This window comes from Dryobates pubescens, chromosome 31 (assembly GCF_014839835.1).
Source record: "Dryobates pubescens isolate bDryPub1 chromosome 31, bDryPub1.pri, whole genome shotgun sequence".
Lineage (NCBI taxonomy): Eukaryota > Metazoa > Chordata > Aves > Piciformes > Picidae > Dryobates > Dryobates pubescens.
The window spans coordinates 5835970-6107648 of record NC_071642.1 but is presented as its reverse complement, the minus strand read 5'-3'; the positions used below and the strand labels follow the sequence as shown (position 1 = coordinate 6107648).

At 57.3% G+C, this 271679-nt stretch overlaps 16 protein-coding genes and 1 long non-coding RNA gene across 29 annotated transcripts; 8 read left to right on the top strand and 9 right to left on the bottom strand.

Moving 5' to 3' along the window:
• Positions 1 to 2440: 2440 nt before the first annotated feature.
• UNC13A (unc-13 homolog A) lies at positions 2441 to 39677 on the bottom strand. The gene is made up of 44 exons (XM_054174841.1): positions 39525 to 39677; positions 34819 to 34848; positions 34376 to 34475; positions 34059 to 34176; positions 33767 to 33890; positions 33548 to 33621; positions 33406 to 33460; positions 32593 to 32628; positions 31877 to 32087; positions 29095 to 29706; positions 27199 to 27292; positions 26086 to 26135; positions 25132 to 25210; positions 23837 to 23842; positions 22907 to 22978; positions 22455 to 22674; positions 21975 to 22202; positions 21548 to 21689; positions 21009 to 21178; positions 20453 to 20568; positions 20185 to 20348; positions 19781 to 19931; positions 17476 to 17544; positions 17273 to 17362; positions 16985 to 17119; positions 16541 to 16674; positions 16277 to 16362; positions 15896 to 16022; positions 15715 to 15811; positions 15381 to 15524; positions 14763 to 14846; positions 14401 to 14478; positions 14040 to 14128; positions 13750 to 13902; positions 13478 to 13601; positions 11963 to 11968; positions 10280 to 10318; positions 9235 to 9264; positions 7984 to 8040; positions 7711 to 7791; positions 7438 to 7585; positions 4810 to 4902; positions 4573 to 4732; positions 2441 to 4253 (listed from the first exon to the last, which is right to left on the bottom strand). Exons 1-44 carry the CDS (start codon positions 39544 to 39546, stop codon positions 3965 to 3967), a joined length of 5187 nt encoding a protein of 1728 aa, XP_054030816.1. The 5' UTR covers positions 39547 to 39677; the 3' UTR covers positions 2441 to 3964.
• Positions 39678 to 61082: 21405 nt separating this feature from the next.
• Positions 61083 to 101602, top strand: NFIC (nuclear factor I C). Of its 3 annotated transcripts, none has more exons than XM_054175498.1 (11): positions 61083 to 61595; positions 81072 to 81603; positions 92248 to 92319; positions 92833 to 92907; positions 93059 to 93182; positions 93360 to 93484; positions 95945 to 96073; positions 96186 to 96370; positions 97665 to 97824; positions 99326 to 99411; positions 101366 to 101602. In XM_054175498.1, exons 1-11 carry the CDS (start codon positions 61593 to 61595, stop codon positions 101381 to 101383), a joined length of 1509 nt encoding a protein of 502 aa, XP_054031473.1. In that variant the 5' UTR covers positions 61083 to 61592; the 3' UTR covers positions 101384 to 101602. The 3 variants fall into 3 exon arrangements, with proteins under 3 accessions (XP_054031473.1, XP_054031472.1, XP_054031474.1); XM_054175497.1 differs by lacking the exon at positions 61083 to 61595 and adding an exon at positions 63732 to 63899; XM_054175499.1 differs by lacking the exons at positions 61083 to 61595; positions 97665 to 97824 and adding an exon at positions 63732 to 63899.
• An 11511-nt stretch (positions 101603 to 113113) lies between these two features.
• Positions 113114 to 116951, bottom strand: DOHH (deoxyhypusine hydroxylase). The gene is made up of 5 exons (XM_054175361.1): positions 116868 to 116951; positions 116179 to 116526; positions 115768 to 115844; positions 115302 to 115539; positions 113114 to 114437 (listed from the first exon to the last, which is right to left on the bottom strand). Exons 2-5 carry the CDS (start codon positions 116450 to 116452, stop codon positions 114088 to 114090), a joined length of 939 nt encoding a protein of 312 aa, XP_054031336.1. The 5' UTR covers positions 116453 to 116526; positions 116868 to 116951; the 3' UTR covers positions 113114 to 114087.
• A 1029-nt stretch (positions 116952 to 117980) lies between these two features.
• On the bottom strand, positions 117981 to 120701 carry LOC104308289 (uncharacterized). Its single transcript, XM_009909470.2, has 2 exons — positions 120498 to 120701; positions 117981 to 119388 (listed from the first exon to the last, which is right to left on the bottom strand). The coding sequence occupies exons 1-2, from the start codon at positions 120663 to 120665 to the stop codon at positions 118270 to 118272; spliced, it is 1287 nt and encodes a 428-aa protein (XP_009907772.2). The 5' UTR covers positions 120666 to 120701; the 3' UTR covers positions 117981 to 118269.
• A 3096-nt stretch (positions 120702 to 123797) lies between these two features.
• FZR1 (fizzy and cell division cycle 20 related 1) lies at positions 123798 to 142879 on the top strand. The gene is made up of 14 exons (XM_054175204.1): positions 123798 to 123870; positions 133207 to 133347; positions 134376 to 134497; positions 134736 to 134799; positions 135181 to 135308; positions 135674 to 135756; positions 136159 to 136342; positions 137070 to 137135; positions 137784 to 137886; positions 138621 to 138805; positions 139612 to 139845; positions 139927 to 140031; positions 140832 to 140924; positions 141867 to 142879. Exons 2-14 carry the CDS (start codon positions 133275 to 133277, stop codon positions 141906 to 141908), a joined length of 1482 nt encoding a protein of 493 aa, XP_054031179.1. The 5' UTR covers positions 123798 to 123870; positions 133207 to 133274; the 3' UTR covers positions 141909 to 142879.
• A 1672-nt stretch (positions 142880 to 144551) lies between these two features.
• TEKTIP1 (tektin bundle interacting protein 1) lies at positions 144552 to 146590 on the top strand. The gene is made up of 5 exons (XM_054175464.1): positions 144552 to 144691; positions 145304 to 145402; positions 145749 to 145947; positions 146239 to 146365; positions 146451 to 146590. The coding sequence occupies exons 1-5, from the start codon at positions 144552 to 144554 to the stop codon at positions 146588 to 146590; spliced, it is 705 nt and encodes a 234-aa protein (XP_054031439.1).
• Positions 146591 to 148404: 1814 nt separating this feature from the next.
• LOC128898770 (uncharacterized) lies at positions 148405 to 148866 on the bottom strand. Its single transcript, XR_008462972.1, has 3 exons — positions 148769 to 148866; positions 148558 to 148629; positions 148405 to 148456 (listed from the first exon to the last, which is right to left on the bottom strand). It is a non-coding gene; the product is annotated as an uncharacterized LOC128898770 (long non-coding RNA).
• Positions 148867 to 154207: 5341 nt separating this feature from the next.
• Positions 154208 to 163102, bottom strand: MFSD12 (major facilitator superfamily domain containing 12). The gene is made up of 10 exons (XM_054175330.1): positions 162792 to 163102; positions 158456 to 158666; positions 157648 to 157771; positions 157201 to 157398; positions 156846 to 156938; positions 156650 to 156742; positions 155842 to 156012; positions 155515 to 155609; positions 155010 to 155140; positions 154208 to 154414 (listed from the first exon to the last, which is right to left on the bottom strand). Exons 1-10 carry the CDS (start codon positions 163093 to 163095, stop codon positions 154320 to 154322), a joined length of 1515 nt encoding a protein of 504 aa, XP_054031305.1. The 5' UTR covers positions 163096 to 163102; the 3' UTR covers positions 154208 to 154319.
• A 1716-nt stretch (positions 163103 to 164818) lies between these two features.
• Positions 164819 to 171189, top strand: HMG20B (high mobility group 20B). The gene is made up of 10 exons (XM_054175324.1): positions 164819 to 164898; positions 165563 to 165637; positions 167631 to 167736; positions 167952 to 168155; positions 168361 to 168481; positions 168576 to 168628; positions 168876 to 168951; positions 169243 to 169458; positions 169827 to 169959; positions 170133 to 171189. Exons 2-10 carry the CDS (start codon positions 165600 to 165602, stop codon positions 170143 to 170145), a joined length of 960 nt encoding a protein of 319 aa, XP_054031299.1. The 5' UTR covers positions 164819 to 164898; positions 165563 to 165599; the 3' UTR covers positions 170146 to 171189.
• A 320-nt stretch (positions 171190 to 171509) lies between these two features.
• Positions 171510 to 174250, top strand: GIPC3 (GIPC PDZ domain containing family member 3). Its single transcript, XM_009909794.2, has 6 exons — positions 171510 to 171764; positions 172245 to 172430; positions 172728 to 172908; positions 173423 to 173535; positions 173738 to 173819; positions 173901 to 174250. The coding sequence occupies exons 1-6, from the start codon at positions 171510 to 171512 to the stop codon at positions 174050 to 174052; spliced, it is 969 nt and encodes a 322-aa protein (XP_009908096.2). The 3' UTR covers positions 174053 to 174250.
• A 135-nt stretch (positions 174251 to 174385) lies between these two features.
• On the bottom strand, positions 174386 to 180343 carry TBXA2R (thromboxane A2 receptor). Of its 3 annotated transcripts, none has more exons than XM_054174991.1 (3): positions 180298 to 180343; positions 175240 to 176150; positions 174386 to 174846 (listed from the first exon to the last, which is right to left on the bottom strand). In XM_054174991.1, exons 2-3 carry the CDS (start codon positions 176044 to 176046, stop codon positions 174577 to 174579), a joined length of 1077 nt encoding a protein of 358 aa, XP_054030966.1. In that variant the 5' UTR covers positions 176047 to 176150; positions 180298 to 180343; the 3' UTR covers positions 174386 to 174576. The 3 variants fall into 3 exon arrangements, with proteins under 3 accessions (XP_054030966.1, XP_054030967.1, XP_009908095.2); XM_054174992.1 differs by lacking the exon at positions 180298 to 180343 and adding an exon at positions 179911 to 179963; XM_009909793.2 differs by lacking the exon at positions 180298 to 180343 and having other exon boundaries at positions 175240 to 176188.
• A 2601-nt stretch (positions 180344 to 182944) lies between these two features.
• Positions 182945 to 188303, bottom strand: CACTIN (cactin, spliceosome C complex subunit). The gene is made up of 10 exons (XM_054175329.1): positions 188134 to 188303; positions 187137 to 187623; positions 186485 to 186580; positions 185848 to 185993; positions 185606 to 185768; positions 185362 to 185479; positions 184942 to 185134; positions 184488 to 184610; positions 184113 to 184381; positions 182945 to 183658 (listed from the first exon to the last, which is right to left on the bottom strand). The coding sequence occupies exons 1-10, from the start codon at positions 188286 to 188288 to the stop codon at positions 183168 to 183170; spliced, it is 2241 nt and encodes a 746-aa protein (XP_054031304.1). The 5' UTR covers positions 188289 to 188303; the 3' UTR covers positions 182945 to 183167.
• A 4220-nt stretch (positions 188304 to 192523) lies between these two features.
• On the bottom strand, positions 192524 to 243251 carry PIP5K1C (phosphatidylinositol-4-phosphate 5-kinase type 1 gamma). 8 transcript variants are annotated; one of them, XM_054174879.1, is made up of 20 exons: positions 243058 to 243251; positions 215998 to 216029; positions 212421 to 212507; positions 212017 to 212147; positions 211394 to 211511; positions 208305 to 208457; positions 205263 to 205562; positions 204541 to 204746; positions 203445 to 203528; positions 202914 to 202962; positions 201899 to 201983; positions 201103 to 201264; positions 200913 to 200942; positions 199884 to 200022; positions 199565 to 199597; positions 197566 to 197670; positions 197175 to 197307; positions 195414 to 195488; positions 193263 to 193346; positions 192524 to 192846 (listed from the first exon to the last, which is right to left on the bottom strand). In XM_054174879.1, exons 1-20 carry the CDS (start codon positions 243155 to 243157, stop codon positions 192844 to 192846), a joined length of 2109 nt encoding a protein of 702 aa, XP_054030854.1. In that variant the 5' UTR covers positions 243158 to 243251; the 3' UTR covers positions 192524 to 192843. The 8 variants fall into 8 exon arrangements, 7 of the variants coding, with proteins under 7 accessions (XP_054030854.1, XP_054030856.1, XP_054030858.1 ...); XR_008462962.1 differs by having other exon boundaries at positions 193263 to 196729; XM_054174881.1 differs by lacking the exon at positions 195414 to 195488.
• Positions 243252 to 244273: 1022 nt separating this feature from the next.
• TJP3 (tight junction protein 3) lies at positions 244274 to 255208 on the top strand. The gene is made up of 19 exons (XM_054175171.1): positions 244274 to 244484; positions 244908 to 245007; positions 248268 to 248456; positions 248540 to 248664; positions 248869 to 248971; positions 249130 to 249583; positions 249897 to 250000; positions 250745 to 250907; positions 250989 to 251061; positions 251301 to 251365; positions 251541 to 251619; positions 251748 to 251904; positions 252218 to 252326; positions 252729 to 252948; positions 253547 to 253743; positions 253960 to 254055; positions 254373 to 254443; positions 254547 to 254858; positions 254984 to 255208. The coding sequence occupies exons 3-19, from the start codon at positions 248409 to 248411 to the stop codon at positions 255206 to 255208; spliced, it is 2601 nt and encodes an 866-aa protein (XP_054031146.1). The 5' UTR covers positions 244274 to 244484; positions 244908 to 245007; positions 248268 to 248408.
• Positions 255209 to 256116: 908 nt separating this feature from the next.
• On the bottom strand, positions 256117 to 262898 carry APBA3 (amyloid beta precursor protein binding family A member 3). Of its 2 annotated transcripts, XM_054175179.1 has the most exons (10): positions 261775 to 262898; positions 261342 to 261381; positions 260742 to 260887; positions 260502 to 260588; positions 259843 to 260001; positions 259313 to 259492; positions 258898 to 259110; positions 258343 to 258462; positions 257033 to 257173; positions 256117 to 256922 (listed from the first exon to the last, which is right to left on the bottom strand). In XM_054175179.1, exons 1-10 carry the CDS (start codon positions 262873 to 262875, stop codon positions 256851 to 256853), a joined length of 2259 nt encoding a protein of 752 aa, XP_054031154.1. In that variant the 5' UTR covers positions 262876 to 262898; the 3' UTR covers positions 256117 to 256850. The 2 variants fall into 2 exon arrangements, with proteins under 2 accessions (XP_054031154.1, XP_054031155.1); XM_054175180.1 differs by lacking the exon at positions 259313 to 259492.
• Positions 262899 to 263011: 113 nt separating this feature from the next.
• Positions 263012 to 264191, top strand: MRPL54 (mitochondrial ribosomal protein L54). The gene is made up of 3 exons (XM_054175207.1): positions 263012 to 263115; positions 263483 to 263639; positions 263952 to 264191. The coding sequence occupies exons 1-3, from the start codon at positions 263040 to 263042 to the stop codon at positions 264082 to 264084; spliced, it is 366 nt and encodes a 121-aa protein (XP_054031182.1). The 5' UTR covers positions 263012 to 263039; the 3' UTR covers positions 264085 to 264191.
• A 1876-nt stretch (positions 264192 to 266067) lies between these two features.
• LOC104308582 (mucosa-associated lymphoid tissue lymphoma translocation protein 1-like) lies at positions 266068 to 271386 on the top strand. The gene is given in 17 exon segments (XM_054175166.1): positions 266068 to 266204; positions 266404 to 266570; positions 267142 to 267272; positions 267385 to 267542; positions 267829 to 267892; positions 267894 to 268007; positions 268138 to 268234; positions 268362 to 268409; positions 268504 to 268539; positions 268771 to 268974; positions 269115 to 269292; positions 269576 to 269650; positions 270066 to 270193; positions 270268 to 270414; positions 270652 to 270809; positions 270906 to 271040; positions 271119 to 271386. Coding segments are annotated over 17 exon segments (2232 nt in total). The 3' UTR covers positions 271374 to 271386.
• The last annotated feature ends 293 nt before the right edge of the window (positions 271387 to 271679 follow it).

Genomic DNA, 271679 nt, shown 5'->3' with positions numbered 1-271679 from the left:
ACACCAGGAGACTCCACAACCTCTCTGGGCAGCCTGCTCCAGGCCTCCAGCACCCTCACAACAAACAAGCTTCAACTCATGGAACCTCCTGGGTGCCAGTTTGTGCCCAGTGCCCCTTGTCCTGTCCCTGGGCACCACTGAGCAGAGTCTGGCCCCAGCCTCTTGCCCCCCACAGCTCCTTTAGCTCTTGCTGAGCATTGCTCAGCTCCCCTCTGGGGCTGCTCTTCTGCAGGCTCTCAGCCCCAGGGCTCTCAGCCTTTGCTCCTCACAGAGTTGCTCCAGGCCCCTCAGCATCTTCCCAGCACAATTTCAGGCCACTTCCTCTCATTTCATCATCTGATCTTAGGGAGAAGAGACCAACCTCCACCTCACTGCTATGTCCTTTCAGGGAACCTTAGAGAGCAATGAGGTGTCCCCTCAGCATCCTCTTCTCCAAACGAGTCCAGTTCCCTCAGCTGGTCCTCTTCTGCCAAGCAACTTTCCAGGCACCCTACCCCAAGCCTGGAGTGTTCATGGGGAAGTTGTGACTCAAGTGTAGAATAGAATAGAATAGAATAGAATAGAATAGAATAGAATAGAATAGAATAGAATAGACCAGGTTGGAAGAGACCTTCAAGATCATCGAGTCCAACCCATCATCCAACACCACCTAATCAACTAAACCATGGCACCAAGCACCCTACCAAGCCTCCTCCTGAACACTTCCAGTGATGGTGCCTCCACCACCTCCCCGGGCAGCCCATTCCAATGGGCAATCACTCTCTTTGTGTAGAATTTCTTCCTAACCTCCCCTGGCACAGCTTGAGACTGTGTCCTCTTGTTTTGGTGCTGCTTGCCTGGGAGAAGAGACCAACCTCTGCCTGTCTACAACCTCCCAGCAGTTGGCCTTATAAAACCTCACACAGCTGACCCTCGATCCAGCGCAGCCGGACAGGCTCCTTCCTGATCAGCTCAGTGCTGCCGCTCCGTGGCCATTCCGAGGTCCTGCAGCTGCGAGCCGCGCAGCAGCGCCGCCGCTCCGGTGCCGCTCGCCGCCGTATGCTGTGAGGGTGCTGCTGCCGCGCTCTTTGCTGCCTCCCTGTAATGAACCGCCGCGGCCATCTGGCCTGCACGGTACCGGCGGGCACGCCGTGGGCAAAGCGCTGAGCTGCAAAGAGGTCGGGGGGGAAGCTGAGGAGTCAGCGGGCGGAACGAGCCGGAGCCCCACCCCAGTGAGCCCCGGTGCCTTCTCTGTCTGCCCGCTTGCCCTCCTGGCTGTCGTGGGGTTTGGCTCCCTTGCTGTTCCACTCCTGTCCAGCTCCTCCACTGTGCTTGTTCTTTTTCTTCCTCTCTTTGTTTTTCTCCCGTGTCAGGCTCCTTCTTCTAGTCTTTTAATCCCTGCTGACGTTTGTTGCACCCCTGTTGCTTTTCAAACTTTATTTCTAACTCTTCATCTCTAATTCTTAAATGATTCCATTTCTAAATTATTCCACCCATTTCTCATACTCCAATGCTTTTCACATCTCCTTCCTACATCCCCCCCCCTCTGTGAAGCTCTTGTCTGGTTAGGCCACACCTTGAGTCCTGTGTCCAGTTCTGGGCCACTCAGTTTAGGAAGGAGGTTGACTTGCTGGAAAGTGTCCAGAGAAGGGCAACAAAGTTGGTGAGAGGTTTGGAGCACAAGCCCTAAGAGGAGAGGCTGAGGGAGCTGGGGTTGCTTAGCCTGCAGAAGAGGAGGCTCAGGGGAGACCTTCTTGCTCTCTACAACCACCTGAAGGGAGGTTGTAGCCAGGTAGGGGTTGGTCTCTTCTCCCAGGCAAGTAGCAACAGAGGACACAGTCTCAAGCTGTGCCAGGGGAAGTTTGGGCTGGAGGTGAGGAGAAAGTTCTTCACTGAGAGGGTTGTTAGCCATTGGAATGTGCTGCCCAGGGAGGTGATGGAGTCCCCATCCCTGCAGGTGTTCAAGAGGGGATTGGACGTGGCACTTGGTGCCATGGATTTGTCATGAGGTCTGTGGTGACAGGTTGGACTTAGATGATCTTTGAGGTCTCTTCCAACCTTGGTGATTCTGTGATTCTGTAAAAGGGTCCAGCCCAGCTGGTGGGCACAGGAAGCCAGGGATTTCATCCCACAGTGCCCAGCTCCCCTGTAAGACATCAGCGAGGGGCCCTGTGCTTTCTCTTCCTTCCCTCACCGCTACTTGGTAATGGGGTGAGCCGCCTCTCTTGGGCCTGGCTATGCCCAAGGCCGGGGTGGAGGAGGGGGGAAGAAAGAGCCCTGGGGGTTTTGGGTGTACCCTCAGGTGGGGGTGGGATGCTTTGCAGTCCGTTTGAGTCTTTTTCTCTTGCCTGTGGCGGGAGAACCGGCCTCTCCGCCTACCCCAGGGCTGGCAGTGGGAAGGCAGAGTCCCTTGGCGCCCGACCTCCCAGCCTCCCGGGGCTGCAGCAGCGGTGAAGGGTGTGCTTTTTTAATGTCAGTTATAATAAAATATTTTTACAGAGCCCAAAAATTCCAAAATAGTGCAAAACATCTCACTGTCATGCATCCATGGTAGCTGCCGCCGGCGGTGCCGCACACGGGGTGCTACAGACACACGGGCATCGGTGACACGTGCTACAGGAGCAGAATTGGTCAGTTCAATCACATGCCAAACGGGACGGTCTGGGGGAGGGGGCACAGGGCCAGGGCACGCCAGGGTTGAGGGGGTGCGGGGCTGAGCCCCAGCCTGGCCGTACAGGAGCAGCGGTTAGAAAAGAGGTGTAAACATTGAACGGAAACGAGAGAGGAAGTTAAACCTTTTGGTCCGAGGCAAACCCTATAGAAAAAGGACCGTGGGGCCTAATTGGGGTACCCTGTTTTGGGGATGGGGAGGGAAATGAAGGATCTGGATTGACTTGCAGTGTCAACAGGACTCTGTCTTCCCCAAAACTAAGGGCGAGCTGGCCAGCTGGGGCGGCCGTCGCGGGCACAACGCATCCTGGCCTCTCAGACACTCGCACGAGACACACACCACTGATCACACACAAATGGTGGTTAATGAGAAACTGGGGGAAAGGAGGGTGTCCTCTGGGCTGGGAGTGGGAAGGGTCTTGTTTGCACCAAGGAGTTCTCACAGGTGGTGCCGCACTGCATAAGGATGGCCAGAGCAAAGAGAGACAAGGCGCTGCTCCAGTGCTGCCAGCCCTCACCCCCAAGCCCTGGCACCCTGGGGGGCAGCAGTGGGGTGGCCCACGATGGCAGCAAGGAGGGAAGACAGGATATGGGCCAGGGCCTGCTCTCTGCCACTCCTGGCCCCAGTGATGCCGCTGCCAGCCAGGGAAGGGACCCCGTGCAGGGCATGCAGGGTCTGCACCCGCTGAACCAACAGCCCTAATAGCCCTTCTGGGTGCAGAACACAGCTGTCCAGGTGCCCTGTGTATGTACAGCTATTTACATATCTACAGGGTGCTCAGAGGGTGGGTACCTCCCTGTCCCTTCAGGCGCCCAACAATGCTCAAGGGATGGGGACAAGAGGCAATCATGCTGTGCCAGCCACTCACCAACACCCCTGGGCAGGATGAGATACACACACACAAACACATACACACCAGGCATCTCCCTTTGTTGCTTGATGAGGTTTGGCACTAGATAGGGCATGTAGGGTCAGGGATGGGCCATTGAGGTTCCTCCATCTGGGAAGGGGCAGATCTATCCCATCACCCAACCTGGAGTCCAGCTCTTCCCTGCAGCCCCCACCAGACCCAGCATCTTCCCATCAGGGTGGGATGGGAGAATGGCTGTGCTCTGCACTGTCACCCAGCCAATATGGTCAAGGGAGGGATGAAGAGGGGGGTCTGTCACTGCAGCCACATTCCTCTCTCACCCACACCAGCGCCAGGAAGGAGACTCCCCTTGTGGCCACTCTTATGGCTTATACATGGCTGAAGGATGCTGTAGGAAAGGGGTCAGGAGTGGGGAGAAGAGAGCTGGGGGGGGTGGGAGGTGTTTAACTGCTGCCCTCCTCAGCTGAGCGCGTGTCTGACTTGAGCTTGACGAACTCCTTGGCCACCTCGTCGTTGTTGCGCTGGGAGAGGATGCGGAGCACGGTGAGGCCGGTGTCGTCCATGTGGATGCGTCGGCCCAGGGGCAGCCAGCAGGCGCAGCCAGGTCGCTGCAGGATGTCCCGGAGCTGCAGGACAGCCATGCCCACTGTCCGGTCCTCCCGGGCGAAGCAGTAATCCTTCACACACACCTGCAGCTCGTAGCACTCGGGACCCGTCTCTGTCCCCAGTGTGCTGCAGGGTTAAGGCACAGGCAGCGTTGGTAAAGGGATCCCACTCTCAGGCCTCCCAGGTCTGTCACAGCCTCCTATATGGGTGCCCCTCCTGCTCCCCTCCCCTCCTCCTCCCTGCCCCTAAAAAAGTTGTGGGGTTTATTGTTTGGGGGGGGAAGGGGTGTTTCCCCAGTCCTTGCTTTCACCCATGAGGAAACATCTCAAACATCTCCAGGGGAGAAGTAAACTCAGTGGCAGATCCCAGGAGGAAGGCACCCCCCACATCATGGGGATACGTCTCCAGCATGCCCCCATATCCCCAGCCCCACAGTGCCACTCACAACTGGAAGCTCTCGTTGTACTTGGGAGCCCAGCTGTTGTTCTTGGATTTGGTGGCAAATTTCCTCTTCTTGTCACTGAGGTGGGGCCCAATGATGTTGACCTCTATGAAGGGCCGGAAAATGCCTGATGTCTGCCACTTGAGGTCGTTTGCAGCCACCACTGCAAGGAGGGGACATGTGAGGCTTACAGGGCACTGCCACCTGCCAGACCCTGGCATCCCACCCAGCAGAACCCACCTTTGACGGTGACTTTGTGTTCACCAGTGCCAGGGTGGGTGAGGAGCTCAACGTGGATAGACACCTCCCCAACAGGGTCATCCACACCAGAGCCTGCATGGCAAAGGGCAGAGACATGAGTGCTTGTTCCCTCTGTGATCATGATGCCCCCCACCCACCACCAACCCCACTGGAGGAGGCAGGTCACCCACCACAGGGCAGGAGGAAGTGAGCAGTAGGATCTGGCCCAATGTGGCCTCTGCCAAAGAATTCTGGGGACAGTAGCATAGTTGCAGCAACTGTCAAGGATGGCTGGGGCTGGGACTAGGCTGGGCTGTGTGGCATGGAAGGGTATCTGCTGCACCAGACGGCTCCTTGTCATCCCACCCCACATCAGCAGGGCCCAGTGTGTCCCACTTAACCAGGCAGGGGCTGAGGTCCCTGAGTAGGGCAGAGGGCAGTGGCCCAGGTGTCACTACTGTGGGCACAGGAGGCGGGGTGGGGGCAGCATTGCTAGTGCTCCATGCACAGCTATGAGCATGGGCCCAGCACTGGGCAGGAGAGACTCAGTCTGGCCCTTGTACCACATGGTGGCCATAGCCCTGCTAGGGGCTCAGGGCTGACTGTCCCCTCTTGTCTCCCCTTCAATTCAGGGACTACATCAAGCCCTGGGGTTCCCAAACTTGGGGAACTCAGGTGACCTGCAACCAACAGCCCAGCCCACCCTCTCTCTCCCAAGAGCTGCATGCACCCATGGGTGAAGGAGGGAGTACAAGGCAGAGGGACAGGCTCCATGGGTCAGACAGGGCCAACACGATCAAACTGAGCTCAGCAGAAAGCTCCCAGGGTGGATGTAAGTGCAAAGAGGCCATAGCCCCACGTGTCACTGCGTCTCTCACCCAGTACAAGGGTGTCAGGCTGGGAAGGCAGAGGATGGCAAACTCTCCTCCATCCACCTCCATCCTCTGTCCCACCCTTGGTGCCCCATCCCCTCAGGCACCCACCACACAGGCAGTGCAGCATGCTGAGCCAAAATGGAGGCGATGGTGGGCAAGGGGGGTGTCTAGGTACAGGAGGCCAAGCACGGGGTGCAGTCCCAGCCCCTCTGGCAGGGTGCAATGGAGGCCAAGCGGGGCCCATCGAGCTGGACTCATTCCTGATGCAGGCGGACAGAGCTCGCCAGAGCAAGGCTGGTAATGGTCCTCCTGGCAGCGAGGTGGATGGGAGGGGGACGTGGCCACAGTCACGGCCTCCCCTGGAGTCACATGGCCCAAGGGAACAGCTGCCCAGTTTGCAGGGAGGTTGTGGCAGGTGCCCACCCCAGGCAGGAACACAGGGGACAATGCAGGGTGCCCAGAGCTTGCCAATGGAGATGGGCACCCAAACCCCATGGGGCACAGCCCTCCTCCCTGGTCTCCGAAGGGTGTTCGATATGGCTGAGCACAGTTCCTCCAAAGTGGCTCTGAGAGTACATCTGTGGGCTCCAGATCAGCCCAAGCTAGGGGTCCCCAAGGACAGAGGTGCTAGGAAGGGGCTCCTGGCCACCCCAGCCCGCAGTGCTAGAACTGTTCCTAGCCCAGGCTGGCAGCAGCAGGCAGGCGCAGGGCGGGTGAGCGGCACACGTACCCTTCTCAGGATAAATCTCTTCACTAAGGGTAAACCTAATGCCTTTCCCACCATGAACTAGTGGGAAGGAGAAAGAGACAGAGACATGGCACAGAGGAGACAGAGAGGAGGAAGGAGACAAAGTGCATGAGGGACAGGAACAGTGAAAGAGGAGGAGAAAAGAGAGAGAGAGAGAGAGAGATCAGATCTTGCAGACAGATGGACAGCCGAGTATCCAGACAACACTGCAGCGACACAGGAATGCTGGGTACCACCCAGCTCCTAGCCCAGGGGGTTCTGGGGCCAGACTGCACCCAGGAATGCTGGCACCCACCAGACTCAACCCCACACCTTCCACATAGCTGGCACAGACAGGACAGATGCCCCTTGTAGGAGATGCACAGACAGCAAATGCACGTCCCACTCCGCAAGGACACAAACAAGCTTGGCTGGGGTACTATGCCCACGGCTGCCGAGACTATCTCTGTCCCCTGCTTGGGTGGCCAAGAGACAAAAGCAAGGGTGGATCCAAAATCATGGAGTATGTGGGGCACCCAGCACGCCCAGGACAAACATCAGATGCCCAGCACAGCATCCAGATCCAGCCAATCCTGCAAGGGGTCTGAGCCCTGGCCAGGCTGGCACCACTCAGCCAAGACTGGCAGCTCCAAAGCAGCACTGGACCAGAGTGTGCTGGGTGACAGGAGCTATCCAGCGTGGCCAGAGGGTGACCAGAGGGTGGCCAGAGGGTGTGGCCAGAGGGTGACCTTCTCTCCCAACCACAGGCCTCATATCTATTCCAGCCCAGCACAGGAAACATATTCTTCTTGTTAGTGGGGGATTTGGGGGTGCCAGGCTGCCTCTAGGCACCCAAGGACCCTCTTCAGCTGTAAACCATGGAAGCAAAAAGCCCTTCCATCCCCACTCACCCCTCCCACCCTTTATGAGTTTGGCTGGGACCCCTAACCCCACTGAGACAGAGGCAGGGTGTGATCCTGGCCATGGGACAGCTTGAGGGGGGGCGGTCAGGGCAGAGTATCCTACCCTGTGAAGCCTGGGTCTGCACAAAGGTCTTGATGAGGAGGTCAGTGGCCTGAGTGTAGAGGGACAGGGCATAGCGCAGCGACTGCAGGTCAGGGCTCTTCTCCAGGAACGTCTTCTTCAGCCCCACACCGCCAGCGTGGAAGTATTGCTGCAGGAGGCAGACAGCCACAGGGCTCTTGGCATCTCTGCTGGAGCCTCCTCAGTGCACCACCAGGTCTGTGCCTCAGGGCCAGAACCCTCAGAGCCGGCCCTCATCCCTCAGAGTGCCCTTACCTTGATGGTGTCCAGCGCCAGCTCCACCACTGCACACTGCTTTGGGGTCAGGCTCTTAGCTTCCTCTCGCACCATGTGGTCCTACAGGGTGCAAATCCTGCTCTCAGCATGGCACCAGGGCACTGCTCCCCTTGCCCCAGCCATGCCAGCAAATAGGAACCTGGTGGTGTCCTTGCAACAGTGCCACTGCCAGCTCAAAAGGTATCACCCAAGCTAGCACAGACTGGGGGTCAGACCACCTGCCCCCCCTCAGCCCAGCTTCATAGCCCTCACCTTCAGCTTTGAGAGCTGCCCCAGCTCCTTGGCTGCGTTGAAAATCATCTGTGTGCCCTGCAGAGAACAAAGAGAGAGGAGTGCTCCTGGTGAGCAGCTGGGATGGGGGATGCCATGGCCAGGCTGGGCACGTGGTGCCAGGAGCTTGCTGCAGCTCCAGGATCTCCCCTGGCTCCCCAGGTTGCAGGGGGCTGGAGGGGTGCTGCTCAGAGAGCCGCAAGGGCCACCAGCCGTGCCAAGGAGAGTTATGTAGGTGCAGGGCTGGCAGCTCCCATCCCAGCCCCAGAATTCTCAGCATAGGTGTGTGGCTGGGGGCTTGGGGACCCCAGGGCAGAACATCACCCTAGCATCAGGAAACTCACACCCTGCTCAGCACAGGCAGCTCGGCTCAAAGGTGCGATCCTGCTCCATGTAGTGCCCAAGCAGCCACTTCCACATCCAACAGAGCCCAGCATGGCACATCACTGCCACTGCATTGTGTCATACCAGGACAGGGGAGCAGAGAGAGAGTGCAGGGACACAGCAGGCACAAAGAGGATGTGGTGTGGTTGCCCTGTAACCCATGACACTGGCAGCCAAACCAAACACTCCCCTGCCACCCAGACCTTTGCCCACTTCCAGCCTCAGCCACAGGGATTCATGGCCCCTTTGCACCTCAGACACCACCACAGATGAGAGGCTCTGGCTGCCTTCACCTGCCCTGTTGCCTTGCCACCCCCATGGCCAGGGGCCATGATGACATTCCATGGTGCCCACCAGCACAGCTCCTGAGGATGCAGCCCCATGGCACAGGCAGATCCTGCTCAGCTCCCTGGCCTGGCACCCACTTACCACCGCTGAGCTCCTCTTCTCGAGCCCTAGAGCATGCAGCATGCAACTGGGTAAACTGGGCTCTGGTGGGCAGTTCCTACCTCCTTCCCCTTCCTGGCACCATTAGCTCCAGTCCTTCCCAAATAATGAGAAACTGAGACATCTGTCCCACTAAACATTTCCTCCTGCAGGGATCTGCTCCCCTCTGCCCTCCTTTTGTTACCCACATTATCCCTTTGTATCATCCACCTTCCTCCATCCCAAGTTCTGTCCCATTAAAGGACAAGCTGGGAGCTGGGGACACTGGTGTCCCCCAAACAGAGCACGGCGGGACACTGTAGTCAGGCAGGACCCCCCCACCCCACAGCACACAGGACAAGGGACCAGGAGACAAGAGGAGGGACCAGAGCCAAGTGGGGAGCAGAAGAGCCATATCCTTACTTCAGTGTGACTGGGTAGCTTCACCCTGCTCTGGAAGAGAACAGCAAGGGACAATTAATGGTGGTCCCAGCAGCAGCCAGCTGTGGGTCCAGGCCCCCCACATCCCCCAGCTATGTGGGCTTTGGCTGCACCCAGTTCTCTACTGGTGACACTGGTTCAGCACCAGTGCACCTGCAAAGGCTCAGCCCTGGGCACTTGCCAGTGAACCTATGCAGAGTGTTCCAAGTCTCTTCCTGAGCTGGGGCAGGCTTGCTCCCCACCTTGTCTGGGGCTGGGAATGTAGAAGGAGGCAGAGGAAAGCAGCTTGCTCAGCATGCTCACAAACTGGGGTAGGACCCAGCACACCTTGTGAGAAGGGGGAGGAGCTGGGGGAGACACAGGCATTGCCCAGATGCCAGCTTGGCTCTTCCTGTGAGCTAGGTTTTGGGAGCAGGCAGCCTGAAGAGCTGTGCTAGGCCCCCAGCCCAGCAGTGAGAATACCCAGGGGCAGAGCTGCCTGCTTGGACAAAACCCTTTAACAAGTTCTGGGGCTCAGCTGAGGCCCCCTAAGCATCAAGAAGAAGCAGGATCAGAGGTTCAGCAGTCCCACGACCCCCAATGTAGCCTGCACATCCCTCAGCATCCTCAGGTTCACTTCTTCCTGAGTGCCCAGCACTGGGATAGGTTTGCACCTGGCATCTCTGGTGCTCAGGCACCCTCTCCACATGTTGTGCGAGCCAGACACCTGCAGAGTGCCATGAGGCAGCGTCCCCCTTGCCTGCTGGGGATGCACAAAGCCCCAGAGACCCACCCAGAGGGGCTAAACACGACAGACCTGCTCTCTGCCCCAGGCAACACAGAAACAGGAGACTGAGCCTGTCCTGCACGCAGGCAGCACGGCCGGACGCCATGGCACACCTCAACATGACAACATGGCACACAGGCAACACATCCAGACAGCATGACAGAGGAAGCACAGACAAGCCTGGACCTCCACAGCAGGTGGGTGTGGGGCCAGGAGAGGGGCCACGGGGCAATGACACACATGGAGCCCACGGCTATTTACCTTCTCTGTCCCCTTGCCATGTTTTCTCAAGAGCGTGCCCTGTAGAAGCAACGTCAGAGGGTGAGCAGTGGAAGGGGGGGATGGGACACGAAAGATGCAGGGCATTGCTGGGCACACTGGGTGGCCACAAGCTGGTGGCAAAGACATCTCTGAGCTCCTGAAGGGCAGCCAGAGCCGGTGGTGACTGGTCCCTGTTGATCTGCTGGGCTCATGAGGGACTGCTCCCCAGAGGGATGCTGGTTCAGTGAGGGACTGGTGTCTGTTGGATGCTGTGCCAGCACTGGAATGCAGTGGCACTGACAGGGAATCGATCCCCACACTGGGATGTTAGGCTTATAGGTAGCTGATCCCAGCTGGAATACAAAGGTGCTGAGCCCATAAGGGACAGGTTCCAGCTGGTCTATAGGAAGGCAGGTGCTGGCTGGCACTGCGTGGGCTGCCTCTGGTGCCTCCACGTTCCCCCTCAGCCCCAGCAGATGCTCACAGCAGTTCTGGGCTCAGTGACAACCCCACACTGACTCAGGCCCAGCAGTAGCAAGAGAAACAGTGTAAAACAAGGGGGGCTCCTAACCACCTGTCAGGGTGGGGCTGGGGCACATCCAAATCAGGAGTGGGTAGCAGGGGGTTAGCTGGCAGAGAAGCCTGCAGGAGGGGCTAGCAGCACAGTTAGGGCCAGTGCAGCAACCAGAAGGGTTTCTTGCCCTGGAGGGAACTGAGGCACAGGGTGATGGGTGCACAAGAGGACCCTGTACCCCATAGAGATGACATGGAGTGAGGTCTGAGGGGACGCTCAGCCCCCAGCTGCCCCCAGGGTCTCTCCAAATTCTGCTGTTGAAAACAGAAAGTGCTGGGTGACACAGGAGGGACCATTCTCCCCTCAGGGACTGGCATACAGCACCCAACCACCTGCACTTGCACCACTGCTTCTGCTGTGAAGGTCTCTGCCAGTCAGAGTTAGGGGGAGCAGGACTGGAGGCAGCCATGGCCCTTTCCTTGCCCCGTAGAGCATAAGCCCATGGCCACAAACTGAGCAGAAGACAAAAGGAGATTGCTCTGTCAAAGCCAGGCAAAGATCCAGCAGCAATGCCAAGAACCCCAGAATCTGGGCTCCCAGGGCCATGCCCAGACCACACAACTCGTGCCAGCAGCCTGCCCACTGCTGAGCAACGGGGCCAGGGACACTCATGTACCAGCAGATTGCTCCCTCAGTCCCCACCGCAGCCACAGCCAAGGCCTCAAGGGGAAGCTGAGGCTGAAGGGGTCAGGAAGAGCAGCCCTGGCTGCCCGGCACGTGCCGCCCCCCTGCTCGTGTCTCCAGCGGCCTCTCGCACCTCGGCATGGAGCAGGATGGCATCAGCCTGGGTCTGGCTCTCTCTGATTATGTGACACTGCCCCATCACCGTCCCCTCTCACCCCATCACCAACCCTTGCACCTCCCCACACCCAGGCATCACAAATCTGCCCAGGAGCTTTCTGCCTCCAAACCCGGGTGGGGCTGTGGGCAGATGCCCACCAGGAGCCAGCAGGCAGCATGAGAATGGGGAACCACAGAGGTGGACCAAGTTGGGAGCCGAAAGAGGGAGTGGGCAGGGCACAGGCAGCCACACAAGACAGAAACCGTCGAGGCCAGGACCGACACACAGCGGACAGACAGACAGACAGACAAGGAGCTGCCGTACTTACAATCATCTGCCATTGAGAGGCGAGCGGAGCAAGTGGAGAGAACAACCATCACATGAGTGCCCACCTCCTCCTCCAGCCTCCCCAGCCCCAGCTGCCCCACAGCTGGGTACCCAGCCACCCCCCCACCCCTGCCAGCCAGGAGGGGTGGAAGAGACAGGGATGCCCCCATCTGACACGCCACAGCACTCAGCATTATGCCCTGCCACAGCCACCACAGGTCTCAACAGCCCCAAAGTGCCCCCATTCCAACCTGCCCAGTGCTGTCTCTGCCCCAGGGCTACTCAGCTGCAGAGAGCTGGCAGACCCCATGTGAGGTTTGGCTCTGACACTCAGCCCCGTGTCACCAAACCACTCAGCTACCCCTAGGCTGGAGTCCAGACCCACCCTAGGCAGCACAGTCCCCTCCAAGGACTGCCCCTGCTCAGGGCAATTGGTCAGCAGACCCACACATACATGCCACCTCCTCTGCCCCCTGCACGGGGCTCTTTGCCTCCAGAATATGACAGCAACACGTGGCTGGGAAGGGACAGAGAGAGACTGGGATGGAGACTGGGACACAGGGGCACCAGTGTTCCTACTAGATTTGCTGGGAGCAAGGCTGGCCTGAGCCAGGCTCTGGGTGGAGACAAGGTGCCAGTGAGGTGGCACCACTAAGGGGTGACAGGTCACCAATGCACTGTCCCTTACAGCCACAGCACGAGGAGCCCCACAGTTCCAGAAAGGTGACGCAGAGACCAGTGGCTCCAGGGACTCCAAGAGCCTAAACTCAGCTTTGTGATAGTGACCTAGAGTGACAAGGACAGAGGTGTGGCTGCCTCAGAGCCTTCAGTGCCACTCTTTCCTGTCTGACTCCAAGAGAATTGCTGTCTCAGGAAGGTTTGGGGTGCATGGCTACATTTGGGGAGGACAGAGGCACAAGGATGCCATGCAGAGCCTCAAGGCCTGTAGGCAACCTCTTTCTAAGCAGGGGCTTTGCTTTGCTCCACTAGAGCCTGATGGGCCCATGAGAAAGGAAGAGTCCAGCCCTGCTGGAGGGGGATGCCCCTTGTTCCCCACATCACCCCCATCCCCATAATGCCAGTCCCTCCTCCCCAGGAAATCCCAGCCCTGCAGCCAGGCTGACATGAAGTGGCTCCCTGCACTCTAAGAGCCTCTTGATTGACCTCCTGGCACAGAGACCATGGCCACAGCTGGTGCTGGTGAGAATGGCATAGGACATTCCCCCAGCTCAGAAGAAAGAATGGAGAGGAAAGGCCCAGTGCCCCTTTTCAGTGCCAGGAGATGGCAGGAATGTCTCTTGGCAAAGCCAGCCCAGAGAGTGCTGGGCTGTACTGAGCACCTGGGGCAGGAATGCCTTTTCCCTTCTCCATCCTCTCCCTGGCAATGAGCCAGAAGCAGGTTTGGGGAGGCCACTCCTCCAAGCATGCAGTGAGGACACCTTGCCAGCAATGTCCCACACTGGCCCCAGCCAGCCACCCATGTCCCAGCAGGAGGGATCCCCTCACTGTCACTCACCGTCTGGTCCGTGAGCGGAGGCAGGACAATGGTCTTCTCCATCGTGTTCATCACCAGCTTCCAGAGCTCCTTCAGCACCCGCTTCAGCACTGTCTTCTCACAGATCTTGGCAAAGAGTGTCAGGCTGCAGAGAGAGGGTGGAGCTGAAAGTCCCAGCACAGCACCACTGATGCCAGCCCTTGCCCAGCTAGCCTGACCCTGCAGGTCCCCTACACTCCCAGGGTGGGTCAGGGTCACTGAGAAATATGTGTGTCTGTTGGCCCAACACTCACTTGCTGTCCAGGAGGTCCATGATGGGCTGCAGGACATTGTCAGCATCCTGTGCAACGCTGCTGCAGGTGCTGGCAGGGACATTGCCAGTGCCCTTCACCTGGCCCAGGATGTCACCCATCTGCTTCACGCACTCCTCGATGTGTGGCTGGAAACTGGGGACCGCAATGCTCAAGCAGCTCAGCATCTCCCACAGCCATGCCCAGGACCTGCTTGGCCGAGCAGAGCCCCCAGCCAGGCCCCAGCTGCAGTTCCTTGACCCCCAAACCCACATCCTCTCAGCCAGGTGTACCTGGTGGCAAAAATTCGGCTCAGCTCATCCAGGACATTGTTGAGTTTCACCTGCAGTTCCTTGAGGATATCACTGGCTTCTGTGTCCAGCTGGAGGAGGGAAAAATTGGAGAAGCCATCAGGGTCCCTGGTCCAGCCCTGGGGGAATTTCTGCATCCCAAATGCACCCCTGGGCAGGATGAAGCCCATCCATCATCTGACATGGTAGAAGAGCAGGATGCTATGGGGTGGGACAGTGTGATCCCATACAGGGGTGAGGAACAAGGGTCTGCACCTAGTGCTGTGGAGCCAGGGAAGGAACTTCCTCTGGGAAGGAGACACTGATCCAGCACATGGCTCCCTCCTGGACACCTAATACGCACCTCCTTCCCACCCATGGCTTCAAACATCTTCTCGAGCTGGACACGGAGCTGCTGGATGTTGTTCATCAGGATGCAGGGCTGAAGGGAAAGGATGGAGAGTGGAGTCAGCACTAACAGAAGTAGCCAGAACAGCTCTCTGCTGCCCCAGGGCCCTCCCACCCTGTACTCCTGGACATGAGAGCAGTCATGGCAGAGAGCCCTGCCTGGCAGCATCTCAGAAACTGCCACTGGACAGAGATGAGGGCAGAACCTTCATCACGGGGACCAGCCTTGGAGCTAAGGTGAATGGCTGGGGTCACCATGTGGGAACAATTCTGCCTGGCAGCACCAGGCAGGTGGCATGCAGAAGGAAAATACATCACCACTTTCTCCTTCTCCTTGGAGCAGTACGAGGCGAAATCCTTGGAGATGATCTCAGCATACTGGAGCAGCACATTGCTGATGGTCTGCAGCCAAATGATGGCAGCAGCAAAGACACCCAGACAGCAGTAAAGCAGAGAGAGAAGACCATGAGTCCCACAGCAGTGAAACAAGCCAATGCCTGGTTAAGATCTGGGGCTCCTAGACCCTCTGGCCCCACAGATGTGCTAGGAGGCACACAAGCACAGCCACTGGAAGTCAGATCCAGCACACCTAGTCTCAGTAAGCAGCTCCATCACCCTCACAGCTCTGAGAGCATCAGCCATCAATGCTGCACAAAACTCCCACACTGCAATGAGCCAGTGGCATTTAACTGACCTAGATTAATTAACCAATTATCTCATTATTGAGCTAATCTCCTCTGCTATCAAAGCTGGGAGAGTCACAAGGTCTGTGGCATGTCTGCTTGAACATGTTAGAGGTGGTGCAATCTGTGTCCCATGTCACTGCCTGCAGCTGGACAGGAGGTGACAGAGAGTGCAGGAGCCCCGGGCCAGTGCTGAGTCAAGAGTCCCAAGGGTGCTGCTGGCCCAGCGACCCCCACCCTGGTAGCTGCTCACCTTGGCAAACCTTCTCATGTAATGCCCAACAATCTGGGGATCAGGGCACTCGAGTTTCTTGATGATTTCAAAGCTCTGGTTGAGCTGGGAGAAGACATCCACCACCGAGCAAGAGAAGAGTGCATGCTCCGATGTCTGCTGGAACTGCAGGAGCGAGAAGCAGTGTCAGCATGAGGCTGGGTTTAGAATCATAGAATCAACAAGGTGGGAAAAGACCTCAGAGATCATCAAGTCCAACCTATTTTAGCCCTGATGGGGACACCCTGGGCATCAAGGGACAAGCCCCTTGCCCACTCCCCAGCGGCAGTTCCTGTACCAACACTCGTGTGCATACCCCATCCTTCTTGTCCCGCTCCAGCGCTCCATGCAGGAAATCCCGGGACACCTCTTCATTCTCATCCAGCCACTGGATAACGAAGGGCTCGAACCAGCTGGAAGAGAGGCCCATCCCCAGTGAGGCCAGCCAGCCCCTGGGGCACAAGCACTTCCCCGCACCCGCCGAGGGCTGCACTCACGCGGGGTACTCGGGCACGCGGCTCTTGAAGGCAGGCAGCTCGGTGACGTACTCGTTGTAGAGCCACTTCACCTTGAAGTGCAGGTTCATGTAGTCTGCGCTCTTGCACAGGCGGTGCTTGTCGTGCTCTGCACAAAGGGGAGCGGGCCCAGGCTTTGCCTCCAGCCCCAGCCCTGCGGGGAAGCTGCTCCAAGGGTAGCTCCCAGGATGCCAAGGAAATGGGGTGAAGACTGAAAAGCTTCTTGGGTGAGATTCATGCCAGGCTTTGTGTTGGTGAGTGAGTGAGTGAAATGGATTTGGCCAGGGAATAGGCAAGGTGAGAGAAGAGTGTGGCTCCTGCCTGGTTCCCCAGACTGGCTTGGGGTGGCACAGGGGCACTCACCCTCCATTGCATACTTCATATCCTGAGCAAAGAGGTTCCACATCACTTCGGCACTGATCTTCCCCACATTTAGTTCCTGGGGAAACCTAGGGCAAGGGCAAAGTGGAGGGTGGACCAGACCTCCACTTGGAAACAGATCCCACACACCTCTCCCCTGCCTCAGTTTCCCCATCTGGAGGTTACAACTCACTAAAGCCACTACAGCCACCGCGCGGGCGTCCCCCTGGGCGCCAAGCAGGGTCCCCTTTCCCAGCACCTACTCACTGGTTCAGGCAGGGTGTGTAGGAGTTCTTGTCCTCCTCAATAATGGAGACTATCAGGGTGATGAGCTTAGACCAGAAGTCCAGGTTTTTGATGCTGGGGCCCTGCTCCTCCGGGGGCACCTCAGCTTTCTTAGTCTGGAGTGATGGGGAAACAGCAGAGGCTCTGGTTAGCCCGCTCACAGGGCTCAATTTTGTGATGGAGCTAACAAGGAAGCAGGAAGGTTCTGGAGGCCCCCATGCAGTCCCTTCTTGTCTGGTCCCAGTCTCAACCCTACAGCAGCGGGGCTCAAACACTGCCCAAGGCTTGGGGCTCATTCTGCATTGGGCTGAGTGCTCTGAAGACAGAGCAGGAGGGCAGGGGATGGTAAAGGTTAGTGGGTGGCAACAAGGTCCCAGTGCACCACCTGACACCCCAGTGTGCCCCATCTGCCCCTGCCTCACGCACCGGGTCTGTCTGGTACTCTCGACTGTAGAGCTCGTGGCAGTTGTTGAAGATGTACTCGTAGGTGGAGTTGAGGCAGGCCTTCACGCAGTCCTTCACCACCTGGCTGGCTCGTGGCGGGCTCTGCAGTTCCTGGACCTGGATGGGCAGGGGGGAGCAGTGCTAGAGGCACAGTCACAGCCCTGCAGCCACCCAGGAGCCAGCACAACCCCAACCTGACAAAGAACTGGTGCCAGCAAGGGTCAGGCTCCCCACTAGAGGGATATGGGGCAAGTGAGGCCCCAGTAATACCTTCATCCGAAAGAAGGTGATGCTGGTCAGCAAATCAACTGTGGACTTGAGATCCTGCAGCCGTTCAGGACTGCTGGCAGGGAAGTTGTTCTGCCAGAGCGGGGAAAAAAGAGGAGAGTGGCACACAAAACTCTTCCAGAGGCAGAAAACAGCCACTTGTTGCTTCAGACGGGGAGGAGGCTGAGGCGCAGCAGCCACCTTACCCGGTACATGGAGAGGTCAATGCGCAGCGAGTTGTGCAGCTGGTCGAGGAGTTTGACGAACCTCTCCTTCTGTGGAGAGACACCCCAGAGCCAGGTAAATGGGGGAGAAGCTGCAGAGACCACCCCCCTCCCTGCTGCCCCTGGCTCTCTCTGCTTCCAGCCCAGCCCAAGGCCCCCCCTGGCTCATCCCTCTCCTTTCTGCTTTCCTTCCTTCCCTCCTTTCTTCATCAGAGCCCTGCAGGTGGGCATGGGATGACTGTGGCAAAGTGCAGGTCCTTACTGAAGGCCAGGGCTCGCGGGCAGCCGTTGATGGCTCCTGGGGCACTTGTGGTCGTGCTGAGCACGGTATAGGACTGAGAATCAACACTGTGCATCCCCTTTGCTCTCACTGGTGGTTGGTGCCAGAGGGGCAATGGGCTGTTCTGCCTGCCCTGCCCACTTGGACATCTTCAAACACGGGGTTTGGGCAGGAGCTGGGAGTGTTCAGGGTTGTGCTCCTCAGCCACATGGCCCTGGATTAAAGCTTTCAAATTGCTGAGGGGAAAAAGGCAGCAAAAAGAGCAACTGGGCTCTTGCAGTGGTCACCCATCTTCAGGGCAGAGCGGCCTCAAGACAAGGCCAAGACGACCCCAAGAGCTGGACACCTTCATGGGCTCCTCACTCACCCAATCAGGCTGCATCATGGGATGTGGACAGGGAGCTGCTCCAGGTAGACAGTCTCCACTGAAGCTGAGTGGCTTTAACTTAGCTTAGCCAAGCTCCTGTCTAGAGAGCACAGGGCGAATCCCATGCTGGACTACAGATTTGATGTCAGAGATGAGGGCAAAGCAACCTCAATTGTCCAGTGACAGGACAAGGGGCAACAGGTGCAAGCTGGAGCAGAGGAGGTTCCACCTGAACATCAGGAAAGACTTTTTCACTGTGAGGGTACTGGAGCCCTGGAGCGGGCTGCCCAGAGATGTTGCGGAGTCTCCTTCTCTGGAGAGATTCAAGACCTGCCTGGATGTGTTCCTGTGTGATCTGCTCCAGGTGATCCTGTTCTGGCAGGGGGATTGGACTCAATGATCTTCAGAGGTCCCTTCCAACCCCTAGTATTCTGTGATTCTGTGATACATGAGCCACTCTGGCCCAAAATGCTACCAGGAGGCATCTCACTTTGCACTGCTGCCAAGGGTGCTTTGCACAACCCCGCTGATGTCTAGCATCTAGCCGCCCACGAGAGCCCTAAGCTCCCCCCACAGCACTGACTGCACCGGGTTAGGGCTGCCCACAGGGCTCTGGAGAGCCCAGAGCAGCTCCCCAAGGGGAAAGGACAGGGCAGCGAGTTCCGCGCCCGCCTGGCCGTGGCTCGGCCGAGCCTGCAGCCTGCGCTGGCAACCTCAAACCTTGGGCGCCCTCGGCAGGCCGAGCCGAGACCGCGCATTCCCGGCAGCGCTGCAGAGCTTTAAAACTGGACACCACCGGTACCCGGCGTTAAAGCGACAGGCAGGGCACTCTAGGACCCAGCCTTAGGCTCTCTAAAAAAAGAGAAAGAAACAGGTTTTTAACACCCTCCACATCAGACAAGAAGTGCTTTGTTCTTCTGTGCAGCTTCCTCCTGCGTGCCCTGCAGGCACCTCTCGATCCTCTGCTACCCCTGCAACAGGCACTGGAAGGTGAGCCAAAGCAGCTGCTGCTCCAAGCTGTGTGTGGCTCTGGCTACATCCCTGGCTACCCAACACTTCCTCTGACCCAGATCCTGGCTTGACCTGTGTGCACCCAGGGCAGCCACCTGCTGCCTCTGGGATGACACAGTCCCTTCTTGCCCATGTCCCCAAGGGCACACCTGGCCTCAGCACAAACTCGCCACACTTGCAACATGCAAGAGACCCAGCAGGCACCCATGGGTGCTGGAACAACCAAGCAAGTTTGCAGTGGTGCCAGGGTGTGCCCAAAGTGCACTGGGCTGTGCAAAACTCCCGGTGAGCTGCAAGGATAGCTCCTTGCCACCACTTGTGATTTTGCCACCAAAGTTTTCCCCTCCTGCCACCCAGCATCCCATCCCACTTGGACTCCAGTCACAGTTTTTACCCCAGGAATTTGGGGGGTACATTTAGACCCTCTCCCAGGAAGGTGGTGGCTCTTTTCCTTCCTGAAAAATGGGAGTAGGGATAATCTCTGGGCAAGCAGAGGCTAACCACCTCTGCTGCCTAGCTGCAGGTTGGAGCCGGGTGTTTTGCACCGCCCTGTTAACATCCCAAGCCCCCCACCCCCTCCCAAGAGAAGAGAGAAGAAGGAAGGAAGGTTTACGCACCATCGGACTTACCCCGAAATTGGAAGCGGCAAAGCGGTCGGAGGCTGAGACGTTGGTGGAAGCCGTGGTGTGGGCATAATAGGCATTGATGTTGGCCAGCAGGGTGCTCATCACAGCTGGCACCCCTGGGCACATGTACTTGGAGGAAAGGCAGGCAAAGTGCCTGCAGAGAGAGAGGAACGGTGAGCGCGGGGCCACGGCAGGGACTGCCCGCAGGAAGGGGCACAGGGTTTGGAGTGCAGGCAGAGAAGGGGAGGGAGGGGTGCACAGGGGTGGGGTGTGCCAGGGGAGCACGCCTGCCTCTGTGGCAGGCAGGTGGGTGCAAACAGCAGCAGAAGAGGAATATGTTGACTGTGACCTCCCCAACCCAGGACAGCTGGAGATTCTTTGAGCAGAGTGGAGGGCAAGGAACTCACGTCATGGCCTGGTAGATGGACTCCACCCCGTAGCGCATTGCAAACTCATCCACAATCTCCTGGGCTGTCTCATCAAAGTAAACCTTCCAGGCATCGTCCCCCTTGGCATCAGGGATCTTCACCACCCCATTGTTTTGCAAATCCGTCACAAAATGGAAAAGGTTCTGGAAGCACAGAGGAGTCCCATCAGGTCCCCACGGCCAGTGCTGTGGCACAGAAGCACTGCTGGGGCAGGGGCCATGCCCCTGTGCCTACTCGAGCTGCTCACCTCATGCAGGCAGGTGTATTGCACATGGTAGGGAGCCACCTTCTCCTCGCCCTTGATCTCCACACTGATGTGTAGCCGGATGGCTCCTGACACAGCTGACTTGTCTGTCCTCTTGTCTGCAGGGATACAGGGAGGGGGGTAAGATGTGAGGTCTTCCCCAGAGCTACTCTGCTCATTCCTGGCCCCAAAGATGGGCAGCCAGCTCCAGCAGCTGAGGGGCTCTTCGGGGCTGGGGCCAAGGGGATGCCCAGCAGCAAGCGCAGCCAGGCGAGAGTACAACGCAACCAAGGCATTGCAGAGAGGAGTTTGGCCAGATCTCCTCTCCATGGGCTACAGAGATGTGGCCTCTCCATGCCTCAGTTTCCACTCTACAAAGGGCCAGGGCTCCAGACCTCCTGAGTACAGGGTTTTGAGAATGACCCTGGGAGAACACTCAATCCCCATGGCTTTCACTGCTGAGTGTTTTTCACAGCACTGAGGTGCTGAAGAGCCCTCAGGCCAGGGCTGGCAGCACCAGCTCCTGGGAACTCGGGGCCATGGCAGGGCAGCCGGTTACCGAGGTTGTACCAGACGTCCATCTCCCCGCTCAGGGTCCGGACCTCAATGATTGTCTGCCCCAGGAAGTCATCAGACTCCCTCTTGAAGCGCTGCTTGACGCGGGACTTGATGTCGTCGTCTTCATCCCAGACGCGGACTTTGATGCGGTCAGAGGAATTATGGCACTCACTGGGGAGGTGAGAAGAGGCAAGCCCCAGATGAGCGGGGAAATCTTTCCAGGCTCTCCCCAGCCTCTGTTTCCCTAAACAAGGGGAGTCACCCCAGCAACAGGCAGGAACTGGGGAAGAGAGTAGATGTGGGGGCCCCAGTCCTCCCTGGTGGGCTTGGCAGGGCTCTGCCCCAGCTTGGATCAGCTCCCATAGATGGAAGCCAAATCCTCCCTCGCACAAACCCAGCATTCCCAGCAGCCCCCTGTCCACCCTAAGATGGGGCAGGTCGAGGCCTCCACCACCCTGCAGCGATATGCCAACAGCTTGCATAGCCCAGCATGACCAGAGTGGCCCTGAAAGGGGACAGAGAGGGAAGGGGTGAACTTACAAATGGAAATTCTCCTCCCAGACTGGGTTGAGATTGCCGTAGATAGTTTTAGTCCTTTTTTTTGTCTTTCCAACCTGGACAGTGACATATGGGTCACTGGAACCCGTCTTATCCTTTGCTTGCAGGCCCTGGGCACAAACAACTGCAACACAGCATGGCACAGTACAGCATGCGTGCCCATCCACATGAGGCACATGGGTGGCACACACAGCAAAGAGAAAAAAAACAGGCAAAGAGAGAAGTCAGTGCCACAGTCACACCAAGATCCCCACAGCAGGCACCTTGTACCCTGGCAGAGCCCCAGGGGCTGAAGGTGCTTTGCAGAACGAGGGGCAGGAGGGGGTTGGAGCACACAGCATCCTTGTGCATGAGGGCAGCCACAGGGTCCCTCCCACAGCACATGGTGCCAAGCACAACCAGTACCTACCCGTGATGCTGATCTTGGCTGACCATTTAGAGGTGCCATCCAGGACACTCTGCTTCACTGCCTTCATCTGCTGCGTGTGCGTGGTCTTGGTGACCCCAAACACCTCCTGGATCAGCTCAAATATCTCCGGTTTGTTGCGCTCCCGGATCTTCATGCGGTCCTTGAGCACCATGATGATATTCTGTGTCCGGTCCTCTGCTCCATGCTTGGAGCTCTTCTCTGCTGCCCCTGGGAGAAGACAGACACAGGTGAGACAGAGGCAGGGGGAGGCAAGTGTCATCCAGCAGAGAGCCAAGAGCCTCCCATGCCCACCATGGATGAACAAATTTTAACCTGGAAGGCTGTACATCCCGCCCAGGACAGAGCTGCCCTGCTCACCACTTCCCCCATGCACAAGACAAAAGTATTGCTCTCCCTGGGGCCTCTCCCTCCTCCCCCTCCCAAAGAGAAGGGATGAAGTTGCAGGCAACAGTTCCTTACTTTGCAGGCAGTCTGCATTGAGCAGGTCCTGGCACTTCTCGTGACACTTGACACCACACTCAGCACAACGCATGCCCTGCCGGGCAATGCCCCACAGCAGCCCCTCACACTCGTAGCAATAGGTCGGGGTGGTGGCCGTCCACACCTCAAAGTTGTGGGGTGTTGTGCAGGAGATGGGGTACACTAAGGCTTGCAGGGTCTTCTTGTAAACATGGTTTTTCTGTGCAAGGACAGAAGACAGCAGGGGGAAAGCTCAGGCTTCCCTGTACAGCATCTGAGAGGGTGCAGATACCTCATCCACAGATGCAGCCATAAGCATCTTGGCTGCTTTGGCATCACCAGAGGAGGATGCTGGCGTGGCACAGACCCCACATCTTCATTGCTGGCCCAGCTGGCTGTTGTTTATCCCTCCCACTATGATTGCCCACACCCCAGCCAGCCCCAGCACTTACCAGCTCCTCATTGTTCAAGGTGCTTGAGGCCAGTGCAGATGTGATTCCTGCTTTCCTGGACTGAACCAGGGACTGTGGGAAAGAAACATAGTTCTGAGATCCAGCAGGGCATGGAGTGTTCCTCCTGCACTCCTTTGGGGTCACAGTGGCTGCAAAACACCAGGGATAGACTCCCACCTCAGGGAAGAGTGGGTGCTGGTTGCATGGGGGGACAGCCCAGCTCCCTAAGATGCCAGTGCTGCAGTGCCACCCTGCTTCACCATGGGACTGTGTTATGGTTTTAGGGCTATGCTTAACTGAAGGTTTTCCAGAGGATTTGAGTCTAGGGGCTGGACAGAATAATGAAAGGTAAGTTTATCTCATCCAATTGGTCTGCAGAATTTCTTGTGTTTTGCAGCACAAGTTTGTTTTCTCCCTCTCTGGGCTCTCCCTTGCCTGGCTTCTTGCTTCTCTGTCTCTGCCTTTGACCTTGCTTGCTTGGATGTCTGATATTCTGTTTGGGTTTGGTAAGGTGCAGCATGGGATAGAGAGAACTTAGCTTTACACAGCCCTCTGGACTTTTATGTCCAGGGGTGTGTGGGTCTGTACAGGGGGGAAAAGAGAGAGAGATGCATTATTTGTACAAGGGGGTGTTGTGTTGTTGTTAAGCTGTAAATATAGGTCAGTAAATGTTGTATATGTTTACTGCCTATTGTACTTTCATATTTAGTCTACTTCTGTAAATATAATTTCATTTGACTTCCCAATTCTGCCTAAGTGTGGCAAATTTACTCCCTGGGGTAAATTTCCAAACTGCTGTGTGGTGCAATCCAAACTACAACAGACTGGAAGGAATTTAGCAGCCTATGGCATGCCCAGTTCAGCCACAACAGGGCACAGCTTCTCAACATGTCTTGAGAGCCCAGGGAGACAAGGGTGAGGGGCACTTACCATGGCCTGTGGGCAGCCAGGGCCGGCGAGGGGGAAACAAAAGGCTGTTAGTGCAGGTCAGCTCCAGCAGAGCAAGTCCTAGCCCCTTCCCTCTGGAACAAGTGGGAATTGGGGCAACACCAACCCCTCACCCAGTGCTGGGCCAATCTCTAGGGGGTTTCCCACCCCGTGCCACAGGCTGACTCCAGCCTGCCAAATCCCAGCAGGGAAAAACAGCAGCCCTGCCCAACTCCTCCACTCTGCCCATCCCATCACCATCCACAACCCAACACCCCAAAACCCCAACACCAACACAACACAATGCAGAAGCATCAGTGGCTGCCCAAGCGGGCTGGGGGGTGGAGGGTACTGGGGTGAGGACAGCAGTGGGGGGAGCAAGATAGGGGCAGCAGGATGGGAGAGAGCAGGCAAGTTGAGGACAGGATGGAGGTACCCTGAGGAGGGCACAAAGAGAGGGAGAAGGTGAAGGGGGCCTAATTCTGGTGCAAAGGGTGTCTGGGTTCCAAAATTGCTGTTTGCTGTCACCAGGGGGTGACAGCAGACTGGCTCTGTGCATTTCCACCCAGCGGCTGGATGGGACCCCAGCATGAGGCCTTGGCTGTAGTGGTGCAGTGTGACAGTGGTGGCAACAAGAGCATAGCGAGGTCTCTGCATCTCAGAAACGCCAGCACCACCCCTCCTCTGGCACAGGGCTCATCTGCCTAGCACCAGCATGGTACAAGCTGTAGGGATCCTGTGGCGGGTGGGACAGGAAAGGACCAGGGACACAGACTGGTAAAAAGATGAGAAATGAGACACAGCCCAGGGAAGCCTTGATCTGATGCTTGGTGTACAGACAGGGCCCTGGAGAAGCACCCTAGGGCAGGGAGAGCCCAGCTGTGCTGTCCTCACAGCTCCCTACTGTGAGGGCCAGGGCCAGGAGACCCCCAAACAGCCTGGGACACCCCCACACCCTACCAGTGGGTCTGGAGCAGGACGGGCAGTGCTGGCCAGCAGCACCCAAGGGTGCTCTTTCTTTAACCTTTCAGACCACGCTCACCAGATCGCTGACTAGAGGGAGAGATTTGCGTCCAGGCTTAATGTCGGGCATGCTGTTAATGCAGCGCAGAAACCTTACTGCCGCCCCCCTGGACAGCCAAGCCAGGCCAGAGAAGAGAAAACAGAAAACACAAAACACAAGCCACGTTAGAGGCAGCTGGGGAGCAGGGCACGGCCGCCCGGCAAGCGTTGGCGCAGTCCAGCGGGGCACAGCGGAAGCGAGGCCAGGAGCGGCGTGACGCTAGGAGGAGCCTCACCAAATCGCTAACTAGGGGAATGGGCTTTCGCTTGCGAATGTCCGGCATGCTGTCTATAATGATCAGCCCGCCGCCAGGCCTGCAAAAGAGACGAGAGTCAGCAGGCAGGGCGAGGCCGAGGCAGCCAGGGGCTCTCTGCTTCTGCCCGCTCTTCCCTCAGGACTTGGCGGTCAAGCCCCAGGTGGCCTAGGATGCACCCATGGAACCCCCCCTCCCCCCATCCCACCTCATCCCCAGCTGGGGCAGGGATCCCTGGACTAAAAACTGGGGGGAAGGGGATTCTGCCAGCAAGTTGCTGTTTTCCAGGTGCAGATGTTTTGCTTCAGTGGTGTCACAGCAAAACACAGGAGAAAAAAATCCCTAGCCCGTTTGGCTCTGCAGCACGGAGTTGGAGAGCTGGAGCTTCCCTCTGCGACATCGAAGGTGAGCACTGAGCCCTTCTGCTTCAAGAGAAACCAAAGCAGCACAGCTCAGGCAGAAATGCTGCCCTGCAGCCTCCAGCCCTGGCTGCAAGAAAACCTCTGTATGATCTGGTGGTTTCTCAAGGAAACCTGCCAGGTTCTCCCTGGGTCAGCAGTAGGGCAGCCTGTGAGGGTGAGATGGGGGTAAGACTCACAGACTACCCAGGTGAGAGGTTCAGGGGTCCCCATGGCACCACTCAAGTCCTAGATGGCAGGGCAGAAGTGGAAACTACCACCCCAGCTCGGTCCCATCCCAACCTACTCACCTCCTTGTTCTCCCCCTCAACACGTGGACATGGAGCGGTGGCATCTCTGCTGGCTCCTCCAAAAGCACCGAGTGACCAGCATTCAGCCCAAAAATCTGGCCCCTTGCATGACCATAGCTGGACAATGCTTCCCCATGCCAGCCCCCCATGAATTCAGTAATCACATCCTAAAGAGGAGGGAAGAGCAGCCTGCGAGCCCCAAAAGCCAGAAGGTACCACGTACTCACCCGCCTTTGAACCACAGGGATTTAGCTTCTCCATCGCCTTCTCCACGGGCCTGCAAGACATGGGGCAACTGTCACAGGTGCAGTCCTGAGCCCCCATCTCATCTGCCTCCCCAGGGCTCAGTTCTGCTGGCATCTGAGTGCCCAGCCAATGCCTGCAGCACTGAGGAGGCATGGAAAGGGTTTAGAGCGTGGGCAGAGAAGAGCAGGTTCTAAAGGGAGGGGGCATTTCTCAGCAAAGGGCTCCCACTGGGAATGAAACACCTTCAAGAGGCTGAGCTAGGCAAGCAGTGGGCACACTTCAGCAGAGGGGCTTGGGTTGGCAAAGCAGTGGAGATGGCTGCAACATGTGAAAGTGGGGGACTGGAAAAGCATCTTTGCAAAGGCTCAGCAGGTCCACACAGACTCACAGCCAGCTGGAGAGAATTGCAGGGAAAAGCCAGAACACACCAGGCATGGGGTGTGTGCAGGGACGGTCCCACAATGCCACCTCCTGTGCAGGGGGCATTGTTTTGGGGGAGAAGGGAAGGAAGAGCCAATGGTAGCTCCCTCGTGGGGAAATCCCTGCACAACACACACCCCAGACACAATGGGGGCACACAGGTTGCCGGGTCGTTGGGTTGGACATGCTTACCTGCAGGCAGGCTACACCCCTTCCCTGCAGGAAGGGAAGGCGCGGGTGCAAGGGCCATGGTGGTGGACAACTGAAAAGAGAAGCGGTGGGGAGGGGGACCAAAGCCCCAGGGGGGTGAATCCAGAGCCAAAACAAAATGAAAAGATGGAGGATGGAGTCTAAAAACAGAACAAAAAATCGTCAACTCAATACAAAGGAGAGGGTGGAGAGGCTGGCACAAGCACACCACATCCAGCACACACCAAGGGAAGGTCCTCAGCGCTCCCTGTCCCTCATGAGGGTCCCACTTGGTGTGAATGGAGTTGTAGGGCCACTACTGTTAGAGGCCTCCAGGTCCCCACTGCCCTCAGGGTGTGGGATGTCCTTGGGAACAGGGAGCAGATGTGTCCAGAAAATGCCCAGTGGCAGGAAGAGGACACGATCCCAACTTAGCATGTGGCCAGCTCTGGGACTCGGCAGCGGGTAGCCACGGGGGTGCTCACCTCCTGCAGCTGCATGCAGACTTTGTTGAAGGCTCTCAGCCAGTTGGCTTTGGCTCGTGCTTTGGGGTCCTGCACCTCCACCTCTGCCTGCTCCCTGAAAGCACACACACCTTGCTCACCTCCCAAGCACAGCACCGGGGAGGAAGGAGTCAGCCCTCATATCCCAGGCAAGACTGAGGCTGCAGTTTAGGGGTCCTGATGGGCCTTGAGGCAGTCTGGCCATGGCAAAACCCCTCTCCAGGGGTGGACTCTACAAAGGTAGCAAGTCCCACTGCAAAGGGCAGCACAGTTAAAGCAGAGCGATGAGGAGGAGCCATCAGGGAAAGGGCAGCTCAGTCTCTCTGCCCTAGGCACCCAAGTGACACAGAGGGATCCATCCAGGAGCAGAGGGTCAGAGAAGTGCCAGTGACACAAGCATGTGGAATCAACATCCTTTGCTCCTTATCTCCTCAGCAGGACACTCTGGCCACTCTCCACCATGGTGGGACCTTCCAGAGTTAAAAGCTCCCAACCCCTTAGCGGCTCCAAGCCCAGGAGCACCTGCCAGCCTGAGCGTGCTGGCTGGTGTGGATTTTTTCCTCCTCTCTTGCAAAATCAAGACATGGAAGACAAGAAAAACATCCCAGCCTCCTGGAGAGCCTGATGTGACATGACACTGGAAATGGATGCCCAGAACCAGGCTGGGATGACGCCAGGGGCAGCTCAGGAGGTGACCCCCTGTGGGGCCTTGCCTGTGCTAAGCTGTGGTCCCTAGCAGAAATCCATAGTCCCTGGTGCCCAGCCCCCTGCCCAGACAACAGGCACTGCAGACAGACCTTTGCCAGGACTCTGATTAGTCCTTGGGCCCAAATGTGCATTTTTTCTGAAAAAGATCATTATGGCTTCCTTAAAATCAGAGTCACCAGCTCTGCTCTACAATTTAAACTAAATAAAAGACCAAGAGAAAGCTTCTCCTGCTCCTCCTCTGCACAGAGCAGTGATACTCACCAAAGCACGCTAAAGTGAATGTGTTCAATCATTAAAGGCAGAGACCAATACATAGAATCACAGAGTGGTTTGGGTTGGAAGGAACCTGACAAATCACCTAGTTCCAACCCCATGCCATGGGCAGGGACATCTCCCACTAGATCAGGTTGCTCAAGGCAACACTTCCAGGACTGAAGCCTCCACAGCCTCTCTGGGCAACGTGTTCCAGTGCCTCACAACCCTCGCGGGGAAGAATTTCAGCCTAGTGTTTAACCTAAATCTAACTTCCTGCAGTCTGAAGCCATTGTCCATCATCCTATCACTGCATGCCTTTGTAACAAGTCCAGCTATCCTCCAGCTATCCCATAGGCCTCCTTCAGGCTTATAGAAATTATTCCCTCAATATAAATTAGTCACATGCTGCAGCAGGGACCTGGCAACCAAACACTTCATCTGTAGCGCATAGGAGGCCATGGATGATCTTTTAGCACTGGCCAAGGGAGAGGACTGACTCCTATGAAGCAGTCTTCTGACTGTGATGAGCTCCAGCATACACCCTCCATGCAGGGAGCCAATAGCTTGAGCCAGAGGAGAAGAATCTCAGCTCCAAGCCCTCACCTCCTCCATTTCCAGGTTTGTCCCAGGTTATAATCCCGCAGCACAGTAGCCCTGACAGGATCTCAAATGCATTGAGCTCTGCTGGGCCCAGGCAGTGTGCCCAAGAGGACTCACCCTTGCCTGGGTGGCACAACGTGGGCTTCCCCAACTTTGGTGCTTGAAGCACCTGGATAGGCCCCAGGCACTGCAGAAGGTCTCCGGTGCTGCCCCTTGACAATGCAGCACAGCACCAGCCCCAGCCCACCTCCAGAGCATCCTCAGTGTCATCAAGCACAGAGCAATCCCAGGAACAGATCAACATCTCCCTCCTACCTCTCAGCCAGTTCTGGGAGCTCAGGTTCATGGGTTGCTTCTTCAAGGGGAACTTCCTTTGATTCCTGCTGGGCCTGGAGAGCCTCTGGGGACTTCTGGGGGGCAGAGATATCCTTCTCCTCTTTCCTCTCCTCCTTCTTCTCCTGCTGCTGCAGCTTCATCTGTGGGACCAGCTGGGGTTGCTGCTGCTGCTGCTGTTGTGGTGGCTGCTGCTGCTGCCCAGGAGATTTCTGTGGTAAGGGGTAGGCATCATGCTCAGTGGTTTCATAGGTGCTCTGCTCCTGCAGGTCCTCCTCCTCCTTGGGGTAGCCTTCTTCATTCTCACTGTAGTCCTCATTGAACTCATCCTCATTGAACTCTTCCTCCTCCTCCTCTTCCTCTTCCTCCTCTTCCCCCTCCTCTAAATAGAGGACATCTTCCTCCTCCTCCTCCTCCTCCCAGTGGGGCGAGTCCTTGTGGTAGCTGACAGAGCTGTGGCAGGAGTGGTAGGAGTCTCCATCCCTCTCATCCAGCTCCGAGTCCCGCAGGCTCTCGTTCTCGAAGTCCTCACTCAGCTGGGAGCTCCCCTGGCTAAGCTCTGCCGACGAGGCATAGCGGCTGCTTCCTGTGGGGCTGTGGGGACAAGGGGACAAGGACAGGGCTTCCATAGGTCCACAGCCTGGATTGCCCCATGCACCCCAGCAAGAGCTTGAGGTGAGACAACAGTGCAGCTTCCCCAGGGGCAGAGCTCTAGGTGAGCACCAGGCTCGGGCTTCTTGTCCTGGGAGTTGAATGCAGAGACTCAGGAGACACCATGGGCTGGGAACAGCCCCACAGGCCCCACAGGTCAGGCACTCTCAAGGGCCTAACCTTCTCAACTGGGCTGAGTGTGGGGAGGTAGGTGATGGTGTGTGTCCCCTCAGCTTATCCCTGCCAGGGATGGAAGCACAGTGCAGCCAGGCAGCACCCCCAGCCAGGTTCTGCCTCCGGCTTCTCCCAGACCATCCTGCCCCAAACCCTTAGATCCATCACTCAATATCTTACTCTGACACCTCAGAACTCCCCGTAGACCTCCTGGGTATTCCCTCCCTCAGCACCATCACTCCCTTTAACCACATGATCCCTACCCAAGGAGTTCCCTCTCCACTCCTCCTGCCGGGCCAGACCCCTTGCAACCACCCCCATCTGTCCCATTGGCCTCAGACCTTCCAGCACTCCCCATTCACAGCCACCTGCTCCTGGGGGAGCAGCAATGCAAAGGGTCTCCTGCAGCTCAGGAGGCTGCTGCAGACAGGGCGGCTGCAGAGGTCCATGGAGAGAGGCTCACATAAGCAAACATGCAGACAGGACAGCGACATGCCTAGGAAGAGGCTGACACCATGTCTCCAGCACTGGCAGCTAGGGCTCAGGAGTGGGCAAGGGCTCAGGGGACAAGGGGATGGGACAGGATAGGCAGAGTCCTGGGCCCAGAGTAGGAGGGCCAGGCAGTGGGGAGCCAGGAGACACCACAGGAAGGAGGATGCTGGAGAATATCCACGCTGGTGCCAGCAGGAAGGCATACTAGCATCATCCAGGTACCCTGGGGAGTCAGGGAACAGAGAGGCAGGAGTCATGGCTTATGTCTGGAAACCTCTCACCTCTGCAGCCCGATTCTGTCCAGAGCTGAGAGAAGGGACCCTTGGCACACCATGAGGGTCCCAATCACTGTATAAGGCTTTTGCCCAGCCAGGTGCTTCCTGGGAGGTGACCAAAAATGGAGGGTGGCATTTGAGTCCCTGAGGCCCCAGCTCCCATACCTTCTGGCATGACAGCGAACAGGCAGCAGTGCTGCCAGTCAGTCACTGTGCCAGTGAGCAGGGCCAAGGTGCTGGGACATCACCCCCATGAACTGGGACACAGCAGCAAGAAGGGACACCACGGGGCCAAGAGAGACCTAGAGCATGCCAACACTGCTCCTCTGCAAGGCAGCCTGGGGCGGGGAGACAGAGACCCTGCAGTGGCACGAGACCACCCCTGCCAGGACTGGTGTTGGCCTCACCACGGCTGCAAGGACCAACTACAGCACACTGCGACGGCACACAGCAGACAGCACTGCAGCCACCCACGGCACACAGTGCTGCAGCCATCCACGGCACACAGTGCTGCAGCCACCCACCTATCGGACAGGTCTAGGGACCGCCTGCTCTCAAGGGAAGGCTGGCGGCTGGACCGCCTGCTCGACTCAGAAGCGGACTCAGCGTCGCTGCGCCCGTGAGCGGCAGAGTCGACGCTACCATAGCGTCTGCCGGGGAGGAGAGGAAGAGCATCAGTGAAGTTCCAGGCGACGCACCGCTGCCACCCACCGTGCCCTGGCATCCCCTGCTGCTGTCAGGATGCCAGCAGGAAGCCTCTGTCCTGGTGGATGGGGCTGGCACCTTAGGCCGGATGCCGGCGAGGAACTGGGCTGCGCTGTGGCTAAGGTGATGACACGCCAAGCAGGCATTCCTGCCTGCAGCCACCTCTGCACCCCCAGCCACGCCACATCCCACGAGCTCAGCTCCCAGCAAGGGCAGATGGGGCTTGGGGGTCCCAAAGCCCAGCAAGGACAGAGAAGAGTGGTGACCCAGAAGAGCTTGAAATCCTCTCAGTTAGAAGGTAGGTCTTGGGGCTGGCACCAGCGCCGTCTTCCTCACCTCAACATCCTTGCCTCTGTCACTCACTGCCCTGGGAGCACCCTCCCTGACATCACCCCAGGAACTCTGCCACCTGTGAGGGCAGATTGAGAGAGTAGGTCCCAAGGCTGAGCTGGCTATGCCAACACTACCTGATGGGATGCTGGTCTGAGTAGTCCATCTCGTAGCTCTGCATGGAGTCAGTGTAGGAGTCACGGGAGCTCTGCTGCTGGTGCCTCATGGGGTACTGGTGGACAGAGGCATTGGGCTGGGAGGTGGTGTAGTAGGGCGGTGGGATGCTGTTGCTGGTCTCGCTGCGGTAATCACTGTCTCGGTCATCCACTGTGCTGTCAGGGTCATCATCTGCAAGGGGCCACAGTGAGCAGGAGAGCCCCACAGATGTTGCAGCTTGGGGTACCCCAAATCTGCCCCGTGCCCAGCACAGCCCCGCTACTGCCACCACCGTGCTGCCACAGCCATGGGACCATGCTGGGGAGATGGACTCAGGAAGTGGTGGGGCACAAGATGTGCAGGTTCCCCTCTACAGAAAGGGGCTTGGAGCAAAAAGGGGCAGGGGGAGGGGGAAAATAATATGTACACAAAGGGGCAAGATGAGGACAGGATGGAGGCAAAGCCCAACCTGCTCATTGCCACCAGGCCACCCTGAGAGTACAGAGCCTCATAGTGCCAGCTTATGAGGACAGCCCTGCACAGCACAGGGGGCTCAGTGCTTCCATCCTCACCCAGCACAGACCCACAGCATGAGGCCACAGGACCCCTGAGCAGCCCCAGGCTAGGCTATGGCACAGAAAAGGGGGATGCATTGGGGACCACCAAGCAGAGAGGGAAGAGGGGACAGGATACTCACTCTGCTGTTCTCCCCAGCCAAAATAGTTCCAGTTGCCTACAAAAAATAACAACAAAAAAAGGTAGAGACAGTAAGTATGGAGGCAGCTTCAGGGCAGCTGCAGGAGCTGGCTGGGAAGAAACAGCATCTTCCTGGAATGGTGGCACCAAGCTTGGCTGGGGACAGTGCCCCAAGATGGGTTGGGGCACAGCATCCAAGGGTGAGGCACGTTGGCACTGAGCTGTGCTGGGGAGAGGGATGGGGACTGGGCAATGCAGTACTAAAATGGGATGGGGTCTAAGTGTGGGCAAGGTGGCATTGAAGTGCACTGGGGACAGTGCCAGGGCCTAGGCATGATGATAGCAAAACAGGCTATGAACAGTGCCTGAGGCTGGGCATGGAGACATCAACCCAGGCTGGGGACAGTGCTATGGCACAGGTTGGGACAAGCCAAGCTGCCACCCCAGCTCTCCCAGATCTCTCTGCCAGTGCCCCACCAAGCATCCCCCTTGTCAGCCTTGCTGCCCCTTGCCCAGGTTCCCCAGAGGACTGTCCTTACCAGCCTCATTGCTGTGCCCACCCACCCCCTTTTCCCCTAGAACTCAGCTCTGCAGGAGGGCTCAAACACTGCAGGGCAAGGAGAAAGCAAGGAAACATCAGCAGACATGGGAGAGATGATGGGAACAAAGATTGAGATAGGGTGTGGAGTGAGGCTGAGACCCACTTAGGTTGGAGTCCAGTGCCCCAAGGCAAGCATGGACCCCATGGTGTGGGGAGCTGGAGGGACAGGGCAGTGGAGGGTCTCACAGCAGGGCAGAACAGGATAGCACTTACAGCATTGGGAGCTGTGAACGGGCAGAGGCTTTTCCTGCTCCTCCTGGAAGGCATACTGGGGAGAGACAGGCCAGTGAGGGCTGCTTGCTCAGCACTGCTGCTCCCTGAGCCTCACCCTGGGCCTGGCTATGCCCTGACTTACATCATCCTGGTCCCGCATGGCATTGAGCTGCTCCAGCTTCTTGGCCCAGTACCTGGCCTCCTCCTCAGGGATATCTGCAAGAGCAAAGAGCACAACTGGTGCACAGATACCCCACCCTAAACCAGCCCCCAGCTTTTGGGGCTACAGGATCAGACACCCATCCTCACCCCCAAGGCCCATGAGCACCCCCAGCCCTGAAGGCCCAGGGATGATACCCACCCAGTGGTAGCTCAAAGCGGGTGTCAAGGAGGATTCGGTGGAAAGTGGGATCCTTGGTGCCTGAAATCTCATTGTCAGTCATGATAACCTGGGAGTCAAGTGTGAGCCATTCCCCAGGGCCCTCCTGCAGGGCAGAAATGGGGGTGAAGAGAGCCGTCACAGACGCCCGTTCTCTGGTACCACAACCCCATGCACCAAGGGTGCTGAAACAGGGCCCTCTCCAAGGACAGCCAGGGGTTGGCTACATGTCCTTTAGGATCTGACAGGGGGATGGACATGTCTGGCTCCCTACCTCATTGGACTGCCGGATGGTCCGGAGGGGGATCCACACCGTCCCCACCATGGTGTCCCAGATCAGGCCCTTGTTCCACACCTCCACCGTCAGGCCCAGGTCAAGCCGGTTGATCTCACTGGGGAGAGGCATCAGGTCACCCCAGCAGTGCCCCAGGGCCACCCCAGCCTCTGCCTGTCTCCTTGGTCCCAGGACTCAGGTAAGCCTGCCAAGACTGGGGACAGGCAGAGCACTAGCAGTGGAGGACCTCCCCATGACAGGGTGGCAGGAGGGAGCAGCAGGGGCGGGAGAAGCAAGCGCGGCCCCTGGTTACTCACAACATGAAGTCCTGCTCCCAGGCAGGCAGGTTGCCCCGCACCGCAATGGTTGTGCTCTTGACATTTTGCACCTTCAGTGTCACGTAGGTGTTAAACTTCTCTGTGGGAGCAAAAGCACAGGCAAGTGGCCCCCAGTGCATCCCCCACCCCAGCCATGCACCCACCCCCTAGGCACCCTGTACTGCCACCCTCCCATGGAGTCCTCTGCACTGCCCTCAGTGCTCTAATACAAGTTGTCCAGGCTAGCTCTGAGCCCCCCCAATCCTGTCCATGGCACCCCCATCTCTGTGTGTGCCAGACAATGCCTCCAGAGCTGAGGCTGGGCCTGGCACCCCCTTGCCACCACCCAGCCCTTCTTCTGATCCTGCCACATCCAGTCAGCCCAAAAGCCAAAGCCCAGCCCCACCCCCCAAGGTGGGCAGGCAGGTGTGGTGGTTGCTTACCTTGGGGCCCGTCGAACTTGGCCTTTTTAACTGCAAGGGACAGAGAGGGAGGGAAGAGGTTCAGCCTGGGAGACTCGTGCAGCGGCTGGGGACTCCCACCCCAGATCTGAATGCTCCCCCACCTCCACCATTCCCAGTTGCAAGATGGGGAAAGGTGGTGAGATCCCTCCTCCTGGTGGCATAAACCAGGAGACCCCCAGTGCCAGGCACAAAGGAGGGCGATGAGGCATGAGCTGGAGCAGGGCACCAGAGAGCAACAAAAGCCTACTCCCAAAAACTGCCCCTCTGGGACAACCTGAAACATCTGACTGCAATCCCAAATGCCCAGCCTCCCTTCCCTGCATTTTCCTCATCATGTCTGAGTTCAGATCCATTTGGGATGCTACCATATGTGTGCTGCTGTGAAAGGACCAGGGTGGGGGGTACTGGGAGAACCCTCCTCCAGCTCCAGTCCCCACAAGAGCCACCAGCCCAGCAACACCAGGGTTAAGGCTCTCACCATCTCCCACCACTGACCCAGATTTCATCCAGGAAAGATGGGGGATAGGGAAGCTGCAACCCTCCCCACCTGATCACAGCCCTTGGGGTAGTGGAGGTGTACCCCAAAGTGTGGTGTAGCTGAGAGCCCCAAAGTGGCCCCCACTGCACCCCAGCCCTGTCCCCCTCCTGTGGACACCTGAGACTGGCTCCCATCCTGCCCATTGGAGACTCCCCCCAGGGGGCTGATTGCATGGGGTGGGACAGTGGCTGCATCTGGGCCAGATCCTGCTTAGCACTATGGGAACAAATGCCCCCAGTGCAGGGAGCTGCAGATCCCAGCCAGCAGGATGCTCTTGTCCCTAGAAGCTTCTTGTCTAAATATCCCCAAATGTCATCAAATCCCCAGCTTGGCACAAAATCAACTTCTCCTGTGACTCCTAGGCCTTCAAAGCTTCCTCAATACTCACAACCTCCCAGCAAAACCCTGGGTCTCACATGCCTGCTACCAGTATCATAGACTCAATAAGGTTGGAAAAGCCCTCAAAGATCATCAAGTCCAACCTGTATCACCAGTGGGTCACCAGGCTCCAGAGATGTCCTGGGTGACAGAGCCATAGAGAGGAGCTTGGAGGAACCCTGCTCTGATGACCCCTCAGCTTTACACCAGTGCTGCAAGTGGGAGTGCAGGGGGGGTTGGTACCCAAGTTTTGTCCACAATGGGGAGGCAAACAGGCAGCTGGGAAGAGCCAGGCACCAGCACTGCCAAAGCCAAGAGGTGGCAGAGGCAAGCAGTGTCCTCAGGGCTCCCAGGAGGGGAGCAGGCAGGGAAGGAATGACACAGCATCCAGAGAACAGTTAAATGACGCGGGTGCCAGCAGAGGAAGGACCAACGTGACTGAGGAGGGATGAAAATAGCCCTGGTGATACCAGAGGTAATTTGATTTCAGAGAAATGCTACTTGTCAGCCACTTATCACCCACTGCCAGCACTGGAGGGGCCATGGGGATGCTACCAATTCCACGTGCCTAGCAAGGTTCAGAGGAGGCAGCATGAGCAGCCCCTGCCTGGCCTCAGGGTGCCTCTAGGGGGATGTAAGGCAGAGGGAAATCACTGGCTCAGCCTTAGCACACCCTTCAGAAGATAACAGTGGATCCTTTTTGGCTTGGCCACCTGTGCTGTGCCAAGAAGGCCACAGGCAGGGTGACTCATTGCCCAAAGGAAGATCACCAGCTCCATAACTGGCAGCCATGCTCCCAGGGAATCACAGGACTCTTGAGTACTGGGGCTTCAGTCAGGGATGGGGGTGCTGGTTCAAGGTACAAGGCTCTGGGATCCTGAAGATCCCCTAGTGTGGCAGACCTAGGAGCTCAGGCAATTGGGTGAGGACAGCTGGCATCACTGTGCAGTACAATATTAGACTGTTTGTGGTTTGTGTATAATATAATATAATATAATATAATATAATATAATATAATATAATATAATGTAACACTGATTTCTATTTCATAGTCTAGAATATATTGGGCTTGTTACTATTCTGCTCTAATACATTATTTGGTACCAGGACCTGCCTGTGGTGTGTGCTCAGAGCTGCAGAGGGACCCTCAGCATGGGAGCTTGCCCTTGCCTCAGACCTAGGTGCAGCCATCAGTGCTAACTGCTCTCCACCAGCTCCTGCCTCTGAGACAGGAGAGCAGGGGAAGGAAAGCTCCAAAAATACACAAGCTGCCAGGAACAAACAATCACCCAGGGACCACGTGGCTCTTCTGGCTGTCAGATACTGTTGAGGAGAAGTCCTGCTGCCACCATCTGCAGCCAATGGCCCAGAGTGGGCTGTGTCACCCTCCCACCCAACAACAGGTCCTCAAAGATGGCACAGGGATGATGGGTCCTGGGGTGCCACCCTTGGGTTAAGTTCTCTGTGATCCTTCAGACAAGGAGCTGGGGACAGCAGGACCCCATGGGAGTGGGTGGTTGAAAGAATTGAGGCATCTTCCAGGTCTGGGTGGTGATCAGCCTCCTCCTGGGGGCCATGTTGGCCCACTGGGGAAACCGCACAGGAGGCAGCTGGCAGGGGTCAGAATGGCAACAGTGTGAAAACCAGGCTGGGCTGTTGGCATCCCACAATAGGTCTATCCTTCTGTCTGCAAAACCATATACCTACCTCTTCATCCATCCATTCACCCATCCATCCACCTGTCTGTCCATATACTGGACTGCGTGTCTCTGTCCATCCATCCTTTCACCATCCATTCACTCACCTGTCTCTCCATCCACACCCTCCCTCCACCATACATCCAACCACCCACCCATCCACTTACCCACCCATCCTCTTACCCACCCACTCCTCTGTCTGCCTGCTCCCATCTCCCCACCCCACCATCCATCTGACCATTCGTCTATCCACTTGTTCCTCCAGATGTCCCTCCACCCACCTGTCCATCTGTCTCACTCACCACTTCAGACACCCTCCTCCCAGACATGCATCCCTGTCCTCACTCACCCCAGGGCCATTTCAGTGCCCCTCACTGAGGTGCATCCCCCCAGCATGAAGCTCTCAGGGGTTGTGCATGGCCTCAGCCCCTTAAGAGAGATAAGAGAAGACTGAGGGAGGCTGTGGGGTGGCACCTCCACCCCTGGGACCCTAAAAATAGGATGACAGAAACAGCAAATTCCAGCGAGCAGCAGCTGGGAGGTGGGGGAAGCCTGAACCTGACGGGAGCTGTTTCTCACCATCCACCCTCAGGGAGCTGTTCCCCTCCACCCTCGGCTTCACCGGAGGTGTCACGCTGTGTGACAGTCCCTTAAATGGGAGCAAAGATGCCAGCCTCCCCTGCCAGAGGGGCAGACCCCAACCTGGGACTGGCTGCTGCACAGGGCATGCCAGCTTTAGCTCAGCTCCTGGCCTTCCAGGCAGCTGCTCACCGCACTGCCGTGGGAGAGGTGGCTGTGATAGCACCTAAGGGACAAGGATGCGGTGGGAGAGGGAAAGCTCCCATTGTCCTCCTGATTTCCCCTGGGGAGGGGACACTGTTCACCTTGCTCCCAAATGCCACTCTGCCACCTCCCTTCTGCCACCCTGAGACTCACCAGTGCCTCCCCCTCATGGTGCCACAGGACCTGGAAAGGGGGAAAGGGACCCCCCCAGACTTCTCACTCCCTCATCTGAGCACACAATCCAGAGTGACTGCAGGATCCTGCTGTGCACCGAGCTGGGCAGGGCTCAACATGCCCGAGTGCGAGGATCCCCCACATGCACAGTCCTCCCAATATGGGATGACCAGCACCCCTAAGTGGGACCCCACCACCCCACCACACTCCTGCCCTGATCCTCATAGCTGCATACAACTCCCCCAGCATCATCATGCCCGAGGTGGGACTGCATGTGCAGGGGCATGGGGGGGGTGTAATCTGGGGAAGTGTATAGGAGTTGGGGGGGCAGGGGAGGGAGGAAAATAGGGGGATTTGGAGATGTATGGGGTTGGTTTGGCAGGATGGGAATGTGGAGGTGCTTGGAGACAGCTGATGTCTGGGAGCAGGGAGGGTCTTTGGAGTGAGGGGTTTTGGGGCATGGAAATTGAGGGACTTGGAGATAGAGGTGGGGCATTGGGGGGCATCTGGGGCATGCTTAGGGTGGGGACGTTTGGGAACACAGGGGTTTGTGTCTGCATGGTGGGGGTGCTTAAGGATAGACGTGTGGAGCAGGGCTCTGTAGGCGTGTTTGAGGGGGTATTTGGGGAGAGATGAGAGGGTGAACGGGTGGGGGTCTTTGCAGGACTGCGTTTGAGGGGTGAGTGGGGAAAGATGGGGGAGGGGGAGAGGGAAAAGAAGGAGGCTTCAAGGGGCCTGGAGGTGGAGAGGGTCAGACGAGGGAGGCTGGGATGGGAGCTGCAAGGGGGCCTCCTTCACTGGCGCTGCCCACGGCGGAGGTGCCCCCGGGTGGGCGGGCAGTGCCCACGCACCCCCTCGCTTCCCCACCCCCGCTCCAGGGCCCGGCGCCGCGCGCGCCCCCGCCGGTTCATTCATAAATCCGGGCGCCGGTTTTTTGTGAATGAAGCCTTTCCCACACCCTCCTCCCAGCCTGCGCCGGACCCCAGCATCCCGCTGCTCCCCGCAGGGAGCTCTGTCGGTACCGGGGCAGGGGGACCCGCCCGTGGCAGCCAACGGGGCTCCTGGGGGCGGCCCGCCGCCCCCTCCCCGCGACATGCTCCCCTCTGCCCCGGTACCTCCGACACAGAGCAGCGACATGGTCCCAAAGGCGGCGCCGGCGCGGGGGGCGCGGAGGGGGCGCGGAGGGGGCTCGGCGCCGCTCCCGCCGCCGCCCCTGTGGCTAGCGGGCGGCCATCTTGTTCCAGCACCGGGGACAGCTCCTGACGTCACCCCACCCCGCCCCCGCCCCCGCCGCCGCGTAACGGAGCCGCCGGGCACCGCCCCGCGCCGCGCCGAGGGGCGGGCGGCGCTCGATGGGCTGGGCGAGGCCAGCCTCGGTGTGTGCGGCGGCGGAGCGGCTGCGCGGCGCGGAGCTGCCACATCCGCATTACCCGGGGAAGGGGGGCGGGGGGGCTCCGTCCTACCAACATCGCTCCCAGAGGGGAGAACCTGCCCAGCCCACCCTGCGCCAGGGGCCTGCCTTGCACAGCCCCGGGGTCTGTGGTGCTCTCCTTGGCCCTGGAAGCTGGGGGCATCTGGCTTGTATAGCTCTGGGGCACTCCGTCCTGCCTGCGCAGCCCCAAAGGAGAGGTGATTTTGGGGAGCAGCGTCCACCCTACCCCCTGGGCAGGCTTACAGCCCCTGGGGCAGGAGGCAGCGATGTGCCAAGCTGTGCCTGTTCACGAATGGGGTGAAGCAGGGGGGCATAAATTGTTGTTGGCCCTTCCCAGGAGGGTCCCCTCCCCTCTCTCCACCTTCAGTGTCACATTCCAAAGAGATGCTCAGGTCACATCTCAGGGACTGGAGAGGCCCAGGAAAGGATACAGAAGGGGTCCCACGTGGGAGTTAAAGCAGAGGCCCCAGCTCCACCATCTGGGAACATGAGCTCAGCGTGGCAGGTACAACTGCCCTGACGGACACCAAAGCCTGGCAGACACCTGACAGAGGACTAAGGCTTGTTGGGGGCTCACTAGGAGCCAATTAAGATCAGCTTGGTGCCTTTTGGACAATACCTGGTGCTTCCAGGCCCAGGCTCTTACCTTGCTTTGGTGTGGTTCTGTGAGCTTGGCCCTCCAACTAATTAGAACTGACCAGAGTGCACCCTCGACTGAGAGGAACAATGGAGTCCCACTACAGAGACATTTGGAGTTGGTTTCCACGCAGGAAGCAGCTTGGCAGTAAGATCCTCTCCCCTTGCAATGGTATCTAAAGATACTTTTGTGGATTGAGTCCTCAGCCTCCCTTTGGTGTGTATTTTGGGTACCCTTCGGTGGGAGGTTCCACCTTAGGAGTGAGAATGAGTACATTTTGGTTCATGCTCCTAGAAAGAATACTCTTTAAAGCCTAGGGCTGGAGCTCAGCTGATTGTGTCACAGTGTATTCCCAACTGACATCCCACCCTGTCACTTGACTGTGTTAGGAAGAGTGCTGAATAATTTTGGTTACAATAAATCTACATTTTTGGGTCACTGTTGCTGTCTGCTTTGTGGGTGCCTCTGCCACACTGAATCAGGGTTTCACCACAGAATGTATCGAGTTGGAAGGGACCCGCAAAGGTCTTCTTATCCAACCCCCCTGCAATGAGCAGGGGACACCTCCAGCTAGATCAGGTTACTCCGGACTCCACCGTGTTTGACCTTGAATGTCTCCAGCAAGGGGCCTCCGCATCTCTGGGCAACCTGTTCCAGTATTTCACTACCTTCATTGTGCAGAGCTTCCTCCTGATGTCCAGCCTAAATCCATCCTTTCCTAGTTTCAAACCATTACCCCTCGTTCCAGCACTACAAGCCCTTCTAAACAGTCCCTCCCCAGCTATCCTGCAGCTGTCTCTGTCTGCCTGCCCCTGGCTGCCTCCCTTCTTGCTGCAGAGCCAGGTGATGGATTCACTCTTCCACCCTACTGCTGCCAGTGACTCTGTAGTGTAAACAAGGGTGGCATCATGTTACTCCCACGGGATCATCACATCTTGCAGGGCCTAGCAGAAGGTGGGGTCAAGGACAGCAAGGGACAAAAAGATGACAAGGGAAGCTGAGGGACAGGACAGTGAGGGAGGATGTGCAGGGCCCTGGGTGCCCTGCTCTGGTGTTGCATAGTGCCTCTGATCACTGATCATAGTCCCAGCCCAGTCCAGGGCCCATAGCCCTGGAGTGAGCCAGCCCTCTGCATGAGCCAGCACACAGGTGTGCACACCCACCCTAGGCTGTGCATGGAGCCCAAGCACACCCAGCCATGCTACGAGCAGGCAGCAGGGGGGGATGCCCAGGGAGGTGATGTAGGGTGCTGCAGAGGTAGGCAGAGTCCTGCATGCCTGGGAAACTGAAGCAGAGCACTGAGTTTCATACCACCAGATCCATGCAGAGAAGCCAGTCATCCTGGGCAATGTGGGAATGCTGAAGCATTCCTGCCCAAGGGCCCTCTAGACAGAGAAGCTGGCTCAGTCACACTCCCTTCATAGAATCCCAGAATGGTCTGGGCTGGAAGGGACCTCCAAAGGTTATCCAGTCCAACCCCTCTGCAGTCAGCAGGGACATCCTCCACTAGATCAAGTTGCCCAGAGTCTAAAATCCAATCTAAATATGCTCTGCTCTAGTTTGAAGCCTTGCCCCTCATCCTGTCACTGCAGACCTTTGGGAACAGTCCCTCTGCAGCCTTCTTGTAGCCCCCTTCATGTATAGGAAGGTTGCTATTAGGTGCCCCCAATGCCTTCTCCAGGCTGAACACCCTCAGCTCCCTCAGCCTGTCCTTGTAGCAGAGCTGTTCCAGTCCCCTGATCATTTTAATGATCTCTCATCCATCAGCATCTCCAAGTCCTTTTCCACAGGTCTGCTTTCTATCACCTCCTCCCCCAGTCTGTGCTGATTGTGGGGATTGTTTCCAGGTCATCTGGTGCTTCTCTTCCCAGCAGCTCTGACCCAGGGATGGCAGAGATGGCCCATGCCAGGGCAGGAGTTAATGCCTGGCATGGCAACCAACACTGCAGTTACTTCCTCTTGCCTACCTGAGGAGGGGCTCACCCCTCTTCTGGCACATGGAAAGTAATTCCACATTCCCATGAAGCTGGGGTAATGCCCATGAGTATGGACTAGCTCTGCTAAACTGGGCTGGCTGCATGGTACCACCTTAGCCCTGGCAGCATCCCATTTCCATGGTGCCCACCTCATGACCACCACCCTGTCAGGGCTGCAGTGTCCTTAGATCCTGTGAGGGCTCTTCCCAACTCCACAAAGGCTGCTCCATCCCCCACTGTATTTTTGAGTGCTGTCTTGTGGCATCTCCTCCTTGCTTCTTCCAGCACTGCAGCCCCAGGGCAGGAGAGCTCTGCTTCAAGCAGGACAAGTCTCTTCCACTCACACATGTGCTGTGTGTGCCAACACACACACACCACACCACGCTTGTGCGCACGCAGATTTGCACCCATGCACAGGCATGCACACGCACATCCGCACAGGCATGCAGACACACTCTGCTTTCAAACCATCCTTTTCAAGACAAACAGCAATTCTTAAACTGGAACATTTACCTCATGAGGGGCCTGCAGCCCAGTGAGACTTTCCAGCACCCTCATCCCAAAGCATCTTCCTTCCAGCCCTGGTACCCAACACTGAGTTGCTCCCATTGCTCACCTCTGGGTTTATTTTCTGCCCGAAGCCTTCATTCATATGAAAACAAATCTCATCAGATGGGGAAATGTTCATGAAAAGCTCTCGAGCCCCTTCTCAAAAAAAGCCTGGCTTTTGATTAAAAACAAGAACAAAGAAAGAATAGTATAATAAAATAATTGTTTTTAAAAAATCAAATAACCAAAACAACCAAAACCACAGAAAGCAATCTCCAGGCCTTGAAATTAATTATTTCCAGGGCCTCAGCTCCTACAGTCTGTCTCTCATGCTGTTTCCCTTCCCACACAGCCATTTCCTCCATCCACAAATCACCAAGTGCTGTGTCCACAGTGGAGGCCAAGCCCCCAGTGCAGGCAGTGCCTGGTGCTGCAGATCCCAGCCAGCAGGATGCTCTTATCCCCAGAAGCTTCTTGTCTAAATATCCCCAAATGTCATCAAATCCCCAGCTCGGCCAAAATCAGCTTCTCCTGTGACTCCTTGGCCTTCAAAGTCTCCTCAATACTCACATCCTTCCAGCAAAACCCTAGGCCTCACCTGCCTGCTACCAGCATCACCGATGGGTCACCAGGCTCCAGAGATGCCCTGAGCAGCTGGGCATCTCCTGACAGAGCCATGGAGAGGAGCTTTGGAAGAGCGGTGCTCTGTCAGCATGTTGACTGAGTGATTGGGCAGGGCTGGAAAACCAGCAGGCAAGAGGGCAGACAGGGCAAGGGGAAAGAGAGGGCACCCAGCAAGGACTGGAGTTTGTCCCAGTGGGCAGCCCCAGGAAGGATTCAGCTGCAGCTGAGGATAATGAAGCCATAATCAGAGGTTCAACACAGGCAAAATTGATCAACCCATCACCCCAAAACCCTAAGTAAAATGCTAATTACTGGGAGGACAGCTAGGAAATCCATCTAAATTGATGGTGACATGGACAACTGACAGCCTTGAGTGTGCACACACACACTCCCACCACTACACTCATGCTGCCCAGCTGGGTGCCACCAGCCAGTTGTGAGCTCCCTAAGGCAGGTGGATTGTGTCCCTGCCACGCTGTATCCCAGCTTGTGACATTTTGTGTTACTCCACATAAAACAGGAGCAAAGCTTGGAGCTGACAGAGGGATGCAGCTGGCACTCAGGCTTCACATCAGCCCTTCCCAGCATGCCCACCTCCCAGAGTGCATCCATCAGCCACTGACAGGTGCCTGATGGATTAACCAAAGGAGAATAAAATTCATCAGGTTTGAGGTAGCTATGAATTACGCAGCTAAAATGCTTCTGTGGCATCTCCTGCCAAGATATCCTGAGCACAGCACTGAGGGCCCCAAATCTCTGCTGACACTCCATTGATCACCCCCACACACCTCTTTGCAGGGCTGGAACCAGCATCTGCACAAAAGAGTTTCAAGGCTTTGGTGAGCCCCAGCACAGCCTATCCAGTGCTGAGCCCCAGCAGGATGCGGCAGGCTGCTCCATCACTGCCAGAGCACAAGTCCCTGGTTCAGCAGGTGTGGAGCGCAGAGTGAGCACATCCATCTCAGGGAGGCTTGGCTGCCTGCAGAGAAACTTGCCCACCAGCATCATGCATAAAAAGGCTCAACTGGGGACTGCTGCAGTGGTGGTTTGCAGGCCAGTCCTTGACTGCTACATGGCAATGAAATACCCAGCACTGCCCAGGGCACCAGTCCCTGGCAGTGTGTCAGCCCCACTGGGACAGTCACTGGTGGGTAAGCCAGGATCCTGCACTCCCACAGCCTGCACCCAGGTAGAAAGGCAGCTTGAGAAGAGGAGGTAAAGGAATGTCCAAACAGCATGTCAGCATCAAAAATACTGGATAAAATACTGGAACAGGTTGACCAGGGATGTGGTTGAGGCCCCATCCCTGGAAACATTCAAGGTCAGACTTGATGTGGCCCTGGGCAACCTGATATAGTTGAAGATGTCAGTGGTCATTGCAAGGGAGGGTTGGACAGGTTGACCTTTGAGGGTCCCTTCCAGCCAATGTAATGTGTAAATCCAATGCAATACCCTTCCTTGGAGGCTTGGAACCATCGGTTTTGTACAATAAAAGCCTTTTTCCCCCTTCAATTCCCAGAACAGAATAACAGAATTATTTAGGTTGGAAAAGGCCTGCTAGTTCATTAATTCAACCCTAAAACTATGCTGGACAGGGCTGCTCCGGGCCTCTCCACCGCCGAGGAGCCCAGAGCGAGGGGACCCCAGCCCCCCCCAGCGCTCCACCGAGAACCAAGGTGCCCGAGCTGACTCCGGTTGTGTCAGGTGGCTGCCTCAGGGCCGGGGCCCCGCCGCGGGCGCCGGGCTCCCTGCGGTCCCTGCGGGCCAGGCTGGGCTGGCCGCGGCAGGCGCTAGATGGCAGCAGCCGAGCGCGTAGGGACCTCTCCGGGCGGCGGCGGACCTACCCTGGGGCTTCAGGAGCCGAGGGTCGCGGCGGGGACAGGCAGGGTCTAGCCCGGGACACGCTGCCGTGGCTTCCCCTGGACAGGGCTGAGGGGCGGCGACGGAGCCGAGGAGTGCGGAGAACCCCCGAATGGCGAGGGCGGGGTATGAGGGAACATGAGGACCCTGGTCTGCCACCATCCAGTGCGTGCTGGCACATCCAGGGTGTCACCTCCCTTGGGTGCCACGGCGCTGCAGGAGTGGCCCCTCCCACCCTGACACGCAGCGATGGCTGTGCAGAGGCGCACACAGGGACACGCGTGTGCCCGCAGGTACAGCACGCACAGAGGTGCACGCATGTGCTGTCCTGCTCCCACCCGCTTGAACACAGGCAAATGCACATGTATGCACACACCTATAGGCATTCACATGCACATGCCCATGCCCACATCCATGTTTGCACACCCAGAAGCACGTATGCACATGCAGAGGCACGTGCATGCCTGCAGACATGCACCTAGATACACGCATGCACACCCATGCACGCATGGACACAGCTGCCTTCACGCACGCTGGCACGCTCAGGCAGGCGCCCTCGACCACACACCTGGGTGCCCTCCCATGCACACACTCCCTCGTGCACAGGCATGCACATAGCCATGCACATGCATCCGTGAGGGCACCCAAACACAAGTGCACATGCGTGCACAGCCCTCCCCAAGGTTGCTTGTTAAAAAGTACCCAGGTAGGTAAATAGGAGGTAAGACGGAGCCGCTGACCAGGGGGCCAGGGTGGCCACACCGTGGGGGGCTCAGCCCAGCTGCTAATGACCCACAGCCAGTGCCAGCTCTCTAATCCGTGCAGAGGTTCAGGACAAACTGTACCAATGATTATATAAACCAACTCGCCTCTATTTATTTAATTCCCTTTTATTTATTTACTGCTCAGCCAATTGAAAGCAGGGGAGTGGTTCATCACCCAGCACTCTCTCAGCTTACCATGGTCCCAGCTGCCACCAGCCAGCACAAAGGGCTGCTGTCGACCCCAGCACTCAGCAAGGCCCCCTGCCACAGGGCTGCATGTGCACCTATGTTCCTGAGCATGCACATGGTGGTGTCCCGTATCGTGTGCTGGGGGACACAGCAGTGCACATGTGTGCAAGTGTGCATGCATGCACACATGTGGACAGACACACAGGCATGTGCACATGCCCACATGGAAACGTGTGCACTTAAATCCATATGTGCAAGTGCATCCATGCACAAACACACCCATGTTTGCATGTCAGTAGCACACAGTGGGGAAGTCGGCTCTGCCAATTCCTATCCCCCCACCCAGGAGGTGATACAAGGATGCAAGACCCCAGTAATGTCCCCAGGCGGACCACAGCCCTCCAGGGAATGGAGAGGCAGCACTTCCCATGGGTAAGGCATGGAACATGCTAGGGGTCCCCATGTCACCCTAGCATGGCAGCAGCATGCTGAGTGAGCAGGTTCTCACCCTGACACCCTTGGAGCTGACATGGGGGTGTGGATGCTGGACCCAGCCCCCTCCACATGCCAGCTTCCTGCTCCCCACACCATTGCCTGCCCTTCCCCTGCTATTACATAAAGGCAGGATTACAGGAAATCAAGGGGCAAAACATCTCACTGGAATTAATAACTGACTGCCTGCAGTTGCAGATTCACCTCCTGTGCTGTTTATACCCTCACCGCCCTGCCCACTTCAATTAGTGCTCCCTGGTGCCATTTGCCATTAACTGGCTCCAGAACCATGGGGAGGGTGTCCCTGGGACCCAGTTACCCCAGTATAGCCTGGGCAGGGATGTGGTGGGAGCCCTGTTCCATCCTCATTCTTCTCAGGCAGGAGTAGGGGATCTGAGGTCTCATTCGCTCTGCCACCACCTGCTCAATGCTCTTGACCATGCCACCCCAATCAGCTGCTATGCAGGGTAAAGGGCTGGGGGACATGAGGAGGGCTACAAGCCAAGATCAGTGGGGCATGACCAAGGCTTTCTGCTGTCCACATGCCAAGGACACGGTCCCTCCCCCACCCTCCTCACTTCCCCACCCCCTACCCAGACAGGCCCAGCCCATCCTAGCCAGGCCCGCACAGCCTGGTGACCTCCCCATCGTCAGCATTTCCCCCAACACAGAAGCCTCTCACTGCCTCCCATTCTCCCGTTTTCCAGTGGGAGCAAGGCCAGCTTGCCCGGCTCTGGGGCCGGGCGCCGAGGAGCCGGGGCCAAGCCATTGTGCTGCGCTGACGGCTCCGCAGGCAGGAGAACCGATGCTCCCAGATGAACCCGGCTGGCGCAGCCATTTCCTGGTGTGTTTCTTCCATATTCCAAAAAAAATCCCAAAGTTCTTGTTAAACCAGTTAGGGTTGCTAAGAGACAACAATGTGCTTTACATGGTGCGTTATTGACAAAGCCCAGCTCTTAATAAGCTCGGAAATGAATGGCGAGCAGCTTGGAAAGCCTGCACGGCAGAGCCAGGAGCGGAGTGCCATGGCCTCCCTCCTGCCTGCAGAATCTCCTTAACTCTGCCCCAGACTGCCCCAGGAAATGCTTGTTCTCCCCCAGAGCCAGGGCAATGTCAGGGCCGGGACCCTGCTACCAACCACCATCAGTTTTCCGTGTAGCCATAGACACCCGTGGGGTCCAGCCGTGCACCAACGGCGTCACCAGTGTTTGGGACACGCCTTCTTGGCACAGGCACAGCACCAAAAGCTGCCTCCACCTCCGTCTGCCAAACACCCACCAGCCCAGGCTCAGCCAGAGATGCTGCTGGCTTCCTGGGGAGGGGAAGAGGAGCTGCCTTACTGCCCATCCCCAGAGGAGTAGGCTGTTGGGTACCCAGCTATGGGCAATAAATCACTCGCGAATACAAGATCAAACCCTTTTGTGTGGGGCCAGGGTTGGTGCCTGCTGCATTGTCAGCAGAGCTGGGGCAGGGAGAAGGGTCACGCTGGTCTCTTTGGCGTGAGGCATGAGGCAGGTGCTCAGCACACTGGGGCTTGGGCAAGGACCCTGCCAGAGGCATGTGCAGGCAGGAGCAGGCAGGGAGCAGGTGCCCTGCAGGGCTGGCAGCCAGCTGATGTGGTGGGGCAGCCTCAGGGCATTTGTGAGCAGTGGGCACTGGTCTGTAGATGGAAGGGGCTGACAGAGTGATGGACGGAGGAGGTTGTCCCTTCTGCCACTCACCTGATGTGCCTCATGTGCCACCACCCCAGCCTGCAACTGCACAGTGTCCCCAGGGGGATGACTCTTCCCCTCTTTGGCAGCTTGGCCATCAGGGACTCCAGTGAGAGCAATATGGGGGACAGGAGATAGCTGAGATAGAGGGACAGGACACAGGCAGGAGGTAATGAAGGCAGTGAAGTCAGGTTGCTGGTTGGGAGGAGCTGGTTGGGGGCTCAGCAGGAAGCTTAGGGCACCTTGGGCTGAAGGTGATCCAGTGTCTGGCTGTTCTGCCCCTCCTTTGCTGCAGCTCCCAAAGGAGCTCAGCACCTTCATTTCTTCCTCCACCAATGATGTCAGTGCTCCAGCCTCCAAGGTGGGGTGAACCAGGCCCCAAGCATTCCCATGTCCCCAACTCCAGGTGCTGTCTCAGAGCCCAAAATTGTGCCAAACCCAGCCTCAGCCCTGCCACAGTTCCAACCCCTGAGGAAAGGTAATGCTGCAGTCTCCTGGATGCTTCATAAAGATTCTAGGAGGAAAAATGGTGCAGGAGCACATGTGAGCAAGAGGAGGACTGGGGGAAGGGGAAGCAGCACCCCACTTAACACAGGCCCTTGGCACTCGCTCGGGTGCTCCTGGGCACAGGGAGCCTGGCAGCAATGATGGCTGCATTGCCTTTGGCTGGGATGCCCGGCTCTTGGCTCACGCTGCCAAGAGTGGCTTCTCCCAGTGCCAGCCCCTGTGACCTGGAGAGGGATAGCACCCTCACTGCCCCCTGCCTGCACAGTCCCTCGTGGGCAAGAGGGCCACAGGCAGCAGGTGAGGGGAAGCCACCTTCTCAGAAAGGCCTCAGGTACCACTTCTGGCAGTTGCGGGGGCAGCTGGAGGCCACAGCCAGATCTGGGTCTGCCTTGGCCACATCCCCAGCTTTGCAGCTTAGCACTCAAATCAGCTTGCGAGGTGCTGGCTGCTTAGCATCCAAATCCCCAGCCAGGGCTAAAAATAGACACCCCCCCGGGCTCGGCAGGTGGCAGCTGGCACTGCTCAATACTGCCTTGGCACGACCAAGGAGGGGCCCTGGAAATGCCACTAGGGTGGGGAACAAGGACCAGGAGGTGGGAGCTGGCTCCATTGCTTAGCTGCATGCCCTCACCTGCTACAAGGGCACTTCAAGTCTCTTGCCACCAATTCCTCCCACTGGCATGACTGGGAGCGGTGCCAGGCAGTGCTGGCCACTCGAGCAGGGCCAGGGATTTTCACCTGCTGGCAGAATATCTGCAGTAAACCCAGGAGGCTGTTTCAGGGGGAGCGTTTAATATTCTCTTCCTCACCCTGTGACACTGGTGCTGCCCTCACACCACCCCTGATCACCTCTGTCCCTGGCACAGCCCCAATGACTGGCCTGACAGACAGCATGGGGCAGGTCCAGCTGCCTGCAATGAGTTTGTGAAGCCTCGGGGGAGGTGTTTGGGAGTCGCTGGTGTTGGGACTCATTGGCTGTGGAGAGGAGCAGGGGGTCACTGCCGCCCTATCAGAGGTGGAAAGCTGAACTCAGGAAGCCTCAGACCATGTCCCTGCAAGCCATCAGGAAGAGCTGTCACCCTCCCACACACTGATGATGAGGCAGCACCTTCACACCTGCAGGGCCAGGGACAGCGTGCCCCCAAGCTGCCTTCTGGCAGCTCCCAAGCACCTCGGCCGCGCTGTGCCTGCCTGCAGCACACTCTCAACATCACCGGAGCTGTCACCAGGGTAAAAATAGCATCTCAGCAGAGTGCAGCCATGCTCCCTAAAAGCCATGTGGTTCGAGTTAGAGATTAATTGGAAATGCTTATTTTGATTTGCAAAGTGATTGGATTTTTCCAGGGCATTTTGAAAGGAAAAAAGTCTGAATTTAATTATCACTATTCCAAAAAGCACCATGGGACAGAGTGTTTGAGGCCATCTCATGTTTGTTTCACTCTCCTCTCCAAAATGCAGGCAGGCCATGGGGGACTGGTGGGGATGCATCAGGGATGCCTCACTGTCCCCTGCACCCCCTGGCAGGCCAGTCCCCAGCTCCCAGCGGAGGGCAAGGCACCGGGGCTGTGCGGTGCACCAGCCACTGCTGGCATCAAGGCAGTGAGCCCCAGGGGCACCCTGCATACTGGTGCAGCTCAGGCAGGAAAAGAGCCCAGGGGGAACTGTGTCAGTGCAGGCCAGGCCCAGTTCTGGAAGGGTTTTCTTTCAACAAGTTGCTTTGTTTTTACCAAAATGGATTTTCAGCAATGGCCTTTTTCTTATTTTTTTTTTTTTATTCTTTTTTTTTTTCCTTTTTTTTTTTCCTATTTTTTTTCCTCCTTTTTTTTCCTCTTTTTTTCCTCTTTTTTTTTCCCTCTCTCTCTCTCTTTTTTTTTTTTCTCTCAGGGAAAACAGAAGTTCCAATTACATTTCTCTGGGTTTCTATTGAAAAATGAAAAGCAAATGCTCTTGCATGCTGGCAAAATGTGGAAAAATGTCTAGGAACATTTTTTGTCCAAATGAAAACAGTTTCAGCTCTTTTTTGAGATCTCTTTTTTTCCTGAAAAGAAACCACAGTTGCCTTCCCAGTTATTCTAGTCAGACTGGTTTCAGGACAGACTTCCCAGTTTAGAGCTGTAGCTGGGCTTATGGTGCCACAGGGCAGGCAGCCTGGGCCTCCCCAGTAACCCCAAGCCAGTGCTGCCATGGCACTTTCCACCTCATGCAGAAAGATGGGGCAGGAGCAGGGTGAGACCTGCCTGCAGCCAGTATGGCCCTGCACTGGTGTGTTGGCAGGTCTGGGGTGCACCAGGCTGGAGACACCCAGCCCCATGGCTAGAGATGTTCCATACAAAAGGCTGGGGCTAGTGGAGTCCTCCCCAGGGCTTTGGAAATGTGACCTGAGCTCCACATTTATGGAACAGTTTGGGACTCTGTTGGATGTGGGAGCAGCACAGCCTGAGGACTCCTCCTCAGCTTCTTTTCATGTTGACAGGATGTTGGGATGGGGAACTGCTGCCCCTGCTCTGTGTTTTCCACTCAGTTTGATTTCCCTCTGCATTTGTGCCCTGTGCACAGTGGCAGCCAGGGGCCAAGAGCTAAGGGCAGGTAACAGGTCCAGTACCCTGGGGCCTCTTCTGCAAGCACAGGAGGAAATGAGCACACATAGAGAGCTGGAATTTCAGGATGCATATTCACATGGTGCCTGGCCACACCAAAGCACCTGCAGAAGCCTACCCTTGGCTAAAGAAACCCTGAATTCAAGGTACCTCCACCTCTCCAAATCACCTTGTGTCTGGAAGGCTCTTTCTGCTTCCATGCTTCTCAGTCAGGTCTGGACCTCGGAGCCAGGGCAGGATGGAGGGGACACACAGATGCAGGATGGCCCCGTGGTGAGTAGGCTGTGGCTGTGAGAACTGTTGGCTCTGCGAGCACCAAAGTCCTGCCAGGCTATAGGAAGGGGAATATAAAACTGAATGTTAAATGTAATCTCTGGGCTGAGATTTGGCTCCACTTCTCCACCCATGACACTGCCTTCTCTCTCTCAGTCTGCTCTGGGCACATAGCCAGATGCCCAGGCAGGTGTGGTGTGCCAGCACTGGCATTTTGGTGAGCAGCTGCGAGTCTTGTCTCGGTTCCATGCTGTAGTTTGTCAGGGCTAGGCACGTTCCCCACTGCCCTGCTGATGCTTGACCTCAGTGATGTCCCTGTAATGGTGCTTGCCCATGCAGCCCACCATGGACAAGGTACTGAGCTGGGAGTGGGGTGCAAGACCCCATGTCTCTGCTGTGGCAACAGCACTCATCCCAAAAGGCATACAAATGTTGGTTTAAAAAGATTGAGGATCCAGCTGGAAAATCCTCCTCTGCATGACTGATCCACTCCTGCTGCCATCAACAGCTCAAAGCCACCAACAGAGCCATGCTTCATTTTCCCCACTTGTTGAAGCGGTGATTCTTCCGCAGCTCCACAGGAATGGGATAGCAGGGACAGATTCCGCCTCTGACCCCAGCAGGCAGCCCAGGGAGGGGACCAAAGAACCCCTTCTTAACCCCAAAACAGCTGGAGGCTTGGTCCCTACCCCAAGGCAGTGCTTGGGGAGCAGCAGACAGGAGGCTTGGTCCCCACCCCAAGGCAGTGCTTGGGGAGCAGCAGACAGGAGGCTTGGTCCCCATTCCTGCAGGAGGGAGCTGGGAGCTGCTGGAGAGGGAGAAGAAACTGCCCCAGCACTGGCAGGCAGCAGGAGGATGTTTGCTGCAGTCACATGGAGCATGCCACATATTTACACACCGGAGCAAGGCAGCCTTGGTGACAAACATGGTGCCACTTGGGTAAACATGGCCCCTCTGAAGAAATGCATCTGTGGCCAGCACAGGAAGGAGAGCCAATGTATAAAAAAGTGGGGAAGATGGGGCAGATGGAGTAGGAAAGGGGGAGCAAACCCAATAAAACAATGCCAAAAACCTCAGCCAAGCAATTGCATTGAAAAAAAATGATTAGGTTTTTTTTTTTTCCTCTCACTGCAAAGAGGCCTGGGAGAAATGCTGGGAGCCAACTGCCCTGTTTTCCATGTTTCCTCTGAAAAGAAAAAAAATGAAAAAGAAGAAGCAGCAGCAACAACCACCAGCCTGAAGTGAAGATACAAAGTCCACTTGTCACCCGCCAGTTGCAGCCTCCCTGCCTGCGGCGGCAGCTGGGTGCTTGCATGGGGTTGCTGCCGCACAATGGTGCCTGTTGTTGCTAGAGCTGGGATCTGGCTGCGTTTCAAGGCCAGGCAGAGCATGTGCAGGCATCACTGCTGTTAACTCTCCAGGCCCTTCCCCGAGATCCCCCATCAACAAAATGGACGGAGTCAGCCACAGTGCGGTTGGGGAAACTGAGGCGCGGGTGCCTTCTGCAGCCTTTGAACGTGCCACCCCCGGTCCTTCTTCCTGCAATAATGTTGGGTTTACAAGCCAAGCCAGGCCAGGCCAGTGAAATGTTGTTGTGCCCATATGCACCCTTCCCAGGTCTATCTGAAGTCCCCACCACCTGCCCTCTCCACCCTGCAGGGAGCTGGTTGGCCCCCAGCACCACTCTCTGATGCCACGTGGCCGAACAGCACCCACCACCTGCTGGGATGCTGCTGAAGCATGGTGACACTTCCTCTGGTGATTCCATGCCTGCAGGGACTGCCATGGCAGCCAGCCCAGGCAGTCGTCACCCACGTGTCCATCGGGTGCCACCACATGCCTTGGAGAGCCTTGGGCAGGTAGCAGGACATCCCTCAGCACCTGCTCCACGTTGGCTCCTAGGATGCCACCTGGCCTCAGACTGGGACACTGTGGTGAAGCTGACGGTTGTCCTCTGCCACCACCCCAGTCCCCTGCTCACCACCCCGGGATTCTGCAGAGGGGATGACCTCAGCATAGCAGCACAGCAAGCCAGGGCAGTGATCTCCCATCTGCCAGCACCACTCGATGCCCCGTGCCCAAAACACTTTGGGCAACACGCCCCTCACCGAGCCCCAGGGCTGGCAAGCGCGGGTTCCGTCACCCCCTGCGCCTGGCGAGCACGGCCCCAGCGCCAGCAGCTCACAACTACTGCAACCACAAAAGCCATTTTTTCCTGCCTGCTCAGCCAAGCTGCCCAGTCCCCACTAATTAAAAAAATAAAAATATATAAAAAAATAAGGACACGGAAAATTCTATAACATCCCTTTCCAGCTTCTTGGATTTGGCTTTTGCTAATTTGAAGCAGACCCTGGAAGGTTGGGGGTGGGGTGTGTGTGGGGGGTGTGGGGCAGGGAGAGTCTAATCAAACCAGAATCATGGCACAAAAAAACCCCACTTTTCACCAAGAAGAAAAAAAAAAACAACAAAAAACACCAAGCCAGCAACCCCAACATTTGAATGCAGCAGGGAAGAAAGGGGGGGGGGGGGAGAAAAGTAGTTTAATGTGTGCTTAAAAACAAACGAGCAGTGGTATCATTTTTAATTAGGAGCCTATTTTCAAAGCCCTTATTACTTACAGTACGCTCAGCATCCAAGTAATTTTCCTCTCTCGTAAAATCGTGGCAAAGGAAGGGGGGAAGCAAACCCTTTGTGCGGCCGGAGAGCTTTGTGAGGCAAATACTCAGCCAATTTGTCTGCAGTAATTGGTTTAGCTATAGATGAAGGCTGGCAACTGATCCTGTGAGTTGCTAAACTTTTCCCGGAGCAGGGACTCTGCCTGCTTTGACTTTTGTGTGCCTCCGGTTTACGTCGCCTTCTGGAAAACTAATACAATCCTCTGCCGTGCTCTCCAAACTCTCCTCTTGCAAATTCCAGCCCCGCTTTCTCCTCTAGCAAACAAAAAGCTTCAGAGAAACCATTTCCTACTGCGGCAAACGCCTCACCCAGAGGGCTGCCAGAGGTGCCAGGGCCTGCTCTGGGCCCCTGTTGTAGAATCGTGGGCATAAGGGCTGTGCCAGCACAGCGAGCCCCCACACCTGTCCCTGGGATCAGAACTGGGTGAATGTGATTTTCATTAGCTGCTGCAGTTTGGCCGCTGGTATTGCTTGCAGCCCCGATCCCCAGCACCACCTGCACAGAGAGAATAGGGGCTCAGGGCTGGGCACAGCCTCACCGCTGTGGCAGGCGGCAAGGTGGAAGTGCTAGAGCAGAAGGCAGGAGCAGGTAGCTCACTACCTCCCCACACTTCTGTTTGCTTTGGCAGCTGATTAAAATTCCCCCATGATTCCCTGCCTCGGGCTCCCAAATGCCACCAAAGGGCACTTTTTTCCTCCCCAGGCCTTGGCAGCTCCCAGGGACTGAAACCCAGTGGACAGGGATGCTAGCTGTGCGCCAGGACACGGAGCTCCAACACTTAGGTTACGCACTGCCAGCCACTTTCACTTTCTGCTGCCCAACGCCAGTCCGAGGCGTCTCTGCTTCTCGACGCTTCCCTCCCCCACCCCCAAGAAAAGGCATGCTTGGGGCGATTTTTGTCTGCCCCCACCCCCCCTTTGAGTGTTGTTCCTGTTTCCACCAGAGTGTTTGGGGGGGTCCTGCTGGGTGCAGCGCAGCAGCAGCCGCCCGTGTGGTGCTGTTGCAGAGCCACAACGAGGAAGCCATTAGGGTCACGGCACCCAGCTGCTCCCGTTCCCAAGGCTGAACCTTCCACTGCTGCCGGGGCCAAGGGGTGCCTGTGGCAGTTTGGAAGCTCTGCCAGGGGGTGCAGGGATGATGGCAGCAGCCCCTGTCTGCCAGGCTCATCTGCAGGGAGGGTTAAAAATGTAAATCTGGATGCACTCACTCTGAACAAAGGAACAGGGCTGCATAGCTCCCAACTCCTCACTCCAGAAATTTCCCTAAATGCCCCCAGCACCAACATGACAAATCAGGCCCAGGAGAGTGCCTGCACTTTATTTATTTCCTTTTGTGGGAAAAAAAAATAATAATCAGGTGAGGAAACATTTCCTGGTTGGGGTTTGGTTGTCGGTTGTTTTTTGGGGTTTGGTTGTTGGTTGGGTTTGGGTTCGTGTTTGTTTGGGGTTTTTTTCCCCCCCCCTAATGAGTGAAATTTGGCATCTGCAGAGTTCCCAGCACCTCCATCCACACCCCTGCGAAAACTCCGACAGAGCTCTGCCTGCCTCAGCCCCTGGGTTGGGTTGGGCAGCAGCCCCGTGGCTGGACTTCAAGCTGTTTGGCAGCAGCAGCAAACCTGGCACACACAAGGAAAAGGCAGGAAAAATTCTTTCTTTTGAAGTAAGGAAACAAATGTTAGGGGCAATTCAGGGGAGACTGGCCCCAGCGAGGTGGAGCTTCCCAGTGCCGAGCAGCATGGAAGCAGGGGAAAGGGTCGCAAAGGGTTGCAGAGGAGGTATCTCACCAAGCCACAGATTTTTGGGGGCTGTTTTCCAACAAATCCAAGAGGAAGAGGTGAGTTTGAGCTGTTGGAAAAAAAATACAGAGGAGGAAATCTGGATATTTAAATTTATTTATTTTTTACATCTAACCTGCAGCCAAGGGGGGGGGGGGGGGGGGGGGAGGAGAAAAAAAGAAAAGAAAGAAAGAAAGAAAAGAAAGAAAGAAAGAAAGAAAGAAAAGAAAGAAAGAAAGAAAGAAAGAAAGAAAGAAAGAAAGAAAGAAAGAAAGAAAGAAAGAAAGAAAGAAAGAAAGAAAGAAAGAAAGAAAGAAAGAAAGAAAGAAAGAAAGAAAGAGAAAGAAGAAAGAAAGAAAGAAAGAAAGAAAGAAAGAAAGAAAGAAAGAAAGAAAGAAAGAAAGAAAAGAAAGAAAGAGAAAGAAAAGAAAGGAAGAAAGGAAGGAAGGAAGAAAGGAAGAAAGGAAGGAAGAAAGGAAGAAAAGAAAGAAAGAAAGAAAATGAAAGAAAGAGAAAGAAGGGAAGGAAGAAGCCACAGCAAAATATCTACCCCCCCTTGAAATTCTTGCAGAATAATTAACTGAAATCTGCTAGCAATTTTTAAAATGAACCCCCCCCCCCTTGTCAGCAACAATTTCACCAGTTAAAAACTTGCTTTATAAATAAAAAAGGGGAAAAAAAATCTTTCATTGCATGTTTTGGCTTTGAATTGAGCAGGGCCAGACCTCTGCCTGTTTAGGACCCAGGCCAAGAGCCATATGCAGGAATAAAGTAAATAAATTCTGGTCAAAACCAGAATATTCTCCTTAAAAGTTACTTGAAAAGCAGCAACAAAGCCATCTGAACATGGGTTGGTTATTTCCCTTTCTCTCCCTCTTTCCAGTGAGGGATGCGGCTTGGCAGTGCTGGCAGCACCCAGGACTGAGAGCAGCAGAATGGGACCTTTGAAAACACCCTGCAAAAAATGCTAGAAATGAAGGCAAGGAAAAGGCTGCTGAGGCTGAGGGATATTTCCCCTGGCAATGGCAGGGGCTTACGCAGCCCTGGGCTGCTCCGCGACTATCTGCACCCCCGGCTTGGCTGAGCCCAAGACTTGGCATTGAGGCATTTTAGCAGCACAAAGCAAGCACGAAATGTCCTTTAGAAATAAAATCCAGCTTTGAGGAGGGGGCAAGCACAGCTGTCTTGGCCACCAGGACTTCAGGTGGTGGCCATCTGGCAGGGCTGGGCAGGGGCTCTTGCCCATGAGCACTAGGAAGGGTAAGGGGGCATGAGGCAGTGGGGAACAGCCTGAGCCTGCTGGCATGGGATTTCACTGGCTTCTTGCAGCAGCGGGTTTCAGGGGAGAGGGGAGCAAATTTCCACTTGTTCCCAGTACTGATTTTATGGATGGGTGGTCAGAAGCCTGCAAAGGGGTTGGGATATAAACCTAAGGAATGAAACAAAGGGCCTGATCCAGTTGCTCCATCTCCATGCCAAAATAGAAGTAACTCAGCTTCAACCCTTGTGAAAATCCACTAGGAGAAATAAAACTGGACCCCAAACCCTCCTGCTTCTTTGCATTTTTTTTTTCTTCTCTCTTTTTACTTTGTTGTTGTTTTAGTAAGGCAGCAAGGATGGGTTTGGATTTCCCCCTCCTCAGAATGCTGTTTACAGGAAGCCTGGGAACAAAATCAAACAAACAAAAAACCAAACCAAAACAAAAACAAGCGGAAAAAAAACCCCACCCCAAACAAACCAAAAACACCAAACACCACCAAACACAAACCAAAGCAAACAAACAAACAAACAAAAGAGGATTATTGTCATTTTAGTATTTTTCTGTCTGGGGTTTACACTAGGAATTGAGATTGAGGCTGGGGTGGCTGCAGGGTCTAGCAGTGGCTCCCCAGCTCTGCACCCCACAGCCTGCACCCCTGGGCAGTGAATCCCACCTGCAGCAGGGTTGCCAGGACCAGAGCTGTGGCCAGCTGAGACCTTTCCACTCTGCCCCAGCCCCATAGCAGCAGAGTACAGGTGCCACTTGAGGCACTGAGATCATTGCCACCCTAGGCCATTGCTATTGTGGTTCACACAGGATTAGTCTTTAGGCTCGGGGAGATCTGACAAATGGGATTAATTCAGAGGGACGCCTACATGTGCTTGCAGGCCACTGCCAAACCATGGTGGTGTCTCAGAGATGAGGCCAGCAGCCCTTCAACCTTGGCTTTGAATCATCCAGAAAACACTTTAAAAGCATTGCAAAAACAAGGCAGGCAAAGCCCCCTTGCCCACATTCCCACATCCCAGGCCTGCACAGAAGTGGAAATAAAACCCCAGGTGAACTTCTTCTCCCTCTGCCATCAATCCATCAGCCCCCTTTTTTCTCCTTGCCCACCAAGCACTGGCCTCAGCAGCTTGGCACTGACAGCCTGGCAGAGCTGGGCACTCTTCCACAGCACTGAGACTGAAGCTGAACATCCACGGCCTCCCCAAAACACGAGGAGCCAGGGGAGCCGAGGAATCACCACAGCAAAATAAAAGTGCTGGCGAGAGGGAGGGGAGCTGCCAAGCAGGCACCGATAGCAGCCCCTAGGAGCAGTTAAAAATTGACAAATTCTTCTCTTGGCTTATTTTGGTGTTGCCTCTCATCTGGTGTCAGGCAGAAAATGAAAACTCTATCGTGTGGGCAAAGTTAAGCACCGAGTTTGAATTCCTCCAGGCTTCTGGAGCTGGGGTGAGGCAAGAGAATGCTCGTTTCAGCCAGGAGCCTTCTTCGCAGCCTTCAAACAGGGAAGTGGCTTGGGGGGTGGGGGTGAGGCAGACGGTGATTTAAAAACAAACCAAAACAAAGCAGTTCGAGACTGTGTTTTAAAAAAAAAATAAATTAAATATATATATATATTAAAAAAAAAAATTAGGGTTTGGCTGTTTTAATAGAAAGCTGGAACAAAAGTAGCTGGCATTTCCATAATGCCGATGGCCGTACTTCGGTGTCTTCACAACACAACTTGCGTGGCAGGAAAATGTGCCCTGTGAATGCACAAATTATGGCGTGTAACATCCAGGCCCTTGGTATGTGCACGGTGGGTTTAGCTGGCAAAGGGGATCCGAGGATGGATAAAACAAACCTTTGGTCTTTACGAAATCCCTGTTAAAAATCGAGCTGATCCCTTGTAAAAATGATCAGGGCTCGCTGAGTCCTCTCGAAAACCACCACCAACCCAAAAAAAAAAAACACACCCCAAGAAGTCATTCTAAAGAGGGAGGAAAAAGCTGAAATAAAAACTAGAGGAATGGCAGCACAGCTTGCTTTAATTTTATTTAAAATACAGATAGTAAATTATTTAGCATATTATTTATCGCACTGAAATAATTTGAGCACAAGACAGATGGAGATTATGTTCCTGTTTGTTCAAGACTATGGAGCATGCCTAAAAATAAAGCCGTGCAGTGCACACTTCAGCCCTTAATAAACTAAAGGGAGGCGAAATCTAGTTTTTGTTGCCTTCCTGCACAAAAAATGTGGTTATGGTAAAGAAATAAAAAATTAAAGGATTAGTCGATAACAAGGGTTAAAAAAAGTCCAGATACAAAAGGGGTCTATGGAAATAGACCTCAAGACGCTGCTCCCCGACCAAACCCAGCTCCTGCCCGCTGCCAACTTTCTGCTGGAGCCTAGGGAAGGAAGGCGAACCGCATCCCCCGCTGGTCCCGATGCTGGAGCCACTGCCCTGGCTGCCAAGCGGCCTGGACCCGTGGAGGGCAAACGGGGGGCATCTGGGGGGGAAACTGCTGAGAAGGATGGCGGGGCTGCGGGTAGCACAAGAGAAATTAAGGGACAGGAACGAGGTAGCCTGGAGGGGCTGGGGGAGCAGGGCCGGAGGATGTTCGGGGAGGTTGGAGTCGGGGGGGTGGGATGACCATGATGTGTGGATCCCCGTCCGTGGGGCAGGGCTGGGAGTGTCTGCGGGGGGTGCCGGGGAAATGTCTGCAGAACAGGGGAGAGGATGTCCGTGGGGACAGAGGTGTGCGGGAGGGGGGAAAAGGGGCGTCCGTGGGCCGGAGATGGCTGTGAGCAGTGGGACTGGGGGCGTGCGGGGCCGCGGGTGACCGGCCCGCCCGGTACAGGGGCGGGCGGCTGGGCCCGGCGCTGCCCGCGGCTCCTCCCCGCTCTGCGGTAGCTCCGCACCGGGGCCGCGCCCCCCCTTCTTCATCCCAATCCGCCCACCCCGCGCTCCCGCGCCGGGCAGAGCCCGAGGGCGGCCCCGCGCTTCCCTCCTCAGCCAGCCGGCCCCGGGGGGGCCGCGCCGCAGCCCCCGCCACTTACCAGCACCAGCCGGGGGTCGCCGTCGCGCTGCAGGGCGAGAGGGGCCGGAGCCTTTCTCCTCCCCGCCCCTGCACCGGGAGCATCCCCTCCGCAGCGCCGCCGGTGCCCCGGGCGAGGGGAGGAGGCAGAGGCGGAGGCGGCAGCGATGGGGCCGGGGCGCTGCGGACTGCGAGGAGGAGCCGTGCCCGGCCGGAGTTGGGCTTCGCTGCGGGGGGGCGGGGGCGATGCCAGCTTTGCTCTTCCATAGGCGCAGCCCAGCCCTCCGCCGGCCCTCTCCCCGGGGCTCATTTTTTATTTCTTTTTCTTAAAAAAAAAATATTTTTTTCCCCCTTGCTTTGCAAAAATAACCATCGCCCCGCCGCCCCCCAGCTCCCCTCATCCCCGTCACCCCCGCGGTGCATGAGGCCGGGCCGGGCCAGGCCCGGTTCTCCCACCGCCGCCCCGGAACTCGCCGCTGGCGGCCGCGGGCCCCTGTCTCCGGCCCCGCGTGGGGGAGCGCGGCCCGGCCTGGCTCCCGGTACGCGGAAGCCGGAGCATGGGCCCCGGCAGCGGGACCGAGCCGGAGAGAACGTAAGCGCTTGCCGGGGACACTTTGACGTTGCCTGTGGCCTTTGGGAGGGCTTTTATTATTATTATTATTATTATTATTCGGCTTTTAATTTTTTTAATTATTTTTGAGGGCAACGATTTTTTTTCCTCCACCGTCGGCTGGGTGGAAAACACACGTTTTAGAACAAAATACAAAAAAAAAATCCCACCCTCTTTGCTTTGCTTTCCGCAGCAACTTGGAAGCCCGTTAATTGCACTTGGCTATGGTAGGTCCCATAACACTTTCATTTTCCCTTCTACTTTCCTCCTCTCCCCACCCCCGTGTGCGTGTGTTCGCGTGTGCACCCACCGGAGCCGGGGAGGGGGCGGCGGGGCCGGAGCGATGCCACCACCAGACTTGAACAGGATGCCCGGGGGGAGTGTAGGGGCGGCGGTAGAGAGGGTGCGGGCCAGGCGGAGGGAAGTTGCCGCTGTCTCTCCTCCCCTACTTCCCCCGCGCGGTGTAAGGGGGGGCGGGAAGGTCGCGGCACGGGGTTGGGGCGGGGGGGGGGACTCTGCAGCCCTCGGAGGGCTGGATAGAGCTGAAAATGGCCGCTAAAAAAGGGGCGGAGAGGTTGCCAGCCGCACCGACTTGAACTTGGAAGTGACGGCCGGGAGGGTCGCGTTCAAGTCCGCAGCGCGGTGCGCAGGGCCGCCCTGCGGAGGTGGAGGACGGGGAAAAAAGGGAAAAAAAAGAGGGAAAAAAAAAAAAAAGGCGCCCATCACCCGTCGGCTCGCCGTGCTGGGCTTCTCCCTCTTCGCTTTCTGCCAGGCCCCAGGGCGAAGCGGAATCTTGCGCCCCCAGCTCCCCCGGAGCAGCGGCGGCGGAGAATGCGGGGGGCGGGGGGAGGGCGGTGGAGAGCGGGCCCGGCCGGCGAAGTTTGCGGGGATCCGCACTAGTGCTGCCGCATGTCACGGAGCGGGGCTGCCTCCGGGGCAGGTTTAATGCAGAGGAAGGTGGGGGTTAAACCCCTAACTCCCCGGGCGGAGATCGTCCTCCAGGGGCTAGGAAAAGTTCAGAGTGAAAAATCAGTTGTGCGGGGAGGGGATCTGCGGGACGGGGGGAAGAACGCTGTTGGAGAGAGCGAGGCTTGGCTGGAGCCGCGGCCTCGCAACTCCCGGAGCAGCCCCCGGCGGTCAGCGGGGTCTCTGCTGCGCTTCAGGGCTTGGCAGGGAGAATTAAACCATGGCTGGGGTGCAGCGAGCGGGGCCGGGATCTGCGGCCTCGGCGGCTGCCGTCCGCCCTACTGCGTAGCTAGGACTGGCTTCCACAATTAGGAGCGGGGATTCCCTTTGTTTTTCTATAAGTGGCTCTCGCCCTCGCTAATTAGGTTTCATTAGAGCCTGCAGAATGGGTCGGTGGCAGTGGTGTCTGCAGCGAGAACTTGCTGTTTGGAGTTCGCCGGGCGCGGGGCTCCGCTCGCTTTGTGCGCTCGGGCGGGGGCGGACGCGGGGCTGCCCGGGCGCGGGGCTGCCCGGGCGCTCCCCCCGCCGGCCCCGGGGCCGTGAGTCGAGACGCTGCTGGGCGTTAAAGCAGGAGGGGGAGCGATCAGAGTCGGGATGCGGCGGGGCGGTCTCTTTGGCACCGGGGCTCGGAACGGGGCGGGGGGGACACCCCCTGCCCGTGCCAGGCCAGCGTCTCCCGGGGCTGCTGCCCAGAAGTTGCTTATGAATCTGCAGATATCGTTTTTTTCCTCTCCCCTAGCCGTATCGGCTCCGTCTATTAAAAATTAAAAACTTAAAAAAAAAACGCAAAACAGCCCAAAAAGGGCGAGCCCGCGGGGGGAGGGGGCCCGTCCCTCCCTCCCTCCCTCCCTCCCTCGTTCGTCTCTGCCCCGCAGCGCCTCGGCCCTGGAGCCAAAGGGGGTTCCTACATCTTTAAATGGGATGTAATATTTTGGGATGGGCTTTTTTCATAACGTCACTTCATTCCTCGCCTTTTTTTTTTTTTTTTTTTTTTTCATTTTCTCATTCTTTCTTCCCTCCCTCCCTCCGCTGCCCGTGGCTCGGATGGAGCCGCTTCCCCTCTAACTTCCCCGCTGCTCGCCGGCTCTGCCCGCAGGCTGGGTGCGGGCCCCCCCAGCCCCCCCTCGAGCAAAGATGAGCCTTTTGTCTCTTTAAAACGCGGGCCCCCCCTCCAACCGCACAAACAACAACAAAAAAAGCGCTTTATTTTCCAAGGGGGGGGAATAGTTACGCGCTTTTTCTTCCCTTTTTTTTTCCTGTTGTGGTGGTTGGTTTTTTTTTTTTCTGGGGGGGGGGTGGAAGTTGGACCCTTTTTTATTTCCTCCTCGGCCCCCCCTTCCGCGGGGACGCCCTCCTCTGCCCGTCCGTCCCCACTCCCTCCCCCCCCCAACCCCCCCCCCCCCGGGCCCCGCACAGCCGCTCCAAAGGAGAGAGAGAAAAAACGCCCGGACTGCTCCAGCCTCCGAAATGACTCAGTAACTTTTACGCCTCGAGTCTCAGCCCTGCAATTAGCCACTTTCCCAGCACGGCTCGGGATGTATTCGTCTCCTCTCTGCCTGACCCAGGTAACCAGACCCCTCGCGGGCCCCCCCCACTTTTCCTTCCTTCACCGCAACGGACTTTCACAGTTGTAATGCAACAAAAAAAAACCAAAAGTAAAACACCCCCACCCCCCCCCCCCCGCCACCCACGATTAAAAAATAGTAATCGTAGCAGGGAGAGGGGCTTCTCAGAGGAGTCGGGTTTACCTCTTGCTTACCCCCACACCTTTTTTTGGGTGGCTTTTTGGTGTTTCTGGTATTTGGGGGAGGGGGGTTCTGCGTCCGCCTTCACTCGGGGCGCGGGAGGGGAAGGTTCCTTGTGGTTTGGGTTTTGTGTTTTCGCTGCGCCCGGGGGTGGGTGGTGCGGGGAGGCTGCTGGCTTTGGGGCTGCAGCGGAGCACGGTGAGGTGCAGGGGGGTGCCTAGTTGGCTGTGGGGAGGCTGGGGGGGCTTGGCACTGCGAGTTCGGCCTTAGCTACACCACCTTTCACGTAGCGTGAAACTTTTTCCTTCCTTACCCAGCCGTCCCCCCCCCAGCCTGGCGGCACATGGTGGGGTGCAAGGAGGTGGGGGTGGGGCCGGGCAGTATCGGCTTTTTCTTCAAAATCCTCCAAGTTTGGGACTATTTACAATAAGCTGTGCCATGCCACGCTGGCGGATGAGGATGGTGGGGGGTCATCCATGGCAGGATGGGGGGGCACCCCCTCAGTCTGCAAGGTGAGGCACTGTGCTGGCCCTTGTCTGTGTCTAGGGGGGTCAAGAGGCGGCCCTGAGCCGTGTGCCTGGGGATGCTGGTGTCACTCCAGGCCACACCAGTGTGGCATGCGGTGGGGTGGCTGTGCCAGGGCCCATGGCGCAGGCAAGGGGGGGCATCCCCGAAGTCACCCAGCTGGTCCAGTTGTGGCTGGGAGGCTTTCAGGAACACTCCTCCTGCCCGCACCACTGCCGCTGCGGCTCTGCCTTTGCTCTGTCCTTATTGATCGCTGATATTTATTTAATTATTGAGCAGGCAGCTTCCCCCCCTCCACCCCAGCTTGTAACCTCTTCTCTGCTGGCAGCCACTGCCTGCTCCAAATCCAGCCTGTGCCGCACCCAGCGAGGGCTCGGTTCTGATGGGGAGGAGTGCTGCTGCTGGACCCCTGTGCCCGCAGCACGGATTCTCCTTCCAGGTCCTTCCCTTGAGCCTGAGGTGCAGGCAGTATCTGGCTACACCTCAGAGGCTTGGAATCAGCTGTCGTGTTGGGGTTCAAGGGGGTCCCATCAGCAGCACTATGGCACCTGCATTGTGCTGGAGGGCAGCACGGGGCCTGGCCTTGTCTCGGGCTCTCCCTGGATATGGTGTAGCCATATGAGGCTCTTGGCAGCACAGGCGCGGGCATGGGCACTGAAATGGGCACAGGCATCAGCACAGATGGGCAGCACTGGGGCTGTTCAGAGACCCTGGGTATGGTGCTCCCATCATGTGGTTGGCTTGGTACGAGACACACCTCAGTCTGCCTTTTTTTTTTATTCTTTTTTTTTTTTGCCTCTATCTTAATATTTTCTATTTTATTTTTTCTCATCTTTTCTCTTTTATCTTGTTTTTTTCCTTCTTCTTTTCTTCTTCTTTCCTTCTTCTTTTCTTCTTCTTTTCTTTTCTTCTCCTTCATCTTCTCCTTCCCTTCTTCTTCTTCCCTTCTTCTTTTCTTCTTTTTTCTTTTCTCCTTTTCTCCCTTTCTCCTTTCTTCCCTTCTTTCTCCTCCTTTTTATTATTTTTTCTTTTCTTCCTTCTTTTTCCTTCTTTCTTTTCTTTGTTCCTTTTTTCTCTCCTCTCCTCTCCTCTCCTCTCCTCTCCTCTCCTCTCCTCTCCTCTCCTCTCCTCTCCTCTCCTCTCCTCTCCTCTCCTCTCCTCTCCTCTCCTCTCCTCTCCTCTCCTCTCCTCTCCTCTCCGAACCTCTCCGAACCTCTCCTCTCCTCTCCGAACCTCTCCTCTCCTCTCCGAACCTCTCCTCTCCTCTCCGAACCTCTCCTCTCCTCTCCTCTCCGAACCTCTCCGAACCTCTCCTCTCCGAACCTCTCCTCTCCGAACCTCTTCTCTTTTTTCCCTTCCTTCATTTTTTCCCTTCCTTTTACTTTTCCTCCTTTTCTTTTCTCTTTTTACTTTCTTTTGTTTCCCTGCTCTCTCACTCCAACTCCATCCTTTATGGAGGGCCCACCACCTCCCCACTATCCCAGTATCCAGCTGGCACTGGGTTGGCAGAGCCTGTTGCTGCCAGCTAACAGAACTTGGTCTGATGTGGGAAGCTGTGTGGTCACTGGTTGGTCAGGCCAGGGCTGGCAGGAGCCGTTCTGCTCACAAACCCGAGCTGTTCCCAGCACTTTGCCCAGGCACCAGGCAGGAGCTGGATTTTATTCCACGGGTCTCAGCCTCCACTTCGGCACCTTCATGCGGGGAAGGGGCTCCAGTTCCTCTCCTTTGCCCTGGCTTAGCCTCAGCTGCAACCCAGCCTGGCTAGGATGGGATGAGACGCTGTCTGCACCTACCAGATCCAGCCCCCCCGGTGCTCCCCCCGCCGCCAGCTTGGTCGTTCCCATCCAACCCGCGCGGCAGGGAGGCTCGCCCGGCCTGGTTGCCACGGATGGTGATGTGGATACATTGGAACGTGCGCGGGAGCCGCCCTGTGCTGCCTTCATGTCTCCCCACCGCCAGCCCCTTGAGTCCAGCACAGACACTGGGATCCCAGCTACTGCTTGGGAAGCCACCCTTCCCAGCCAGAGATGGTCCAAGCTGGGCCTTGGCAGCCCAGCAGCACCAAAATAGCCCTGGCAAAGGCATCTGTAACATGCTCCCAGCTGGGCCCTCAGCCGAGCCTCCTGTCAAGCAAGGAGGGGCATTTTGTGCCCTCCTCATCTCTCTGTCCCTGCCAGGGGACTTTCACTCCCCCAGCTCACCTCTGTCCACTTTCAGGGACAGGCTAGGAAATGAAGAGGGAGCTGCATGGATTAGCAGGGAAGTGACACTGGCAGTGTTGCCATGCATGAGGCTTCACCCTGCCCATGGGGAACCAAGGGGAGCTCTGTCTGCCAGGGCTCTGGAATAATCCCAGCACCGAGCACCACTGGCCCCGCGTGCGTGTCCCTTGCTACACGAGGAGCTGTTGGCATTCTGAAGCCATAGCAGTTACCCCTGGCTCCTGGATCTGCAGTAGGGTGGACAGGAGCGGATTTGGGATGCTCCCAGAAAGAAGATGGATAAATTTTATGACTGGTGATGCTCCTGCATACCTCTGGCTTGTCTCTGGCACTCCCTGAGACCCCCACCCAGGTACTCAAAGGCAGAGAGCAAAGTGAGGTGGGAGCCAGCCTCAAAGGCAGCTGGGAGCAGTGGGAGCCAGGCATCCTGCTGGGGTCTGGCCAGGGACCCTCTTCTGGGCCCCTTGGGTCTGCTGGGGCCCAGGAGAGGGTCTCCGGCTGGCCCCTGGCGGGATGCCGGGCTCCCAGTACTGTGCTCAAATGCCTCCTTGGAGACTGGTTTCAGTGTGGAGGCAACACGCCTGCACCGCCTGCCCAAGAGCCAGCATGAACCTCTCTGCACGTGCCATGACCAGTGGCACCCAATCCTGGGGGCATCAAGGAGCAGCCCAGCCAAGCTGGCCTGGTATAAACCTCTGTACTGGCAAACACCGTCATTGCCTGGGGAAAGAGGCTGCAGTGCCTGAGGGACAGAGCCCTGCTACAAGGGGCACCACAGACATGTGGCTTGGTCGGAGGCACCGTCTCCTGGGTGCTGAGGGGGATCTCGGCCTCTCCCCAGACACTGCTGGTTGATTGCACGTCACCCAGCTGCCACCGCTGACTCAGGCATGTGGCCATAGCAGGGAGCTCCCTGCTGGGCACATCTTACTGGGGCATCTTTTGGCAAATCTCCTCCCCAAAAGCACTGCAGCTTTCCAGTTAGAGAGGGGAGTGCTGGTGCTCACCCCCTTAACCAGTAGCTCTGGTGAACTGGTTTCCAGCCGGGAGCTCAGATCGCCTGCCAAAGGATGGGAGAAGCAGGCCAGGCACGGCGGGGGGAGAGAGGGAAGGTTGCAACACACTTTCAATTCTCCCATCTGCTCAGTATTGTTTGGGAAAAACAATGAGGCTGTTCTTTAAAGGAAACCTTCGGGAGAGCCTTGCATTCCCCACGAGGCGCCTGCCACGCCGTGCCCGCTTGCCCTGGCTAGCCCTGCCCAGCTGCTCACACCGGCCGCGCTGTTGAGGACCCTGCTGCTTCTGCCTGGTCTGATCTTAAATCCTCACCTGGAAGAAATAGATTTCAGTTTAAGTGCAGTGTATGAAGCCATATTGGAGAGCTGGGGTGGGCATGTGGGGCAGTGGGCAGGATAAGGCATGCTGCACAAGAGACAGCGTTGGCCAGGTGGCTGCTGCTTGCACTGTGCCACTCTCCATCACATCACCTTGAACTTGGCAAGAGCCTCACACAATAAATCAGCCTCCCTCCTGCAAGCACGCTGAGGCGCCCGCCAATAATTCACCTTGGGCAGCTCTGCCCTTGCCTGCGCTTTCTTCCCTGCCTACGATTCCCTCCCTGCCTGCGTTTTGCTCTGTACCAGGGCAGGGAGTGAACCCGCTGCATGCCCAGTGCTGCAAGCATGCTTTTGCAGCTTACAGAACAAAGCCGAGACACCAGGGCCCAGCTCACTGCCCAGCTATCCCAAAGCAAATGCGGAATACCTCCCTGAGCCCAGGAGGGCTTGAGGACTGCTGCTGGTCTAAGTCTTTTACCCAGCATTTTTCCCCTCTTACAGGGGTATCGGTGGCAGCGGCCATGTGGCAGGATGTGAATGGGGCGGTGGCAGAGCGGCAAGGCTCAGCACCGTGCCAGGGCCAGATGAGCAGCTCCTTCGGGTGCCCCGGGCAGCACCAGCATGAAAGACTTGAGAACCCTGAGGGGAGATGTGTGCTGGCCTGGGGCTGCACACAGCAGGTCTTGCACCCAGGGGGAAGGGGGGACAGTGTCCCCTGCTTCTCTGAGGCTGGCCAAGGATGGCCCTGAGGACAGGAGCAGCTTGTGCTGCCTGCTTGCCAGCTTCCCTTGCCCGCATAGACATTCCCTGTGTCTGGCTCCCGAACATTTTCCTACCGCCTGAGAGGTGCCCATTGTTCATCACTCCTGGCATAGCTGCAGCTGTCCTAAGCACAAGCTGAACCCTGGATTGCAGGGATGGGGGCTGTGTGGTGGCAATGGCGAGTGTCCCTGGGATCCCTTGCTGGAGAAAAAGGAAGGCTGGCAGGGAAGTTAAAAACCCCCTTGTGAATCTGGGTCGTTGCCTGTCACCTCTGGCTGTGCTATGGCTCTTCTTGCAAGAGGATGGCAGTGCTGGCACTGAGCATTGGCAAAGGAGGCCAGGTACTCACAGGAGGGTGTCTGGCTCCTGTGTGCACCAGTCTCTGCACCCAAGACAGAAGTGCAAGCAGGGCCTCACGGTGGCAGGGGTGCAGTCTGCTCTTTAGGGACCCCCAAAGTGGAGATTTCTCTAGTGGCATCTTAGGGTGTGCTGGGCAGAGTGGGGCAGAGTGACGAAGGTGATGGGGAACAGCCAGGGTGCTCAAGCCCTGCTGAGTTGGGCTAATAGTGTGTGGCATTACCAGTGATGTCCCCATGGCATGGCTGGGGGCTACTGGTGGGTCTGAGCCTGAGCCTCAGCAGGGCCAGAGGTGGCCAGTACCAAACGCTTGTAAGTTTTGGGTACCAAAGCACCTTTGGAGGCTTTGGGTGTACCGAAGGGCACTGCAAGAGCCTGAGCTCAGCTTTCCTCCCAGCCCTGCCTGACTGGGCACCCTGAGGTGGTGTCACCCTCAGGGAGGGGATGCATATTCCTGGGATGTGCCAGCTGCAGAGTGGGGATGCCCAGAGTCCCTGCAGGCATCCTGGGGCTGGCTCACACACACGCGGGCATCTGGGCTTTTCATCTGTCACATCAGCCCTGGGCAGTTACCCCCCCGGCCATGCCACACTGTGCTAGCTTGGCTGGGACCCAGCACCCTGCACCAGGTGTCAAGGCACAGTTCTTCCCAAGTCCTGGAGAAGAGCTGGGAAAGGATCCTGCGGTTCAGGTGCAGCAGTGCTGACACACTGGGGGATTCACCGGCCAGCCCCTGCCAAGGATTGATTTCTCAGTTAACTTGCTGCTGCTGTAGCAGTGCATTCAGCCTCCCTTCCCTGGCCAGCAGCCAGCTCTAATCAGCATTTTGGGCAAAATCCCCAGGTCTGGGCCTCGGGCTGCCCACTGTGAGCATCGCCCTCCCAGCCACTGCTGCTGCTCAAGATGGGGCAGCAGTGCCTGGCATGGGAATATAAGGATCCAGCCCCCTTGCTGACCCCTTTTCCCTGGGAGTTTGAGTTCGTGGCCAGGTGGACATTTTAAAATATTGGTGGTTTATCTGGTTTTCTATGAAGGTTTTTGCTCTCCTCACAAAGGGCCCCTGCATTCCCTTCACAGGGAAATGGTATTTGACCGGCTGCTGTCCAAAACAAACCCCCAACGTGTTTCTGATCACGAAAAACCAAGAAATATTTTTGCTTTCATAGGAAAAAAAAAAAAAAAGGCAGCCCAGAGAGAGAAATGTTGATTTTCCACCCAGACGTTTCCCCTTTCGCTGAACCAGCCCCAAAACGAGAGGCACCGCTGCTCCCTCCTCACCCCAGGATGCCGTCCTGAAGGCACGGTCCTACTGGGGATGCGGTGGATGCCATCCGGGACTCGCCTGGGTGCCGGTGGCAAGAGTGATGGCAATGCCAAGCTCTGCCAGCTCAGCTCATGTCCCCCTTTGCCTCTTGCTCCCACCTTGCAAGCAGGCATCGTGGACCACCAGGGAGGCTGGAGAGTGCCGGTGCACTGCCAGCTGTCCCTGGGGAGCCACCTGTCATGCCGTTTGCTGCAAAGCTCGCCGGTGCCCACATGCCAGCCCACCTCACCCTGAGAGAATGGGTGATGGAGATGTTCCATCCTGTGATTGCTTGGTGGGAGCTGTGATGTGCCAGATCATGCCCACCCCTACCACCGCGCCTTGGCTTGTGCCTGGCGATGGAAGAAAGTGGGGCTGTAATGTGCCCCACCTCCCCACGCGGTGCTGCAGAATCTCCTTTAGTAACCTGTGTGCCAGGGCAGGCGAGCAGCACGGCGTGAATACCAATGAGGTGCTGCTGGCAAAAAGTGCAGAGTAAAGGGTTTGGGATGGAAATGGCAGGGAGGGAGGGAGGGAGGGAGCAGGAGCATGCGCCTGCAGCCTGCACCTGCCTGCCAGCCAGCGCATGGGTGCTGCGCAGGGCACACGTGGGCAGCGTGTAGGGCACACACAGGCACTGCACAGAGCACACATGGGCACAGTGCAGGGCACACATGGGTGCTGTGTAGTGGGCACCACCCAGGGCATATATGGGCACACATGTGGCCCGAGAGCCTGGCGGCTGCACACACTCACAGGACAGGGTGCCAGGGCCGTGCCACCCCATCAGGTGTGAGGGCAGTGGGATGGAGTGAGCAGAGTGAGGTGCCAGTTTGGAGGTGCATGGGCAGGGCACGGGTTTGCCAGGGGCAGCATGTCTGCAGGAGCTGAGGCTCTTCCTGTGGCACGGGGTGGCCCTGGCTGCAGGAGCCGCTCCTGTCCCCCGGTGCAGCGCTGATCAAAGCCGCGGGTGGGGAGGGAGCAGGGCCTGTGTGAGCAGCGCCCCTGGCCGTGTGCCACCCCCTGCCCGCACTGCTCCCCTGCGAGTTTGTTAAACAAATTTCTCTAATTGCACAAGCCAAGGAGTTTGGTGGAGAAAAGAGCTGGGAAATTCCCCTCCTGTGGGCCACCCCTTTTCTACTCGCCCCTGGGGCAGTTGGTGGAGAGCAACCTCGCTGTGCTCCCCCAGGTCTGCATTAGGCTGCGACCCCGACACCTGTGGGGCACAGCTGTGGGATGTCCTGAGGTCACCTCTGCTCACACAGAGACGTGCCCCACTCGACCTTCTTGGAGACAGGTCACCCACATTCCCTCTCATCCAGCCCCCAGGGCTGCACCTTGTCAATTAACTCAGGAACACCCAGCAATGGTGTCTGCCCTTGCCAGCTGCTGCTCTGCCTTGCTTGGCTGAACCCCCCATGGAAACGGTCTTTATGAAGGGCCCATGGGCAGCCCCTGACGCTGAATCCCCTCAGATTAGTGAACGTTTGGGGTGAAAGCCCTGGCGAGGCAGCAGCTCTCTGACAGGTGAGGGCTGAGGTGGTAGCCGTGCCAAGAAGGGAGGACACGCGACCAGGTGCCTGCCCCAGCACCCGCTGAGGTCATGGCTATAGATAGCTTGTGAGTGCTCAGGCCTGAGGGCAGGATCTCTGCACGCTCTTGCCAGCTCCACCGGGAGCCCCATGGGCACCCTCTGCCTTGGTAGAGGTCTAACCAGGGCTCTGGGGATTGCTGGCTGGGAGAAGGTTGGCTGAGCCAGCCAGTGGCCATTGCCAGGCGACAAACTGGTGCTGCAGGATGTGACCCTGCACCTGCAGGGACACGCTGCTGCTGGCACGCTCAGCCCCACTGAGCATCGCCTGTCACCACCATCCCTTCTCCAATCCTCAGTGGCAAGTGCTGGGCTCCATGGGCAAGGCAGCAAATGGGGGCAGCTTTGCCTGCTGTTTCCCACCAGGTTTCCTTCTTCAGCTACTCCTAAGCAAAAGCCAGGCTGGGGCACCCTACTGTCACAGGACACCCATGTGTACAAAGCTTCTGGGTTAGGGGTCATGGGGCCAGGGTTTGGCCCCTGCAGGCACCCAGTCTTGGGGCAGCTCAACTCCCTTGAGAGGCAGGTGCCTGCCTAGGGTGGTCCTGCCAGCCCTGTGGGACCCTGGATTTCCAGGGTAACTGGGGAAGGCATTTTTGATGAGAGCACTAAAAATAGCATGGAACTGGGACCTTAATGGGACTTTGTGGGAAACCTGGAAACATTTTCTCATCCCCATAAATGAGTCCAGATGCATTAGCGATGACTGCATTGCATCCTGAGTTACTGCCCTGGGGAGCCAGGGTGCTCTCACCAGCCTCCTTGCCTTGTGGTGAATTGCTTGGAGAGAGGAGTTGCCAGCAGTAGCGTCAGGGGCCAAGCTGTGGCCTTGCTGTGTGTGGTGTGAGGATGGGGACAGGAGCTGGCCAGCCAGAGCTTGCCTGGAATGACCATGGCAAGGACCCTGCCCTCTCAGCCAGTCCTTGTTTCTGGGGGTTTTGATCCCTGCAGCCATGGTAGCATGTGTGGGCACCTGCAGCTCCACATGCAGCAGGGAGCTTGAGAGCACGTGTGGGCTGTTAGCAGCACTGCAGTCCCCGACTTTGGGGCTTTCCAAAGCCCTCCGGGGACTGGAGCAGGTAGTAGGCAAGGGTTGAGGTCATGCAGGAGGCTTCCCCAGTCCCAGGGCCAGTCATGCTGGCACCCCAGTGCACCCTATCATGGCATCAAGCTGGCAAGATCCAGCCTGGTGTCCTGCTCTGCCGTGGAGCTGGTGGCTGGAGTATTGGCTCCCAGACAGCCTGTCCCTGCTCGGGGACCTTGGACTCCCCCAGGGCATGGCTCAGGGCCAGCCTGGGCAAGTAGCCCAGGGCAGGTGGTTGGTGGACTCCGCATCACGAGGCAGGTTGGCACAGCCATCTCCACAGTACGGCAGTGTCACTTAGCAGTTACAGTGGCAGCCCAGGAGGCAAGGACAGTCCTGCCCTGGACTTCACTTTGCCTCCAGGTGGGGGACAGCACCCAGCACAGGAGAGGGGCACATTCCCTGTGCCCCAGCCCCAGCTTTTGACTCATCACACAAGGGACAAGGGGAATGGCCACGGCCACCAGCCTCTGCGCCAGGCACCGCTGGAGCCCAGCATCCCAAACAGAGTCCCTTTGTGCAGGCCAGCCCCCACTGCTGCCGCTTGGGAGGCATCCAAAACCCTCCTGAAATAGGACCCGTCCAGGGAGGTTCTGCTGAGCTGCTGAAAGCAGATGAACCTCCCCCTGCTGCCGTTGGTCCTTCGGCTCTGAGGGAGCCGGATCTGGCTGCAGTCGAGCAGTGCCGATCCTTTGGGGATGCCCTTGTCTCTGTTTGCCTGTCACTGCCCCGTGCCTCGATATCCCCTTCCCTATGTGAAGGGTCTTGGCAAGGTGTCCCCAGCCCCAAGGGAGCCTGTGAGGCGCCAGAGCAGAGGCTGAACTGCTGGCAAGTCCAAGGGGTGGCAAAGATGATGTGGCTATGGCTGGGGGAGGGAGGCATGAACGCTTCACCCCCAAGGCTCCAGGGGCAGCTGATCCTCCTGCAAGGTCACCAACTCCTCAGTGAAAGGCTGGGGCTATATTTAACCAGTGATTTACTCCAACCCACCAGGGATTGGATTTGCAGCAGGGCGAGCACTGTGGGCCCATTGCACCACTCCCCATCACAGCATGCAGAGATGATGCCACCTATCCTTCCCCAGCAGACACTCCTGGCAGGGAGTTGGAGACCTCTCTTTACACCCCCAGACCATTACACTGTGTGATCAAGGCAGGGAAATTAATCTGTTTTAGAAAAGCCAGGATGGACCAAGCAGGGCTAAAAATATATTGGGAGAGGAATCTCCTATGTCAGGGGCTAGAACCAAGGTTAGAGCCCTGGGCTTTATCCAAGGAGGCTGGGGAGTCCCTGTTTGATGCTGGGTGCGATGCTGAAGTGATGCTGCCTTCCCTTACACAGTGCTGCCTGCCCTGAGCTGTCTCCTGCCTCAGTTTCCCTCTGTGGTTCTGGAGGTGCAAGCTGCTGCCATACCTGCGTCGTATCCCAGCATCTCACAGGCTGGACCTCTGGGGTGGGTGAAGTGCTGGGTGCTGTGAAGGAGCTGGTAGTGCTGGGGCCTGTTGGGAAAGCCTTTTTCATTTTTTAATCCATAAACCATTTCCTTGGATCCCCAGAGGGATTTTAGCCAGGGAGCCATGTGGCTGATGGCCACAGGATGATTTCTAGGGAGAGGGACCTCTGCTTGGCTGCAGGTTGGGTCCTCTCTATGCTTCCCCTATGCTGCTCACAGGGTTCTTCCCAGATCTCAACAGCCATTGTTGCATCCTGCAGGCTGACCTGGCCAGTGCCATGCTTCAGTTTCTCGATCTCTGGGCAGGCAGAGCTGCATGCTGGGGGCAGGTGGGGTCACCCACATGGAAAAAAAAGCTGAGCCATGGGCTGCCATACCCTGAGGGGCACAGGTGCAGAGTGCACCTGGGGCAACTGAAGCACTGGGGGATCCAAGTGAGTCTGCAGAAAGGCAGTGAGTGGCACTGGACACTCACTGCCAGGTCTCCCTCCCCAACACCCTTCTGGTTTTTCCCCCACCAGTGCTGACTGAGGACAATCCCCAGGACATCCTTACCCCTCCCGTGCACCCTGGACACACTGCTGCCTGGGTTGCCTGGGGTGCCTGGGTCTGTTGAGCAAAGCCACAGACAAGGAGGGCCCATTGTTGCTGGAAGTGCCGGTGCACGCAGGCAGACCAGAAGTGGGGTGATGGGCAAAGGGTTGGGGCACAAAACTCTGCCACTGGGAGAGCCCTCCCCAGCTTCAGCCCACCTGAGCCACCCCCGGTGGCTGGCTGCCGGTGGTGCTGGCTGGCCAGGGAGGGCTGTGCCAGCTGGTGCAGACCCAAGCAGTGTTGGCACCTGAGCCCGGAGCCGCACAGAGAGCTGCTTCTCTTCCTGCTGTTTTCCAAAGCAACTGGCAGGTTTGTTGCCTGCTGCGGCCTCCCATGACCTGCGGTGGCAGCCTCGGCGCTCCCTGCACCCCCGCTTGCAGCTGCACCACCTGCAAGGGCAAGCGTGGGCATCACCTCGCGTCGCAGCACGTAGGCACAGGCAGGTGGGCACCAGCCTGATGGAGAGTGTTTGTGGCACCCGTGGTGTGGTGGTGCCCTGACTGCTCCAGGATGGCTCAAAGGACCCAGTGGGATAGTTTTGAGCCGCACTGTGCATGGGGAGACCAGGACAGCTTGGTGACAGGTCTGGGGCCACCGTGGTGCCAGGCACATGGTTGAACACTGGGTGCTTTATTTGCTCATCCACCACCTCCTGGTCTGATCCTGAGTGGGGCTGAGCAGTAAGGCAGCAAACGAAACATGGAAGCCTCTTTCTAGCCTTGCATCCATCCTGGCTCCCGTAGGGAGCAACAGGGTGTCCACATCCAGAGCAGAGCATGCTGTCCAGCCCATAAGCAGCCTTGGGCTGTACACGGAGATTGGCTGGAGGATACTGTTGGCTCTGGGGGTAAAAAAGCTCAGGGGTGTGGGGAGAGGAGCTGAGGGGTGGTTGCACCATGTCCTTCTTTCACTTCTGAGCTTGCTGTCAGCGACAGCCAGGCTGCTGTAGGCATTGGAGCTCTGCCCCAGCACAGGCTTCAAGAGGGATTTTGCAGGGGTGGGGCTTAGCCATCCCCACCCCAACTCGGCTGCCTCTGATGGGAGTTGTGTGGGGTCATGGCCCTGACAGCCTGGTTTGCCCCACCGGTGGCCCAGGTGCGAGGCCAGATTTCGGCGAGCGAGGCCAGCACAGCTTCTGCCATCCCCAGCTGCTTTCCCAGGAGCTCCAGCTGCCCCTCTGCTCCCTCCCTCCCACTGTCCTGTGCCCAGCGTGCCTCAGTTTCCTTCCCTCCCACATGGCAGTGCCACTCTGCAGGGCCAGGGAAGCCTCATTAGGGTTTTCTGAGAAGGCTGGGAAGCCCGGCTGTGCCATGCTGGCAAGCAGCAAAAAATGTGAATAGGCTCTTTTTAATAAATACTTTATGATGAGTCCAAATAGATTTCCTTCTCTGGAGCAATTATTATAAAATGGGCTCTAATACAATGCAGGGCTGGCCCTGGGAAGGGCTGGGTGCTTTTCAGGGCCTAAGTGCCTCTTTCCATCCCCTGTAATGAGCACTTCCCAGTCATTTGCATCTGTCTTGGCAACAGGTCTCATTACCAGGTTAACTTATTATCAAGAACCACTTCAGCAAGCAGTTAAGCAGTGGCTACCGGAGGCTTTGCTGGGGCCACACAAGAGCTATTAGTCGTGCTGAGGGCGCCTGTAGGCTCTGGCAAGGGGGAATCAATGCCCGGGCAAGGAGCGAGTCCCCTCTGTACCCCTTTCAGGTACCAGGATTTTGGGATTTTCAGGATTATTGGAGCCTCTCTAGCTGCATCCCCCCAACTGCTGTGCCAAGACTTCCTGAGGCCTGGCGCCAAACTTGCTAGCCCCTGCCCAGACTCGCTTGGCTGCGGGGAGTGGGAGCTGGCAGAAGCAGCAGCCGTGGGAGCCGGCAGCGGTTGGGAGGTGTGCGGCTCCTTGGCAGGGAGCCTGAGCATCCTCTTGTCAAATAAACCCTGTGTGGTCCCCGCAGGGCCGGCAAGGCTACTCCGTGTCACTCCCTGCCCGTGGCAGGGCTGCCATCCCTCTCCTCTATGGGGCCGGGGCCAGGGCCATGCTGGTGGGGAGCAAAACCCCTTGCGAAGTATCTGACCCTTCCCATCCCCTCCCCCTATTCTTCTCCCGACTCCCCTCCCCCCACGCCCCAACCCCCTCCCGGGAAAACTGCTCGGGAATTTCCTGAGGAAACATTTTTTCACTGGAAAATTCAGGCTGATTCGCCAAGCCCAACCTGTTTGGACAAGGCACTCAAGTGGAGGATGCTCATAGGCCCGGCCAGCACATGCTGCAGTGCCCAGCCACTGTCTGTGCTTGCTGCTGTGTCCCTGTGTGGCAGAGATCCCACACCCTCCCCAGAGTGGAAAGACACCCACGGCAGCTGAGCAGCCAGGGTACAGAGTCCCCACACCAGCTAAGCCAGTGAGGATGGGCACGAGCATGGCAAGAGGCAACACTTTGGCTGCATGCCCACCAGCTCCCTGGCACTGCTGAAACCCAGGCTGCCAGAGGAGTTAATTCTGGCATGGAGTGTCTGGCTGCACACAGAGCATCATTCCTTCCCCTCCCTGCTCCATGGCAGGTCTGACACCAGGACAGAGCCAGGCTTGACCCATGCCTCAGTTTCCCCTCACAGCATCTGGCACAGAAAGTCAGCACTTCATCAGTTTGGAAGGGGGAAACGAGGCCAGGCCTGGCAGCACCCTGACGCAGGCGTGATCCTCCCTGGGTCTTGGGGCTTTACAAGCCTGGGCTGGATGAGGCCCAAGCACAGGCTCTGCTGCCAGATTCCCATCCGGAAATGCCCCGGGTGCAGCCTCGTCTGGGGTATTGCAGCATGTCTCTGCTTTCCAGCCCCACAAAGGGAAAACAGCAGGAGAAACACTTAACCAGCCCTGTGCCAGTACTCTCTGCTGCCAGCTGTGAGGGGCCCTGCAGGGATTGGGGACAGAGAGTGCCCCCCGCCTGTAATTTCTGAAGTGGAGCTGGGCACGAAGCTGGCTGCTGTGAGCTGGAGTGGTGTGCCCAGCTGAGGGGCTCACTGGCTGCATGGTGCCAGTCATGCGACAGAGAGGCAGGGACACAGGGAAGGTCCCCAAGTCCTGTGCTTGTTCCCTCAGCACCCAGCTGCATCCATCCTACTTGTCTCACCATCTGGTTCTGGTGCCCCCCAGCCACCCTTGCCTGGCCCCACTAAAGCAGCTTAACTGTGCTCAGCATCTTGGCGCAGCATAAGCTGGGCGGGAGGGAAAGTTGGCGAGGGGCTGATTGGCTTTCAGTGCAGCTCCCATCCTCCTGTAATCCTGGGGAGGGGGGTGGCCCACAATAGCTTCAAAAGCACTGAGCACCGCAGGGCCTTTTGCACACAGTGGGTTTTTTGGGGGTCCCAGACATGGGTTCAGGTGGGATCTGAATGTCCTTGGCAGTGTGGTAAGGGAGAGAAATCTGGCGTCAGCTCCCAGCTCCAGAGAAACTGGGAACTGCAGTTCTCACCCCTGTGGCCAGGCACTGAGCATCCCCTGGATCTCACAGCAGCACCCAAGGGTGTTGCCTCACCCAGCTGGGAAAACCTGGTTCTTGACCAACTCTTCTGCAGTGGTGCCTCCACCACCCAGCAGGACAGCAGGGACAGGGACAGTGGCACGTGTCCCCCTTCCCCAGCCCTGCGGCCAGCCCTGCCTGGGAAGGGTGGCAGGGCCAGAGTATGGCATCAATTTGTAGATCTTTCTGTATCTCCGGCCACCAAGGAAGATCAACCACCCACTGCCCTCACCAAGTATTGTTTTTGGAGCTTGCTGCTGCTTTTTTCAGCTCCTGTCTTACTTTTCTTTGACCTTCCTTCCCGATTTAAGACACATGCCCAGCCCTTGCCCAGCTGTACTGAATTAGTAGCTGCTGCTGCGGAGCGAAGCAGACCCTGTGGGTCTGTGCAGGGCTGCAGCCGCCCTGGGAGCAGCTGATGGTGATGGGTCCCCCAGACAGGGATGGGTTTCCCAGCAGGAAGATTGCCCTGGCATGGTTAGGTCCCCATGGATGGGATGGGTTCCTTAGCAAGGGTGGGTCCCTTGTCTCTTGTCGGGTATGGGAGGACGCTTGTGGAAATCACCAGTTTGGTGAAGCTGGGTCCTGAGCTTGGGCTGTTGGCTCCCAGGGGCGAGGAGGTCTGTGGCAGGGGCATGAGTCTGTGCTGGCAAATAACAAGCTCTGTGCCTGAGGGGCTTTTTCAGAGTTACTGGGGCTGTGCTGGTGGTTGGTGCTGGCTGTTATTGACATCTGTGCCAGGTTCAGGTGGGGTCTATGCCAAGATGTCTGTGGCAGATCACAATGTAGTCTGCATAAGGGACACTGATCCAGGGCACACCAGAGGCTGTGCCAAGAGACCTACGCTGGCTGTTAGCATGGTTTGTGCCAGGGGAGCAGGTTTAGGGTTTCACAGGGGCTTGTGCAGGAGCTGGCTTGGGGTTAATAGGGTCTGTGTTGGACTTGGGGGCAACTTGCACTTGGTACTGAGTCCATGTGGGGCCAGTCCAAGCTCAAAGCCTCCCTCAAGGGACACTGTTTCAACCAAGTAGGGTCATTTTGGGACACAGCTGCTTCAGCTGGGGAGTGCCATCACTGTCCTGGGGTGTGGGGCCAGCCACCATTATTAGAGCCACTCACCCCATCCCACTGCCAGGGCTCAATCCTTCACTGGCTCCTGCCCATGGCCACTTCAGGTTCTCTTTCTAGAGCAGTTCTTGCCCTTGGTGCCCTCCCCAGGGGAGGGTGACCCAAACCCAGGCACAACCTTGTGAATTGAGGCTGCAGCACAGTGGTGGCAATTGCCACCAGCCAACTGCCAGGCTGCCTGCAGCAGAACTCAAGTGCTGAACTGGGCTCCTTCCTCTACATCATCTCTTCTGGGGGAAGGGCAGTATTTGGCTCGGGATGCTCAGACCTTTCCCTGCCATTTTCCAAGCTGTGCTGCTCCCTGATGGGATGGGTCCTAACACCTCTCCATCCTGGCTTGTGTTTGCCCCCAGCAATCCAGGAAGCACTGATTTTCCAAACTGGGAAGCAATAAAAAATGTGCTGTGGGAAAGAGGGACTGGGAAGGGGGATGCATTTTCTTTGTTTTCTTTTGGGGCTGGACTGGTTCGGCAGCACTCCCCAAGAGGAGGCAGAGCATGCCTTGTGCACCAGGCTGGGTGCCAGCTGCTGTGCTGGCCTCCACTGGGCAAAACTGGAGGAGTTTACTGCTGATAGAGAGGGAGCAGAGAGGTCCAAGGCACCTGCAGCCCATGTGGGAGCACCTGGTATGCTGGGAATGTGGGGGACCTGTTCTTTGGGTGCTGCAGTCTGGCAGTGCCTGGCACCAGCAGCGTGGCTCTGGCAAGTGCGATCTCAGGTGGGATTCCTGCGCCTCTCACGAGCAGATCCAAACACATATGGGTAAGAAAGAGGCTCCAGGTGCTGCCAAGGAGCCTGCCTCATGCCAACGCCTGCCTTTGCAGAACCACTGTTCAGGTATGCCTCAGCCACCCTTAGAAGGTTTTGGGCCTGGGGTAATTGCAGCCAGTGGCACTTACGGGACGCTGCTGGGATGGGACCCTGTGGTGCGGAAGGGGTTCCCCATCCCTGGCAGGCAGCCACCTCTGCCACCGCTCTTTCTGCTTGGTTGTCTTGGGATGTGACCCAATGGGGAATCCTCCAGCAGGTCCCTGCAGGCTCCCCAGCCATCCTGGGGTTGGCTCAGAGGGGAGGCTCAGCCAGGAGTAACTGCCTGTCCCTCTGCTCCCACAGGATGAGTTCCACCCCTTCATCGAGGCGCTGCTCCCCCATGTCCGGGCCTTTGCCTACACCTGGTTCAACCTGCAGGCCCGCAAGCGCAAGTACTTCAAGAAGCATGAGAAAAGGATGACAAAAGATGAGGAGAGGGCAGTAAAGGACGAGCTGCTGAGTGAGAAGCCAGAGGTGAAGCAGAAATGGGCCTCGCGCCTCCTGGCCAAGCTGCGCAAGGACATCCGGCCCGAGTGCCGCGAGGACTTTGTGCTCTCCATCACGGGCAAGAAGCCCTCCTGCTGCGTCCTGTCCAACCCCGACCAGAAGGGCAAGATGCGCCGCATCGACTGCCTGCGGCAGGCCGACAAGGTGTGGCGGCTGGACCTGGTCATGGTCATCCTCTTCAAAGGGATCCCGCTGGAGAGCACCGACGGCGAGCGCCTGGTCAAGTCAGGCCAGTGCACCAATCCCATCCTCTGTGTCCAACCCCACCACATCAGTGTCTCTGTGAAGGAGCTCGACCTCTACCTGGCCTACTTTGTTCGGGAGAGAGGTGAGTGCAGGTCTGCCTGCGGGGCAGAGCTGGGGTGCATCTCCGCTGCTAAGGGATGGGGGAGGTGGGGGTGTTCCAGCTTTCCTGTGCCCTCGATGTCCATCCCATTCCAAAATTGCTCCTAACTGCTGCCCAAGTGGGTGACCCCCACCCTGCTTATGTGGCCTCTCTTCCGCAGCTGGCTGCCCTGGGAGGCATGTGTCAAGGGAGAGGAGGGGGCAAGTGGTCTTTGAAGGTGCTTCCGGCGCTGCGCATTCCCAGGGAGGGGACCTGGGTGGGGTTAACCCCACATCCTGTGCCGGCCTGACTGTGGCGTGGGCAGGGAAGGGGCAGCATGCTGCTGGCGTGTCTGCCAAGGGCTGGAGCTGGCAGCCGTCTAGCAGCGCTAGTTTGCCGTGGGCTGTAGTCCTGGCCCTTCACCCAGCGGGTGGCCAAGGCAGGGACAGGAGCAGCCAAGGCTGGCTGGGGAGGGGTTAGCAGTAACACCAGCAGTGGCAAACCCCATCAGCTCCTGCTGCGCATCGAGGGGATGCTGCTTCCCTGCCCTTCACTTGCCCAGACATCCCCCGGACCCCCTGGGAGAACTGGACTGATTTCACTCCAGGGAGAAGGGAGGGGCAGAGCTGTTTGTGAAGCCTCAATGATCAAAGGGGGAAACAAGCCGTGGGCAGGATAGACAGTGATTTCCAGGCTCAGAGGATTAGGTCCCTGAACTGTCCTTGCTGCTGGCTCACAACCATTTCCCTGTGTGGTTGGCAAGGGGAAGCTCAGGTTGTAGCTCAGGTCAAATCTTATTTTATTTGGGCAGGTTTGCCATTCCTAACTGGTGGCATGCTGACACACACACATTCATAGCAGCTAGGGTGCCTCACAGACCCTGACCATCACTCAGCACCTCTGAGCAAGTGAGCAGCCTGTAGAGATGCTCTGTGATCCCTGTGGGTGAGAGCAGGACTTGGTTTCAGAGGGATGATGCAGAGCCAAGGGGGTCTGTGACACACAGCCCCAGGGAGTGGTTGTGGCACAGGCATGGCCAGGCCAGGCTTCCCAGGTGTGTGGGAACCCCAGGACATTAGTCCCCTCCTGGCAGAAACTTCTCTGCTCACCCCCACAGCACTGGGTGATGCCCTTAGCTGTGCCCCCTGGACATATAAGCCTGGTCCCATTGACGCTGCTGCAAGGGAAGCATAGGGCTGATGGCATCTTGCCCAGCTCTGGCCAGGGCCCAAGGATGGAGAGTGACACCATGGAGGGAACCACAGTGCCAGCAATCCCAACAAAATGGGTGCCAGTGCTGTGAGTCACAGTGGGCATGGCATGGAGAGACAGAAACAGCTCTGTCCCTGCCTGGGCAGTGGTGGGGTGCACAGAATATTACTGGGGAAACTGAGGCACAGTGGACACACAGGCCACATGCTCCCCAGGGAGCTGCATGTCCCATGGGAGATTATGCCAAGCCCTCATGGCTGTGTGGAAAGCAGGGCACATCCTCAGCCAGTGAATAGCTGTGGTCAGCTTCCGTCCCAAGGCCCAGGTGGGACCCCAAGCAGGTGGAGGGCATGGGATATCAGCAGTGGGGGTGGGTACAGCTGTGTGGTTGCACACAGCTTGTGTGAATGCATGGTGCTGTTCCCCCTCTCAGAGGCAGGATAGGGCCTGGCTCTGCTGTTTCTCAGCAGTGCACTGGGAACTGTGCACTGGTGCTGTGCTGAGGGTGGCTCTGTGCACTGGCTGGTTTGGGAGTTTGGGTGCCTTGTGCAGGATGGGGCAGTGGCTGCTAGGCAGAGTGTGGGGGTGTCGTGTACTGGGCTGAGACAGCTATGCTGGGCTGAACAGGGATGTGGCACAGGGCTTAACTGAGCTGCCACATGCCACCTCACACCGGTTGGGAGGGTGGTGCTGTGTACTGGGCTGGACTAGGGGCACCCTGCTCTGGTGGTATAGTGTCATGATGTTAGGATGCAGGGTACCCTGTACTGGGCTGGACTGGCCTGGGAGCTGTGTGATGGCCATGGTGATGGCAGAGACCAGGATGCCTAAGGCAACAGTGATGGGGTCACTACTCTCTAGCAGGAGGTGTCCCTGCCCATGGCTGGGGGGTTGGAACTGGATGTTTGAACTTTAAAGTCCCTTCCAACCCAAAGCATTCTAGGAGTCTGTGATACATAGGTTGGTGTGCCCCAATAGGGGTGTTTATGCCAGCAGGTCCCCTGGCTGTGCCACAGCCAGTGGGTGTCCCAGAGGAAGTAGCTGCCCCTCTTTCACCTCCCCTCCCCCACCCCTGCCGGCGACCTTGACCCCCACGTCTGGGACCTCAGCAGCCGCAGTCACCTGACTGTCTAATTGGGAACACAGCGGCTGTAAATACTCCCTGATAAGGCCTGGCAGCCGCTCACTTTCCCTGTTAAGGTCGCTCTTTGCCCTGGTTAAGGGGGACCAGGACGGCCAGCAGCACCATCTGCAAAGGCCATGAGACCCCTTGGGCTGCTGCTGGCTGCTGCAGTGAAGTGGGTGCTCAGCGTTCCCCCAGCCTATGGCAGGCACTTTCTGTGGGGCTGTGGCTAGCAAGGGCTTACCAGGCCTGCCTCATCAGTGGGGCAACTGAGGCAAGGAGGGATGCCAGGGCGGCCACAACACCAGCGGGTCCCTGTGCTACGTGGCCAGGCCAGGCAGCAGCACTGCTCTGGGGTGCGCTGGGTGCCCCCACAGCCTTGCTCACTCATTGGCCTCTTCCCTGCCCAGCATGCTGCCTGCTCCTTTGCCCCAGGCCTTGCCCCTTTGCAGATCTCACCCTGCAGCATCCCCACCTCGAAGGGCTTGGAGCGAGCCGGAGGAGGCTGGGGGAGGTCAGGCCTGCGTGGGGCGCTCCCGGCTGGGCAGCGCCGACTGCCCGCGGCCCGCAGCTCTCAGGCCGCAGCACGTGGGCTGCCTCTCGGCCGCCCACGCCCGGCCGTTTCTGCTGCTGTCAGCACAATTCCCCAGCGCTGCTCTGGCAACGCCGGGGAGGGGAGGCGGTGGAGGAGCCCCCAGCTCTGCTCTCCCCACCCAGCGGCAGGAGCACCTCGGCGGGGGGAGCTGGCTCCTGCCCACGTCTCCACTCCGAACTGGTGGCTGGGGCCAGCTCTTCCTCTCACCGCGTTCTTGCCCCCATCCCTCTGCCTGGGAGACCCGCCCGGCTTTCCGTGCCCGCGGGCACACGTGGGGAAACTGAGGCATGAGCGGTGCCAGGCGGGAGGAAGGACCCGTCCCAGCCGTGCTGGCTCTAGGCAGGTTGCCACGGGGTGCAGATCAGTGCCGGCCACCTGGGTCTACTCCCCAGTGCTCAGCAGTGCAGCAGTGTCCTCCAGTGCACCCTGCCCCGCAGCTGCGGCCCCTGGCACCCCTGTGGGCAGAGCAGACTGCGGCTGGGTGCAGGGTGGCAGTAAGGCTGGGTAAGGGCTGGGGGACAGGGGTGGCTGGTGGACTGGGAGTGCTCGGTGTGAGCGGGGCTGGGTGCTCGGGGCTGGGTGCTCAGTGTGAGCGGGGCTGGGCTGAGCACACCGCAGTGGGGGAGGGGACGGCGCTGCAGCCCAGAGCTGGGTGTGCAGCTGGGGGGGGGAGGAAAGGGGGAGGCTGGGAGGGGGGAGCTCGGAGGTCGCTGGTGAAAGTCAAAAGCATTGCAGTAAAATGGTAATCAATCTCCCCAGTCGATGGTGCCAGGACCTTCGAAGCATTACAGAGAGATTCCTCCCAGCAGCTCCCGACGGCAATAGTCAGTCTGGGGGAGGGGGAGGAGGAGGAGGAGGAGGAGGGGTGCCCCAATCCCTGTACCTTCACCTCAGTACTCCCCACCTCCGTGGGTCTGCCTCCCTGTGCCCTCACCCTTGTGCTTCCATCCCTGCATCCCCATCCCTATGCTCCCATCCCTGCATGCCACATTTCTGGACCCCTACCCTGGCACCCATATCCTAGCATCCCCTTTCCAACACCCTCAGTCCCTGAACACCTCTCCTTGTACCCCTGTATCTCGTACCTGCATCCTCATCATGGTCTCTCCCCACCCCTGAACCCCATACACATCCTACTGAGGCTCCACAAGCTGGGGGAGGGCAGGATAGTGTCAGTGCTGGTCCCTCACACCCTTTGAGGTTTGCTGGGGCTGAGAGTGACCCCACAGCCAACATGCTCAGCAAGGTGGCAGGGGCAAAGCTCTACCCTGCAGTGAGCTTCCCCTGGCAGGGCCTGGTGGCTGCTTGCCCCAGGGCCATGCAGGGTGGGAGGAGATGAGCGCCCAGGGAAAGCAGGCAACAAGAGCCACAGTGGCATCCTGCTCCTGGCACCCTGGCACGCTGCTGTGTGCAGTCGGCCACCTCACTGCTGGTGGACACCACCTGAGGAGACACAGGGACCTGCATGCGGCACCAGCATCTATGTCTCCCACCGCGTGGCAGACCCTTATCTCCCCTCACAGCCTCGCCGCTGGCTGAGGTGCAAGGCAGATGGCACCAATCTGCTGGGGAGCCTGTGCCAAGGCTCTTGTCCTGAGCACACTGCTGGCTGTGCCAGGCCGGCCGTGCCAAACGGCTACGTGGTCCCTCCAGATGGAGGAGCAGGCATTTCCCCAGGCGGCACTGCTCCACCAGCCCCCGCACAAGTCTTCATGAGCAGGATTGTGAGGAGAGTGATGGGGGGCACAATATTGGGGCTGTGCTGTTCACAGAGCTGGGCAGGTGAGCCGGAGCACCCCTCCCAGCACAGATAAACATCTGCAAGCTCCCCTCCCGTTCCGGGTGTCTCTGCTCCCAGCCGGATAACCAGTGAGGCTGGGGCTGAGGGGAGAAAGACGGAGAGGCAAGACCCACCCGGGGGGCGACAGGAGACACTGGCGAGGGGCTGGGTTCCTGCCTCTAAGAGCTGTGTGCTACAGCAGTGGGGTAAAAGGGGTCACCAGGGTGTGCTGAACCCAGCCATCCCAGTGCCCTGTGGTGTCACTGCCCAGGGGACCCAGAGTCCCTGTTCCCAGCCCCACCATGAGCCTGGCAGTGGCAACAGCAAGGGCAGTGTCAGCGTGCTGGAGCTGTCTGGATTGATGCACCGGTGACCTTGAGGAGGTCAGGGCTTCCCCAGCGCTCCCGCAGTGCGCCGAGGTGGTGGTGCCTGGAGCCAGCCAGCTTCCCCACCATGCCCCAGCTCTGCCTCACCAGTGAAGTGAGTTGCCCGATGCTCAGCCCCACAGTCTCAGCCAGCAGTGCCTTCTGTGGACATGGCACAGGGTGCCACAACCTGTGGTGTCCAGACTGGGGGGCATGGAGCTGGAGTGCCGTTCGGCACCCAGTGAATAAAAGATGAGTTCTGTCTCACAAGCACCTGACATTCCCCCCCTTGCCATCACTGTACCCCCACACTGGCAAGTACTGAGCCTTTCCCAGAGCTGCAGTTGCCATCCTGGCCATGTGCCCAGCTCTGTGCTACACTGGCAAGGGACAGCTGGAGCAGCAGATGCTCGTGGTGCTCCCTCCCACCGGCAATGGTGGGCATGAAGGGAGGAAGAACAGATGCCACCAAGCCCCTGGCATGCCACTGTGCCACAAAGCCAGGTTTGCACCACCAGCTGGGGCTTAAGGTCTCCTGCCATGCTGGCCCCCACGCTGGGGTCCCAGCCAGCCCTGGGGAAGGCTTAAACCTGGCCCCTCCAGTCCTGTATGGCTTGTCCCTGAGGTGGGAGTTTCCCACAATGCACTGGGAGCAATGCCTGCAGTCAGTGTGGGGATGAAATGGGAATTGGGAGCAATAAAAGTGTCTGACTCTTCTGGGGAGCTGGCTGTGCCACAGCCAGGGGCTGTGCCCTGCTGCAGAACCATCGCATGCTGTAGGGCCATGCCATGCTGTAAGGGTGTGCTGTGCCATGGGGCTGGGGTTGGTGAGGCAGTGAGATGATGGCAGTTCCCAGCAGCTGCCCAGGACCAGGACCATTGGCAAGGCAGGCAGGAGCCTACCAGGGAACCATTCAGGAGACCCTCTGGCTGCACCTGCAGAGCTAGGTGTCCCCATACCCCCCTCAATTGCCTTCTTCCTTTCCACCTTCCTTTCTTCCCTCCTGCCTTTCTTCTGGTTTCCCTTGCTTCCCTCCCTTTCAGCTCTTTTCCTTTCCCCATAGTTTTTTGCTTTCTGTTCTCCTCTTATCTTTCTCGGCTTTCTTTCCCTTTCCCTTTCCCTTTCCCTTTCCCTTTCCCTTTCCCTTTCCCTTTCCCTTTCCCTTTCCCTTTCCCTTTCCCTTTCCCTTTCCCTTTCCCTTTCCCTTTCCCTTTCCCTTTCCCTTTCCCCTTCCCTTTCCTTTCTCCCTTCCTTCCTCCCTTTACTTCCTTTCCTTTCTCTCCTCTGTCCCATCTCTTCACAGCAGCTGCCCCCCACAGAGCCCCCAGTCTCGTCAACCCAAAGCACAAGGGCTGGATGCCAGCACCTCATAGGGAGGGGGGACAGAGGGGGCTCAGCCATCCCTTTGTCCGTCCCACACTCGCCTGTCCCTTTGTCCTCTGCCATCTGTCCCCGCTTGCCTTCACGGGCGCCAGCAGCTCTGGATGAGGCCCAGCCCTGGCAGGGCTGAGCGAAGGGGCAGCCAGGCCGCCCTCCTGGGGGGGTTCCCCCCAGCCGCTGCCGTCTTCCCGCGCCGGCCGGGGTCAGGCGAGGACAGGCCCCGCTCGCAGGCTCCCGCCAACGTGCGCGCGCCTCCGCCAGCTCCCGCCCAGGCCAGCTGGGCTGCGGCCCGCGGCCCGCGAACGTGGCAGCGGGGAGCGGCCCCCCCGCGCCTCCTAAGGGCTTGCCTCCGGCCGGCACCTCCCCCGGGTTTTGCTTCGCTGAGGGAGGAGAAACCGCCACCCCCGCGGCGTTCTCGGGCGGGCTGAGACCCAGCGAACTTGTCTCATGCCCTTCCACCACCGCAGCCCTCCCGGCGTGGCGCCGGGGGCGGAAGGGGGAGCGGAGCGTTTAGCGAGAAGGCGGTGGAGGGATGCAGCGCCCCGGGTGCGCCGGCTGGGCTGGCTGAGCCGGGATTTACCCGGGACACACGGCGCTTCTCGGGGTGTTATATAAAAGAGGTTACACAAGTGGGTCTGTTCCGGGTTTTATGTAAGGGCCACCCAGGCCTGGCCAGCAGCAGGACAGGCAGAGCCACTCAGACCAGTGGGGCCCCTATGGGGTGAGGGATGCTGGGGGTCTGCAGGGAGAGCGCCTCAAGTCATGCCACACTGCAGGCACAGCCAACCCTAGCCTTTGGAGTCGGGCTGCTGCCCCACAGCACTCAAGTTGCTTCAGGTCTCCAGGTGTCCCCGTCCTGAGCAGGCTGTTGGCTCTGGGCCCTGGTGATGCATGCTGCGGGGAGAGGCAGCCGCTGGCACCCAAGGGAGTTGTGCATTGCTCCTGGGTAGGTGCTGGGACTGCGCCACCACAGGAAGAATCAGGGGAGCCATTCCCCAGAGGACTTAGTCCTGGCCCCAGGGGATACTGAGGTACAGGGCAGGAGTCTGCAAGCAGCAGTGCTGATCTCTTTCCCATCTTTTGCACTGCCACTAGCAGAGCTGAGGGTGGAGGATTCCTGCTGCCCTTGCAGAGGTGCCTGGGCCATGCACACTGGTGCCAGTGCCTCCACCAGCCCCTGGCATCCTCCAGGCTCTGCGCCTGCGCCCCATTGCACTGCCAGTAACACCGTGCCCTGTTACCGGCAGTGCTCGGGCACAGAGCCAGCAGTCTCCCGCAGTCCCACCAGCGCCAGGGGCACCCATCCTGCAGGGACACCCCCCATCCCGCTCCAGGGCTGTCCCTGCTGCCCGGTGGTCCTTCCCACGTGCCAAGGCTGTGGGCAAGGAGTCGCTGTGGGGTCTCTGGCACCCTGCCAGCCAGTGGGGCCAGAGTGCTGGGGATCCATAATTCAATGTGTGGCATCAGTCCAGGCTGCCAGCATGGCTGGGAGCCCGGGCAGCCCTTGTCCCTTCTGGGCACACACTTTGCTATTTTTAAAAGTGATCGAATAGACCTGTTTGGGCACTGAGCACCCTCCCCCTCCACACCAGGGGGGACTCTGGTACTGAATCTCCTCTTCCCTGAACTCCCCAGAGTGTGGCAAAAGCCACCCTCACTCTCCCCACCCCTCAGGGTGTGTAAGGGTGCAGAATGCCCTCCATCAGCAAGGCTGGTGTACCCAGAGGGACTGCCCAGGCTTCTTTTGCCACCCTGGTGTGGCTAAGCATCTTGCTGGGTGCTGGATTTGATCTCCCCAAAACGTCCCTTGTGGGGAGTGAGGCCGCAACAGGAGCCTGGCAATCCCTACGCCATTTTAGTATGAGCCAGCCACAGGCAGCCGTCACATGGTGGTGAGAGCAGCGTTTGGCCCAGCTGCACTGCGCCGCAGCAGGAGGCAGCCAGAAATCTGCTGGCGAGCTTGCTTGGCCCAGCCATGAGGATCACCGACAGCTGGAGGGGTACCAAGCCCATGGGCCCCTGCCCTCTGTCAGTGGGTACACGAGGTTGCTTGGAGGGGACAGTGCTACTGCCAAATCTTGAAGCTTGAGAAAGTCTCCAGCACTCCGTGGGATTCTATATCTAGGACTAGAGTGCTTGGGTTGAGGAGAGGCCCCCCGATTGTCCTGAGTCAGAGTGGTGTAGGTATAGGGACACAGGCACCCAAGGGGGCAAGGGCTGCCCACAGTGAGCAAGAGGCCCTACCTGGTGCCCTGGAAGAACAGGGTCCAAGGTGAGGCAGATTCAGGAGGAGCAAAGGACTGCACCAGATGTTCCAGGGGAGCAAAGTTCCACGTGGTGCATCTGAGGGTGAGGAAAAGTCTGTTTGGGTTATCTTGGGGCAAGCAGGCTGCGCAGGGTATCTCAGGGCAAGCACTTGTGGAAGGTCCTGTGGGCCTAACCAAGGCCCATCTGGTACAATTTGAGGCTGCTGGATGAGGGCATGGCCCAGGGGGGCTACCCAGTGACCAAGTACCCCTAGGAGTGGGCAGCGAGGAGCCCCAGGGTGTCAGCAGGGAGTGGGGCACGGGGAGCCAGGCTGGCCTCGGGGCTGTGACCATGAGACGCCGCCCGTGCCTTGGCTGGGCTCCATCGCTCACTAACCACTTCCAGAGCCGCTGCAAGATTTGTTGTTTTAAGAGGTGAGGAGGGGCCATGTCCGGCCACGCAGTGTCCGCAGGCGCAGGGGGTCCCTTCTGCTGCTTGCCCCCTTCCCCAGCTTGTGTGTGCCCTGCTCACTCCTACTGCCCACTCCCACACACTTGGGAACGCAGCTGCTCTCAAAGTGAAGGGAAAAAAGGGAAAAAAGGAAAAATGGAGTGAAGGGAGGGGAAAAAGCCCTGTGCTCGTTGCTGGGGGAATTTCTACTCCCTAAAATGGCTGCCTGTCGAGAGCTCTGTGCGGGCAAGGGCACGGGCAAGCGCACGGGCACGGTGCTGGCTGGCAGCAGAACGTGGCGTCGGGGCGGGATGCCATGGGGCCACCAGCATGAAAAGGCTGCCAGGCCGGTGCGCATGGAGCGAGCGGGGAGAAACCCTGGCAACTGGGGAGCGAGACAAAATGGCTGCGCTTGGCATCGGCATGGAGTGGCCCTGGGGGTGGCGCAGGCAGCGTGGGGGGGCGTCAGGGCTAGGGGCAGCACAGCCACACTGCCTGCACAACTTGGCCTGTCTGGCCAAAAATAACGTCTGCCAGAGGCCTGTGTGCACAAGGGACTGGAGGGGAGCACAGGGCGGGGAGCGAGGAAGAAGGGGGAGAGAAAAAGGAAAGAAAGGGAAAAGCCCCAAGGTGTGGCTGGTAGTCTGGCCCTGGTGGCTGCTGCATTTGCACAGTGGGGGTTGGATTGTTGCAGCCCTATTCTGGCATCAGCCAACTGTGAAATGCCAAAAGCAGGGTTGGAAAAAGCAAGAGGAAGGACAAGGCAGAGGGGGAATATATGGCAACAGTTTTGGAAGGGCTTTGGGAGCAGCCAGGTGAGGGGCACATGGCCAAGCCTGCATTGAGGAGGGAGGATGCTCACAAGTGCAGCTCAGGCCCTGGAGCAGGGGGCATGCTGCCTTGCCATGCTGTGCCATGCTATTCTAGAGCATTCCAGAACTGCTGAGCTCAGCATCTGAGTCAGGTTATTTTCAGCTAAGAAGGAATGGGGATGGCAGGGCCTTTGAGGATTAGAGAGGTGCTGCCAGGAGACCCTGCTGCCCTCTGTGGGGCTTGGAAGAGGCAGGATGAGGTACCATGGGGTGGGCCAGGGTGATGCCTGGCCTTGCTAACACTGCCGTGTGGGGCAGTTGGAGGGAGAAGAAGAGGCAGGGAGGCACAAACATGTCCAGGTGGCTGTCACCCTGTCTCAAGGTGGGTCAAATGCCATGGGTTACCCTCCTGCAGGGAGCATTCTGCATGCCAGCATGGGGGCGTCCCTGTGCCAGTTGCCAGTGGGAAGGCCACAGGGAGGGATTCTCAGTGGCTCTTCCCAGTGGCTGGAGATGCACTGGCTCGGTCCTGACCCTCCTGCTGGGTAGCAGGCACTGGCCCAACCATGCCTCAATTTTCTCCCAGGCGGCAGGGGAGACTTCCAGGGCAGTGAGCCAGCAGGGCCCCCACGGCTTGTACTGGTGCAGAGTGGCTCAGCATAAGGGATGTTGTCTCTTGCAGATGCAGAGCAGAGCAGCAGCCCTCGGACAGGCATCAGCTCGGACCAAGAGGACAGCAAACCCATCACGCTGGGTGAGTGGGGCAGGCAGGGCTTGGGCAAGGGGTCAAGGGACACCCAAACATGTCCCCAGGGTCCATGCGGCAGAGGCATCACCCCTTGATGGGCAGTAATGTCCCCTGCACTCACAGCTCCTGCAAGCTGCTCTGGTGCCCCCCAGCTCCAGCCAGCCACTGCCTAGCACCTGCAATGAGCTAGCCTCAGCCTCATCCCATGACTGGCAGAGTCCCACTAGAGCCATGTACCTTGGGGACAGCAGCTGCCATGGAGGTCCCAGGATTAGGAGTGCAGCTCTGAGCCCTGCAGTGCTTTGAGCTGTGTGGAAACTCAGGTTCAGAGCAGTCCCAGAGTGTCCTTGCCACAGGGGACTGGTCAAGGTGGTCCCTTGCTGGTGGAGGAGGGGAGACAAGTGGTGTTATCGGGGATTTGGGGATGTTGAGGTGCCCTCAAGTATCACCACAGGACAGTGTGGGGCAGGAAAGGTGGTCCTGTCTCCACCCCAACACTCCCTCCTCTCTCTTGCACAGATTCAACAGACTTCCAGGAAAGCTTTGTCACCTCAGGGGTGTTCAGTGTCACTGAGCTCATCCAGGTGTCCCGAAGTGAGTGCTACATGATGCCTCCCCCCCACCTCTCTACTGCCTGGTCATGGCAGCATACAGACTCATCCCCCATCCCAGCTGCAGGCTGGGGCTCCCCTCCCAGCTGGGTGGTTGGTAATGCTGGCCCCGCTGATTCCCTCTCTCCTTGCAGCACCGGTGGTGACAGGCACGGGGCCAAACTTCTCCCTGGGGGAGCTGCAGGGCCACCTGGCCTATGACCTGAACCCCTCCAGCACTGGCATGAGGAGGACACTGCCCAGCACCTCCTCCAGCGGGTAGGTGCTACCAGGGTCTTGCTGGAGTAATGCCAGGGCAACGCTGGGATGATTCTGGGGGCCATGCCAGGGCCAGCCTGAACTTTACTACAGGTCACTGGCAGCTGGCTGTGGAGGGGGTGAGAGGCAGCAGAGATCCTGCTGGGGGCTAGTGCTGATCCCTTCCCTGCCCACCAGGAGCAAACGGCACAAGTCGGGGTCCATGGAGGATGACATTGACACCAGTCCTGGGGGCGAGTACTACACTTCCTCCAACTCTCCCACCAGCAGCAGCCGCAACTGGACAGAAGACATGGAAGGGGGTAGGTGCCTCCCTGCTGCTGTAGCGTCCCTCAGACAGCTTCCTGATTCCCTGCAGGCACACGTGCAGCACAGCCTGGGCACACTGTGCTGCAGTGTTGCTGTCAGGCCCTCACTTCAAAGCAGGGGCTGCTTGTGGGTGCCATGGTGGTGCTGTAGGACCCCTCTGCTTGGGCACAGGCTTTCTGTAGATGCCTCTGTGTTGCTACAGGACCCTCCCCATACAGGCATGGACTAGAGGTGCTCTCCGTATGGCCCACCCCAGCTCAGACTGCTCTCTCCCAGCCCCACAGCAGCCACTTGCTTTCTTGCTCGGTGTTTTTTTTTCTTTTCCTGTCTAGACAGCTCCAATTAGCTGTTCATTAAGAAGAAGGGGGGCTGGGCTAATTAAAGTGATGCTGCAGGGCTGGTATGCAGAATCCCACACTCCAGGTCGAAGGAGCCACTGTCTTTCTCCCTCCTTGGCTCCTTCTCCCTCCTGCCTCCCTGCACCCTCAACGGTGGGACAGGATCCATCTCTACACCCCCCAGCCCTTCTAGAGCCTGAGGGCTGCTTGGCTATGGGACTGAAGGCACCAATCCTGTCAGAAGGAGGCTTGAGCAAAGCAAGTCCTGCCCCATGACGGTGCCCCACATGTTCCAGGGACTGTGCCCCATCTTGCTCCACCTCAGGCCCCATGAGATCGTCACCGCAGGGAGCAGGTGGGAGAGCAGGAGGGCTCCAAGTGGAGATGTAACCTCCTTACCTGAAGTATTGCAGACATTGGGGCAGGTGTAGTGGGAGTCAGGCAGGGACATCCCTGTCACCTACTAGTGGCCTGATCCTGATCCAGGACGTGGGGGGGGGGGGTCAGCAGTGGGTGCTCAGCTGCGGGTGGCAGCAGTTATGGCAATCCCGTACGGGATGTTCCGGGAAATCCTCCTAACCCCCGGCTGAGAAGGGGCTAAACCCATTATGGACCTAGACCGAGCGGTCAGAGCTAAGGCCACGGGGGGGGCAGGGATTAGCGTGCCCAATGCCCCCTCCCGCTCAGCCCTGCCCCCAGGGGTGTCTCTTGGGAACCTGGGCGTGCAGCACTGTGCTGGGGCTGCAGCCTCCTGGGGGGGTCAGCCCTGGAGCCTGCACTGGGCAGCATGTGATCCCCAGCCCCACGATGTTACGGGAGGTGGGTACCCAGTGGGGGCAGCAGGGTCGTGGAGACACCTATGTGGGCACCCAGTTTTGCAGCTGGAGTGGGCAGATGCACAGGCTCAGAGCTGTGTGCAGGGGCATGCACATGCTGCAGCCCGTGGCTGTGCATGCACACAGCTGTGCAGATTCAGGCAGGCAGGTGTGTGTTCACAGAATCAAATCACGCCATATTCTGAAGTTCCATGTCTCTACATTCTTTTGAGCACCTCCCAGGATCGGGACTCCACCACCTCCTTGGGCAGCATCTTCCAATCCCTGACCACCCTTGCAGGGAAGAAATTTCTCCTAATATCCAACCTAACCCTCCCCTGGCACAATTTCACACCGTTCCCTCTCACCCTATTGCTAGTTAACTGGGAGAAGGGACCAGCCCCCACCTAACTCAGGCCGCCTTTCAAGCAGTTGCAGTGGTCTAGGCTGAGGTCTTCCCTCTCAGAATCACAGAATATTAGGGGTTGGAGGGCACCATGAAAGATCACCCTATCCACCCCCACTGCTAGAGCAGGATCACCCAGGGCAGGTCACATGGGAACACATCCAGGTGGATTTTGAATATCTCCAGAGAAGGAGACTCCACCTCTCTGGGCAGCCTGCTCCAGGGCTCTGTCACCTTCACAGTGACAAAGTTTTCCCTTCTGTTCCCGTGGCACCTCCTCTGCTCCAGCTTGCCCCCAGTGCCCCTTGTCCTGTCCTTGGACATCCCTGAGCAGAGCCTGGCTCCGTCCTTCCCACACTGCCCTGCACATCTTTATCAATAGCAATGGGGCAGCTCTCAGGCTCCTCTATTCCAAGCTACAGAGCCTGGCCACACCATTCCTGATCCAGGCCAGGTTGCTGGTGGCCTTCTTGGCCACCTGGGCACACACTGGCTCATGTTCAGCTGCTGTTAACCTGCAGGACAGTTTCCAGCCACTCTGCTCCGTGCCTGGAGTTTTTGTGAGCCCAGTGCAGGACCCAGTACTTGGCCTTGGCCCATGCATCCAGCCTGGCCAAATCCCTCTGCAGAGTCTTCCTACCTCTGAGCAGATCAACACTATCACCCGATTTAGTGTCACCGGCAGACACTGAGGATGCATTCAGTCACCTCATCCAGATCTTTAGTACTGATATTAAGCAAGACTGGCCCTGGTGCTGAGCCCTGGGCTGTGCAGGTGCACAGCTGCAGGACCCTCCTAGGGATGCCCACATTTGTGCCCTCTCCTGTACACGCACAGGCTCTGGGGTTCTGCAGGAGCTGCTGGGCTCTAACACTGCGCTCCCCTTTCTCCAGGCATCTCCCCCACCGTGAAGAAGACTGAGATGGACAAGTCCCCTTTCAACAGCCCGTCCCCACAGGACTCCTCTCCCCGGCTGAGCAGTTTCACACAGCACCACCGTCCTGTCATCGCAGTGCACAGCGGTGAGTGTCCCGGCAGGGAAACCGAGGCAGAGTGAGCCGGTGAGCAGGTGGGGGACTGTGCCGGTGGCCAGCTCACAGTGACACAGGGGACCCCTTCTGTTCTTGCCCGCAGGTATCACTCGAAGCCCTCACCCGTCGTCTGCTCTGCATTTCCCCACCACCTCCATCCTCCCCCAGACAGCCTCCACCTACTTCCCCCACACGGCCATTCGGTACCCGCCTCATCTCAACCCGCAGGACCCGCTGAAAGATCTCGTCTCGCTGGCCTGCGACCCGTCCAACCAGCAGCCCGGACCGGTAAGGACCCATCCCCTCACAGACCTCGCTGTGGGGTGCCAGGGGCTGCTGTTGGCTGGGCTGCCAGAGCGACGTCCCCTGTATCGTCTGCTGCCACCGCCGTTCACCGCCACCACCGTCACACGTCGGGGGTCAGGGTGCTCTGGTGGCACCCTGGTGCCAGCACCCAGACTGGTAGAGTGTTCCTGTCACTTCATCTGGGGCTGAGTGGCTCCGGCTGGTGCCGTACTTTGTTTCGGGTGCGCCGCTGTGCCTGGTTGGTGTTGGCATCTCGTTTCTCCAGCGATGGAGGTGTTGTCCTCTGGCTCAGCACAGGGCACTGTCTCTTAGGGAAGACAGGGTGGCAGGATGCCAGGGCTGCGGCTGTCTGGTAGGAGCAGGGCATGCAGCGGGGGATGTGTGACCATCGCCAAAGAGCCACCATCCACCAGCATGCCCAGGAGAGCGATGTGCCCTGCGTGCCCTGTCTGCCCATGCAGCTGGCAGGTGACCCGTCACCCCTGCCACTGCTTCGTGTCCCTCAGCTTCCCCATGGGAGTGGCAGGGCCACACCATGCTGCCATGTGATCTTCCTTGCCCCATCACTCAGCAGCCCACCCAGCAGCCCATGCACCCAGCACCACGTGCACCGAGAACCTCACACACCCAGCACCCCATGCACCCAGCACCTCACACACTCAGCACCCCACACACTCAGCACTCAGCACCCCACACACCATTCACACTGCACACCCAGCGCATACAGCACCCTGTACAACCATCATCCCACACATCCAGCACCCCATGCAACCCACACCTCACAACCTGCACACCTGGTGACTCAGTGAGGCTGAGTGCCAGGGTGAGGATGCTTTTCATCCATGCAACAACTAAGTGCCAGGCTGGCAGACACTGGATTTGGAGCAGCCTCCCACTGGGTCAGACACAGGGAGCTGGTGGTACAGGAGTCTTTGAAGGCCAGCACTGCACTACCACTGCAAGGTGCCCCTTCCCAGCAGATGACAGCTTCAAAGGCCTCCTGCTCCCATGGAGAGGAGGGCACAGCGCCTGTACTCTGGCATGCGCCGCTATGGCCCCTGACTCCCCAAACCCCCCAGCCCCGCCGTGATTTCCCTGTTGCCGGCGCCGACCATTCAGGGCTACTCTGAGACCCAACAAACTCATGTCATCGGTGAGGGATGCTCCATGCCCATGCCAGGTGGCACTGGGAGCTCACCAGGCCGGCTTTGCCGGTGCTGCACGTGCTTCCTAATGGCTTGTGCTGTTTGTTTTTCTGTCTGTGTTGTGTCCCCAGTTAAATGGAAGTGGTCAAGTGAAAGTGCCCAGCCACTACCTGCCCACGCAGATGCTGGCGCCGCCACCTCCCCCCGGCATGCCCCGCTTGGCCGTCTCTCCTGACACCAAATCCACCACGACAACTACCGAGGGAGGGACGACCTCACCGACATCACCCAGTAAGCACCCCGCGGCACCCACCCTCTCCCCGGCCCGGCTGGCCCCCTCCTCCTGCAGCCCCCCTAGAGTCCCTCCTCAGAGCTGCTGGGGGTGTTGGTGGAGGTGGCCTCCCCACAGCCGGGGAGAGGATGGCAGCTGGCACGCAATGAGTTTGCTGGGTCTCAGGAAGGTCGGAGCTGGCAGGGTTTGGGCAGACAGCTGTTGTGTCCTTCAAAGCTGAAGGGTCCTGGGCTGGTCCCAGGGACCAACCGACCCCCACATCCTGTTGAGACAGCCAGGGGAGCAGGAGTGGAGCCATGGCAGGGCTCTCCCATGCCAGTGTCCTGCCCAAACCCTGCCAGCACAGGCAGGTCTTTCAGGGAGGTTGTTGCCTCTCTGTGCCTCTGTTTCCCACCACCCAGCAGTGGTGGTGCTGCCGGTGGTGCGGGGAGCAGCCAGTGTGGGCACTGTGCTGGAGCCAGGGGCAGTGTGCTTGGCTGTGCCGCATAGGGCTGCTCTCTTCTCGCCTCGGGGATCCTTGGAGCTGGGGGCACCCCAGTCTGGTCAAGAGCTGTGAAGTGACACAGGTGCAAGGACTGCAAGCTCTGTCCTCCAGAGCCCTTGGCAAGGAGGCGCCTGGGGAACCTTCATTAGCATCAGTGGTTGATGAGCTTGTCCCCCTCTGCTCAACCTCAGGGGGTTTTAGGGCCTTGGCCAGGAGGATTTTGGAGTGCTGAGACAGAAGCTGCAGAGGGGAGACACTGGCATTACGTCCAGGCTGGCATCGAGGCTCGTGGCACTGTGGTGGGATGCTGTGCCATTACAGCACTCTGTGAGGCGGTTGTCCCTGTCCTTGTCCCCCTGTACTCACTGGACATCTCCTGGTACCCTGAAAGGCTGCCATGTCCCCACAGGAGACAGGCCATTGCTGGGTGCTGCTAGTGGTTTATGTGGTGCAAAGAAGTCAAAGCCTGGCTGATCTGGAGGGGAGAGCACAGAGTGGCATCAACTGGCTGGTGCTGGGGCTGCAGCCACCAGGAAGATCTGAGCAGTGCCAGTCCCCCATCCCTGGACTCAGGGAAGGACACATGCAGGGGACACTGGCTGTCCCCAGGAGGTGCCGAGGCCAGGTGGTTATGAATCCCAGTGCTGGACTCAGATGGAAAATGGATGTGGCAGCAGGGCTCTGTGGCTGAGTGGAGGTGGTGGCTCCCATCACATCTAACCCATGGCAGCTCGGGAAGTGTCAGCTCCAGCAAGGAAGTGCAGCACCCATCTGTGCCTGCATCCCGTGGCACCTTGTTCTCCTCAGCCTACCCTAGCAGTGCACAGGCACAGGTGGCACTGCAATGTCCCCAACCTCCACTCACTTGTTCAGCCAGGGCCGCTGCCCAACTGCCAGCTCTGGGTGCCCGGGACGCTGATCCCAGCAGCGCCAGGGAGCAGGCTGGGCTCGGCCTGAGGGGGGGCAGTGGCAGTGCCTCCGGCAGCCCTGTTAATGAGCTCTCATTTGTTCCCCAGCCTACTCTGCACCAGGCACGCCCCCTGCGAACCGTTCCTTCGTGGGATTAGGACCAAGGGATCCTGGGAGTATCTATCAGGCACAGGTGAGAGTGGGGATGGTGCTGGGGGGACCCTACTGCCCTCATCCAGGGCACCACCACTGTGGCGTCGCCGTGGGTATCATCACTGCGGGCATAGCTGTTGCAGGCATCACCGTCACGGGTATCACCACCATGGCATTGCTGACGTGGACATCCTTGCCATGGCATTGCTGCCTTGATATTTCCATCATGGGCATGGCCACTGTGGCCATTGCTGTGATGGGCTTCACCACTGTGGCATCATTGCCATTGGCACTGCCACTGTGGCCATGGCCGTTGCAAGCATTGCCGTTATGGGCACCACTGCTGTGACATTGCTGACGTAAGCATCCCCACCGTGGCATTACTGCCATGACATTTCTGCAGTGGCATCACTGCCATGGGTCCTGATACTGTGGGCATTGCCACTATGGGCATGACCACTATGGCATTGCCGCCCTGGCGTTGCCACTGCAGGCATTGCTGCTGTGGCCATCATTATCTTGACATTGCTGCTGTGGGCGTGACACCTTGGTATCGCCACTCTGGTCGTTGTCACTGTGGGCATTGCTGCTATGGCATCCCCACCATGAGTGTTGCCAACTGACACTCTGTGCCGGGACCTCGGGCACTGCCGGTGGCTTGGGGCCACTAATGGTCCCCCAGGACAGAGGGGAGTCGCTGCTGTGCCTGTGGTTGGCACCTTCCCCTCCTCTCACCAGGCTTCAGCTGTTCCACTCATGGCACTGTGGCACAGCCAGACTGCCCAGGTGCCCACAACATCCCATAACAAGGGCACTGGGGCTGTGTGCCCCGTCACCAGGTGGGCACAATCACAATGTTCTCATCCAGTTGTGCCTGCCAGGAGGTGGCTTGCGCCTTTCCAGGGCCTTCTTACTAGTCCAGGGGAATTTGGAACCAGTCATTCATGAGCCAGTGCCAGTGCTGTTGGCAGTGCCATGAGGCTAGGGCAGGAGCTCCAGCACCTTGCCTCACTTGTGCTATGAGTTGGCTGCTCTCAGTGGTCCCAGCAGGAGCATCTTTGGGAGGCAGATGACACCAGTGCTGGGGCAATGGGATGGGTATGTGGAAGCATTGTGCCAGGGGTACCTTGGGTTGCTGCACCCACTGGGTGTGACACTGAGCTGTGCCGTGAGGGCAGGGACTGTGTACTGGGACACTTAAGGGTGCTGTGCCATAGCAGGGGGCAAACATCAGACACCTGGCTCTGAGTACAGCCCCTGCCTTGCCTTAGTTTCCACAGCCATGGACAGAGTGCAGGGGGTGTGCACCTCAAGGCCTTTGGGTCCCTAAAGAGGCAGGGTGGGGCAGCACTGGGACAACCCCTGGGACAACCTGGGGGATCAGGATGCCAGGGTCTCTGCACCCCCCAACACCCCAGGGGTCATGGGCACTCGCAGCCTCAAGCTCCCTGTGAGTCTGCCTGGTCGCACTCCATGAGCCTCCCCAGGGATGTTGTGCATGGGGACACTGAGGGATAGGGTAAAGGAAGCAGTGCCTGTGTCCACAGGAGGGCAGCTAAGACCTGCTGCTCTCAGGTCATGTGTGGCAGGGCGAGGAAGGGTTAAGGGAAGCAGCAGCACTGAGCTGTCTCGTTGCCAACGGAAACCAGACATGAGGTAATGGGGGATGAACTTGAACTTGGGGCTTCAGAGGGGAGACAATGGGAGGGAGACAAGGGGCCATCCCATGGGGTCCCCAGCTCTGCCACCCACCACCCACCCCAAGTGGAACCATTCCCTGAGGAGCAGCATAGTCACCATGGAAGTACAGAGGAAACAAGCCACAAAGTGGGCCATGGGTGGCTTTGGTGCAGGGCACTGACAAACTCAGTGCAGGAGTGGATACATCAGCCCCACGCAGGGCAACAAGGCGAGGCAAGCAGGGTGGCAGTGTGGGGGACAGCTGACTCGGGGGGCACAGAGCACTAATGCCACTCTCTTTTCTCTCCCGGCAGTCCTGGTACCTGGGATAACCACCGCCGTGCCGCCCCTTCGCTTCCCTTCTCCTCTGCTTTAGGCACCCCCAGAGGAACATCCCTGTCCTCGAGCACCAGGCCCAGCCTTGCGGTGACAACGGAGAGTGAAGACTCATGACGACGATGACAACAAGCAAAACCCACAGCCGAAGGAATGAGCGAGGGAAAGGAAGATGGAAAAGGGTCAAACTGTTTTGAAAAGGAAAAACAAACAAACAAACAAACAAAAACCAATTAAAAAAAAAAAAGGCAAACAAAACAACTATCCCAGGAGGACCTTCCCCCTACCCTGGAGATGCACCAGAAAACAAAGAAGCAGGAAAACAAACTAAACAAACAAAAAAAACCAAACCCACACCAAAAAAAAAAAAAAAAAAAAAAAGGAGGAAAAAAAAAGAAAGAAAAAAAATCTTTGCCCTCTCAACTGGCACCACGCCGAGACCTGACACAACTCGTGCCAGCGATGCTCCCAGGAGTGGCAGCGGGGCTGAGACGTCAGAGCCCTGCCGGCCGCTTGCCAGAGGGTCAGATACGCAAACAGGTCTCGACTCTCATTCTTTCCTCTATGTGAGTAGAACAAACCCTTCCTGTCACCTCTCCTTGGCCCCATGCAGACTCTCGGGGGGGGCCTGGGGCTGGGGTGGGTGCAGTGGGATTGGGGGGGGGGGGGACACCTCCGCCGTGGATTCCCGACCGACGCGGCCGTGTGTGCGCTGCTGGGGCAGCGGCAGGCTCCTTGCTGTGAAGGCACCCTGGGGATGGGCAGTGCCGTGCTGCGGTGGCACAGTGAGGTGGTGATGAGGTGATGCAGCGACGTGGTGACATAGTGGCACGGTGCTTGGCTTGGTTTGGCACAAGCTGATGCAACACGGGGAGGGGGCTTGTGGCCACAAAGGGCACAGCTGGAGATAGTGGCGGCAGTAGCAGGGACCAGTTCCCGCGGGGACGCAGCATGGGGGTGCTCCCACCATGGCCCCAGCAGGACCCAGGCTGCCACTGTTGGGCAGGGGCACCAGCTGCCATCTCTCTGCAATGCCTTCCTCATCCCCCCGTGTGCATCACCCAGCCCCTGTGTGTCCTTGTGTCCCCCTGCATGGCCGTGGGGCCTGCGTCTGTGTGTCTGAGCTATGCATTCCTGTGGACAGGTCGCGGGTGGCTGGGGAGCGGTGCGCTCGTGTTGCACATTTTGTAGGAAATGCACTTTTAAGAGGGAATTGTCATTAAAAAAAAAAGAAGAAAAAAAAATCACAAATACAGAGGAGGAGGAGGAGAAGGAGGAGGGGGAGGAGGAGGAGGGGAGGAGGAGGAGCCTCTGGCACTAGCTTGCTGGGACGGCTGGTTTGGTGGGGTTTGGGTGTTTGTTTTTTTTAATACAAAAGGATGGTAAAAAGGAGCCCGAGCGAGGGCGGAGCCAGACCCACGGAGCCCCCGATCTGTGTCAAGTGCCTGAACTGTGGCAGGGAAGGGCCTCAGGACCCCTGGAGGAGCCCCTGGCTGGAGGAAGCACCCAGTGTCCCACACGATGGCAGTGTGGCCAGGAAGGGGAAGCAGAGACATGGCAGTGCCTTAGATCAGAGGGATCCATGCAGCAGCCAAGGCAACGAGGAGGAGGAGGATGAAGGCACCCCAGCGTCTCCAGTGAGATTGTGGCAGCCACAAAGGAGGTCCTAGGTGTGTCCCCAAAGGTACCACAGGGAGCCCATGCTGCAAGGGAACATCTCATGGGTGATGACAGACAGCAGCCACCGTGGGATGTCCTGAAGCAGTGGATGTCACCAAGGCCACCGCTGCCACCCACCTGGTCCCCAGAACTGTCCCATGGACCACCAACATGACAGCCCCATCCCAGCAGGTCACAGTGTCACAGTATCACAGTATAACTAAGGTTGGAAGAGACCCCAAGGTCCCCACTATCCCCCCCCCCCAACTTTCCATCCCTTTGGGATGGCACAGCAAGGCCGGATCCTGCCCGCCCGCGGCATGGCACTGGAGAAAGGGCTGACACAGAATATCCTGGGAGACAAAAAAAAAAGCCCCAACAAAGAATCCAAAAGGATGAGAAAAGGAGAAAAATCCAACAACACAACACAAAACAAAACCAAACAAACCCACCACCAAAAGCGCTTGCCAGAGAGGGAAACCTGGGGTATTTTTAAAGATCTGAGAAAAGAAACACGTGGGGGAAAAAAATGGGGAAAAAAAAAACAAGGGAAAAAAAAAGGAAAAAAAGAAAAAAAAAAGGAAAAAAAAAAGAAGAAAAAAAAAAGAAGAAAAAAAAAAAGAAGAAAAAAAATAAAGACAAACTGCATGGTGCTTCAACAGGATCTGGTGACCTGGCTCACCCCAGCCGCAGATGGCTGATGCTGTGCATGGCAGACTGTATTAACCGGCTCTACCTTCCCCCCCCCTTCCCCTCCCCCCCCTCACCCCCTTCAGCAAAAGACAAAAACCAACAAAACAAAACAAAAAAAAAAGGAGGAAAAAAAAAACAACAAACCACAACAGCAAAACAACGACGACAAAATCTGTATTAAAAAAAACAAAAAAGTTTAAAAAAAAAAATACCAAAAAAAACAAAAAAAAAACGACAAAAAAGAAATAAAAAAAAAAAAAGAAAAAAAGAAAAAAAAAGGAAAAAAAAAATATAATCCATGTTTTCCTAATTTGCACGAAATTTTATACCACATGATGTGCCTTGCCTTCGAAGACTAAAGTATTACTGGACCCGATATCAGTGCGAGGGAGTCGCTGCATGCCCGGGGCTCCCGGAGGCCCGGGGGAGCGGGGGCGGCTGCCCCCCCCTCGCCTCCTGCATGGCTTCTTCTTGGCCGGCAAAGTCCCTTTGCTCTCTGTTGTTATTTTAGTTTATATATATATATATATTTTTTATTTTTATTTTTTTTTGTTTTGGTCCCCAACCAATTTTTCCCCTCGGAAAAGTCTTCCAGTTGGTAATATCGATGCATCCTCTGCGCCAACACACCGGAATATGCAATAGCCGCTCGGCTGCGCCGGCGAGGGGGGGGTCCGGCTGGGGGGGTCCGGCCACCCCTTTGCTTTACCTCTTCTTTTGGTTTGGTTTGGGTTTTGGTTTTTTTTTTCATTTCTTTTCTTTTCTTTTCTCTCTTACTTTTTTTTTTTTTCCCTTCCCTTTTGGGAGTTTTGTTAGTTTGTTGTTTGGGTTTTTTATGTTTATAGCAACCAAAGGCAGTGAGGCGGGAGGCGGTAGGGACCCCCCTGGGTCAGAGCCCCCCCCCTTAATGCTGGGAGAACCTGGCCGTCCAGGCGTGGCAGGGTGGAGGAGGACACGGTCCGTGTCCCCGCGGGGAGGACCAGGGATGGAGACTTCTATGGCTGTGACCTTACAGGGGTCACAGCATCCCGCACACCCTTGGGGACACTCCCCTCCCCCCCTCTTTTTAATGTTTTTTTTGTGGGGCGCAGGGCTGGGAGGGCTGAGCGCAGCTGCTCCCGTGACATTAATGGACCCGTCTGAATGTAGCTGTGCCCATCCCCCTACGCTGGTGTCAGGGCGGGTCGCAGCCCCCCTCCCTCTCCATCCCCATCGGGTTCATCTCCGGGGGTCCGGCTGGCACAGCAGGGAATAGGGAAAGTCCCGACAGGAGGATTTCCCCTTTCGCCGACGCTTTGCTTATTCCTTGCTGTGCCAACCGCCAAAGCAGGTCACAACACCCCCAAAAAAAATCCAGAATTTGCCTTAAAATCCAAGCATCCCGCCGGCCGGAGAGAGAGGTGAACCCCCCCTCCCCAGCCCCCCCTAGGGCTGAGAACTGACACGGGTCATGACACCGATGGGCGGGTGGCACTGTGTGTCGCTGCTGCTTTGTAACGGAGAAACGTCACCAACGTTTGAATTTTTGTTGTTGGTGTCCAGAACTGCTAGCGGGGGGGGTTATGGGGTGGAGGGGGTCGTGTCGTGTCCCGCTGTAAGTCTCGCCCACCGCTGTGATTTGCTGGGGCTACCAGAGGGCAAGGGAACACCTTGGGAGACTCTTGATGCACAGTGCAGTGTTGATTTCTGCAAGGACAATGCAACGGAGGGAGAGGGAAGGGAGAGTCCAGTGTGGGGGAAAGGAATTTTTTTGATAGAATTAAAAACAAAAAATTTAAAAAAAAAAAATTAAGGATAGAAAAGAATCAGCTCAAAGCGGAGGAAAAAAAGGAAAAAACAACATTGCAAAAGGTATTTCTGAGCAGAGTGACAGCCAGCGGAGGGGGAGCAGGGGGCACCCAAGGCAGTCCCCCGTGGCCAGCCCCCGGCGAGCGTCGGGCCCAGAGAGTGGCGAGGGGCGCTGGCGCCCCTCGGGCCTGGGCCTCCCACCCTCGAGGAGTCCTCGCTCCACCAGTTGCACCGAGCAGGGTCCCCCTCCCGCCCCCTCTTTTGCCGCCTTCACCCCCGGAATCCGCAGCGCGTCTGGCAGGGCTGCTGCTGCAGCCTCCCCAAAACCCGCCCTCGGCAAGAAAAGCACCTTAAAATGTTAAAAACAAGGCAAAAAATCATCAACTCGACATCCTCCAGCCCAGAGTTCGGCAGCGGGGTGAGGGGTGGGGGGGGGTCGAGCTGGCGGCTTCCCGTTCGCGGGGGGCCATACCCGGCGTCTTTGCACTGCTCGCCTCGACACACACCACCCCGGGGCCGCATCCCCCCGGCTCTGCCCAAAGGGAATATGCAAACTGTCCCCGGATCCCCCCCTTGGGGGGCACCGGCTGTGCGGGGACTAGGGGGACGACCACTAAATTTTTATTTGATTTTTTTTGGGTTTTTTTTAAATCGTTCTCCCTTATTCTTTTAATTCTCTCGCGGCCTCTGGGCTCAATGGTCACAGTCGGGGTGGGCAAAAGGCGGAGGGAGACCTCACCAGTGGGATGCTCTTGGGGGGGGGGGGGGGGGGAGGGAGGGAAGCCTTGGCCGGATAGGGATGGGGGCGAAAGGGAGGACCTCTCGACAATCACCACGCCCGGGGCTCCCGCGGGGGTTTCATGCACTACAGTCTCTCCTAGAGGGTTTTTTTAGTTGGGATCGTCGGCTTAAAAAAATAATTAAAAGTAGTCCTTGTGACGTATAAAGAAAGAAAAAAAAATAACCTGTACATATATATATATATATATCTCCACATATATATATATGGGGCTGCAGGGGCGGAGGTGGGCACGGCTCCCTGATGGCCAACACATAATTAAGGTACTTTAAAGTGCAAAGGAATATATATATATATATATGCACATATATATATATATATATCTCCACACACACACCTATATATATATATATATGTCTTGTTTGGTGGTGTTTCTTGTTTCTTTCTTCTTTTTATTGGTTTGGTTTGGTTTGGTTTTTTTGTTTTGTTTTGTTTTGTACAATGACTTTGGAATCGCTGCTTTTCTGTCCCCCGGCCTCCCCGCCGCTGGCTGGGGCGGGCAGCACCCGTGGGTGCCCCCCCTGCAGCAGCGTCCGTGGGTGCCCCCCCTGCAGCAGTGTCCGTGGGTGCCCCCCCTGCAGCAGTGCCCGTGGGTGCCCCGCGCGATGCCCACGGGCAGGAGGGAGCGGAAGAGGGGGACAAGGAGCTACCCAGCCCCGGGCAAAGAGCGGCAAAAGGGGAGAAACTGCCCCAAAAATGCGCTGAGGCGGCAGCCGGCAGGACCACGACTCACCCATACCAAAAATCCCGCCGCAGTGCCTCCGCGCCACCGGCTGCCCTCGGCCGCCTTTTCGAGGGGTCCCCGCCGGCGGGGGGGTGCCCCCTCCCGCAGTTATATTTTACTATTAGCCGGATTTCGCTTCTCGCTTGCCGCAGCCGTTACACACCCGCCGAGCGCACCAGGGCCGCGGGCCGGGGCCGGGACCCTCCCCAACCTCCCTTCAGCTGTGCCCCAACCTCCCCAGTCCCTGCATGCCCCCCCGCTCCCCTCCCTGGTGCTTCACGATATTGATTATACCCATTGTACGCAGCCATTACCGATAGCCGCCGCTCCTGCCTACATACCAGTTACTGACCCTGACTATGGATTTGGGGGGTTGAGTTTGTTTTGGTTTGTGTTTTGGGGTGGTTTTTTTGGTTATTTTTTCTCCTGTGGGCTTGTTTTTTGTTTTTGTTTTTTTGTTTTGTTTTTTTTTTTTTCGGTGGGGGTATTGTGGGTTGGGTTGTTTGGGGTTATTTGGGGGTTTTTTTGTTTTTTGTTTTTTTTCGTTTATTTTGTTCCTTTTGTTTTAGGGCTTTGTTTTGGTTGTTTCGTTTTGTTTTGTTTTATTTTTCCCCCTCCCTCCCCTATGCAAAAAAAAAAAAAAAAAAAGATAAAAAGAGACAAAAAAAATTAATAAAACCACACAGAAAAAAAAGACACACACACAAAAAAAAAATAAAAAGAAAAGAAAAAGAAAAGACAAAAAAAATGTATAAAAATTAAACAAGCTATGCTTCAACTCCATCCTGCCTCTGCCCTTCCTTCCTTCGTGGCCCTCAGGAGGGAACTGGTTGTCCCAGCTAGGGAGGGGGCACTGGGGTGTACCCGAGCAGAGTTGTGCTGGGCAATGGTTGCCCATCACCCTGGATGCTCTTCGCCCAGGTGCGGAGGGTGGCAGAGCCGGGAGCAGCAGCCCCCCGAGGTACACCACAGCCCCGCTTAGATGGCCGGGAGGTGGGGCCGCAGCAGGTGAAGAGGGGGGACACGCAGGAAGGGGGTGCACAGGTGGGTGCAGCCATGGGATTATTTAGGACACAGTGCAGCTGCCACCTCCTATAGATCAAGACTTTGGCCGGGTCTTGACCACTCACAGGACATGGTTGGCCAAACCTGTGCATTACCAACGCAGTCCCCATGTCCCCATCCCGAGGCACTGCTCATGACAGTCGTGGGTACCGAGGCCCAATTCCACTCCCCCGCCAAGGCTGTCCCGGCCCTCCATGATACCCACCCCGGCCCCCAAAGCCCCCGAGGTGCGGGGCAGGACGGCCGGGTGCGGGCCATATCGAGGGACAGAGGATAACAGCTCTCGTCCACTGCCGCCCGGCAGCTTGTCCCCTGCCCGACCGGCCCCAGGGCTGCGGCTCTCGGCGAGCAGCGAGGCAGCAGCGTCGGAGCCACCCTGGCAGCGCGGAGCCACGTAGAGGCCGCCACGCAGCCCCACCCCGGCACGGTGACACCAAACGCTGCAGGCCGGGTCAGGATGGGGACTTTTACTGGGGTACAGCCGGGGACAACCGCTGCCCCACCCCGGGTGGGGCCGCCTGCAGGCTCCGAGCCGGGGGACGCTGGTGGGGGGGGCGCGACCGTTCTCCTCCGCCACCCCTCCCGCCCCGCGGCCGCCCTGCAGCCGCGCCGCAAAGCCCGGCGTGGATCTCCGCCCCGCGGACGGGGCCGCAGGCGTGGTGCCCATGGCCAGGGCCCGGGGGAACCAGGCGCGGCCGCTTCAGAAGGCCGTGACCTTGCTCTGCTCCTCGCCGCTCTCCTCGGCCGCCGGGTTGGCATGGCCGGCCTGCTTTAGCCTGCCGGGAGGGTGGTGTCAATGAGTAGGGTATCCCAGCCTGGTCCCCTGGCACACCGCCTTCAGCCATGCCAAGGGCACAGTGGACCACGCATGGCACCGCCATCCCCATCAGGGAACCAAGGTCCAGTGCCACCCCCAAAACACCCAGAGCCATGGTACCTGTCACTGCCTTGCTTCTCCTGGAGGCCACTCTGCTTCCTGTGGGGGCAGAGAAAGGCTGAGCTGTGCCCCTGAACAGCCATGGCTCCACCCCACCCCACCCTCTGCCAGCCCTGGCCACAGCAAAGACCTTGCAATTCCTTGGCCAGCACCCCCGTGCCAAGGCGGGTGCCCTGCCACAGCAGCCCACCTGTCCATCCGGATCCGCCTGAGCCGGTTGACAAGTAGAAGCACGAAGACGATGAAGAGGAAGACAACAACAGCCGTGAGGCCAATCAGCCAGGGCTGCAGCTCCTTGGGGCTGGTGCCTGCACATCAAGGCACAGGGACAGAGATTGGGATGGAAACAAGGAGGGGGATGAGGGCGGCTTCGAGGGAACCCCATCTTGCCGGGGACAGAACCCCATGGTGCAGGGTCCTGACTGTGCCGAGCCTGGCACTGGGGATGCTGGGGATGCCAGGGAATGTTGGCAAGTGCTCATTGCCACTTCCCCAAGCATACCGTTGGTGCTGAGGAAGCCACCCTCAACACAGACAACCTGTCCCTGGGGGTGTTTGGCATGGTGGGGAGCACTAGGAACAGCAGGCAGGTGCACCCAAATCTTTTTGCTCTGCCCCCGGACTGGTTACATGCTGGGACAGGCTGGCCCTACTAGGAAGGGCTCCCAGGAGCTGATCTGATGCCCAAGGGCAGGCACAGCCACCCCTCCCCTCAGGGTAGTCCAGGGCACAAGGATTTGGGGGAACCTACCAGCCTGTCCCTGGGCAGTCGCGGCGAGGATGAGCAGGACCAGGAGTGAGAGTGGCTGCATTGCCCTTGGCATTTTCAGACAGAGGCTGGCAGAGGGCTGAGGCATGTCCGGATCCTGCACCCTGAGGTGGGCTCTCCTCTCCCGCACACCGCTGCCGGGGCCAGGAACAGGTGCTGTGCTCTAGACTCGAGGGCAGCAGGTGGCTTTTATTGGGTTCAAGAGGACAAGTGCCACTAAGAGTCAAGGCAACCAGGCTCCAGTAATTCTTGGGAAGTGGCACCTCTCCAGCTCTGCCCCCGGGACCCTGTGACACCCATTGGCCAGCACCTCCTGGGCTACAGCAGCAGCCCTGTGCTCAGCGGCCCACCCCTAAGGCACTTGAGTAGATGAGGAGTGAGGAATGGAGGGACAGACAGATGGATGGGTGGGCAGCTGTGTGGAGGAGTGCCCATTCTGCATATTGTTCCATCCCAGTCTCTTCCCTCTGCTTGTGGGGCATTGCACTCCCATCCCCACTGGCAATGGTGGGGCATACCAAGGCCAGTGTCTCAGCCCCACAGATGGAGCCCCTGCCCTGCCCTGCCATGGCCTCCCCATGGGCACGTGTGGCCCTGTTTCCACGTCCACGCGTGTGCACATCGGTGTCTGTGCCCGCACCCAGGGTGTGTCCCTGTGCCAACAGTTTGCACCCTTGAGCACCCACCTCTACATGCCCACATATTTGTCCATATGTGGACACCTGCACATGCCTGGGGGCTGACACAGCTCCAGTGAGGTGAAGGTTGGGGTGTCCCAGCCCTGCCATCTACCCCTGCCCACACCTGGCTAAGGGGCACTTGAAGGGGGATGGAGTTAGGCTGTTTTATTTCAGACAGCTGTATCAGCCTCACGATAAGCATGTGAGGCTGTGCCAGGGATGGTGAAGCCACGTGCCAGCACCAGGCAGTATCACCCCTGAACCACAGTCTGAAGTCCATGCTGTGACCCAATGGCTGGGTACAGCTCCTGGGTCCTGGTGGCAACAATGTGGTTGCCTGGCCCTAGAGCCTCCCCTCATGGGGTTCTGTGAAGGAGATGGAGCTGTGCAAGATGGTGCTGAGCTGTGCCAGTGGGATGTTCATGCCTGGCAGGGCACCAGTTCCTTCACCTTCTGGCTTCCTCTCTGTTGGTACCCCATCCTCTTCCAGCCACTCCACCTCCAGCATGGTCCCCTCAACCATCACCACCTTCTCCTCCATCTTGGGCCTGAATGCCCAGTCTGAGGGGCCAGAGACAGAACAGTCAGTGGCACATCCATGCCATGGCATGGGTTTGAGGGGCTCTCCAAGCCCCCACCCAGCCCCAAATCTCCATTCTGCTCTGGGCAGCACTCACCAGCAAAGTCATGCACCAGGTCCTTGATGAGGTGCCCCACAATGGCATATGCCACCACCAGCACCAGGGTGGCTGCCATCACCAGGTAAGGGACATAGCCGGGCAGGTGGATGCTGTCCAGGGTCAGGGGCTTGTAGTCCATGTACAGCACCCCACCCTGAAGGCAGGAGACTGCAGCAAGTGCCACAACCCACATGCCCCCCCAGTGCTGGAGAGCAGGGTGCCCTCTGCAGAGGCCATTGCCAGCTCCTCACACACCCCAGCCTGAGCCACCAAAGCCTCTGCTGCACAGGAAGCTGCAGAGGAGAAGTGGCATCAGGGTCTGTGAGGCTCCTTGGTGCCGGCAGCTCACGGGGACAGCGAGGTTCTCATGAGCAGTGCCACTTGCCCTGCGTGCAGCGGGAAGCCGCTCGCGCGCTGCCTTCCAAAGGACAGAGCGTCTGTGCGAAGCACTTTAGCCCTTGCTAATCCGGGAACAGCCCCAGTGGGCTTGGCCTGGGGGGTCATCAACAGGTTCCAGCGTGGCACAGACTCCCCAGAACCTGCCCTTCTGCAGCACTGCAGGTACCTCCATCCCCCCAGGAGCAAGGAATGATCCTTAACTGAAGAACCTCCAAAGCCAGGGATGGAGAAGGATGCCTCAAGGCTTCCCCCCTCCTCCTCCCAGTTTGGTTAAATCCCTCAGCCAGCCCTCAATCCCTCAAGCAGATGGTGTGAAATCCCAGCAGCTGCACCCTTCCCCAGAGGATACAGCACCCTCTGAGCAGAAGGGATGGCGGCTGCTGCAGCCTCACACTGAGGGGTGTCCCACAAGGCTCCCTTAGCTGCAGCATCCAGCCATTATGAAGCAGCCCACAGCAAGGGGCTGCCACCTTCCCAGAGCAGCCTCAGAGGGGTGGTGGTTAGAGGTACCCCATGCAAGCAGCTCACTCTCCACCAGGAGTGTGCTTGGCTTGGCCCAGACCAGCAGCAGCCTTGGCCAGGGAGGACTGCTTGGTGCCAAGTCAGGTCTTCATGGCCAGGCCCTCCTCCACCCCCAGCACACATCCTGGCTCTAGTGCACCCAGGCCGCCCCTGGCAAGATCCTGGCCACAAAAATGCTCATTTTGTTCCAGTTTTGGCTTAAAAGGCCTTTGGGGTAGCAGAGGTAAAGGCCAGTACAGAGAGATTTGAAACAACTCTGCGTGGTCTGAGTGAGTCACCTGTGGAAATGCCAGAGAACAGCAGAGAGCAAGTGCTGGAACAGCTGGGGTGATAAGCAGGTACAAATGGACTGGCAAACACCTGGGAACGGCGCTGGCAGCGCACCCCGAACCGTGCACCAGGGAAGTCCTGGTGTGGAGTTGTGAGCTGCCTTCCATGACAATGCCAGGGGGAAACGACACGACCCACTGCCCTGCCCCTCCACCCACAGGGCACAGAGATGGGTACAGAGGCACTCCAAAGCTTGGCAGTGCCCGATGGATCCTACTCATCACCTGGGGTCCGTGGAGAATGAGGGAAGGGGGGCAGGAAGCCTGGTAACGGCTGCTGACTCCAAAATGGTGTGAAAACATCATGTCTTTGTCTCCAGCGCTGAGCTCAGTGGCCCTCACTGTCCACATCACACAGAAGCCCACCCACAGCCATCAGGCATGCATGTCTGACTGCACAGGTGACCAGAATTGGTCATGTCTCCAGTTTAAACCCCTCCCATGGGGTCCTGAACTGGGCCAGACGAGCCAGCTGCCACAGTGGCCTTAGGGACTAAGAGGATTGAGCCTGGGAACAACTCCTAAAGAGACTATGGTTAGGAGAAAAGCCTCTTCATCAGGATGCCTGCAGCACAGCAGGACCTCACTGGCCCCTCTGTGGGGCACCACTGAAAGCTCCTGATGCACCCCACAGACAGAGGTGGGGGGGGTTTATCCCAAACCATTAGAGACCCCACCCTGTGTTCTCTCCTCCCATTACAGTTGGACTTGATCTTAAAGGTCTTTTACAACCTAAATTATTGTGTTCTATGATTCCATAATGGCAGCCCCAGGGCTCCCCACCAGGGCCAAACCACGCAGCACCGGGTGCACTCCACATCTAGGCAAGGGCTCAATCTCAGCTCAACTCACATGAGAGCTCCCTGCAAACATATTACTCCCAGATAGCTCCTCTGTGCCAACACTGGGCTGCCCAGGGGCTTTGGGTGCTGGGTGATGGCAGCAGACACCAGCCTTAGCCCTCCCAGTTTTGGTTAGATGTGGGGGAAAGTCTGGGCAGGCTCTGCCTCACCCTCTAAGCCCTAATAGCAGCGCCGTTCCCTGAAGGAAGAAAAAATGCAGCCAAATCTTCCAAATTTTGTCATGAAACAGCCCCCATCCCAGGGCAAAGCTGCCACAAGCACAGCCCTGGCCTGCCCCAACAGGAGAGACCGAATCCACAGCAGCTCCTCCATTGCAGAGGCAAGAAGGGATCTGTCTCAGTCCAGCACCAAGGGCGATTTTGAGGCATTGCACTGGTACAACCCTACAAGAGCAAGCACCCAAAGCCTGCCCTGGCCCCCCAGCAATGCTCAAGCAGGGAGAGCAGAGCTGTTTCACAACAAGCTGCCACAGCAGCACAAGCCCAGAGCAGGCCCAAGACCTACACAGCTGCAACAGGCTCCAACGTGCAGAGCAGAGCCCACCCGGTTCAAGCTGCAGGCCAGGCTGTGGGCAGGCAGTGCTGATCCTGGCAGGGAACAAGGGCAGATCCAGGAAACTGGGGGGTGGGGTGTGGAAGTAGCAGCTCGGTCTATATTTGGAAGAAGGTGGTTTTAATTGTTCCAGAGAGCAAATCCAGGTCCTCCTCCACCTCCACTGCAGTAAAGACATGGATCCACATTGACAGAGGCCACCAGGGAAACAGAACGGGAGCAGGGGTGGGAGGCAGCACGCTCAACCTGTGCCCCCCGCCTCCCCAGGCAGAGCACAGGCGGCAGCCTGCAGCTTGCAGAGCGCATCGGCGTACTGGAACTGGGCTCCGTTCTCATACTCGTACATGTCCAGGGCCACCTCGCAGCTCTCTCGCACCACCCGCTCCTCATCGCTGGCGAAGGCGCGCAGGGTCTCCAGGCAGGCCGGGCGGGCGATGGCGCCCAGCGCTTCGGCGCACTCGTGCCGCACCATGGCGCTCTCGGAGCGGCTGCGCAGCGCCGCCGTCAGCTGCGGGACGCAGGCCTCGTCCTGCATCTGGCCCAGCACGTAGCCGATCTCGTGCCGGAAGAGGGCGCTGCCGCAGCGCAGCCCTGCGGAGAGGAGGCGAGAGGGAGCCGCCGCCGCTTCCGAACCGCGCCCTCGGCTGCGGTCCCCCAACCGCAAGGCGTGGGGAAGCCATGGGGCAGGCTGGGCCATGGGCTATTGCTGGCAGTCACCACCCCAGAACCACAGCGGCTTTTGGGGAAGGGGACAAACACCTACAGGAAGGGCTGTCCCACTCTGACCCTGCACAGCTGGGACAATCTCTGCACCGCACACCCTCCTGGCAGAGCTCACAGCACCTTCACCTGCTCTAGACAGCCCATGCTGCCCACAGGACCTAACCCACCAGTGTGATGTGCCTGGGTAGCACAGCCACAGCCTCAAGCCCTCCCGTGTTGGGCAACTGAACAGCAGTAGAAAGAGCTCACTGACCCCTGTGTACGCTCAGCTCTCCCCAGGTGGCTGAAGAGCCTTATTCACTTCCCTTGGGCTGTGTACAAACAGTTCCTGGGCTGTAGTCTGCCCCTTCTTCCCTCAGGAAAAATTAGATCCCATCTCCAGAGATGTTCCAAAACTGCAGGATGGGTGACAGGACCTTGAAACCCTGGGGCCAGGTCCCACCAGGTCAGACTGCTTGATCCCAAGCTAACAATACAGTTTGTGCCCTCTCCCACCAAGAGCCACAAGGAAATGGGCCCTGGAGGACAACGAGGGAGCTGTCAGAGAGCTCAGAGAGCTTTGCAATGTGGCTCTTGCAAACAAGCAGGGGGACAAGAGCTCTGTAAATGAACCCATTAAGAGTCAAATAAGAGCCCCACAGCTCTGGCACTCCTGGATTTGGGATGGGCTAATCCTGGATTAACCTGTACAGACTTAGAAGAGGCTGCAAGCAGCCCCACACTAGTCCTTACCATCTGCCAGAGCCAGCACAGCAGCCTGGCCCCCCAGGTTTCGCAGGGCAAACATGGCTCGGTAGCGGTCAAAGAGAGGGCACGACTCATCCAGAAGGGTTTGGCGCAGTTTGGCAACATCTGTCTCCTCAGAAGGGGGAGCAGGATCCACAGAGAGGTAGGGGCTGGTGCTCAGCTCCTGCTTGTTCTCCTGCAGCCACTCTAGCCTCCTCACTGCCAGATGACATGTTTCTGCCACCTGTGGGGACCAGAACACAGTTCTGGCTGTGGGATGGCACCATATGGCACTGGGAGGGTGCCCAGGGCTTCCCAAGAGAAGCTGGGTGCCAGCACAAAGCAGGAAGCAGCTCATGGTGTCCTCATCCACAGTCAGAGGCTGCCCAGGAGAAAACTGCCTCACCCTCCCTGGATCAGCAGCACTGCACTCCAGAGGAAATGACCCACCAACCCCCGCCAAGAGCCTCACCTCAACCACAGGATCCTCTGAATAGCATTTGAGGATATCCAGCACATCAGGATTCCCAATAGCACCCAGGGCTTCACCTGAAGGAAGGATGTGTCATGATGTTACTAAGGTGTGTATGTGAGGAGAATCCTGTTGTGTTCTACAGCAAAGCCTCACTCTGAAGTGGGCAAACAGGCCTGACTCTGATCCTAAATGAGCCAGCCTGGCCAGCAGGAAAGGGAAGGCTCAACCAACCAGTCCATCCAGGGGATTTGGTGAGGTGGTTACATGCACCAGGTTTTTCCAAGCCATGACACCCATGCTGGATCAGGCCATCACAAGCTGTCTGGTATGGGGTGGGGGAAGCACCCACAAGTCCTTACAGGCTGGACCCTTCCCCTGTGCCCAGAGCTGAAGGAGCTGCCATCATACCTGCCTCATGCCTGACCATGGGCTCCTGGCTGGTGTCCTCCAGCACTCGGATGAGCACAGGGATGGCTGCCTCGTCCCGCATCTGGCCCAGGCAGTACGCCAGCTCATGCTTGAGCAGAGCCGAGCCGTCCCCGAAAGCTCGACTGATCCAGTCCACAGCCGCACGGCCGCCGAGGTTGCGCAGCGTAAAAAGGGCCCGGAACCGGGCAGGCAGGGGCTGGGCCGCGTCCACCAGCGTCCGGCCAATGGCCTCTACCTCCTCCTCTGTCACCATGGCGCCGGGGCGGGCAGAGAGAGCAGAATCAGGCCGCACGCAGGTGTCCGGCGGGGCTCCCACCAGTCACACTCCTGCGGGGAGGAAGAAGATGAGGGGGTACCATGGACGGAGCCCCCGCGGTCAGGGGAGACCGCAGCCGCCGGCCCACCCATCAGCCCGGGGCAGGGAGGGCAGAGAGCGGCAGTCCGGGCAAAGGGGGTGCTCCGGAGGAGCAGGCGAGCACTGGCCCTGTGCCGGTGGACCGAGCAGAATCGGACCCCAGCGCCGACCCTGAGCTCACGGGATCCCCGGGAGGGACACGGACACCGCCCGCCGCGACGGTGGCCGTCTGGCCTCGCTGAGCCCGGAGCCACCGGAAGTGGCGAGCACGGCGCGAGCCGGGACCAGGGCCCGGTGCCGGTCCTACACTCACCACACGCCGCCATGCCGCTGCTCACGTGACCGAGCGGCTTCCGCCGCACTTCCGGAGGAGGGCGGTGCCGCCCCGAGCCCGCCCCCCAGCCGAGCGGCGGCAGAGCGGGGCCGGTGGCGGCGTGCGGGGTCAGCGTTACCCGCCCCGGTCCTAGCGCTACCCTTCCCAGCGTTGCCCCTCCACCTCTGCTCATACCGGCGCTGCACCCCGAGCCTCAGTTCTGTTCCCCAAGCCCCGTCCCAGCGCTCCCTCCGTATCCCCGCGGCCGTTCAAGGCAGCGTACAATGAGGGGTGCGAGAGGTCCCGCTGCTCCGTGGGCAGCCTCCTTCCCCGGAGTTGTGCCCGTAGCCCGGACCCCTCCGGAGGTTGCCCCGCGCCGCGTGATGCATTTGCGGGCACCAGCTGCGGTGGGAGCCGACGGCCACCCACATTTTCTCTTGGGTCACGGTTCTGCCTCCGGGGCTCCAGCTGCAGGCAGCAGGTCCCAGCCCCGCACGAAAGACAGCACAGCAGGAGGAGTCTGTGATATTCTCCCGTCCACCAGCTTCCAGCAGATCGCTGATGGAGGAGCCTTCGCGGCCCAGCAAGCCGGCCCTCCCTTGGCCCTGCGGACTCAGGCTGTCACCAGGCTCCAGCCTGCGGCAGGAAGGCTGTGGAGTAGACCACAGCCACCCGATTTCTCAGCCGATACAAGGGGCAGAGCTACACGTTTCTACCCACACTGCAGCTGGGCTGGGAGCATAGCTCGGAGGTCCTAGGCAAGAGCTGTCCCGTGGAATGAGGAGAGGAACCTTGGGGGCCAAGCCAGAGACTCTTACAGCAAACCCCTCCAGAGAAATGCAAGGAGGCCTGGCTGGGACAGCTCAGCTCACTCCCCTGCTGCTCCCCTGAGCAGCAGCACAGTGGGAATTTGTGGATGCAACTTTCTTCCAGGCTGGTGCCAGCCCCTGGCAAGTCAGTGCTCTGCCTCTGCCTTACTTTCCCCTCCCGTGTTTACATAGCAAGTTTCATACTTTCAGTGGGGGTTTGCTTTCTTATTTCAAGCCTCCTGCTGGTTTTAGCCTGACAGAGATATGCTTCTAGGAAAGGAAAACCCAGAAAGCCCTCACTCAGCCTCAATCCCTGCTTTACTCATGTGGCACACAACACATCACTAGACTGATCAACTCCTTGAAGAGCTCAAGGGCACAAAATACATTCCATTGCCTAAACCCACCTGGCAAAACCAGTGTAAGTGTGGATGCAGCCAACCCCTCCCCACTCCAAAAAGGGATGGTGCAGCCAGCAGCCTTCAGCAGAGAAGAGAGGCTGAACAGCCCAAGACCCATGGGACTATGTATGCCAAAGTCCATGGGAAGCCTGTGAACAAGGATGTGCAAGGCTGCTTCACCCTCTGGCTTCATCAGCCCTCCCCACAGCTCTCGAAGTACTGGCACATCAGCTCGCGCACCTGCTCAGCCTGGCCATCCTCCATGGCAGCAGGTGCGGGCTGGCAGGGCTTGGGGAGCTCCGTTGGCTCGGTGCCCTCCAGCCACTCCTCATTGAATGGGTTGTCATGGGCTTCGCAGATGTTGTGCAGGATGCAGCAAGCGAGGACAAGGGTGGGCAGCAGCTCCAGGCTGCAGTCATCACACTTCAGGAGGATCTGCCAGCGTGCCTTTAGGCGCAGGAAGGCATTCTCAATCACACTGTGTGCCCGCTTCAGGCGGTAGTTGAACTGCAGCTGTCGCTGGGTGAGGGTCTCATCCTCCTGGTAGGGCTTCAGGATCCAGTCTTGCAAGGGGTAGGTGGCATCACCCAGCAGCACATACTTCTGTGCCTTCCCCATGAAGTGCTTGGGAGGGTTGGGGCACAGCCGTCCCTCCTTGGCCAGCACCCACAGGCTGGAGCTCTCCAGGACGGCACTGTTCTCCATGCTTCCAGGGAAGGCGGTGGAGACATCCCAGAACTGGCCCAGCCCATCTACAGTAGCCTGTGTCAGGATGGAGTGCCAGCCCTGCCCATTGCAGTAGTCAGCACTGAGGTGCAGCGGGGGGTGGATGGGAATGTGAAGGCTGTCCAGGGCACCAATGCAGTGCGGGAAGCCCCAGCGGGTGCAGAAGATGCGCACCATGTTCTCCAGCTCCTTCTCGTTGGGCAGCCGGAGGTAGAGGGGTTTCAGCAGCAGGACAATGGTGTAACTCACTTCCCGGACACACATCTGCACTGTGGAGGGCCCTATGCCAAAGAGTGGGCTGAGGGTCTGGTACTCCACGTTGCTGGCCAAGTGCCACAGGGCCACGGCCACCCTCTTCTCCAGGGGCAGGCTGGGGTGGAAGTGGGAACTGTGCGCAGCCATCCCAGGCTGCAGCTGGTTGCAGACATAGAAGAAGGTCTCCTTGGACATCCGAAACTTCTCCAGCCAGTCCTGGGGCCCAAATTCCTTCAGGACCACACGCTCCCACCAGTCTGTGCTCCTGACACTAGGCCAAGCACGGGGGTAGAAGTAGCAGCTGGTTCTCCTCCGTCGAGCAATCAGAAGCTGCAGCAGTGGTGGAGAGATAGATGGGGTGTGAGACAGTGCCTCCCCAGTCCCCACTCTGCACTTCACTAGGACCACCCCCACCTCTGAAGACCATCCAGCTCAAGTGACCTGCTCAGGACAAAGAGGATGTCCAGTGCTACACATATAGGAGTCCCAACTGGCACCAACCACTGGGTCAAATACTCCTGCTGCTGTGAAACCCCACTGCAAACCCTGCAGGCAAGAGCTGTGATCCTGGACAAGATGCTCACATGCTGCAGATGAAGAGCCTTCTGGAAAAGTCCCCTTTGGGGTGGCCACAATCTTCGTGGGTTTGTTTGTAATAAGCTCACTTGCTTTCCTGCAACTGAGTCAGCTGTGGGCTTGGTCATGTCTTGGAAGGCAGAACAAGTACCCACATCCCCAGCCCCTACACTGAAACTGTTTTTCTATTATTAAATTCTACAAACATTGTTAAGCTGAAACCATTCTCAGCAACTGTCCAGAGAAGTGGGTTCCCTGTGTTTCCCCCAAGCTTGTGCTCACTGCCACATAACCCCAGCCATCCCCCACCTTCGATATCACCCCCTCCTTCATGTTCCCATGTCCTCTGCATCCCCTGTCCTTTGTGGCTGAGCTCACATCCCATGTTCTGCAAGTCCCCCATCCTTTGTGTCCCCACCTTTATGTTTCACATATCCCCCACATTCCCCATCCTCTTGGACTTATGTCCCCCTGTGTCCCTTTATGACTCACGTCCTTCCTGACCCTGTATTTTGGAAACAACCCCCATGTCTGCCACCCTTTGTGTCCCTCTTGTGACCTCTATACCCCCCCCCATCCTTCCCATCCCTGCACTTCTGTATCCTGCACATGCCCCCCGGCTCCCATTTCTCACGCCCCCATGATCTCTGTACCCCGTGCCTTCCGTGTCCCACTTTCTTCCTGTCTGTATGCTTCGTGTCCCACGCGTGCCCCATCCTTTGTGTCTCCGTGACCTCAGTGTCCTCCCGTCTCCCACATCCTGGTCCCCGCGTATCGTATCCCCAGGTCCCCTCCCTGACGTCCCCGCGCCCTTCCCGTCCTCCGCCGATCGCGCCGTGTCCCCGCCGCCCCGCCCCGGTCACCGTCATGAGCCGCTTCTGCCGCTGGCTGTAGTAGTGCCGGAGCCACGCGCGCCGCTGCGGCCCGTCCCAGGCCCAGGCTTCGTCGCCGGCCATGGCCGGAGCCGACCGCCCTCTCCCCCGCCGGCGCCGCGCCAGTGCGCACAGCAGCACCAGCAGCCGCTCCTGCATTTTCAAATCGAGAGCCGGGACCGCCCTGGAAGTGATCGGCCGCGGGGTCACGGCGGGACCGGGGGGCGGGACCGGGGGGGACCGGGAGAAAGGGGAGGACCGGAGCGGGGGGGGCGGGATCGCGGGGAGCAGCCATCGGCGTGGCGGGGACCGTCTGGGCTTTCTCCTCCCAGCTCTCGCCGCGGCCCGGCCCGCTGCCCCGGGCCGGCCATCTGCATCAGCACCGACTCGTTTAAGGCTCAGGAGGGGAAGGCATCGCACCAGAAAATACAACAAAAACCCCACAACAAGCAGGCGGTGCCAGTGCCCTGATGATGCCCAGGTTCCCAGAGCCTGCTGGGTTTTAAGGATGTGCCATAGCTGAGGATGTATTGGGAGACCTGGGCAAGCTGCAGAGGTGGGCACGTGCCAGGCCCTGCATCTGGGTTGGCACAATCCTCAGTATCAATCTAGGCTGGGGCATGAAGGGATGGAGAACAGCCCTGTGAAGAAGAACTTGAGAGTACTGGTGGGTGAAAACCTGGACATGAGCATCCAGAGTCCCCCGCAGCAGTGTGGGCAGCAGGTGGATTCTGCACCCCTCCTCCACTGTGCTGAGATCCTCCCTGCACTGCTGGGGCAGCTCTGGAGTCCTCAGCCCTGTTGGAGTGCGGCCAGAGGAGGCCACAGCAATGCTGACAGGGCTAGAAGCCCTCTGCTGTGAAACCAGACTGAAAGAATTGGAGTTGCTTAGCCTGGAGGAGTAGGCTCCAGGAAGACCTTCAGGTGGCCTTTCAGTGCTTAAAGAAGCCAATCTGGAGCTGGGGACAAACATTTTAGTGAGACCTGTTTGGACAGGACAAGGGGTAATGGGTTTAAACTAAAAGAGGGAGATTTAGATAAAATGAATTTTTTAATTACAAGGGTGGTGAGACCCTGTCCCAGGTTGCCCAGAGAGGTGCAAGATGCCCCATCCCTGGAACCATTCCAGGTCAGGTTGGCTGGGGCTCTCAGAAACCTGCTCTAGTTGAAGATTATAGAATCATAGAATAGTCTGGGTTGGAAGGGACCTCCAAAGGTCATCCAATCCAAACCCCTGTGCAGTCAGCAGGGACATTTTCCACTAGATCAGGTTGCCCAGAGCCCTATTGAGCCTCACCTTCAATACCTCCAGGGACAGGGCCTCAATCACCTCACTGGGCAACTTGTTCCAGTGTTCCACACCCTCACGGTAAAGAGCCTGTTCCTCACATCCAATCTAAATCTGCTCTTCTTTAGTTTGAAAACATTGCCCCTGGTCCAGTCACTGCAGGCCTTTGGGAACAGTCCCTCTCCATCTTTCTTGCATCCCCCTTGAGGTACTGGGAGGTTGCTATTAGTTCTCCCCATACCCTTCTCCAGGCTGAAGCCCCCAGCTCCCTCAGCTTGTTTTCATAGCAGAGCTTCTCCAGCCCCTGGATTAATTTTTGTGGCCTACTCTGGACCCTCAGGTCCATGTCCTTCCTGTGTTGAGGGCTCCAGACCTGCATGCAGTACTCCAGGTGAGGTCTCACCAGAGCAAAGTGGCAGAATCACCTCACTGTCATCTGGCCACACATCTTTTGATACAGCTCAGGCTGCCATTGGCCTTCTGAGTTGCAAGCTCACACTGCCTGCTCATGTCTAAACGAATTTCATTGGTCAGATGTGAGATGTACCACAGCAAAGATCTCTTACCATTTTTTCTCTCACTCCAGCTTCAGTCTGTTCTGACTTTCATTTTCTTGGCCAGAGTGCATGCAGCCGACCCTGGACTGAAACTGGTAAGATAAGAGAAACCAACTTTCTTAACAGCTGCTTTGAGCTAATGAATGTCCCTTAATATCCTTTTCTCTCTTTCTCCTTTTCCACCTAATTAACTACTAGGGGAAAGGGAAGGACGGGGAGAGAGGTTTGGGGGGAAGCCGAAGTGGGATCCTCCTGCAAGGGGGATTTCAGTGTTTGTGTTCTTTCTTGTAAATTCTTGTATGATATTGTAAATACTGTATATTTTGCATATATTAATTGCATTTCATTATTGCTTGTAAAATACAGCCTTCACTCGCTTCTCCGACTGGGTTAGCTGTGCTTTATTTGTTGGTGTGTGTGGGCTAAAGCATCACACCACTACGGTTGGACTGGATGAGCTTTAAAGGTCCCTCCCAATCAAAACCATTCTGTGATATTCCACATCCCAGAGTCCTGTGTGACAATGAGAAATGGAGGTGTCCCTCTGAGGAGGCTGCTGGGGTGCCTCACATCCTGACTTCAGGGGGGCTTAAAAAGAATGATTCAGATCCTTCTTGCAGAATCACAGAATACATCCTGTTGGAAGAGACCTCAAAACTCATCCAGTCCAACCTTTGACCCAGCACTGAATGGTCAACACTAAACCATGTCCCCAGGTGCCAGCCCCACAAGGCTGCTTAAACACCTCCTGGGATGGTGACTGCAGCACTGCCCTGGACAGCCTGTTCCAAATTTTGAGAACTTCCTCTGTGAAGAAATATTTCCTTGCATCCAGCCTGAAACCTCCCCTGGTGCACCATGGAATAATTTTCTCTGGTCCTGTGGCTTGCCACCAAGGAGAGCCCAGGGCTGGCAGTGGCTCCTCAGGGCACTCCATTCTCTCTGCTCTCCAAGCCACAGCCATCAGCCAAGTACAGTGCCATCTTCACCAGAGCAGCTGAGCTGGGAGCGGCTGGGAGGCTTCACAACTGCCACTGCGGCAGGAGGCAGCTGAGCACCGCGGCCCTGTCTCGCTGGGAGCCACCTCCTGCTGAAGCCGGCCCTGCACAGCCTGTTGGGGTAGCCCGGAGCCCTCGCAGCCCACCACGGAGCCGGGGCTGCTTGAGCCACGCGGTGCCGACGCAGAGCTCCAGGGACAGCAGCTGCCACGGTCGCACGCCCGCCTGGCGCCTCCGCAGCGGGGAGGGCTCGGGGAGAGCCGCCCCGCCACGGGCTCGCGGGGCTCGCTGGGCTCGCTGGCGACACCAGCCCTCGCGCCCTGGCGGCCGTTGCCATGGCGCCGCGCGCCGCCGCTTCCTGTATTGATTCGAACGGGCGGGCGGGGCGCGCTCCCGTCGGCCCGCGCGCGGGGGCAGTGGCGGGGGCAGAGCCGCGGAGCTGCCGCCATATTGGGAGCGCTGGGGCCGGCGGAGAGTGACAGGAGGAGGCGGAGCGGGGCCGGGCCGGGCCGGCCGCACAGGTAGGGCGGGCGGCGGGGTCGCGGTCCGTGCCCGTGTTACAGCAGCGCAGGGCAGGCTGGGGCCGAATCCTGCCCACCGGCGACGCAGGTCTGTGGGCTACAGGCAGGTCGGTCCGGGGTGGCGGAGGGCCCGGGCGGGTCAGGCCCGGCTGTGGGGCTGCGACAGCCGCTTCTCGGCGCAAGTCGGAGCCCGACTACGAACGCCCCTTACTCCGCCGGTACTGCCGGTAGGGCCTGGTCTGAGTTTGGGTCCTGAGGTGCGGCGAGCAATGGGCAGCGGCCTTGGGGCCTGCACCGTGTCCGGAGCTGAAGGCGGTTGGCGAGCAGTGCTGACGCCTGGCCGCTCGGGGTGGACGCGTTCCTCCGAGTGCTTCTCCCCGCTGATTTCATAGTGTTTTGTGAGACCTGACAGAACAGACCCATGTCTCTAGAGAACCCGGAACCGCGGCTCTGCGCTGGCCGCTGTGCTGAGAACAGCTTACCGTGGGCTGCGGGCCGGGTCGGCTTGCGCCGCTGGCACTGCTACGGCTGCCTTTGGGAGCCGGTGTGCTTCAACGGGTTGTGACACCGTGCGTGTTTGTTACTGGACAGGGGACCCCCGGGGGACGTTGTGTAGCCTGTGTCTATCCAAAACAGCAGAACGCTCTTGCCGTCGCCCGTTTCCTTGGTCAGCGTACCCTGAAAGGTGTGATGAGAAACAGGCTAGTTCAGCTGCTGTGTCTTCACCAGTGCTTGATTTATTCTTGATTAAATTGATAGTGTGCATGGTAGCTGAGATGTTTGTGAACTCTAGTGCTAAAGAGAGCTATCAAAAAAGACAGAAACTTTTGTCAGAAGTCACTTGTTTGTGTGCAACATGAGTTGGTGACATGCCGTTCTCTGTCCAGTGGCTTTTGGGGCTCTGAGGGTGCTCAGGATTGCTGTATCTTTTGTTAGGGTTGCTGGCATTTTTCAAATGTCAGACGTGTTCTGGGAATTGCAGGTGTGAGATCCTTAGCAGTCCAAAGTGAGCACCATCTAGGTGTGGCGAGAAAGGAGACCGTCTGCTGAGGGAGGCTTTAAAGCCCAGTGAGGTCACCTAGGTCATGTTGGAGTTATTTGTCAAAGGTGTCTTAGGCAATAAGCATGAATGACTTTTCATAGAATCATAGAATTGTTAGGTTGGAAGGGACCTCAAGGATCTTCTAGTTCCAACTCCCCTGCCATGGGCAGGGACACCTCACACCAGATCGGGTTGCTGCCACATCCTGCCTGGCCTTAAAAACCTCCAGGGATGAGGCTTCCACCACCTCCCTGGGCACCCTGTTCCAGGTCTCACCACCCTCATGGGGAAGAACTTATTTTTCCTTGATTTGTAGCTCTCTTAAAGGCATTGTGCTCATTTTTTAGTGAAGTGCTGATACTTACTGATAATTTTTTTATGGTGCTAGGCTAAAGCTCTTCACAGAGCAACTCCTCTGCTGGTGACAACATCTCCTGTTAAAGTATGATTTTAATTTTACTGTCATTTTTCATACAGAAGTAGAACTTTGTGGAGTTGCTGCATTTTTTGATGTGGTTTCATGAGGAACATCGTTGTGCCTTCAATAGCTTACAGGTTGTGATGAAGCTGACTTTAGAATTACCTGACTTTTTCAGTAAAGCTCCATGGACAAGGCTGCTGGTGAAGTTTTAATCTTGGGGTTTAGTGCACTGGCTTCTGATAAAGTGGGCCTTTAGCTCTTAGCTATTTGCTTTCTGTTTTGAGCTACAATTGGACAGCTGTGTTCTGTGAATCCTTCTGTTTTCTGAAGGGAAGCTAAATGTTACTAAAGCTGGCTTTGTGAAAAGCTGCCGTGCTCAGAGCATATCAGCTACTAAAAAACCAAAACAAAGCCCTGAAGGTTCTGTAAAATGTTACAAAATGTGGCCTTTCTCTTGTGCTTCCCTCTACTATGAAGTCCTCTTTGAGTCTACAATGCCTAACAGGGAAAACAACACCCCTGTATCCCTAAGGTTCTTCATCCATCTATCTGCACTTCTTTCTTATCAAACAATTTGTTGTGTGCAGAATGAATAAGTGAATGCCTTCTAGGTGATCACCAAAAGGGCTGCCATCACAGTTGGTGAGCGGCTGAAAGCAGATCCTCTGTTTTTGCTGTCTAGTGAGTTGTCCAAAATGCGTGTGTGAATACAGCTGCCAGCAGCTGGCAGTGCCCTCTGCTTCCTCAGCCAGCTGCCTCCGTGGAACCCCACACCTGCCCAGAGCTTGGCTCTCCTGTTGAGGCAAGGCTGACCAGAGAGAGCCTGTGGTGCTCTGGTCCCTCCCTCTGCCTCCTGAGTCTGGAAGGCTCACAGCACCCAGGTGGATCAGTTGGGCACAGGTCACCACGTGGGCTGAAATGAAATCTCAAAGAAGAATGTGGTGAGCTGCTGTGTACCCTGCTTCAAACAGTACATTGAGGGAACTCTATGCAACTCTTTCCCCAGCATGCGTGTTGTCCTCTGTCCAAGCACAAAGAAAGGCACAGCCAGCAGGAGCCTGTGTCATCACATCTGGGGGAACAGCAGAGTAAATGGGAGATGCTGAATGAGTTCTGCATTTGATATTTCTCAAACATGATCTGCCAGAGCTGAACCTGATCCTTAACTCAGCCTTCAGAGCTTTATTTGAGCCTTTTTAACAGCCAGAAAGGAAGTGATGTTCAAGTGCTTTGTTAATTACTGCAGCTCTAAAACTGGAGACTGTTTTTTTTTGCTGCCTCTTATTTGTTTTGCTTTCATAATAAATGAGCCTTTTACAAGACTTTCTGTTAATCAGATGCAGAGATTGCCTTGTGACCCACAGGCAGGAGGTGACACGGAGGTGACCCCTCACTGAGCAAGGCATTGTGTGCATTTCCCAGTGTATGTCTGCCTGCACTATTGGAGACTTTGGTTTGGATTCCCTGGGAGCAGGCATGGCCCTCTTTACTTGTGGAGCAGCAAGGTGAAAAGACGAAATCATTGAAACCTGCTAGCAATAAAAAGGGGTTTAATGGTGATGATTTTCTGAGAAATCCCCTGCTGAGCAGTGATTGTCATGTCTGCTTGGGGAAACACTCTGCCCCTCACTGACTACTGTACGCTGCAGTGGGATGTGTTTTGAATGAAAAGGTGGTCTCTGGAGGTAATGTACCAAACCTACAACTCTCCTAGCTTATTAACACCTGTCTAGAGCAAACCTTGAAACCCCTGAGCTCTGGCCCTGGATGCTGTGTGGGTGTAGCAGTGGGGGGGCTACCAACTCTGGCAGTCTGGTCTCTATAATTGACCCTTGATGTGCATTTGAGTTCTTCAGTTGAACAGCTGAAAATGTACTTGTCTTGGAGTATGTGTGACAAACTTGATGTGGCTTCACTACTTTTCTTGTAATAATGGAGAGAAAGAGGATTTAGGAAAAACATCAGTGCTGAGAGCAGTGCTGATGTCCAGTCACCATCCACGTAAAAAAGGCAGCAGTCGCAGTGGTCTTGGTTAGACTTCCTGGTGCTTCTCCTCTGGTGAAGGCTAGCTTGGAACAGCTACTTTGTGTGTGAAAATCCTAGTGGAAAACTTTGGGACTTGGAATGGTGTAGTGAGATTTGTTAGTGGAGCAGGGTGTTTACTTCATTAAAGGCCCTTCCAGAGACACAGACTTGAGGTTTCACTCGTGTGTGTAGAAAATCTGCTACGTGCGGAGCCCTGTGTTGTGAACGCTTCATCCTTGGCTCAGGCAGGCTTTTTCCAGCACACTCTGACTTGAGTGTTCTAAACAGGTGCTGTTGCCTGGTGGTTTGCTCAACGTTCCTCTGTCATCTTCGCAGGACTGTACACTTGCTTTGGAAAGGTAGATGCAAAACCTTAGATGAGCTTCAAAAGCTGGCTGGGAGGGCTGTGGGAATTCTTGCAGCTTGTTTGTGAGCACAGTCAGAGGTGCAGTGAGTTGCAGAGTCAAACATTTGTCACCTACAATCTGACTGTCATACTTCTCTGACACTAGGGGTGGAAAGAGGCACAGATAGCTGTGCACACCACTTGTCTTCTATGCTTAGTATGGGACTGCAGCATCTTCAGCTTCTGTACTACTCTTAGGAGCAGAGAGGCTGAGTGCAGACAGGAGGTGAAAACAATGTCTTAGCCAAGTGTTTGAGCCACTTTGCTTTTCAAATCAAGCTTGAATTCAGTTTGTGCCTATTGTTGGTCTCCAAAAGAAAGGCTGACATATTTGAAATAAGAGCATTCTAGAGGTATTCTGATAGTAGTGAGCATGTAAAGGGGTTTGCAGGCACCCTGGGCAGCAGGCGCTTGTTTGCAGGATGCTTTGCAAAGGCAGTAGGATGGTTCTTGAAGTAACACAGTGTCATCTTTTTTTGTGTTGGGCGATTATAGAGTCTCTCTGCAGGTTTGAAGAATAAGCATAAGCTTAAGTATAGCCAGTAGGTTGAGCAGAAGGGGAGAATCACCTCCCTCAACCTACTGGCTATACTTAAGCTTATGCTTTTGACACTACTCTCTTGGTAAATCACTGGATAAGAAGTTGTGTACTTGTGGCTTTAAAAAGGTAAACATGGTCAAAACTTACACAAGGTTCCAGCTTTTGTACTGCTGCTGGTTTTGAAAGGCTGGTTACTGAAGAGGATTGGTTGGCAAGATGTGTGAACTTTTCCTCTGGGTTAAATGAGGACATGCTTCAGCTCAGGTTGGCCAAGTGCAGACTGTCTTGCTCCTTGTGCATGTCTGCATGGGCTCTGTGAAGCTGGCTTTAGTGTTCTGGATGCATTTGTAGTAGGCTTGACTATTACATAGCAAAGAGAATATGCTTTAGTTTTGGGGGTTAGGTTTTGAGGGTTTTTGCTTTTTGGATGTTTGTTTCCTAACAGCTTATTCAAAAATCTGGGAAACAGAATAATATAGGTCTGGAAATACTCTTAAACTACTCCAGGCTGACGTGCAGGTCCTTAGTTATTTTTTTGGTCATCTCAGTAAGCCAAACCAGTGCATAATGTGTGGATGGGCAAGGGCTGGAGTTGGTACAGAGGATGTACAGGGCTGGTAGTGATAGATGCATCACCATTTCTGGGGTGTTTAACTTAGGATTTGCAAGTGTTGCCTAGTAATTGATTATAGAGAAATAATTGGAAAATTAAAACTTGGGCTTTGGGGAAACTGACATCTGGGTTTGAATTCAAATCTTGCTTCTCATGATGTACAGGACTAAGTATTTGTTTATTCCATCCTTTTCCCCGTAGTAAGTAATGGGGTTCCTCCTGAGAGCTTGTAAACATTCAGCACCTGAATAATTACATATTTTTACCTCAAACTGTGCCATTAAGTACAGGCTCAAGGAGAAAGTATCATGTTTGGGTAAGCTCTTGCTAACTCTGAATTTTGGGGCTGTTTGAGGCTTATTAGTAAATAAGCCCCAAACTACATTTCTTAGGATTGAAGTGCTTCAGAATAAAGCATTGACATAACATTAATTGTATTTGCATTACCAGGGCATCCTTTACTCCCTTTGACACTGTCTGAATTTGGAAATTTATTCAGTTTTTGCATTTAAAATTTCTCCTGTCTTTTGGTGTTCTCAGTGTTTCACTTTCACCAATGCATCTCTTGTTTAACACTTAGCCACCTTTCCATTTTAAGAAGGGCACAAAGGGTTTCTGGAATGCACACACACACACACAAAGAGTAGAGATTGCTTGCTTTGCACAGGGAGGCCACATCTTGGATTGACAGAGGCAACACAGCCCACCTGTGTTACCCCAACTTTGGTGCTTGCTGAAAAAAGCCAAACATCTACCTGCCTGCTGCCTCCTAAACAGCAAACAATTGTGCAAAATAGCTGCGTTCATTTCCCTGCCAAGCCTGGCATTCTGCATCCTGAGTTATTAAAGACAGATCCATACCAAGGAACAGACAAACAAAACCCAACAACTCCACCATTTAAGTATTTGAATACCTTTTGATTGAGTCAATAAAAGTAATAGAATGCACTTGTGCAGCACTGTAACTTTGCCTAGAAGCTGTGTTCTGAAAGAAAAGTGAGCCATGATAAAACCCAGCCAATTCAAACACAGGACATGAAGTGCATGAAGAGAACAAAGTCAATCAGAACACAAAGTCTGCCTCAGGAATCAAAAAAAACCCCTGCACCAAACCTTACCTCTTTTTCTCCAAGCATAAACTATCCAATTAGTAACAAAATCCTATTTTACAAAGCAGATGTGACACAGCAGCTCCTCCAGAGCTTTTGTTTCTTCAACTAAAACAGAATTTAGGCTTTGCTATAACGATTGGGAGCATGCAAACTCTTTCTTGCTTTCTTCAGGGAGAAAGGAAACCTCACCCACTTCCCACAGACAAATTTAGAGTTAGCAAGAGCCTACCCAAACCCAGGAATGCTGCCTTCTCTTCTGGCCTGTATTTAGTGGCACAAGTGAGGAGATAGAAAGCACCCCTGTGGAAAAGACTTGGGGGTGCTAATGGACAAGAAGCTGGATGTGAACAGACGGTGTAAGCTTGCAGCACAGAAGGTCTATGGCAGCGTGGACTGCATCCAAAGCAGCATGGTGAAAGATGGAGAGAGGGGATTCTGCCTCTCTGCTCTGGGGAGACCTCTCCTGCAGTGCTGGAGCCCTCAAGAGGGGAAGGACATAGACCTCATGGAGTGGGTCTGGAGGAGGCCACAAAAATGATCAGGGAGCTGGAGAACATCTGCTGTGAAAACAGGCTGAGGGAACTGGGGGGTTTCAGCCTGGAGAACAGAAGGCTCCAGGGAGACCTAATAGCAATCTTCTAGTACGTGAAGGGGACAGCTGCAGAGAGACAGCTTGCAAAGGCCTGCAGTGACAGGACGAGGGGCAATGGCTTCAAACTAGAGAAGAGTAGATTCATGGTGCAGAACTTGTTCCTAACATCCAACCTGAGAGTACTTGAACACTGTAACAGGTTGCCCAGTGAGGTGGTTGAGGCTCCATCCCTGGAGATATTGAAGGTGAAGCTCAACAGGGCTCTGGGCAACCTGATCTAGTGGTGTATGTCCCTGCTGACTGCAGAGGGGTTTGGACTAGATGACCTTTGGAGGTCCCTTCCAACCCAGACCATTCTATGATTCTGTGATAAGTTTTGAGGTAAAAATGTGTGATTATTCAGGTGCTGAGTATTTATTGCCTTGTTGTGCAGCCTCTTCTGTTGTTCATTCTCTGCATGCTGTGAGAGATGATGTCCAAAGCCTTGCAGCAGTGAGGGCGGACCCCATCCACTGCCCGCCCCTCATCTGTCCATCACGTCATGCCCTTGCAGGGGGCTGTCACATTAGTCAGATTGACTTCCCCTTGGCCAATCTGTGCTGACTATGGCTTGGATAAAAGGGAGGTAGCTCTTCTGGCTCAGATGTCCACAGCCCAGAGTTCATGTGCTTTGTCTTGCTTTCAAGCTAATTTAATAGAGTAGTTAACAATCACCTCTCCCTGGGTTACAGCAGTGCTGCTGCACCCTTCCTGGCTCAGTGTCTTGCCTCCAGGTTTTACTGGTGAAGGCTGGGTAGGTTTCCTGTTCCTGGAGGCAAACCCTGTCACAGCAGACCGCTGGAGGAAGCAGAAAGTGTTTTGCAGCAGTGTGTAGCTTGTCCCTGCACAGCCTTCTCTCAACACAGCTGCTTTGGTGCAGTTGCCTCCCAGATTTTGCCACAAGGCAACTGCATTTGTGTAGCTGGGCCTTGGCCAGATGTCATAAATGTTTGTACAGAAACAGCCAATTAAATCTATTTGCATTCTGCACAGCTGCTGTGGTGCCTGCCCATTGTTTTGTGTGGTGTTTGGTTCCACCTTTCCTTTTGGAGACGTTCATCTTGGGTTGGAAGACCACCTTGGCTTGTCTCTTTTGATGGTGGTATGTTTCTGTCAACACAAGCTGTAGACAAACATGAGATGTGCATGAGCTGGGGAGGTTGGACACTAACAGTGCTGGTCTCTGAGCTCTAAAGGGCAGAGAAGGTCTGTGACTACATATCCTGACAGATACATTTACTACTTGACCAGCCAAATCTAGACTATGACCAGCCATGTCATATAATCCTCGAGTCATAGGATGTTAGGGGTTGGAAGGGACCTCTGAAGATCATTGAATCCAGCCCCCCTGCTGCCACCCAGGACAGGTTACACAGGAATACACCCAGATGGGTCCTGAAAGTCTCCAGAAAAGGAGACTCCACAACCTCTCCAGGCAGCCTGCTCCAGAGCTCCAGCACTCTCACACCAAAGTTTCTCCTCATGTTGAGGTGGAACTTTCTGGGCTCTAGTTTTTATCTATTGCCCCTTGTCCTATCACAGGACAGCATTGAGAAGAGCCTGGCCTCTTCTTCTTGACACCCACCTTGCAGATATTTGTAAACATTGATCAGATCTTCTCCCAGCCTTCTCTTCTCCAGACTAAGCAGCCCCAGGGCTCTCAGCCTTTCCCCATCACACAGATGTTCATCACTTTAGCATCCTGGTAGCCTCCATTGGACTCTCATTGGTAGTTTCCTGTCCCTGTTGAGCTAGGCAGCCTGGAACTGTATGCAATAGTCCAGATGTGGTCTCCCCCGGAGAGGAGAGCCTCCCTTGACCTGCTGTCCCCAGTCTGCTTAATGCACCCCAGAATGCCATTGGCCTTCTTGGCTGCAAGGGCACATTGCTGTCCCATGGAGCACTTACTGCCCACCAGCCCTGTCCTAAGATGTGCTGGAAAGATGTTTAATGTCACTTACAGCCTGCACAGTCAAATGTGAACTGGATTTCTGCTGGCCAGGAGGAGTGTTTGGCTCAGCATGGACATCAGACATTGAATGTTAACACCAGGGCTACCTAGCTGACGGCGTTCCTGCCCTGTGTGGGACTGAAAGCCTGCAGGTACCTTTAGCATGGCTGAAAATAACCCAGCTGGCTTCAGATGGTGCCTGTGCTGCTGTGGTACCTCTGGCCTGAGGTGGGCCAGGCTGTGGGGTGGGGCTTTCCCTTGCCTCAGTCCTGAAGGCTTGCTAAGCTGTGCTGATGCAGGTGGTGTGGACAGGCTTGGTTTGCCATACCCCAGTCTCTGTTCCAGTTGTGGTAGGTGCCTGCTTAGGTCCTGCCAGACACAAAATGCTGGTTGCCCCCTTGTTTGGATCAGTAGCCAAGGGCAGCTGCACATACAAACACTGCTGCTGGCAGCCCTGTGCTGCACCACATGAGTCTGATCCACTGCTCTGGACAGGAAAAGTCTCTGATTTATACAACAGGCTTAGGGAATTCTGAGAGGTTGCTTCCATGAAAAGGTGTCATGCTTTGGTGTTTTCTTCCCTGTCTGTTGCAGGAGATTAAATACTGTCTGGACTTGATGACCATAAATTCCTGAGCCTGCTGAGCTCCCTGCTTCCCACCATGGACCAGGATTATGAGAGACGTCTGCTGCGCCAAATCAACATCCAGAATGAGAACACAATGCCTTGTGTAGGTACAGCTGGGCCCTGTTCAATGGCCTTAGGCAGACTGTCCAGTTGTTGTCTGTCTTGCCTGTGACTGTTTTCACTTGAGCTTTTGAAGGATATGGGACCTCTTTGCAGCAAAGCTTAGTCTTTTGTTTGACTGTGAGCAAGTGCTATTTCCTGAGCTGCTGAAGGAATAACCAAATGATTTGAATTCAGAGCTTTAGAATATATGAACTCAATTCAAATTATAAAAACTAATAGGGTTGATTATTATTTCCTTTTTGGTATTGCAGCAGGTACATGTGGAAGGTAGAAAGTTCCCCAGGAAGCAAACAAACCAACTGTAGGGCTTGACAAGATAGAACAAGGCCAGTGGAGGCCACCAAGTTGGTCAGGAAGCTGGAGCAGAAAGATTCTGAGGCCTGTATTGCTCAGGCTGGAGGAGATGAGGTTCAGGTGGGATGAAGTTGTTGCTTTCAACTGCCAGGTGTGTGGTTATGGAGAGGATGGGAGTCAGACTCTCTTCCAAGGTACACAGTGGAAGGATTAGAGACAAAGGATGCAAGCTGCAACAGGGGGAATTCCAGTTAGATACTGGGAAAAAAATGTTCACAGTGAGGTCATCCGAACACTGCAACAGGGAGCTGGTCCTTAGGGATGCTGAAAACTCAGCTGGATGAGGTTGTGACTTTCAGTGTAACTTTGAAATGAGCCCTGTTCTGAGTTGGGCTCCTTTCCAACATAAATTGCAGTCACATTCTTTTTCATGGAACAGTTGAGGAATCTGCTACTCACCCTGCAAGCAGCCTGCCCCACTCCACCCTTCCACATATTTGCTTGAGAAGGAGCAGTGAGAAAGAGGCTGTTTAATTCTTGCTGTAGACAGAAAGTTCCCATGACAGCTGGACTCTGACACTTGCTTTGCTCTCTTGGGGGGATGAACTAATGCTTTCCTCTTCTACTTAGATGTCTTCTTTGACAAGACCTCATTGATGTGTTTTAGACCCCTGCTGTGATCAACACTTGTTTTTGTGTGCACCTTTAATGCAGGTAGCAGAAATGAGAAGAACCCTGACGCCTTCCAATTCTCCCATGTCTTCTCCTAGTAAGCATGGTGATAGATTCATTCCCTCCAGAGCTGGGGCCAACTGGAGCATCAACTTCCACAGAATAAATGTGAGTTTTGTTCCCTTCTCCTACAGCTTAGTCTTGAAATTGAAGACATTGTGCAGTTTATTCTGGCTGACATAATTGCTCTGCTTATCTTCAGCACCATGGTCTTCTGCTTCCCCAAAAGAGTTCCTCTAAATGCTTGTCTGCTGTTAGGACACCTCTGTGGTCCAGGAGACTTCTTTGTTATTTCACCATAAATCTTGAGGTGTCTGTATGGTGACAGCTTGTTTCTCCCTCTTAGGAAAACGAAAAATCACCAAGTCAAAACAGAAAAGCAAAGGATGCTACATCAGACAATGGCAAAGGTGAGACCACCTTCTACCACCCCCAGAGCTTTTACTTCAAACCGTTAAGGAGTTTGGAAATCAAGGGAGCACTTCTGTGCTTCTGCAAAAGTCTTGCTGCTGTTTTAGGAGACACCCACATTATGGGAGTGAATCCTAGGTCCCCTCAGGAACCTTTTGACAGACCTCTGGAAAGCAAAAGGCTGTTTGTGTTTTACCTGCTGTGCCACGGAAGCACTTCCCTGGTGGAAGCTTGCTGCTACTCTTGGTTCCAGACCGGGGCCTAACAGCTATTAAGAGGCCCTGTAAATGTGGAATTCAGGCAGATGTGATCCTGCCATGCCCTACAGAGCTCTTGCTGCTCACAAGTTCTCTTGCCTCATTGCTGGTTTGGGTTCACAGATGGCCTTGCTTACTCTGCCTTGCTGAAGAATGAGCTCCTAGGAGCAGGCATCGAGAAAGTGCAAGACCCACAGACAGAAGACAGGAGGCTGCAGCCGTCCACCCCAGAGAAGAAGTCTCTCTTCACTGTAAGTAGCTTACTTCAGATTCTAACTGATGGAGGTTGCACTTGTGTTTCACAGGAACAGAACACATACTTCTGCCAAGCTGCTAGTGCAAGTTGAGCTGGTGGTGTGACTTGGCTAAGATGAGCTGTTGGCCTGTAGAGAGAGCTAAACTTCCTGTTTCAGTGATGGCAAGGAAGCTGAGTTAGAAGCAAGGTTTTGGGGATAATGTGACAAATGACCAAATCAAGGTTTTGGATCCAGTGGAAATGAGGTGTTTTTCTTGTATGGGAGGAACTGGAAAATCTGTGTGTGGGTGTTGGAGTTAGCTCAGCATCAGGCACCCTTAGGTCTTGCTGGGGTTCTCACTCTGTGTTGCCTTTCTGCAGTACTCGCTCAGCACAAAACGTTCCAGTCCAGATGATGGCAATGAGGTCTCACCATATTCCCTGTCTCCTGTCAGCAACAAAAGGTAATGCTGATTGTCCACAGACTGCCTGAAGGGAAAGATTCAGTGAGGTTCTCTAGGGCTTCTTTCCAAGGCACCCAAAAGTGCAATGCCAATAGATTTTGGAAATCTGGGGAGGCAGTGAGTAGGGACAGTCAAGTTGTAAGAACTGAAGAATTTCTGCAGGCCCCCAGCCTGCTGAGATCATGTCTGGGCCAACTTTTCACTTGTCAGTTTACCTTTTTACTCCCTAGCTGCTTTATGGGGCCCAGTTCCTTCCAGTCTTAACTGCTGGAAATAATTTTGCAGCCTTTTTCTCTGAGCAATTCTGTAGGAATAAAGACATGCTTCGAGAGGGGCTGTGTCTGGCTCTGCCATCTCCTGTGGGGTGAAGATCCTGTTGTGTTTCTCTCCTTTTGTGAACAGTCAGAAGCTGCTAAGGTCACCTCGGAAGCCAACTCGGAAAATCTCAAAGATCCCTTTCAAAGTCCTGGATGCCCCAGAGCTGCAGGACGACTTCTACCTGAACCTGGTGGACTGGTCCTCTCTTAACGTCCTTAGTGTTGGCCTTGGGACTTGTGTTTACCTCTGGAGTGCTTGTACCAGCCAGGTAAGTGGCTATCATTGTCTGGAAAGTGAAACTTCTGTTGGTGTAGGCCCTTTCCAGCCATGGCATCTCTCAAGGGCTACGGGATGTGCTGTGCGAGGTGTGGATGTAAGACTAGATGTCTTAACCATAGAGAAAAGTCCTTCAGGAGTACAAAGAGGTGGACACAGGAAGGTGTAATCTTTGTTACTTCATCCTGCTATTTTCCCCATATGAATGGACCTTGCTGTCTGTTCTTCCTTTTTCTCCCTCTCCTTGCTGCCAATGCACACGGCTGGCTCTTGCAGGGGAGGTTTGTGGCCTTGGCATAACTAATTTTTAGCTATGCAGTATGAGGCAGGTGGGAGGGGGGAAGCAGGGAGGCATGGGGGGCAGGCATTGAGGCCTGTTTTGGCCTGGTTGGGGGGAAGGTTTCAAAGGTGTTGGCCTCATGAGGTTTTGCATAAGCCCAGGTTGGAGAGAACTGGGCCAAGACCAAATATGAATGTGTGATTTTGTGTTAGTGTCTGTTTGTGGATAGTGTTTCCATTTAAACTTTCCAATTCTGTGGAGTGTTTTTATTTTACTCCTTTGGGGGAGTAAAAGAGCTTTCTGTCTGCTCAGTCCAAGACAGTGAGGGATTCAGCACTTGCAGTGCTCTGTCCCAAGCTAGGCAGAGCTCTGTGAGGGAGATGATGGTGTTTTGTGACAATGACAAGAGTTTGTGATTCCACTCTGTCCTCCTCTCCAGGTAACCAGGCTGTGTGATCTCTCTGTGGAAGGAGATTCAGTGACGTCTGTGGGCTGGTCAGAACGGGTCAGTGGAACGTTGTTAGCAGTGGCAGGAGAGGCTGTGGGTCACGCACTGCCCTTTATACTCATAGCCCTTCCTCACAGCTTTTTGCTTCCTGGGTTATTTTACTTTTCACTTCCTGGAACAGGTTGCCCAGGGATGTGGTAGAAGCTTCATCCCTGGAGGTATTTAAGGCCAGGCTGGATGTGGCTCTGAGGAACCTGGTCTAGTGTGAGGAGTCCCTGCCCATGGCAGAGGGGTTGGAACTAGATGGCCCTTGAGGTCCCTTCCAACCCTAACAATGCTATGATTCTATTTTCTTGTGTTTCCCAAAACTCCTTGTGTGCATCACAAATCAAAGGAGTTTTCCTGACTGCTAAATGAGAGGGGATAGAGAGCATTATTTTGTATCTTGAGGCTCTCAAGGCAAGCTTTGGTAGGAGGTGTGGGAGGGAGGAAGAGTCCATTTGCTTGCTCAGCTCCTGGCAATAAAACTTGACAGTAAATATAAATAATTCAGCCAGGTTGCTTGGCCCTCTCAGTGCAAGATCGAAGATGGAAGGACTCTGGATTTGGGATTCCCCTCAAGTCTTTTCCTCAGCTTTATAGCTTTTCTTTTATGTCTGTGTTTCCTTACTGGCTTTTACTGATCATGGTCTTCTCTTTGTCTAGGGGAACTTGGTAGCTGTTGGCACTCACAAGGGCTTTGTACAGATCTGGGATGCAGCTGCAGGAAAAAAGCTCTCCATGCTCGAGGGCCACACAGCCAGAGTCGGTAAGGAGGTGGGAGGCAGAGGTCTCATATGATTTGTTTCTTCATGATTGAACTTCTTGTTTGTAAGTGAGGGATCTGCTTGAACTAGCAGGACTCAAAAAGTATTGGAATTGATATCTACCTCCTGCTGTGTCTTGAGCAGTCTTAAAAATACTCTACCCTAGGAATCGTGGTGTTCCACTCCCGGGTGCGATGGTGCGAGGCGCTCTAGTTCAGACTTGATGTGGCCCTTGATGGCAGACTGATCTAGTTGGAGCTGTCCCTGCTCACTGCAGGGGGGTTGGACAAGATGGCCTTTGAGGCTCCCTTCCAACCTGATGCAATCTGTGAATCTGTGCTTCTTCCCTATTTGAGGCACAGGAGGTTTGCTTGTGACATCTCTGCCCTGCCACTGGCTTCTGGTTTCAGCCCCTCAGCAGGCTGTCTTCTGCTGAGATTCCCAGGTCCCTTATTTTGTGGGGATTTGCATTTTGTGCTCAAAGGTGTTGTGAGTCTGAACACTGGAGTGAGATTTGAGAAGTCAAAGCACCTTTGGAGTTGTATTTCTGTGCCTCACTGCACGGTGACATGGCATTAGTTATCCCTTCGGTGAGTCTGTGCAGGTTCAGCTCTTGTGGTCCCAGGCAGGTCCCTAAGCACTGACTTTTCACTGCAGCTTTTGTGGTAGCTGTGTTCTGCCAGCCTGCTCCTGCAGGAGTTCTACAACATACTCTGGTGCTTTGCCTGTGTTCCAGGAGCCTTGGCATGGAATGCAGACCAGCTGTCATCTGGGAGTCGCGATAGGATGATCCTTCAGAGGGACATCCGCACCCCGCCCCTGCAGTCCGAGCGGCGGCTCCAGGGCCACAGGCAGGAGGTCTGTGGGCTCAAGTGGTCAACTGACCACCAGCTCCTGGCCTCTGGAGGAAATGATAATAAGGTATAGTACTTTCAAGTAGTCATCTGAGGCTCTGTGTTGCTCACCCAGAAGTGTCAGACCCCCTTTGTTTGAGGATATTAGGTCTCTCTGCAGGGGCTTTTGTTTCAGTCATCGGACTCCCACACTTCTACTCAGTCTTGTCTCTCTACTAAAATTAACAATGCAAAATTAATTGTGCTGCTGTATTTGGATAATTCAATCTGCAGCTTGACTTGAGGGTTTGAGTTCAACACATCTACTGTGAAACTGCTTTCTGACTTTCTGTAGGTAGCACATAGTGAAGTTTGTTGCAAGGAAGGAAGCAGAGCTGTGTAAGTTCTAATATCTGTAATGCAGGCTTGTAGCTCACTGAGCACCATATGGAAGAAGCATCTGTTATGGAGAAGCAGTGTGCTTCTTTGGAGCAGGTTGCTAGGTAGTGAATTTGTTCAGCATCTGTGTGACAGCATGACTGTACCCAGCTCCTCCTGCTCAGATAACTTCTTGTGAGTTTGAGCTTATTTCTAAACAAGTTCTGGAATGGCACAGCCATAAAGACAAAGGGTTCCAGTTCATGTGCAGTGACACTGTGTCTTTGGCTTCATAAGCTTACTATAAGGACTGTTAACTTTCTTGTGGCCCAGCTCCCCAGCTGAGTATGGTGACAGGGTGCCACTGGCTTCTGGTCCCCAAATACTTGGGCAGAGCTGTGGGAAATCATCCTGTTGCCAAACTGCCCTCATCAGTCCCAGTGTGACATCACCGTTTAGGGGCGTTGCAGACACATGACTGAGCACAAGCCTGAGCCTGTCTCTCCTTTTTGCCAGCTTCTTGTCTGGAATCACTCCAGCCTCAGCCCTGTCCAGCAGTACACAGAGCACCTTGCAGCAGTGAAGGCCATTGCCTGGTCTCCACACCAGCATGGGCTGCTGGCCTCTGGTGGCGGCACTGCCGACCGCTGCATCCGCTTCTGGAACACGCTGACTGGGCAGCCGCTGCAGTGCATTGACACCGGCTCCCAGGTCTGCAACCTCGCCTGGTCCAAGCACGCCAACGAGCTCGTAAGTTCCTGCCTGCATGTCCTGCTGCTGAGCTGGCTGCTGGTGGGAAGCATGATGCTCTGTTTCTCTCTCCCCTTTCAGGTGAGCACCCATGGGTACTCGCAGAACCAGATCCTCGTCTGGAAGTACCCCTCGCTGACTCAAGTGGCTAAGCTAACAGGGCACTCCTACCGAGTCCTGTACCTGGTAAGCCACAGCCACCTGTCTGACAACCTCTGCAGCTGCCTGCCCAGCCACCTACCCGACAGAGACCCAAACTGTAGTGCCAGTGGCCCTGTGAGCTGCTTGCAGCCTGGCTCTGCAAGCAATTGAAAACACTCTGGTTTCCTTGCCTGCAAGGGATGCTTTGATTCGCTACTATGGAAATGTGAGGCTTTGGTAATGAACAGCAAAGCCTGCCAAAACTTCTCTGAGGGAGCACGAGCATCTCCTTTTGTCCCTGAACACTTGCACGCCTTCTCACTGCTGACTGCCAGCAGGGGAAGAACTGGATGGTTTCAGTCCTCCTAATTTGTCATCAAAATGTTTTCTGTGGTTAATCCCCTGCCAGCTTGTAGCTGCTTTCTCAGTTCCGTGGGGCTGTCAGCAGCTTCATAATCAAAATGACAAATATGCTGATCCTGTTCTGTGAGGTAGATTCCAGTGCAGGTGATGAACAGCTGGCAAATGCCAGTCACATCCACTTCTGCCTTAACATATTTCTGATCTAGGGGGGAACAGCCTCAGTTACAAACAGCTTGGATTTCTTAACACAAGAATCCTTTTTATGGAAACTCCACCCCTGTGTTCCACAGATGCTTAAGTGCTCAAATTGACACCTTCTGAGGCTGGATAAGGCACAAGAAAGCAGAGGTGGTAGTTTAATTTCTCTACGGCAGCCAAATAGGAAGGAGAGTTAAATCTCTCTCCTTTGTTCCCATGGAGATTTGTTTTCAACCTCACAAAGATAAGAGATGATGCTTAAGGTTGCTCTCTCTTGGCCTCAGGCAATGTCCCCTGATGGGGAGGCCATAGTGACAGGAGCTGGAGATGAAACCCTGCGCTTCTGGAACGTCTTCAGCAAAACTCGCTCGACGAAGGTGAGGATGTGCTGTGTGGGTGCCCGCAGCTGTGTCCTGCAGCAGGCTCAGCTTTGGCAGTGAGCTCAGTCCAGGCTGGCTCTGCTCTGCTGCCCTTGCTTCTGGTCTCTTTACTGTATCCTGCAGATAGAGGGCTGGATGCAGTAAAGGGTTAAACTTGGAAAGAAAGGGGTTTGTAGTCACCAGGTAAGACAAAAAATTGCCTCTGGTCCCAAGGCAGTGTTGCCAGAACATCCTTTTCCTGGTTCATAGGAGGGCCTGATTCTTACAGGCTGCTGAGCACAGGCAGTGTCCCAGGGAGTTCACCCAGAGCCCACCTCCTTCCCTGCCAGCATGCTGCTGTGAGCTGCGCCACTTCTCAGAGGGGATTATCCCCCAGCCCCTAACACAATTGCTTAAAATCATAGCTTGTGTGGAAGTAGGATCGTGGGTGCTGCCACTGACAACTTGTCATCACCAGAAGCAGGTTGTGCCAGGTGCCCAGAGCTTTTCTGAATGCCTGGTAGAGGAGAATGGCAGAGAGATCTTGAGGAATGAGCTGCAGAGAGCTGGTGCTGCTCACTGCTGGCTGTTCCTCTGGCCTCTGATGGCCCTGGAGTACAGCTTCCTGCAAAGGTGTGGCAACAGGACACTTGCCTGCTGTGCTGCTTGTTATCAGCTGGAAAAAAACATGGGAATATTTATGGTGTTGGACTTTGGTGCCCTCAGACATGCCCTGAGCTAGAGACACCTCACTGCATTAGCAGGGTTGGTTTGTTGTTTTAAAATAAACAGCAGCAGAAAACCAGAACAAAACCCAAACCCACAAACAATCAACCCACCCCCAAACAAAACTACAACTGAAAACCCCAAGCAAAGCCAACCACCAAATAAACCAACCCCCAAGCCCCACAGCAGCAGTGGGGCACAGCACTCAGCACCCCTTTTCTCTCCCCTTGCCAGGAGTCCGTATCTGTTCTCAACCTCTTCACCAGGATACGATAAACCCAACCCTGTGCACTGGGACCAGGAGACTGCAGCCTGCCATACCAGGATCAAACCACTACCTTGGTGTGCATGGAACCCCAACCAACCAGCCAGAAGGGGAGGGAGTGCCAGTGGGACTGGAAGATGGACCCAAGAGCTGCTCATTAAATATGTGCTTGTGAACCATGCTAGGCAGTGTTTGGGACGGGGTTGGGGAGGGAAGAGAACTGCCAAAGGTTTCTGGATTCATCCTTCATAAAGGGCAAGGGGCACAGCAGAAATGTCAAACCAGCACCCTTCAGCCCCTTGTGGAGTGGCACAGGCATCTCTGACGTGGACCACCCATGCCAGACCAAGGCCATTCCAGCTGCTGTGTTGTCCCCTCTTGGGAGAGATGGGAGCATCCGTGCCTCTGCCTTGACAGGTTTAACGTGGTGCTCTGGCTCCCTCTGGCCTTGGACGGACACTTTGGAAGGTAGGAGCCAGCCAGACTTGTTCAATACAACTGGTGCAAGGAGGCTAGACTCCAGGGTGGGCATTAGCCTCTCTGGTTATCTGAGGGCATTGTTTCTAGCCTGGCATCCCCATTGCACACAGGAACTGGAGAACTGCCTTTTTTCTTTTTTCCTTCTCCAAATAGGTGCTGCAGTGCTCGCTGCAGTGGCTCTCAGCAGATAGCTGGAGTTTGGCACGTGGGAAGCTGCCTTCAAACACAGCTTTGGGCTCTAAACTTTGGAGGAAAGCTGAGGGTGCTCAGTCTCTGAGGAGCATGTTCATAAAGTTCTGGAATTGCTATTGCATGTCCTGAGCCCACCCTTGTAGGTAACAGAGAGGAAAACCAATGGCTTTAAACCAAACCAACCAACAAGTACCATGCCTGCGGAGCTTCTCTCAGTGCCATTCGTGGCTGGCTGCTTGCTCTGGAGTCTTCCTGAGGACAGAAGCAGTTGATGTGTTCAAGAAATCAAACAACCCTGTGGAGCTTTTTTTTTTTTGGGGGGGTGGGGGTGGGGAGGGAAGAGCATGGCCTCTTCTGGCTGGAAGGGGGGAAATGCCCTCTCTGGGCAAGAGGGGAGTTCTTTTTCTACAGCAGGGAAGAAATGTTGCTTTTTGTTGTTCATCTCCAGGTCAAGGCCAAGTAGCTGTATTTTGGTTTGGTTTGTTGAAGTGGTGTGGAGGAGAGTGCTGCTTGTGCTGGGAACCTGTGTGAGGAGGGCTGTGGGGCAGAGCACTCCTGTGAATGTGTTGCTGTTTGTTTCAAGAGAACCTTGCAGCCCCTTCCTGCCTCACTCTGTGCTTGTGCCAACGCTCTGCCCACCATGTGCCCAGCTCCTGCTTGCCTTGTGCCCTCTCCAGTGTGCTGCACTGCCAGTGCTGTTTCCTCCTCCTGTGTGGCTTTTCCTGGCTCTGTAGATAGAACTTGCCCTGTCCTCTGTAGGTTGCACAGGCAATGCTGCTCTCTTTTTGTGGTGTGTTTGGTTGGTTTTGTTTTTTTCTTTTCCTTTCTCTCCCCAAAAGCAGACTGTAGGTGTGGTGGTAGGAATAGTGTTGCCTCTTTCCAGTGCCACTGGTACCCTTAGGGTGAGCTGCTGAGCTGTAGGGAGGCTGGCATGGAAAAGGGCAGTGAGGTGCCCTGTTGTTCACCACAGCCTTGACCCACGAGTGCCTGCATCAGGCTTTTGGTGCTGCCTCTGCATGTTGCAGGCTCCTGAAGGCACTTGTGAGGAGCTGGCACACCAGAAGCTCACTCCTCCTTAGCAGCCTGGCATCCCGAGTCCCCCAGCTCAAACTGGCATCTGCAGTGTCCCCTCGCAGCCTGTATCCAAGGTTTGCTCTCAGTGTGATTCCTGACACAGCTCTTTTCACTGCAGTTCTTGGTGCAGGAGCACAGAGCTTGGTTAGAAGCCATTCACTGGGCTCCCAGCCCCTCTCTTGCTCCTTGTGATATTCACTGGCACTTCATGTCAGGACAACCACAAAGCACTGAGGGGTAAGTTGGCACACAGATTTGAAGTGCCACCTGAAACAAGATGTGGCCTGTCACAGCTGTTTGTGATGTTGCCCTGCTGAGCAGCAGAGCAGGGCACGGGGGGTGTTCTGGTGGAGGTGGGGGGTAGCTGTTGCTGTGGATTTTTCTGTTGTGGGTTGCCTCCTGCTTAAATTCTGAAGCCTAGAAGGTGCTGCTTTGTTTTCCAGGGAAAAGCACACAGATGGTTAGGGTAGGAGTGCACAGCAGGCCTCAGCCATGGGGTGGTCACAGAGTGGTTTATGTCCATTCTGGAGCAGGAGGAGGGAGCCAGGCAGCCCAGCCAGAGCAGGAGGTCACAGGGGTTGGGCGCAGCCCTGCCGGAGCTCCCTGCAGGGGTGGAAAAGTGGTTCTGCAACAGGGCTGCTTCCCTGGAGGGCCCCACGAGCTGCTGGGGCAGTGGACAGTGCTGCCTGGGAACGTGCCCTGTGCTGCAGCTCAGTGCTCTGCCAGCATCCAGCTGCACCTCAGGGTGTGGTGGAGGGGAACAGCCCTTCGCTGCTTTGTCCCCGCATTGGCACCAAGGGCTTTCACAAACCACATCTCTGTTTTCTCACTCGGGAGCTGCCTTGGGACCAGGCTGGCTCATTGTGGCTTCTCTCGCCACGCTTGGAGGACCAAGTGATTTCCAGGCCATGGCTGGTCTGTATCTGAGCATGCTGACTGACAACAGCTGTTCAGATTGCCTTAGCTCTGAGCACGGCACAAGCTCCTTGCCCTACCCTGCTCGTGGCTGCCAGGACAGGAGTGGCGTTCCCAGAGGCGGTCTCCGCAGGTGCTGCACTGCAGGAGTGAGTGTTGGAGGGTGTGTGCACGCTCAGCACTCTGTACTGGCCAGAGGGCATCACAGCCATTACCTGGGGAAAAGGGCAATGCTGAGGGCAGCTCCAGGCTGTGAGCACTGAACCCTGTGGGCTGAGCAGGTCCTTCAGAGTCTGTGATTAATGTCTGCAACCGTGTGGCATTGTTCTGTGTAAGGCATCGTGTGGTGGGAAAAACAATTCCAGAGAGCATTGCGATCTGACTGGCATTAAACAAGTTGTGAAGTGATGTTTCTTGGGCTTGGTGGCTGCTCTTTGGCTTTCCACAGCGAGGTGAGGGCTGCAGCTCCAGGGTCCCTGCAGCAGCAGCTGCTGACTGGGGTGCTAGCTCTCCACGACGGCCTTGCCTGTGGTTTATTGCTGCCTCCTGCCCACTCGTGTTTGCTTTCCTGCTGCCAGAAAACCAGGGAGGTCCAGGCCCAGGCTTCCCTGCCCTGCCCCTCTTCTCCTCTACAGAGTGGGAAGGGATCAAAGGTGCCTCTGCCCTGCTGCAGGTCCCCCCAGCCCCTCCCCCGCCCGGGGGTGGGGCAGTTGCCAGGTGCCAGTTCCGGCATTGTTTGCTCCAGGTTGGCTGCAGTGAGGCTGTGGGCAGTGCCAGGCATGGAGTCCAGGCCCTGGGTCCTGCAGAGCACCCTTGAGACAGAGGTCCCACTGCCCCTGTACAGGTGGGACCCTCATCTAGGGAAGGAGAAACCCCTACCCTGGCAACTAGAGCCCTGTGCTACTGCCACAGCCTCACAGGCCTGGCTGTGCCTTGGTTGCCATGGGGGGGAGAAGGGAAGGCTGCCAGTGGGGATCCGGGTTGGGGGGAGGGGGGCTGTGGCAGCTCTTCTGACCTTGCTGGCTTAGTTCCCACCACTTGAGGGGATCCCCACCCCTTCCCCCAGCCCCATCAGCCCCTGCTGCCTTGAAAGCCATCCCACAGCAGTGCACAGCCCTACATCCCCCAAGGTGTGCTTGGGGTGCTGCTGGGGGAGGCACGAAACCCTGACACCTCCCTCCCACCCCCAGTGACCAGTACATAAAGCTGTGGGGGCCACGGCAGGTCCCTCTGCTGAAGCAGGCTGTGCGCTGGAAGACCACCCCCATGGGCTGGGATGCCAGGGGGCAGAGCTGGTCCACAGGGATGAGCAGCAGGGACGAGCAGGCCGAGCAGCCCTGGTACACCCTCACCTCCTGCAGTGCCCGCAGCTGCTGGCAGGGGGCCCAGGCTGGCTGGGGGAAGCAGGACCTCCTCCCCCCAGGTATGGAGCTGAGCTGGGGGGGCTGGGGTCAGAGAGGCTGGGGTTGGATGGAATGGAACAGGGAACTGGGAGAGAAAACAGTGGAGCAAGGACCTGTCCATGCTTCAGTTTCCCTACCTTGGGGGTGGAAGGGAAGCCCTGGAGCCCCTCAACCAGATGAGAATGACATGAGCTAAAGGGCTTTGGGTCAGGAGAAGCCTGCTGTGGGGTGCAGGTCTTCCTGTGCCCCAGCCCCATCTCTGCTCCCCCCACCCCCAGCTTATGCCCAGCACCTGAAGGAGGTGGCCTGGTGGGACCCAATTGTCCCTGCTGTGTATCTGGGACCCTGCACCCGCTGGGGATCCATCCTCTGGCAAGAGAAACCTATCCTGGGGAAGGAGTACGGTAAGAGCTGGGGGCCTGGCTGCCTGGGGGGCCCTGTGCCCCCCCAGCTGCATCCCTCTCACCTCCTTGTCCCCCTGCTTTCCAGTTGCCACCCGCAGCCAGAGCCTCCAGGCACGGGGAGGCAGCTCAGGGTACGTCCCCCTGCTCTCCTGCCACCCCCACCTCTCCACCCAGGACATCAGCACCTGGAGCCTCCTCCACCACCAGCCCTCCACCCACCAGTAAAAGCTCACTGGTCCTGCTGCTGTCCCAGCCTGTTCCTGGGGGCAGAGAGGGAATGGGGTGGGGGGAGGAGGTTGGAGGAGGTGTTGCAGAATCAGGGCAGTGGTTGGTGCTTGTCCTTTGCCACCTGGAGGATGCCGCTGGGTGCCCAAACCCTGCCTGCCGTTGGGACAAGTGAAGGGAGGCCATGACTCCCCAAGAAATAAGGCAGCCACATGTCCTGAGGAGCAGTGTGCACCCCCCCCCCAGCACACAGCACCCCAGAGCTGCAGGGGGCTCACATCTTTAATAATATTGTCCATGCTCAGCACCAGGCTCACCTCTGCCTGCCACCTCCCTTGGCAGGGAAGGCTGGGGCCAGGTGGGTGACCTCAGCCAGAACCTGTGTGACTCTTTGCCCCTGGGAGCTGCCAGGTTCATCCTGCTCAGGGTGAGCAGCCAGGGGAAGAATGAAACACAGCCCCCAGCCTGGGGGGGCCCCCAGGCACACAGGGTGGGCTGGAAGGCTCCAGGACAGAAGACCCTCAGCCTTTCCCCCTGGGCTGAAGTGGATACTGGTGCCCAGTAACAACTGGGTTCTCACTGGCCTCATGTCTTCTTGTCCCTGGGGGAGGGAGGCAGTGATGGGGGGGTCCCTGCTGTGCTGGGCACAGAGGGGCCCCTGGCCCTCATCACTCACTGGTGTGACGTGTTAAGGTCTGGCCAAGCCCCCATGGATGCCAGCTGCTGCTCCAGCTCCATGATGCGCAGACTGATGTACCCTGAGGACAGCAGCAGGGCCACCATCCTGGGGGACAGGCCAGCATCAGGCATGGGGTCAGCCCCAAAGGGGGACAGAGCAGGGACAGTGCTGATGGGAATGTCATGGCCCCCTGTGCCCAAGAGGGAGCGAGGCTGCCAGTGGCACAGCTAGAGAGCTGGGCTGTGGCAGGGTCTAGCAGGGATGGTGACCCACAGCCCTGAGGTATGAGAGTGTGTCCAGGGGACTCACAGCAGCAGGTAGATGAGGATGATGATGTTGAGGGGGCTCAGCTGCATGGTGGTCCAGGCCCATAGTGTGGTGTGGGGTCCACCTGCCAGGATAGGATGGTGTCAGTGCTTGAGCTGCTGAGAGCCTCACAGCCCCCAAAGCTGGCTCTGCCCAGTGGCAGGGACCAGCCCTGGGGTCAACCTCCAAGAGCAATTGCCCTCCCCTGGGCTCCCTGACCCACCCCAGAAGCTGCAGGGCTTTGCCAAGGGCACTCGCTCAGCGCTGCTTGGAGCTGGTGCTTTGGCTTCTCCATCGTCCTCCCCCTCTGCTTGCCTTGGTGCCAGGCTCAGCCCATCTAGGTGCAACAGGAGACATTCAACGTCTGCCCCAGGCTGGGCGGAGGTCCTGGGGACCTGGCACAGGTGGGGCTGGGGATCAGAGCCGAGAGCAGCCATGGGGCAGAAGTGTGGACAGGCACAAGCAGGGCTGCCATGGGTGGCCACTCACCTGGCAGCTCCTGGAGGCTGTCTGGCTCAGGGGTGCTCTGATCCAGGTCTGAGTGGCTCGAGGTCTGAAAGATGAACCCTGATCGTGGTGCATGTCCTCAAGGCCCCTGCCCCACAGCAATGGGATGCAGACTCATGCTGCTCCCGAGGAAGGAGGCTGTGGGTCCTGTGCCCTGCACCACCCTCGGCTGGGGCTTTCAACCCCACACTTCCCCCAGAAAGTCTTCCCTGGGGACAGACACCCACCCAGTGTGGGCTGCCACCACTGCATCCATTTCATCCCCGCTCAGGGGGCCAGGGATGTGCCAAAGTCGTGCCATTTCTTGGCCTTACCCGAGGCTTCCTAAGGATTTCCTCGTTGCTCAGAGAGGGCAGAGGACTGTGGCTGTTGTCCTGGACAAGAAGAGATGAAAAAGGGTGCCAGGCACCCCCACAGCCCTGCAGTGGAGGGAACAGAGCCCCACCCCAGGCCTGGACCCCAGCACAGTACATACCTCCAGGTGTGTGCAAACTGACTTCAGGAGCTGGTACGCAGCCTCTCGCTGGCGCAGCGACACGAAGAGGAACTGCCAGGGAGCGGGAAAGAGGCTGTGCCAGAGCTGTTCCCTCAGTCACAGCCCAGAGCCTGCCAGCTGCAGGGGTGACGACACCACAGCTGGCCCTAGGCTGAGCTGCCCCCCAGCACCATCCCTGTCCCCACTGCACCTTCTCCCCGTTGGCCGTGCGGATGCTGAGCGCGTTGGGCACCACAAGTGCTGTGTTTGTCTTCTTAAGGGCTGAAATGGAGGCCACCGGGACCACCACCTGTGCCAGAGGGGCCAGGCAGCGTCACTGTGTGCCCTGCCTGTGCCCACGGCTGGAGCTGCTGGCCCCAAGCCCAGCCCCAGCCCACCTTGATGTCCTTGAGCAGAAGGCTGGAGTGGAAACAGATGTGGTGGGAGGAGATGTAGAGGCGGCCATGGTAGGGCATCTCTCTCTGCCAGGCACAGGAGATGCAGGCCAGCAGCGCTTCCTGCCTGCCCAGCTCCCCGAAGGCTCTGCGGTAGCTGGCACTGTGCTTGCTCAGCTGTGAGGGACATCAGGGCATGGGGCCAGCATGGCAAGGTGTGCAGGGCAAAGACCTGGCACCACTTCTGCCATGAATAAATGGGCCCTCCCTCAGCACCCACCCTGCAGGAAGCATCCTGCCAGCACCATGATGCTGAGGTCCTTCCTCCTGGGCCCCACTGCCCCAGGACTCACCGATGGGGATGGGCACGGGGATGGGTGTTGCTGTGTGCCTGTGGCCTCTGCATCCTGCTTGGTCTCCTTGCCAAAGGAGGGATCACAGGTCTTGGACCTGTCAGGAGGCAGGGGTGAGCCGTGGAGCCACGTGTGCAGACAGCTGCATGGTGCCACCTCACCCACCGAGAGCTGCACTGGGCTGGTGGGAGGTGAAAGCTGTGATGTGGGGATGTCTCCCCAGCAAGCGTAGCACCCACCTTACAAGCACAGGGTGGCCCAGCTGGGCACCCACAGTGCCCCTCTCCTCTAAGCTCTGCCACCGCTTCTTCTCCAGCACCCCCCTTCCGCTCCTCCTCAGCTTCCCTGGCATGAAGGGTGAGTCTGACAGGCAGCTGGGGCAGAGGGGTTAGGTTAGGAGGGACACCGAGCAGCCTCCCCACCCCTGCAGCACAGCAGTTCCCACGGCAGTGTCACCAGCCAGTCCCAGCCACCACCTGGGGCCGGGAGAGCAAAGCCCACCCAGTCTCAGGAGTAATGCGCCCGCATCACGGTGGCAGACCGCTGCCGCACAGGGGCTCCCCTCGTCTGGCTGCTCCAAGCCTCCCCAGTACTCCACAGAAGCTCCTGGGGTTCACGTCGAGGGCACAAACCTCGCCACAGCATCTCCACGGGGAGAGGCTGCGCGGCTCGGCTTCCTCAGCGCGGAAAGAGCCGCGGAGAGCCAGGCAGCCTCCGGACAGCCCGCGGGCACCGAGTCGTGGGGCGCGCAGGGAGCGGAGCCGTTTGTGTCCCGCCTGCCAGCTCCGGGAGAAGCCGCACCCCCTCTTCAGACCGAACGCAGCGCCGGGGCCACCCGAACCCATCCGCACAGCTCAAACCCTGCCCTGCTTGCAGGACGGCCGGGGCCTGGCCCCCGGTCCCCAGAAGTAGCCGGACCAGATGGGTCCCTGAGTGAGGGTGCGCGGCCGCGCTGCTGCCGAGGGCATGGGAGGGCGTCTCGGCTGCCGGAGCCGCAGGCGGGCAGCGCAGCTCCCTCGCTGGGCAGCCCCTGCCCACCTCCCGCGGTACCTGGTGGCGGGCACAGCCGAGCCCTCTTGTCCCGTCCCGCCTGCGCCGCGTCCCCACTCGCCTTTCACTCCCCCTCACGCTCCTTCCAGAGCCGGCTCTGCCCCGCAGCTGCCTGCTCCTCCCGATGGCGAGGAAGGGCAGGCGGGGCCGGCCCGCACCGCCCGCAGCAGGTTCGCAGGGAGGCGTCCGGGCAGACGCCAGCCCGGGGCCGGCTGGGTGGGAGCCAGCCGAGGCCAGGGCAGCCGGGGGGCTGCAAAAGGCTGGACGGCCCCCAGGAGGCCCGGACCAGGCCCTCCAGGCTAGGGGTTTCTCCACGGGGAGTCCCCCGGGTGTGCCCGAGGCCGGCAGGGTGATGTGGGCACCAGCTCACGTGTGCCCTGGCAGAAGAAGCTCCGTGAGGCAACCGGAGTGATGGAAAAGGGCACACAGAATCCTTACCCCGCAGCTGCAAACCTGTCTGCCCCGGTGTGGGGTTTCTTGGCCACGGCCTCCTGCCCCTCTGCACGGTATGGTGCAGAATGCCGAGCAGGTAGGGGTTCGACCTTGCGCTGGCTGTGGTTGCCCTGGGCAGAGCCTGGCCAGCATCTCCTGCCCGCACTTCCCTGAGCCAGGCCCTGCAGCACCTCAACGTACAGCTGGTGTTCTGCAGGCACCCGGGGACCACAGCCCCTAAAACAATCTGCAAATGCTTCCCAAGCAGAGCTGCCAGCTGGAGCAGCACACCCTGCACTCCTACAGGCACCCTGCAGCATCACCCACCCAGTGCCCACTCCCCACCTCCAGCAGACTGCTGAGAAAAGTGGGGAGGAGGTGAGATCAGACTGGGGAGGGCTGAGCAAGGCAAAGGGGAGAGGCCCTCACCCTCTTTGCAGAGCACTGGGGCAAGTGCCAAGGCCACCCAGCCCTGCCTTGGCTCCAGCCCTTGCTCTCTGGACCGGGTGCTGATAAAGCCTTTCCCACAGCCCCAGCTGTCAGCAGGGTAAAGCCATAAACCTGTGTACAGCCTGGTGTGGGACAACAGTGCCTAAGGGGGCTGCAGAGGCCCTGCCCCATGGCTTCACCCCCACAGGATCCTCTGCACTTCATCTCTCTTCCTCCCAGGACCCAGCTTTCACTCCCTGCACTCCAGCCACACATGGTGTGCCACCAGCTGCACCTGCCCAGGGCCCTGTCACACCCATGCAGCCCCCTCCTTGCACACAGGTACCCTGCTGTGCACATTCTTACACCTAACACTCCCACTCATCTGCCCACTCATCCCCTCACTCAAACACTACCCCCCACTCACTCACTTCAGGGGCTCTGTAGTAGCCCTGCCCACACCCCCAGCTGCACACACCCCTCCCCACATGCCAAGCATGCAGAGGGCTGCCCCTGTGTGCACACCATGCACATGGGAGTGCAAGCAGGCAGGGCATGCACACACAGTGCCATATGCAGGCATCCCACACATTCCTGCAGTGCATCCCTGCCCACATGTGTGGGCACATGCACAGCCCAGCTTCCCCCAGCACCACTCACCCACACTCAGTCCCCACAGCCAGACACCAGCATGGTGCCAGGCAGGCAGGAGAAGGTGCTGCAGGGTGGCACTGGGACGCCCCTAGTGAGGTGGAGCCAAGGTGTGCCACTCTGCAGGGCTAGCTGTGCCCTGGTGCACCCCAGCCTGAGTACCCCACTCCTGTGGCATGGTATGGCCACAGCCATCTGGGTGAGCAGAGGGCTGTGCCAGGCCCCTCACAGCTGCAGTCAGTCCCCGCAGGCTGCTGGGCTGGGGTGGCCTCATCCCCTAGCTCCAGTCTGCCCTAAGAAAGCACTGACAGACAATGGCATGCACTGTGGTGTCCTAGCAGCTCGGCCCCTTTGTCTGCCCCGAGTGACACAGAGTGCCTCATGGCCACACGACTGTCACCCAGGTGCAGACCCCTCCTGCTCCTGGGGCAGGGAGCCCCTCCAAGGGGCAGGGAGAAAGCTCTTTGTTCGTTTCCCCCATCAAAGGGCTGATGGCAGATAGTCAACAACTCACGGCCCAGCAGCTGCAGCACCGCAGAATGGTTTAGCTTGGAGGAGACCTGGAAAATCATCGAGTCCAACCCTTACCCCAGCACTACCAGGGCACCACTAAACCATGGCCCTCAGCAACACAGCTCCACGGCTTTGAAACTCCTCCAAGGATCACAGAATCACAGAATGTTAGGGGCTGGAAGGGGCTCGAAAGCTCATCCAGTCCAACCCCCCCTGCCAGAGCAGATCACACAGGAACACATCCAGGAGGGTTCTGAATATCTCCATCCAAAGAAGTCTCCATAGCCCCCCCTGGGCAGCCTGCTCCAGGGCTCTGTCAGCCTGACAGTGAATTTTTTTTCCTCGTTTCCATGGAATTTCCTCAACTTCCACCCAGTGCCCTTTGTCCTGGCATTGGGCATCACTGAGCAGAGCCATCGCCTTGGCACCCACCGTGCACATCTTTATCAACATGAACGAGGTCACCTTCAGGCTCCTCCTCTCCAAGCTGAAGAGCCCCCAGCTCCCTCAGTCTCTCCTGGTAGGGAAGATGTTCCATTCCCTGGCTCCTCCTTCTTACCCTTTCTGAAGGCTGCAGTGACGTTTGTGCTCCTCCAGCCTTCGGGCAGCTTTCCTGTCCGCCAGGACTTACCAAGGACGGTAGAGAGTGGTCTGGCAATGACCTCTGCCAGACCCCCCAGCACCCGCGGGTGCGTCCCTTCGGGACCCATGGATGGCCCCGGGCAGCCTGTTCCAGGGCTTCACGACTCCCAAGGAGAAGAAACCGTTCCTCACGTCCAACTCAAACCTCTCCTGGGGCACCTCGAGGCCATTTCCTCTCGTTCTGTCACTTGTTCTTTGGGAGACCAACCCCCACCCGCCTCCAGCCTCCTTTCAGGGACTTGTACAGAGACTGCCCTCAGCCTCCTTTTTTCTTCAGGCTGAGCAACCCCAGCTCCCTCTGCCCCTCCCCACAGGACTTGCGCCCCAGACCCCTCACACTCCTGCCGCAGGGATCAAGCCCCCGCGGGAGCAGGGCTGCAGGACCGCAGGGCTGCAGCCCCCGAGCCGCCCCGGCCCGGCAGCCGCGGCGCCCGGCAGCCGCAGGCACGCGACGCTTCACCACGTGAGCGCCGGCTGCGGCCCCGCCCGCGGCTCACTGCAGCCTGCCCCGGGAGCGGCCGGCCGCTGCCGCCGGCTGCGTAGCACCGCCCCCGCTGAGACGAGCAGGGCTCCCATTAGTTGTTCTACCCCGAGGGGCGGGACAGCGACACGGGAACCAATCGCTGGGCTGCACCGCGGCTGCGCGGCCACCATTTTGTTTGCGGGCGCGGCTGCCATCGTTGTTGCGGGCGCCCATGCTGCCGCCGCTCTCGCTCTCTGCGCAGGACCCCCGTAACCTCCCCCGGCCCTGGGGCCAGCCTCCGAGGCGGGATGAAGGGAGAGCTCCGTTGTGCGCGCCCCAAACCACGTAACCTGCTCCTGCTCACCCTGCCATGAGGGTTCCCCACCCCAGGAGCAGGTCCCAGGGTCCTGGGTAACAGGGAGGCGCCCAGGGAGGACAGCGAGGCCGTCGGTCCGCAGTCAGAGATGCTTTGTTGAGGTTATTTTTCTCTCCATTTCCCCCTCCTTTAAAAAGTGCTGTCTGTACATACTGGCCTTAGAAAAGCAGGTTAAAACCATGGGCCGGGTGCCCGTGCCCCGTGCTGGGGCTAGCCCTGCAGCTGGACCCAGGGCCTGGTAGTGTTACAGTCGTGCAAGCAGGGAGTGACATCCTTCACAAGTCCCAAGGGAGGGCACGGGGGTACGTCCCAAGGGGGGCACAGGATTGCAGAACACAGGAACAGAGATAGGACAGGGGGCGGCCTCCCCACCAGCCCAGTGCCCCACCACGGTGCCACCCCCTGCAGGAGGGTCCCTTCAGGCAGAGCTCAGCAGTGTGGGCACCAGAGAGGCCTGGTCAGTTGAGGGTGCCGCTTGGGTTCCTTCCCTCCATGCTCTCTGTCCCACCGTAGGTGGTCCCCTCTCCACTCAGCCCCCGCAGGCAGACTGCATCTGTGGGGACAGGATGGAAGGGACAGGTTAGCAGCCATTGCAGCTCCTGGGGTAAGCTACCATCTGCTGGCCCAAACCTTCTGGACTCCTGACACTAGCATAAGGGGCTCTGCCTAGCACATCCCCAAGGCAGCAGAGAGGGGTCTGTCCTCTCCCCCCATCCCAGAGCAAGACAGGCACCTAGTAGGGTGGAGAGGAACTGGCACTGAGTCCCCAGCCTGGCAAGGGGCACCCTACACCCAAAACCTGACCCCCCATTTGGTTAACAGCACATGCAGCAGCCCCTGCCAGCTCTCAATAACCCAAGGGTTGCCAGGATCAGCACTGCCATTGCAGGCTCAGGCAGGGGTGGATCCTGCCTTCCAGGAGAGCACACAAACAGCTGCAGCCCCCAGATCGAGGGCCAGGAGTAGCAGAAGCAGGATGGTTGCTCTGCCCTCTGTGCCTACTATGACAGGGCTCCTGCTGACTCCTGGCAGCCAGGGCCATCTGGAAAGACACTTTTGCTTTAGCCCAGGCTGGCAGAGGACACAGGACTCACAGTGCCCCCAGCCACATGGCTGCTCCCCACCCTGCTGCTCCCAGCCCCACTCACGGTAGCGGATTCGGATGGGCCAGACCATGATGCAGCACAGAGAGACAACAGCAGCGACAGCAATGCCTCCAGTGACCAACACCATCACCCAGTGGTAGAAGCTGACGCAGGCAGGGCAGCATAGCTCAGTCCTGCAGGGAGAAGGGAGGCATGTGTCTGGGTTGCCAGAACTGCTTGCCCAGTGCTGCCCGAGCACCCTGGGGCTGCTGACAGCAGTCCCATGCCCTTGGTGTCAAGACTGCTTCACAATGGGATATGAGGGAAAAATCCAGGGCAAGACAAGAGGGCAGCCAGCTGGACACTGAGATCGCCAGCCCCTCTGTGCATCCCAGAGATGCAGCCCCCAGCCAGGGCCAGAAAAGAAGCTGAGGAAGGAGCAGAGACAAATCAGAGATGGTTTCCACCCACATGTCTCACTCCAAAGCAGGGATGTTTGCTGCCTGTCTTCCAGGCAATGTGGCTGGCACTGCCCCTGGGAGGGTTCCTGCCCTGCAGGGACACTCACGGGCACGGGTGCAGGTTCTGGATGGCCATCACAGCCAGGCCGTTGGCCATCTTGTCCGTGAAGCTCATGGCACCATAGACGAAGGCGCCGCTGTGCTGCAAGGGGAGAGGAACCCTGCTGGCCGCTGCACCGAGGCCTCGCCCGCGAGCACCTTGTGCCCTCTGATGGGCACAGCACAGACTGCAACAGGGCTCAGGCCGGGCTGCCTGCACCCCCCAGCACAGCCCCTCGCAGGGGTCTCCATGTCCCCTGATCCCACACTAGTGACAGCCCCATCCCACGGGCTCCGAGTCCCTCTGTGCCAGTCTGCCGGCAGGGCACACGTACCGTGTTGGTGCCAATGAGGTCTGCTGTCATGGAGAGGGAGGTTACCAGGATAGTGGCAGAGCCAGCCCCGAGCAGAGCGGCCACCCCGTAGATCTCTGATCCCATTTTCCTGGCCAGGGTCACCCAGGAGGCAAAGGCCAGGATCACCAGGATGCCCGTGAAGTAAGTCAGCTGCTCCAGGGAGGGAGAAGGGAGAATTCAGATCCCAGCTCAGCTGACACCCAGCAGGACAGGGGTGAGTGGGGAGGGCATGGGCTCAGCTGCTGCCTAAGACCCACACGGGACAGCCCTGGCTCTCTCCCAGCTGGTTTTAAATAAGAAGCTTCCAAACTACAAGGGCCTTGCAATGGCCCAGGCTGGTTCACAGCATTGGCCACAGCCAAAGAGCCTCCAGCAGCGCTGCAGCAGGTCCTGTGCAGAGCGCAGGGACCCCTGACCTGGGCAGCAGAGGTGAGGGCTGACTGGGGAACAGTGCCTGCTGCAGGGTGGAGGAGGGGGACACACTGGAGGGACAGCTGGCACTGCCCAGGGTGGCTCAGCTAAACCCTCCCTCTGCCTCTTATGGCACCATGAGGCTCTCCCAGTCCAGTCAAGGCTGACAGCACAGCCTGACAAGGGACCTGCTGGGCCCATGCCCCCTTCACCCTGACCATAACCTGCACTGTCCCAGCAGGATTCACACTGCAGCAGGGAAGCTGCAAAGGATGCAAAAGGAGTCCCCGCTCTCCAGCCAGACTCAGGTGTGCTGAGTGCTCTGCTCACTGGATCCTGGGCCTAACTCAGACTGCACCAGGCCCCCAGGACTCACATTTCGACCTATCCACTTATTCACAGGCTTCATGAGGAAGGAGGAAAGGAAGCCACTGACGTACATCACAAGGGGGATGCTGGCAATATATTTCTGCAAGAGATGAGGACAGAGAGCAGATGAGCTCTGGACCACTAGCATAGGACCCCTACCCTTGCGACCTCGACATGCTGGCAGGGACATGCCCTGCACCCACCTTGGGCAGCAGCAGGGAGTTGGTCAGGTACATAGTGATGTAGGTCTGGGACAGGTTGACAATGAGCCGGGTGGACATGTAGAGCACTGCGACCTGGGAGGGGACAGAGAGCTGACAGCGCTGCTCAGCTGGGAGGCAGGGAAGGCAGGCACCTTCTGTGCCCCCCCCTGTCATGGCACAGATCTCTGCTGAGAAAGGGACAGGCCTCCTGACATGGTAGGTGGGAGGCACAGTACAGCTCATCTCTCTGTCCTCACCTGCACCAGGCCCACATCCCACTGCCAGAGAATGCCCACAGCACCGAGGCAGGGCAGCAGCCCAGGACAGGCATCCCAAGCCCTGCTCAGAGCTGTACCTGATAGAAGGCAGGTTCCAGCAGCCAGTCTTTCCAGATGAGCAGCGGGCACGGGGGGCCTGTGGAGTCATTCTGCAGCAGGGGTGAGCTCTCCTCTGGCTGGGGCAGTGAGCCCGGCAGGTAAGGCTTCTCCTTGGTGCCCAGGTGGAAGATGAAGGAGAACACGGCCCCTACTCCCACCACAATGAGGGACAGGTTCTGGGTGAAGCAGAGGGGGTGAGCATAACAAGGGGTGCCCTTTTCCTGCCCATCATCCATCCCCTAGCAGTTTGGTGGATAAAGAGGTATCCTCAGATACTCAAAGGAGGTGCCCCTGCCCACTGCAGCAGTGGGGTGTCAGGGCACTGCCAAGACACTGCCATTTCACTCCCTCTGGCACCTCCCCAGCTGAGCCACGTCCCATCCAGGGAAGAGAGGACCCCACAGACTAAGGGCGCTGCCACTTACCCGGAACACAGGGACATCCTCAATGCCAAGGTGCTCTGTGTGGTCAGGCTGCTGCACCTGGAAGTTCAGCAGCATCCAGGCCAGGCCATACACAGTGATGTTGGCCATGACAGTAAAGGCATACCTGAGAGGGGAGACAGCACCTCAGGTATCACAGTATCACAGTATCACCAAGGTGAAGCAGGGACAAGCACAGCTCCAGGCATGGCAGCCACATCTTGACCCAAGGCTGCCCTCCAAGCCAGGGTTGCTGCAGCCAGCTTTGCACCCCGGTGTCATTGCTGAGGTGACGCCTCCAAGAGCACACACAACTGGTCAGGCATCTGCCTTGCTGAAGCATGTCCAGCATGCCCAGTCCAAGCCTCAGGGCATGACTGGGAGGAAACCAAGATCCCTCCAGATCAGCCTGTCCACTTTCCAGTCACAACTCACTTCTGCCCCAAGGATGCCCAAACTCGTGCCCCAGGGTTACCCCAACTTCCTCCCTGCCTGGCTGCACTGCAGCCCCTGCTTGCCTGCCAGATAGGGAACTTCCACTCATTGGGGAGATCACCAAGTCCTGCTCCATCTGATAAACATCTTCACCACAGCCTGATCCTGCCAGACGGACAGGACTGACCACACAGAGCTGCCCACCCTGGTTTTGGGGACATCCCTACCTACTGGACTAGAGGGGCTGCACAGGATCAAATGTGCAATGACAGACCCATGGCATTCAAGGGACCTCTCAGCACAGAAGCAATGGGACTTGAGGCAGGCAGAGCTGTTTCTCTGGGTCCGTGAGACACCCAGGTCTGGCTATGCTCACCTGAAAGCTGTGAGCTCCACCTTCTCATGATCATTGGTCACCAGCTCTGGGATGAGGGACAGGTGGGAGACCTGTGTGGCTGCCCAGCCAAACTGGAAGATGATGATGAAGGGGAGGTAGTAGATGAAGGCTGCCCACTCTGGTGTGTTTTCCTTGCAGCCTATACAGGGGTTGAAGATGAAGGGGAAGGACACGAGGACGCAGGTGGTACCTGGGAAGAGAGCAGAGCAATGAGAGACTGCAAGCCCTGTTTTCCTGTCCCCAGCCCACTCAGACACAGATGGACACAGCCTTCTGATAGGACAGGTCCTACCCCACAGGGCTAAGTGGACACCCCTGTCCCCTCCCCAACTTGCTCTGTTCTCTTTCACATCCAGTGGTCAGACATTGTCAGCAAGTTTTCCCCAGTCAAGCTTCCCCCTCAAAGTGCAGCACCCCGTGGTACCTGGTCTGTCCCTCTCAAAACGCCAGAGGACAGACCCTGACACCACCACCACCCACACCCCCCCCCCGAGGGCTTCTCTCCCCATCTCCAGTGTGCAGATGCCCAGCCTCAAGGCCTCACACTGCACTGCTTCTGCCCAAGGCTGATAAGGCTCCCTGAGCACCAGCAGGGCTCCATGCTGTCCTGTGACTACAGGGCAATTTGTCCCCTTGCCCCTTCTACTGTGGGGCTAGTAGAGCCCACAGGCTCCCTCCACTTAGAGGTGACCTGCAGAGCAACGGCCAGGGACAGCTGATTGTGACTGGGAGGACAAGAGCGGATCTGCCTCCGGCGCTGGGCTCTGAGCCACAGGAATGTCCCTACGGCGTCAGGGACACCAGCCAGGCTTCTCCTTTTGCAGCAGCGTGACCGAGGGGGGACGCCTACGTGGAGCAGGCAGGGACAGGCTGGCTGCTGTCTCCCCTTTCACAAGGTTACAGAACATATCTGCTGAAGACTTCTCTGCCCCTGAGGCCCAGGTGCTGCAGAAGAGCCGTGGGAACCTGCTCTGAGAACTGAGGGAATGTGCAGCTGCTTTGACAGGTGCCCAAAGTCCCTTCTCCAAGTGACTGCAAGATCCTCCTCTTCACAAGCAGTTTCTCTTCCTCTACCCTGTGGATGGCTGTTCTTCATCATCGTCACTTCCATGGGTCACAGCCACTCCAGCTGCCACAGTGCTGGGGCTCTGTGGTTCTCCCCATGCTCAGGGTAGCCAGGACAATCCCAGCCTGGCTCAGATCCATCTTGAGCAAAGACCCTGGCAGGGTCCTGGGTGCTACCCTGCCCTGGCTTGCAGATGGCTCTGGTACACCAGGAACCCCCAGGGACAGGGGACATGGGCACACCACAGTGTCTCTTGCCTCAGGCAGGCCACCAGAACAGAAAGGGTCCAAGAGGGTTCAAGCCAGACCAGACCTCCTTTGCTCCCTGTTACAGGGCTGTTGGTTTTCAGCTGAGCCCTGTTTGGAGGATCAGGGAGGCTCTGCCACACCTCAGTCCCAGAGCCCAGCATCATTAGGCTCTACAGTCCCCTAGGGGCTGCAAGGGACTTGTCCACATCTCCTGGGGAGTGCTAGGGCAAAAGCTACAGGCCCCAGGCTGCTGCAACCTCTATGTCCACCCCTGCACCCACCCATGAGCCACTGTCACCATCACACATGCAGGAGACTCCTGCCACTTCCTCCTCATGGTCCCCAGGGACGAGCAGTGCCCACCACTGGGGCCACCCCCACAGGCCACGGAATCATGCTCCTCTGGCACAGGGCTGCATCCAACACCCACATATCCCTGGATCTGCCCAAGTGAAGGTGGGTCCTAGAGACCCTTCTCCTCTCCCAGATGGGGCCACAGGAACCACTCAAGACCACGCCGCCCATTCCTGCAGCGGTCCAGGGTTCAGTCTCATGTCCTGGCCCTGCAGGGCAGGATCACCGTAATGCTGGGCTGTGGCACAAGTTTGTGGCACAAATTTGGGCTAGCACTGCCAGACTGGCACAGACAGGCAGCAAAGAGCAGCTCACCCTTCCAAGCTCATTGTGGCAGGAAGCTGCCCCCAAAAAACCTGGGGAGCAGGCAGGCTGGCATGTGGGGTGAGCCATCCAGGAGCACAGCAGGGAGGTGTCAGAGACAGCAGCGTGTGATAACTCCCCCCAGGGCTGCGGTTTCACAGCATTTCCTCTGATCTGAGCATGGGTTGCCACGAGATGAGCCACTGTGCTCCCACATGAAGCACCTCACCGCAGTGTCACCGAGGGAGCCGCAAGTGGGACCAGCACAGCTAATGCCAGGAGATTTGTTCCAGGGTGGGTAGTCTCACTGCAGTCAGCCAAGGGAGGTGGCAGCATAGCCCCCACCTTCCAGGAATAATCCATGCTCTGTCCAGAGAAGCTTCCATCCATAACCCTCCTTCTGCCTGCGCTGCTGAAGCTGCAAGGCTGGACAGGGTGTTTGGCTCCCCACAGCCGGGGCAGCTGCAGACCCTGCACAAGATGTGGTTCAGGACTTCCTCTTCAGTGCATGCTTGGCAGCACCCAGCTGGAGCAGAGCTGCTGCACAGGCACAGCTCCAGCCACTTCCCTAAATCTAGGGTGCAGATCTAACTAGCTGATGCCACGGTAGGGGTGAAGCTGCTGCCCCTCAACGCTCTCCTTGCTTGCCAAGCACAGCTCTGGGTAGCTCATCCACCTTACCAGGCTGTAGTTCATTTGCATAAGGCGGTTGACTGAGATAAATTTGGGCTCAAGATAAGAGCACCAACACCACAACCGTCCTCTCCCTGTGTGGGTCCACTCTGGGTGAGTTGGCACTCGGCTGTTACTGTGAGGAAGCATCAAACTATCTCTGACTATTACTGGATGTTTTTTCACCTTAACTGCCCCAATCCCCCTCACCAGTTCCACAGGGATGGCGTAGACTCCCATACTGCTTGTGACACGGAGAACCCTTTTCCAGGACACAGCACCCCCTCAGGGAGGGACCCCAACGCAGGAGTCCCCTTCACTGCAGTTTTTGACCCCAGGGCAAGACACCAGAAGGGCTCCTGTTAATAATTCACACCAAGGCAGTGCCTCCTCAGCCCCACGAGACCCTGACTCACCGGCAAGCACAGTACACAGTGTCCCCAGCCCTGGTGCGCTCAAGGGCCCTGTGGCCTAGGGTCACCCACTGGGGATAACTGAGAGCTGCTTGGCCCTGGGGAAGCCCAGATTTTACTGTCAGTCTCAGTTTTGGTGTAGCATAGACCAGCTAAGCACACAGCAACCAGCCAAACTCAATGCCACTTCCACGTGGGGGAACACAGGGACACCTTGTAGCCCTCTGCTACCATGCAGACACTGCCCAAGAGACAGCAGTGAGCCCTGGGCTGTGAGTGGCCAGGCAGCACCAGCGCTGGTGACATGAGCCACCAGGATGGGGGCAGTGCCTGGGCAGGGTGAGGACATGTCTGTGCCCTTCCTCCACCCAGGTTCAGGCAGTAATGCCTGGGGCATCCTAGAGCACCCAGTCCCACCTCACTGCCATGGGGGATGCTGCCCCTCCACATGGGATGTCCCTCAAAAGCACCTTCCAGTCTGCTCTGCTCCACACAGGGCACCCTGGACCCATCTTCCCCCACCTGGGGCACTGCTGTCTCGGTCCTGATACTGCCTCATGTTAGTTCACCCTCCACACAGGACATCCAGGAAAGCCCAGCCTAGGGCAGCCCTTCTTCCAACAGCAGCCACCCTTCCACATCAGGGGACCCAACTCTGATCATCCCTGGGGTGCCTCTCTCTTTCTAGAGGTGATCCAGTCCCCATCTCACTGCCACAGCAGCTGTTCCCTCTCCAGGCAGGGGTCTCCAGGAAGGCTTCCCTGGGGGCTGACCCCCACCCCAGGAAAGCTCTCTTGGGGCCACACATTTCCATTTGAGGGAGGCTTTCCTTCAGGCAGGGCACTCTGGATTTCCCCCCAGTTCAGAGCATCCCCACACCAGAAAGGCACCCCCAAGGCTGACCTCCTTCACTCAGAGCACTCCAAAAAGGCATCCTTGGCGCCACTCCCCCCACAGGACACTCCAGAAAGGCTGCCCTTATACCATCGCTCTCCGTCCAGGTCACAGAAGAAAGCCTGCCCCAGAGACATCCCTTTCTACTCCAGGCACCCCAGAGAGGCGCTCCAAGGCTGATTTTGCATCCCAGAAAGGCTCTCCCGGGGCCATGCATCCTCCCCCAGGGCACCCTGGAAAGGCTCCCCCGGGGCCACCCATCCCCACCCAGGGCACCCTGGAAAGGCTCCCTCACCTAGGTACACCCCACTCTCAACCCGAAGCAGTGCAGCAATGCCTCACAGCCTCCCCCCCCCAGCACCCACCGGCGAGGTGCCAGGCCTTCCTCCGCCCGTAGCGGCCGCAGCCGGTGGAGCGATCGGCCCCGTAGCCGACGAGGGGCGTGCAGAGCCCGTCGGCCACCTGGCCGGCCAGCAGCAGGGCCCCGGCCAGGCGGTGTCCGTAGCCCAGCACGGCGTGGAGGTAGAGCAGCAGGTACGTGAACCACAGCGAGGCGCACAGGTCGTTCAGGAAGTGCCCGGCCGCGAAGCTCAGCCGCGCCCGCAGCGCCAGCGCCGCGCCGCCGCCGGCGGCTCCCGGGCTGCGCTCCGCCGCGCCGCGCTCCGCCATGCCGCGCCGACGGCCCGCAGCGTCCGGGACGGCACGGGACAGGGCGGGGCTGCCCGGCCCCACCGGAGCCCTGCTCCTCCCCGTCGGCCGGCTTGCACCCTCCCTGCGGGTCTGCGCCCAGGGAAGATACTGGGAGGACACAGGCAGGGCTCCAGAACCCCGGTGGACTGGAGGCGCCCATTTGGAGGGGACTGGGGTCACTGGAGCTCTGAGGTGACCACCGCTTGGGTGGCTACTGGGGGTCACTGGGAGCAGTATGGGGGTATTGGGGTGATTGCGGCAGTGTGAATAGTACTGGGACCCGCTTTGAGGGGAATATTTGCGTCATTGGAACTCTGAGGTGACTCCTAGCATTATGGAGACTCCCAGCTGGATGCACACTGGGTCACTAGGAGCAGCGTGGGAGTACTGGGGTGGCTGAGACTTGTGCAGATACCAGGGTCAGTGGAACCAATATAGGCAGCACTGGAGTCATTGGGACTTCGGAGTGATCACCCCTTGAGTGGACCTGGGGTCACTGAAAACAGTGTAGAGGTACTGGGATAACTGGGACTTCCCCCCGTAGTAGGTAATGGGGTCAGTGGAACCAGCGTAGACAGTACTGGTGTTGAAGATGATAGGGAAATGTGAATCCTTGAGCCAAAGAGGCTGCACATTCAGAGTGGAACTGTTCGTTTACCCCTGGGACAATGAAGAATGGGACTTGCAATGGGATGGCCTTGGTGGTTGAAACGTCCTGGACTATGCTACTAATTCCCGCAGTTAGCTTTTGGCTGGAAAATAGCGTCCGAGGCTAAACCAGAGTCATTATCATGTCAAGCCCCACACCTGGCTGGGAGACCCCTGCCCGAAAGAAACCCCTCAGCCTAGGAGCATACACAGCGAAGAGCAACTGAACCCTTAACGCGAAGCGAGATGGAGACCGAGGCTGGGTAATTGGCAGGGGCTGGCTTGAGGCGGAGCTAAGGCACCGCGGGAATATCCGCCGGGAAGGCCTGCGGGTGCGCTGGCTTGGCCGGGGACGCCCCCGGCGCCCAGACTAGTGCAACTCCGAAATAAGCGATGTCCCTCCTGGGTGGGTGGCATTGGGGTTACTACACACCGGGGGCTCTGGGATCCCCATGGGCAGTGCTGGAGTAAGTTGGTCACCACTTCGAGGCGAGGGGGTTGGTTCAGGGCCATCGAGACCCCAAGAGTGGGGGCGTTTGGGCTACTAGGAGCAGCCGTGGGATACTGGGGCTGCTGGCAGCGGTGAGTGAGGGTCACTGGAGTCGCTGGGTCAGCCCTGAGATGGGCACTGGGGTTACTGGGAGCAATGAGAGGATATTGGGATCACTGGGACTGGGATCACTGGGACTGGGATCACCGGGAGCAAGGAGGGCACACTGGAGCCACGGAACCCCAGGAGATCTCTCCCGGGACTCCGGCCCTGCAGGTCGAGGGGTACTGGGCACAGCCAGCGTGGGTCAAGCGCAGGGTGCCGCACCCCGCGTGCGTCGTTGCCCCTTTAAGGCGCTGCCCCGCCCCCAGCACGTCTGTATCCCCACGCCGTTTGCTGATTGGCGGGCAGCGTGCCGCGCGCGCCGAATCAACGTACGCGCACGAGCCGCGCCGGCCGGGCCTGCCCCTCCCTTCTCCCCGCCGCTTTCCTCTGACGTCACCGCCCCAGCCAATCCGCGTTAGGCTGCGCTCCCCAGGCGTGGTGCGAGCGGCCAATCGGAAGGGCCGAGGCGGGAGTCTCGTTTGCATAATAATAGAGGGGCGTGGCCAAGTGAGGAAGAGCGGCGGAGGGGCACCGGCAGGAAAGTTGGGGCGGGGGGTGCTGGGAGACCCCGGGGCAGGAGGATCCCCGGGGCTGGGAGGGCGGTTTGAGGGATTCCGAGGTGGGGAGGTCCCCCAGGATGGGGAGTTTCGCGGGGGTCCCCGGGACAGGAAGATCGAGGGCGGGAGGGTTTGGGAGACCCCGAGGTGGGGGGATCCTCGGGGGCGAGGGGTCTTGGGGCCCCCGGGTTGGGGGTGGGGGTCTGGGAGAGAGTCGAGGGGCGCTGATATGTGGAGATCCTCTGGGGGCACTGGTGGGAGTGGGCGATGTGTGGGAGTGATCCTATTGGGGGGCAGCGGTGGGATCCCGGGGAAACGGAGGGGTTGATGGGGGCACAGCGCGGGGGCGTTCAGTGAGGAGAGGGGGGCCTGGAGCTCATCCTGGGGCCCTGGGAGGGGCTGGTTCTGGGTTGACTTCCATGGGGGCCAGGAGGAGGTGGAGGGACTCGAGAGGGGCTGGCTGGGGATGAGACGCCATTGCGGCCGTCTGCCATGTCCCACGGGGAAGACCTCCCCCTCCCAGCAGCGGGACAGGGCGGGGGCGGGGGGCGCCCCTGTAGCTCCCGCGGCACCAGCCCCCAGCCTGTGTCCTGAGCCGCCCCGTCCTCTGCTGGGCGCGGTGCCATCTCTGGCTCTGTCCTTCAGGGTGGTGACCCGAGCGGTGCTGGTGATCCCCTGCACCCATGGCCCACAGCGCCAGGCAGCTGCCTGCTGGGATGCTGTAAGTGTCCCCTCGCTGCGATTCCGGCCCCGTGTCGATCTGCGTGCCACAAGCTGCTCCACATCCCCCCGGCCTGTGCCGAGCCTTGGTCCTTTGTCCTTTGCCTGTCTTGCCATGCAAACCTTGGGGCTCTTCCATGTGTTTTGGGGACCCTCATCCCTTACTGTGGGCTGCACTGCTCTCCCCGTACTTGCCTGCTTTCTTAAATTGTGCTTCCATCTAGCTGGGCTCCTTACTACAAGGCTAAGGAAGACATGGTGTAAAAGAAGTGTCTGTAAGGTTATGACCAGTGAGGGCTTAGGTGGTGTGGGGTGAACTATGGGACTGTCCTCAGCTGGCACTGTCCTCAGCTGGTGTTGCTGTCCTTGCCAGCAGAGGGGGCAAGAGCTGTGGGGTGGGCCGGGGGTGGGCCGTGCCCCTGAGGTGGATGTCAGAGTGAAGCCACTGAGGGATGCTCAGAGAAGTGGAGAACTTTACTTTTAAAAACGTGAGGAATCTGGATTGCTTGGAGGAGCAGGAGAAGGCAGAGATCTGATGGCAGAGGGTCTTGGTGCATTCCTGGCTGTGGTGCCTGAGCATGATAATACTGAATGAGCACACTGGGAATGTCTCTGTTAGAGCTGTTAAAGGCCAAGGCTGGCTGTGCCCATGCAGAGCCTCAGGGGTGGTTTTTCCTTCCCTCAAAAAAGATGGAAGAAGAGATGGTCTCACACCTTCCCCTGGGGCTTCCATGTGAGTGTAGGGGTGCAGGCTGGCTGGCCAGAATCAAATCCTGTTGGGAAAAACTCACCCTGGGCACAAGGACCAATGCAGTTACAGGCAGTGTCCCTGGGGACTTGCATAACTAATTGCAAGGGTGGTGCGTGCCTGAGAGCAGGAGGTTGGGGTCTCTGAGGGGACTTGGGTTTGCATCAGGCACCTGAGTGACAAACAGGAGGGAGGAACTCTGGGGTGCATCCCAAGCCTGTCAGGATTGGTCTGGCTTTTGGTTCACAGTGTAGTTCTCTACTGAGGTTTGTGTTTGGCCCCGAGCTAGTTTCCATGGCCTGTGATGGGTGGACCCCAAAGTTGGGTTGTTTGCTGCAGCTCTCGAGCCCTTTGTGGCTCCCCCAGTGTGTTGCCAGCAGGCACACTGTGTCTGGGACTGAAGGGGGCAAGCAGGACAGGGGTTTGGCTGTGGGCTGGACTCAGCTGGAGAAGGAGCTGCTGCAGCTTAGAGAGCCCTGGGGTGATGCTGCTGTGAGGCTTCATGTGCTCAGCTGGGACAGGGAGTCTCTGCTGACCTGGGTGCCTGGACCTTTGTCCTCTGATGAAAGCAGATCCTGAGCTGTAGAGACAAGGCAGCAAGTAGGAGAGTGAGAGTCAGGGCCACCAGCCCTGTGTTAGAGCCATTTGGTGGCTCTCAGAAGTGTCTCTGTGTGTCTCAGTGGCACTACAGATGACAGGAACCTTGTGAAGCAGTTGTGGCTGGAGCAGGTTGAGCCAGCCCCAGTGCTGTGCCCTCGGCCTCTGCCTTGAGGGTTCTCTTTATCCCTAGTGCTGCATGTGGGTCGTGCTTGCAGGTGTGCCCCTGGAGCCAGGATCCAAACCCACACAGCTCCTCCCTTGCAGAGGAGGATCAGCTGGTTCAAGCTGCTTGGGACTCCTCCTCAAAGTGTGCACCCAAGTCCTGGTGTCCGGCAGGGATGTGACTGTCCCTGCTGCCTGACTCCAAAAGTGGCGTGAGCAGCTCCAAATGTTACAGAAAGGTCTCAGGTTCATCACCAGAACTGTTCCTGCTTGCCTGATGCTGGGCTCTGCTTGAACCCCATCACTCAACTGTGGCCTCCCCTCAGAGGAGCTGGGGCTCCAGGGCTTGTAGGGAGTTCAGAGGCTTTTTGGGGGGTTGAGGTCTGGGGGATCTGGTGAGCATGAGGCCACACTGCTCAGGGATGTGTCACCATTGATCCCAGTGGTTTACCAGCTCTTTCTGAGTGGTACTGTCTGGCTGCAGACATGCTACAGGCAGAGCTCAGCATGGAAGCTTCCTGGTGGCCATCAAGCAGGAGAAGGGAGAGCTGGCGCGGACGAGTGGTGAGAAGCCGCATGGCGAGGAGGAGGTGAGCTCCACACAGCCTATGGGAGCCGATCCCTGCTGCCTAGCCTGGGGCTGTCCCTCCACAGCCCTTCAGCAGCCCAGGCTATGACCCAGACCTTCCCCCAAGGGACAGGAGGCCCAGCTGGGTCTGCAGGCTGCTTCTTTGCCCTGCATGCATGATGGCACCACGTGCTCTGACCTGTGACAGACTGTATCTTTCCCTTCTTTGGGTGCCAGCCAGTGAAGAAGAGGGGCTGGCCCAAGGGCAAGAAGAGGAAGAAGATCCTTCCCAACGGCCCCAAAGCCCCTGTGACAGGCTATGTGCGCTTCCTGAACGAGAGGCGTGAGCAGATCCGCACCCAGCATCCTGACCTGCCCTTCCCAGAGATCACCAAGATGCTTGGGGCTGAGTGGAGCAAGCTGCAGCTTTCAGAGAAGCAGGTACAGTCTCCAGGAGAGAACCCCAGGGCTGCACCCCTGGAACCTGCACCCCGAACCCCGCTGCTGGCTGAAGCTCCACTAAGGAGCTTGTCCCAGTACTGGTGGGCTGCTGAGCAGGAGCTGCACCTCAAGGAGTGGGATGGGGTCAGCAGTTCCCTGGGGGGCCTGGGGTCAGGGCCAGGCTGAGGACAGTCTGTGACCATAGAGGTACCTGGATGAAGCAGAGCGGGAGAAGCAGCAGTACATGAAGGAGCTGCGGGAGTACCAGCAGTCAGAGGCCTACAAGATGTGCACGGAGAAGATCCAGGAGAAAAAGATCAAGAAAGGTGAGTGGTGAGGTCAGTGGCTCCAATGTTGCTGCCAGAGCCTCTTGGGGGTGCTGGGCTGGCTCCTAGGGGCAACATTCTTCCTTCTTTCCAGAGGACGCAGGCTCTGCAGCAGTGAACACCCTGCTGAATGGGCACCCACACAAGGTAAGGGCCCTGGAGAGCCTTCCTGAAGCAGGTGGCACTGCTGGGCTCACCTGGGGGGATGCCAGGCTGACTGCAGGTTTGGGCAGAGCTGTGCTTCCAAGTGCTGGCTTCCTGCTGAGGCAGAGCCTGGAGTGACAAGAGGCAGAGCAAGAGGCATCCCTGTGCCTCCTGTCTGCCCAGCCCCAAGGACACAGGGTCCCCCTCAGTGGGAGCAGCCCTGCCTGATCTGTCCCCTCTGGTCCCCCAGGCAGGCGAGTGCAGCGACACCTTCTCCACCTTCGACGTGCCCATCTTCACCGAGGAGTTCTTGGACCAAAACAAAGGTAGGGGCTGGGCTGCCAGTGCTGCAGCATCTTGCCTGGGGGCCAGCTGCAGCAAAGCCATGGCTGGAGCAGCCTGAGACCCACATGGCAGGGCCATGGCTAGCACTAGCTCTGAGGTTCAAGCTGTGAAAGGTCCATGGTGAGACTGGGTAGAAAGACTGAATCCTGACTGGAGCCTGGGGTGGTGATGCTGAGCCTCTTGGGAGAGTCATGGCTGGGGAAGGGGTTGGGTTTGGGGCAAAGGAGTGAGCCAGAGAGGCCAGGCCTGCTGACTCCTCGTGGTCCTGGCAGCCCGGGAGGCTGAGCTGCGGCGCCTGCGGAAGATGAACACCGAGTTTGAGGAGCAGAATGCCATCCTGCAGAAGCACACCGAGAGCATGAACTGTGCCAAGGAGAAGCTGGAGCAGGAGCTGGCCCAGGAGGAGAGGCAGACCCTGGCCTTGCAGCAGCAGCTCCAATCTGTGCGGCAGGCCCTCACTGCCAGCTTCGCCTCCCTCCCCATCCCTGGTGAGTGTGGGGCACCCGTGGGGCACCTTCGTGGCTCTGCACATGGTAGGGACAGGGGCAATGGAGTGCCAGTTAATGTTAATCTGCTGGTGAGGTGGGATCCTGGAGCACTTTGTAGGGGTTGTCCTGGGTATCCAGAGATGTGACAGCCCTGTAATGTAGTAGGGCAGGTTGGGAACTGTCCTCCTGAGCCACAACTGTGTCTGCAAGACAGAGATTAGCCCAAATCCATTTTTTCCTGGACTTGAGTCAGTGTAGGCTTGCAGAAGATGGCAGATAGTGTTCAGGGTCCCTTCTCCAGTCACCAGCACAATGGGCAGCGTTGGATGGGGACTTGTGCCCCTTCTAACTGAGCTGCCACCTCACAGGCACCGGGGAAACCCCTACACTGAGCACCCTGGACTTCTACATGGCCAAACTGCACAGCGCCATCGAGAGCAACCCCCTGCAGCACGAGAAGCTGGTGGTGCGCATCAAGGAGATCCTGTCCCGCATAGCCAGGTGAGCCCAAAGGCCCTCCTGTCCTGTCCACCACTGGGTCAGCCCATGGCGGGTGGGGGTGACAGGAGCGGAGTGGGGAAGGTGTGGGCAGAGGGATCTCAGAGCTGCTCCAGGCAGCTGTGGGAGAGAGAAGTCACCCCGTGTACATCAGCCTTGCTTTCCTCCTTCCCCAGCGAGCACTTGTGAAGAGGACCAGTCCCTCCCGAAGCCTGGCGCCGGCCGGACCCAGCCCTGTCCCTTGGAGCTCATGCAAGGGACAGTCTCTGCTGTTGGTCCGGCTGCTTCCCCCTCCACTCTGTGCACCTCACTGCAGAAGTGAGCTGGGACTCCCCACCCAGCCCTGGTGCAGCTGGGCCCCACGGCTGCACCATCTCCAAGGACCTCCAACTTCTGGGGACCAAGTGCTGACAGTGCTGAGAGACTCCAGCCAGCACCGTGCTGGGTGAGGTGGCCAGCAGCAGCCATGAGCATCCCCCGGCTCTCCTGTGAGCTCCTGAGATCCTGCAGCTCCACCTCCCAGAACGAGAGCCTCCCCAAAGGCTGTCAGTGGCAGATGAGGTCCCTGCGGGTTACTTGCCTGGAGTGAATTGGCCTCTTCCACAGTGCCCCTGAGGAGGCAGCTGGGAGCCCCTGAGGCTCAGTGCTGCCGCCCGGCCTGTGGATCAGCTCAGTCCACGTCCAGCAATGGGTGAGGTGGGAGGCATCCTTCTGCCTGCCTCTTGCTTTATTTAATCTTCCTGCTTCCCCATGGGTGCCTTCAGCCCCCTGCCTGTGTCACCTTGCTGTCCCTTCTGCCACCTCTGGGACCAAGCAGGGCAGCTCCGGCCCTCTGCAGCTGGTGAAGGCAAAAAGATTCTTCATGCCAGAGGGGGAGCTGGGGCTAACCCCTTCCTTCCCAGGGTGGGCAGTGCACAGACTTTGGGCTCCTGCCTTCCTGCCTGAGCCTGTCCTGCGTCATGGGACCATGGTGACGGCAGCCGTGTCTTGGCTGTGCTGTGCTGGGGTCAGCCATCCCCTGGGCTGCCTGTCACTAATCTCAGATTGTGTAATTAGAGAATGTCTTATTTTCTTACTAGCACTACTTGGAGCTGGCCCTGGGTTTAACCCAAGGCCAGCATGCAGCCGCTTGTCTCTTGCCTGTGAGGTCTGTGCTCTATAGATGAGTCTCCTGGTTACCCTCTCCTGTTGGCCACTTGGCTTGGGATATGGAGATGGGAGCAAATAAATGTGGAAGAAACAACTAGTCTGGGCTCTTGTGTTCATGCTTGGATGGGTTTAGAGCTGCTTCCAGTCCTAATCCTGGAGCGTGGAGCAAAGCTGATGGCCCTCAGCTCATTGCTGTAGCCCCTGACCCCAGCTGGGGTGGCTGTGATGGCGCCAGCTGCCCTCCCTCTTCCTCCAGGCTGGCCGAGACCCCTCCTACGTGCCAGAGCTCACCTGATCCCGGGCAGGTTACCTGCATCAGCAGATCGGGTTCCCAAGCCCGGGGATCACCTTACGGCCAGGCCGGGAGCTGGCGCCATCCATAATTCAGCAGCGGCAGCAGCGGGATGCGGCGAGCGGGCAGGCGCGGCAGGCAGGCCCCGGAGGGCAGCCCCATGGAGAACGGCGTGGGGCAGCGGCCGGGGACCCCCGAGACTGCTGCCGAGGGCGCCCCGGATCCGCGCCCCCTGCGGCCCCGCCCCAGGCTGGTGTTCCACACGCAGCTGGCCCACGGCAGCCCCACAGGGCGCATCGAGGGCTTCACCAACGTCAAGGAGCTCTACACCAAAATCGCTGAGGTCTTTGACATCTCTCCCACCGAGGTGAGGAGGCTGCAGCTGCCAGGGTGCAGGGAAGGGGTTTTGCACCCATAGTAGGGGGGAAATCAACTCTGTGGCACAGTCTGTGGGCAGCCTTCCTTCAGGGGCCCAGCTGCTTGTAAATTCACTGGAGTGACCTGGAAAAGAGCATTTTAATCTCAGGGCTGTCTTGTCTCCTCTGGGGAGCAGGTGGGTGGCTCTCTGTCCCGCTTTGTCCCCTTTCAGATGGGCAGGGGATGGGTACTGCGTATTCCCTGGCTTGATACCAGCTGCCCTGGAGGCTGGAGCCAAGGGAAGGGTGCAAGGGAATGGTGCAGTGCTGAGTCTCTGGGCAGACTGGGTGTCTCCACACCTCTCTGCTCCAGCAGCACCCAGAGCTGACTGGGTCCACCCATGGCTGGCTCCCGTACCTGCAGCACTGATAACCCCCACCAAGCTTGCTGGGGCATCCCCAGCCCCTGATCTTGGGATTCCCTGGGGCAGATCCTCTTTTGCACGCTCAACACGCACAAGGTAGACATGCAGAAGCTGCTGGGGGGACAGATTGGTCTGGAGGACTTCATCTTTGCCCATGTCCGGGGCGAGACGAAGGAGGTGGAGGTGACCAAGACAGAGGATGCACTAGGCCTCACCATCACAGACAACGGTGCTGGCTACGCTTTCATCAAGGTAAACCCCCCGGGGCTAGGGGCAGCCCTGGCATGACATCCCCTGCTGCTGACCCATCTCTGGGACCACACTCCTTCCCTCACTGCCCCCCACCATTAGACCCCCACCATAGTCACCCTGGCCCTTAGAGGTCTCCCATCATGGTGCAGTTTTAGGGGGACCCTTCCTGCCTGACCTGGTTGCTGAAGGATATGGATTGTAAAGGTGTTTTTGTGCAGGGTGGGATGGGGTCTCTGTTTGTCCCTCCTGTGGTGCCACCTTCTCATAGTGCTCCCTGCTGCCTTCCACGGTCCCCAGAGAATCAAGGAGGGGAGCATCATCAACCGCCTCCAGACGGTGTGTGTGGGTGACAGCATCGAGGCCATCAACGACCACACCATCGTGGGCTGCCGGCATTACGAGGTGGCACGGATGCTGCGGGAGCTGCCACGGGCTCAGCCCTTCACCCTGCGCCTGGTGCAGCCCAAAAAGGCCTTTGGTGAGTCAGAAGATGCCCCTGCTCTTGCCCTGGGGATTGGGGCATCCCTGGGAGGAGTATAGGGAGGCCAATTTCTTGTGCCTCTCCTGCGCTGCAGGTTCACGCCTGTTCCTTGCCCAAGTCTGCCACCCCTGTGTTCACCCCTGCCCTGCACCTGCACTCTGTGTGTACCCTGCAGCCCTGGGGCATGCCTGTCTGGCACCCATGTGGGCATTCCTCAGGGAAGTCCCCACACCCGCTTGTTCTTCCCGTGGGCATCCCCACTCCTCTGTGTGTACTGTCCTGGTCATCCATGAGCACCCTCTAATCATGTGCCTTCCCACACTGTGCCCGTGGGGGCCCCTTGTGCCCATGCTGCCCATGAGAGTCCTCTCCCCATGCATGGCTCAGCCTGCAGTGCTGTAGCCTGGGGTGCTGGGACATGTGTTGTTTGGGTGAAGGCCAGGGCAGAGAGCAGTGAGGGGCAGGAGCTGCCAGGCCCTGCCTGTGCCCTCACCCCAACTCTGGGATGCAGATATGATTGGGCAGAGGACACGGAGCAGCAAGTCCCCAAGTGAGGGCAGAGTGGCCAGTGGGAAGGAAACGCTGCGACTGCGGACACAGGGCCCAGCCACACTGGAGGATGGGGTAGGACCTGGCCAGAGCCTGCCATCCTGAGCCCACGGACAGTCATGCCCTGCCTGGGCTGGGGATGTGCATCCTCATGCTCCTGGGTGAACCTTGCACTGTGCCTCCATGGGAACACTGCTGGGTGCCCATGCATGCAGCACCCATGGGCACGGCCCAGTGCGCCCAGCCCCGGCACTCACCAGGGTCCTCTCACCCCCAGCCCAGTCCTTTTGAGGAAGAAGCTGCTCGCCGGGTGGACGACCTGCTGGAGAGCTACATGGGCATTCGTGACAGTGAGCTGGGTGAGCAGGGGGGCAGGGCATGCGGCAGGTGCCCACCCCAGACCCCTGCCCACTGCTCACCCTGCTTCTCCTGCTCCCCAGCCTCAACGATGGTGGAGGCAGCGAAGGAGAGCCCCAGTGCAGCCCAACTTGCCCGTGACTTGGACTCGATTCTGGGTGAATTTGCCTTCCCCCAGGAGTTTGTGGCTGAGGTGTGGGCAGCTGTCTGCCACCCCAAGGAGGCGCAGAAGTAGCTGCAAGGATGGTGGTGCCCCTCGCCAATGTCTCCTCCCCACGTCTCCCCCTGACCTGGGGATGATGCTGCTGGTGAGGGTCCCCATCTTTCCTCCTGTGCCCTCCTGAGCTGCACCCAGGTGTGTCCCTTGGGTTGGGGGGAAGCAGCAAGGCACCTAGCCACCCCCAACCCCCCCCATCCCTCTTGTGCACCCCCAAAACGTTGTGGGGAGCTGCTGTGGTTCATTAAAGCAGAGACTGGAGGAGAAGGGCTGCTGCTCTGGCTGGCAATGGGGCTGGGGCTCCCTCCCAGGGTCCCCCTGGGTGTTAACCCCCAGTGGGCACAGAAAGCTGCACAAGCTGTGTTTTATTGGGGGTTGGGTCATTCGGATGGGGACAGGGAAGGAAAAGTAGCCCTCTGTCCCCTGCCACCCCTTTGGCTGCCAGGCTCAGGGTGGGTAGGGGGACCCCATGGATGTGGGTGAAGGGGACAATTAATTAACCTGGGGGAGTGGGATGATGGATGGTCTGTCCCTGGGGGATGCTACTGCAGGCTGGAGTCGGTGGTGAGCTTTTGGCGCAGGGAGGGTTTGAGGGCAGGGTAGAGAGAGAGGATGGAGGGCTGGGGGCGCAGGCTGGGGTAGATGCGCTGCAGCACGGCCCGGCGGAAGAGGATGTAGACCCAGGGGTCCAGGATCTGGTTCCAGGTGACCATGCGGATGTAGATGAGCAGCATCTTCTGTGTCTCTGCGGGCAGGACCTGGAGCTGGCTGCTGGCTGGCAGCTGCTGCAAGACCGTCTGGACAATGAAGATCTGTGGGGGTGGGAAGGGGGTAAGGGATCAGTAGGGGGTCCATGAAGAAGCCATGAACTACCCCTGAGGTGGAGGAGATGTTGAGGGTCCAGACTAGGGGTCAGGCCTGTGGGAGAGGGGTCCCTTCCTGGTTTGGGGCACCTGCTACCAGAGGGCACCTGCTCTGCCTGCAAGTGGAGCTGAGCTCCAGAACCCATCATGGAGGTGCCAACCCAAGTGCAGCGGTGGTGGTGGGGACACCGAGACCCACGGCCTCAGTAGGAGAGACTCCTCCAGGCCCGGCAGGGACACAGCTGGGTGAACACAGCAAGACCTGGGACCTCACCCGGAGGAGCATGGGGTTGATGCCAAGGCCGGACATGGTGGGGAACATACCAAGACCCAAGTCCTCACCAGGAGAGGCATCCAGCAGATGGTGGCGATGATCATGATGCCCACGAGCTGCACCATCATCTCCACCTCGCTGTCCCGGCGCCGCTGCACAGACTCCCGGTCGTGATAGACACGGCAGAGAGTCACCACACTGACAGTGTTGAAGATGAAGGAGAGCAGCACAGAGAAGATGCCCAGCAGGGCGAAGAGCAGGCAGAAGACAACATCACCAGTGTCAGGCAGGAGGGTGATGAAGCACCAGGAGCCAGGGTACTGCAGTGTGTACCTGCCCAGCCCCAGCACTGGCAGCAGCCCCAGCAGGCAGGAGAAGCCCCACACCAGCCCCACAATGGACCAAGCGCGGTGCTTGGAAATGCTGGTGGAGCGGGAGAAGGGGTGATTGATGCCAAAGAACCTCTCACCAGCCATGGTGGCCCCCAGCAGCAATGGGCACTGCCCAAAGAAAACCATGGAAAAACCAAGGAAGTTGCAGAGATGGCAGCCAGGATCCACCTTGGCCCAGGCAAACTTGATGAAGTGGTAGGGGATGATGATTGAGGCTGTCACCAGCAGCCCGATGAAGTCTGTGATCACCAGCCCGCAGAGGAAGACGAGGAAGGAGGAGCGAGCCTGGCTGGCCAGCTTGCGGGATGAGCTGAGCAGCACGCAGAGGGCAAGGAGGTTGGAGCAAAGGCCGATGAGGCCGAAGGCAGTGGAGAACCAGGGTGAGGCGATGCTGTTGTGGGCACTGCCTTGGCTGTCGCTGTCATTAAACACCCCGAAGCATGTGTCTGGCCGGCCGCCTGTGCTGCCATTGGGGGACTCCATCACCCCCAACCTCGGCCAGCCCCTCACGACGGCTTCAGATGCCCTCCTGGCTCAGCTCCATGCTGCGTTCCTCCCACCAGTGCCGGTGCTGGTCCCACCTTGGCCTGCAAGAACAAGGGCTGGGGTTTAGGGCAAGTTGCCCACGGCCAAACCCACCCATCGGGCAGCCTGAGCCTACTGTTGTGCAGTGCCCTGTGGGCTCTGGGGAAGATGCTGCCAGGACCATGGCTGCAGCAGCTGCAGGCAGTGTGGAGGGCCCCAGCCCTGCAGCTGGCCAGGATTAACTGTCCCCGGCCAGGAGCCACATGGGGCTGTTGCCACCAGGCTGGGATCCAGCCTAGGGAGCGTCTGGAGAAGCACAGCACTGGCTGGCTCCCTCCAGCCTCAGGGGAGACATCACCAGACCCCTCTGGGACATCTGCATGCTGCTGCAGGAAGGAGGGCATGCTGAAGTATGGGGGGGGTGCAGGCACAGGGCAGCTGTGCCAGGGTCTGATCCTGACACATTTCCTCTGATCCCTGTGCCTTTCCCCTTCAGATCACCAGCTCAGGGGGAGAGGCCTCCTTCCTGCAGTGGGGTGGGGAAACTGAGGCAGGGGATGGAACATCCATGCCTGGAGCTGTGCTGCATCCCTCAGCCCCAGCATCATGTCCAAACACGGCTGTGAGACACACAGTTGGCTTGCACATGTGACATCCCTTTTGTCCCCCCCCAGCAGCTCCACTCCAGGACACTGCCTGGTGGCTATGGCAGGGTGCATGAGGACAGACACGGCTGTAGGCAGCCTGGGCAGTGCCATGCTGGCTTTCTGGGCAAGGGCCCAGATCTGAGAACATCTAGCATATGGGAAACCCCAGGGATGCTGCCTCCATCCCTAATTAGTTGAGGCTGTAAATGAGGTGATGGTGAATGGGGCAGTGGGGACCCTATCCTATCCTCCTGGGATCCCTTTCTCCAGGCTGAGGATGTCCTTGCCACCCTGTCTGCCCCATCCCTGTCCGTGGCCCTGTGCCCCCCAGGATCACTCAGCTGTATGCTGACCTCCTGCCTCTGCAAAGACTTTGCTGCAGTGTCTTATAGCAGTGGGGGTCCTGGCATCCCTGCCTACCCAGGGTGGCACCACCACCTGCCCTCTGAATCCCTTTCCAAATCAAACCTCCAGTCAGCCCCAACTGGTGCCAAACCTAGTGGCTGGTCCTGCATCCAGCCCCGAACTGCATCCTCATGCCCCGGGCGAGCCCTGCGCCTAGTCCCGCAGCCTTGGACCGCCCCTACTCACCTCCCTCTTTCCGGCCCCCGGGCAGGGAGCCGCTGTGCACACCCGGAGTGCACTGATCCCACAGCCCGTCCCGGGGGCTGGGATGGAGCCAGGCATTGCAACATCCTCCTCCAGGCTGCATCCAGGCAGGCTGCAGGGCTGAGGGTGATGGCACCCATTTGGCACGGCAGCATCCCACACCCTCCCCCATCGCCAGCTCATTGGCCTTGCAACCAGTGGGGAATGGGGCAGAGGCTGGGGGTGGCAGTGGGGGCATGTTCCCAGCCCCACCCCAGCATGAGCAGCTGGCAGAGTGTGGTGGTGATTCACTGCCACAGTGTAGGGGTGGTCCCAGCTCTTCCATGAGGCAAGAATGAAGACTTGATGCTGTTTGATTTCTCCACTCCCTGAGGGATCACAGCTGCAGCTCCAAAGGCATTGGCCCCCTTGAGAAATGTGTCCAGGCCTTGGTTCTGGGTCCCATGTTCCCTGGGATTCACCTTCCTGGGGGGTAGTAAATTCCATGAACACTTTCCCCCCAGTGATGCCAAGGCTTGGAAGTCCTGCTCTGGCTGTCCCCTGCCACATGCCTGCCCCATGCTCCTGGTCTGTATTTGTGTGTCCCCTCCTTGCCCCAGGGTGTTCCCTGCACCTGCCATGGTGTGGCTGGGGATCAGACACCCACATGGCACAGCCTTCCTGCTGCTCCCATCACCCATGGACTCAGCCCTTGGCCACTGACTGGCTCAGTGCAGCAGGATCTGCCTCCCCTCCCCAAATATCCAATGAGGGGATCCTCCCACGGTGGCACCATGGCTGGGCAAGGATGAAGGATGCAGCAGACACAGCAGCACGATGCTGAACACTCCAAACTCCACCATCACATCCTTCCTTCCCCAGTGTAACCACGACCTGGATCCTCACTCGCTGCTTGCTGTCAGTAGGGCTGAGGACTCTGCCCCAGGACCAGCTGCAAAGGTGGCCCAGGCTCAAGGGCCCAGCAGCTGGGTGCCACCCCACATGGAGATACCTCTCTGCCAGCCTGGTCCACGCAGTACTTTAAAGAAATCGAATATTAAACGAGCCCATTTAGTACTGAGTGAGCTGTGCCAGAGCAAAGCAGAGGCACCCACAGAAGGGCTTCATGTGGGGCAGGAGCCTCCTCACACACCATCTTCTGCTCATCCTGAGTGGCCAGATGCAGATGGGGATGCCAGGTCCTGTGGAGGAGACACCCTAAGCCTGTCTCTGCCAACCCCACACACTAGGCTTTGAGGCTAACAGATCTGGCAAAACCTCCTCCCAGGAAGCTCCTGCAGGAGGAAGCATCTGGCCGTGAGGAAAGGCAAAGGGGTAAAATTCCGGCGGAGCACAGCCGGCTCTGAAATGTGCTGCTGGAGGCTGAGTGGTGTTGGCAGCAGTGGCAGGGGCTGGCGTGGCAGCTAATGGGGCTCTTGGGCGCTGCGTGAGCCCCTGGGTCATGCACCGTGGGCCGGCCGGGCTCTACCAGGCACCGCTTCCTGCTCTGGCCACATCCGAAGTTATCAAGGGAAAGGCGAATGGGGAGTGCGGGAGGCTCCTCCTTATCAGCGCAGCTCCCGCTCAGTCCGTTGCTTCCCCGGCTTCCTCGGGCAGAGCTGGGCACGGGGCTGGCATGATCAGGCTGGAGTGTGTGTGGGAGCTGAGGGGGGATGGGGCTGGAAAGGAAGGTTTGCTGGGCAGTGAGGCACCACATGGCTACAAAGAAATCCTAAACCGGGCATAGGCAACTCCTCACCACAGACCACATGGCCCCTCGGCTCTGGTACCCGGGATGTGGTGCTTGGCTTGGCCGAAGATGCTGCAGGATGTTTTCATTTGTCCCTCCTGTGTCCAGTCCCAGCTCTGTGCTTGTTGGACCTCTCCAGGGACAGTCCTGCCTTGTCCAACACTTTCTCTGCAGCCTCCCCACTCTTTCCAACTGATGTCCCTTGCGCAGGTGGTCCCACAGGAAACTGGCACAGCTGTCCCTGCCACCAACTGTCCCGCCGGCTCAGAACAGTCCGGTTGCCAGCTCTTTCCCAGCCCTTCCTGTCAGCGCAGCCCCCAGCGACCCCATGCCCACCGCCCTCCTTGTAAACCCCGCTCGGATGGGCAGGATCTGCCCCAGCACGGGGAAACCCGACAGTAAGTCCTGGTGCCGGGGGGCGACTGGGACGTGCCTTCCCCAGACACCCAGCTATGTGGGTAGACAGCGAGGTGGGGAGGTTCCGTTCCCGTGGGGTCCCCGCTTTCCCCGCCTGGGACCGCAGCCGCTTTTCGGGTTTCTGTGCAAAGAGGGCGGCTGAGGCAGCTCGCACCATCCCGTACCCCTCCCGCTCAGTCCCCGCCGCCCCGCGCAGTCCCTCTGGGTCAGCCGGGCCAGCCTCTGTCCGTCCGTCCCAGTGCTGGCCTCTCTGTCCTTCCGTCCCAGCCTTGTGGGCTCTTTGTCTTTCGCAGGTCCCCCGGGGCTGCTCCCTCCAACCCCATCGAACATGCCTCTCCCGGCCCCTCCGCCAATGCCTCCCCTCCGTCAATGCCTCCCCTCCGCCAATGCCTTCCCCCCGCATGTCGACCCCGATCCTACCCTACCTCGCTGCCGGCGAGACCCCGCCCGGCGCGGCTGAGCACGGCTCGGTTTGGCTGGATACGGCTCGGCAGGGCACGGCTCGGCTCGGGACGCCTCAGCTCAGCCTGGCCCCGCAGGAGGGCGTGGGGGAAGGGCCGGGCTCGCAGCACCCCCGGCCCCGCCCCGCAGCCCCCGGCCCAGGTCTGGATCCAGCCCCACTCTCCTTCCTCCCGTTCCCGACCCTCCATCGCCCACGTCCCCGCCTGGCACCAGCCGCACCAGGGCTGCGCCCCCGAACCCCCGGCAGCATCCCCCGTGCCGGCGCCCAGAGCCCCGCTGTCCCGAGGTGGCCTCGAAGGGAACAGCAAGGTGTAGTGGGGCAAGGGGCAGTGTGCCAGGCCTCACCTGTCCCCGCGGGGCTGTGAGAACTGTGAGCCCCCCGACTCCCGGCTGTCCCGGCTATATTTAGCGGGGCCGGGCTCTTCTCCGCGTTACTCATTTGTTTACCCAACCAGATTCCTGCGTCCGGAGCGGGGCTGGTTCAGTCCTGCGCTGCTGCCGTCCCAGCGCGACCCGAATCGGCACAGCTCTGCTCGGCCGGCACCGCAGCTGGCCTCGTCCTCCAGCCTGGGAAGGGATGTCCCTGCCATCCCCTGCAGTGGGCCCCAAGGCCAGGGAACTGGGGGAGGCAGTGGACAGAGGGCCAAGGTGCAGGATGGCAGGGATGGGTGCCCCCTGGCAGCATCCCTGGGTGCTCTGCACAGCCTACCCCTGTGGGATGTAGCCTGGGGGTTTTCACACTCTGGGCTGTCCCAGGCTGACTTGCTCAGAGCTCACTGTGTCACTGCTCTGCCCAAAGCTGTGGCCAATCAGGGTGGCATATCCCCAGGCCTTGTCCTGCTAAGGTGTGGACCCACAGCAGGGGACATGATGGCCTTCCCTGCTGCCCTCCATGCTTATCCAGGAAGGGCAGAGCTTGTCCCTGACACTTTTGTCTCCATCCAGCCCTGAAGCACTGGGAGCATCTGAGCTCATGGGGGCACATGGTGACCCTATGCACCCAGCACCCCATCAAGGGTGTGTTGGTGGTGATGCCTGAGCAGGAGGTTTTCCTGCCACCACCTTGATGCTGCTAGGTTGCACATGCTGTCCCTCAGACCCTTGGTGTGAAGCAGTCACAGTAAAAGTTCAGGAGGGCAACAGCTGGAGCCAGAATGTGGCTGTCGATGGTGGGGGGAGTGTGCCAGGAGCTGGAGTGACTCCACCACAAGAATCAGGCTCAGCACCTGGCTGCCTCCCACCCTGCTGGTACAGAGCACAGCTGTGCTCACAGAGGATATGCACATAGAATGCCAAAGGCACCAATCTGCTACCACCCTCTCATGAACTGAGCTGCTGGCATAGTCTCAGGGACTGGAAAGGAGCTGTGCTTCCCAAACTCAGCCCAGGGCTGCACTGTGCCAAACCATGAAGCAGAAGAGCATAACCAGGTCCCCCTGACACATAGGGCAGGTGCAGAGAAGAGCACAAGCAGCCAGGGATGGAAACCACCACCCTGGGCTTCACCTGAAGCCAGCCCCTGAACCAACTGTGGCGAGTACCTGGCTGCAGCAGCTCCCAGGGTTCAGGCTCAAATTCCTGCTCTGGGCCCCATTCAGAGCTCAGTCGGGTGCAGAAGGCAGTGCACAGGACAGGATGTGGACTGTTCGGACTGAGGATGCAGTGGGATGTTTCTGTGAGAGTGCCCCAGGAGGCAGAGGGGCTGTGGGCTGTGGCAGGCAGCTGAGCAGTCTGGGGAGACTGTTTTTCTATCTGCTCTAAAGCCATTCCTGGCTGGGCCTTCACTGCTTCCTGTGCCGAGTTCAGGCCTGAAATCCCCCTGCACCAAGCAGCCACTCGAGGGCTTTAAATAACTCACAGGAAGGAAAAGCTAGGGAATGTGTCCCGGCACAGCTGCCAGCCCCAGCCATGTGTGGCAGGATGGGGAGGAGGCACCCACATGCAGGCCCAAGGCAGTTGGGGTCTCCTCTCCCCAGACAGGCTGAGGCCCAGCACATGTAGGTGGCAGGGGCAGGCGTGAGAACCTTCTGAGCATCAGCTCCCACAGCGCTTGCAGGGCGGGACCCTGCCAGCAGTGCTGAGAGTGACCTTCCTGAGCCACAGGGCAGCTTCTGAGGCCAGGGAGCCCACACACAGCAGGGCTGGCTTTGCCCCACTGCTGGGGAACCTGTGCAGCCCCCAAGCCCCTCTGCTGGGGGGGCAAGATGCAGCAAGGCCTGGGGGAAGGAAACAACTTTGCTGCCTTAGTTCAGGGCCAAGATGGAGGTTTCCTGGAGGCTGCACCACCAGTGTTATCCAGACACCAGCATCTCCTCCTGCCTTCCTCAGCACAGATCAGGGACACCCAGAGGGTTCTGGAGCTAGTGGGGATAGAGCTGTGCCACATAGCCATCACTTGGAAGGGCCAACACCAGGGAGTCCCAGCTTGGCCCTGATGTACTCTCCACAGTTCCTAAAACCTGCTGAGAGTCATTTGAAGCCCATGGGGACCTCCACCTCACCAGTAAGTGGAGAGTGCAGTGAGAGCCACTTGGGCACAGGGTAGGAGGGAATGAAGGCCATGGGATTTGGATTTTCCCCTGTAAGGAGGTATCTAACCCCTTCTCCTTCTCCTTGCCGGAGGCAGACACCTTACAGCCATTGAACCTTTCCATTCCACAGCCAGGGGCAAGGAAGCTGGTGATGCCCCCAGGCTGGGAAAGCCAGATCCTGGGGGGTACCTTGTTGAGATCTGCAGCAGCTGGAGAACTGGGACAGGGCTACCCCTGTGGACCAAAGCATGGCATGGCTCCAGCTGAGGAGTATCTAGGCAAGACAGGTCTGGCACCAGTGATGGGAGTGTGTGAGAGGGCACTGGCATGGGCAAGGGGAGTGCATGGGGCTGGAAGAGGGTTGACAACATGTGGAAATGAGGCGACAGATCCCAGAAGCACAGGGCTGTAGTACTGGCTGGTGATGACAGGCAGGAGAGTTTCATGGTACCAGAGGGCACGAGGTGCCCCTGTACAGGATCCCCTGGATTAAGCAATCCCTGTTTATTTGCACCAAAGTCTCAGGGTCCCTCAGGATAAAAGCAAAGACAGAAAACACCCTCAGAAGCAGGCTCTGTGCCAGGCCAGGCCTCAAGGATGCCGATGGGACAGTGCCTGCGGCGGGGGACGCGATGCCCCTGCGCACTGCCGGTGCCAGAGGCGCAGAGGGCGCGGGGCAGGCCCTCATCTCCGGTAACGGTAGCGCTTGAAGTGGAACCAGAGCTGGAAGATGCCGTTGGCAAACTGGCAGCGGAAGCCGTGGCGGTGGGAGTACTCCCACTCGCGGTTGACGATCTTGAAGGCGATGTCCTCATAGGGCGGCCCGGCGTGGAAGCGCAGGATGGCGAAGTCTTTGTTGTCCTGGCAGGCCTCCAGGAAGTACTCGGGCGTGGAGCGCTTGTCGATGAGGTCGGGGTAGAAGATGTTGAACTTGTAGCCCTGCACGATCTTGGGGGGAGGGTTGTCGAAGTCGTAGTGAGTCTGGTTGTACTTGTTCCACTCGAAGCCGGTGTGCACGCGGTTGAAGAAGCGCGGCTTGCGCGGCCGGTACTTGTCAGCCCACAGGTAGGCCTTGCCCGTCAGCGGCAGCTCCACGCTGAACTGCGCCTCGTCCGCGCCCATGCCCTCCTTGGCCTTGCGGAAGAAGATGTCATCGGCGCTCTCGGTGGCGTCACCTGCAGGGAGGAGAGCCGATGCCCATCCTGCAGTGCCGGCCAGGCCTCCCGGGGGAAGGAGCAGCAGACGCTGGGCAGGCGATGCAGAGCTGGATGTGCGCACACTGCCCTGCAGACCTGGGGGAGCTGCGCTGGGAAACTCATCCCAAACCCTCTTCCCAGTTGCCTGCAGCCCAAACAGCTTGGTGGTGAGGCTGGGAGCAGGGAAGGAGCTGCCACAGCGCGGAAGGAACACCGGCAGCCTGAGCTCCAACTCCCTGCTTTTGTATGGGCCACAGCAACCTTTGCTGCCTGGGGGCATCCCACTGCCAGGCCAGCTCTGGATGCGTGCTTCGGATCTAGCACATACCCTTGTCCAAGGGCAGCATTCCCCTCCAGCCCTGCACCCCGAAGCACGGTGCCTATGCCAGTCTGTGAGGTTGGCAGGAGCAGGGCCTGCCCATGTGGCTCCTACCTGTGACCTGCAGCTGCTGGCGTAGAAGGAGCAGTCGATGTGTGTCCTCCTCAGCCTCCAGCACGTGGGCATCGAAGGGCAGCTCGTTGGGGCCCAGCAACCGCGGGCTGTACTTCCCTGCATCATAATCATCCAGGCTCTGCTGGATCAGGTCCTCCTCCATCAGCACAGCTTCTCCCTCTGCCTCTTCTTTGACCTCTGTGTCCTGCTCAGCCTCTGGCTCCGAGGATGGCCCTGGCTGTACCATGATGCTCTCCTCTGGATCCAGCCTGCAAGGAAGAGTGAAGGGAGGAGGACAAGACAGAATCTTCTTGTCCCAGGTGTCTCATGGGAGGGGCCCAGCTGGCCGTGCTGCCCAGGGGAAGGACTGCATACCTGTCACTGGGGGAGGCTGGCTCCTGCTTGATGATGGGGAAGAGTGGTTCGCTCTCCACACCCTGCTCCTGCTTCAGCTTGTACAGCTTCTGGCGCAGCACATCCTGGTGCCGCTCCCGCAGCCTGCGAAAGGAACAAGCTGCCAGGCCCCAGCAGCAGAGCCACCTCACGTCCACACTGCCCAGAGCTGTGATGCCCACAGCACTGGGTAGAGTCTGCTGGGTTCCATATGGTTTTGAGCTGATTAACTTCTTGAAGAACCCACTGTAAACATCACCACTCAAGCACGGACCGAGTGTCCAACCCTTCTCTTCCCTCAGAACAGCCAAACACCTCAGAAAACGTCTAAAACCCTTTCACCAGCAACTTCAGGTCTGTACCTCCCCAGCTCTGCTCATGGCAGAGTCTATGCTGCCTCTTTCTACAGCCCTAGCCAGGGGCAGAGGTCACTCACCTGGCTCGAGCCATGTAAGCCTTCAGCTGCTGCAGGAGGCTCTCCCAATACCCAATGTCGAGGTTGGGTCCTCCTGCCCGGATCTTGCTCTCAATGCCCTGGTACAACACCTGCAGCTGGTTGTAGGTCTTGCCCTTGAACACGGACTGCACGTCGGAGCTGACGGAGGCGTTGACGCCGTCCCGGCGCTCCCCTGCGTGGACGAGGGGCAGCCAGTTGGCCTCTGAGCACTCGGCAGGCCCTCACCCAGCACTCCTGGGCTGGAGCCCAGCAATGATGGCTACCAGATCCACAGCCTCCCTCCAAAGCATCCTAGAGAACCCCTTTGAGCCCAAGCACACATGGCAGACCCTACACACTGCTCTTCCCACTGCTCACACTCTCCTTGACACCCACACCTGGCTCTGCCCTCCCATTCACCTGGTCCTCCTTTCCCAGAGGCCTCAAGCTTGCGGAGTTTGGCTATCTCATCCTCCGTGATGATGGTCATGTCCCTCCAGAAATCCACATTTTTCCCTTGCTCAAGCTCCATGTAAACCTGCAGGCAAGAGATAAGCATGACATCAGGCAGCTGCTCTGCAACACAGCTGGAGAAGCAGAGCTGAGGCATGGAAGCACTGAGCTGCTGCTCCTCAGCCAGCCCTAGAGGCAGCAGAGCTGGTACCTGGATGTCTTCCACCAGATCCTCCATGTCAGAGACAGTCAGGCCGTTCAGGAAGGTGTAGGGCTCGTGCATCTCCACAGCCAGGTCATCATCCTCCGCGCTGATATACTTTGCCAGCAGGTCGATAGGTTTTGCCCTCCCATCCCGAATGCGGATCTTGGACCTGGGTGAGAGGGACACTGAATGGTGCCCACCGTCCTCTGCTCCCTGATGGGCCCAGCCCTGCGAAGCCACACACCTACCGCAGCTTGGCCTGCTGCAGGTGGAAGTTGTCCTCCTGCTCCTCCCAGGTTTTGAAGTGCTCTGCCTCTTTCTCCCGCTGCAGCATCTCCAGCTCTTGCTCACGCATCGCCTTCTCCCGCTCCCGCTCCAGGCGCAGCTGCTTCACCTGGCCAGGGTGGAGGAAGACATGAGGCCACTCTGAATGGGGCACTCATGCAGGATGTGAAGGATGCAGCCATGACCCTGCTCAATGAGCTGCCTTGGCTCCTGCCATCAGCACGAGGCTCCCAAGACATCAAAAGCCATGGGGAAGGGAAGCCACTGAGGGCCAGTGGTGCTGGGCTGCACGCTGCTCACTGCCATCCCTTTGGAGGACAGGGGACACAGGCACAACTGAGTGCCTCAGTGCCACAATCTGGCACGTGCTTTTCAGCACCTTCCGAGCTGGACTCAGGCCTGGAAAAAAACTTTCCTAACTTTTGTTGGAGTAACAGATGACAATATACTGTAGCCCCTGGGATCCTGCATCCTACAGCTTAGGGGCACCTCCAGTCCACAGAGCAAGGAAGCTTCTAGGTGAGTAACTGGTGAGTGACTGGGAGAACTGAACTGTCCACAAGACTCTGTCAGATGGTGGGAGGGCACATCTGAGCCTACCTTCTGCAGCTCCAGGCGATTGTCCTCCTGGATTCGCTTGTTCCTTTCCTTCAGGTCCTTCTCATCCAGATGGCTGATCCCTTTCTTTTCTAGTGCCTGAAACAGAGCAGCCAAGGAAAGCTGTGAAACTCAGTGACCTCTACAGTCCCACGCCAGCCAGCAAATGCCACCCAATCCACTTGCTTCTGCTGCTCCAATGTTCCTCCTGTCGGAGGTCCCCAAATCCCTCAGGTCCTACTCCAGAAGTACTTCAGTGATGCTTAGACTCAGCCCAGGGAGGCTGTCTGACCTGTGGAGTGCTAAGACACCAGCAAACACTGCCAGCACTCAGCCTGCAGCTCCCAGGAGGCCTAGGTCCCTTGCCTGCACCCTGTTCCACCTTCTTATCCCACACCCTTGGCTACAGACCTTGCTCTTCAGGACAAAAGAGGTAAAAACTCCACTGAGCTTCCCCAAAACACCCAGATGCTGCCCCAGACAAGTGCTTTGCTCTCAGGTGGTTGTTTTCAGTCCTTCAGGGTTAGAGAGATTCCCTCTTCAAGCAGATTTCCCCAGGAGCCCCATGCTCCTCTGCCCTGTTCTGTGGTGGCCACAGGGGCATGATCTCATTCAAGCAGCTTCCTATAACGTGGAGGTGTGTGGGAGAGCTCACCTTGCTCCAGATGAAGGTGCCCAGCAGGTTATTGTCCCCAAAGGGATTGTCGGTGTTGGTGTAACCCATATACTCCTCTCCCCACCCCATCTTCTCCCTCTTCTTCCTCTCCTTGGCTTCCTTCTTGGCTAGCCTACGAGCCCGTTTCTCCTCAGGTGTCTCCAAAGCTTTCATGAGCGCTGCTTGCTTCTTCTTCTCCTCCTTCAGCCTCAAGCGCTCCTGGAGGCTCAGCTGCTGCCCTGTCTCCTCCCTGCCCTGCGAGCGTGGCGGGGAGGGAGAGCTGATAGAGGACACAGAAGACTTGGAGCCATCTCTCCTCCTCTGCTGCTCTCTGCTCCGAGCTCTCCTCCTGTCTCGCTCACGCTCTGAGCTGGAGCCAGAGGAATGACCTCGGGACCGCGAGCGGTGCTTCTTCTGGCTTCTGTGATGCTGGCTCCTGGTTTTGCTTTTCTTCTTCCATTTCTGTCTCTCATTGCCAGAGTTAGAGCTGGGATGGGGAAAAAGGTCGTATTTCAGGTGGGAGAGAGTGACTGGCTGCGTGTCAGGCAGCAAATGCCCCAGAGGGGAGGGCACTTTTCCTCGCTGCAGATGTGGTGAGCCGAGCCCAAGCAGCGGAGCCCAGAGAGCTCAGGGGCTCTTCACGGTGGCGCCTCCTCCCTGTACGACCCACGTCCCCCCAAGCCCCCCGACCGGGAGAGTTTCGTGTCGTGGAGAGCGCTTTTCACCCGTCGCTCAGTCCGGGCCTCTTCAAGCGCCTCCTGGTCCCTGCCTGCCCCGGCGGCTGCCCCAGCGCCTCACCATGGCACCGGGGCGGGCCCCGGCGTCATCACGGCCGAGCCACGGCGGCGGCCAGAGGGACCCGGCTTGGCTCGCCCGAGCTGCCAGCCGCGGCCGTGCCGGCCTTTCCCCGGGCCTCGGCACCCGGAAGCCCGGCTCTTCACCCCACCAGCCCCGGGCCCTCTCACGCTCTGCGGCCCGGTCCCCGATCCCGGCTCACCCCGAGCTCGGCTCCCGGCGGCGTCTTCCGCTCCGGCTGCGCCGCCGCCGCTTCTCCCGGCTCCCGGAGCGCTCCCGACCGCGTTCCCTCCGTGGCGAGCGAGACCGAGATCGAGACCGCGGCCGCCGGGCCGGGCTGCGCGACCCCGAGCCCATGGGCCCCGGCTACGGAAGCGGCTGCGGCCTCGGCTCCGCCCCGGGGGCCTCCGACAGCGCCGGCGCGCAGGGCCGCCCGCCCGGCCGCCTGCTCCGATCCCGGTCGCGCCGCACCGGCCCGCCCCCGGTCCAGGCGTGGTCGTCTGGGGCCGCTTCTCCCTGGGGGGCGGCGGGGCCGGGGCAGCTCCGCAGTGAGGCCCTGGCGGGAGGCGTCCCCCGGGGGTTGGATCGCGGCAGCCCCAGCGCCGACGCTGTCATCTCGTCGCCCCCTCCCCCCACCCCCCTTTTAACCCCCAGAAGCGGGGCTGGGCGCCGGAAAGAGCCGAGCAGGACAGACAGACAGACACGGCACAGACACAGAATGCTTTATCACAGAGCCGGACACACAGCGGCAATTACAGCTCTCTGGAACAAGGGCCCCCCGAAGCGGGAGGGGAAAAAACCCTCAGGAGAAGGGAGGAGAAGGGAGGGAGGAAGGGAGGAGGAGGGAGGGAGAGAGGGAGGAAAAAAAGAAAGAAAGCGCTCATGACTGAATCCCGACCACCACTCCACCACCTCTCCCCTCACCCCCCCACTCCCCCCCGAAAAAAAACAAACAACAAACCAAGCAAAACCAAACCAAACTAACCAACCAACCAACCAAACCAAACCAAAAAAACCCCACCAACAAAACCCCAAGGGAAACATGAGAACAGCCCTGGCTTGACATCACATTCCGGCCGCCAGCCCCCCACGCCCCCCACTTCCATACATTCGTTACACAGTGCACGCACAGAGCGGACACGGCAATGAGCAGGATATGAACATCCGAGAGAACATACTGGGGTCTAATATAGACATCAACAGAAAGAGAGCCCTGACACGATCCAGGTCCTGTTTGGGAAGAGCTGGAGCACAGTGGTAGCTGGAAACAGGGATGCTGGGCTGGGCGATGGAGCCCTTGCCGCTGCTGCTGTGCCTGTGCCACCCCCGGCAGGACCCGCGAGTGCTCTGGCTCCACTGAACACCTGCCAGAGTGCAGTTTGGGCACACGTGGCCCCAGCTGCTCACCACAGAGCCACCAGCAGTCAAAAGCGAGATCCCTCTCTGCACCAGCTCCTGGGTTTGTTCCTTGCCTCTGCCCTAGGCACACCTACCTAGAGGGGCTTGATGGCAAGTGGTGAGAGATGCCAATTTTCTCCTCCCAAACCCACACTACAGCCACCTGCAATATAGCAAGAGCCCAAACCAAAAGCTCACCACCGGCTTCAGCAACAGACACTACTTGGGGCACATCCTGCAGGGCTGAGTGTCCTAGCTGGGATGATGAAGACAAAGGGAAGCAGTGGCTAACAGAGCTAGGAGGGAACTGCCTGGCTGGCAGGGCTGCTCTGCCTCCTTTCAGTGATGGAGAGCCTGGGGGCTACACCGGGACAGCAGTGCCAGCGAGCTGCTGGTGTCCCATGTGAGCTGGAAGTGCAGCTGGAGAGACATTCAGATGGAGAACAGGAGGCGGTTCTCTTCCCCAGAAAAGGGCTGGTATGTTTTACTGTGGGAAGACCCAGACCTGCCCTCGGGCTCTGCACATCCTGCAATGGCAACACTGACAGCACTTAGGAAACGCTCCAGGGCTCCTCGATTCCCTCAGGCTGCATCACAGCGCAGATGTGGGGGCTAAGAGCAAGGTTTAAACTTCAAGGTCCTTTTAGCCTTCACGGGAAATGACAAGCACTTCTCCAGCTCAGATCTAACTGGACAGCAGGCAACACACAGCAAGGAGCATGTGTCAGCCTGGGAAGGGGCAGTTTCTATTTCAGAATCTCCCCAAAGGAAAGTTCCTCCTGTCCCCCCCATATTGATAAAGTTGCTCTAGGTCCTCTCACATGACCAACCCTCCATTCCAGAGCTGCTTACTCCAGAAGTTTCAGCATTACAGAACTGGGATTGTCTCAGAAAGCCCAAACACCTGAGGAAAGGCATTGCCTGGAATGAACATGCTGCAGAGGTCTGGATTTCCCCACACCTCTTGGGACCAAGCGCAGCTCCAGCTTGCAAAGTTCCTTCACTGAGATACTCCATGAAGGTGGGGCTCAGATGCTCCCTGCACAGAAACTAAGCAGCTTTAGAGACCTCCAAAATGAGGGGAAGAAATAAAAAGTCTCTATCAGTGATGCTTAAACCATCTTAAACAAGATGCTTGGTTTCAGCTGGCTGAGAAGCCCTGACAAGGCTAAACCCAGCAGCCAAGGTGGGCCTCGGGTCTGGCATCCTGAGCCCACCACCCAGGTTCCTCCAGCACAGTACTCAAGAGCAACATCTGAGGATGCATAAAGGATGTGGCTTCCTCTGGCCTCTCTGTGCACAGTATCACATTTCTGGAGGGAAAAACCCCAAAGGCTGAATCCTGAGCCTTCTCAAGCCCCTTGCTTCCAGCCCAGGGGCAGGTTGGTCTGCAGGGACTGCACTCCTGCACCCAACCCCTGACCTCCCTGCAGCACTGCCCACTGCAGCCTGTGGAGCCTGGGTGGGCTCCCTGCCTACTGCTGGGGGCTGTCATGGAGCAATGGCACCAGCTGAGTGAAGGAGCTGTCAAGTAGCCAAAGGGTATTATTTGGTAAATACATGAATAAATCTAATAGCAGCAGCTTGCAAGATCCCCAGCCCGTGCTCGAGAGCAGCACACATCCCAGCCTTCAGCATCTGCAGGTGGGGGGGTGGGGAGCCTGGATTCTGTACCAGGCAAGAGAATTCATGATGATACTCACCAAGGATCCTAACAGCACATCACAGAGGGGAAGAGCTTCCCACTAGCTCAGTTACCTGCTGACCTGAGTTAACCCATCCTGAGTGCTGCTGTGAAGAGACTGGGGTGACTGAGCACTGAGAGAAGGGTCCCCACTTCTCTACAAGGAATCCCAAGGACATTCTGAAGATTGCAATGAGAACAAAGACTTTGATCCTTTCACATGTGAGGCCCATAAAGCATAGGAATTAACACCTGGGCTCCCCCTGCTCTGAAGGATTTCCTTTCTTTCTCTGGGAGACAAGGATGGGATTGCTGGAGTTCAAGACAATGCTGTGGTGCACGTCCTGCTGACAGATGGATGAGCCTAGTCTGAAGACTACCCCATGACACCAAATCCTCTTGCCTCAAGCCTGCAGCCCTCTAGAAGCAAACTGAGAGATCCAAAGCAGCGATTGCCCATAGCAGATGTTCCCACAGGCAACATCCCAGTCACCCAGCTGTCTGTCCAACAGTCTGTGAACACAGCACAGCCTGGAACCATCAGGTGGCAAAGGCAGGCTTCTGTGTCTGCCTCCAGCATGTGCAGCCATGCACACACTTCCCTGGCTGCCCTGAGGTACAGTGCAGAGGTGGGAACCCGATGTTCGTGACCCCCAGTCCTGGGCAGCTGGACACACCGATGATCATGCGAGGTGCAGAGTGGCTCCCCCGGGGTGCACAGCAGGGTCCCCGGGGCTGCACGGCTCTCCTCTGTCTGTGCCCCTGTGCCCGTGGCGGGCGGTGCAACCGTCGAAGCCTGGACTCCAAGCGCAGCAGGAGGGGTGAGCAGCAGCGCAGCAGGTGGTGAAGGCGGGAACCATCACGTCTGGAGGAGAGCCGAGGCGCCTGCGGGGAGCGAGGCGACCGCCTCACTGTCGCCAGGAGTCGTTTGCCTCCCCCGCACAGGAATACAGACCAGGAGTCGTCACTTGGGATCTCTGGATCCAAGAAAACCAGCATGGCTGCTTCGGACCGCTGGAAGCTGGGATCAGCTCTGCTCAGTGGCCTTTAATACACTGCATTTACATAGCACCTTTCATCCCGGGGTTTCAATGCTTCAAACAGAAGTGGGCTCTGCACACCCATTAGCACAGGGGAAACGGAGGCACAGAGTGGTTAAGCGACTTGCCTTAGGTCACTTGGCAAAACCGTGGCAGAGTCTGGACAGCCTCCAACCTCCATCGGTTGGTCAGACCGGGCTGCTGCCTCAGTGAAGCCACTCCGGCCCCCGGCCCTCCCCAGCAATGTGCTCTTACCCATTCTCGAGTGACACCTCCCTCTCCTTCCTGATGCACAAACACGTGACAACCAAAGGGGGGGGGAAAAAAAACCCAAAACAAAAACAAAAGAAGAAAAAAAAAATAAATTTAAAAAGTGCAGTAAACTAAATGTTTAAAAAAGCACTTTTGTGCTGTCTCTGTGCAAAGATAAAAGAAATAAATACATGATTTTAAAAAAAAAACCCAAAATCAAAAAAGGTTCACAGTATCACACATGGATAGGTAGCTACGGTAGTGCACATCTGGAAAACACTGTTGCTGCCCAGGGCTCTGTACCCAGCCTTGGCAGCTGCGGGTGCTTTCATTGCTGCCCACATCTGGGGTAAGTAGAAATAGAGGGTTATAGTTTTGCTCCGTTCTGAAATGCAGTGCCTGGGATCCTGCAGTGCAGCAGTACTGGTGTCAGCAAGCTCTTCCCCATCCCACTGGAACGGCTGCATTAACGAAAAGGGAACACGTCGACCTGCAGAGGGAATCGCTGCTCTCTGGGGCTTCTGTGTCTGCATAGAGATTACTGCAAGAGGCAGAGAAACCAGAGTCAGCACCAAGGCACCCGCCCTGCCCCGTCAGCTCCGAGCCCAGCCAGCTCCCCACAGCCACGACAAGCACTAAGAGAGAAGGTTGCTTGTGCTGCATCCTGCAGGCATGGCAACACGTCTGGAGAGCCTCAGCTACGCACAGAGCTCGCTGCGCCACGGACTTCGGAACAAGCCGCAACCCCTGCTGCGCAGACCGCGGCTCTGCCGGCACAGATCTCACCTGCTGCCACAGAGCTGCTCCGAGGCACGGCAGGGCTGCGCCGCAGCCACGCAGCGGCCCCACGCCGCGCAGAGGTCACAGCGGCTCCCTCCGCAAGCTGCCCCTGCGGAGCGAGCGGCAGCTCTGCCCTCGACCCACCGGGCACCCGGCTCCCGTTCCCTGGGCACTTACTGTATCGCTCTCCTCATCGGAGACAGAGTGGAGCTGGGCGCTATAGTGGAGCGGGGAGTAAACCCAACTCCTCTCATCTGTCGGCTGCCAGAGTGGCCAGAGACGGCGGGGAGAATGCAAGGAGAGCAGCAGCAGAGCAGGGAGCAAAGGAGAGAAGAGGAAAAAATAAAAGGAGAAAATAAAAAGAGCAGGAAACAACACAGTAAGAACAGCTGTTCACCTGGATGGAGAGAACCAAGCTCAGTGCCAGGTCTGGGCAGAGAAGCCTTCCTCATCCTCAGTACATACCTGCTCCCTGCTGACATGGGACCCTGCTCCAGCTGCAGTGGGGGAGGGCACAACCTTTCTTCTTGCAGGGACAGATTTTTTAGCTTTTCAGATGCCAGGGGAACCTCAGCTCCCTGCCACAGCCTCACCCTAGCTCCAAAGAAACATGGAAAGTGACTCATGCACAGGCACTGACAGAACTCTGTCCCTGCTCCCAGCTCTCAACCTCCCATTTCCTGAGCCCTGTGTACAGCACACGCTGGCACCTCTGGTGCCCAGGGGCTTTTACACTAAAACAGATTTGGTTTGCTGTGTGTTCCCCTTTCCCTGCAGGCCAAGCGTGGGTTAAACATGGTGGATGGTGGCCACAGAAAGGAAACAGTTACCACTGAGAGTCTGGGGAGACAGTGGGGTGATGGGAACAAGAACAACAAGGGAAGCAAAGCACAACCATACCTTGGAAAGAAGGAGGGAAACAGGGATAGGCATTGAGGGAGCTGGGCACCATAGCACGAGATGCCCAGGCAGATTCAAGGGCTGGTGTCTGCTTCTAGTGTTCCTAAGGGGTATCCCACATCCACTGCAAAGAGGCAGTGTTGGCTCCAGGGGTCAAACCCCTGCCCCTTTGACCCAGGCCTAGGGGTTGCAAAGGAAGAGGAATGGAGCTGGATACTTGGAAGAAGCCTGGGAGAGTTCCCAGCCCAGGAACTAAGCATTAACAGTCTGTGTTGCTGTACATGGAACTACAAGAAGCCAGAGCAGCTTTGAAGCACTGGGCTCCACATGCTGAACCCCATCAGTAATTGCAGCTGCATTAGCAGAGAAGGAAGGATGAGAAACTCCTGCCTGGAGGTTCTTACAGGCCTCTGCTAGAGGCACAGGAAAGCTCAACACTGCATGAAGTCTGCCCCACATCCTGTTTTTCATCCATCCCGAATGAACCACATGCTCCAGCCAAGCTCTTTCAGAGCCTTTTAGGAGCTCAGATGCATGAAGGGAGCTGCAAATCCAGCAGAGAGATAAAGGAGCATCCGGTGCTTGGTGTTAACCCTCTTGGTGCTGGGGCAGCCAAGTCCAGCTGGAGGAGGTGCAGCACTTTTGTCATGCCATCAGCCAAGGCCAGGAGCACATTCCTGGCCTGCTTCCTCATGCACCCTGCCTGATGCCCTCTCCACCAAAAAGGCAGGCACTGGGAGGGCTATGCTGGACAAATGCTTGTATGGAGGCTCTAACACCACTGCCATTACTCTCTGAGGACATCAGCTCTCCCAAAACCTGAGAACAGAAACGCTAAAATCCACAGCAGTTCAAGTCCCTAAATGCTCAACCACCTCCCTGCATCTTTAGGGCAGGAAAACCCTCTGAGCTCCCAGAAAGCTGTTTTAAGGAGACAGCACCTGTCAAGAGGGGCTGGAGAGCAGGAACCATGCCTAACCCAGCAGCAGCTCCTACCTCACTGGGCTTTATGAGCTGCTCACAACCCAACCACAAGCCTAGAAAGTTTGATTTGCAACTAGATTTTTAGCATCTTAATAGTCTCTTCTGAAACCCACCTAGTTTCCTGGGGCCAAGAGAGCTGAGCCTAACATTATCTACAAGGGCTCAGGTGTCTCTCCGGCCAGGTCTGGTACAAGGGCTGTGACAGTGCAGCCCACCTCATGGCAGCAGCTGTGGCACCAGCCTGCAGAAAAGCAGGGCAGAGCAGGGTGTCCTTCAGGATCCTACAGGGAGATCCACCTGTGTGCAACAGCTTCCCCAGTTTCTGCTGGGCTGGTTCCTAATGGCCACACAGTCCAAAGCCACAGCAAAGTAGGGAGTGGAGTGCTGGCCCCAGTGTTTCAAAGCTGCAGCTCTGCTCCCCTACATGCCAGGGTGTTCACTTACAATCCCCGAGGAATGCGAGGTGGTTCGGAGTCTGCGCAGGCGGGGAGAGTAAATCCAGTACCTCCCATCTGTGAACTGGTTCGCCCCAGGGCAAGTGAAGTGAGAAAGGAAACAGAGGAGAAAAGGATGATGTGAAAGAGAGGATGAAAGAGAAAGCAAAGAACAAATGGTTGGGCAACTCCAGGCCTGAAGGGATCAGCGGGCAGGAAAGCCGTGCGTGGGAAGAGCAGCACCCATGCCCTGCCAGTCTCTGCAGTTTGATTCCCTACTGGGTGAGCCGGAGGAGAAAGTCTTCCCCTTCCAGCACCAGACTTCCACAGACCAGACCCTGGGACTTGACAAATCCTCCTCGGCACACAGCGTCCCTTCACCGACCACTGCCCCTGCAGCACTCCTGCGAGAGAGTGGCTGCGGTCCAAGCCCTGCTGCACTCTGGTGCAGCCTGACTTGAGCTCCAGCTCAAGTTGCTGAGAGCACCATGGGAACCCAAATCAGCTTTTCGCTTCATCCCAGCAGTGACAAACACTCCACAGCACACAACACACATTTAATGCAAAACTCAAGGACTCAGATGAAGTATGAAATGCTGATGAGCAGTCAGTCATGCTCTGTGAGCACACTTTGTACAGATTTCCTCTGGATAGACAGGTGCCCCTCAAGTGAGGGGTGTCCATATGCCCAGGGACAGAGAGGAAGAGGAGCTGACCCTTGCTAGAAGACACTTGCCAGTGGAGCAGGCAGTTATCTGCAGGCAGCTTGCACGCAGCTGCCATCCACAGGCAAAGAAAGAGCAGCAGTGTTAGAGGGAGCTGTTGGCATTTGAACAGCATGCACCAAACAGAGCAGCTCTCAAAATGGAGCAGAGTCCTTCCACAGCTCCCACAAGCCTCAGAGTGACTCGGCAACGAATGAGCAGCTCTGCTGCAGAGACACTAGCAGGGGGAAAGGCAAACGTTGCCATTTTGGGGTTGGCCTGAAGGAGCTCATCACAAGGGCTCAGCTCATCTTCGTCACCATATAACTGACAGAAACAAGGTGGAGCAGGGAGGAGCTGGGCATCTCTTTTAATGGAAAGGTTCTAGTGCCCAGGCATGGGATCTGACTTCTCAGCCCCTCAGCTCTGCTCTGGGACTCCATGGGGCTGGTACATGTTGCTAAAAAGTCTTCTCCAGTCTGCAGAAGCTGCTCAGACATTGCAAGAGGTAACTGAGGAAACACAGCACCAGGCTCCACGGCACTCTGCTGCCAACCAGCAACCACCTCACTTACTCCCTGTCTTGGCACTATTTCTCCACTGCATCACCTAATGCATCTGCCTGCAGGGGAAGGAAAAGTCAGAGTTCACCAGAGCCCAAGGTCAGCCCCACTACAACCACCTCCCTTCTGGCACTACACTACTGTAGCAGGTTTGTGTTCAGGAAAGCAGCTGGGGGAGCCACTCAGCCACCCCTGCACTCCCCCAGGCTTGTCCTGGCAGTGGCCTAGATAAGCCCTTTGGTGCTTGGGAGTAGAGCAGCACATCTATGGCTACATCTGCAGCAGAAGTGCCACCCATCTGAGCCCCAAGAGATGCTCTTTTGAGTTCTCTGAGGGTTAATCCAGCTCCCTGCATTCAAAAACCCATCCAGCATGAAGCTCAGCACGCAGACAGCGTGGGGCAGTCACTGCCTGCAACTGCACCTGATTGAAATCAAGGCTGTTACAGCCCTGTCCAACCTTTTCCACCACACCCCAGTGGGCCAGGCCAGGAAGGTATCTTACAAAGTATATGTCTGTGACTGGCACATCATCTTCATCTGAGGCCTGGCTGGCTGGTTCTGAGGCCTGGCTGGCTGTCTCCACCTCTACTGTAGCTGTGGATGTTGCAATGGCACAGGCTGAAGAAGCTGCCTCTCTGGAGGGGGGAAGAAATGACAAAGTCCAGTCAGTGGGTTCAGAAATAAAGCAAGCAGGGCTGTACTATTTGTTACAGAGGAGCTAAAGGTGCTCCACTGCCGTGCTTAGGCAGGCCAGGTCAGCAGTACCAGCAGTGTCTGCTGGAGCACCTGTGTCTTCAGGGAAGCTGGTGCCCCATGAGGTCAGCCTCCAGCACAAGTTGCCACGGACCAAATGACACCAGGTAAGGCTCTGCAAAGCTGCCTGAGACACTCACTCTTTGTCATCTTCTGCAGGAGCTACGATCTCAACATCACACTTGGGCTCCAGCTCGACACTGATCTGCTGAAGCTCCTCCTCAATCCGCACCTCCTCGTGTGACCTGGAAACCAGAGACAGGCCATGGGGCTCAGTCAGACATTGGCTGTGCACAAAGCTCAATTTTAGGGCAGCCTGAATCAGTCCTGAGTCAGCTCAGATTCTTGCACCAAAGCCTCCCACAGGAGTGAGCTGTGCTGGTGCCCCTGCCTGCGGTGCCTGCTGCCAGCATCACTGAGCTTCTGGCACAGACCTGAGCTGCTCATCTCAGCTCCAAGGGAGCCATCAGACCTCCCAGGATTGAGGAAGCGGGTAACTGAAACTCCCAGGCAAAAGTCATTCCTGTCAGACTGCAGTGCTCAGACTAATGAGGTGGGAAAAGGGGACAAGAGGAAAGGGATTAATTAGCCAGTGCTGCAGAAAAGATGGGCAGAGGTAAATGTAATGCAGGAAGAAAGAGAATTAGTCCCCAGGGAAAACCTGCATCCAGAGCTAGCCTGGTCTGATCTATCAACTGCACAAGGTCCAAAGCCCCCAACCTCTTCCAAGACTCCCAGTGCACCAAAGGTGCTCAAGCACACACAAGGACTCACATGAGATTTATCTGTATGCTCAGGAGCTGCTGGTGACAATTTCCACTTAATACCTCATGCTACCAGAGTAATTGCTTGCACTGGCAGGGCTGGCTCCACACTCCTCACAGAAAGGAGAAGCAGGAGCTTGCCAAGCTGAGGGCACAGGCTGGGGAAGGGTTCCTGGGCAGGGCTGTCCTGCTCTGCGTCGGCCCTGGGGAAGGAGCTGAAGCCAGCAGGTGGCACTCGGATCCAGCTCGCTGCTGCTTCCTCACAGGGGTGGATCTCAGAAACCCAGAGGGAATTTCCCAGCAGATTAGAATAATCAGAAGTGTGACACATTCTTAAGCAAATTGGATAAGGTCTTTTTCATTTCAGCTCAGGAATGTAAATTCAGGTTTTAATAACTGTTCCTGCACTGGCTTTCACCAGGGGATCACAGAGTGCTCTACAAATAGGCAGGTCCCTGGCTCCCCTGCAAAGGGCACCCTGAGACACCAGCAGCAGCAATGAAGAAACCAGGCAAGAGTCCCAAAGGTGGTCACATTTGTGTGGTGTGGTCACAGCTGTTTCTATCAGCAAATCTGTGACAGACAGACTTCTGTTCAAGAGGCTGAGCTCCCTGTGTAGCCCAGGGGCAGTCGCTCTGATTCACCTGACCTGCTTCTGGATGAGCAGCCACATCCTACAGCAACTGGCCCCAGCAGGCACCAAGGGTGAAGTCACTGCATCTGCCAATGGGTTCCACCACTGTGGCCTGAGTTTAAGTCTCCAGTTTTGATGGGTCCAGCAGTTCCTCTGGCTATAGAACACCCTAGGATAGGAGTCTGATGTGTTTCAAAGTCTGTGCCTATGACACTCACAAGAGGCCCCAGAAAGCCAGTACAGAGTCAGCAGCAAACACAGGGTGCCCCCAGCACAGGCAGTGGGGTCGCTTTCACTGGTGCACAAGTAAGCAATGAGCACATGAGGTAAACTCTAAATGCAGCAGAGGAGTTTTGTCCTACCTTGCCCTTGGCTCTGAGCCACCTCTCACTACAAGAGGGGAAAACCCCCTCAGAGAACACTGAAAGATCTTCCTCCGGGGACCAAGAGTGCTCAGTGCCTCACAAAGTCAGAGCCCTTCCCGTATGGCACAGGGCAGGGCTGCTCCTGCTTGGCTCTTGTGCTGGTTGGGTAGGTCAATGTGAACAGCTTGGCTGGACCCTTTCTGATCAAATATCAGGGCTGACAGTTAAGATTCCTCACAAATCCCTGAGGGATCTGCTGGTGAGGAAAGTTCTGTGTAAGCAAAGGGGATGCAGCGGTCACAGGAAGCAGCAGAATCTTTGCATGGGGATGAAGGAGAGGTCTGTGTGCAGCAGCAGCAGAGGAGCCAGGACTCACCTGCCATCCTGCCCCGAGGACTGTGTGCGCCTCCTGCAGAAAGAAACCAGAGTCTGAGAGGGACTGAAGGCACCAATCCTGCACTGCTCCCAAGCCCAACTGCCCATCCCATCAGCAAGATGCTCTACTTCACAGCTGACACTTCTCCCAGCAATAATTAATCTCATCAAAACTGTGTCTGCTTGCTCCCAGGAGAGATTTAATTAAAATTGGTCATTAGCATTCCCAGGCAGAGGGCAGCTGCTGAGATCTGCAGCACCAACAGGAGTGGCAGCAGCTGCTGGGCTCCAGTGGGAGCAGGGCTGGGTGCTGTCCTCACCTGTACCTGGGCTGCTCAGAGGTCTCTGAGGGAGATCGCTCGGGAACAGAGAGAGATGTGGACGACAGCGTGGTGGCTATGGAGGCTGTGGTAGCTTCTTCAAAGGACGGAGGAGTGCAGGGCAGCAGGTCTGGCCTGCCTGCTGGCCCCAAGTTGGGGGAAGGAGAGATGCAGGAAGAAAAAGATGAGTAGGTCAAGCACCAACGCCTCACCTACAGCAGCTCTGGGTGAGGCTGTTCAGCCTGCATGCCCTGGTCACTTAAAATCACAAACAGGTAAGAACACTCCAACAGGTTAACCAGGGAGGTGGTTGAGGCCCCATCCCCGGAGATATTCAAGGTGAGGCTCAACAGGGCTTTAAGCAACCTGATCTGGTGGAAGATGTCCCTGCTGATGGCAGTGGGGGTTGGACTGGATGACCTTTGAAGGTCCCTTCCAACTCTGACCATTCTATGATTTTAAATTCATAAGTGCAACAGCTTCTCCCAAGGTATCCTCTGCAGACAGCCAGTAAGCACCAGACAGATGCTGCAGGAAACATATTGCCAGTGAAGCCACCCTACTGGTAACCCAAGCTGGATTAAAGGCTTGGATCACCAGAGATAAACAGCCCAGTGAATTAGGAGATGAATCCAGTGCTCACTGCTTTGGACAGGTATAAATCTAACCCCCATGCACTTGAGGAACCTGCCCTTCACCACTCCTCTGTAAATCCAGCCCAGGTGAAAGTGATGAAAAGGCAGCACAGAACCAGGCCACTGGTCTGGTTTACAATCTCCTAACTGTCCAAACACTGCCATCAGAGTCCTGCAGCTCCCAGCCCTCCTCCTTTTTGTTTTTTCAAACGGTGGAAAATTCACCTCTTGGATTGCTTTTGGGCTGTGCCTGCTGGTGTCAGCTGGCAGTGCAGCAAGTCACCATTTGTACTGCAGAACTATACAAAAAAGGGATTCTGTCTTCTTCAACACAGAGATGTTGCTCCCCCAGCCAACTAACTGCTACTGCCATGACAAAACAACACACTCTTACCTTCTCCCCTGCCCTGGTTAAGTTTAGCACCTGCAAAGCACAGCAAGACAAGCAGTGAAGAGCTGCTCACCAAGGACAGCGGTCAGTGGTGCACAGCAGGGAACTTAATGAGGACAGGGGAGGATCCTAAGGAACTGCTAGGAAAGAGAGGATGTTCACACAGCTTTCAGCCACCAAACCAGGCCCTCACCTTCATCATCAAGCGTGGGGTAGCTCCTGGCTGCACGGAGGTCGTACTGTGTGTCGTCCTTCTCGGAAGGGAGCTGGCTGGCAGAAAAGGCAGCCATGGGCCCAGCTGTCTTGACAGCTAGCAAGGCACTGCGCCCCTTCTTTGAGGGAGAGGACTTCAGAGCTGGGCAAGAAGAGTGAAAGAAGATGAAACTACCACCATCAACTACTGTCACACCAAAGGCTCTTTTTCCTTCACAGGGAGAGGCCTTTGCCCTCTGACACCCACACAGCTGCTCTACAAGTGCCACCTCCCACAGGCTGAGCCTGAGCCAGGCTGCAGGGAGAGCTCCTGGGTGGGAGTCTGAGCAGACGTCGTGGGTTAAGATGAATATTTGCTGTTGTTACTCAAAACCAGCCTCCAAATGAAAGTGCTGGCTGGAGCCAGGCATTATGGAGCTTGCAGTCAGATTGTAACATGAGGCTTCCCGTTCTGGTTGCTGCTTCTGGGTTCTGAGTTCTGGTGCCAGCTCTTCCGCTGGGATGGCAGCGGGACAGGGAGGGATGGGGGAGCAACCTGACCTAGTGCGAGGTGTCCCTGCCCATGGCAGGCAGGTTGGAACTGGATGATCCTTGAGGTCCCTTCCAGTCCTGACAATTTTGTGATTCTGTGAGCCTGAGGGCTTTGCAGCTCCCCAGCTTTGCTCTGCATTACAGTGGAAGTCTGCTCAGACTCCAGCCCCAAACCTCTCTGAGTGGTGTGAAGCAGCAGGACTGAGGCAGCCTCGGCTCCCAGCGCTGTGGGGCTGGGTACTCACAGGAGTTCTTTCGGAACACTGTGTTGGTCATGAATTTGAAGAATCTCTCTGCATAAAAGCTGGGCCTGTGTACTGACACCGTGTCCTGCAAAGGCAAGAAGCAACTGTTTCACTTTGAAATGCTCCCTCAGGGCAGAATTTCTCTAACCACCAAACGCAGTCTTTTTTATTCCAACATTTAGTGCTGATGGAGTCCTAAAATGGAAAAGCTTAAGTGAAATGATCTGATTAATGCTATAAATAAGCCTGAAGCATTGCCTTTGATTTGCCTGCACTTGGTGATATTCTTGCTGGAATTTTATAATGGATTTTGCTGATTTTAGCCCTTTGTAGGCTGCCTGCAGTTTTCAAACACTGCCTGATTGAATACGGGAAATTTCTTCTGGCTTTGTCAGCTGACATTCAAAGCACACCTGGGCACCCCTGCACACAAGACCAACACCAGAACCCAGCCAAAGGTCTCCATTTGCACTTTTTGTTTAGAATCATAAAGCTGAAGCTGTCTCTGATGTTTGACTGTGCTGCTGTGACTTGGCACCTACACATTTCACTTGCCTGACTACTTAAGGGCAATGCTGAAAAATGGTTTCCACATCCAAGGCTGCTCTTTCAAAAACATGCACCTGTCTGCTGCAGGAGACAGGACAGCAGGGAAGCACTGGGATGGATTTATTGCCAGACAGCTTCCTGGAGTGGAGACCCAGCCAGTCAGCAAGGAGAGCACAGGGCTCCGGCACACATACGAATGCAGGCATCTCGTGTGCAGCCCCTGGCATCACAGGAGGAGGAGAATGGCAGATGGGAGCAGAGGAGGAAAGCTAAACATGTGAGGAGGTGGAGTGAGCAAGAAAACCTGACTGGGAATCAGTGGTGCTACACTGCTGTGGAGGCACAAGAGGCAAGGGCTCAGCCTTTCATCAGTTCAGGCACCACAAGCAAGGTAACCAGCACAAACGCAGCCAAGGCAGGCAACCCTGCACGGGCCTGGACAGCTCCTGCCTCTGCAGGCACTCACCCCATCATGGACAAGGGCCTTCCAGGTATGTTCTAGCTTCTTGATGAACCTAATTCCACAGGGAAAGAGAAGAGAAAGAGAGATTCAGGCAGGTACTCTGCTCTGTGCTTTCCCAACCTGCACAGGAGTGATCACTGAGCTGCTGAGGATTCCTCCTTACTCCACCAGTGGCTGGCCAAGCACACCAGCACCTCTGCCATCAGGTCAGGACTGCCTGGCAACCCTACAGGGAAGGAGGAGCTGGGCTGGAAGAGGAACTGAAAGCCACCTTCCACGGGTACATCCTGGACACAGAGATGGGAAACTTCTTTATGCTCAGCTTATTGTATTCTAGAGAGGTGGCTGAGTGTCAACAGCTGCTCTAAGGTCAAGACAGAAGTCCCAGCCCACCACACGCATCGACAGACAGCTTTATGCAGCCTGCATATTCGTTACCAAACTCCTCTGAGAGGAGAAAACCTTCCTGCTTCCATTCAGCATTGAAACAGAAGTGAACACCCTTCAGGAACAGACAAGTGCCAAGCTACCCACCGGTAGGACTGCAGGATGTCTATTATTCCTACGTGCAGCAGCAGACGCTCTCCTTTGCCATTCACTGCTGGGATTCCTCCCATCCTGCAGGCAAAGCAAAACCTCAGTCTCAAAGAAAACAGCTGAAATGCCCCCGAGATGTGCAGCAGGGTGGATGGCAGCTGCCCTTTGAGGGCTCTGATATGGTGGTCAGACAACACAAAACCTGCAGAGCTATTTGAGGCACAGCCATGGGAAGTCACCTCCTGACACAGGCCACCTCAAACAAAGGTGTCCCCAGGGTCTGCATGGATCACCAAACACCAACAGTCAGGCCAGGACCTGTCACATGGCATCAGCTCTGCCTGGCAGCAGCCAGCAGAACCAGCACACAACAGAAGCATGCAGGTGTCAGGCAGGACACTGCAATTAGTGATGTCACTTGAATGACTGGAAACACCAAAGCATTATGCTGGCTCCACTGTGACTGATCCACCATCCAAACTGGAGCAGCTTGTTTCAGACAGCAACAAACAGCAAATGCCACCATTTAATAGCAACCTTGGTCCACAAAGCCAACAAGACACCAGCCCAGAGCCACCTGCAGCCCAGGAGTCACAGACTGGGCACAGCACAGGACACGTTTTGGACAAACCCCACCAGCCCACCCCCCTGCCAGTCCCACCAGTTATCAGCTACATTGCTGTTCACTAACTGCTCTGGTATGGCCTCAGGGTCCTGTTAGGGATTCCAAAGATGGAGTAATGGAGAACAACCTCCAAACTCCTAGGGTCAAGCTGATCCCTACTTGCACTCCAGTGGGTGAACACTGAGCTGGTTTCTCCTCCCCTCAGCATGAGTGGATGTTTTGAGAATGTTACAGCAGCTGACAATCTACAGACCTGCCTAGGGAGAGAGACTGCTGTGAGGCTGGAGCCTTACAGGAACATTTCCCACCTCGGCTGCACCCCTTCACCTCACTCTGTGTGCTGGCAGCAGCACCACACCCCCAGGAGACGCTTGCTCTGGCAGCTCATGTGGGCCTCACCAGGGATTCACTACTCCAGCCCCCACCTCTACCCCTCCAGCAGTGGAAGTGACCCAGGTTGGCACCTACGTGTCATCTGTGTCAATGGCCTCCCCCCGGGCAGCGCCCCCCTGGATGGACTCCATGGCTGTGGAGTAAAGAGCCTTTTGTGCCACCGGCCGCTTCTCATCTGAGGTGCTGTGCGCTCCCTCGCACTGCCGCTCCCGCTCCTGCTGGTCTATGTTGTGAACCCCAAGCAGGAGGCTGTAGTCCATGATTTTGAAGCTTTCCAACACCTGCAGGTTAGTGTTGAATTTAAGAACAAAGACAAAAATCAGATCAGGCCAGCAGCTCATGGACAGCACAGACCCCAAGGCACGGAGCAGCTGTCCACATTCCCACCCACAGCTCCTTCACCAGAGCCTGAATGTTCCTGTACCAACAGGAACCTCTAGGCTTGATTGCATAAAGTTTGATCATCCTACAAACAACCCAATGGGCTGAAGGCTTGCAAGTGACACTGTTGCACCACGTGTCTGCTGCACATTGCGTAGGAAGAATGTTTTCAGTCCTAAGAGCCCAGGCAGAGACTGCCACAGTTTGATGTATTGGGCAGAGGAAGGCAGTGCCGGTGCTCAGAGGCTGGCATAAGAGCCAACGTCACTGCTTTGTTTTCAGGGAAAAGGGCAGCAGAAGGGACTTAACCTGCTTTGGGGTTAGCAGATTAGCAAGGCTCCTAATCATTTGCTCTTCCTCACGCTCAAGAGCCACAGAACTTCATTAACTTGCTCCCCAGGCTGTCCCCTCCTTACCAGACAGTCTCGTTGCAGGGTTTTCACCAAGGCGCTGAAGGTGTCTGCATCCAACATGAGGCCCTCGGGCATGTCTTGGATGAAGTCTAGGTCCTTGTACGTGGGGCTGGACTTTTCTTTTTCCTTCTTGGATGCTCTGCGTTTGTAGGTGGAGCCTTTCAGGTCAAACTTCAGGTGCATTTTCACCACCCGCGGCAGGATGTTGTTCATCACCACCACGCGGATGTTTTTGCCCCCTGACTGCACACAGTACAGGCCATAGAACTTGGGCAGTAGCGTCCGGGGGTTCTGGTTCAGGTTCTGCAGCAGGGTTGGAAAACATCATGAAGAAAGGGTCACTGTGGCAGGAGACTCCTGCTGCGTCCAAGACAAAGCACAGCAACAGAGCTTGGAACAGGGGTTCTGCATGGATGTGAGGAACGAGTTCTGCACCACGAGAGTGGTGGAGCACTGGAACAGATTGCCCAGGGAGGTGGTTGAGGACCCATCCCTAGAGATATTCAAGGTGAGGCTGGACAGGGCTCTGGGCAACCTGATCTGGTTGAGGATGTCGCTGATGACTGCAGAGGGGTTGGACTGGATGCGCTTTGGAGGTCCCTTCCTGCCAAGACCACTCTGTGATTCACCTGGAGCCTTTCTGAACTTTACACCAGAGCTCACATTTGACAAAATTGAATTTCTGTGGGTTTAGGACCTGAAAACCCCACAATGCCTGCAGCACAGGGAATGAGATGTTCAGCACTCTCTGGGCAAACAACCAAGGCTGGAAGTTCCCTGCTTTCCCCATCAACTGCAGCTAAAAAAGGGAAACCAGGCTGGAAGAGAAATAAACACAGTAAGTGGGAACTTCAAGTTTAAAAATAACAGCTGCCTTCAGCTCTTCAGCAGTGTCAGGAATCAAGAGTCCTGCTCTGGCCCAGAATAAACAAGGGCCAGGGGATGTTTTAAACAAAACAACACAAATTTTCTTTTCCTTTTGCAGAGCTGCTTTATGAAAGGCAGTTGGCCAGAGAGCAGAGATATCCTGCCCTGCTGTCGTGTCCTGTTTGTAGGCAGTGGTGTGATCAGGAAAGACACAAGAGGCAAGATTTGCTTGTTCAGCTGTGGGAAGTTTGGGAAGGAAGCAGAACATCTCTGCATGCTGCAAAAGGACAGGCCTGACAGGTTCTGACAGACTGCAGAGGCACAACTGCATTGAATTTCATGCTCCTCATCTCACCTAACTGGGCACACAGGTGAGCCCTCCGAGCGCCTGCTCAGCACGGTGCAAGCTCCGAGCAACAGAAGAAGGAAGACTGAACACAAACAGCACTTGCCCAGCTCTGAAGCAACTCAGGATGAAACCATGCTGCCTGCTTTCTAGGGACTCCTTTCACACCAGATGGGCTTCCCCAGGACAGCAGAGAGACCCAACACAGCAACCCATAAACTGCAATGCTACAAGCAACACCTGAGTCTGTACCAGACAGGTAAGTTCAGCTTAATTCCCTGCACTGATTGCCAAGCAGGGCAAGAGAGCAACTCCATTCCCATTCCAGACCCTTCACCTGATGCTTTCCAAGAAAGTGCCTCTTGTCCAGGGACAGGACTGTCACTTGCAAAAGCAAGCAGCTGGCTGCCAGTCAGACACACCCCAGGACCCTGACTCCCTGTGACAAATTTTCCCCAGCAAACAGAGCCAGGTAAATGTTTTGATAACAGCAAAGCATGGTCACAGACATCAAACCCACAGCAGTGTGCACGGCACCAGGGCAGCACTGCCACTGCCTGCCATCACCTGCTGCTTGGCACCTCCCTGGCAAACAAGGCACCAACAGGGTGGTTCTAACTGAACTTCAGTGCCCTCAGCCCACACCCCAGAACATCAGGGCTGGTTCTGATTTCATACTTGGCACCACATGCGAGCCCACTGGGTCTCAGCCTTGTTGCCTTGCTAGCCCTGAGGTTCAGGCAGCAACCACCTGCAGCAGAGCGGGTGTGCAGAGCTGGCTGGCACCACACCAGTCCTGAGCCTGGCACTGCAGCCAGTGGGAGCCAGGACAACCAGCAGCTGCCCTCAGCTCTGTTAAATGGCAGAGATGAGAGATATCCAAGGACAGCAGGTCTTGCCTCACAAAATGAAGGAGGTTGTATTATTGCAATCAACAGGCAGCCCCAAAACTGGGCTGAGGCAGATGCATGCTGCCAAGTGAAGAGTGAACAAGTGCTGAGGAAAGGACACACAGAAACACACACCTGGGAAGCCACTTTCAGGCCAGAGCATGCCTGCAAGCTATGGAACAATTACCTGCCTCAAGTTTACCCACAGAATCTGGAAGCAATTGGCCAACTTTGTGCTTCTGGGACAGGCTTTACAACACCTTTAACAGTGGTGCTGGCATGGGGCAGGCAGACTGTTGTGGGTTGGAGCATGATGTCTTACCCATAGAGAAAGGTCCTCCAGAAGGACCAGACAAGCCAGTGGGTGGACACTGGACAAATGTAATCTTTTATGTCATTCCCATCAGCTTGCATCTCCCTTCCATATATAAGCTGGCTGCATAGTCAGCTTCTCCCCCTCTCCAGCTCCTGCTGGGGACTGCATCTCTTGTCTGGTACTCCAGGGGAGGCCTTTGAGCAGCACTGGCTAATTTTCACTGAGCCATTCAGGCCTGAGGAGGCAGGCATGAGGGGGGACACTGAGGTTTGGTGTTTGGCTTTGGCTGGGGGGAAGGCTTTGGAAAGTGTTGGGCTAGTGAGGTCTTGGTGAAGCCCACGCTGGAGAGAACTGGGCCAAGGAAGAATATGAATTTGTGTATTTTGTATGTTTTTGTGCTGCTGTATATAGTTGTGAATAGCATTTCCATTTAAATATCCCATTCTGTGTGTGGAGTGGTTTTAGTTTACTCCTTTGGGGAGGGGTAAAATAGCTTCTGAGTGGTGCTCCAACCTAAGACACTGACACAAGAAGCCCAGGTGGAGGCCATGCCCTGTGCGATGTTTCAGACAGAATGGTTGCCATGACATGCCCAGGTTGAGTCCAAGGTGCTGGGTGATACCCACCATGTAGTAGCCAGGAAGGAGCTTCTGCAGGAATTCAGCCTCCTTGTGCATCACAGTTTTTATGATGAATTCATCGTCGCTGGTGACATAGAACAGGGAGCCACTGGCACCGGGGTTGGACAGCTCTATCAGGGGCTCGTTACACAGAGAGTACTAGGGAGGAAAAGAAAGAGGGAGATGATGGCTTTAGCCCCCACTTATTGCACACCAAGTCCTACACCCTTTCTCCCTGTGAGATTAAGGGGTAGCAAAGCTTAAGCAAGAACTATTTCCATTATAGGTTAGGTCTAAGCAGCAAAGTGACTCACAATTAGAGACCAAGGTTACAGTTCAGAGCATCCCAACTGCTCCGAGTGGAGTTAATCATCTGTTTGCAGTAAGATCCAGGCTTCATAATGACATCTTATCATTCCCCATTGTGTGTGCACCACATTTAGGCTCCTTTCAGCACATTACCACAAGAGCAGATGGAAAGAGACAATTTTAAGAGACGTGACAGCCTGCTCAGGGTACCACAAATCAGCAGGCTGGAGGGAACACAATGCACTGGCTGTTCCCAGCAGGCTCCTCTGGCCTTGTGCTCCCCTGTTACAGAGGATTTCTGCAGTCACATCTCACCTAGAAACACAGGAAAAGTACCAGACCAGGTGTCCAGACAAGGAGAGGGATGGGCACTGCGTGAGCATGGCAAGGGCACCGCACTGGGACCTGAACTGGGAGGGCATTTCAAGACCTCAGTGTGCAAACAGCAAGTCCTCAAAGCAGGACATGCCTGACTGCAGGGGGGAAAGACGAAAGCTCAAGCAGGGATGTGCACTGAGCAGCTGCACATCAGCCCAAGGGACCTGCCTAGCTTGGGTGGGCTCAGGGCAGCACCATGGCAGAGCTACCACAGCAAGAGGCAAGTTGGGTAGGGGGAGGTGAGGTGTGCAAGGGACAATCAGAGCAATACATTAAATGCTCATCATGATGTACTGCAGACAGCTTTCAGCCCTGCACAGATTAATGATCCAAGACATTATCAAGTTAATTATCTCATGCATAATTAAAGGCATTTGCTGCCATGGCAGGCAAGAGAGAATCAGGGGAAGCAGAAGCAACAAATCAGAGCTGTGACCTTTGCAATGAAGTCAGGCTCTGCCTCACCCAGGGCCTGAACCATTCATCAAACCAGGCAGCACTCTTTTGGGTGGCACAGATGGGGATCACTGCCACTGTCAAGCTGTGCACTGGTACACACTGGTTTCTGCTGGTAGGTGTTCAGCTACAGTTACCCCTGTCTGCAGCTTTGATCACAAAGAAAAAAGGACTTTTAAAGAGGGGGGAAGGCATGCACTCCTTTGGATGCGTTTTCCCCTTCCCTGGTTCAACAGATGTCATTTTCTGAAGAGCAGGATGTCACATACATGCAAAGGACCAAATTCAACCCCAATTTGCTTCAAGCCCCAACAGGTTGCACTACTGGGTGCTCTCTGAGCACAACAAACTGTGCTATGTTCTGTCTTTGCAAGGTGATGAAAATAACTGCACTCATACATCTCCCAGGAGAGCACACAGGGCAAAATTCTCATCCTTATCCTCAGAGACCCAGGGAACATTAAAGGGTTGCACACAGCAGGACACAACTCCTTTTGCTTATCAGCACAGTAAGCTATTGTCACTAGAGAGGGAACCCCACTGCATCACTTACACAGCACATACTGCATGCAGACTTTGTTCTTTCCTTCCAGTGTAAGCTAGCAGCTGCCTTGCAGCAAATGAGGACTTAGGCTGAGTGGTGCTGGTCTCGCTTGGACCATCACAGAATCACAGAATGCTCTGGGTTGTAAGGGACCTCTAAAGCTCATCCAGTCCAACCCCCTCTGCAGGCAGCAGGGACATCCTCCACTAGATCAGGTTGCCCAGAGCCCTGTCCAGCCTCACCCTAAATATCCCCAGGAATGGGGCCTCAACCACCTCCCTGGGCAACCTGTTCCCAGTGTTCCACCATTCACATGGTGCAAAACTTGTTCCTCACATCTAACCTAAATCTGCTCTGCTATAGTTTGAAGACATTACCCCTGGTCCTGTCACTGCAGGCCCTTGCAAACAGTCTCTCTGCAGCCTTCTTGTAGCCTTCTTCAGGTACTGGAAGTCTGCTCAAAGTCTCCCCAGAGCCTTCTCTTCTCCAGGCTGAACACCTTCAGCTCTCTCAGCCTGCCCTCATAGCAGAGCTCCTCCAACCCCATGATCATTTTCATCACCTTCCCCTGGACCTGCTCCATCACTGGTTAGTAGGTCAGGAGAGGTTCTCCTCCCCTCTACTCTGCCCCAGTGAGGCCACATCTGGAATATTGTGTCCAGTTCTGGGCAAATAGAATAGACCAGACCAGGCTGGAAAAGGCCTTTGAGATCATCAAGTCCAACTTATCATCCAACACTATCTAAAACACTAGATCATGAAGGACCTCCGGGAACTGCTTGAAAGAGTCCAGCCCAGAGCCACAGAGCTGCTGCAGGCTGTGGAACATCTCCCTGTGAGGCCAGGCTGAGGGAGCTGGGGCTTGGAGCAGATGAGCCTTAAGGCTGCCCTCATTGCTGGTGATAAAGATGTGCAAGGACAGAGGCAGGCTCTGCTCAGGGATGTCCAAGGACAGGACAAGGGGCACTGGGGGCAAGCTGGAGCAGAGGAGGTGCCCTGGGAACAGAAGGGAAAACTTTTTCCCTGTGAGGGTGCCACAGCTCTGGAGCAGGCTGCCCAGAGAGGTTGTGGAGTCTCCTCTGGAGACTTTCAAGACCCACCTGGATGTGTTTCCTGTGTGACCTGCTCTGGGTGATCCTACTCTGGCAGGGAGTTTGACTGGATGATCTCTCAAGGGCCCCTCCAAGCCCTAACATTCTGTGATTCTGTGCCCAGCAGATCTCCCAAAATCCAAAGTCTCTAATTCCAGTTTGCACTCTTTGCCGGGACTGGAACCATTCCTTAACTATTGTCTGCTTCTTTTGGGCAAGAACTGCTGAGAGCCCTGATTTAGAGGCAAACTTTGAGTCTTATTCTACAGCACCTCACCCAATGGAGGGGAGAGAGAAGCCCAAAGCCACAGCCATACCAAATAATCATCTGGACGAATCCCAAAGAGCTCTCGGAAGTAGCGGAATGCCACGGGAGCGTAGGTCTTGAACCTGAAGTCAGCGTAGTGGTGAGCTGGGGTGAGATTGCTTCCTTCACTGCACAGAACAGACATGAAGTGAGCTGGGCCTCTCTGCTACCAGCCATCAGATAAGTAAAGAGTCTTGCAAAAAGGCATTTTGGGAACACCAAGAAATAACTTTCTCTTCCGTGGCAGCACAGCAGGGCTCTAAGTGAGCCATCAAAACCTCTTTCCAGAGAGGGCCAGAGCAACCACCTGCCAAGTAGAACTATCTACAAGGAGCTTTAATGAGCTTTGTTTATTTGTAGAGTTAAAGAGCTCCCAGAAGGTATTTCTTCCATCTCAAACATGGTATAATTTCATGGAAGAAGTTCTAGATGGACACGTAGAAAGAAAAGCATCTAGGAGGTGACCAAACTCATGCATCCTGCACTGCCCCTCCCTGAAAGCCAGCCCTCTGCAGCACCTAACCCTTCCTGCTGAGCTATCTGCATGTAATTGCTGTATACTTAAAACATGCAGAGCATCCAGCTCTGATCCAGAGACAGATGGAAGCTCTGTTTGTTTTGTTTCCCCTTTACCTTGGGAAAAAAATGCTCTCCACCACATAGAAGTCCTGCATCAGGACATCTCTCTCTGGCTTGGAACTTAGATTGCCAACAGTATATCCAATTCCCAGCTGGATGGCCCCCTTCAGAGTGGATGAAGTGGTCTGGCAGAAAGAAAAGAGCAGTCAGTGAACACTGCACAGCAGATCATCACAGTAACATCACCTGTGCTACAATACAGGCTGTGACGTCTGAGGGGTCACCTCAGGCACGAGGCACAGCTGAACAAATCCAACCAGCTGCTGAAGGGACAGACAAAGGCTTCCAGGTTTACTCTTTGCAAGATTATGCAGTACAAGGGTGCTGCATAACAGCTAAATCAGCTTGGTAGCTATTGGGCACCCACAGCTGCCACTCCTCACCCCAGAAAACCAAACCTTTTTGTAGGTGGTTTCTCCAGAAGCATCAACACTTCGATGACCAATCTTCTTTCCCTGGCTCGGCTGTCCCGGCAGCGATGGTCCCTGCAATGAAGGCACATGGTTAGAGCCACAGGAGCTGACCTGGCCAGCAAGAACATGCACAGCAGCAGACTTGATGATCTTTAGAGGTCTTTTCCAACCTTAATGATTCCATGATCACAGCTGGGAAGGACTGTGGGATTGCTTTCTACTACAGGAGAAGTATCTGCAGGGTGCAGAGGGGCGCCTGGCACTGCAAACTTCATCCAGGGCTGTCTGGGTTACAGAGCCTCCTCTCATCACCACCCAAGCACTCCCTCTGACATCCTCAGCACTAACTGGGCAGAGCCCCCAGCAAAGATGAGGGTTCAGGAGAGATCCATTCACTTCCCAGCTGCCAAGACTCCCCTGGTGCTTGGCTGCAGTTTCTCTTTGCTTTAAGCCACTGAGGTGTTAAAGCAGCCAGCCAGAGGAATGTGTTCTGAACAACCCCACAGTGCTTCACTGGAGAGATGAGACAGGTAACAGGGCCAGCACAGCGCCACTCCTGCCTTCCCCTGCAGAGAATCTGTCTGAGCAGGCCGGGCTGCTGGTGGCCTTCTTGCCCCCCTGGGCACTGCTGGCTCATTTTAGCTGCTGTCCTCAGCACCCTCAGGTCCTTTTCTGCTGGGCAGTTTCCAGGCACTCTGGCCCCAGCCTGGAGCCTTCCTGGGGTTGTTGTGACCCAAGGGCCGGACCCAGTACTTGGCCCTGAGCCTCACCCCACAGACCCAGAGTCTCCCCACCTCTGAGCAGATCAACACTCTCACCAGGGCCATCATGTTTTGCCAAGCTCAGTACAGTTCCTTTTGCCACCCCAGGCACAGGGTCTCTGTTCATTGCCATGAGGTGATCCTTTCCCTGCTCCCCCATTCTCCCACCACCCCAGCAGGCTGCAGATGCCAGCAGATCACTAGAACTGCTGGTGAGCCACCAGCAGTATCTAGAGGTTGGCTGCATTAACGAACAGCCAGGCCTTGGGTGTTCCTTCAAGCATGTGCAGAGACCAAGGTCACTTCCCAAGGCAGAGTGTGGTCCCTCCCCTCTCAAGGGCCCCACAGACCCAATCTCAGAGCTGATGTCTGCAACAGACAAGGTCCAGTTCTGCTCAGCCTACAGAAGCTCTTTCTGTTTTAGCTTTTAATCAAGAGCTTGCAGCTATTTCTGCTCAAATCATTTGTACTCCTGGTACTGAGGGGCAGCCTGATTTCTCCTTCAGAGATCTCATTTCCTCCTCTGTTTTAAATATTTAGCAGAGCCAGGCTTGGTTCCCAGCACTCCTTCTCCAAGCAGTTGTCATCAGCATACAACTCACAGGTCATGGAATGGTTTGGGTTGGAAGAGATTTCCAAAGCTCATCCAGTCCAACCCCTTCTGCAGTCAGCAGGGGCATCCTCCACTAGATCAGCTTGCCCAGAGCCCTGTCCAGCCTCACCTTGAGTATCTCCAGGGATAGAGCCTCAACCACCTCCCTGGGCAGCCTGTTGCAGTGTTCCAGCAGCCTCATGGTGCAGAACTTGTTCCTCACATCCAACCTAAATCTGCTCTGCTCCAGTTCAAAGCCAATGCTCCTGGTCCTGTCACTGCAGGCCTTTGGGAACAGTCCCTTTGCAGCTGCTCTAAGGTCTCCTTGGAGCCTTCTCTTCTCCAGCTGAACATCCCCAGCTCCCTCAGCCTGTCCCTGTAGCAGAGCTGTTCCAACCCTGATCATTTTTGTGGCCTCCTCTGGACCCTCTCCAGCAGCTCCATATCCTTCCTATATTGAGGGCTTCAGACCTGCACACAACATCACAGGTGAGGACTCAGCAAAGTGGCAGAATCACCTCTCTGATCTGCTGGTCAGGCCGCTTAGGCTGCTTTGGATGCAGCTCAGGATCATCCCTTCCTTGCAGCTTCCCACCAACAAGGTAGATCCTGTTCCAGGTCCTGCCTCACCACATCATCCTCCTCTCAAAGCAGTTAACAGACACATGTACCGGGCAAGAGATTGCCACAGTAGCAAACACAGGAACCAAAGTCTCTTGGCCCTTCTCTTGCTGTGCCTGTGACTGTCTCCAGGGCAAGAACACACAGGGCTATTTGTGGACTGAATGAAGCAAGCAACTTCCACAGGAGCTGAGCTTCCTACTCTGTGTATTTTTTGGGGGCAAGGATGTGTCAGGTGCCACATTCCCGGCAGCTTTTGGGGACAATTTTGCTCTGCATGTGCACAAGTGTTCATCATCCCAGGGGAGCAGTGCAAAGGTCTATGTCACAAAAGGAGATCAAACAAAGAAATCATTTGATCATGATGCCCTGAACCAAGAGTGTGGGCTTCAGGGAACAGCTTTCAGGCACAGATCCTCCTACTGGATTCCCTGCTGCCAGCTGCCAAGAGGTTTGCTTCAAAAAGCAGCAGTGACTCAGGAACCTGCAGCTTGGACTGTGTGTGAGAGATGAGTCCCTCGAGATGTTCCCGTTTTGTGGCTCCACAGATTACAGCCTCCTTGACTCACTGCCAGGAGCCTGTCAGATCTTACATGGAGCCCTGCAGATGCCCAAACCACAGATTTTCCATTTCTCACCTTCAGGCTCTGCTGTGGAAGAGGTCCTGCCCTTGGTCACTTACTTACAGGCATCATGGAACATGCAGCCAGAACTGCCCACATGGGAGCCACAAACCCTTCATGTCCACTCTGCCACTGTGGGGATATCAACACAGAGACTCTCCAGAGGCCTGCCACTGATTTTCTTTCTCCCAAATAGGAGATAGCAAATTGTCAGTGTTCTTGAGTATATTCTGAAATCCAGCTTTGCCCAAAACCATCAGGCAGTAGTGTTCCCTAGAGCTCTCAGTTCTCAATCACCAACAGGAGATTTTCAAGGCCAGCAAGTTCTGCATGGGACAGCAATGTGCCCTTGTGGCCAAGAGAGCCCATGGGATCCTGGGGTGCAGCAAGCAAAGTGAGGCCAGCAGGGCTAGGCAGGTTCTCCTCCCCCTCTGCTCTGCCCTGGTGAGGCCACACCTGCAATACTGTGTCCAATTCTGGGCTCCCCAGTTCAAGAGAGACAGAGACCTGCTGGAGAGAGTCCAAGGGAGAGCCACGAGGATGATTAGGGGACTTGAGCATCTCCCCTATCAAGAGAGACTGAGAGCCCTGGGGCTGTTTAGTCTGGAGAAGAAAAGGCTAAGAGGGGATCTGATCAATGTCTAACAATATCTGAGGGGTGGGTGTCAAGTGGAGGGGGCCAAGCTCTTTATGGTGGTGCACAGTAAAAAGACAAGGAACAATGGATACAAACTGGAGCATAGAAGACTTCACCTCAACATGAGGAGAAACTTCTTTACAGTGAGGCTGACAGAGCCCTGGAGCAGGCTGCCCAGGTTGTATAGTCTCTTTCTCTGGAGACTTTTGAAGCCTGCCTGGATGCATTCCTGTGCAGACTACCCTGGGATCCTGCTCTGGCAGGCGGTTGGACTGGATGATCTCTGGAGGTCCCTTCCAACCTCTTCTCTATGATTCACACTTCTCACCTCAGTGATGGCTGCCTTCTTCAGTGCCAGACCTGAGGAGAGAAAGGAAGAGATCAGTCAAAATAGGACTATCAGAAAACAACAAAACAAACCAACTGAAAAACCAAGCAGAAGAACCCAACCAACCAAGGACAACCCCAAACAAAACAGTGAGAACACAGCCTCAGGCTTTGCTCCTTCAAGCAAGCTGGGAAGCCTCTAAAGTAGCTGGGTTTGCTCAGCTCTGTTTCACTGGTGCACGAGTCTGAAGTTGCAGAGGTCACCCAAAACCCTGCATGTTCAGAAGCACAAAGCTGCACATTTTTTTCCTAGAGACTTCAGTGGAGAGGGTTCTTGTGAATCCCTGCTGCTGGTATAAATCCACACTACACTGAAGAGTCTGCTACACACAGGAGCCCAGAGAGACACTTAGGAAGCTGCTTTCTATCCACTCAGAAGGCACCTGAAAAACTCTATTGATAATTGGATCTATTTATAGAACCCAATGTCCAAATATATCACCAAAATGAATGCATCTTTCACCCCTACCTCTGCCTGTGCCACCACTACAACATGCAGTGAACAGTGAGAAATGAGGATTTGCCTGAAGCTTTTAGATCTAAGATCAGAGCTGGAAACATGGGCCCAAAGCCTCTCACATGAGGCCATCCTCCTGCCTCCTAAGAGGAGCTCAGGTCTGCAAGGAACTCCTCATTATTATGCATCAGTGAGAACAGGCTCCTGCTCCTCTGCTGCCCACCCCATGAGGGGTTTGCTGACCTGCTGAGAGCCTCATGTATGGGGCCACAAGCTCCTGTCCAGCTGACTTCCAAAAGCCACCATGAACAAGGCCCAAGAGCTAAGAAGAGCTCTCCAACCCCATCCCAGCAGCACAACATCCCCTGCCAAGGCAGCTCCCCAGCCTCCCCCAGCCCCCGCTGTGTGCACAGCCCAGTGGCTCAGAGGGCAGCCTGCTTGCAAAGAGCACAAATCCAAAGGATGGATTTAAGGCCACATGGTTCCAGGCACGAGTTTGCTGCTCCCTGCTCCTGGCTGAGGCATTCCTACAAGCACAGAAAGGCTTTTCCAAGCCCTCAGCTTTGCTCCATCTGAGGGCAGTGGGTGGATTACACAACTCCACATCAATTTTTGAGCTGAAAAATTACTTCTTGGGCTCCAGACAAAACAATTTGATGACTACTCAACACAAAGCCCTGCAAGTGCCAAGGGAGAAGGAGACCTGCAGCAGCAACTCCAGACCACAGAGGAACCCAAAGGGGCTGCCCCACGCTGGAAATGCCTGGAAGCCAACGCAGCCAAGAGGGCTCTGTGCCGGCCCTGCCATGGCTGTGGCTGCCCTCCCACTGCACTAATCTCTTCTCTGCACTTTGTCACCATTCCAGAGCAGGAGATTATCTTTAATTTCGTGATAATTACCACAAGCTGCTTTCGTTCCTGGCTGTTAAGTGTCTGCTGCTGTACATGTACCAAACCTGGGAGTAGTGCTGCCCATGCCAGGAGAAGGCAGCGGAGGCAGAGAACTGTGCACCTCCAGGAGAAAATGACACTTCAGGTGGACAAGAGCATCATGATTAAAACCTCCCTCCCTGTCTCCCAAACAACCAAGAAATGGGCTTTGCAAAATCAACTTGCCTAAAATCTTCCACTGGGTGCACAGCATTCAGCTGACAGATGGCCTTGCAAGAATCGATTCAGCTCCAGCTCCAGGGCTTGCAGAGCCACGAGGGCCTGCACTGGGGTTTATGGGCAACAGGAGCTCTGCTGTGAGAAGCTCCAGCTCTTACCAAACTAACTGAAATCATTCTGCTCTGATTTGGTGCAGCTTAGTGAGGCTGTACTGAAGAACATGGACGGCTTGGTGAGGGGAGCCCCAGGCTGCAGCCCCAGCTTCCAGCCTTGCTTCCAGCTCCTGCCTGCCTTTTGCAGTGCAGTTCATGCACGCCTGACCTGCTGCCTTCAGATCCTCTTCTCATCTGCACACAGCTTTAAGTCAGCCCTACCCCAATGCTTGAGCCTCTCCAGAGCCCCAGAAATGAATGTTTTGGTTGCAGCATTCAGCAGTTTTCATCTCTGGTTTAACACTGACTACCCCAGGATCCTGGTCTGGCAAGGGGGTGGACTCAATGATCTCTGGAGGTCCCTTCCAACCTCTAATGTTCTGTGATTCTGTGATCCATTTATTTCATATGCCCCTCTGCACACTTGTCCAGCCTCACCACGATGCTGACACCATGCAGGACAGGGATAAGTTTACTCCTGCAAACCCTCTGCACATTCATTGTCCAACACAGGAACGGGCTCCTGAGTTTCAGCTCCACCATGACAGAGGAACACAAATGCAAGATGAGATAAACCCATTCAGGGCAATAAATTGGTGTTCAGACCTTCTTATGCCCCTCACCTCCCATTTACATGTGATTGATCACTTAGTCCCAGTAAGCAAAGCACAGCACAGGCTGGCAGGAGGGCTTCTGCTCCAAGGAACCCCTCATCATTACCAAGCTCATCAGCCAGCCACTTTGGTGCAACAGAACCCAGTGCAGAGTTGGGATCAGAGCAGCTCCCTCAGCTCCTCTCCCATTGGTGGTGTCAGAAGTTAAGAAGTTTAAACACAACCAAACAAAACCCAATCATCAAATCTTTGGGTTTGACAGCAAACTTCATGAAAACCTGAGAGTGTTGTTCTTGCTGTCCATAACTTAACCAGCAGGTTTCATTTCTGTGCAGAGAACAAATTTTTAAGGGCTAATCAAGGAAAGAAGAAAAGGAAAATAACTCAGATCTCCCCAAAGCAGCTAATGCAAGCAGACAAGCAGCACCACCACCCCCTGTAAATGTGGGAAGAGCCACCAGAGGTTTCTGTCCACTGACAAGGCATTTCTGAAGGAAGTTCACAAACATCCACCAGATGTGCAAGATGCAAATAAGAACTGTCTTGGTTTGGAGTGAGACAGATTTGCTCTTTTACCCCTTCCAAAAGGGGTAAAAGAAAAACCTTCACACAAAGGACTGGATAGGATTGGAAAGTTTAAGTGGAAATGCTATTCACAACTACACAAAACAGAGCAAAGCAGATAAAATACACAAAATCCATGGTCTGGGCTTAACACAGAACCCCATTAAGCCAAAGCTTCTCCCAAACATCCCTTTACACCAGGCCAACAAACCTGAAGCTTCATGCCCCTCTCCATACCCTCCAGGCCTCTCTGCCCCCATACCAAACCACTGTGACAGAACTAAAATTCAGCTTGGCAGCTCCAGACCTAATTGACAGCATTGACAGGGCCAAAACCAGGCCTCCCCTGCAAGAGATAACAGCCTGTGCATACTTCTGGGAGGAGGGGGGGAGGGGAAAAAAGGGAAGAAAAGCGATTCTGCAGCCCGTTTTATAGGGATGCAGGACTCATGGGAATGGAATACTCTCTGGTCCACCTCCTGGACACTCTGGAGGTCTGTAAATTGGTAGTTTTTAAAGGCACATAGCCCTTAAACCATCACAAGAAGTCTTGTAAGACAAAGAGAGCTATTTACAAATGGTTGTTTTATGAGGCTCCACAGAAGTCAAAGCAAATTGGAACAGCTGCTCTGTTTACCTGGACTCCTCTCTCCAACCAGAGGTGGGGCTGCACCTTTAATAACAGCTTCACTTCAGTGAAGTGCTCAGGAGGAGATTTCACAATGTGACTGCAACTAAAAGTACAGCAGAATGTAAGCACCAGAGAGCTGGAGGCTGCATCTGGACGAGCCCTGCAAAGCTGCAACATGCTGGAGACTTGCAGCTTGCCACTTGCTCTCCGTCAGGGCAGCAGCAATCACACCCGAGCCTGGCTTCCCCAGCACCATTCTCCATGGGTGCTGGGCTAGCAGTTTATGTCTGTTGTTGTGACTGGGTTTTTTTTCCCCATGTACCCTTTGTTTTCAAGCTGCTCAGCTGACAGCAGCCTTCACAAACCTGGCTTTTAACAGCAGCCCAGTGTGGAACTCTGACAAGTCACTCGCACACCAAAGGAGGTCTGGATCTGATTTTGCACTTGCTGATTGAGAAAGAGACAACACCACACACCTGAGCAACCCATTTAGACAGTAAGGCTGCAACCAGGACGCTGTGATCCACTGTTTGGTCAGGCTGCTCCAAGTGCAGCCCTGTCTGCTCGACGCACCGTGCGCAAAAGCATCCAGAGTTCAAGGCTGTAGACGTGCAGCAGATGTGCTGCAGTCAAAATACAGAGAGAAAGGCTGGAAATGAAATGCAGCCATCCAAAGAGAGAGCTGCTATTTCCCACAAGGGACCAGTGAGAAAGGAAGTTAAAGTAAGGGGAGTAGGGGAAGGCAACTCAGAGGAGATGCCAGCAAACGAATCTCGGCTGAGTGGCATCTGAACCAGCACAGGCAGCTGGCTGGGGCTTCCCAAGGATCTGGCATGAGCGTCAGGCCCCATCAAAATGGAAAGGCAGAAGGCAAGCCCTGAGTTTCTTCTTGCACTTGAAATGTTCAGCTTTGGCTCCCAGCAAGCAGCACACAGCATCAGGCAGCCCAGGGCAGTCATCAGAGAGCAGAAGGCAACATGGAGCAGACCTGGACAAGGGAGCTATTTACAGCCTGCCCTTGCCAGGCATCCAGAATGACCTACTTATGATCACCAAACACATTTTCTTCCCATAAACCAACACAATTTGATCAGGATGAGAAACATCAAGGAAGTCACAATATTAGACAAAGTGTGGATTTTTTTTTCTCCCCTTAACTGCAGCATCTCTCAGCAGAGAGGAATAAAGCAGCCTGGGATGAATTCTGCTTGCCATACAGAATCTACATATAGCTTTGATCCCCAGAGCTATCCATTTTTCCCCTGAGCACTTGCTGACTGACTTATTTTTGGGATCATCTAGACAAAAGTGGTGCTGGCTGAACACAGCCCCAGTCCTCTCTCTCCACTGGCTGGCCCCATCCAGCCTGGTGCTCAGGCAACACTTGCTCACTTGCAGTGAGCAGAGCCAGGGGCACCCATAGCTCCATGCTCCTCAGGACAGTTTAGTCACCAGCAGTTATTTGCAGACAGACAGACATGCTGTCAGCAGCAGGCAGCATTCAGGCTGGGCTAGCAGGGGCAGAGGACAGTAATCCTACCTAATCCCACCTCAGCCACCCTGCTCCATGTGCCCTGCTCCCACTCACTGCCCACACCAGCTCCATGCTGCATGGAGCAGGCAGAGGCCATCACCTCCTCCTCTTGCAGGGCAGATCCCATTTGCAAACCATGATCTGCACCAGTTCAGTGTGCTGCACTCTTCCCATGCCCTTCCTCTTGTTTATTGAGCATGAAGTTGCCAGGGAAGGGAACTGCACAGATTGTACAAATTAAGGGCTTCATGCACCGGCTGGGCAGGGCAGGGCCTCAGGGCACTGCTGGGGCACTGCCTGTCCCCTGCTCTCCAGCCCAAGCACACAGAATGGTCTGGGTTAGAAGGGACCTCCAAAGGTCATCCAGTCCAACCCCTCTGCAACCAGCAGGGACATCCTCCACTAGATCAGCTTCCCCAGAACCCTGTCCAGCCTCACCTTGAGTATCTCCAGGGATGGGGCCTCAACCACCTCCCTGGACAACCTGTTCCAGTGTTCCACCAGCCTCACGGTGCAGAACTGGTTCCTCACATCCATGCAGAACCCCTGCTCCAAGCTCTGTTAATATGCTCACATCCAACCTAAATCTGCTCTGCTCTAGTTTGAAGCCAGTGCCCCTGGTCCTGTCCCTGCAGGCCTTTGGGAACAGTCCTTCTGCAGACTTCTTGTAGCCCCCTTCAGGTACAGGAAGGTTGCTATTAGGACTCCCTGAAGCCTTCTGTTCTCCAGCTGAACAACCCCAGCTCCCTCAGCCTGTCCTCTTAGCAGAGCTGCTCCAAGCCCCTGATCATTTTTGTTGCCTCCTATGGACCTACTCCACCAGATCCATGTCCTTCCTGTGCTGAGGGTTTCAGACCTGGATACAATACTCCAGGTAAGGTCTGACCAAAGCAGTTTCCATCTCTGAGCTCACCCAGAGAGGAGTGGATGGCAGAAAGCCCTCCAGCCTGTCCTGCCCCAGCCACCCCGCCAGGTCTCTTCTTGAGCTTTGAGCCCCAAGCCCAGAGCTGCTCTTGCTGCTCCTCAGGGATGCAGCCATGTAAGCCAAGGCTGCCCAAAGCAAAACACCCAGCTCATGGAGCACCACCACTGCAAGGGCCTGCCACAAAGGGATGATTCTGCAGTAAAGGCACCTAGCAGCCTATTTTATCGTGGGTTTTATGCCAAAGAAACTCTTTTCTGCCTCAGAAATAAATCTGTTTATCCCAGCTCAGGAGGCAGGGCAGAAGCTGAAGCTGCAGGCGGGGAGTTAACACATTCCTCCCTCAGCTGCAGGTGCAGGATGAATCCTGGGTGCAGCCACAGTGCTGAGGACACACCAGGCTCAAACGTTTCCTTGACAACTCACCAGAACAGCCTTAGAGCACGGAAGCCAAATTACAGTGAGGAACGAGCAGGACAAGGCCAGGGAAATGAAATTTAAAAAGAGATGATTTGTTTCCTTGTCTGGGATCAGCTGTGTGGAGAAAGGAGGACAATTTTGGAGTGCCAGGCCCACAGCGTGTGACACAGCCAGCAAAACACCCAACCCAACAAACCCTCATCAGGAGCAGCACACAATAGCTGACAGCCAGCAGCAGAACAGGCTGCAGCCGCTCGGCTCCACGCTCAGCTCTGTAATTATGCAATCCAGGGGGATGGTCCAGAGGAACATCTGCTCCATGGGAAAGGTGCAGCCTCATCTGAACACAGCCCTCCTGCTCCCTTCCGTGCTGCCAGCTCTGTGGAGTGGAACAACACAGGCACTGCTGCACCCTGAACGGCCAAGGCAGAGCGGAGATGCTCCCAAGGTCAGGCACCTGGGCAGCACTGCCAGGGACACCAGCCTCACCCTAGCCTCTGGCTTTTGTCTTTATTACTACCTTTGAGCCCAAGTCTTTGCAGCAGAATTCACAGCAAAGCTCGGTCAGGATTAACGAGGCAGGAAGCACAACCTCTCCAGGACACTGCCAGCAGTGTCACACCTGTGATGACATCCAGGCACAGTGGCACCACCTAAAAGCCATGATGCCAATTTAGAGCGAGCCATAAAGGGCTGACAGAGTTTTGAAGTGCCATTCCCCACAGTCACCCATAAAAACCAGAGCAACATCCAGTGGCCACCTCGCCTTTGCTCAGGGGTAGAGCGAGCTTCACATCCCAGCCCATTACCACTGCCCTGGAGCATCTCCTGGCTGCTTGGCAAGCTGTAGCTCAGCAGCAAGACAGAGAAGCTCCTGGTGCCCTTCTAGCAGAGCTACTGAACACAGTGCATGACAGGCAGCCCTTGGGACTCTGTGTGTTCAGGTGGAGTTTTCAGCTGCCCCAAAGTCCCAGAGAAGTGCTTCCCAACACCAAGTCAGAGGAGCACAGAGCAGTTTTGCAATGACTTAGTTCAGAGCTCACTTCCCTCCTTGGTTTTCTGAGCATTGTGACCTCCCTGCCTGGAAGCAGGGTTCAGCACTTCGAATGGCTGCAGTGTCCTGCCTCTGTGCAGGGAAAGGTGCTCAGCTGCATCCTCCATTATGCTGTTCTCCAAGTACTAATGCAGAGCAGCAGGAGCTGGCTAATCAGAGGTTGCACACAGATTGCCAGGGCCACAAGAGTTGTTCTGCCCCAAACACACCAGGTTTGCAGCATGGCAGAGCTCAGTGCTTTAGCTGCATGAGGCTTAACATCAGGCCTAAGCACCCTCTGGCCAAGTAGGGATTAGTGCTGCTGGAGGCTCTCCTCCACCAACCAAACTTCACAGGCTCCCTTTGCTCTCTCTGTGAGGGAACCCACAAGGCACAGGACTAGGAACTGGGGTCTGGAAAAAGGACAACTTCCCTGTAGCCAATCCCAAAAGCTTCTCAATCTGATGAACAGCACAGGATATTGCTACTGAGAGGGCAGAGCCCCTCTCACCAGAGAGCCTTGGCTCCCTTCACCATGCTGCTTCTTTGGGTACCCCTCCAAAGGATCTCAGCCTGTCCTGGGAGAGCAGAGGCAATGCAAAGAAATCATTTGAGCTGTTTGTAAGGAGCAGCACAGGAGACAGCAAGAGCACAGCGTCACAAACTGTATGAGGCAGTGACAAACTAACTCCCCTGTTTCAGCCCCTTCCACAGAAGGTTCTGCAGCTAAGCCTCTAACCCAGAAAGGATGGGTCAGGTTGTTATGGCTTCCATCATCTCAGAGGCTTCCTATAACTCTTACTTGACAGAGCTCATCGCCCATGCTCCATCAGCAATTATTCTCAGACTAGATCACATTAAAACAGAAGAATGCAGCTCAAGAAAGATATCCACAGCCCCAGACTCTCCATTTTCTGCCCCTCTAAAGCCACATTTAAGTGCAGTTACCACAGTCACAGCAGCTAAAGAAATGGATATGAAGTTTCACAATAACCACCACCCACAACATGGTTTAGGAGTGAACTTTGTAGAATAGGGTTAATGGTTGGACTTGATGATCCCAAGGGTCTTTTCCAACCTGAGTAATTCTGTGATCAGGACTTAGAGAGGTTACAACAGCTTCCAAACTGTGGAAGCTAACATCCCAACCAGCAGCAGCCTCCAAAAGGCAAGCTGCCTGTAGGCCACCCTTCCCAAGGCACCCTCAAGTACCACCTGGACCTTAATGAGAGAGGTATTTCCTGATTTACTCTGTAGCCAAAGCTGCTCAGCTAAATCCTCTAAGATTTAATTCTGCTCCTGCTAATGTCACTTGACAGAAATTTTCCAAGGGAGCCTTGGGGGCCTGTGCACGAGAGGGGATTTCAGAGCAGGGTTGTGTACAGCACACATCACCGGACAGAGTCCTCGGGCTGGGCTGCTCCCTCCTCTGTGAACACTCCCAGATGGCCACCAGTGATGCTCACAGCATTGCAACACACACAAAGGGCTGTGGAGGTTTGCATTGCATGCTGAGAACGAGGTCTGGTGGGAGAGGAGGTGAGGGACACCTGTGAGTTCTACCTGATTCAAAACCAGATGTCAAGGCAAGATCAGGCTGAATTTCTGGAGCTGTTTTTAGAGCACAGTTTTGTGAGGCAGCCCTCAAATCACAGAATGGTCTGGGTTGGAAGGGACCTCCAAAGGTCATCCAGTCCAACCCCCTCTGCAGTCAGCAGGGACATCCTCCACTAGATCAGGTTACCCAGAGCCCTGTCCAGCCTCACCTTGAGTATCTCCAGGGACGGGGCCTCAACCACCTCCCTGGGCAGCCTGTTCCAGTGTTCCACCAGCCTCACGGTGCAGAACTTGTTCCTCACATCCAACCTAAATCTGCTCTGGTCTAGTTTGAAGCCAAAGAGCCCTCTGCACAATTTAGAAAGGTTTCAAGTGACCAGGACCCAGTAAAGACCTGCAGGTAAAAAGCTGTGACAGGGAAAGCGGAGCAGGGATCCATCTTTGATCAAGAGATCCACTGCTGAACAACCCTAAGCTTGTGCTGCCCTAACTGAAAATCCAAACTCTCCAGGCTGCATGTAGGTCTCATCTGAGCTCATTAGGCACCAAGATATCAGGGATTTCTTGGCCTCATTCAAAATTAACCACCCCCACTCACATGCAGCAGAAGGCTAGTTCTGGCTGGCATTTTGCTGCTTCCCATCAGTGCCCCCTGTGCCCTCCCAGCAGCAGCCTGCCAGCCATGCTGTGCCCTCCTCCCACACAGCCAGCACAGATTTTGCACAACTCATCCAAGCCTCAGGGTGAGCTGCAGTGAGGGGCAGCTCGTTCCATCCTAGCTACTGCAATTGCTCTCCTCCAGATGGATTCCATCCCTCCACCCCAGGAGGGGTACCAAGCCTCCAGCCTCAGGGCTCTGTGAGCGAATGTCCCCTGCAGCAGCAGCTCTAGCCAGACCATGGAGCTGTGTTGTGAGGCTGAGGAAGCAGCCCAGAAGCTGCAGCCATGAGGAGTGCCATCATTGTTCACCACCATGTTCTGTTCCCACCAGCACTGCTCAGGCCTCTTCTGTTCTCTGTGACCAGTGTTTCAGCTGGCTGCTCCTGCTCTGCTCTCACAAAGGCACCTGAGCAGATGGAACAAAACAAGCCAGAGCTGAACAAGCTTAAAAAGGTGAAGTGTGCTGCCAGAAATCATAACTCAAAGTTTCAGCAAGCACTCCCTTCTCTCCCTGGGATCCTGGCTGTGGCAAGGCAGGTAGTGACTCAGCTGTCAACTGAAAACAAGCTACCTAAAAATGCATGAGAGTTTAAACAACACTGGCAGAGCTCTCACTAGGAAACACAAACAGGTGAGGCATAGAGATGGCAAGGGGAGGCAACCTGGTGCCAATGCTGGTTCCACAAGGATATTGCAGCTACATTCCAGTGACTGTCATGGCCACTGGGCAGGACACAGAGCTGTGCCTTGCTCAAAAGCTAGGTCAGTAAAGCAGCTTCTCCAGCTCAGCCTGGAGGATTTTCACTTGGAGACTGAGCCACACATTTTTGAGTTCTATTTAATCAAGAGCAGCTTGATTTATGTACTCATTTGGGAACAACTCTGCTCCAGAGCCTGCACACCTCCACGTGTCCAGGCTAGAGATGCTGAAGAAAAAAGAGCAAAGTCCAGAAGAGCACTTGGGTTCCCAAAGCACTGTGCAGCCAGAACTGGTGCACTGGTTAGCCCCCAAAGGCAGCCAGATGCTGAGGACACTCCAGATTTCTGGCACATTTTCCCACAGACTCACCCATGTGAGCCTCAAGCAGCACCACTGCTGGGATGAATGCTTCAGAGGGATGGAGACTGTGGCCACTGCTGAGTGGTGCACAGGGCGAATGTTGCATTTACCCTTTGTGTTCTGGACTCAGCACTGCCTGCATGGGACACAGGAGTGGCCAAGGCCTTTCTGAAGGGATTGTGTGGTTTCTAGGATGTGTTGGACACCAAACTGTTGCTACCTGAAAGAAAACAACTTACTGTAGAGCTGAACCACAACCAGCTGGGGCAGCTCTTTTCCCAGCTTTCCAGAGCTCTGGGGTTTGGAACAGCCCTGCCTCAGTAAGGGAGGAGGAGGAAGGGCATGCACTGAACACAGAAATCTACACCTCAAGAGCCCTTCTCAGGGCTTTACTCAACACCTGGAAAATCCAAGATAAAACTGAGGATGCCTTAGGTGAACAGACATGTAGAATAAAGTCATTCAAGACAGCAGCACTGGCTGAACATCAGTCCATTTCTGAACAGGATCTTCAATACTGACTTTAACAAACCCATACATGAAGCAGTTCTCTGGCTGTATCAGCCAAACACATACTGCCTCTGCCTTGTGAAGGAGGGGGACCACAGCACAACCTGCTCCTGCATTTGTGGAGAAACAGAAACCACAGCCAGGCACACAGACATCACACAGCCACTCTGAGCTTTTACAGGAAGCCAGCCCAGGCTTTGCTCAGGTTGTCCTCCCAGCTCTGCTGCAGTGGCATTGGGCACTACAGGATGGGAGGGAGGCAGCAGAGTGCAGAGCACCAACCCACAGCCATGGCCCAGCTCTCCATAGTATCATGGAATGGTCTGGGATGGAAGGGACCTCCAAAGCTCATCCAGTCCAACCCCCTCTGCAGTCAGCAGGGACATCTCCACTAGATCAGGTTGCCCAACACCCTGTCCAGCCTCACCTTGAATATCTCCAGGGTTGGGGCCTCAACCACCTCCCTGGGCAACCTGTTGCAGTGTTCCAGCAGCCTCATAGTGCAGAACTTGCTCCAGGGGCAAGGGAAGACACACAGGGCTGACATGGGAAATCTCGTGACTTAAACTCTACGTTTCCTGGCTCCCAGTCAAGTAATCTTCTTCCAGGCCAGATGGCTCAAGCCTACCAGGCAGTGGGGCTGCTCCAGTCTCACCAGTGAGGCCTGGGAGAGTTTAACAGGCAAGTTAGTGTCACAAAGCACAGCAACATGGAAGTTAGAAGGCTCAAAGCAGTCAGGTGCCAATGGCCTCCCATGGGAAGGGAAAAAAGGCAGGTCTGATGGAGCAGAACCATCCTGAAGATGCTACAGAGCCATCTGAGGACAGACCTGACCAAGCTCTGCAGTTCTGGATGGGGCAATATTTCTTGGCTTTCTCCTCACCAAAACAGAAGCCTCATTTCTGCCAGAATTGAATGGCCAGGCACAAGGCAAAGGATGTTTGGAGACTATTGCCTTGACAAATCAAAGCAACCAAAAGCAGGAGCTCTAATATAAAACATTAAGCAGCAGGCAGCATTTGTCTGCACTAGAGAGCCTTGTCCCTTCAGATAAGCAGCTGTCATTCAGGCACACCTTGTCTCTCCCTCCCACAGGCCTTCTACACCATTTTTCACCCCACCTCACCCTTACAGGGAGTTTTTCACCTCACCACTCAGGGAAACTTGCATTTAAATTGCCTTTCTTCAGATATTGTAAAAACCTCACCTCCTTCCTCCAGGCTGCACTTTGCTTTTTGTGCTGGCCATTTCCAGCCTTCTGCTGCTTACAGTTTTCCATTTAGGAAAAAAAGATCCAAAAGAAGACCACTCTTTGAGTTTTAACAGTTGGGAGTTAGGAAGCGAGAGCATCTCTCTCAGGTCAGCTACAAACCTTCAATCTCAGCACCTCAAGCAAACTCTTGCATTGCCATCCTCCCAATGCCAATCCACAGCCTGCATGTTGGTGTTGGAGTCCTGAGCCCATTACCAGTATTTCACCTCAGGAGGGTCCTCAGTTTACTAGCAGCCTGCAGTAGCCAGCTCTGCAGCTGGGATTTGATGAGCAACCCAGTTTCTTATACCAAAGTGAGACAGCCAAGGCAACTGCTGCCTAACTGCAGCGGAACTGCCTGGTCTGCCAAAGCACAAAGCCTTCTCCCTTCACTTTAAATGCAGAGCCACAATCATCAGAACTGAGTCTCTCTGCAAAGGAGCTGCAGCAAAGATTGCAATTACACAGGGGCTGGTCTGTGAAGAAGCCACAGAAGCAATTAGCAGTTTCAGGATGTTCACTCCTTCAGTTTCTCCTCTCCTTTAATCAGCACTTTCTGGCACTACCAGTCTAGAAGGCTCTTTCTCACAAGTGTCCTAGATAGTTAATCCACCAATGTCTCCTTAATGCCCAAATTAAAACAAACACTCAACCCTCTCTGACTGTGTCATCATTTCTCTTCCACCAAAATTACTTCAAGCCTGAAGTGATGCCAGCTTGAGAGGAAGTATCCCGGAATTAAAAACCCCAACAGCAGGCACATCAACAGCTGCACACCAGCACAACACCCACCCCCCAGAAACACTACAATGACTTTGTAATGGAGGGATTGCAGGGGACAAAAACAGTAATGAATTAAGCACAGGCAACTGATTCAGCCTCTTTGCTCTGCTGAGGCATCACCTCCAATCCTGCCTCCTGTTCTGGTGCCCCGGCACAAGGATGACACAGAGCTGGTGGAATGAGCCCAGAGGAGGCCACAAAGATGATCCAAGGGCTGGAGCATCTCTGCTGTGAGGACAGGCTGAGGAGCTGGGGGTGTTCAGCCTGGAGAGGAGAATACTCCAAGGGGACCTCAGAGCTGCCTTCCAGCACCTGAAGGGATCCTCCAGGAAGGCTGCAAAGGGACTTTTCCTGAGGGTGTCTAGAGACAGGACAAGGGGGAATGGCTTGAAGCTGAGGCAGAGCAGGGTTAGACTGGAGCTGAGGAAGAAGTTCTTCAGTACCAGGGTGATGAGACTCTGGAACAGGCTGCCCAGGGAGGCTGTGGATGCCTCCTCCTTGAGGGTGTTGAAGGCCAGGCTGGATAAGGCTTTGAGCAGCTGAGTGGAGCTGAGACATGTCCCTGCCCATGGTGGGGAGTTTGCAGTAGATGAACTCTGAGGTCCTTTCCAACCTGAGCCATTCTAGGGTTCTATGAATTGTTAGCCTTACAGATTTCAGTTCTGATCACTGAACAACCCATCCTCACTAATCCAAACCTCACCCCACAAGTAACCAGCACCTGTGAGGCCAAACTGACACCAACTCTGGATTCACCAAGGCAGGGGTTTGCCCTGCGCCTGCAGCACCTCAGCTCGGGGTGACAAGTGCAGCTCCAAGGCAGCACAATTTGCTGCTTTGCTCCAGCTTTGAAGTCAGGGACTGTTTTACATGTTTCTAGTCTGCATGTCTGCTAGCAAATCCTGTGCAGGTTTGCACACTACCCCTGCCAACACACAGCCAGGCAGTTGGTGAGAGGAGCACTGAGGACATGCAGGAAGCAGAGCTGTCATTTACAGATGACACCCATTTGAAAGTGGCATTTGAAGAGAGGTGGTTGCAGGTATTACCTCTGCCCTCTCAGCAGCCTGTAGGACTTCCAGTAGCATTAGCCCTTCCTCCTGGTGTGGGGATGTGCAGGCTGCAGAGCTGTCTGAAATCACTGAGGAGAGAACCAAGCTCCACATCAGCATCTCAATGGAGTGAGCGAGTGCATGGAGTGCCATCAGGCACACATTCAGGGAAGGAGCACTCAGCAAGATGCTTTCAGCCAGCTGCCTCCTTTTGAAAAACGCAGCAATGGACAATTTTGCCTTGAAAAATCCACAGAATTTGGTCCCTTGGAAGTGCAGAGAATACAGGAAGAAAACCTCTGCAGCAGCTTTGTCACCAGCTGCTGGATCCTGCCCATGCCAGGGGCTTCTGTAATACTTTGCTTGTGCCACTGCCAGGTCACAGGAAGCCATGGACATGACAAGGAGCATTAAGACATAGGAATATTTTCCCTGTCTTTTTAGAGCAGTTGGCAAAGTGGCATAACCTCTGCCTGCCCCACACACTAACTGGCACAGTAAGTGCCATCAGGGCTGCAAAATCAGCATGAGCTTCAGCTCCCAACTCTATGCCTAGAAGAGAACAGGAAGAAACCAAGCAAGGGGAGGCTCCAGTCAATTGCCTTCATTTTACTTTGTCAAATGTTTCCTTGTACTAAGCCTGAAGGTTCTTATTCAGTCCATCAGATCTTCAACTCCTTGAGTAAAATCACTGGATGTCAGGGATGACACCTAACAGAAGCTGAGCTGCTGGAAGTTCATGGATCATAGAACATCTGAGTTAGAAGGATCCCATAAGGACCATCAAGTCCAACTCCCTGCTCTTCACAGGACTCATATTTAACTTGCCCTCAACCTAAGTCCCCAACTCTCTCTCCTCATGGCTGTTATCCAGCCTCTCCTCCCCCAGTTTGATTCAGTAACGAAGCTGAGCAGGCCCCAAGAGCTGCACATCAGCCATGTCTCATCTCAGCTGCTGTAAGCCCCAAGACCTCACTGACTGTGGGCACAGTCAGATTGCCAACGGGCTGGATCCACAGCTCCAGCATCTGTCATGCAGTGATCCATGATGCTCTGGAGAAAGGTGGTGCTCCAGAACACATCCAGTTCAGAGATATCATCATCTGGAGTAAAACTGCTGAAGAAGTCTTGGAGAAAGGTAACAAAATCATTGGCATTCTCCTGAACGCAGGTTTCGCCATCAAGCGAGACAAGGTGAAAGGAGCTGCCAGAGAGATCCAGTTCCTGGGAGTGCAGTGGCAGGAGGGACACCAACACATTCCAGTGGATGTGGTAAACAGAGTCTCTACCATAGCAAATCCCATGAACAAGCAAGAAACTCTACGTTTCTTGGGCACAGTGGGATTTTGGAGACTGCACATTCCTGGATACAGTCCATTCCTAAGAGCAAAGCTACTGAGGAACAGCAACACAACCATCAAGCAGATCTAGCTGCAAGAGTTTCTCAAGTAGACATGGACTCTGATCTTGATCTCGACTGGAAACACCGAGGTGAGATGTTCCCAGCTCGGTGGGCTCACGATTCGTCAGGAATCGTCAATTCGTCAAGGCAGAGATGCAACCTAGCAATGGGCTCGTGACAGATCCATAGACATGTCCATGGATACCATCACACAAGTCATCCATGACTGTGACAGGTGACAGAAGGGCAACGAGGCTGGTCAGAGGCCTTGAGCACAAGCCCTACGAAGAGAGGCTGAGGGAGCTGGGATTGCTTAGCCTGGAGAAGAGGAGGCTCAGGGGAGACCTCATTGCTGTCTACAACTACCTGAAGGGGGATTGTAGCCAGGAGGGAGTTGGTCTCTTCTCTCAGGCAACCAGCACCAGAACGAGAGGACACAGTCTCAAGCTGCACCACGGGAAGTTTAGGCTGGAGGTGAGGAGAAAGTTCTTCACTGAGAGAGTTGTTGGCCATTGGAATGTGCTGCCCAGGGAGGTGGTGGAGTCACTGTCCCTGGAGGGGTTGAAGAAGGGATTGGACGTGGTACTTGGTGCCATGGTCTAGCCATGAGGTCTGTGGTGATGGGTTGGACTTGATGATCTTTGAGGTCTCTTCCAAGCTTGGTGATACTGTGATTTGTGCTGCTATTAAGCAGGCAAAGCAAATTAAGCCCTCGTGGTATGGTGAAGCCTGGCAGATTGACTGCATCACTCTGCCTCGTTCCGGTAAGCAATACGTGCTTACTATGGCAGAGGCAAACATGCATGGCTGGAAACTTATCCAGTCCCACATGCAACTGCATGCAACACCATTCTCGGTCTGGAGAGACAGATCCTGTGGAGACACAGAACTCCAGAGAGGATTGAGTCAGACAATGGAACTCATTTCAAAAACAATCTTGTAAAGAACTGGGCCAAACAGCACGGCATTGAGTGGATATTCCACATCCCCTACTATGCACCAGCTGCAGGGAAGATTGAATGCTACAATGGTTTGCTAAAGACCACTCTTAAATCCATGGGGGGTGGATCTTTGAAAAACTGGGAAAAACCTCTAGCACAAGCCCCAGCACTGCCCTGGGCAGCCTGTTCCGATGTCTGAGAGCCCTTCCAGTGCAGAAATAGTTCCTGAGATCCAGCCTGAGCCTCCCCTGGTGCAGCTTGGAACCATTTCCTCTGCTCCTGTCTCTTGCCACCAAGGAGTAGAGGCTGTCCCTTCCTCACTCCAACCTCCCTGCAGGGAGCTGCAGAGAGCAATGAGGTCTCCCTCAGCCTCCTCTTCTCCAGCCTGAACACACCCAGCTCCCTCTGCCCCTCATAGCCCAGGTGCTCCAGGCCCTTCTCCAGCCTTGCTGCCCTGCTCTGGACAGGCTCCAGCCCCTCAGTGTCCTTCCTGGAGTGAAGGGCCCAGAACTGAACACAGCACTTGAGGTGTGACCTCCCCAGCACTGAGCAGAGGGGGATGGTCACCTCCTGTCCCTGCTGCCCACCCCATTTCTGATCCGAGCCAGGATGCCATTGACTTTTTTGCACTGCTGCTCAGTTTCAACTGGAGAAGACCCAAGCATATAACCAGGTGCTCAGGAGGATGCTGTTACCTTGACCTTTACAGAGAATCACTTCCACCCACAGAGCAGAAATTCCACCCTAAAAAATAACTGACAACAGCCTGAAGCCATTCATTGCATGCACAGAAGCAGTCCTGCTCTGCTTTACAGCTGGAGAGATTTCTTCCACACACACACACCCCTTTTTTTTTTGGCCTGTAATAAACCAGTAGAGAAGCTGCCAAGATCACACAATGCTCCAAAGGCAGAGAGCAGCAAAGGTTGTCCCACTTCACCCTCGCCCTGCGGGCACACATGGCTGGAACTCTCCCATCCTGCAGGAAGGGGAGGAGGGAGAGCAGATCAGGATGACCTACACTGCTCCTGCTTTAAACACCAGGTAGCACTGCTCTTACTCTATTTCCCTCATTCCTCCCTGCCCCACGTGGGGCTGAGCAGGACACACTCTGCTTAGGTGGAAGGCATCCAGCCTTGGCCAGGAAGGCAGAAAATGAGTTTGTGCATCCCAGTGAACAGGCAGGAGACTGAGGCTGCAAACAACATTCTTTAGTGGTGGGTATGGGTGGGTTTCATGTCAGTCCTCAACTCCATCAGCAGTCTCAGCAACCATCACAGCCACTGGAGACCTGGACCTTGACTTCATTGTGGTGACTGAATATAAACCAGCAGCTGAGAATGGCAAGCTCGAAGGGGATGGAAGGTTTGTGGCAACACCACCTTGCCAGTCAGCAAATGGAAGGACAAAACCTGGCTGACCAATCCTACTCTTGCAGAGCCATACCACGGCCAGCAGCATGGCCTGACACACCCAACCACTTTGAAGGGCAGCACCCTGATTCACCCAGGGTTTGACTCACACCAAGGATAGGTTTCCAACATCTTCCCTGCCAGAGGACTCTGTGAGCTCCACTATCCCATCTCCAAAGCTGCAGACCTGTTTGCCTCCTATGGAAAATCCCATGGAACAGCCAGGAACTGCTCTGAATTACTAAATCCAGTGGAAGAGTAAGGTCCTGACTGGCTCCCAGCCCAGCACTCCCCTCTCTCTGATTATGAGCTGCCTTTCCTCACAGAGCTCAGAGCTGGTTCAGGTCAGAGTGCTCGCAGGTCTTCTGGAGAAGAAAGTAGGAGGTGTCTGCCATGGTGCAGCAACACGGAGAATATGAATTCAGTGGCTTGACAGAGCTTCATCAGAGAAAGCGTCAGCAAGTTTAGATTGAAATGAAGTGCTGTTAACTATTCTGGCTACCAGGGCCTTCAAAGCACAGGGACCTAATTCTGCAGGAGCCACCAAGGCCCATCCAAGAGCATTGCTCAGGAGCAGCTACCACAGGCACCACCGGAACCATCGCAAAGCCAAGAGACAGAAGCAGCAACGTCTTAGCAGGGGGAGCACAAGGCAGAAGCCAAATGAAACATCATCATGGCTGAGAGATTCACTGTTATGCAGTAAAGTGAAAAGCAGGGTTTGAGCTGCTTGGAGTCTGACCAGGACCAAGCTCCCCACCAGCCCATGTCACTGACAGCCATGTCCTGGCACCACACTGCTGCAAGCAGGGCAAAGCTGCCCCCTCCTATAATCCATTAATTCCTCTGAGTTCCAGAGCCTGAGCTGTTGCACACATAACAAAGATGTGAGCTTGTTGCATGTGGTGTTCCCATGCTCAGCTAATCTCCAGGCCCTTTCAGAAGCAGCAGCATATCTGCCCAGGTCAGTCTTGTGACAAACCCCTGGCTGTGACCCAGTGTCTGTGGCCGGACCCAAGAGTGCCAGGAGCAGCAGGAACAGACCCAGGTGTGCCAACCTCTGTTACTGCACAGGCAGGCCTGACACAAGGCAGACACCAGAGAAGCAAACAGCCATTTCCAAGTTTTCTCCCAAGGAGTCTTTCCCACTCTCTCCAACAGTCATTTCTGCCAAGAGATCACATCAGCTCTGCTGGGTACAGGGGGTGAGGATTGTGCCCCCTTCCTGAGCCTGCAGAGCTTTTTATGCTCCTCACACTGGATTCAAACAGGACAGGCAGCAGCTGGACATTCACAGACTGCATCAGGTTGGAAGGGACCCTTGAAGGTCATCCTGTCCAACTCCTCTGCAGTCAGCAGAGATACCTCCAACTGGAGCAGGTTGCCCAGGGCTAGACCAAGTCTGATCCTGAATGTCTCCAGGGGCAGAGCCTCAATCACCTCCCTGGGCAACCTGTTCCAGCGTCTCCCCAGCCTCACTGTGCAGAACTTCCTCCTGATGTCCAACCTAACTCTGCCCTGCTCCACTTTCAAACCATTGCCCCTTGGCCTATCCCCACAGCCCCTTCTGAACAGTCCCTCCCCAGCCTGCCTGCAGCTCCCCTGCAGATATTGAAATGCAGCTGTAAGGCCTCCTTCGAGCCTTCTCCTCTCCAAGCTGAACAGCCTCAGCTCTCACAGCAGAGGTTCTCCAGCTCTCCCATCATCTTCACAGCCTTCTCAGGACCCTGTTCAGCAGGTCCCTGTCCCTCTTGTTTTGGGGTTCCCATAGCTGGACACTGCAGGTGAGGTCTCACCAGAGCAGACATGAGGTTTGCTCTCTGCAGCTCCAGATCTAATGGCTGCACAGCAGTGCCACTATCCAAAGGGGCAGCTCTTCAACATCATGTGCCAGAGGTGCAACTGGACAGAAGATGCAATCTCCATGCTACAAAATAATGCTGCTTCTGAGGATCTCTCCTATGATGAGAGGCTGAGAGCCCTGGGGCTGTTTAGTCTGGAGAAGGCTAAGAGGGAATCTTATCAATGTCTATAAATATCTGAGGGGTGGGTGGCAAGAAGGTGCCAGGCTCTTTTCAGTGGTGCCCAGTAATAGAGCAAGGAACAGTGGATACAAGCTGGAACCCAGGAAGTTCCATCTCAACATGAGGAGACACTTCTGTACGGTGAAGGTGACAGAGCCCTGCAGCAGGCTGCCCAGAGAGGTTGTGGAGTCTCCTTCTTTGGAGACTTCCAAAACCTGTCTGGATGTGTTCCTGTGTGACCTACCCTGGGTGCCCCTGCTCTGGCAGGGGGTTGGATTGGATGATCTCTGGAGGTCCCTTCCAGCCCCTATCATTCTGTGATTCTTCAAGGATCAATTACATACTGAACATAGACTCAATGACGTGTCTGTATTACACAGCTAGGAGAACTTTTAACACTGCATTTGTGTTTGAGCAACCCTGGGGAAGCCTGGAGGCTGCTGCATTCAGAGAAAGTTGGGAGAGAAGCAAAGGGCCCAGCTCCTCTGGGAGGAAGACTCCCAGCCTCCTCCCAGAGCTATGAGGGGATGAAACAAGTTGCAGGTGGCAGTGCCCAGTGCCATGTGACAGGCTGTGGACAGCAGGGCAATTGACCAGGTTGAAGCCTCCAGAATTCCCCAGGGCAGCAGCTGTCCTCTGCCCCAGGCTGGGCTGCTCACCACAGGGCAGTGCGGAAGCCCTCATGTGAGCTGCAGAAGCCACAGCAGCACACAATGGAAGAAGACTACTCTTAATTAGGGGTTGACAGCATCTTCTGCTTAAATATGTGGGTGAGAAGAGACAAAGTGACAGAAACATTTATCTTTTTAATTACAGAAAACGTTTCCCAGGAAGTCCTGAGGTTAACTCAGCTACTAGCAGCACCAAGAAACTCAAACTGAGGAACAGAGCATTTCTAAGACCTACCTATGGAAGGAAACCCTCATTATTACTGCCTCTTGTAGGGCTGCTTGGAAAGGTCCAGCTCCTCTCCCCCCAGGGACTCAGCCTGCTAGTTAGCTAGAGAGGAGGTGGAGCACCTGTGACAGCCAGCAGATTCCTCTCCTTTTGGCACACCAGTGCTGGACTGCCCTGCTGAGGTCACTGCAGGTGAGGCCCAAGACAAAACCCACTTCACACAGACCACTTTGGTTTCTTTACATGACCTCTTCTTTCTTGTGCTTTCACTGCTTCATTTCAGCATCAGGTGGCCTTTTGTTTGCAGTCCCTTGGTTTAATTCTCTGCAGCAGAACAGGCTGCCAGCCCTGCACAGGCAGGGGCTCAGCATGGCACAGGTCCTTCCTGCAGTGTCCTTCCCCTCTGAGGAAAGCAAAGTGGCTGCACTGTCCTGCTGGATTAACACAGAGCAGTGCACCATCAGAAGGCAGCAAACACAGAGAGGGCCTCTGTGCCAGGCCTTCTTCTGTGCCAGAGACTTACAGAAAATGACTCCTCTGAGCTTCTGCATCAGCCACAGATGGAGTCAGAGATGGTGAACCACCACACAGAGATATTGTCCCATGGCAGCTCCTTGTTGGGAACACACCAAACTATCAGAGCTTTGCACTCAGACAATGCTTTAGAAATAGCTTCTGCCCAGCCCTGTGGATGCTATCACAGTCCCATGGCACTAAGAAATTCTCCTCTTTGACACATTCACAAGGCAGCTCGCAGACCTCTAGAGAAGGCAACAGCTTGGGAGATAGCTGCAAGTGACACTGTCCCACCTGGGCCTTCTTCCACTGTTCTGCTGTTTGTGAGCTCACACAGTCACTAATGTCCCCACACATGCATCTTCAAGAAAAGGTGCCCAGGCCTCTGCTTAACACTTTCCAGGGTCCAGAAATCACTCCTGAAAAGGAGCAGCCTGCTCTGGTACCTGCTTCTCCTGTGAGCTCCCTTGGCACTGCAGGTGCTGGGGAGATCAGGGAGCACACCCCTGTGGGACCAGAGCACCTGGGCAGGGCAGGACCTGCTTCAGCCCCTCCTTTCCCACAGCCAGGTGCAAGAGGGAGCATTTCCCACGAGTGGCATGACCAGTAGCTTTAGTCCCCACACTGCTGGTAGGAAAGGATTATACAAACCAGCCTGGATGACTCCCCATCAAACACAGCCAAAGCCTCCTTGTGCTAGCAGTTAGCAAGTACTTCCCCCTCCAGCTTCGCTTCCGACATTCCCCAGTGCAGTGCAAACGTTTCCTGACTTGCATGTCAGGAGTTAACGAGCCCCATGGTGCACTTGCACTTCCCATACACACTCAGTAGCTGGTCCTGTGCCTTAAGGTCCCAAAGAGCACGTCCACAGTTTAGGAAGAAATTCCTTATAGTGAAGGTGAGGAGACACTGGCACAGGTTGCCCAGGGAGGTTGTGGCTGTCCCCTCCCTGGAGGAGTTCAAGGCCAGGCTGGATGAGGCCTTGAGCAACCTGGGCTGGTGGGAGGTGTCCCTGCCCACAACAAGGGCTTAGAACTGGATGATCTCTAAGGTCCCTTCCAACCCAACCCATTCCATGTATCCAGAGTGCTTCATCCATGCAGGGAGCCAGGCACCTGCCAAGACTCTGTGGATGGGTCCTGGTCCACAGGAACATGCTTGGCTACCTGAAAAGACGGATGGGAGTAATGAAACGTGAGAAAGAGTGTGTGATGAGATCATCAGGGCAAGAGCCCTGGCAGGCCTGTTTCTGGCCTCCACTGCTGCAGCTAAGGATGCATTGGTGAAGGAAGCCAGCACTGGAGCTCCTGCTGCTGCTCTTCAGGCTGCAGCCACCTTATAAGGGAAAACCACATCCCGCCAGATTGTGCCTCTGAGGAGAGCCCACAATGGCCAAGCCAATGAATCACTTCAGGAATGGCTCCCAAATGATGCACTGCTCATACTAAATCCCCTCGGGTGGCTCCCCCAGGAGCCCTTCTGGAGAGGCCCAGCCAGCCTCCCAAGTGGGGCACAGCAGCAGTTCTGGCAGCAGCAGATCCAGCAGCAGTGTCATGAGCTGTTCTGTGCAGGTCAATGCCAAATGCTAGTTAATGAAAATTAATCATTCTTCGTCCTGGGTTCTCAGGGATTTGCTCTCCAGCCTGTCCTGACACCGATGCAGACAGGCTGGGCATCCTTGGGGTCAGTGCCTCATATCCCTGCCACACAAATCCTGCCCCTCACAGCTCCCAGCTTTTCTTTTTGTTTCCAGCCAATTCACATCTTAAAGGACAATTAAGTTGCCAGAGCAGCCCGAATTCTATTTTCATTGCCTTCCTCTTTCCCTGCAGCTGAGCTGTGACTTATTGACTGTGAAGTAACTGCAGGGTCTTTAAAAGGTCAAGGCACAGGGTGGGTTTTTTTTGCCTGTTTGTGCCCAGCTGACTCCCTCTCTAATCATCCTCAGCAGCACCATTTCAGGGGAAAGAGGCATGTGACACCCAGCCAAGCTGTGAACTGCAGTCGTGCTGGGGATGATGTTTACATGTGATTGTTCCTCAAGCTGATAAGCTCTCTCCAATGTCCCTCTCCATGTTGGTATGGATTGAACTGCCTGTGCCCCACAGGCTGGAATTCTCCTCTTATCTCTAATCTGCTCACTGAAAGAAGTGCTTCCAGCAACCCTCCAAAAGTCACTTTAAAGCTATCGTTGGAGGAGGGAAGAGCTGCACACCACTGCTCAGTGTGCCCACCAACGCTCCCCCAGATGGCCTTAAAGGTGCTGCCAGGACCCAGCACCCTGGACACCACTGGCTGAGGCCAGGATCTCCACTGTGGTATCTCCAGCTCTGGGTACAGCCAGATAAGGCTTGAACAAGGGCATAAATATTTGTTAAATTGTTTCACCTCCCTAAAGCAGAGGAGTTCAACTGAAGAACACACTGGAGTGGAGGCTTCTGCCCAGGCTCTAAGCCATAAATGATGGGTAGATGGCAACCCGTGGAAGAAGAGATGTGGGAAATGGAAACAAATTGGACATCTACTTAACCTCTCCATTGAGCTCACAATTTCCACCTTTTCAAGGAGATGATGGAGATCAGTTTTGTACCATCAGGTCTCCAATAACCTGAGTCCCCTTGGATAAAAGTTGGTTTTCAGATCTTCTGTCTCCAGGTTGCATCTAGGCAGAAGGACAGTGATGTGACGTGCCCTCTGCTCATCCAACTGATTTGGGGTCAGGACACCCCAGACTGCACAATCCCAGCGCTGAGCTGTCACCCTACACACACTGCCCCTGCTCCTGCCAACAGGTCTGCTGCCTGCCTCAAACCCAGCAGACAGCCCCTCCCCAGGGCAGGAGGCACAGCAGCCACCTACAGCATCACACCTGGGAACTCCCATTTCAACAGCAGTTGTTATAGAACTTAAAAACCTCAAAGCTGGGCTCTTGGGAAGGGGCAAATGGGACCTCTGTATCCATGCAGGAATCCAGCTGCTGGCACTAAGTGAGGCTTCTCCCTCAGAGCACACCGCACTGGCTCCAACAGCTCCCCTCAGGAGACTCCATGTCTGAAGTCAACCTACTGCCCTGACCTTCAACCCCTCTCCCCCAGCCACTTTTACACCTGTCCCAGACTAACTTGCTCCCTTACAAACATTTACAGAGTGCTTGGGGAAGGTCTTTGCTGACCTGAGCCACAGCCTGGATGAACCCCACTACGTTTGTTTCGTAATGCATGAAGCATTCCTGGCTCACATACTGGGGAGCAAATCTTAGCCCTGCTGGTAATCCTTCAGCCACAGCGTGAGCATTAAGGTGAGCAGCACACAGGATAGGTAGGTCACGAGCACTTCACCGCCTCCCACCACTGCTCCAAATAGCGGCGAAGGCATCAGTGCCGAGCAAGACTTGTCACCATCAGTCAAGAAACCAGGACTGAACTCACCACAAACCCCCTCTGCTCCTGGGCACATGGCTCTGGCAAACACTGCTCCAATCCGCTGCCAGGATGACCCCAGAGCACACCGATATGCTCCATCAGCCAGCAGTCCCAACCTGAGACCTGCAGCCCGTTTGTGCCTCTGGCTGTGCCTTCACACACTGCCCACCCAGGGCTGCCTCCAGTCCTCCCAGGTTTTGTTCTCCTCCACAACTTGCTTGTAAGCTGTCGTGCACACTGTCCCCAGCCCTCCTGGGAGCTCCAGCTGCAAGTGCGGCTGAGGCCAAGGGACACAATTTGGATGCTACCCAAGAGAGGAGTAAGCAACTTGACTGGAAAAAATCAAAGCATGGGTGAGATCATTGGCTCTGTTTCATCTTTTGTACTATAGGTGTAAGGTAAGAGCCCACAGGTGTGTAAATCCACTGTTACTCACAAGGGAAGAAAAGCACATCCCTTGCTTAAACCCTTCCTGAGCACCAGCCTTTAAGGATCCCTTGTCTTGTTCTAAACAACAGGCCTCTACCTTCCTCAAAGGCCAGAAAGGTGACTGAGAAGTCAGAGGATATTTTAATAGTTCTCTCCTCAGCATCACAAGCTCCAAGTCCAACAACCACAATGCCCCCAGAAAAGAGGTCCAAGGGTGGGTGGGGAGTGCCTCAGGCAAGGCTGCACGCAGCCAGCCCCTCCATTTCCCTTGCAGCACCAAGGAACTAAAGCAGGAAAGGCCAGGAGCAACTTGCCACTTGTCTACATCTCAGCACCTTACCAAAAATTACATGCTACATCCGCCTCACAACACAGCAGAGGACATCTGTGAACTAATCATGGCCTCTACTGCACCTGTAATATTTTCAAGATCTAATGACCCTCATTTAAAGGCCTGGGGACAAGGAAATTGCTGTCATAACACGATCAAAATCTGGCTACCCAGCAGCAGGCTCTGCATGAAGTTCAGGCTCAGACAGGTGCTGAGCTTTGCATCAAGCCCAGGGAGGAACACATCACCCCAACAACATAGCAGGGCTGGGCGACTCCAGGCAGAACCACAGCCACCAACTCCGAGGCTGTTAATCAACTGCAAACTAGCAGACAGCAGAGGTGGAGACAGGTCTGCTTCACAGCCCCACACATGCGATCTGCCAGCCGAGGGGCCCAGCAATGGTTTGTTAAGGCTCTGGTGGTGTTGTCAGACTTGGGCTCGCTCCCTGCCTCGCCACTGCCAAGATGGGTGCTAGCACAGCAGCAACGCCAATGCCACCCTCCCGGGTCGAGAGGCCACCCGGACTCCGCGGGAGCGCCGGGAGCCGCAGCAACCCCCCAAAGCATGGCAGGACCCTCCCCACCCCCGAGCCGAAGCCCCCTTCCAGACCCTCCGCCCGATTCATCCCCAGAGGGGGGGTGAGCACAGGCCAGGGTCCCACTCGCCAGCCAGGCAAGCGCGCAGCTGCTCCGGAGCGACCCGCGCCCGACGGTGCCAGGGTGCAGCAACGTCCGCCACGGTCCCCCGAGCCCGCCCGAGGCGGGTACCAGAACTGTGGGCCGGAGGGTGACGAGGAGCAGTCCAGGAGCTGAGCAGGCTGCCCCGTGCCCTGCACGTTGCTCCGGGGATCGGCGATGCCCGACCCCAGCGAGTACCGGCCTGGGACCACCCAGGGCGGGCGGGGGACAGAAGGCAAAAGGGAGCACGGTTCCGGCCCCCGCTCCGGGGAGTGTCGGCTAAGGAGAAGCCCCGGGGAGGCGGAACCATTCTGGGCTCCCCGGGGGAGCTGCGGGGGACGGCAGTTAGACGGGGCGGCACACGCCGGGGAGGGGGCTGGGCTGAACCACTCCGACACACCCCCCGGGGGCTACACCGCACACTGCGGGGGGCCTAGCCGGGAGGTACCACTCGGACCCCCTCGGAGGTGCAGCCGGACTAAACCACTGCAGGCCCACGGGGGAACGTAACACAGGGACACACACTCCGGGAGGTCTGTCCGGAAGCGGCCCCTCGGAGAGAGGACGACACGCAAGAGAACAAGCCGGGGAGCCTGGCCCAATGTGCCGGCCGCCCCGGTGCTCGCACCGCGTTACCTCCTGCCGCGTCCAGTCCCCCAACACCAGCCTCCGGAGTGATGGCACCAGCCCCTGCCACCACCGAGCCTTCCGCCTCCTCAGGCACCTCCAGCTCCATGGCCGCCGCGAAGGCCGCGGGCAGGGCAAGCACGGGGCAGGACAGGCCCCCGCCCGCCGCCGCCGCCGCGCTCCTCCGGGCTCCGGCCGCTGCCGCTGAGGAGACTGGGAACGGTGTAGACCATAGAGCGCGGGAGGTGCCGCGGCTAGACACGCCCCGCCGGAAGGGGCCGCGGCCAGCGCCGGCAGCGGAGCGCTCCCCTTCCGCCGGAACGAATCGCGGCGCGGGGGTTGCTGGTTGTGATAGTTCCAGGGCTATGGGACCGGGGTAGATCTCGACTACAAGGCGAGAGGGACAGGGCTTCACACACCACACAGCGGCGAAAAGAAACAGCCGCGCTCGTCCCCTCGCGGGCCTGAGGCACCGGACAGCCGCGGGGGACCGGGCTCTGCCGCTCGCCATAGCAACGCGGCAGGCGGGGCTTGGGAGCCGGGGCCGGGCTGCCCCGGCACCGCGGGGTGCCATGACCCGGGGCCTGCTAGTCTTCGGTGCGGCGGAAAGCGCTGCTCTCCCTCGCTCTGGCCCAAGCGGAACCGGTGCCTGGCTCCGCATCGTGGCACTTCCCTTTGTGAACTGCCTCGCCGGGCTTACCCCACCGCTGGGCACCGGGCACCCTTTTAGAGGCGTCAGGCCCGGCCAGCGGGACGCGGGTCCACGCCGCCGCTCGGCGAGCCTGGCCCGTGGCGCCACCTAGTGGCACCTCCCTGTCCGTCCCGAGAGGGCCTGGCAGCACGGGCCGGCCCCGCCGGTTCTCCCGGGGTAGTCCCTTCAGGCCAGCGTGTCCCGGTCCCCAGCTCCGGGGTACAAACGTGTCACGGGCAAGGGCATTCACGGCCGGGAAACCTAACTAACTAACGCGCGGCCCTCGGTGCCGCGATGGTAATGAGGCTGGGCGGCCGCGTCCCCGTCCCCCTGCCCGAGGGGCTCCCGGCCGCGTCCCTGCGTGGGAGGGCGGCCAGTGGCCCCGCAGCAGCTGAGGATACGGCGGCCGGGCCTGGGGAGCTGCAGGCGCCGGTGCTGGAGCCGCTCCGTCCTCGGGACTGGCGAGGGGCTTCGGAGGGAAGGAAGCGCTTGATACCAATCTGACTGGCGGTGGGAAAAGCGGTGGCTCCATGGCTCCAGGGTGGTGGCTGGCGGCCGGGGGGTTCAGGAGGAACTGGTGCCCCTGTAACATCCTACTGCAGGACTCCGACCTCCTCCTGTGGCGTCGGTACCGACCCCGGCCGGAGGCAGCAGTCTACACGGAGAGCCAAGGCGTGGAGCTGATTTCTGTAGCTGCACGAAAGCGACCCCTCAGAAAGAGGAATGACGTGGGGCTGGCTTCCAGGTGCGGGGCAGAAGAAAGGGGGCTGCGGAGGAGACGGGATGACAGCCATCAGGAGGGTTGTTTTTTCCCCACATCAGCCATAGGGGGGCATTCTGCTGGCCACCATCCCTGTCGCCTCTTGGGGCACTGGATGAAACCATTTGGTTCCCTCTTGGGCTCTTGAGCAGGGCTGCTCAGACCGTTTTGGGGGGTCTGGCACAGAGCCCTGTCACCTCTCTGGAGAGCCAGCCTCGAAGAGGAAGAGCCTCCATCCCCTGGCACTACCACTACCAGCATCCTTTCTTGCCCTGGGCTAGGTGAGGGGCAAGTGGACGTGGCTGCACCATAAGCACCGTGGAGGGCAAAAGGAACAGCGCCCTGTGACTCCTGTTGTGCTCAGGAAGCTGCCCTGGGACCCCCTTTGTCCTCTGTTCCCTCCTGCAGGCAGCGTCTGGGCCACAAAGGGTTACGCAAGGCACCCTGGAGTGACACCACTGCCACCAGCCCGGGAGCTCAGCTCCTTCCTGGTCGGATCCGAAGCTCGGTGAGTGCCTAACTCTGTCTCCCGGGATCTGTTGGCCCTGCTTGCTGGCTGGGGACAGTGACCCACTCGTGCTTTCACCTGGGCAACGAGTCGTGCTGGAGAACCGGCCGTGCTTTGTTTCTCTCTGGGTAGCTTCAGGACTCAGTGAGCCTCCAAGAGTCCCACTCTAGTGGCAGGGAGATACCCCGGGGGGGATCCTGGGATTCCTTGTCACAGCTCCACACCTTGAGGGCTGGAGGTTGTGCCTATTGATTTACACCGCAGACCTTCCAGAGACCCTTTTACCAGGGAGGTCAGGATCAGCAGGGAGATCAGGTTCAGCTCATCGCCATGTGGCTGGGCCTAGGTCAGAGGAACTCCTGGGGGGATCTGGGACCTCGGCCCTGCACGGCCAGGACCAGACAAGGGATGAGCGGCTTTGCAGCACAGGCTGAGACCAGGGACCTTGCCGATTCCAGGAAGGCTTCGGGTTCCCAGTTTGAGGACGCTTGGTGGTGGTGAGCTTGGGAAACAGGTGGTGGGAAGGGCTGTGGGGCAAGGCTGGGGTGGGCAGGGTGCGTTGGTTTCCAATAAACCTCCCTGCCCGCTGCTGTCCCCACGCGGGGCATTGCCAGCGGTGTCACCTGGGTACAGCCACGGATCGGGGACCTTGCGGTGGGATGAGCTGCCCCGGCGCAGTCTGGCCTTTGTTTGGCATCGAAACCCCTCGGAGGTGCCAGCCAGGGTGCGTGCAGGGGGCAGGGTGGGGTGCGCGGGGCTCCCCGTGGGGCTCCCCGTGGGGCTCCCCGTGCTGCCGGTGCCCTGTGCTGGGCGCGCTGGGCCGCGCCGCGGTCAGCTCTGCCCAGATACCGCCGCTCCCGGCGGGGCCATTCCGGATGCGGGTTGGTTTCTGTCGGAAACCGGCCGAGCCGGCTCTGCCGGCTGCCAGCCTCGGCCTTTGGCTTGGGGCAGGCCCTGTGCCAGGTCCCTGCGGGGAGACGGGGGCAATACAGGAGCGGCTGCCATCCCCACACTGCCCTCCCCTTCCCTCCCCAGACTGCTGCTGCCCACGGAGAGCCACGGGTGGCAACAGGACGCAGGTGTGTGGCTGATCTGTGGTGTGCGGTGATGGGACAGCAGTGGGAGGAGGCTGGGGACAGCCAGAGGCTGTGCTGGGTGGGAGCAGGGTCACTGCGTGGCAGCGGAGTTGTCACCCCGGGGAGGGACTGCTCTGGCTGCCCCGTGATCGGGGGGTCCCCTGGCTCATGCCATGCCACCCGTGGGCATCCAAGGAGCTCATTAAGCAGTGGCAGTGGTGACAGAGCTGAGATGAGACCAGCTCAGCTCACTGGTGTGGCAGGAAACCACCACGCTGCCATGCTGGGCTCAGCTCTTACAAGCACCAGGACAGGACTGTGGGTGCCCCACACTGGGGTCCTGCTCAGCCCCAGCTGCCCCTTGGGCACACACATGTCTCTGTGCTGAGCACGGGCAGATGGGCACTCGGGCTGGTTTCACCAGGCTGGACTCTGCCCTCCTCAGTGCCTGGCTCACAGCCCGGCCAGCCGGGGCTGTAGGTGAGGCCTGGGAGAATGATTACAGCCTCCCTCCCCAGGGCTCATTTTGGGGGCCCAGCCCAGGGCCTCCAGCTGAGGACTGGCCACAGAAAGGCCTCATGCTGGGGCTGAGCTGCTATGCTTGCCCCAGGGCTCGTTGCCCACTGCTGGCCCCAGCTTCCTAATGGGATTTCTGCTTGGCACTGCCTATGGCATTACCTGTGGGGCAGCAGCACTTGTCTCTGATGCCCTCTGGTCCTACTGAAGCTGCCTCTCATGGCCAGTTCCCAAAGGGGCTGTGGAGGTTTCTAGCTTCTTGTGGAACTGACACAGGGAGACTCCTGCCAGGTTCACAGGTGGCCAAGCTGCACTGGGGAGTCAGCAAGGCCTCCAGAACAGCCATCCCAGAGCCCTCAGGCACCACAGGTCCATGCAGGTGCCATGGGCAGCAGAGCCAGTGCAGCCTGAACTGGGGACTGCTGCTGCAGCAGAGCCAGTGGCCAGTTAGATCCTGGAGAGTTGTCACAGTGCAGATATCAGCCATGCAGAGCTGCCAGCCAGTTGGTGCCAGTGGATGGTGCCCACACCTCAGCTGTGGGCCAGTCAGCACTGGAGAGATCTCCCACTAGCTGAGCTGCTGGCCAGTCACTGATAGTGGCACAAGGGTATCCTGTACCAGACCTGGTGTGGCCAGGCTCACTGTGCCCATTATAGGCTCTGGCCATGGCTGTGGCCATCCCATGCCTGTGCAGTGCTGTGGGTGGGACCAGGATGGGCACTGTCAGTGCTGAGGTGCCTGGGGCAGCAGTGGGCTGTGCTGTCTGGGAGCAGCCCAGCTTTGCTGGGGGTGTTTTGCCTTCCTCTCACTGTTGGCTTGGGGCTGGTGTGGGCAGGCAATGGGTTTCAGTCTGTCCCACATGGTCCCTGTGCTGGTTGGCAGGGTGAGGACCTGGTGGTGGTGGCATCATGCTAGTTTGTTAGATTTCCTGTCCCCATCACCCTGGAGCAGTCTCTCTAGAGTTTCCCTGGCATGTGCAATGGCATGGATAAGCCTAGCCCCTGTCAGACCCTGACCAAGGCTCCTTCTTGTCCCACCCCACTGGGAATTGTGGGAGGCTCTGGCTTCACTGTCCCTCACCCCATGCAGGGCTCCCACATCTCTCTGCCTTCAGTGGAGGGGATCCCTGGCCCTGTTCCCAGGCATTTCAACCCAGATGGGATGTCACCTGCCAGCCAGGCCTCTGTCCTGGGTGAAAACATTGGATTTGGGGAAGACTCAGGGAAACCAAAGGCTGAAGCTGGGCACTGATGCTCCCAAAGTGATTGGTAGAGCTGCCTGTTCCATGTCGTGCCAGAACCCAAGCAGGCAGGCAGGCAGACAGTGAAGCAGCACCCCAGGGTCTGCCAAGTCCTGGCAGGAGGAAGGAAACAGGACCATGAGAACAACATGAGCAGGTGGCCCCAGACATGGTCCCAGTCCTGACCTGCTGGCCCTTCATAAAAGCTGTTTGTGGACACGTGTCCGAAGGGATGGAGATGGACCTCTGGAGAGGGGAATTTCCTGCTGGTTTGTGAGCCAGCTCCCACCCAGGGCTAGCTGGGGTAGAACATAGCTATGAGTCCCAGTGCCCCTGGTGGGTGCCTGGGCCCCACTGTGGGTTCTATCCCTGCACCCTGTTGTCACCAGTGCCTGCGGCTCAGGTTTGCTTCTGCTCTTTATTGCAGCCCAAAGTGGGATTGAGGAAGGGGCCAGCAGCTGCAGAGAGGAGCCGGAGCCAGTCCGTGCCACCAGCCTCTGGGCAGGGGCTGCTGTGCCCACAGGCTGCTGCGGCCGCCCTGCCTCGCTTGCGCTGGCTGGGGGCCACCATGGAGGAGATGGTGATCTGGGAGCAGCACACAGTGACCCTGAGCAAGGTGAGCATGGCCTGGGGTGGGGGTTGTGGGGCTGGCCGTGCCAGACCTCTCTCTGTCTGATCCCTCTCTGCTGTCCCCACTAGGACCCTCAGCGGGGCTTTGGCTTCGCTGTCTCTGGAGGCCAGGACCGTCCCAACAAGGCGACTGGGGCCACGGCAGTGATTGTGTCAGATGTGGTGCCAGGAGGACCAGCAGTGGGCCACCTACAGTGAGTGACAACGGGGGGTGCTCACTGCCAGCAGGGACAGGAAGGGCAGTGAATCATTCCTGCTGGGACAGGACCAGCACCGCTGCCACACTGCCCAGCCGGGCTGGGGATGCCCTGGAGCAACTGGTGCTCTTGCCACTCTGCCAGCTCCGCTGGGTGGGGGCTGCACCTGGGGCTGAGCCAGGGCTGTGTTTTCCCTGCCAGGAAGAAGGATCACATCGTGATGGTGAACGGCATTTCCATGGAGAATGTTTTGTCCTCGTTTGCCATCCAGACTCTTAAAACCTGTGGCAAGATCGCCAACATCGTGAGTGCCCTGTGGCGGGGCCGAGTCAGTGCTGTGCGCAGGACCACAGCCTGCCTGCTCCACACACCCCAGGGGTCCCGTTCAGGTCTTGGAAACTGCTCTACAAACGTCTCCTGGCAGAGATGGCTGCACCTCTCCTTCTCACTTTCCACCTGCAGACAGTGAAAAGGCCAAGGAAAGTTCACTTCCCCGTGCGCAAGAGCAGCCCCGGGTCCCCTGCCGCAGCCCGGTGCCACGGCTCGGACGAGGACCTCGGGGTACACGGCGCAGCCCCAGCCCTGCACCGCTCCCGGGACGACCTGGACCACAACCGGGGCTACGACGGGGACTCCTCCAGCGAGAGGAGCTCCGGTCGCTACCGGGATGACCTCCGCCAGCACAAGCCAGCGTCCCGCAGCCGGAAACGAAGTCAGGACAGCAGCTACCAGAGGCAGAGCCCCGGCAGTGGCTCGGACCGGAGGGACTACAGCCGGCGCCGCTCCACCAATGGCTTTGGTGGAGAATGTGGCACCGAGGGGCTGGCCTTGGTGTCTGGCTTCAAGCGGCTGCCGCGTCAGGACGTGCCCATGAAGCCCATCACGTCTGTCCTGGTGAAGCAGAAGCAGAACGAAGGTGAGGCTCTTCCAGTCCCTCTGGCCCTAGTTTTGCTGCCTGATTCATGGCTGCCCGCCCCTGGGGGAGGAGGCGGTGGCAGGGTTGGTGTCAAGCGGGCGGTGGCAGGGCTGGTGTGAGGGTCTCGCGTGATGAGGGGCAGTGCATGCTGTGCTGGGTCACCAACCTGCCTGGCCTCAGCCCAGGGTTGCAGAGCTCAGCTTTGAGGCTTGCTCGTGCCCAAGGGCAGCCAGGGTGGGCTGGTGGAGGTGGTGTTGAGGGGGAACCTGCATCTGCCTGGCTCTGGCACTGCCATGGGCTCTCTCTGTTGCAGAGTATGGCCTGAAGCTGGGAAGCCAGCTCTTCATCAAGCACATAGTGGAGAATGGGCTGGCAGCAAAGGGCAGCTCCTTGCAGGAGGGAGACCTCATCCTGAAGGTATGGAGGGCCCATGGGGTGCATGGCACTTGCTGGGGATCTCATCTCCCTCTCTTCAGGTGGCTTGTCCCTGGCTAGCGTCACCACAGGGGATGAGCATTCTTCTCTTGGCTTCCTGCAAAGGACGGCAGCTTGGCTGGGGGCAGCTCTGCTGCCCACACCCTGCCCTGTCCCCACTTGGGAGCAGCTGGCCTGAGTAGCTCAGGTGTTCAGGGTTTGTCAGGTGAAATGGTGCTTAAAGTATTTGGGGGGAGGGGGAAATAGAGGCAGAGACTCTTGTGCATGCTTGTGCCAGGGACAGCTGTGGCTGCTGGGAACTGAGGCCAAAGTGACTCTGGGTCAAATGGGAGGATTTTGCCTCAGCAATCCAATGAGAAAAGCTGCTGCACCTTGGGGAGATCAGAGCTTCACAGTCTGCTCCCCAGTACCAGTCTGGTGGGTGGAGGAACAGTGCTGGGCCAAGGTCAGAGCCAAACTGAGCTTCAGGCAGCATCTGAGCATCTCCTGCCTCCATGCAGGCTAAAGGTGGGAGTTAATTAACCTTGCTAATTTGTTTCCTCTGTGCGGGATGAGGCCCCACTGAGAGGCAGCCAGGAATGGGGCCATGGCCCAGGACAGGCGTAGTGGCTGAGGCTGGGAAGGGACCCGGGAAGGTGGCAGCTGGAGAATCCTTGTTGGAGTGGGACTTGCCTGGGGGCAGCTTTCCCAGGAGTGTGCTGAGGCCTCTCACTCTGCTCCCTCCAGATCAATGGGGTGGCCAGTGAGGACATGTCCCTGGCTGACACCCAGCAGCTCATTGAGAAGACAGAAGGGGTCCTGACCCTGCTCATCCTCCGGGACCACCGGCAGTTTCTGGTCAACATCCCTGACACAGAAGACAGCCAGAGCAACAGCTCCCAGATGGAGGGTGAGGGGCCAGGGTAAAGAGGCTGGGGGCCAAATGCACAGCAGAGGGACTGGGTGGTCATTGATGTCTCTGTTGCTGTAGATATCTCTGACATCGACTCTGATCTGTCACATCTGTCATCCCCTGCAGCTGCTGCCAGAGCGAATTCCCCACCGTAAGCTCTGCTTTGTCCTCATGAGCCCCTCCTTTCCCCCATCAGATCCCTGTGTTCTCTGCCTGGTGGGAGGGGCTGGTTCTCCTCCTGCTTTGGAGCCACCTCACCCTGGAGGTGGGACTGACATTTAGTCCCCAGCTTGCTCTGCTAGTTCTGCTGCCCACTTGGCGCTGCCTCCCCATGCCCATCCAGCACCTGCCTTTGTGACCTGCCTAAATCATGCCCAAACTTTGTTCCAGGGAGAGGAGAAAATCCAGCAGGGACCTGGCAGCTGATGCAACCATGGATGATGCTGGGGGTTCTGGTGAGTGAGCTCAGATCAGGTTGGGGAATGTAAGGGCACAGAGTGGGCTCTGGACCCTGCACATCTCTGCTGCCCAGCCCCTCTGGTAGAGCTGCACCAAGTCCCTGTGTGCTTTGGCTGCCCTGGCAGTGGCACAGCCACTGCTGCCTCCTGGACCAGCCCTCCTTGCCCACAGACCTGCTGGAAGCTGTGGAGGGGGATGGCTGCCACAGTCCCCATGCCAGCCCTGCTGCTCGAGCTGACCACAAGGATGGGTACGTCTGTGGGAAGGGCTGGGGGGGATGGAAGCTGCCTCACCACAGCGCTGGAGACAAAGGGCTGGTGGCCCCTGTGCTGTCCCCTGCATGTCATTGCTGGGCTGACCACGGCTCCCCTGTGGCAGGTACAGTGCAGACTGCAAGGTTGTGCACTTTGTGAAGGCCAAGAGCGTGGGGCTGCGGCTGGCAGGTGGCAATGATGTGGGCATCTTCGTGTCTGGCGTGCAGGAGGGCAGCCCAGCTGCCAGTCAGGGCCTTCAGGAAGGGGACCAGATCCTGCAGGTACCCAGGGCTGGCAACGGCTCCAAATGCTTCTGCACTTGGCCTGACAGCCCAGCCCAGGGTTTGGGTCCTGCTGGGCATTGTTTGGGGTTAGTGGTGGTGCCCACAGCCCTTGCCCATTGGGCTGGTTCTGCAGGCACTGCCTAAGGGGCTGGTCCTGTGAGCACCATGCAGGCACTGCCTCAGCTGGCTAAGGCCCCCTTCAAGGTTACTAGGGGTTGTGGCAGATCTCCGGCCTTGCCCTGGGCCTCCACTGGCACCTGTGCCATCTGTCCCGCTGGTGGGGCTGTGCCCAAGTGCTTTTGTGTGGCAGGTGAACAGCACCAGTTTCCAGAACCTGACCCGTGAGGAGGCTGTGGAGTACCTCATGAGCCTGCCGCCTGGTGAGGACGTCGTGCTGTGGGCCCAGAGCAAGCAGGACAGTGAGTGACAGCCAGGCCCATCCTGGGCTTCTGCTTCTCCATCCTCAGAGCTGCTGGACTTGCCACAGCTCTTTCTGCCACCACACCCCTCTCCTCTTCCAGAGAGGTGATGGGAAGGGACCAGGCCATCCTAGCCCTGTTTCTGCCTCGGCATCCTGGAACGCGAGGGCTTTCTGGCACCATGGCAGAGGCCAGCGTGTGCTGGAGGGCCAGGTCCTGCTGTTCTCAGGATGCCTGAGAGCCATGACAGGCAAAGGTGTTCCCACTCTGCAGCAGCAGGGGCTACAGTGGAGGCTCCTGGCCAGCCTCAGTTTTTCCCAAATCCCTCCAGCACCTTCCTCTCCATCACCTTCCTCCTTGGCCACGTCCTGCTCTGATGGTCCCTCTCGTTCTGGCCTGCAGTTTACAGGAAGATGATCTCATCCAACGTGGGGGATTCGTTCCACATCCGGACACACTTTGATTTCGAGAAGGATTCGCCCTCAGGGCTCAGCTTTGCGCGCGGCGACGTCTTCCACGTGCTGGACACTCTGTACCGGGGCAGGCTGGGCAGCTGGCTGGCTGTGCGTGTGGGCAGGGACCTGGTGGAGCAGGACAGGGGCATCATCCCCAACCAGAGCAGGTAGGCATGGAGCCAGCAACAGCCCCAGGATGAGCAGAGCCAGAGGATGGCTCCCTGGTGAGGTGGGGACACGGATGGCAGTAAGAGGCAGGTCAAGGGACGTTGTAGCCAGGAGGGGGTTGGTCTCTTCTCCCAGGCAATCCACACCAGAACTAGAGCACACAGTCTCAAACTGCGCCAGGGGAAGTTTAGGCTCAAGGTGAGGAGAAAGTTCTTCACAGAGAGAATTGTTAGCCATTGGAATGTGCTGCCCAGGGAGGTGGTTGAGTTACCATCCCTGGAGATGTTCAAAAAGGGACTGGATGTGGCACTTGCTGCCATGGTTTAGTAGTCATGAGGTCTTGGGTGACAGGTTGGACTTGTTGATTTTTGAGGTCTTTTCCAACCTTATTGATTCTATGATAAGGGCTGGCAGAGCAGCAGTGGAGGTGAGCTGCTGGAGTCCCTTCTCGGGGTGATGGTGCAGCTGCTGCTCTGGTTGTACAAGGGGAGGGCTACCGCAGCACCATGGAGCTCCTGCCCCACACCTTGGAGCTTGGAGAGACTAAGCAGGAGGTAAATTCAGAGGCTGCAGGTCCTGAGCCCTTCCATCTCCCAGGGCCGAGCACATTGCCAGTCTGGAGTCAGCGCTGAAAGCCACACCCGGAGCCAACCCCTCCGGGGCCCGGGCGGAGTTCTGGAAGCTGCGGGGCCTGCGCGGGGCCAAGAAGATGCTGCGGAAGAGCAGGGAGGACCTGTCCAGCCTCACAAAGCAAGGCCACTATCCACCCTATGAGAGGGTAGTCCTCAAGGAAGGTGAGCACCAGGGCTGTCTCTAGCACCCAAACCCACCCAGGGGATGCTGTCCTTGGGGCTGCCCCACTGCAGGTGTCACTGGGCTCTGCTCTCGTGGGAGGAGTGGCTTAAGTGCCAGGCTTGTGGGCATCTCATGGAGCAGGGCTGGATCCCTGGGAAATGTGAGCTCTGCTGTCACCCCCAGCCTCCCTCAGCCTGTCTGTGCTCTGTCCACAGCCACCTTCAAGCGGCCAGTGGTGATCCTGGGCCCCATCTCAGACATTGCCATGCAGAAACTGAGCACGGAGCTGCCTGAGCTGTTTGAGATTGCCCGTAAGTGTCCCTACCCCATGAGGAACTCGTGTCCAGCCGCTGGAGCTTCAGTGGCCAGGGCCTGTGGGAGCTTTGGGAGCTCTTTACCTGCAGCTCTGTCCTAGTCCTGCCTTATTGCCCCCTCCCCATGACACCCCAAGAAGTTCCTGGACTCATTTACCCTCTTCCCATGTGTCACGGTGCCAGCCAGACTGTGGACAAGTCTCCCCTTTGAGGGACAGAGGCCTGGGGCTGAGCATGGCCAGACCCAGCCTGGGGCTGCTGGAGATGCCACATCTCCCCCAGTACCTCTCATACCATCTCTGTGTGCCCTGCAGCAAGTGTGCCCCGAGATGGGGCAGCATCCAAGGTCATCAAGCTGGACTCTGTGCGGCAGATCGCAGAAAAGGTGAGACCTTGCCTGTGTCCTTGGGGCTGGGGGCAAGGCCTGGCAGGGAGCCCACAGCCTCCATGGCTGCGCCTGGGGGGCTGACAGCTGTGCCCTGCCCCAGGACAAGCATGCCTTGTTGGACATTACGCCCTCAGCTGTGGAGCGCCTCAACTACGTGCAGTACTACCCCGTGGTGGTGTTCTGCGAGCCCGAGAGCCGGCAGGGCATCAAGGCCATGCGCCAGTGGCTGGCACCTGACTCCAGGAAGAGCTCCCGGCGCCTGTATGCCCAGGCCAGCAAGATGAAGAAGCACTGCAGTCACCTCTTCACTGCCACCATCAGGCTCAGCGGCAGCGGCAACGCCTGGTATGAGGAGATCAAGGACACCATCAGGACGCAGCAGAGCCAGCCGGTCTGGATGACAGCAGAGCAGGTACAGGGCAGGGGGTCCCTGCAGCAAGGCTCAGCCTGCCCGAGCTGCAGACAGGCAGGCAAGAGGGCCATGCATCCCCACCCCCATAGCCAGGGTCCTAGGTCTTTGTCATCCCCATGCTGCAGGCAGATGTGGCCGTGGAGGACAGTCTGGACCTGCTGAGCCCACAGAGCAGGGCAGCCTCAGGCTACCTGACCTGCGACAGCCGCACCAACAGCGACTACGAGGACACGGATGCGGAGGTGGAGGGGGATGATGCCTACGACCAGCCTGGGCTGCTCCGCTCCTCCGAGCCCGTGCAGATGTCCCCGAGCCTGAGAGAGCAGGTGGGTGTCCCTATACCAGGATGAGGGGCTGGTGGGGCACAGTAGCCAGCTACAGGGGCAGGTCCATGCCCAGCTCTGGTTCCCCATGCAGGAGTGCAGCCCTGCCCCAGGCTGTGACACAAATCCTGCCCCTGCTCCTACCCCTCTCTCTCTCTGGCCTTTCACAGGCAGCCGAGCAGCAGCAGGCCCAGCGCTATGACAGCATCAGGTACCCCCACAGCAGGGCAGCCAGGAGGCCAAGGCAGCCTGGCATGGGCTGGCAAGGGGCCTGCAGTGCCCTCAGTGCTGGTTCTGTGTGGCCTGCCCTTGCCACCTGTCCTGACTGGGTGGCAGAGGCATCACTGCAGCTTCTCCTCCCCCAGGGCATATGAGCATGAGGCAGTGAGGAAGCGGTTCACACGGGCCAGGGATGACTCTGAGGAGGATGAAGGCTACGAGTGGGGCCCAGCCACAGATGTGTAGCAGCACCACTGGCCTGTCCCAGCAGTGCCATGTGACAGTGCAGGCAGTGCCACACAGCACCTGGCAGCCAGGCTCCTGTACCCATCACCTGGCAGGAGGGTAAGGGCTGGCAGAGAATAAAAGGGGTATCTGGATCAGAATGGGCTGTCTGTGTATGCTGGGTGGCAGCATGCAGGGAAGGGTCACACAGCAGGGTGGCCTTGCTGGGATGCAGGCATTGCCATGGCCACACATCCTGCCTGCCCCAAGAGGCATCAGTGCAGGGATCAGGCTTTGGGTTGTGCCAGCAGCTGGCACCACAGCAGGCCCAGCCTGTCTGCCCCAGAACTGAGCCTCTACTGCTGCAGCACAAGCAGGGCGCTCATGTTCCCCCATACTTTTATTTTTACATCAAGCACACAAAATCAGTTCAGCACTGCCCTGGCTGCAGGGGCCCAGAGACCCATCTATGGGCCTGGGCTTTGGGGCTCACCATCCCAGGCTCCCCAGGACGTGGGGCTGGGCCGTGCTGCATTCCCTTCTGCTGTGCCCAGGGACAGCCCCAAGGGCTGCAGTGCCCTGTTGGGCTGGGGCCAGGCTGTGTATGCAGAGCAATTAAAGGCAGAACCAGAGAAAAGCAAGGCTGGTTCCCCAGCTTAGTGCAAAAGGCCTAACAGGGAATTTATTTGCACCCGTGACAAGCCTCTGGCAAAGCCAGAGAGGAGGAGTGGCTGCCAGGGCTGCTGCTGCCTTGAAGGCCGAGTCTGGGAGTTGCTGGATCTTCTCTTGGGGTGTCAGTGTGCACCCACACACTGGTGTGCAGGGACACTGCTGCTCTGGGGCCACGGTAGAGCAAGCCCTGGTGCTGTGTTTCCAGCACCATCCCCCCCAGGGAAAGGCACCATTGGTGAGTGTTTTCAGTCTGTGGTGATGGATGGGCTTCCCTCTCCTGCCTGAACTAGGCCAAGGTGAGGGACCCTGTGAGGCAGCAGGAAAGGGTGAACAGAGGGGGTGGAGGTGCCCAATTCATGGCACTGTAAGACCTGACACTGCTCAAGCTGGCTGTCAGGTCCTGAGTTCCCCATTGTGTCCTGAGCAAAAACAAAGAGGTGCAGGATTAGGCCCTTTCTGAGGACCAGAGGGTTCTGATGAGGGTGCTGGGGCAGGAGACAGAGCCTGTCGTGGCCCCAGGCACAGGTGGTGAGAGCCAGGCAGTGCAGGTGGCTCAGAGGAAGAGAGGCTGCTCCTGGCCGGTCAGCAGGCGGTAGGTGGAGGCTGGCATGGTCTTGATGTGCACCTAGGCAGAGATGCAGAGATCAGCTAGGAGACACAGCCTGGGGCTACTGGTGCAGACCTGAGGCCAGCCTGCTCCGTGTGCAGCTGTCAGGCAGCCCAGGCCAGGCTCACCTCGCTGACTGCCTGCGTCAGGATCTGGATGATCTTCTCGTGCGGCGTTGCCACCACGCTCTGCCCGTTGATCTCGATGATGCGGTGCCCCACGCGGATGCCACCTCTCTCCGCGATGCCCCCACGCATCAGGCTGCAGATCTGGGGAGCAGGGAGCACTGCTAAGAGCAGAGCTGTGCCCACAGCCCAGGGCCGTGCACAGCCACCACACCAAACCCCCACACATCTGTGCAGGCTCCCAGCGAGTGCCCAGGCCGTGGCTGCTGTCCCCTCCAGCCCAGGTGTGTGCAGCAAGGCCAGGGATAGCCTTTGGCAGTTCCCTGACTGAGGGAGAGCTCAGCTCCCCCCACCCAACCCTTGTGTTCCCATCAAACCTGAGCTGCAGACAGAGCTTCTCCCCAGGGGCAGCTCCCACGTGCCTGGGGGTAGCCATCTCCAGTGACTGGGAGCACTGCTGGGAGCATGATGCAGCTGTGCCCACCCCCCGCCCAGCCACCCCAGCAACTGGTCCTGAAGTGTTTCTCTGCCCTTCCCCATGCAGCCCCTGTGGAGCTCACAGCAGGGAGTGGGTGGGGCACTGGGGACAGCAACAAATGTGTGAAGGTCACATCAAGAAAGCTACCACCCAAAAAGCAAACAGCTGAAGAGCACCAGAGAGACAGAGCCAGCTGCTGGTGCTGCAGGAGAGCGAGGAAGAGCCTTCTGCAGCGGCACAGCAGAGCCCTGGGAAACCTTAGCCCTGGCAGGCACAGGGAGTGCTGGAGCTGTCAGCTCCTCTGTGGGGACACAGCTGGAGCCCTGCCCCTCTAGCAGATGGTGGCTGAGCCCTCAGCTCGGGGGGCACTCACCATGCCCATGGGGGCTGAGCCCTCAGCTCAGGGGGCACTCACCACGCCCATGGGGGCTGAGCCCTCAGCTCAGGGGGCACTCACCACGCCCATGGGGGCTGAGCCCTCAGCTCAGGGGGCACTCACCACGCCCATGGGGGCTGAGCCCTCAGCTCAGGGGGCACTCACCACGCCCTTGGGGGCTGAGCCCTCAGCTCAGGGGGCACTCACCACGCCCATGGGGGCTGAGCCCTCAGCTCAGGGGGCACTCACCACGCCCATGGGGGCTGAGCCCTCAGCTCAGGGGGCACTCACCACGCCCTTGGGGGCTGAGCCCTCAGCTCAGGGGGCACTCACCACACCCATGGGGGCTGAGCCCTCAGCTCAGGGGGCACTCACCACGCCCTTGGGGGCTGAGCCCTCAGCTCAGGGGGCACTCACCACACCCATGGGGGCTGAGCCCTCAGCTCAGGGGGCACTCACCACGCCATTCTCCACACAGAAGCCCAGCTGGTACTTGGAGTCAGGGCGCCGGATGACTGCTGTGGTGACAGGGGGGCAGTGCACAATGTTCAGCACCACCTCAGTCTGGTGCTTCAGCTCCTGGAAGATGGGATGTGGCTCTGTCAGACTTCGGAGAGCTCTTTGGCTTGTAAAGAGAGGTGATACAACCATGGTGCTCACAGCAGGGCTGAGGATTACTAACCTGCTTTCAATGGGGAAACTGAGACAAACACGGGGATACTGCCATGCTCAGAACTTACAAATCCAGTCCTCAGACTGCCCCTGAGGCCACACTTTCTGCTTGTCACATCCCTTCCTTGCAAGCACCAGAGCAGGGCCTGTCACAGCCCACACTATAGCTTTGCCTCCTCCTGCCCCACAGCCTCCTATCATACATCTGCCACCGAACCAGCAGCATCAGGGCCCCCAGCATTACAGACACTCCCAGACATGTTCAGGCTGGTCCCACTCTGCCAGCCCTTGCTCTCCTGGCAGGGTAGAGGCAGGAGGCAACCCTGTGCAGCCCCCGCTCACCCGGATGATGCTCTGGCAGGTGGTGAGGGGCAGCCCCACCAGGCTCATCCCATTGACGGACATGAGGCGGTCCCCGATGCTCAGCTCGCCTGACCTCTCTGCAGGGCCCCTGTGCATCAGGTTGGCAATGACCACGGTGGGCAGGATGGAGCCCCAGCCCGACTCCACGATGGCAATGCCCAGGATCTCTCCCTTCTGCTTCTGGATGCAGACCTAGAAGGGCACAGATGGGTTATGGTCACCAGTTATAGGGCACATGTCCCAGCCCCACAGCACAGTGTCCTGGGCCCACAGCCAGCTGGCATGGGGCCCAGAGCTTTAGGGAGCATCTCAGCTGCTTAGGGAGCCATGGTGATGACAGAGAGGTGCCAGCATCCAACCCACACTGTCCCTGCTCCTCCAAAGCAGCTCTTACATCCTTGCAGTTCTCCTGCCGGGAGAAGTGAGTCAGTTCCGCATTGTACTGCTCCTGGTCTTTGAGGGCACAGCTGTACTGGCGAGGGCTCAGCTCGCTGGGGTCGATGCTGTTGGCCTCCAGGAAGCGCTGGTAGGCCACACCAAATGCCTGCCCAATGGCCTGAGCAATGACCTGGGCCTGGAGAAAGAGAGGTTGCTCATGCCCATGGCTCAGAGCCGACAGCATGGCCAAATTGCAGCCAACAGCTGCTGGCACCCTGCCATGCCCAGCACAGGCACTGTGCCCTGGGAGCTCTGGGGCACCCTGGCTCCCTCTGTGCCTGAATGAGCCTCTCTATGGTGCCACTCCTCCTGCCTTTTCTTGCTGGGCCCCTCTACACTGCAGACATACCCATGCTGGGCTTCTTTCTGCTCCATGTACTCACCGGGAGCCCCCAGCACAGTCAGCCAGAGCACCCAGAGGAGCTGCTCATCACAGCGGGACAGGGCCCAAGACCCCCACACCCCCTGCCCTGCCAGGGGGCTCACATCAGCTGAGTGGAAGACATGGCAGAGCAGCTTGTAGAGTCGCTTCTCCTCCGCCCCCTCCGAGCGCTGAGGCAGCTTCCGCCGCGCCATGAGCACCACGAGCGAGCCGATGTCAGCGATGTAGGAGATGGTCTGCAGGGAGTGATCCATCATGGCCTCCTGGCAAGAGCAATACCAGCAGAGATCTTCAGCCCTCTCCAGCCTGATGGAACCCATGGGCAGCCTGTGAGCCAGGCAAGTGGTGTCACCAGCAGTTTGTGCTCAAATGCCACAGTGCCAGGGAACGCCTGGCACATACTGCGCCTGTGCTAAAAGGCACAAATGGCAGTTTCAGTCAAGGATTCACCCACGCCTCTGGGTGCTGCTGGTGCTCAAGGCAGCTCTACCCTCTTACTGTAAAGCAGAACTAATCCTGAGGCAAGGAGCTAGAGAGCATGGTCTGGGAACCCAGCAGCTCCCACCTGGCAGAGTCTGCAGGAGAAGCCTCATGCAGCCCCACTCGGAACATGACACAGGTGGGGCGGCTGCAGGGTGAAAGGTCTCCTCCCAGGTGCTTGTCTTCACCCACAGACTATTCTTGGCACCACGACTTGGTGTGGGCCTAAAGGCAAGGTTTCAGCAGCCCCAAAACTGTGTGGCTGCCCCCAGTCCCTGCTCACCTGTGTGTCAGCCGTGAGCACCTTGATTCTCTGCGTGGAGACAAACAGATCCACCTCCGTCATGGGCTGCGACTCTCCCTCTGGTGCCTGCAGAAACAAGCGTCCAGGAGAGGTCACTGCTGCTGCTGGGACTCCTCCTCTGGGTCCTTGCCCCACAGCCAGGAGGTTCCCCTGCAGGTCCTGAGTGCTGCCCCAGCACGGCCAGGCTGGTGGCAGTGGTGGCCCCCTACCCTCCTGCACCTTGATCCTGTCCACCGCCTCCTGGGCCTGTGCCATGCGGACGCTGGCTGGGGGGTTCCTCTCCGATACCAGCTGTGTGGAGCCCAGGTACTTGGCCCCAAAAATGACACCATCCAGCAGCTCCTCTGGGTCACAAGGGCCTGGAACTGAGGCAGCAGGAGGGACTAAGCAGGGGCTGGTTCCCCCACCTCTGGAAACCAGGGGCACCAACTCCTACTGCCCTTTAGCTGGTTTCCTGTACACAGCAAATCAGAGCAGTGCTCAGGAGATGGGCTCCTGGCATCACCAGAGAAACAAATCTGGCCCTGGGGCTGCTTCCCCTTTCCCTCAGGCACACCCTGGCATTCCTCTGTTTCCATTCCCAGGTCAGTGCATTCCCCCTCCACAATCCCTGAAGCACCCCTCTTTGTTCAGCAAAGGAGAAGCTGGGATTGCAAGAGCCACCCAAAGCTTACAGCCACGTTCCCACCTTGTGTGAGCACAGAGCCAGGTGCTCCCCACCCTGGCTGGGACCCCTGGCCAGCCAACATTTGGGGTTGGAGGAGGGGGTGAGTCAGGACTCCTGGGTGCTTTTGCTGCTGGAGCATAGAACCAACTCACCCTCTTTAAAGGCCACACAGGAAGATGATGATTCCCTGTTCTGCAAAGCAATGACAGCAGGTGAGGCTCTGGTTCAGTTCCCAGGGATTCAGCCTGCCAGCCCCGTGGCCATGCTGCCCCTGGAGCACCAGGACAGTGAAGGGCACAACATCCCTGAGGCTGGGGGGCTGTTTGGACCCACCAGCCTCTTCCTTGGGGCATGCACAGATCACACAGCCACAAAAGTTATGTCCCTGCATTCAGGGCAGCAGAAGCCAAAGCCAGTACTGAGGGTCTTGCCTAGGCACCCTGGCTGCATGAGGCCCTGTAAGACCCAAGAAAAAGACATCTCTGGCTCCTCTCTCCCCCCACCCAAAACCCCACGAGGGAGCAAAGCCAAAGGGCATCTCCTGGCTCACTGCCACAGCACCAAACCACAGCACTTTGCACTCACAGTCACACTGCTTTGCGCTGGCTGCTCTGCCTCTGGGGCTGAAGCAAGAGGCAGGGCCACCCAGCCTGGCTCTGGGGAACCTTCCTGATTGCTCTCATAGGTGGAGTCGACCTCGCAGAGCCCTTCTCCATAATACCAGCCACCAGAAGGGCCTTCCTCCGAGCTCTCTGCCCTCTGCAGCCCGTCAGGCTTCTCCACAGCAGCCATTTCCTCCTGAGCCTGCAACATCTCCAGATCGGTCCCGGTCAGGATATTGGAACGGGCCAAAGGTGTCTCAGCACCGGCCTCAGGCAGTCCCCCCTCATAGCGCAGGAGGCTCAGCAGGTCCTCCCGGTCAGCCTCGGCAAAGAGCAGGCCGTGGCAGGGCCGGGCGCAGGCGGAGGGCAGGCAGCAGGGCCGCGTCTCCAGCCCCCGCCCCATAGCCACATGCAGCAGGCAGGGCCCGCACTGGCCCTGGCACTGCCCGCCGCGCCGGGGCTGCTCGCCCGCGGGAGAGGCTGAGCCAGCGCCGCAGGAGAGCGGCAGGCCCCGTTCCGAGCGGGGAGAGCGGTCGGAGAGGTTGGAGTCGAGGGTCTCTAGCTGCGCCAGCAGGCCCTGGATCTCCGAGGGTTCATCCTCGGCACCTTCTGCCCACTCAGCCCTGCCGGGGAAAGTGCTGGAGGGAGCCTCGTCCAGTTCCATGCCTGTCGGGTCAGCACTGCCGGGAGCCCGGAGGTGTCCTGTGTCCTGAGCGGTAGTCCTGCCGCTGGGTTTCCAGTCGGCAGCGCCCTGCAGCCCCGTGGTCACTGCCTGCTCTTCCAGCTCTCTTCCCGAGCTCCGGCCACGCTCAGTTTGTTCTTCTCCACCTCCCCCTCCTTTGAGGTCAGAGCCTGCAGCAGGGCCCGAGATGGGCCCCGGACCCCTCCGCTGACCCTCAGGGACAGAGAGGTCCTGCCTGGAGCCGCAGTCAGTGAGCAGGGTGCTGAAGGGGGGCCCGTCTGGCTGCCCCCCACCCACACGGAGCTCGGGGGCGCCAGGCCGCACCGCCGCCTCCTCCGTGTCCATAGCCGGCGGCTCCGGGGCGGAGGGCGCAGCCGCCTGGAAGTCCATGCAGGTCTCCATGGCGTCGCTCCGGGCGGGGAGCGGGACGCTCGGCTGCGGGGAGCCCGGCGGGGCTGCGGCTCTCTGCTCTGGGGCCTGACCCGGAGCTTCCTGCTGCCCTTCCGGGCGCTGCCGGCGGCGCATGCGCGGCGCTGGCCCCGGCCCCGGCCCCGTGGCGCCGCAGCATGGCTGCCCGGCTGCTGCTGCGGGCGCTGCGGCCGCTGCTGCCCGGCCCGGCCCGCGGCTACGCCAAGAAGCCTGGTGAGCCTCGCCTGCCGGTGTCCCTGCACGGCCCGTGGCCCTGTGTCCCACTGCGCCCCGGGCCCCCGGAGCGTCGCGGCTGCAGCGCTGTCTCCTCCTCCCGGGACCTCCTCTGCCCTGCTTGCCGACCTCTCCCTCAGCTCCCGTCCGCATGCCCTGCGCCACCCTGTGCCTCCCACCCCCTGCCCCGTTCCTCTGCCCCGTCCTCGTTGCTGTTGCTGCTCGTCGCGGCGGCCGTGGCCTCGTCCCCTGCGCTCAGTCCTTGTCATTCCCCCGCATGCATCTCTGTCCCCCTCTTCACATGCCCTGTCCTGACTATGCCCTGTCCTGACCATGCCCTGTCTTAACTATGCCCTTGGCTCTGCAGCTCTGAAGTCCAAGGGCAAGAGCGTGGCAAAGGAGGCACTGAAGGGGCCAGAGGTGTGCACAGACCCTGCCATGCTCACCACCTATGCCATGGGAGTCAATTACTTCAAGGAGGGCCCAGAGGTGGCTCTGAAGCCTGACTCCGAGTACCCTGACTGGTAGGTGGTGCCCAGCTCCCCTTGCTGTGTGCAGAAGAGGTGTTGTACCCTCCCGGGGTGCACATTCCTACGGAGCTGCCATCCCAGAACGTCCTACACAGATGAGTGTAGGAGAGACTGTTCTGGGAGGAGGAAACTGCTGCTCTGCAGCCCAGAGACCTTCCCCAAGGGCCAGGAGAAGAGAGCAGGCTGTGCTGTGGATGTGGTTGATGAGGCCTCTGCATGTCTTGTCACACCTCCATCGCTCTGTGCCATGCTTGTGCCTTTACACTCCCTGCCACAGCTTCATATCCTCTCTGTATTCACCCTCAGGCTCTTTAAGATCCACCTTGGGCCCCCTAAGAAGCTGGAGGAGCTGGACCCTGACTCAATCGAGTATTGGAGGCGCCTGCGGAAGTACAACACATGGCACCGCAACAGGCTGAAGAAGGGCAAGAAGCTGTAGGCACTGCAGAGCCTGGGGCACGGGGGCTGCCCTGTGTGCCAGTATGGGTGGTGCTGGGCCCAGCTCCTGCTTTTGATCTCTTCTTTCTGTGAACAAATAAATCTCTGGTGAACCTGATACCTGTTGCAGAGGCTATGACAGACCCAGGCCCTCGGCAAGCTTGGTGTGGGTCACCCCTTGTGCCAGGGGCTTGTGAGGCAACACAGCACACAGAATCTTGGTGTATTTGCTTAAATAGAAGCTCAGTGTTATGTTTGTAGAGGGAGCCTGTGCCACCAAATGGGTCCTGCTCCTTGCTCTGTCACAGCCTGCAACTGTGGCAGCTGGGGCTTAAGGACCCCACAGCAGGCAGGGCATGTGGTGGGTTTGGGGTGAGGAATGACTCTACTGACTGGGTCCCCTGCAGGGGGCTTTGAGGGCTGAGAAGCTGGGGGAGCAGGTGGACTGGGACTAGGCTCTGACAGTGCTGTTGGGGCAGCAGGTGATTAAGGGGGGGACATAGCAGCCTATCGTGTTGGCAGCACTGCCACAAGCTTGTTCCTTCTCCGGCAGCAGGGTATGGACCCAGTGTGGCTGGGCTGTGGTGAAGGCTCCCTCACACTACAGGGACATCACTGCCCCAGCCCCATCTCTCCTCAGCTGGCTCCAGCCTGGCTGAGCTCTGCAGCTTCCCCTGGGCCTCCCATTCTGCTCCCCTGGCTGAGATGTGCCCTCAGGTTGCTGGTTCTCAGTCCTGGGCTCACTGCCCTGCAGCTCCTGCCTGGCCCTGAGTTAGGTTTTGAGGACACAGCAGCCACCCATGCAGCACTCCTGCAGTGAGGAAGGTGCAGTGGAGCCACAGCAGCATCCCCAGTGCCTCACACTGTGGCAGGGCTGGGGGGCTGTGCCCCAGGGAGCTGCAGGGTGTCTGGTTTGGCAGCTGCAGGGCCCGCCTGCTGCGACACAGGAAGCAGTGGAGGGAAGCAGAAGTGGTGTGCTGGGGCGGGGGTGCTGGGGGAGATCCTGGGCTGAACCCTCATTTCCTCTGCGTGGAGCTCACTGTGCACCTCGGAGCTGACAGGGCTTAGGCCGGGACGCATCCAGTGGTGAGTGCCGTGTCCCCACCATGCCCATCCTGCAGTTTGCCCTCCCTTTGCCAACCCCCAGCACGTTTAGACCCCCAAATCCAGCAGCAGGTGGGCAGAGGGAGCACCTGAGTCCCTGTCCTCTGTCTCCGAGCCCCCTGCTCGGGTGAGTGTCGCCCAGCCCCCACGAATGGGTTGGTCCTGGGGCTGAACACCAATCCAGGGTGGGTTGCTGGGGATGAACCTGAGGGGAGAAGGGAGCCTATCCCTGGGTGCTGACCCCACTCTGGGGTATTTCATGCCACTCTCCCCTCACTGCCAAAGGTTTGGCAGGGCCAGGGGAAGCTGAGGCGGGTCCCATGCCCAGCACCCCCATGTACCCTCCCCTGAGCACCATGTGGGCTCCTCGTGGCTCAGTAGGGCTCACACCGGCTCCAGAGCCAGGGCGGCTGCTGCTGTCCCACTGGGCTCTCTGCCAGGATAGAGCCCCCCAGACAGCCTTCCATGACAGGTCCTGTTCTCTGTGTCCCCCAGAAGGATGGGAATGGGGACAGGGAGCATTCCCCCTTTCCAGTTCCTTGGACCCCATAGTGTCTGAGCTCCAGGCTGGTGTTGCTTGCCCAAGGCCAGGGAGCAAGAGAGGTTCCCCATGCTGCTGTCACAGCTCTTGTCCTGCAGGCGCTGGGGGGGCTTGTGGCTGGCTGCCGGTGGTCAGGTCCCAGCTCTTGCCCTGGGAGGCCAAACCGCTGCCGGGCTCCTGCGGGGGGGTGTCCCAATGCTGGTGAGCTAACACCGGTGGCTCTCCAGTGCCATCCTGCACAGAGCCACAGCAGCACCTGCCAGTGTCCTGTGGGGCACAGGCACCTGTCACCCGCTGACAGCTTGTCCCCTCCATGTCCCCAGGCAGGGCTTGGACAGGATGGGGGACTGGGGCATGCCCCTCAACTCGCTGAGTGAGGAGGTGGTGGCTCGGCTCTGCGAGCTGCTGGATAACGCTGGGCGGGGCTGGCGCCGGCTGGCCGAGACGGCCGGGCTAGAGAAACGCTTCAAGTGCAGGTAGGGCTGGGGGGCATCTCTTGAGGGGGCTGCCTCCAACTGGGTGACTAAATGCATGTGAGCACAGCCCCACCATGGGCTGAGCCAGAGGTGTGTGTCCCCAGCCACCCCATGGTGGACTCAGCCCAAGCTGGGGGCACTGCCAAGTCTCCTGGCAGGGGTCCCCATCCTCCCTGGGGGCACTTGGGGTGTCTTGCAGTGCGGAGGAGCTGGAGATGTGCTCGCTGAAAGTGCTGGAGCCCCAGGGCAGCCCCACCCAGTGCCTCCTGCAGCTCCTGGCCGAGCGTGACTGCAGCCTCAAGTACCTGCTGGGCTGCCTGGAGAGGATGGGGCACACACAGGCCTGCCAGGTCCTCAGCAGTGCTGGTAGGGATGAACAGCAAGGTCCCATTAGGCTTGGAGAGGGACAGGGAGGGACATCAGCTCAGCATAAAGAAAGCAGGGGCAGATGAGGAGCAGCTCTTCCTGCTGGCAGCAGAGCCCTAGGCAAGAGGGGATGTGATGGATGCAGTACACTGAGGTAGGATAGGAGGTGGTGTGATGGGAGGTGGTTAGTGGGATGTGATGGAACAGGGTGAGCCAGATGAGATGAGACAGAACAGGCTTGGACAGGTTGCAGTGGGACAAGACAGCATGGAATAAGGTAAGGTGGGATGGGGCAGGACAAGATGGGATGGAGATGAGCAGAGTGGGGTTGGATGAGAGGGACCAGTACAAGATGGGGTGGGATGGCACAGAGTGGTACAAGGTAGGATGGTTGGGAAGGTTGGGACAGAGAGATGGCATGGCATGGCATGGCATGGCATGGCATGGCATGGCATGGGAGAGGACAGGCTGTAGTGGGCAGGCATGGGATAGCGCATGATGGGATTGGATGTGATGGATGGTGCGAAGCAGGGGTCTCAGCCAGTCCAGGCTGACCTCTCCTCTCCCACAGTCCAGGACATGATCCACATCACAGTGCAGCCAGAGTCACAGGTGGTGACAGAGGGGACACGGGTGTCCCTGACCTGCTGGGCAAGCGGCCCACCCGGGCTCGTGTACCAGTGGTTCTGTGGGAAGCAGGAGGTGAGGTTCTGCTGTGCCACATCAAGCAGGGCCCCAGGACCCTGTCTATGGCAAGGGCACCCAGATGGGTGGGAAGGAGCCCTCAATTCCATGGCCCTCTCCCATCTTGTAGGTGCCTGGAGCCACAGCCCCAGAGCTGGTGATTGACACAGCCACGCTGCTGGGCCAGCCTGAGTGGTACATCTGCAGGGTGAGCTGTGGGGCCACCTTTGCCTTCTCCAGGTGGGCCCACATCCAGGTGGATAAGAGCATCAGCCCTATGTCAGGTGGGTCCCAAAGGCTGGCATCCCTGGGCTGGCACCAGTGGGGCACTGCTTGCCCTCTTGGGACTGGTGTGGGTCCCATAGGGCATCACTTGGCTTCTTGTGCCCTGGCTCAGCCACAAGGGCTTGCTGGGGTAACAGTGCTCAAGGAGGAGATGAATGCTCTGTGTCCTCCTGTCTTGTGCAACCTGTGGGTGCCAGGGCCTGTAAGGGAGGGAGCTGGGGCCTGGGAGCAGCTCTGTGGAGTCCTGCTGTGGCTGGGTGTTGAATTTGCTGCTCTGTCCCCTCCCCAGCCAGTGGTTACTGCCCCACCATGGCAGGGCTGCAGATCCTGCGTCAGCCTCAACCGTGCCACCTGGCTGAAGGGGACACACTGGCACTGGAGTGCAGAGCCATTGGCAACCCACCCCCCCAGTACCAGTGGTTCAGGAACCGGTGCCCCGTGGAGGGTGCACAGGCACCCCGGCTCCAGGTACAGTGGGCCCCTCAGCATGGTGTGGCACGGCATGGCATGGCTTGGCATGGCATGGGTTGGCATGGCATGGTTTGGCATGACATGGTACAGTATGCCATCCCAGATGCCTGCTGTGTCCCCCTGGCAGGTGAAGCTGGTGACAACAGCTGAGAGGGGCAGCTACTCCTGCCGTGTGTTCAACCTCTTCCACGAGGTGTGGAGCCGAGAAGTGGATGTGGAGATTGGTGAGGGCCCTGCACAAACCTCCATGGCTCACCACCCCTTGTGGTCCTCCCTTGCCTGCCCGCTGGTTGTAGGGGGCAGCAGCCCATGCTGGGGGGCTCATGGGGCTCTCTGACCCCTTTGCTGCAGGCCCACGGCTCTTCGCCTCTGGAGGCTCCTGGCAGGAGGGGGATGGAGGTAGGTGGTGGCAGAGCAGGCAAGTCCCTGCTGCTCTGCCTGCTGTGCTTCCCAGACGCCGTGGAGCTGCAGGGAGGTGTCCCTCTCTTTCCAGGCTCCCCAGAGTGCAGCAGCCCTGGCCAGCTGTATGGTAAGAGCCTGCCCAGCAGGGGTTGGTGGTCCTCTGAGGCTGTGACCGTCCCTAGTGTCACCACTGGTGCTTCGGGTGCAGCACACCAGGGAGAGTGAGCCAGAGAGGCAGGGATGCCACAGGGCACCTCAGTACCCAGGGATACTGGGGGATGCTCCGTGGGATGAAGGTAGCGGCGACAGCAGGAGTGTCTGGCTCTGTCCTCAGCGCCTCCCACTCCTGCCCCTGCAGCCACCGACAAAGTGGCCCTGCTGATTGGCAACATGCACTACCTGCACCACAAGCAGCTGCGGGCCCCCATGGTGGACGTGCATGCCCTCAGCGCCCTGCTCCGCCAGCTCGACTTCAAGGTGGTCTCCCTGCTGGACCTGCGCAAGGCGGAGATGCAGATGGCTGTCAACGAGTTCCTCCTGCTCCTCGACAAGGGAGTCTACGGTGTGCAGCAGCTGCTGAGGCAGCTCTAGCTGGAGCGGGAGCCGGGGCAGTTGTGCTGCTGGGGTCTTGGAGAGCAGCTGGGCAAGAAGCAGGCACTGGCAGGTCAAGGGATGCCAGCTGCTCTCCACCTCTCCTGCCAGGGCTGCTCTACTACGCCGGGCACGGTTATGAGAATTTTGGCAACAGCTTCATGGTGCCCATCGACGCACCCAGCTTCTACACCTCTGCCCACTGCCTGTGCGTGCAGCAGGTCCTGCAGAGCATGCAGCAGCGCCACACCAGCCTCAACATCTTCCTGCTCGACATGTGCCGCAAGAGGTGACCCAGCCCTGGCCACCACCTGGGCACTCCTTGCCACTTCGGGAGGTCCTGGCACCGGGGTGCCCACGGGTGCTGGTTTCTGGGGCAGCAGAGTAGAGATCCCTGAGGGCCCATCCATACCCTCTGACTTTGGATACCCCAAAGCATCACAGCCCCAGCTGAGCCAGCAGGAGCCACAACGTGTGGGCAGAGGGACACAGGGAAGAGCCCAGGGTGCCTTGTGGGGAGTTCTGAGAGGGTGGCAGGTCCCAAGCTCTGCCCAGCGGCACTTCTCTTGCAGGAACCTCAACGATGACATCATCCCGCAGGTGGAGGCGCTGCAGGTCACGGCCAACATCGTCTTCGGCTACGCCACGTGGGTGTCCTCCCTGCCACCCCCAGCATGGGCAGAGGGCATTGCTGCCTCAGGGCAGGGGCTCAGCCCAGTTCTCAGATTTTCGCACCTCTGCTCCCTGTGCTCAGTGCTGCTGGGCAAGCAGCAGCCCCCTCAGTCCCTCACAGGGCAGGGAGATGCCCATGGCACTGCTCAGCTTTCAGCAGCTCCTGTGGGGATGCAGCCTTGAAGCTTCCCGGGGCACAGGCATTTCAGCTAACGATGCTTTTGGCATTTGCCTGTGGCTCCCACCTCTCCCAGCATGGTTGATGGGAGCAGGTAGAGTCGTGGGTGCCTGGCTTTGGCTTCTGCATGGCTGTCAGCCCAGTGGGGCAGCCCAGTTCCCAGGGGAGTGACAGAGCCCAAGACAGAGCCGACCACTGCCTTGTCCCCACAGGTGTGCAGATGCTGAAGCTTATGAGCTGAGCCAGGGTGAGCTCTCCAATGGCATCTTTGTCACCTTCCTCAAGCGCTGGCTGCTGGAGGATGAGAAGATCACAGTGCTGCTGGACAAAGTGGCCGAGGGTAAGTAGGGATCCTGCAGCAAGGGACAGTGACCCCCTTGGCAGCCCCCATCAACCCCTCCGTGCCCCCTGCAGACATGGGCACGCTGGAGATCACGCGAGGCCGTCAGGCACTGGAGCTCCGCAGCAACCTGTCAGAGAGACGAGCGCTGACAGACCCCATCCAGCCCCTGGGCCAGGATGAGTCATCTGCCAGGAACCTGCAGTGGGCCAAGGCTCATGGTGAGAGTCCAGCATGGCCACCCTGCCCAGAGCTGGCAGTGAGGGGGCAGTGCCGAGTCACAGGGGGAGGTGGCAGGCAGCACATGCTGTGTTTCTCCCACACTGGAGGAGAGTAATCACCAGCACAGAGTTGCCAGCCTGTCAGAAGCATCAAGTTGGCATTCCTGCCAGGGTGATCCCAGCCCATGGTGCAGCTCCAGCCCAAGCACCAGCCCTGTGCTCTCTGTGCCCTCCCAGTGCTGCCGCAGAGCCAGCACCTGCGCTTCGAGTGCGGTGTCCACGTGCAGCTTGGCTTCGCCGCAGAGTTCTCCAACATCCTCATCATCTACACTCGTGTGGTGGCCACCCCCAGGGACATCGCCAGGTGCGAGGCCAGGCTCACAGACATGCCCCAGGTGGGAGAGTGTTGCTGCAGCCTGTGCCCCGACCATGCCAGGGAATGGGTGGGGATGCTCATGGTGGCTTTCATGGCTGGATGCTGTCTGTGGCAGGAGCTGGATGTGGACCTGAAGTGCACCAACAAGGAGAATGCGGAGGAGGTGGGCAGCCCTCTGGCACCCACCTGGAGCCTTGGATGCCCCTCCTGCTGCCTCTACAGCCGGCTCTGTGGCTTGCAGAAATTGCGGGTAAGAGCTGCGCTGGGTGGCGGGGCACAGCGCGGCCACAGCCCGGGACCGTTGCCCATGCTGCTGCTGTCCTTGCAGCAGGAGCTGGCATTCACCGTCTGCCTGCAGTATCGCTACCATGGCATGGATGACTTCATGGAGGAGAGGCAAAAGGTGAATGTGGGGAAGCCTCTCATCGCAAAGCTCAATCTGCAGCTGGCAGCCTCCTCATCGCCGCCTGGCAGCCCGCTCTCCACCTCTCCCCTGGGCAGCTGGGGGGTAACAAGTAGCTCCTGGGTCAACACTCCCGAGGAGAACCTGACCCCTGAGGTCCCCAGCTCCCACACCCTGTAGAGGAACAGCACAGCCCCCACCTTGTCACTTCAGTCCCAAGTCTATCCTGCCAGGGGCCCAGAGGCTGGATGTGACAAAGATGACATGTGCAGAGGTGGGCACCAGGAGGGGGTGAGCTCCATCCTGGCTTGTGCCAGGGGTTTTTGGGCTTAGTGCATGACGTGGCTGGGACCTTGGCACAGGGGACTGCAGCTCAGTGCTGCCCCATGTATACAGCATTGCCATTGCAGGTACAGAGATTACCAGGCCCATGTTTCCTGGCACAGAACTGCCAGCCTCACATGCCCTGGCATGGCAGTGCTAGCC

Bases quoted from the DNA above. Each gene is read 5' to 3' on its own strand.
- UNC13A (XM_054174841.1), bottom strand. From the start codon at position 39,546: ATGTCGCTGCTCTGTGTCGGAG. The intron at 34,177-34,375 runs GTGAGTAACCAG...GCCTCTCCCCAG, and splicing joins TGGGAGCAGGACTTCATGTT to TGAGATCAACCGGCTTGACC. The intron at 13,602-13,749 runs GTGAGTGTTGGG...CTCTCTCTGCAG, and splicing joins ATGGACCTCCTGGACAGCAA to CCTGACACTCTTTGCCAAGA.
- MRPL54 (XM_054175207.1), top strand. From the start codon at position 263,040: ATGGCTGCCCGGCTGCTGCTGCGGGCGCTGCGGCCGCTGCTGCCCGGC. The intron at 263,116-263,482 runs GTGAGCCTCGCC...TTGGCTCTGCAG, and splicing joins CGGCTACGCCAAGAAGCCTG to CTCTGAAGTCCAAGGGCAAG. The intron at 263,640-263,951 runs GTAGGTGGTGCC...ATTCACCCTCAG, and splicing joins GACTCCGAGTACCCTGACTG to GCTCTTTAAGATCCACCTTG.
- CACTIN (XM_054175329.1), bottom strand. From the start codon at position 188,288: ATGGGCTCGGGGTCGCGCAGCCCGGCCCGGCGGCCGCGGTCTCGATCT. The intron at 185,994-186,484 runs GTAGGCTCAGAT...CACCCTGGCCAG, and splicing joins ATCGCCTGGAGCTGCAGAAG to GTGAAGCAGCTGCGCCTGGA. The intron at 185,135-185,361 runs GTGAATGGGAGG...TCGTCCACGCAG, and splicing joins CTCTGGGAAAGGAGGACCAG to GGGAGCGCCGGGACGGCGTC.
- MFSD12 (XM_054175330.1), bottom strand. From the start codon at position 163,095: ATGGCGGAGCGCGGCGCGGCGGAGCGCAGCCCGGGAGCCGCCGGCGGC. The intron at 156,939-157,200 runs GTACAGCTCTGA...GTCCCCTCCCAG, and splicing joins TGGAACCTGCCTTCTATCAG to GTCGCAGTGCTCTACATGTC. The intron at 155,141-155,514 runs GTGAGTGTCCCT...TTCTCCCTGCAG, and splicing joins CAGAACCTGCACCCGTGCCC to GACTGAGCTATGCTGCCCTG.
- NFIC (XM_054175497.1), top strand. From the start codon at position 63,870: ATGTATTCGTCTCCTCTCTGCCTGACCCAG. The intron at 63,900-81,071 runs GTAACCAGACCC...CTGCTCCCACAG, and splicing joins CTCCTCTCTGCCTGACCCAG to GATGAGTTCCACCCCTTCAT. The intron at 92,908-93,058 runs GTGAGTGCTACA...CTCTCCTTGCAG, and splicing joins GCTCATCCAGGTGTCCCGAA to CACCGGTGGTGACAGGCACG.
- GIPC3 (XM_009909794.2), top strand. From the start codon at position 171,510: ATGCGGCGAGCGGGCAGGCGCGGCAGGCAGGCCCCGGAGGGCAGCCCC. The intron at 172,909-173,422 runs GTGAGTCAGAAG...TCTGGGATGCAG, and splicing joins GCAGCCCAAAAAGGCCTTTG to ATATGATTGGGCAGAGGACA. The intron at 173,820-173,900 runs GTGAGCAGGGGG...CCTGCTCCCCAG, and splicing joins CATTCGTGACAGTGAGCTGG to CCTCAACGATGGTGGAGGCA.
- TJP3 (XM_054175171.1), top strand. From the start codon at position 248,409: ATGGAGGAGATGGTGATCTGGGAGCAGCACACAGTGACCCTGAGCAAG. The intron at 248,665-248,868 runs GTGAGTGACAAC...TTTCCCTGCCAG, and splicing joins CCAGCAGTGGGCCACCTACA to GAAGAAGGATCACATCGTGA. The intron at 251,366-251,540 runs GTGAGTGAGCTC...CCTTGCCCACAG, and splicing joins GGATGATGCTGGGGGTTCTG to ACCTGCTGGAAGCTGTGGAG.
- TEKTIP1 (XM_054175464.1), top strand. From the start codon at position 144,552: ATGGCTGGTCTGTATCTGAGCATGCTGACTGACAACAGCTGTTCAGAT. The intron at 144,692-145,303 runs GTGCTGCACTGC...TGTTTGCTCCAG, and splicing joins CCCAGAGGCGGTCTCCGCAG to GTTGGCTGCAGTGAGGCTGT. The intron at 145,948-146,238 runs GCTGGCTGGGGG...CCCCCACCCCCA, and splicing joins GCTGCTGGCAGGGGGCCCAG to GCTTATGCCCAGCACCTGAA.
- TBXA2R (XM_054174991.1), bottom strand. From the start codon at position 176,046: ATGGAGTCCCCCAATGGCAGCACAGGCGGCCGGCCAGACACATGCTTC. The intron at 174,847-175,239 runs GTGAGGACTTGG...CCACCCCCACAG, and splicing joins TCTGCTGGATGCCTCTCCTG to ATCTTCATTGTCCAGACGGT.
- FZR1 (XM_054175204.1), top strand. From the start codon at position 133,275: ATGGACCAGGATTATGAGAGACGTCTGCTGCGCCAAATCAACATCCAG. The intron at 135,309-135,673 runs GTAAGTAGCTTA...GCCTTTCTGCAG, and splicing joins AGAAGAAGTCTCTCTTCACT to TACTCGCTCAGCACAAAACG. The intron at 140,032-140,831 runs GTAAGCCACAGC...TCTTGGCCTCAG, and splicing joins CCTACCGAGTCCTGTACCTG to GCAATGTCCCCTGATGGGGA.
- LOC104308289 (XM_009909470.2), bottom strand. From the start codon at position 120,665: ATGCAGGAGCGGCTGCTGGTGCTGCTGTGCGCACTGGCGCGGCGCCGG. The intron at 119,389-120,497 runs GTGACCGGGGCG...CCACTGCTGCAG, and splicing joins GGCAGAAGCGGCTCATGACG to CTTCTGATTGCTCGACGGAG.
- APBA3 (XM_054175179.1), bottom strand. From the start codon at position 262,875: ATGGAGACCTGCATGGACTTCCAGGCGGCTGCGCCCTCCGCCCCGGAG. The intron at 260,888-261,341 runs GTGAGTTGGTTC...CTGCTGCCTCAG, and splicing joins CTGTGTGGCCTTTAAAGAGG to TTCCAGGCCCTTGTGACCCA. The intron at 256,923-257,032 runs GTGAGCCTGGCC...ATCTCTGCCTAG, and splicing joins TGACGCAGGCAGTCAGCGAG to GTGCACATCAAGACCATGCC.
- HMG20B (XM_054175324.1), top strand. From the start codon at position 165,600: ATGGCCCACAGCGCCAGGCAGCTGCCTGCTGGGATGCT. The intron at 165,638-167,630 runs GTAAGTGTCCCC...GTCTGGCTGCAG, and splicing joins CAGCTGCCTGCTGGGATGCT to ACATGCTACAGGCAGAGCTC. The intron at 167,737-167,951 runs GTGAGCTCCACA...TTTGGGTGCCAG, and splicing joins AGCCGCATGGCGAGGAGGAG to CCAGTGAAGAAGAGGGGCTG.
- DOHH (XM_054175361.1), bottom strand. From the start codon at position 116,452: ATGGTGACAGAGGAGGAGGTAGAGGCCATTGGCCGGACGCTGGTGGAC. The intron at 115,845-116,178 runs GTATGATGGCAG...TCCTTCCTTCAG, and splicing joins CATGGTCAGGCATGAGGCAG to GTGAAGCCCTGGGTGCTATT. The intron at 114,438-115,301 runs GTAAGGACTAGT...TCCTCTCCGCAG, and splicing joins TGTGCTGGCTCTGGCAGATG to GGCTGCGCTGCGGCAGCGCC.
- PIP5K1C (XM_054174876.1), bottom strand. From the start codon at position 243,157: ATGGAGCTGGAGGTGCCTGAGGAGGCGGAAGGCTCGGTGGTGGCAGGG. The intron at 216,030-243,057 runs GTAACGCGGTGC...TTCTCTCCTCAG, and splicing joins GGGACTGGACGCGGCAGGAG to GTCTGGCACTGAAGAAGGCA. The intron at 211,512-212,016 runs GTAAAGGGGAAA...TGTTCTGTGCAG, and splicing joins GAGAGCATTTTTTTCCCAAG to TGAAGGAAGCAATCTCACCC.